At 37.9% G+C, this 224034-nt stretch overlaps 6 protein-coding genes across 9 annotated transcripts; 3 read left to right on the top strand and 3 right to left on the bottom strand.

Annotated features, from left to right (window-relative positions):
• Positions 1-7288: 7288 nt before the first annotated feature.
• LOC137261899 (lipoxygenase homology domain-containing protein 1-like) lies at positions 7289-109228 on the bottom strand. The gene is made up of 49 exons (XM_067799705.1): positions 108997-109228; positions 106033-106189; positions 97652-97762; positions 96963-97126; positions 96066-96200; positions 95779-95952; positions 94901-95066; positions 93381-93625; positions 92346-92481; positions 90725-90872; positions 89755-89857; positions 47292-47424; positions 46060-46065; positions 39508-39894; positions 38384-38631; positions 37735-37870; positions 37234-37388; positions 36217-36231; positions 31455-31612; positions 30774-30847; positions 29570-29763; positions 28925-29117; positions 27313-27563; positions 26551-26881; positions 26149-26300; positions 24852-24985; positions 24312-24463; positions 23857-23961; positions 23029-23137; positions 22021-22205; positions 21478-21656; positions 21121-21237; positions 20728-20739; positions 19845-20007; positions 19452-19606; positions 19011-19220; positions 18007-18172; positions 16999-17204; positions 16452-16641; positions 14970-15130; positions 14759-14845; positions 13655-13793; positions 12728-12958; positions 11902-12078; positions 11297-11435; positions 10605-10772; positions 9905-10017; positions 9452-9643; positions 7289-8590 (listed from the first exon to the last, which is right to left on the bottom strand). Exons 2-49 carry the CDS (start codon positions 106181-106183, stop codon positions 8406-8408), a joined length of 7641 nt encoding a protein of 2546 aa, XP_067655806.1. The 5' UTR covers positions 106184-106189; positions 108997-109228; the 3' UTR covers positions 7289-8405.
• On the top strand, positions 66106-76990 carry LOC137261902 (putative leucine-rich repeat-containing protein DDB_G0290503). Its single transcript, XM_067799709.1, has 2 exons — positions 66106-70272; positions 72347-76990. Exons 1-2 carry the CDS (start codon positions 68172-68174, stop codon positions 72445-72447), a joined length of 2202 nt encoding a protein of 733 aa, XP_067655810.1. The 5' UTR covers positions 66106-68171; the 3' UTR covers positions 72448-76990.
• An 11918-nt stretch (positions 109229-121146) lies between the features above and the next one.
• On the bottom strand, positions 121147-134182 carry LOC137261901 (forkhead box protein M1-like). Its single transcript, XM_067799708.1, has 7 exons — positions 134038-134182; positions 131218-132261; positions 130246-130415; positions 129462-129629; positions 127828-127957; positions 127199-127393; positions 121147-126473 (listed from the first exon to the last, which is right to left on the bottom strand). The coding sequence occupies exons 2-7, from the start codon at positions 132218-132220 to the stop codon at positions 125455-125457; spliced, it is 2685 nt and encodes an 894-aa protein (XP_067655809.1). The 5' UTR covers positions 132221-132261; positions 134038-134182; the 3' UTR covers positions 121147-125454.
• Positions 134183-134321: 139 nt separating this feature from the next.
• LOC137261412 (uncharacterized) lies at positions 134322-140122 on the top strand. Of its 2 annotated transcripts, XR_010954853.1 has the most exons (4): positions 134322-134392; positions 135087-135253; positions 136422-137158; positions 137601-140122. XR_010954853.1 is itself a non-coding variant. In XM_067799158.1 (3 exons), the coding sequence occupies exons 2-3, from the start codon at positions 135089-135091 to the stop codon at positions 137088-137090; spliced, it is 834 nt and encodes a 277-aa protein (XP_067655259.1). In that variant the 5' UTR covers positions 134322-134392; positions 135087-135088; the 3' UTR covers positions 137091-140122. The 2 variants fall into 2 exon arrangements, 1 of the variants encoding a protein (XP_067655259.1); XM_067799158.1 differs by having other exon boundaries at positions 136422-140122.
• Positions 140123-140471: 349 nt separating this feature from the next.
• Positions 140472-202878, bottom strand: LOC137261900 (C2 domain-containing protein 5-like). Of its 2 annotated transcripts, XM_067799706.1 has the most exons (32): positions 202820-202878; positions 201848-201937; positions 201130-201216; positions 198832-198872; positions 197694-197824; positions 195793-195888; positions 194351-194506; positions 193117-193177; positions 192402-192524; positions 179910-180058; positions 176725-176769; positions 167203-167306; positions 165500-165608; positions 164795-164909; positions 164093-164296; positions 163164-163268; positions 162636-162725; positions 159685-159742; positions 159075-159128; positions 158521-158595; positions 158069-158131; positions 157148-157246; positions 155907-156014; positions 155127-155255; positions 152117-152197; positions 151587-151676; positions 149763-149868; positions 148950-149024; positions 148692-148744; positions 148012-148140; positions 146943-147089; positions 140472-146216 (listed from the first exon to the last, which is right to left on the bottom strand). In XM_067799706.1, exons 2-32 carry the CDS (start codon positions 201935-201937, stop codon positions 146091-146093), a joined length of 3099 nt encoding a protein of 1032 aa, XP_067655807.1. In that variant the 5' UTR covers positions 202820-202878; the 3' UTR covers positions 140472-146090. The 2 variants fall into 2 exon arrangements, with proteins under 2 accessions (XP_067655807.1, XP_067655808.1); XM_067799707.1 differs by lacking the exon at positions 176725-176769.
• Positions 202879-209094: 6216 nt separating this feature from the next.
• On the top strand, positions 209095-221187 carry LOC137261800 (CD151 antigen-like). 2 transcript variants are annotated; one of them, XM_067799585.1, is made up of 10 exons: positions 209100-209149; positions 212865-212934; positions 213509-213630; positions 216342-216533; positions 217001-217075; positions 217519-217629; positions 218251-218323; positions 219235-219386; positions 220001-220084; positions 220292-221187. In XM_067799585.1, the coding sequence occupies exons 3-10, from the start codon at positions 213571-213573 to the stop codon at positions 220415-220417; spliced, it is 873 nt and encodes a 290-aa protein (XP_067655686.1). In that variant the 5' UTR covers positions 209100-209149; positions 212865-212934; positions 213509-213570; the 3' UTR covers positions 220418-221187. The 2 variants fall into 2 exon arrangements, with proteins under 2 accessions (XP_067655685.1, XP_067655686.1); XM_067799584.1 differs by lacking the exon at positions 212865-212934 and having other exon boundaries at positions 209095-209149.
• The last annotated feature ends 2847 nt before the right edge of the window (positions 221188-224034 follow it).

The following is a 224034-nucleotide window of genomic DNA, read 5'->3' on the forward strand; positions in this document are numbered from 1 at the left end:
TACTGTGTGTGGTAATATGGTTTTAGACTTGAGATGTAATGAAAAGATCACACTTACCTCTTCAGCGGGTATCACATAACAGTTAAAAATAAACATTTTACATATAAAATAAGAATATTTCATGCAGAATTTCGTTTCATTGTAGTAATTTGTTTCCCCGGCAAGATGAACTTTTCTTGTCAGTGTACTGTTCGGTTATGGAGATTTAACGAGATATCCATAATAGACATTAGGATTAACGGTCGCTTTATCACCGAAATTATCACATTTCTCTGGATTTTACGGCGTTATTGTAATTCTCTGCTCAGTGGGATGTGACAAAACTCACAATTCTCCACTGCCCGGGGCTCATGCCAGCGTCAACGTATTACACTGCATTGTGCCCAGATGAATTTCTTACCATATATTTAAAAGTTAAATGAAACATTAACTCCACGATCTGTGTTACAGCCGGCGTAAGGTAGAAAACTTACCCACGTTGAAAATGGACCCGGTGGTTACTTTTTCAACATTGGACTAATACCCGAACTCACTTTTCAACGCCAGGGGTCTTTTTTAAACATTGAATAATCACCCGACTGGTATTGAAAATTAACCCGGATCGTGTGTTGAAAAGGTACCCTGTTTGAAAACTGACCCTCGCTGTTTCTACACTGTAAACTTACTTTAAATATTGGAAAGTCAAGATGTGTACTTGTCAGTATTCAACGAGGGTATCGTGGTTATGTTTTTAATGTTACACCGGCGGTGAAAGTATAATTACTGTGCACTATTATTGCGCTGGTGATTGTTGTACCACGTTGCATGCTTTTTAGTGTCTGGGCCAAAAGGTCACATTATATTCATATTAATACATATAAGAATAAACACATGCAACCAAACCAGTAGTGCGACGGGTAATCCAGATACTACATGTGGAGGGGTGTGCCGTAAGGAGTTGGACCCGGGTACCCTTCTCAATACCCGCACCCTTAATGATAATGTGACTAATAGATTAAACAAGCTATTCTTTCATGATTAAAAGGTTGTATTGTTTCTGAAGATTTTACCATATTTTATAATGAATTGTGTTGAATCTGGTACATGGTTAAGATACTGAAACAAGCGAAATGTTAGTTCCCAATCTGAAGAAGATGTTGCCATCACCAAAATAATCCCATTTCGATTTAAAAGGATCCCCAATGAATTGACAAATTCACCTAAAATACGATAACATTTGGTAAGCTTTGATTGTTTTTGTTTAATATTTAAGCTTTGAGAGGATGTGATTTGTAAATTAGTCTGTCTCACATCCCTGAACCTCATTATTTCCCTCCCTCCTACAATTTCTGCAACGTCAAAGCTTTAATCAAAGCAAGTCTAGATTTCTTCAGGGTCGGGGTTCATGCCTAGCCCCAAACTGGCTGTAACTACTCTGTTGTACAAACAAACACGTTGGGCTATGTGGGAATGGTAACAATGTTTGGGTTCAGGGATTTTGACTGAAGCTGTCTAAGTTGTCTGAGTTTTTATACTATGAACTTGATGACACTGAGTGAACACTAAAGATAGTGAGTGAACGCTCACCCAACGCATCAGCGGTCCAAGTTGTCCGACTCTTTATCCAAGGAAGTGGATGACAGTAAGTGAACACTCATTCACTGGCTAGCTGTTCTCGAAACGTCCGTGACTCTACGAACTTCTTAAGTCCATACTTAACACATTGGCTACGATCAAATTTAAGATTTCTTAGGGCTACTAGCGTATCGAGAATAAGGGCCGTGGACGTATGATGCGACGACGCTTTGTAAAGTATGTTTTGGCTACAAAAATAACGGGCGACGTCATGTACGACGAGGTGATCGACGTCGCGGGCGACGTCTGACTATATCGGGGCGTTATATCTAACAGAAGAATCGTTAAACGAAACAGGATTTAAAACGCATAAATATTTCAATCACTGCCGGTAAACATTTCTGTCGACACGAAAATGTTTTTACATCTATAGCAGGTACATAAAGAAACTGTACATACAAAAATTTAAAATCTAAATTTATCAAACCTGTGTAGACACATAAGGATTCAAACTGAGAGATTAGTGACATGTATCCAACATGCATGCACGTGCCACGTTCCGTGATGTTAGTGGTTTCGTATTGTGACGTGCAATTCGCTGTTGCACGTGCATTCCAGGAGAGAGAAGCAGAGCAAACGAATGCCACACAATACTGTCACTTTGGAAAACACCCGTGAAGGTCCCGGGGTAGAATAGGCCTTCAGCAACCCATGCTTGCCATAAAAGGCGACTCAGCTTGTCGTAAGAGGCGACTAACGGGATCGGGTGGTCAGGCTCGCTGACTTGGTTGACGCGTGTCATCGGTTCCCAATTGCGCAGATCGATGCTCATGTTGTTGATCACTGGATTGTCTGGTCCAGACTCGATTATTTACAGACCGCCGCCATATAGCTGGAATATTGCTGAGTGCGGCGTAAAACTAAACTCACTCACTCACTCACTTTGGAAAACACTACCGCTGTTACAGGTCATTGGCTCCCTCCCACTGCAAGCACACAGCGTTCTGCTGTATATTTTGTTGACAGTTACATAGTCAAATTCTTTCACACAAATGCACAAAATCGGTGACCTACAATGTGATTAGGTTGCCTGATAAAACATCCACTTGCAAAGTTTGAGATCCTATGGATTATTGGATGAAGCGTTATTTACAAAAACTGGGTCCACATGCATTTCATGGCAAACAATACGGCTTTGTGTAGCAGACGACATCTTAACCACGTCAGCTTTGCAAACAGGTAAGCTTACTCTCTTGTTGGTGGTCATGTGGACAAGGCGTCCGACTGTATATCAGAAGGTATTTGGTTGGGATCCCATCACGGAAAATCTACATATCCAAGGTATGAAACTAAAAAACAAGATATGTCTCAAGTCGCGCACAGATTGCACAGTGCTATTGCACCGCGTCTGCGCAAACGGTAGTTTTCCATGAACGTTAACCAACCCTAACGCTGATACCTTCACGTTGTTTTGTGTAATATGGTTTTAGTGTCGGTCTATATCGTACCTTGATATTTGAGTGACCCTCTGAACAGTGCGCATGTTCAAATATTTTGTCCACGGCAGATGAGGTATGTCAAAACGGTGTTGAGGCAGTCGCACGAATTCCAAGCCTTCATCTTTTCCTGGCAAATTCTAATTTATTTCATCTGAAGGTCCGTCAGGTAAAGTGTGAATATTTCTGAAAAACACTTTCTGTTCTCTTCAGTCTACTGATGGACTCGTACCATAAGATGATTGGAGGCTACTTTTTGTTTATAATTCTTTTCATTCATGACATACTGATCTTTATTGAAAACTCTCTATGGTGTTTTTTCATGATTTGGGATATAGAACTCTATTGAACAGCATTATTTTTTTCTTAACTGAAGTAGTTGGTTGGTTTGTTGTTTAATGCAGCACTCAGCCATATTCAAGCTATAATTTCTTGAGTCTGGACAATAATTCCTGTGATCAACAACATGAGCATTGATCTATGCAATTGGGATACAGTGACATGTGTCAACAAAGTCAGTGAGCTTGACCCCCCATTCCTATTAGCAACCTTTGACAAGCATGGGTGACTGAAGGCCAGTTCCAACCTGCACAGTCACAGGTCCTTAACTGATGTAAAGGTATCCACTGAATTGAATGAGGGGTATGATCTGCCAAACATTTTCGAACAGCACTAGACCTGGATAGACATATCATTTCCTGATCACTTCTGTTTCAATATGGCTGCCATGGTGTCCATGTTGAAAATAAGATCCAAATTTCTAGATCACTTCGGTGTCATTCTTGGGCATCACCACAGGAGAAAAAAAGCATAGAATGTTCAGCTTCATCATTTGAAGGACTCAGAGACGAAAACGGACATTGTGATGGACAATGGCCTTTCATTCACATGAGCTCACAGAAAGCAACAAAAATAAAACTGTCCGACACGTTTATTGTACATGTCACAGGAACATCTGATGGACCAAGTGGCTAATTATAAGAAATGAGTAGGAACACTGTCCTTACAACACTATTACACAAATCACCAATCACCCTGATGAGGCTGAAGTGATGTAACATTGCAAATAATGACTACATGACTATCTAATATATATAATAAATATAACAGACAGGGACGGCACATGTATAAAAATATTATATCAAAATAGAAGAAAAATGAATGCAAGAGAACCATTAAAACAAATACTTTAAAGGTTATAACTAAATATAATTGTATTCTCGGGTGTAGGTATTGATAATCAGTTTACCAGGCACTTTCACACATACGTTATGATGATGATCATACTACCTGTTATAAACATTATTTACAATATATTCCTTACACAATTCTTCATGTTATATAACTAATCATTTAATTAAAACAGGCATAATAACATCATTAATAAGATAGGACATAATGCAGTTGTTTGTGAATGAAAACACAAATGATATTAATGCTAAAAATGTTTTCAGATAAAATCTGACAAAATACAGAAGGGAATGGAAAAGTACTGATAAAACTGTCAAAAACAAGCATGTTTATCATGAGTTAATGTTGGTCTGTGCTGGTGACCCAAACAAGGCAATTGATAACAGGTTAAAACTGGTCAAACCAGTTAAATCAGGTCAATGTGTCATTGTTACATAATGCTTCAATACACATGGATTTTGACAAATTTATGACAAATTTATGAGTCCCTGAGAACTAGACAGCGAAATAACTGATCTGACTGAAATACAGTCATGTGCTGAATTTCATTGTCACTCATTTTGGATCAAATCTGAGAGACTCCTTCAGGCAATTTTAGAGAGTTTATAGTACAGTTATTAAAATCTCTTGAGAGATCTCTTTTGATCTTAGAAATAGTATTGTTTGCTTTTATTTACTGACTGTTGATCTGAATTTCACAAATCAGACTTAAGATACGACTTGCATAAGTTTCTAAGGTGATAATTAATATTTTAAATGGTGATTTCTGAAGAAAAGAAAATATGAAAAACAGGCTGGCGTTTTTCTACTGTCAGCTTATCTAGTCCTCTTTATCATTACTATACATCCATGGGCTTAGCATTCAGTACAGCCCTGGAGCAAGGCTAGCTGTTATTACATTCTTATCCAAGGCAGTACAAAAAAGATTCAGGCAACATAGCAAAGGGAAGCAACTATTCCAATTCAAAAACATATTTTCTATCCCATAACTTTAGCTAATATTAGTACATCCTCACATATTTTCACAAATTTTTTTTAGATTAGCATTCTGACCACTGCATCTGTGTGTCAATTTAAATGATTAAACTAGATGATAGAATAGTTATTCAACATAAAGGAATGTTTCAATTTGATAAAAGTTTAAGTTAGCATTCTTATGCACATTTTGCAATATTTTGGGACATTTACCCTTAATGCCGAAACAAATACCTGACAGTAGGACTTCAATACCTGATGTTTTGGGTTTTTTTCATTTGTTCAAAAAGATTGTTCAAAATAGGTCGACTGTCTTCCACATTGACGATTCAACCAAAACAAAAATGTTTGTTTCAAATATCTTGTAAGCAGTAAGAGAGATCTGTTCACTTTTGTAACAAACACAGTTTAGGGAACATTTTGTCTTAAAATTTTGTGTGAAAAACGTATCTTTCAAGAGTTTATTAATGTAACTTAAAAATGCCAAACTAATACATGAATGTTTTCTCCTGCTTTGCCGTCATGTGGACCAAGCAACATGAATAGAAGAATTTAATATGTATGACCATATTAGGTTATACAGCGAAAAAATTAAAAAGAATATACCCTATTACAGAAATGGTTCAAATAACATGATTGGATAAGTGCAAAAAGTGCTGATGCATCAGTTACAGATCTTGTTCACAAAGTAGTTCAGGCCTTGAAGTCAGGCCATTGTCAAACACATAAACACAATGACTTCCGGTGCTTAGTACATTAACTATTAGGTTTTGTGCAATAGAAGACTATATAATTACCCAAAATTGTAATATCTCATAATTTTAATATATCATAGACAAATTCAGAATTATGCACAACTGTATTAATTAACACTGGTGGCATATTATGGCCATCCCTACGTAAATATTGTTATGAACACCCATGAACAAGGACTTTGAATTTCTATGTACACTGAATAAAATTATGACAAGTTTCTGTGAAAAGACAATACCTCATCCAAGAGCTATGAGAAGGCTGCACTATTGTTGAAACCCTTACAATACAATTTGTGAGAATTTTACGAAAAGAGTGAAAATCATCAGTTATATTCACCCAAATCCAATTCGTTTATTGGTAGTTTTAAGGAAAGTAGTCCCGGATATAGTCAAGTTCAGGTGACAGCCACACTGTCTTACTTGAAAAGATAGCAGTAACATTCTACCATATAAAAACACATTACCTTACATTAATCTGCAAAGAAATATTCATTACATTTTGAAAAAAGACTATTTAGATAAATCCTATGTAAAACATGAAATATACTTGTAAATCATGTCTGCCTTGGGAATTACCATAATTAATGCACAATGTGAATCCATTTGAAGGCAAAATGAAACAGATTTTATAAATCATATCACACAGAACATTAACGTGTGGTGTACAGACGTGTGGTTTAGATGTAACAACTATTTACATATATTTACACAACCAGTATTTATGTACATAATATTCATGTCACAGATACATATACATGCTGCCTTGTACAAATGCACATTTCCAAAATACAACTGTAAATGACTTCTAACAAAAATTGGCCACACAGAAAAACATAGCTGTTTTGATCCCAAATGGTATACAACATATAGCATCAAAAATACTTCGTTAAAAGATCTATGCATGACAATAGAAATTAAGCCAACACTTTGTATATTTACTGGTTTACAGATCTGGAAAGACCAATCAGAAAATAAAATGGAAAGGTTTAATGATATATATTTTATCAGCTCTATCTTTATATAGATTTTGAAAAATTACAAAAATACAACTTCACCACAATACAAAATTAAAGCGAGGCCAGACCAATTTTGTTTCTTGTTTCATGGATTTTTGTCCTCTGAAAACCTAAAGGCAGGCGGGAAAAAAATAGAAATAAAATTTCCCATCAAAGTGATATTCCTTCTAAATACTCAAAGTATTTTAATTTTATGAAGTGAATATGGGAAAAAAACCAACCTAGAAAATATTTTCTTATGAGTTTACATTTTTAACCGATAAAAGCATTAGGATTTTATTTTTTAAGCAGGGAAAATTAATTTTTATCTTCTTTTTTATTCTTGCAAAAATACAGCAGCTGGACCCATAAAACAAGATATAAAAAAACTGGTCTCGTCTAATGAAAAAAAAAATTTTTAAATGAAAATCTGAACAATTATTTACATCCAATGCAATTTATTTCTGCTGCCAGAAACATAAAAATATGACCCTAAAGAAACACGTTCAACAACATTATTTTTTGATAAAAGCAGTGATACAATTAAAACAGTTGTATACTAAATTTATCATAAAATCATTTGATACACACATTGGTCTGCAAGAATCTGAAAACCAGAAACAGATACATGAGTGACAAAAGCCAGACTGCTTCAAATCTAACTAAATGCAACAATGTCTTGGCAATGCAAATGGCACAACACGTAAACATACGAAGTTAAATAACTGTTTCATCTCTCAGTGCTGAAATCCAGCCCAAATTAAAATCCAAATTAAAAATATTTAACATGGTTTTGAATAATTGTATAATGTTAATAATTTAGATAACTGTATTCCCTGGATCACAGTGTGCATTTCTGTGGTTACCACAATCATTTGTACAATAGTCTTGAGGAAAACCTTATGAATTATGGAATGACTTTTGGGGCACTTGCATGGTTAAGGCCACTTTGAAACAAATTGGATCAACAATAGACATGTTAATATGATACTTTCCTGAGAACAGATGACGAGTGTCATGCCTAAAACATCACAACATGGAGCAAACATTATCTAGTAATGACTATCAGTATTTGCATGCTTGACATTATAATATCTATATTCCGTAAATGTCATGTAAAATAGGTAGTTGTCATGATTATGTACTGCAATATCATCAATCCTGACTTCATATCAAGTATTTAAGTACATCTCCCAAATGACTGACTGATCCTTGGGAAGGAATAATACTTTGTCACAACTAATTTAAATAAAATAATCTAATTTATATTGATCATAACGAAATGTAAAGATAATATATTCCATGACTATGTGATAAAACCTATTTGTCTAAGTAACAAAAATGGATTTATTGACACCTTGTAATATCAGGAGTCTCAAAATTAGCAGTGTTTGATCAAAATATCACAGTCAGTTTTTAGGGAATCACAACAATGAGCACTAGTCATGTCTGACATAGACATCCCGAGATATTTCTCCATCGCCCTTGTCTTTGTCAAACCACTTCTCGCAGGGGAAGTTGTAAGTGGCTTCCGTAGCTTTGTTTATTATCTGCACGTAGTCGAGGAACCAGCCGGGCCTGAAGCCAGTGTTGTCATGTTCGATACGAATCTTCTTCAGATCACCTGATAAATCAGAACAAAACATGATTAGGTTGTACCCAAATCAACCATTTTTATATATACTTAACAGCAAAAGAAAAAAACTGTGGCTTTTTGTTAAGTTTACAAATAGATGACACAAACATGAACACTTGATTTTATGAGATTTCATTTTTTCCGAAAAAGGAAATTTCGTTTGGTGTTCAGAATATCAATCGCAGAAAATTACTTGTCACTCAAACTGTACATTCTAGTAGGCAAAAGAATGTCAGTTGTACCACAATATTTCAACAGTCAGACCCACACACAAAGCTTTCAGGGAATATTTGTCAAATGTAACAAATGTAGGTTGAATCTCATCCAGGATTGAACCCACACTCTCAGGGTGTGAACAAAGTCAGCAATCTGATCTGATCTCTTATCACAGATATGGAAGTCTGATAACTGGCATCATGAAGAAATGTTATATGTATTCAAAAGACAAAATAAACATTTTGTGAAGTGCTTCTTAGAGGATTTTTTTTCTGTAAACACTAAGACCGTGCACATGATTTTTAAAACTCTTACGCATTTGTAATCATCGTGTGTATCCTTATCATGTCAATAATAACAACTTCATTGGTAGCTTATTTAATACAGAAATGACAAAATGGAAACCATTTTGCTGGACAGTAAGACAACAGAATACTATTATTGGACATAACTCATTTGAATGATTTTTGTTTGTAAAAATAAAGACTCACAAAGAAATGTTTGGAATGAATGAATAATTAGTGCTTCAGCAATATTACAGCTATTCACAACCAAAAATCTTTGCCAGGCATTCAGATGCAAGGGAATTATGAGCAGTTTCTTTGAAAACAATGAAATGAACATAAATCATACCCAGGTCAAGAGCTTCAATCTCAAACTTGTCTGTCTGGTTCTTCTCAAACAGATCCCGGAATTTCTGTTTTAAGGGCCTCTTTCCTGTATCGCCGTTTTCACCAAATATTGTAATGGTCACGTTCGCGTTGGTTCCTGCCCCCTTCACGTTACCTGTGTGCACGATGATTTCGTACTTCACTGGCGCCAAGTCTGAAGAGGAAACATACTTTGCAACTGAGATTCCAGCACTTTTCATAATGTCCAAAATTTAAGTGCATCTTTTGCAAATTCTTTATCTTCAAACATTCTACATGGAAATTAATTATTCAAGTTGCTCTGTGAACCAATTTTCCAATATTTGAGCATTTTGAAATTATAGAAGAAAGAATGATATCTGTGCAATTTGCTTTTAGTAAATAACTAAAGGCATATAAGGGAATAATTATTGTCAGACTGGATTCAGACTTGTACCTCGGGTCTTTGACACCTGACTTTCCTCTACTTTCTTCACATCAAGCTGTTTGCCAGAATTCTTGGAGAATTTGCGATTGATAGGCACCCAAGACTTGCATGGGAAGTAGTACCTGTAACAAAGAGATCCCATATTTAGCAAATATGAACATAATGTGTGTGGCATCAGTTCTAAATGCATGTACACCATTAGCAATAACTGTTTTTCTTGTTATCTCATCTGTATGCAAATCTGTTCAACTCTTCATATCCTGTCTGCCTGTTTAACTCCTAGTTATAAGTTGTCTGTATGTATATCGTTATAATTTGATATATCCCATAATATGTGTATCTGTTACAAATGGTATATATGACCTTTGTATGTTTTAGTATCTATGTACCAGTAATTCACTATGTTATATCTGGCATGTATTTATAACTATGAGTGAGTTAAGTTTTACACCGCTATTAGGAATATTCCTGCACTATCACGGTGGGGGACCCCAGAAATGGGCTTCATACACCGTAACCATACAGGGAACTGAACCCAAGTCTTTAGTGTGACAAGTGAACGCTTCAACCACAAGACTACCCCTCTCCCCTGTTATATCCAGCCTGTAGTGGTATCTGAGTTAAACTCACTCTGCTACACACTCTGTCCAATATGGCCAGACTCACACTGTGAGAATAGCCTGCATATCTCTCTAGAAGTATCACTCACTTTCCTCCGCCTGTGGTGTCTGTAACTATGACCTCATGACAATGCCAGGACGCTTCTTTCCCTTCACTAGTCATGATTGGACGATCTTCACGTTCATAAGCACCAATAATGCAACTTTCAAGTTTTCCAAGTGCTGGAGACGTCATCCGGAAATTATCTGTTTGTCCCCTGCAAGATGTATACATAACTGAAGTAATGTAGCACTCACAGAGCCAGGAGGAGGTGAGAGGTACACTGAACATACCAGCCAATCACATTGTTTTCTTCACCACATCAAAGGACATAACTCCTTCCCTACTGATGTACCACAAAGTAATTGTCTCCCCTTATCTTTTTCCTACGGTCAGTCTGCAATACATCAGCAAGTGGAGAAGGTGGCGAGCACATCTCAGAGGTTAATGTTTACACCAATAATTAAGTGTTTTTCTTCTGAGGCTTTGACAGATGGAAACATGTCATTAGACAATTTTTTTGTGGGTATATGTGGTATAAGATTTATATTTAAGACTTTTAAGAATTGGTAAATTTTAACAAGCCAAAGATGATTGATGTAAGATCTTATTGCTGGATGTATATAACTACATACACCCAACATGGTGCTGCTACAAATTATATTTCTCAATTTTAGGGTTAAATTGATTTTCTTCGCTGTGTTAATCATAAGTCATAATACAATAACATCATATTCCTACCTCCGAAGCACTTTGTTCTGTGGACTGTTTTCTATATGGAATGGTTTGGATGTCTTTTTTGTTCCCTCAAGGATGAGCCAAGCATTATGGATTGTCCCCCCTTCTTTCTTGTCCGTCGTCGTCACCTCGATGTCATACACTGGAAATACAAACATCAGTCATCATGCTGATGGAGACTCTGGACCCTAGGACCTCATGATGATCCAGACAGAAATTGACTCAAACAGAAATAAAAACAGACATAATATCATCCAAATGAAGCCCAGAAAAAATTCAACTGACACAATCTTGCTTTTTTCAATTTCTTCTCTATGGCCTTGGAGATGATTTAATTGGTCATTACAGAAAATAAATATTTTTGTGAATGTTCAGTCTTGATGACTCATCATCATCATGAAGGTGTAGATGGTTCAAATACTTCCGCCAATTAAGCGAGTGAGTTTAGTTTTACGCCACACTCAACAATATTCTAGCTTACAGTCACAGAACATGAAACTCAAACATCCGCAAAAGCGTGTGCCAGCAACAACTATTTCCTTCTGTTCAGATACACACAAACCTGTAAAATAATGACCATGCATCGTCACTTCTAAGCATCTACTCACCGACTTTACCCGAGGAGCCTGAGTCTGACTGGAGCTGGTTGCTGCAAGTAAGTTCCCTGATGAGCTGTTTGTCATCCTCGCTCTTCGACAGCCATCGGTTACACATGAAGTTGTAGGTCTTGTGGGACGATAGGTCTTCCACGTCGATGGAGGCCAGGTGCCATGAAGCTCCCAGGCCTGGCAAACATTCAGATGAAAATTATGTCCTGCAAGTATTCTTATAAAATACTATATTAATCTAAAAAATAGTTCATGAAAAAGAGGTACTGACTATCAAACCCTGTCCTTTGTTCACAATAATACTTAAAAACTACATCTCTGCAAGTGCTCAGATGAAATACTTCCTAAATCTAATACACACTAAAGCAGTCACTGGTCAAATCCTGTTCTTGGTCATGCCTGTGTCTCTGCAAAAAATTACTTCATGCAGTCTAACAAACAGGTCTGTAAATTTCAGGAGCCAGTGGCTGAGCCCTGTTCATTGCTAATACTAGAATATGGCCAGGCTGATTTCAGTCAGGCTGATGTCTCCCTTATGACACAATTTGCCCATAGATTAAACGCTACATTAGATGTTTTCACACCCATATTATTCTGCATTTCCTCTTTCTTTTCCATCTGTAACGTACCAGAGATCATCATACAAGATGAACTTCAATGACTTTGAGTGAGTTAGTGGGTATGTTTATAGTAACATTCCAATAAGAACGCCAGAAATGGGCTTCACACATTGTAACCATCTTGGGAATTCATTCACACAAGTGATGAGCGAATGCTTTAACCACTGGGCTTCCCCACCACCCTCAAATGAAGTAAAGTGTCTTACCTTTGTTGTCGTGCCACACCCGGAGTTTGCTGAGCTCCCCGAGTGTAAGGATGTTCTTAATGGTGAACACATCTGTTCTACCCTGTTCGAAAGGATCTCTGTTGGTCTCTGACTTGTCAAGGTGAATCTCACCAGAGTCACCATTGGCACCAAACAGAATGATGTAGACATTAGCATCAGTACCAGAACCTCGGATATCTGATGTGTGCACGCTGATCTTGTAGTGAGTCTCTGTAACAAAGGTTAGTGAGTGAGTGAATATTGTTGACATGACAGTTTTCAATATTCCACTTATATCAACTTGAAAAGTGAGTGAAAGATTGTAGCAATAAAGATAATCTGTTCTGGCAAACATTATATCCAGGTTGGCAATGTATCTTGGAGCATTATAACATTGCTTTTAGCAATATCATAGCAAGGGACACCAGAAATCAGCATCACTTGTACCAATGTATGAAATCAAAACTGGAACTTTTGGGTGAGGAACGAATGCTATAACAACTTGGCTACCCCATAACCCCTGTAGCTTGAAGATAATAATATATTATAACATGCTTGCTGCCAAAGAGTAACCATTTTATCCTCTTGCATTCTGCAACAAGCAAATGACTAATCCTCACCCAGGTCTTAGGAAGCATGGTAAGATTGCTTGACTTAGACTGACTTTGACACATGTGACATGTGACCTTGCTCTGCTAAACCAAGGCAATCTGCTCATTGGCAGACGTCAGTCAAAGACAAAGGGAAGTCTTAAATCTGACCTGTAAGAAGTACAGCTCATGAGTTGTATATATTTCTTCATATTAATTAGGTCTCACCCAGGTCCACGGGAGCATGATATTACCTTACCTTGCTCTGCTAAACCAAGGCAACCTAGACATTAGCAGACATCAGAATTTCAAAGCAGACTGAAGTTCCCCAACTTACTTCCAATAACAGCCTTGCCCCTCTCCGTGGCAGGAAGGTCCACTGACAGACGACCTTCGCCTTTCTCCTTCCCTTTGCCCAGCCAATCCTTGTAGTTGAATACGGAGAGCACACCAGTCTCCATGTTTCGCAGCTCGATCTGTGAGGTTGAAACATGCAATCTTGAAAACATCACATCTAGGGATTGGTACCTTGATGTAAATGCATTACACCTCCTACAATGTGTAAAGATTGGTTCCTTTAACAATCTGACCCCGAATTCTGGAAACAAACTTAAGTCTGAGTTTCAACTTAAGTTTGAGTTTTTACTCAAATGTGAAAAAACGCATTTCACAGAACGGCCTGAAAGTGGTATCAAACTCAAACTATAGTAGACAATTTGAGGTTGGGGGATAGAGATTGCTTAAATTGTGTGGGCTGTTATAATTAAAAATACAGATGAGTTAAAAATTCAGCTGTTTCGAATTGTGAAACTCAGTTTGTGATTTGAGTAAAAACTTAAGTTTGTTTCCAGAAATCGGGGCCTGGTCTCATTAAACCATTTTAATGGAAATTCTATCATAATTCTGAAATTTGACTGTGAAATTCCATTATATACCTCTGTCACCTGTCAGTAAGACCACAGAGCTGAAATGTAGTAGATGTTTGTATATTTTTAGCAAACTATTTAACTCAGGAAGTTCAGATGAACTTTACTATGTAGATGAACTTTGTACGAAGCCTTGCATTACTTGACATTAAGCAATGTGTACTGAAGACCTGTGCAAGTCCATGGCTCATGCTGTCAAGTGAGTAGCATTTTGGTTGGTTTGTAAGGGTTGCAGTCATTGGTAAAAAACTACTTTTCCTGGAATTAGGTTGGATTTGTGAGTGACGGAGGGAGGCAGTATTCCAACAAACCACTGTGGTGGACACCAGAAACTGGCTTCAGACATTGCACCCATGTAGGAATAAAACCCTCTTTTTTCGCGTGAAAACAGATGCTTTGACCGCTAGGCTACCCAACCACCTTGATTGATTTGTCAGTAGTGGCTAGAACATGGAAACATTGATGATGGAAGAATATACACAAGCCCATGTAGTATCAACAAAAATATACCCCACCTTGTCCAAAAACCAGGACTGGCGACCAGCCTTTGGCTCCACCGACACCCTCAGCTTCTTCAGGGGGGCAATGTCATCCAGTTCCAGCTATAAGAGAAGAACGGTATCGTTACTTCACAGAACATGGAGCCATATTTACCATCTGTCACACAACTTCTGGGAAGGTTTATAAGGAATATCTTTTTGCTTTGATGCTTGTCCTTGAACCAACCTTGATCATGTCTGTCCTGTCCCTCTCGAAGCGGTCTTCATTCTTTGGCAGTTCTATCTGTGATGTTGAACCCTTCTGACCGAAAACGGTGATGAAGATTTTACAGTCGGTTCCAGCTTCTGGTACATCACCGGTTTGGATGCTCACCTCATATGGCAACACTGCAACAGCACCAACACTCATACTCAAGTCTTGCACTACAATAAGCTGTCCCAAGGAATGAGAGATGCATAATGTAACTATCTGTTATCTGTGAGGAGAAGTGTGACTGAGTGAGTCACATTACAAACTGCTTCTAGTAGCATTCCAGCAATCTCCCACTGATGGACACAGAAGGGCTTCAAACACACCATTCATATAGGGATTCAAACCCTGGGCCTTTATAATGATGCTTTAACCATGAGGCTATTATCCATGGTAGGAGATAGGTAAAAAGTACCACAGACCCTCTTAAAACAATTTCAAGTACAGTGGAAGCTGTCTAATTCGGAGTTGACTGGGACTGTGTCTGAATTATGAGGAGTCCGAATTGGACAGGTGAGAGAGTTAGCTCCCTTGACCAGGAGATACACATGCACGAAACTTTTACCATAGATGATCATGGACATTATTGCGTATCAGTAGATTATCAAAACTGTAATTCTGTCAATAAATACCATCTCATCTTTCATAAATAATTTACTCTTAGAATGCTCTGTTGTCCGTAAGCATGAGCGCTAGAAGTGATGTACCATGTTTTCGTGTTACTCGCTATTTTGCAGGGTAACGCCCTTGTATGGAAGCGCATGTGATTCAATCTTTTCCATAGAAATCAACAAATACAACGTATCATTGGTTCAGGCATTTTGTCACTGATGAGAAATTACTGGAGTATCATCTTTTTATAACAAAACACATACCATCAAAATGACAATGAGTGAGTCGTGTCAGCTTGCAGTTAATTCCTTTTGTTAACTGGTTATCTTCACACCTGATAATCTGTTTAAGGTCGGTAATCGGCTAACTACAAAGCACTTCTGCCTCAGGCAGTCCCGCTAGTCGCTAGTTAATTAACGATGTTTTCATAGTAAATTACCTTGAAGGATGGAGATTTCAGTCCGAAATCTGAGATATATGAAGTCCGAATTAGTTAGTCTATATGTAATGTTAACTTAGTTATCTTCTACTGGGACAAACAATGTGGTCCGAATTATATAGAAAACCGAGTTACTTAGGGTCCGAGTACGACAGCTTCCACTGTATCAAAGCTGTTCTTAAAAAATTAGCATCGTGGCTTATACTGTATAAATGGATCCCTGCCAGTTAGTGGAGGAATCTTCAGTCTTATGGAGTTAAATCATTTCATGATAATACAATCCTGGCAGAACTAAGGGAGTTAACTCTGCAAAGGAAATTGTGGTGCCTTACACACGGTGATTGTTTGCCCCTCTTATATTCAGCAGTATTGTTCTTTATCTATCATTAAAAGGTTCCATTACTCACTTGGTCTGTACGAGGTGACAGAGCTCTGTCCATCATCAACACTGAATGTGCGGCTAATTCTGCCGTCCCCTTTGTCCTTGGCTAGCCAGCACTGAGCAGTGAAGTGATAGTGCTTGCCCTTGGTGGGAAGATCAACCTCCACCTCCTTCAGGAACCATCCAGTACCAGGGGCATTGCCATCATGGCCAACCTTATAATAATAATAATAATAATAATAATAGTCCATTTATCTTGCGCATTACTCCATGCACAATGCATGCTCGAAGAGCCCAAACAATCTCATTATTATTACCCGGATTAACCCAAGCTGCCTGTTAGGCACCAGAAGGTTAGTGGTTACATGACGTATTCCACTGGGTAACCATTTTCTGCTGGGTGAACAGAGGCAATTTAGAACAAACTCGCTTGCCAATATAAGATTCATCATTTTTAATGTCACATTCAGTGTATGTCATTCCAACAACCAATTACTTGACCTCAGAAATTTCTCTCAGATTGCAGGTTATTCTCTAAAAGTCCAAGTACTACCAATCCGAGATCAACGCACCTCTATCTTCTTTACTTCATCTACATCGATTGCCTCTAGGGAGAATGTTTCAACAGATCCTGCAGCGAAGGATTCCTTCTGTGCTAACTCCAGGAACAGTCTCCCTGTGTCAACTTTCTTGGGGCCGATGATGCGGATGTACACATTGCTGCTGGTACCGTTGTCCTCACCATTGCCTGTTGTCACCTTTACTGTGTATGGAATAGCTGTAACAAACATTGAGAGTGTTCTTACAATTATATCTGTGTTGCATATATGGCTATTGCCATTTTGATAACTAATATTTATCTTTTGTATCTAGACAATTCACTTCTACTGCCTTTTTACCACTGACATTATATTTACCATCTTTTCTTACAGACATCTGATCTACTGCCTTTTCACGATTGACTTTTGATCAACTGCCTTTCAACTATTGACTTCCGATCTACCACCTTTTCACTATTCACTATTGACTTTTGATCCAATGCCTTTTCACTACTGACTTTTGATCAACTGCTTTTTCACTACTGACGTTTGATCAACTGCCTTTTCACTATTCACTACTGACTTCTGATCAACTGCTTTTTCACTACTGACTTTTGATAAACTGCCTTTTCACTACTGACTTTTGATCAACTGCTTTTTCACTGTAACTGCCTTTTTCACTATTACCATTTAACTACTGTCCTTACTCTCTTGTCTGTTTAATTTATTGCCTTTTTCCTGTTGCCTTTTAATCACTGCATGTCGCCTTTCAACTACTGCTTTCCACATACTGAGTTTTCCCTGTTACAAATTGTTCATTGCCTGTTACTCAATGCCTTTTACCAACAGCTTAATTACGTACTTTTCGATAGTTAAAAATAAACATGCTGTGACGGGTCATGAAATCATCCGATATGCATTAAGAATCTTTGGCACTCTGCCTAACTGAAGCATTGTAGCATAGGTTTTTATTCTCAGAAGTTCTAATAGGTTTCTTTGCACAGTCATGTACACAGCGACATTTGGTCATCTTCTACTCACTTGGGCCTTCCGGCACTTCCTCCATGGACGACATGAGGGACTGTCGACGGTTGAGTCGTGGACTTTTGCTGAAAGGGTCTGTGGTTCTCATGGAGTCAAGACTGCTCACAGATCCATATTTGGTTGATCTGAGGGTCCCTGTACTTGACATCTCGCCATCATAGCCCTGCAAATGAGGAACACATGAGGGGTGAATGCAGATGAACATTTAGATGGTTTGCAAATCTGATACTGGTTTCATGCCCTGATCTAGGTTTAGGCAACCACCCAGACACAAGTCAAATCAGAACTAATCAGACAGAATTGAATCTGGCAAAGGAAAAGGTCATAAACCAAAGGTCATTTCATAAAAAGTCCACAGAAAGACCTAAGATTTCCAATATAAGGATTTGTCAGGACCTCGTTGTGCATTCATCATCAGGATGTAATTCAATGACACCCTCATGTCCAAACAATGGCAGAGCAACTGCACCTCAAATAAGATGTACCTCAGTGTCTAATATTATCCATCCAAGGGGTTGCAAAGCAACTGCTCATTGACAAAGACGTTTCTCACCATCTAATTATAACCAACCAAATGGTTAGTAAGCAAGGTTACCATGATATACACATGTCTCTCTATCTAAACCCTATCCAACAAAATGGTTACTAAGCAACAGCATTATCTAACCCTGGCCAACCAGTGGTTGCTCGGCAACCTTACTTTGACACAGAGGTGTCTCTATCTAATCCTACCCAACAAGTGGTTGCTAGGTAACTTTAATTTGACAAAAATGTGTCAAATCCTACCCAAACAAGTGGTTGCCAATCAACCTCACCTTGACTGAGGCACTTCTCTTTCTAATCCTGTTTAAACAAGTGGTTACTAGGAACATCACCTTGAGTTGGAGGTTCCTCTCAATCGAACTCATACCAACCAAGTGGTTGTGAGACAACCTCACCTTGACAAACAGGTGCCTCTCTATCTAACCCTGCCCAACCAAGTGGTTGCTAAGCATCCTCACCTTGACATAGAGGTGCCTCTCTATCTTGCCATCTCCCTTGTTCTTGGCCAGCCATCTCTCACAATGGAAGATGTAGTTCTGGTTGTCTGAGGTGTCCTGGATCTCCACACGGTCTAGGTACCAGGCAGGGTTCAGCATGGAGTTGTCATGGCGGATATAGATCTTGTACAGCTTCCCAAGGTCACCTGCCTCTATGCTGAATTTGTCATGCTGAAAAAAAAATGAGTGAGTGAGTGAGTGAGTGAGTGAGTGAGTATGATGTGATGAAATAACACGACACAACACAATACAACTAAGGAACCACAAAATTCTGAACCCTGAATAATATGAACCCTGATTATTAAGGATTCTAATCAGATTTTATTCACTTCGAAATCCTAAAACAGAATAACTATGAAAATTCATTATTCCAAAATATTGAAACTGTCTTCCTTTCCCCACCTGATTTTTCTCAAACTTGTCTCGGTGTGTCTCTGAGGTATGAAGCTTTCTCTCGCCTGTGTCGCCCCGATCTCCGAAGATTGTTAAGAACACATTCGCATCTGTTCCTCCACCCTTCTCACCTCCTGTGTAGACGTTGACAATGTATTTCTTGGCTGAAAAATCAAATATGGTTGAGTACAATTAAACGAAATGTGTTAGAATCGCAAAGGAAGAGTACTACAAAGCAAACATACAGAAATAGAACAGAAAAATATACAAAAAGACTGGGTCTGTGTGAGTGAGTGAGTGAGTTGATTTTTATGCTGCTTTTACCAATATTCCAGCAATATAATGGCAGGGGCACACCAGATATACGTTTCATACACAATATTTACTGGTCAACAAACATACCTTGTAGTTTGTCCCGCAGTTTATGATCAACCATTTTGACTTCGCCATCCTTCCCAATGACCTCCTTTGTGGCCTTCTTCGGCAACAATTCTCGCACAATGGCACCATCGTCCTCATTACGAGCCAACCACCGATCACATGGAAACTCGTATGTGATTGAACCCTGGAATAAAACAGAAATATAATCTTGATTTTATGACTTAACAAGACAGAAAATAGTTATGGATGTCAATATATGCCTCTGAAAAACCTGAGCTAGAGGATATTTGTAAACAGTGCTCCAAGGGACATAATCCTATGGAGTTTGCTTGAAATAATGTTCAGTTGGTATAGGGCGTGAGAGTCAGTTTAATGCTACACTGCATTAATTCATTCAAATTTAAATACATAATGTTTTTTCTTTACTACATTATATGGTAGCTTCTCTGACACTTAGTATTATTGAGAGAAATGCATTGTTTATTTTTAGAGAAGTGTGGCTTGATATAGTGCCTTTAAGAACAAGAAGATAAAGTGGCAAAATACTCTTCATGAATATGTCTACTAGTTATGACTGTTAAGTGGTTTAGGGAGTACATGTTACATGTATTGAAGTTTTAAGAACCACTATTGCCAATTTCAGTTGAAGCCCAACTTATTGTCAAGGAAACAGAAAATATATTTTATTCAGAATTACAAAAGTACCAAAAGGCACCAGTATACTATCACACCTATCTATGTGCCAAGTTTGGTGAAGAAATAGTGAACACTTTTAAAGTTCTTTGTTATGGGGATAACAAGTGTCTTCATCACCACCAACACATGCCAGACGTTTTGTTTTCATCTCAACACAGACATAATATGCTGTAACGCTGAGTTAAACAGTATGTATGTATGTAAATACCTGTTGTTTGTTCTTGAATCCAAGGAAAAGCAGCAGAAATATACAAGGCAAAAATAACTTCAACTTGCAGTTTTAAATATTGCATTTAAGACACAAAATGTTTATTAAGGTCACAAATATACATCATGCACTTGAACCTGTTGTGAAGCGTATCATTATGAAATTATTTTTATCATCAGGATATCAAATAGTTTAAACATTAAAACCTGTCGACATACTATCTTTGTCATAACTCCCTAACTCATCCTGATTTTGTTATCGTGTTGTCTGAAATAAATAAATAAATAAATAAATAGTTTTCATTTCTATCAGCCTTTCAACAAATGATGACAATAAAAAGCAGTCACTGTTCTCAACAAATCCTCATACTTGAGAAATTCAAGAGACCCTCACCTTTCCAGTTGTGTGCAGCTTGCGGACCTCCACCTTGTTCAAATGCCAGGCAGCTCCAAACCCGGAACCATCATGTCCGATCCGGATCTTCTCGATGGTCTGACCAACATCTTCCAGCTGTCAACACAACAGGTAAGTGAGAGCCAACAGAGGCAAGGCCATTACTCTGTTACCTTTAACACTGTACAAGTAACTGACCAACAGATTCACATTTTTGTCAGCATGTGGACTATTTTTTCAAAATAATAATTTGTTAAAACAGCAGAAAAAAGTTCTCGTTTGTGGGTAATCAGTAATCAGCTGCAACCAAAATTCTGACAGAATGGTTGGTTTGTAACTGAAATACGACAAGAATACCTCAACGACAAACTTGTCTGTCGCCCCCTTGTTGAATTTCTCCTTCCTTTCACGCTTGGTGTTACATAATGGCTTCTGCTGCGTACACGTCTCCTTGCCGTACAGGACGATGAACACATCTGCGTCTGTCCCTGCTCCTGAACGATCACTCGTGTATGTTGTGATCTCATAGGGAATGCCTACAACAGAGAAGGAGGAGTTCTGACGGTGAATGATATCTTATTAGTGAGCCTAGATTTATGATGCTTCCACTATAATTCCAGGTACACTATGGAATTGGATAACGTACATATTTAATGAAGCCTTATCCCTTCCCTCCAATGTTGCTTGTAAATATTCCCTGACTCTGTGTTCTACACGTTAAACTAATTCTTTGATTCCTGACACACTGTGCAGCAAATAACGTCAAGCACTTGGTCAACCTCATCTCTATTCAACAAATTAGGTCACTATAATTGATTGTCAGAATCTGAAAAACATGTATCCTAAGAATGGGGTATTATTGTTGTTTTATCTCAGGGTCAAGGGTTTCACTCTTCTTACATGGTACATATTCCTGGGTAGCCAGTTCCTGAGGAAACAGCTCGCGCTCAATGGCGCCATCATCCTCCTTTTCTCCAAGCCAGCGATTGCAGGGGAAAGTCCACATACGACCAAGCGAGGGGCAGTCGATGACAACGTTGTCGAGATGCCATGCTGCACCACCACCAGCATTGTCATGGCCAATTCTGACAAGAACAGATATTTAATTACATCATCAGAAAACATATTAAAACACTCAGAGAAATCCAATGTATGTTCTTAAAAAATAATCCACTTGTATATAGGTTATTTTTTTAAGCATGTTTTCACATGTTTCTATGTCACAGTTAGGCGTATCATCCTTTCCCCTTGAAATACAAGTTCAGCAGCACTGTACATTCAATGGGATGGTGGAGTTAGAGCATTCACACATCATGCTGAAGACCTTATTTCAATTCTCTACATGGGCACAATGTGTGAATGTCTCCCACTGTGATATTGCTGGAATATTGCTAAAAGTGGCATAAAACTAAAAGCACTCACTGTACATTGATTAAAAACATGAATTGAAAGAAAGGATAAATGTGTGTAGATGTAGTACAGCTCTTTCATCCAATCCTGTAATGTAAATAGTGATGGTAAGGAACAGAAACACTTGCAGCAATGCATTCTATGGGTGTCCATTGTTTGTGTTCCCTGTCTGAAACCCATCTGCTTCTTCCCTTGCACACTCACAAAGAACCCACATCAGCTCGGCCTTTCTACTAACTACTGTGTTAAGGCAGTCAACACAGGGGCTTGTATTGCTGAAAATAATACGTCCTGGCTCCAACAAGCCTACACTGATATCCATACACATTCTTTATATGTCATCTAGGTAATGACATGCATGAACGGATTAAGAGCATCTGCCATCTGCCATCGCCAAGCAATTCAATCTATAACATGCATTTATTTAGAGGCTCTCACCAAGTCTAAATTTGAAAATTTCCTGAAAATATACTACTCAATTAGTGAGCAATTGCTTACTTGATTTTTTTCAGCTCTCCTATTTTTACACATTCCAAGATGAACTCATCCATCTTGCCCTTCTCAAACTTGTTCTTGTTGGTGAGGGATGATTTAAGAAACATCTTGCCTGAAAAAATAAAAATGTTCAATATAAATTTCACAGTTTAAGCTAAAAAAACTTGTATATTTCACCCTTAAACGTGCATAACCAAGAAACATAACAAGTAACACTCTAGTCTCACGTTACACAATGTTTAAACAATGATGAACGCCATGAATGGCATTCATACATTGCAAGACTTCAACAAGCCATCAATCAGAGAAGCTAACACCAAAGTGTTGCAAATAGTAGATTCAAGGTCCTAAATTAGTAGTTTGACCATAAAATTAGTAGGCAACTAAATACTTAATATCATGATGGATTCTGAGAAGGATAAAGAGACATTTCAGGGGTAAAGCTTTAATTTCACAAACCCCCCAATGGCAGATTTCATCTATTTTTGGCAAAGAGTAAAAGTAAAATTTCTAGTGCAATCATGTAGTTTCAGTCAAAAATGCATAGCAACTACCATAATATTGTAGACAGTAGCATCTCTGCATCGCTGTAACAACTAGGCTACCTAACTGTCACATACTCAGACCAATTCTGCATCTAGTGTGGGACCCAATGTCTGAGATCCTAACTGCTTTATCAGTGAAAGATGAAGATATACATAAGATATTTCATGTAAACAAAGTTAGATTTTTATTCACATTTGTTGACATTTCAAAAGTATTTCAAATCTAACATTGTGAAATGATGAAGTGTAACAAAAACATTTGGGATCTGATTATACAAATTCTTACCTGTGGTATCTTCCTCTCCAAACAGAATGACGTAAACATTAGCATCTGTTCCCGCCCCCCACACATTGCCTGTCGTAACCTTCACATGATACGTTGTCATGGCAGCTGAAATGAACAAGTTGATATATTGTTTACTTTTGATTCATAAACAAAACTTTATTTATTATACAGTGGATGCTGTGTACACTCGCACTCATCGGGATTGAAGAAATAATCCATTTTAGATCATGTGCTGGATTGGAGAGCTGATGATAAATGTAAAAGCCACAATTGGGACTGAGATTTTTTGCTGGTGTTGACAGCTTACCGGCATGGACAGATGCCGGTTTTGACAGCTTCCACTGTAATTCATTTACTATTTGTGTATTTTTAAATATCTCCTGCATGGAGCCTGATTTTCTTTGATGAAGCAGAATAAAAAAAGTGTTAGTTCAGAATTGTTCAAAAAAATTTACCTTTAGTTTCTAGGGCAATTTCATCTCTGATAGCTGTTGAGTCCTTTCGTGACAGTTTCCTCCGCAATGATTGGTCAACTGGGACCAGGTCACGTGCTATCTGTCCATCATCCTGATTGGTTGCCAGCCATCTCTGACAAGGGAAGAAATAGCTGCAAACAAACAGTGAATCATATAATTGGACTTTCAGATTGTTGAACTCATGGTGTTTGTGACATTCAGTTCTGACTGATCAGTTGTGTAATAATAAAACCTTACATGTCACAGATTCAAACCAGATCCAGTTTGTCATAATGGAGAGGGTCAGTTCTGACTGGTAACATGAATGAGGGGTGGCATGGTAGCCTAGTGGTTAAAGCATTGGTGCATCATGCTGAAGATCGAGGTTCAATTCCTCACATGGGTGCAAGGTATATGGTGTTCCACGCCGTGATATTGCTGGGATATTGCTAAAAGTGGCATTAAACTATACTCATTCACTATAACATCAGTTACCAGTGCATCCTGACCTTACTAAGGTACACAACTCTGTGTTCCTACCTCCTTCTGCTGATCGGCTCCTCTACTTCGACTCTGTCCAAGAACCAGGCAGCTCCCCCACCTTTGTTGTCATGGTAAATCTTTAACTTGGTCAGCTTACCAAGATCAATGGCCTTCACCTTGAACACGTCCTCCTGAAAATGCCCCAAATCAATGTAACACCTCAGAATAAGTCAAAATCATGTGCTGATAACAACAGATAACAGTATTTTTTGTAGTAACAAACAATAACCAAACTTAATCCAAATTGTTGTTTGTTAGGGAGGAAGTCAAATATAGACATCAACATTGAATGTATTTTCGATCTAGAGATAAATATGAAGTTTATTTGTATATTGGTTGAAGTAAACAAAATGACAGGATAAACATAGAAATATGAGGCACTCTCATACAGAAGTAATTCATTGACGTAAAACAAAATGGTGATGTAATTGTTCTTTATTGCTTGTGTTAAGATTCAGCAAAGGATATTGGAGAACCAGATAAAGTGTTTTGGATAGGAGTCAAGACTGATCTGGTTGTCTAGTCTTAAAAGCAGCTGGAACATTCCAGCTTACTAATTAGTTTATCAAAAGAGGCATGTATATTTTTCTTGATGATGAAAACAGTGTATTGTATTTTTATCTAAAGAAACACTTCATACTGACACATGAAAATATAAGAAAGTAACATAAGTGAAATAAAAACTGATAGATTTGATTTTAAAAACCCAACATTTTATTTGTAATTTCAATGTTCTCATTGCCAGAAAGTATGTACCACTGTCATGTTACATTAAATCCAGACCAACATTCTATGCAAAATCTTTCTGACATATTGTACTCAGGAATCGAACCCAGGTCTTTGGTGTGCTTATAAAGGCTATCACACAGCATTGTAATTCGTTTGCAGTTATTTGTATATATTTGTAAACATAGTTTATATTGTAATGAAGTTCCTACTTTCTTTGGTGTTTGTAGGTTTCACACTAAAATCCTTTTGCCAGATTTCTACATTAACTTATTGTTCAATGTTTAAATTGACAAGTGAGGGACAGTGAGCAAGTTTTACGCAGCACTCAGCAATATTCCAGCTACATGTCTTCAGTCTGTAAATAATCAGGTTTAGACCAGACAATCCAGTGTTTAACAGCATGAGCATTGATCTATGCAACTGAAATGCAATGACATTTGTCAACCAAGTCCGCGAGTCTGACCATGGTTACTCGCCTAGTTTTTTATGTTAGTTACGACAAACATGGGTAACACCATAAAGAACAAATGAACAGATGAATTTGTAGATAACCATATTGATATACCTGATTTTTCTCAAACTTGTTTGTATGATTTGAATCTTTCATATGTCTTTCTCCGGAGTCTCCATTCTCACCGTAGAGGTTGACGTAGACGTTGGCGTCAGTGCCAGCACCAAACACATCTCCCGTAAAGATTTTCACTGTATACTCAAGCTCTGTCAAACATATGAATGTATCTGTAAGAATATATATGCAAGGGAACCCCAACACGAAGTAACAATGTAACATACATTTTCAGTGAGTGAGTGAGTTAAGTTTTATGCCACTTTTATGACACCAAAAATTGGGCTTCACACATTGTACCGATGGGGGAATCAAACTTTGGTCTTCAGCATGATGAGCGAATGCTTTAATACTTGAACAATTCCAACAGTGGAGTTTATTAGAGCTGCGTTGGTCACAAACCTTTCAGAGTCCCTTTCAACCTGTTCCCCCTCTCGTCAGTGGGGATCAGCTCTCTCACAATCTGGTTGTCGTCCTCCCCCTTGGCAAACCACCGATCCACTAAGAACCAGTAATCCTCCGTCTCCTCTCCTTCATACAGGTCCTCGTCTGCCTCGTCCACCCGCTCCAGACTGGATCTGTGTGTCCTCCTTTTGCGGCGTTTTGGTGTTGATGGCGGGCTGTAGCTGGAGGAATCAGACTCATCATACTCTCGGGTGTATGTGCGACGCTCCAGATCAGACGGTCTTCGTCTCTTCTTTGTACCAGACAAAGGTTTTCTTTGAATCAGCATCTAGAAGGAAAGAATTGTGAACAGGTCTAATCATTAAAATTGTGATCAATCAGGGGTGGATGCAGGATTTTACAGAAGGGGTGTCTGGGTGCTCATAATTCATGAAATCCAAAGGTAAGGAGGACATGATCCTCAGGGAATTTTTTTTTCGATGAAGAGATGTGCGCACCTCCACCCACACTGAATGACTGAAATATTTATTGATTGTTTTATATTTCATATCAAAACATCTTTTTCACTTTCAACATAATTGAAGTTTGAGTAAGGTAGGTTCAACATCAATTTTCCATGTATATCAGAGTCACTTTCATGTGAGGGAAAGGCACAAAGTGATCCAGGTCTTGGATGCTTAACATTTTGGTAATAATCACTGGCATGCTGCCATCAACCTTAGAAGCTTAATCAAACTAGGATTCAAACCCAACACTGACCTTCTCCATGTGCCATCCAGCAAATCGACCAGCACCATCATGTCCAATCCGAACTTTCTGAAGTCGGCCGATGTCTGCTGCCTCCACTTTGAATTTATCCATCTCTCCCTGTTCAAAGTTGTCCGTCTTGTTGCGGAGTTGGATCTCTTCCGTCTTCTTGCCCTTCTCCCCATACATCTGCAGGAAGACATTGGCATCGGTCCCTGCCCCACGCTTGTTACTGGTCCATATTGTTACCTCATAAGGGATTGCTGAAAACAAGAAGATGACTTCCTGAATCAAGTCCCTAAAGACTTGAACTGATATGATTAACTGATCCGTATCCCACCATGGTGGTCTTGATTATACTGGTATGGAGTTCTCTGCAGTGAACACTCTAAAGAAGACTGGATGGTCAGACTTTGGAACTGTTTATATCACGAATTACACTCTAAAGTCGACTGGATTGTATGGCCAGGCTTTGGAGTTGTTTACATCATGAAATACAATCTAAAGTGGATTGGATGGGTAATCTCTGGAACTGTTTACTTCACAAAATACACTCTAAATTTGATTGGATGACCAGGCTTTTGAACTGTTTACATCATGATATAGCTTCTAAAGTGGACTAAATGGCCAGGGGTTGGAGCTGATAACATCATGCAACAGGCTCTAAAGGGTCTGAATGGTTTTGGTATCATGGGAAGGTCCTCATTTACATCTTATCACAATTCCAGTTACAATTTGTTTTCACCCATAGTTTTTGCTCATCAGAATCCTTTCCTTGACTGGCATTATAGAAGTTGAGTAGAAGAGGGATGAAGTGATGCTTGAAAACAACATTACAATCAATGCCGAAATTTAGCCAAAACAGAATACTGGTAAAGAAGTTGCATATCCATAAAAACAGTCCTCATCCTTTGTCAGAATCCCATGACAAGGTATGTGGTATTGCATGATGTACCAGTTTCAGTGACTGGCATAACGTGCAAAATGTGGTAAGTAAGTGAGTGAGTGAGTGAGTGAGTGAGTGAGATCCGTGACGTTTTTTGATGGTGCTTATGGGCCTGGGGAGAGCAGTAGATAAGGTGGGTGAGTGAGTTTAGTTTTCCACCATTTTTAGCAATATTCCAGTAATATCACAGCAGGGAACACCAAAAACGGGCTTCACATAATGTACCCATGTGGGCAATTAAAACACAGTATTTGGGACAGGCTAACACTTTAACCACTATGCTACCTTACTGCTCTTGTTTGCTTACTGACTTGCAGTTGGAGGTAAGGTACAAGTGACAGATATCATGTTTCTTTAAATGAAACCTACAGTTACACATTTCCATCACATTTCTGTCTTGCATTATATTTTGTGATAATCAATGGGCTGGGTAGCCTGGTTAATGCATACCTCATAAAAAAGAACCTTTCAAAAATATTTACTTTGTTAGGGACACCTTTAATAACACGTGGGAACAATGTGTGAAGCCCTTTTCTGGGTGCCCCATCGTGATAATGTTGGAATATTGCTAAAAGTGATGAAAAAGCCCAAACACACTCGCTCACTTCAAAACATGTCTACAAAAAGATGAATCTACTTGAATACTGTGAGGAAGTCTTTGACCCGAGCGTGACCTACTCTTCTCCCGCTGCTCCGTGGATGACGGGTCCATATCTATCTCCAGCTGACCATCTTCTTCATCCTTTGCCAGCCATCGGTGGGCAGCAAAGTAGTAATGCTCGCCGCGGGAGGGGATGTCGATGGACACGTTGTCCAGGAACCAACCAGCACCAGGCTTTGAACCATCATGTCCGATTCGAATACTCTTGATCTTTGAAGGTGGAGTTAAAGAAAATTATTTAGACCTCTGTTTTAGGGAATGTAGATTTTTCAGTTGCTAACTTTAGTAAAAAGGGTGTTGTTGCACAAAATAATCTCAGCGCTAAGACTGTCATAAGTCCATGTTCAGAAATTTCATCTACAGTCACCCTAGACTGCTTTCTGAAAAGGCATCCTATTCCTAGGAACAAAACTACCCTTTCAATACAATTCTGAAAAAAAAATCTCATCAATTCCATAAATCAAATTTTATAACATAATAAATTAATTCTTTACAAAAATTCATCTCCCCAATTTCTCATTTCAAAATGGCTCTTCCTTATATCTGATTTTCCCCCTAAGCACCTGCAAGTGGAAATATTCATATCTTACTACCCAATCTGTAATTCATGGATAAATCAACCAAAATATTATTTCTGTGGAATTGTTAGTAGATTTTCATACCTTTCCAATGTCGGAAGCATCTTTGATGAATTTGTCTGTTCTGTTCCTCTCAAACTTGTTGCTTGACGACTCGGATGACTTCAGTTGCATGTTGCCTGTGTCACCCTTGCTGCCGAATATCTTCAGGTAGACATTGGCATCGGTGCCAGCATTCCGTACGTCGCCAGTTTTCACATTTATCACATATCTGGTTGCTGTGGAGATAACAAATATTTTGTGTTTCAGAAGAGGGGCATGTGATGACACTTGATGTCAAAGTTTATACTGACACAGAAACATTGAATTATTGATAATTAGTTACCTGTGTTATGTATTTGTATATCTGGATTCTAAGAAGGCTGAAGAAATATTTTTTTCTTATTATTTCCCCCAACTCTCAAAGATGGTCCATATACTCAGCACATATCCAGTGCATAAACAAGACATTTGTCTCTCACCGTGTGACATGTTTAAGGACTGTACTTATATTATGCATCAGCCAGAATAAAATGGTGTATATAATGTCCCTGTAGCAGTAGATCCTGTATATTTATTTTTGCTTGTTTGCTTTTTATCACCACACTCAGCAACATTTAAGCAGTGCGATGTCAGTCGGTAAATATTCGAGTCAGGAGCAGACAATACAGTGACCGACATCATGCGTAATCACATTAATCTAAACAATTAGGATATGAGGTCGACATGTGCCAACCAAGACAGTGAAGATAACCACCCAATCCCAAGTTCTAATCCAGATGTTCACACTGTTTAGCAGTATATCCATTTACAGCGTGTTACGACCCAGACCAGACTATGCCAGACCAATTTTATTTCTCGTTTTATGGATCTGCCTGCCACACTTTTTCAAGAATATGAAAAAAAAAAAAAAAGTGAAGTTTCCCTGCTCAAAAAATAAGATCCCATTGTTTTTATTGGCCAAAAATGTACACTCAAAAGAAAATCCTTATTTAGATTGTTCTTTTGCCCCATGCAGATCATGTAGATATGTAAATTATAATTAGTGATAATATATACATGTACCTGGATACTATTTCTTTTGTGTGATGTACCACTAGTTATAATCATATTTACTTGTCCGTTATGAAAATACCAACATTTAGGCACTCATGGTGTAAACATAGCATGACATAAGCACTCATAATATCCTCTAAAGCTGTTTGGAGTAAATGAAAGGGCAGGAAACTCTTCTACTGAATGTACTTACTGCTAAGCATCTGTGAACCACTAGCTGTGATGTCCCGTTCAATGTGACCATCATCCTCATCTTCTGCCAACCACCTCAAAGGTAATCATGGTCCAAGTAAGAGAGGATTTCAAAACTATTTTCATGCAACACCTTCAATAATTCATCTTCTAACATCTCCCTTTGTTACAGAAACAAATATTCCTTTCATATAGAAATTACATTTGTTTGTGGCTTTTGATATAAGTATCCTTGCAACTGGAAGAGCAATCTTACTTAACACAAGTGCCGATTTTCACAGTGCATGGGTGGTGGGTAGCCCAGTGGTTAAAGTGTTTGCTCATCACACTAAACACCAGGGTTCGATTCCCCACATGGGTAAAATGTTTGGAGCCCATTTCTCATATCCCCCACCACAATATTACTGGAATATTGCTAAAAGTAGTGTAAAACCATTCCCACTCACTCAAAGTGCATCTTTTTTTCATTTAGATTAATCTCAACGGACAGAATTAATGTGTTACCATTAACAGAGTATTTAAATGAAGTAACTTAATAAAAATGACAATATTTAGTCACATTCTAACAAAATGACTGTGATAATACTTTCTGGAATTCATGAAAGTGAGTCCCAAATATGCTGTCATCATTTTGTAGCCAAAACAGTAAATGTTTTATCATTTCTTGAATTCTAGTTTTTACCTATTGCACTCAAAAGTGGTGTCATATTTTGTCGAACCGATCTGTTTGACAATAATTTTGTCGAGGAACCAGCCGCTTCCTGGGCCTGTCCCATCGTGACCCACACGGATCTTGTGTAACTTCTTCAAGGTCACAGCCTCGATTTCAAATGTATCAACCTATAACAGACAGGTCAAGTGTGAAACACAGCTCAGACATACTGATGATATTGATAATACATGTCTATGCAAATGATCCCTGTGAAAAAAAAGGAGAGCCACAACCATTACCATGACAACCTTGACAAAAAATATTTAACAGGTTGGTATCACAATCTTTAGAAGACATACCGAGGGTAACATAAACCAAACTGGTGAAAAAATTTCCATGTATTATATGACCAACAGTTTAATATACATATTATGCATGCATGAAAAAAAAACTTTAAAACACAGTCAAAACTCAATCTGTTTTACATTAAAAACAGATCACTGGGATCACAAAACACTGAATGGACAGAGCTTTGTCAAATTGTATAAAAACAAGCAATTGCTAAACTACACCAATATAAGTCACGCAATATTCACTTCTAACATGCCGTTAAAACATGCAACACAGTTGGTTACAACAGCGTTGTGGTATAGCCCTACAGGGCAGTGGGGTAGCCTAGTGGCTAAAGCGTCAGCTTGTCACATCAGAGGGATGTGTTTGATTCCCTATGTTTGAAGCACATTTCTGGTGTATTGCTGAAACATTGCTAAAAGTGGCGTAAACTGTGCTCACTCACTACAAGTTATATAAATGTGGTTTGGGAGCAGCATATCACCCTGGGTGACCCCAGTAAGAACTGTCTGGATCCACCATAGCTACTACGTCAACAAATAAACAAGGATACCAATAATAACTCACATGCTCTCTAATACACCATTCAAATCAAAGAATAATTAATATTACATATTATTATACTTATTTGGTCAGATAAGTTTACTAAATTCTTAGCTAAATTGTTTGAAAATCACATTGTCAAATGTCTTCAATTGATAAAAATAGAGGATATTTCATTTACATTGTGTTTTGGGGGGTTATGGGGAATGCATAAAAATACTCCAACGGTGTTTATAATAGCTTTTGATAACAACGACCAATATTGTTGGTTTAAGCAGCTTGTGTGATGAGTCAAAACTAAGTGATGATGTGATGAATGGTTTGCATGATTTGTGTCAACACAACACGTGACAAAACCACTCTACCACCTAAATAAGGAAGTTTCTGTGTTTAAAACTGAATGATGTGAATATATATAAGAGAAAAATGAAATATCTGAATACAAATATAGGATGAAAAATCAAACCAATCTAATGAATGTGATACCTACATTGATGAAATATAACATTGAAGACTTGACATATTTCGAATGAAATCCAGTTTGAGATGTTGAAAATTTTATAATCTGACACTAACCAATGCTGAGAGGACACTTAACGTGCATGAATTTGTCTTCTTGTTTTGTTCATATACTGAATAACTGAATGTTGTTTTATGGTACAGTTGGCAATGTTCCAGTCCATATTGAATCCAGCCTGGACCAGATAACCCCATGACTGACAGCACATCATTGGTGTTTCTGTACAAGGTCATCCACATCTAAGCAACTACTCATCAGCTCCTTTGATACACAGAGGTAGATCCTAGACACAGAAAAGGTGGGGATACACATAATGGCCAAGTCATGTGTCATCTACCTGGGGTCTTAGCGAACATTTTGGGTTTAATAAAAAAGGGATGCAGCCCCCTGCATCTCATCTGGAGAAGCATAGAACTCTCTTCCTCTTTCTTCAGTCAGAGGAGCAGTGGGGTAGCCTAGTGGTTATAGGGTTTACTCGTCATGCAGAAGACCCACATGGGTACAATATGTGATGCCCCCCACCATGATGGTGATGGAATATTGCTAAAAGCGGGGAAAAACCAATTTTGCTCACTCACTCTGCTGTCAGAATCACAAACAGCCTGGTCCCAGTGAACAACACAGCCTCACAAGTATGGTATAGGTGTTGGAGATAAATCGCCTTTAAAAATCACTTTGTACAAAATAATACTAAGAGCTCTAGGTGTTCCTGTTGAGGAATGGAGTTGTGATCATCTAAGCAAAATGATTGCTTTGTGCAATGTTAGTTCATGTTGGCAAATGGAAGTTATAAGAGAAGAACGTTTGATGCCAAAGTGGGCAAGATAACTGCAGCAATCACAAACTGAGCACTGGCCTGACAAACCATCTCCAGGCAAGACCCTTGGCAAGGTACTGGCCTGGTCATCAGAGTAGGGCCACTTTGTCAACCAACAACAATTCACTGTGTAAAGCTGCCTTCCCCTGCCATTCACAAACCCAGTGGGTTCAGAATCTGGGCCTATATTTTTTCAGCTCTCTTAGCGCTAAGTGGCAAACATTAACTTATGATGCCTAAGCGCTAAGAAAACTTAAAAAATATAGGACATGGGGCCAATTTCACAAAGCGATTATAGCACTCCAACTGTCGTAAGTGTATGTTAAAGCATGGGAATTATGACCACCTTAGCTTTGTGATATGGGGGCAACATCCAGATCTTACTTATGTTGTGGGCTTTGTCAGCGTCATATACCCAGTTGTGGGATTCAGAGTGTTAAGCTCAGTTCCCACCCATCCTAGGTATCCAGGTTACCTTAGAAATACTTAACAAAGATGCATTAAACCAAATTCATACATTCGTACCATTGTCCAAACATGGTTGAAATAATCATTATCACTCAGTGTGATATAGTAATCTTCTTATTATCTGGCAGTGAGTTAAAATAGTTTACAGTGCAATAGTTGTCTTCCATTGCTTGTATCCCCATTGCAACAACTCAAACCACAAGGAAAAGATACAGGGGACCAGCTGAGGTGGACTAGACAAGTAAACTAAACAACATACAATACCAGTACACACACATCTATAAACAGAACCATGGACACCTCCCCTCCTTATCCATTGCATATCTTCATTCTGTTGTGCAATACATTCTGGACCCATAAGGCTTCGTTTTGTGAGGTGACTGACACAATACTAAATACATCTGTACAAATATTCCTGTTCCTCCATAAAACAGGCAGAAATAATGAACAAAATTGTTACTTTTATCGTTATTCTAATTACAAAATTATAAATTGATTTACAGTCCTTTGAGCTAAAAAAAGAATCGTGTAAATAATAATTGATAAAATATCACATCTGGTGTTACTTTTCTACGATACTGAATGTAGATGCATGCTGGGATTGTATTCAGAAGATGGCTTTTGATTGGTAGTTGACTTCAAGATCATAAGTGAGTGAAACCCTATGTGAGGTTAGTTATAAGAGGGATGGAACTGGTGACATCACCACCAGAATGATGTTGGGATTGTATTAAGAAGCTGTTTTTTGAATGATTGCTGACTTTACATTTGTGTGAAATCCTTTCCTAGGTTAGTTATGAGGGGGATGTAATGAGTGATGTCACCACCAGAAATACACGAAGGAGGCAAGTGGGTCCAGAATGTTCATCATAACAGAATGGGGACTGAGGATGCAAGACACCATGGGAAACAAGAATATCAACATAAACATCAACAAGAACATCAACAAAAACATCAACAAGAACATCAACAAAAACACCAACATGAACATCAACAATTAACATCAACAACACCAGACACCAACAACCAGACATGCACCAGCCAAAGAACACATCAGGGACACTTGCACCAAGGAATCTTAGTTTGAGGACTGTCATAAGTAATGAAATAACACACAGTGACATTGCATCCAGTATAATTGCTTTCTGACATGATAAAGATCTCTGTATTACAGCAGAGACCATATAATACACTATTATATGGTCTCTGATTACAGGAATGTCTTGAGACCCTACCAAATACCAGGTAAATGATTAAACTAAACTATATTTACTAATCATAGTAACAGGAAAGAGATTTTAATTTAATGGGTTGTACTGGAAATATTTGTCTCAGGGTTTGTTTGATGAAACTTGTCAAACTGTGAGACAAAGTACTGCAAATTACTGACAGTTTTGAGACTTGTAAAAGCCTTGTGCTTATACTACTTGGTGGAAGCATTCCCATGTGTGTCTAACTAGATAAATAACAATTGAACCGGCTGTTAAAGCTGAGACATCAACATACTGGCAGCAGGAACTCGCTGACTTAGTTCAATTTCAGTTATTATGGTAACCTATTTTATAAGAAATAAGCATTTCAATTTGTTTTCCCTTTATATATTTTTGTAATATTTAAATATAGATCTATTTCAAAATACTTCACAACATTTATATCTTAAAATATTTTCCATCTGTACTACATCTTTTTTGTGCCATGAATTCCATTTTGAATTTTTGTAATTTGGCAGTTATTCTTGCAGTTTTCAAGGAGCACAACTATGCACTGTTCACAGTGCAATCACAGACTACAAATCACAGACAGGCTTCCATGGTGATTCATTTCACTGTCCTGTGATAATGAAGTCAAATTTATAGCTAATGTGATACTGGCAAACATCTATTGTCAAACTGTTTGCATAATACTCAGAAATGCCTTATACCAAAGTTCTCATATTTTTCAGCGAACATTTCAGCCATAAGTTGGCAGATTAATAAAGTTTACTTTAAATGTAACTTATTTCTTTTACTGGAGTTTAACAGATGCTATTCACTGCCACCATGACAACATTGATGTCACATGACTGAAGGTGGGGGAGGGGAGATAACTCTTACCTGACCAGGGGAAAACTAGACAGAAAAGAACATTCAGTGCAGAAATATATGGATATAGAAAGAGACATGTCAATTCCTTATTCATTTAACTTCGTATATAAGCTAGTAATAGTAAAATATTTATCAAAAGAGTTTAAATTTAAATGTGAGAAAAGAAAGGGACAGGATCTTTTTTAAATTAAATAAATTACTTACATAATATTTTTTTGTAGCAACATGTATGAAATACGAGTGACAAACACTGCTTTTAACACAGTCAAATGTAATATTTCAAAACAAACTATTAACAGATACAGATCATCAAAACATATCAATGTGCTACAGGAATGAAAGCTAGGTTCTTGAAAATATATACAATCAGAGAGTGCAATGAAATTCAGAAGCAGGTAAGAATAAATATTTCTAAGATGTTAAATTAATTCAAACTGAAATGAAGGTTAAGCAGGAGTTCTTCAAATAAACATAACCAATGAAATCAGCTGCAGAGACAAGGTGCATCCTCTGGATTCAGGGGAATATTTCCTTCACATAGTTCTGATTAATACCATGAATCCCGTACATATTTACTGAGAGAAGGCTACAGTGCATCACTAATAATTGATGAAAGGTCAGTTGTTTTGACCTGTGCTACCACATACGTATTATTATTCAATCCATGAACACATTCTTGAACAACATGTGACAAGATCTTATTACTCATGTCCACAACAACTGTCTACCAATTCCAGAATGCGAATCAGGGTGTTGATTCGTGAAACATTTGTAGCCCTAAGGATTCTTAACTTTTATCATAGAATGTGTTAAGAATTGGCTTAAGAAGTTTGTACTGCTACAAACGTTTCAAGAATAGCTAGCCTGAACCAAAGAGAAATTAAATGCCTTGAATGAAGATATTAGTCAAACACCAAACAATCTCAGAGAGCACCCCACAGTAAATTAAATATAAAACATAAATCCAGATCAAACTTTTCATTTTGGATAAGTCGAGCTGGGGAGTAATTGCCATGTTAACCATACCTTGCCCTTCTCGAATTTGTTGATGTTGTTCTTGGACTTCCTTAGATGCCGATTGCCAGTGTCACCCATTTCACCGAAGATATTAACATAGACGTTGGCATCAGTGCCAGCATATTGTCGCTTTCCAGTGTGAACCTCCACACAATAGTTTGTCACTGAAAAGAAAATGAGAAGAGAGTAACAGCATGTTACTCATGCTCTCAACCACATGTTTTCCTCATATTGATCATGTCAGTGGTCATTCAAGCAATACTGGTGAGATGAGAAAATATTCAAGTTGGGACCAGACAATGTCACATGATTGCATGACATGAACAACTGATGACTCAACATTGCATTTTCTCTGGGACTATTCTTCTGAGGATGTAACTTGTGTGAAACCCAATAATCCTGGCTAGATGTTCATTTCAGACAAAGGATCACAATCAAAGATATAATCTCTGATTTGGACCTAAGACTTGTGACACAACCAGGGGAGGCAACTCTGCACACATGACTTACAAGATGCTGGCTTCTTGATGAGTGGCCCCTCAGCAGGCATCTCCCGAACCGTCTCTCCTTGGTCCTCATCAGTGGCCAGCCACTTGTCACACATGAAGATGTACCGATCCTTCGTCACCATGTTCTCCATCTCAATCTGCAAACAGATGCAACCCAGTGTCAAAATGTGTTGGTCACGTCCTGAGTTTTAGTGAAAAGTGTATTGATTCACTACTGCATCAGATAATGTGTTCACATTTTGAATTCTTGACTGCAGCTCATTATGGAAAGACTGCTTATGGTCACATTTTGAATGGGCATGACATGTGGAGCCCATTTCTGGTGTCCCCTGCCACCATATCACTGTAATTTTACTAAAAGCAGCAAAAACCCAACTCACTCACTCATATCTTGAAACATACAAAATATAACGCCAGTACCCTATTGTATCTTTACTTATGGTCATATTTTGTAAGTCTGAATTTCTAACTGCTATGGTCCCGAATTTACTGACGATTATGAAACAACAACATTGCATATGATAATGCATTTGTATTTTGAAATTTTGAATTCTTAACTGCAATGTCTAGGAGAAGTGGGGGAGGATGATGGATAAACTATTAGTACCAAACAAACAACTTACAGCCAGACAGACAGAGAGTCTCCTCACCTTGTTCAGATGCCATCCAGAGAAGGCTCCCTTGTTGTCGTGCCAGACACGAAGCTTGTAGGGTTTGCCGATATCAGTCATGTCCAGTTTGAAGCGGTCCATCTTGCCCTGTTCGAATGTGTCACCCTTGTTTTCCAAAAGGTGGTCATCCGTCTTTCCCTTGTCCCCATACATCGTCACATACACATTTGCATCCGTCCCTGCATTCTGTATGTCCGATGTGTGAACCCATACGAACCACGTCATCTCTGGAAGGGGCAGGTGTCATGACTACTTGTGTCATCATTATTGCTTGTTCAAAGAATGTTCATAATCACTGACTGATCACTATGCAACTATTGCCAGGGAAGATACAAAATTATTCAAGACTCACTTGATGACTTATTACCATGGCAACTGCTCAGAGGAAATGACAATAATATTGAAGACTTACTCTTGCAAGACCCAATGATTACCATGGCAACTGCTTAGAGAAGACCAAGTTAATATTCAAGACTCGCTCTTCTAAAACATCATGACTGATTACTATGGCAACCACTTAAAGAAGACAAAGATAATATTCAACACTCTTCAAAAACCTAATGACTGATTACCATGCCAACTGCTTAAAGAAGACCAAGATAATATTCAAGACTTATTCTTGCAAAACCCACTCATTGATTCTCTATGGCAATTTATTCCAAGCAAAGACCATGATAATGTATACTCCTTTTGACTCAAAAGCGGCCTGATGTATTGTAATCTTGACTCAAAGATTAGTAAACAAATAATACTCAATGAAACACTCATCATAATCAAAACACTCAGACAAACAATGAGTTTTTTTTTCAGAATTTATATCCTAAAAATTATGAACTTGTTTAACAAACTATCATTGAAATATTGATACATTTCACTATTTGTTACGAGGGAGGAGTGAAGAGAAAGGTGTACGAGAAAGGACGGAGACAGCACTGCAATCAATGAATGAATCAATAACTTTGTTGGCACTTGTGAAAATGCTTTTCGAACCACTGGCTGTCACTTTTTCTGCACTCCCCCTCGTAACAAACAGTAAACTGTGTCAATATATTAATGATCGTTTATTAGTTTGTTCCAAAGAAGACCAACATGGATAGACTTACTCTTCTCCCTCTTCTTTCTGCGGGACACCTGCTCATAGAGCGTCCTCTGGATGACCTCTTCATGTTCGTCACTAGCAAGCCACTTGCCGCAGTAGAAGAACTGTTCAATGCCGGCACTGGCACAGTACACAGACACACTATCAAGGTACCATCCAGGTGCAGCGCCGCTGTTGTCATGGCCCACGATGATGTGGTCAAGAGGACTCAACATCTTTGCCACACCAATGTTGAAAATGTCAGTCTTGTTCCTGTCAAAGTTTCCATTATCGAGCCATATCTTTCCACTAGTCTCTTTTCCCTTTTCACCAAACAGCTCCATGTACACGCGAGCATCAGTTCCGGCATTGGGTTTGTCTCCCGTTGTCACGGTGATGATGTATGGGATTCCTGTAGTGAAAATTTTCAATTATAAACAGAAAACACAAAATCATTATAAACTCTATAGCATTGGACACTAAATCAATAAAAAGTTGATACAAAACAACAAACTAATATGAATGAATTATTACACATCAATACTTCATCCTGTGGCCTTTTGTCCACAGAATAATATACATAAAATCATGAACATTCATTACAATACATCTTCGTATTTGTTAATGTAATTTCTATTTAACATCACTAAATATTAATTCATTAATAAATCATGAAATTAAGACATCAGCTTTGACATCAGAAGTATTGAGACTTGGATGATACTGTTCCACAACAATACTGCTGACATAATGCTGTAATCTAGAAAGTCATTTACTATACATCAAAAGTTTAGACAATCTTAAAGCACTCAATATATGTTACATATATGTATATATGGTTACATCTCAGACTGATATCTCCACTAACTTGGGGGAATCAAATGCAAACTTTGTGCAAATATATTGCACACAAATCATGCATCAAAGTGCTGAAAAGCATGTACAAATATGGTTCATGTGAACAGCTGCATTTTGGTGTAAAGCTTTGATAAGAATTCACCAATTTTCACTGAGTTGCATCATTTATTGACTTTATTGAAATAATCATTTTACAACATTTTAAATTTGTTTTACAATACAGTACCTTTAAACAGCATGGAATATTTGCACTATCTAGTTTGGAATAAGTTGACAGAGGTAAGTGGCTTCATTTACACTAGTGAGTCTAAACATTTGATATGTAGTATATAAACAAAAATAGTATGAAATTGTATTGTATACAACTACAGCATGTAAATCCTTGACTTCAAAGATTTTCATTCAAAACTTACAATACATTACAGTGTGTAGGACCACACATCATAATTTTGGACCATGGTATTACCAAATTACAAAAAAAAATGTCCTCTTGCTCAAAAACTTGAAATGTGACTTAAACAACTGTTTTGCATAGTATCTTGCAACTTTAAGCCGTAACAACAGAGGTCCCAGCTAGAACTACACTAACATGTTACCATGGTGACACCAGTGAAATCATGTCACCATAGCAACAATTCTTTCATGCAACATCTGAATGATACCCTCTAAACATGCAAGATTATTGTAAAATTATTGTAAGATTATTGTAAGATTATTGTAAGTGGGTGACGGAGGACTCATGTCAGTCTGAGCAATATGGCTTCAATACATTAGTTAAGTGAGTGAGTGAGTGAGTGAGTGAGTGAGTGAGTGAGTAATTGAGTAGTGTTTTATGCTTCTTTGAAAAGTAGTCAAGTTAAATCATTGCAAGTCAAACTGATATGGGACGAAACCTAAAAGATCCAAAAGTCAAGCTGGTGTCAGATGATTATCACTTTTGTGTAGTCCACTGACCTAAGTATGGTTTTGATGAAATGGGACTGCCTCCATGGCATAGTGGTTCGAGTGTTCGTCTACGAAGCATAAGGTTGCAGGTTTGATCCCCGGCCGTGTCATACCGAGAGATGTTAAGATATGGTCCTTGTTCGTTCCTGCCTAGCTCTCAGTGTTAATGAGTACAGAGGGGATTGGTTGGTTAGGAGTCAGCATATTATGTGTCTGAGTGGTATCTCAGTGAGCTAGCACTATAAAACCAGCTTAAGTTTGGGCTAGTACAAGCAACCACAAATACACACACAGAGATATTCTGAACTACGGTATTAAACCCCAATTCACCTCATCTTCTACAAACTAAGAAGCCTATACTGGATGACTCCAGAGGGTTAATATGGTTTCATGCCGCTTTAGCACTATTCCCCCAATATCACAGGGGGGGACATCAGAAGTAGGCTTCATATATCATACCCATGTGTGGATTCAAACCCAGTTTTCAGCAAGATGAGCGAACACTTTAACCATTAAGCTACCCGACTTCCTGAGACAAGTCCTAAACCAAACAAACCTCTCTGTACCGAGGTGGGGATTAAACCTGTGCCATCAGCGTCTTGAGTAAGATTGAGTGAGAATGTATACATTCATCTACTGTGCCTCTGAGGCAGTTTCTGTGGTGATGGTCTATGTCAGGTGAATCCTTGTGACCTAGTTTAGTACAGGCATATCAGTTTCAACATTGAACAACGAAAGAAGTAAGACAGAAGGAAAGGTAGTATTAATAAAAGTGATCATATGTTTACGACGTATGAGTAAGAAGGCTTTATTCTGGTTTTATCATCAACATTCCAGCCATATAACACTTTAACCAGATGAGGAATCGAAATAGATCTCTGGTGTTAAGAGTTAACACTTAAACTATTGGGCTTCCCTATGGCTCTTGAATAAATCTTGAACATGAGAGACTATATGCAGGCCCCCCTAAGTAATTGAAGGAATTACAGCAAATTTGAAGGAATTGCATCTCAAATGCAAACAAACGCAGCCCACTCAGTGTGGCGTTAAGTGCCAACCAACTCACAAGCCACTGTTTTCCTTCCAAAATATCGATGTAATACATGAGAATCTGAGTTGACAACAATGGAATGCAACTTTGAATAGAATTTACACAGCCAATTTGTTTTCTGAGGTAATTGGAATGTTCTGAATTCATACAGGCCCCCCTAAGTAATTGAAGGAATTACAGCAAATTTGAAGGAATTGCATCTCAAATGTAAAGAAACGCAGCCCACTCAAGAAACAATTGCAGCGATATCGGTAGTTTAGCGGCAATAACAGAAACACATTGGCCCTATCGGAAGCAATGTCGGTAATACTGGAACACAATATTCCAGCTACATGGCAGCAGTCTGTAAATAATTGCACCTTGACCCAAAAATCCAATGATCAACATCATGAGCGTTGATATAAACAATTGGGATACCATGGCCAGTGAAGTCCGCGAGTCTCAACCAAGTGAGGAATCAAAACAGAACCAGCTGAATCACACATAAAATCCTATAAAAATTTCTTAAATTTTCAGCATTACTTATAGTTGAGAGAAGCAAATCAAAGTTTAAAAAATCAAGGAAATATTCAGTCAGGATATTTTAATTCCTTTTTCAATCAGTAAATATTTTAATAATTGCCTTTAGATGACTGCTTTTGTCAAAACAAAAGTAATATTTTTTTAATAAGCAATGAATTTTATATAAAGTGAATGTGTTTAGCTTTCACTGCTCAGGGCAATATTCCAGCAATATGACAATGAATGACACCAGAAAGGGCTTCACATACCAATGTAACAATAGAACACAGGTCTTAACACGACAGGCAAACACTATAACCACTTCCTCATTACCCCAGAGTGAAAAATGTTCACTCGGGTCCCTGAGTTAGAGATCATGGGTTGGGATATCCTCAATGTTTGTTTATGTTCCCTAAGTCCAAAGAAGGGAACAATGTATTTACCTACCGAGCACCTCAATTTAATTTTGAACCGTTTGAAGCATAGGTATCGGATCATCATAACACTTCAGCCAACCTGTATGAATCAAACCTGATGATTCAAATCTTGTATCTTGCTGTCTTTTCCTGTTGGTATTTTCTTACTAAAGTCACTGCAATGTCATTCTCCTTCTTAATATTCACAGGGACTACATTTGAATGTTTTGTCAAAATTTATTGATTGGAAAGCGAGTCAAATGTTTTCATAGCCATTGCTAGATGTTGTGGATGAAACAATAAATACAGATTTAGAGTTATCTCCCTTCCACCTATTTCCATTAGCAAAACATCTGTAATTTCCGTGCATCATGAGTCATTTAATGTTATTCAAGAAAAAAATAATCAACCATGAAGTACCGAAAGAGTTGCTATTGGCAGCAAGGTGTATTGTAATACACCTCGCTTGTACAAGGGGTACAGTCTGAAAATAATAGAAGAGTGCTCTGCCAATCTGGCAGTGATATTTCTGTGTGAGGTAAAATAACTATGTGTATCTACAGTGAGAGGGTGTTATGCTGGGTGTAAAATGCTACAGTGATCTGCTTTGACCTTGAACAGGTAATCCAAAGGTCAGTAACATGAGCATTGATGCAAATATCCTGGTTATGACAATATACATGCAGCATTCTGGATTCCGATCACTTATGCACAAATATTCATGTATCTAAGTTATCTATCATATACACATGCATACCTCCAATATGTCTGGGAACATGCTTAATTGATTAACAACATATGCCATGCATAGACTTGTCTAAATGACAATATTTAATTCAAATCAGACAAATATGCATGATAAACAATTTAGACTGATTTTAAATATTCAAAAGATAAACAATAGGTCTTTGCATTATTGTTTGACATATTTGTCTGAATTTTTTAATAAGTTAAAGAAGTGATATACTTATTTCATCCTCATCTGTGAAATATTTACATTTATTACAATCTTGCTTAGAATATAAAGTTTATAATACAATTAATATTTTTTGTACTCGCTTACTGCAATAATTATTATCATTAAGCAGAGCTTGTGACCACACACACTGCTCAGCAGTGGTTGGACGAACTAGGCAAGCAAACATGCACACCACAAATTTTCTACAAAAAGCTTCACACATGGACTGTTGATAAATTTGACTTGACCCAATGAAAACATTCAAATGTCAGTAACATTGTAACATGTTATGAAAATTAGTTCATTCATTAGCGAGAATCTCATGTCCTCCCTAGGAAAGGGAAGTAACTCATCATGAATGTCAAGTTTCCACCCTTATAGAACTAAATGGCTGGAACAATGAAGTGATCTTTAAGCCCAATCAAATGTAACAATTGGTTTCTATATGACACAGTGACTACAAATTGTGATCACTGGATATTCAGAACTTATTCAATCAGCAACTGGGCATTGACAGATATTTTCCAATTTTTCATTTTAAATGAAGTTTAATAATCTGATGCACTCTGTGATGCAATTAGGCATCTTGAATGAATTACAATCACATAGGCTCAATGGGTGCCATAATGTTTGAAGTCAATGCAAGTGACATGAGAGGTGGATTCTGATTGGTCAGTAGTGAGGACATAATTCATCATCCTGACTGTAACATTTTGATCACAAAATTCCAGCCAATTTCGACAAAGGTAGAGACTAGACTTTTACAGAGTTAACTCCCTTGCCTCAAGAAGATGATAATCAGACGTCTGCTACAGATACTTGACATGCATTACAACTGATCAAAGGATTTAAACATGAAGAGTCTGGTTCTCAGGCAGTGTTTTGGTAATTAAAACTGTATACAGAATTCTATTTCTGTTTGAGGCCACACCAGTAGAGTCTCAAAATGCAGCAGTTTAACCCATTCTGTGTAGTGAGGGCACAATCAGGACCATAGAGTTTCGGTTGAAGCACTGTGGGTCAGTTTCATAGAGGAATACGTGATGCAGTTAGATGTTTACCCAGGAGCACTTGGTACAGATTTGAAAAACCTAGAAAAATGGTCATGAGATTCTAACTCATGATTAAGGCATTTTTTATCAGGACTTGCGGATGCAAATCCATTCACCTAAATGTTTACGTATCTTGGCTACTGACTAATTTTATTTCAAGAAAAACAATTTAGCTTCAGTGTAAACAGTACCTGTTAAAATTTCAAAATAATGTCTAGAATGTCTATAATGCAAGAACTCTGCACAGATTTTCCAATTCAAATTATTTTAATGCTTGCTGCTTTCTGCTGTACTACTTTCTTGTGAGGGGAACATGAACTAAAAGAACTCATGAAGAATACATACTGAACAGCCAAAAGCAAAATGTTGAATTTTTCATGTTCTCACATTTTCAAAATATATTAAAGTTTTCATGTTCTATACATTTCCAAAACAAATTATCAAAGTTTTCATGTTCTATACATTTTCAAAACAAATTATCAAAGTTTTCATGTTCTATACATTTTCAAAATACATTAAAGTTTTCATGTTCTATACATTTCCAAAACAAATTATCAAAGTTTTCATGTTCTATACATTTTCAAAATATATTAAAGTTTTCATGTTCGATACATGTCCGAAACAAATTATCAAAGTTTTCATGTTCTATACATTTTCAAAATATATTTAAGTTTTCATGTTCTATACATTTCCAAAGTGACAGAGGCCACCTGACAACATCAGCTAATACTCCTGCCTGAGAACCCATTTAATTTTTGTTCAACATAGCATGAACATGAATACATCAGATAATTACCTGTATCTGAAAGCATGAGAGGAAGAAACACACGATTATTAATGGTCATAAATCAAAAGGTTAGGGCACACTAGAACATGAGTCAGGATGATCATCACAATTAATGACAATTAAACAATGCCCATTAAAGGACAAATATAAATATGTTTTTTCAATTCTTAATAATTTTTCATTAAATATTAGAACATTATCAATTTAGTTTTTCAACTATACATTTTCATTCCAAATAATCAGTATCCTGTCACATAAAGGAATTTGTTGGAAAAATACTGATGACAAAAAAATATAAATTTCAAAATTAATCTCAGTTCGAATGAAACATCAAACATCCTGGCTTGTGTTAAAAATAAATGTAAGAAATAGCTATGCATATAAAAACAGAATGTAAAAGCTTATGTCTAATTTATTGTTTTCTTCTGAATTTGCTAAAAGCAAAGGTTTTTACTCTGGAGGAATTAAAACAAAATATGATTGTAAAATTTAACATGGAATATGAAACTGCTTTTTGAAACTGATAAAAATACAATACAGGCAAAATTCACACTTGCTGATGCATCCTTGTTTATCATTGTATTACAAACTCAAATTATCACAATATTACATCTTGGACCCACTGGCTACCTTAGCTTTGTCATGAATTGACGTAATTTTAAGCAAGTGAGTGAGGAGTTTTGTTCCACAGCGCTTTTAACGACTTCCCTCTTTGACTTAATACTTATGAAAACATAAAAATAATATACAGTAGTCTCATGATTTGATTAATGGATTGAGCATTCAACTGTTGTGAGTGAGTGAGTGAGTAAGTGAGTGAGTTTAATTTTATGCCACTTTTAGCAATATTCCTGCAACATCATGGTGGTGGACACCAGAAATGGGCTTCAAACATTATACCCATGTGAGAAATCAAACCCGGATCTTTGGTGTGATCAGTGAATCCCTTGACCACTAGGCTACCCAACTGTCCCATATTCAACAGTCAATGACCATAATCATGAATATCAACTTTGCAATTACAGAAGTGGCTTTTTGACTGCTTGTTGATTTCAAGTCCATGGGTGTAATTCTGGGCTAAGTTCGGGGGAAGATTTATATGGTGATACACTTTCAGTTGCAGAGGTGTCCAATGTATTTAGGACAGACGTCCAGAGATACAATACCCTGATAACAGAGGATGGCATCAACGCAAGTGATCAACTATTTCTAAAATATTAGTTCACTCTGTTTCCACTCACCAGGGGCCGCTTCCATTGGTCCAACATTGAGGAGGAGGTCACGTGATATCTGTCCATCATCCTCATCAGAGGCGAACCATCTCCCACATGGGAATTCATACACTGCACCCATCTCGACATCATCGACGATGATCTGTAACAGTTGAAATATGCATGTCTAATACCATTCTCATCAACACATGTGAACATCAATACATGTTCTAAGGTATAAGCTGAATAAAACCCTTGTTCTATACTACATGTTAATCATAACACCTGTTCTATAGTGCTAGTAAACCCAATCCATATAAGACAGGTATATGGATGACAACTCCTATATTGTATAACACAACATTTCTGGGTTACTTTTTGCTCCTTCTTCAAGTGATTGACCTATTATATTTATCTTTTTCATTCACCAACTTCTAAATACCTCTCAAAAATCAAACCTAATCCATGTTCTGTAGTACATGCTGAAAACAATGCATGTTCTGTAGTACTTGTCAAACATAATCCATGTTCTTTAGTACTTGTTAAACATAATCCATGTTCTACAATACTTACTAAACCCAATGCACATTCTATAGTACTTGTCAAACATAATCCATGTTCTAAAGTACATGCTGAACACGATGCATGTTGAACAAAATGCATGTTGCAGCTTAAACTCAATGTACGTTCCAATATACATGTTGAACAAAATGCATGTTTAAAAATACTGATTGTACACAGCCCATGAGATGATTCATTTCTTGCTTCAAAGATTTAATTTGTCAGTTCACCAAAAACAAAATTTGAAATATTATTTACTCAAGGCTATTTTCTACATAACATCCTTAAAATAACAGTATGAAAACTGTGGCAAACTTTTATGATCAAATCCAAGATGTTTACTCGTTTTTATTAGTCTCCATAGGCAAAACATTTCCCAGAAGATTTGCGCATATGACCTGTTCCTCGTCAAATCATTCTCTTATTTAACCCACCCACTCACATTACACATGTTCCCTTACTTCCTTTCTTGAGTATACATGGAAACAAGCAGGCCATCAGCTCGTGTCCCAGCTACACATGACAACAGTCATGGAACAGATAGGTCACAAAAACTGGCATCATAATTACTGACAGGAAGTGGTCGATAGTAAACACTACGGCCACTCAGGGTGCCAACACTGGACACTCTCTTGACGCAACTCAATTGCGATCCCAACCACATATACGTAACAAACGCACGTGAGATTTGTACAATGCTCTTAGAGATGACGGTGGGAAATTATCAGACAATGCAATCAGGGGAAAACTGAGCTTCAGGCCCTCTAGCGCAGGAAGTGGTTCAGTCTGTGGCTCAGCGCTGGCTAATTAGTGTAGGAAGCTTTCTAAACAACAAATTGACATCATCTCAAGGACAATTTATCAAGCATACATTATTTTTTTTTATTTACCACTCTGCCCTCTTGGATTGAAATTCTTTATAACTAGTTTTTGCTAGCAATTTTGAGATTCAACTATGTTGATTTTAACACAGAATATTAATTATCTAATATCAATGAATATTTTCAAACTAAACACATAAAGCTTGTGCAACTGTGACAAAAATGTCCAGATTACTTTTTTGATAGGGGGAGGGATGAAAAGTGGATTTGTATGCCATTTTACAGGTCTTCCCCTTTATGGTAGATTACTAAGCCATTTTACAAATCATTTTTTCTCCAGTGGATTTGTATGCCATTTTACATGTCTTCCCCTTTATGGTAGATTACTAATCCATTTTACAAATCATTTTTTCTCCAGTGGATTTGTATGTCATTTTGCAAATCTTCCCCTTGTCAGTACATTTGTATGCAACATACTTTTAAATGCCTTACTCTTCCCTGTGGATTTGTAAGCCCTGTACTTTCTGGCTTTGCACATGATGACCAAACTATAAAATCAACCTTACAAAAAACATTTTCTTAAGCAAAGGCATGGAAGTTTTCAATCGTTGCCTTGTGTTAAAAACTAAAAAACACAACTTTTGTAAGGCCTGCAAAACTGGTTTGTTTTTCTATTTTAACTATTCCCCCTCTAATAAACAAATGAGTGAGTGAGTGTGCTTTCTTTTCTTGTAGACATTGAATCTGTCTTTAGAGAACAAAAAAAATCATCTTTTTTTCATTAATGTTGTCCAAACAATTACATTATTTCCACACTATTACCCTACATTTGTAATACACTTTTGTTTCAGTTTCAAATCTGACAGTCCATTTAACCCTCTTCATGGACATACTGGACAAGAAAATCTGTAAATCTAAAAACTATTCAAATTTGGCCAGGTTTGAATTACATAATCCTTCAGTCTCTATTCAGACAGGTACATTTGTCAAATGTGTAATCTAGGACTTTGCACAGGACCTACTCGAAATATCCCACAAAAGACTTCTTGATGAGGTTTTTCAGCCAGCCCTCACAGACAAGGATATCCACTCAGTATGTCAGCCACATGTACGACCGCTATTTACATAGCACATGAAAGAATTTACTGGGAGGATCACACAGGCTTCATTGATGAAACAAGGTACGTATTGAAAATATATAATTCAGGATAATTATTCTGAAATGTTATTAGATATTGTTTGCTTTGACCTGAAAAAATGTTTACTTGTAATCTTCAGCATTCTGTGGAATAATTACACTGTTATGTTTTGTCTTGTTTTCAAAAGACCACAATGTTCTTGCATGTGAACATCAGATTGTCCTCAGTGCTATTGCTTGTCTCTGATTACGTGGATTTGAAACTGTCACAAATGGGGGTTTCACTTCATCTGAACTCATAAATAAACAATGAAAAGACTTGTATAACGCATCATGTATTCAACATTTTTTAAATGATGCAAAATTTACAAGTCAAATTATCATTAGAAACTGTATGCTTGATATAGCATCGTGTTTACCACTTATAAATGACTCACACAAGCTAAGAGCCAGTTTGTAAAATTGAATACAATTTGTGTTCAAACCTTTCAGATCTTTCTCTAGAGTGAGTGAGTGAGTGAGTAACTGTGTCACATGGGTACAATGTATGGAGACCTGGCCCTGATTTCTCAAAACAAACAAGTTTTTACTCAAATCATAAACTGATTTTCACTATTCGAAACTGGTGAATTTTCAACTCAACTGCATTTTTAAATATAAAAGCCCAAACATTTTAAGAAATCTCTATCCCCCAACCTCAAATTGTCTACTATACTTTGAGTTTTATACCAACTTCAGTTTGTTCTGTGAAATGCGTTTTCCCACATAAGTCAAAGCTCAGACTTAAGTTTGTTTCCAGAAATTGGGGCCAGATATTCCTGTAAATTGCTAAAAGCAATTGCGGCAATTTATGATAAATATGGTTTTAAAACCTTTGCAGTCCTGTTTTCTTCATGTCCTCATGGTCATTCATCCTTTCATCCAACCATTCATACATCACATAAACTATATTTCACCTAACATGTCTTTTCATTCATCCTTTCCTCCTTCATTATTCATCCATCCATCCATTCTTGGCATATTTACACCAGGTATTTCCGGGGAGTATTACTTATAAGTAGTCGCCAGAAAACAAATGGACATACCTGAAGAATGAGATGGCCACAAAAAAACTATTAACAAATCTTTATACCATTTAGTATCATACGAGTCACACACTAAGTCAAAGCTCCTGTAGCCGTCACACTCTGACTGTTGGGTAACACACCTACATAAAAGTAGGTTATACAGTATATCACATCTCTTTTGGGAAATACAGAAAGACAAAAGATCACGCTTCTGGATATACAGATATATTATCATAAAGGTGGATTCCAAAAACTGATGTTCACACAGTTTGGTCCTAACTTCATAAAGGTCCACACAAAAATATACCTACAACAATTAAGTCACATAGTATCTCGTGCCTGTTTTGAGCAATACAGGAAAATAATAGATTTTCTTTCTAGACACAAAGATATGTTTTCACACAAGTGTATTGCAAACTCTGATGTTCACACAGTTCTGCCTCGAATCATACTCCACTAACCTAGCACAAATATCTACCTCCATAAAATTACGTAACATGGTATATCATATCAGATTTGGGAGACACAGAAACACAATACATCTCCCTCCTAAATACAGAAATATGCTTTAATACACACATATTTCGAGCACTGACGTTCACACAGTTTGAGACCTGTGAAGGTCCTGGGGTAGAATAGGCCTTCAGCAACCCATGCTTGCCATAAATGGTGACTATGCTTGTCATAAGAGGCGACTAACAGGATCAGGTGGTCAGGCTCGCTGACTTGGTGTTGACACATGCCATCGGTTCCCCATTGCGCAGATCGATGCTCATGTTGTTGGTCACTGGATTGTCTGGTCCAGACTCTATTATTTACAGACTGCTGCCATATAGCTGGAATATTGCTGAGTGCAGCGTCAGTAAACTCACTCACTCACTCACTCACTCACTCACTCACTCACTCACTCACTCACTCACTCACTCACTCACTCACTCACTCACTCACTCATACAGTTTGGTCCTTACTCTGTAAAGGTTCATGCCATAAAGTCAACCTGAATCTACAAAATTCACAAATCATCTTAGCGCTAAGGTATTTCTCACTCCCATGTTTTCAGACAGGCTTATGATCATTACAGCACTAAGATCGTTGTGAATATCAAAGTAGCCATGAATGTTTCCGTATTGTATGTAGTTTACAGAAAAATAATATAAAAGTCAAGGTTAATGACCTTTTTATACTATAATGTCATTCTTACAATGAGTGTTTAAGGTAGATTTTCACTCCATGAAATAAGAATAGAAAGTGTGCTTGAACATACATAACAGATTTGACGTTTGAAGAAACCAGTGCAAGAGGACCTGCAGGCATGATTGTCTTCATAAACACCATGAAAATGCTTATCTAAACTTTGACGAATGTTAGTCAATAATTTACAGATCTAACAGATGTTGCTTTGGTGTATGGTGCTTAAAAATAAAGTTCCTTCAGGGTGGCATCAATCATCAGATTGAGAAACAAAGTTTATTAGAATTCATTATCACATGGGTAACACTAACAATTCCATTTGTTTATTCAGCATGTGTGGTCGCTGTCCCAAATATAGATAATACAAGTAGATACAAAATTTGACATCTTAGACTTAGAAAAAATAAAGTTGTACCTTGATAATAACATTTGTATCATTAGATGCCATTAGGTTGATGAAACTAGTTTTTATATTACACAATGTATAGACAAAAGGTAGCCATTAGGATCTTTGGTTTTCATAAAATGGACATATCACAACAAAATGAAATATTCACCTTCAATCATATCTAACTTAAAAACTTTACATAGTTGCTATCATTATATGACAAATACGTACATATCTAACTTAAAGACTTTACAGAGTTGCTATCATTATATGACAAATACGTACATATCTAACTTAAAGACTTTACATAGTTGCTATCATTATATGACAAATACGTACATATCTAACTTAAAAACTTTACATAGTTGCTATCATTATATGACAAATACGTACATATCTAACTTAAAGACTTTACAGAGTTGCTATCATTATATGACAAATACGTACATATCTAACTTAAAGACTTTACAGAGTTGTTATCATTATATGACATAGAAGTACATACAAAATGTATCTAAACCAAACACTTTACACAGTCACTATCATTATGTGACAAATAAGTATATCATATTTGGGATATATAGAAGTATATCATATCCCCCTTGAGGACATGTAGAAGTATATCATATCTCCCTTCAGGACATAAAGAAGTATATCATATCCCCCTTGAGGACATGTAGAAGTATATCATATCTCCCTTCAGGATATATAGAAGTATATCATATCTCCCTTCAGGATATATAGAAGTATATCATATCTCCCTTGAGGACATGTAGAAGTATATCATATCTCCCTTCAGGATATATAGAAGTATATCATATCTCCCTTCAGGATACATAGAAGCATATCATATCTCCCTTCAGGATATATAGAAGTATATCATATCCCCCTTGAGGACATGTAGAAGTATATCATATCTCCCTTCAGGATATAAAGAAGTATATCATATCCCCCTTCAGGACATGTAGAAGTATATCATATCTCCCATCAGGATATATAGAAGTACATCATATCTCCCTTCAGGATATAAAGAAGTATATCATATCTCCCTTCGGGACATGTAGAAGTATATCATATCTCCCTTCAGGATATAAAGAAGTATATCATATCCCCCTTGAGGACATGTAGAAGTATATCATATCTCCCTTCAGGATATAAAGAAGTATATCATATCCCCCTTCGGGACATGCAGAAGTATATCATATCCCCCTTGAGGACATGTAGAAGTATATCATATCTCCCTTCGGGACATGCAGAAGTATATCATATCTCCCTTCAGGATATAAAGAAGTATATCATATCCCCCTTGAGGACATGTAGAAGTATATCATATCTCCCTTCAGGATATATAGAAGTATATCATATCCCCCTTGAGGACATGTAGAAGTATATCATATCTCCCTTCAGGATATAAAGAAGTATATCATATCCCCCTTGAGGACATGTAGAAGTATATCATATCTCCCTTCAGGATATATAGAAGTATATCATATCCCCCTTGAGGACATGTAGAAGTATATCATATCCCCCTTCGGGACATGCAGAAGTATATCATATCTCCCTTCAGGATATAAAGAAGTATATCATATCCCCCTTCGGGACATGCAGAAGTATATCATATCTCCCTTCAGGATATAAAGAAGTATATCATATCCCCCTTGAGGACATGTAGAAGTATATCATATCTCCCTTCAGGATATATAGAAGTATATCATATCCCCCTTCGGGACATGCAGAAGTATATCATATCTCCCTTCAGGATATAAAGAAGTATATCATATCCCCCTTGAGGACATGTAGAAGTATATCATATCCCCCTTCAGGATATATAGAAGTATATCATATCCCCCTTTGGGACATGCAGAAGTATATCATATCTCCCTTCAGGATATAAAGAAGTATATCATATCTCCCTTCAGGATATATAGAAGTATATCATATCCCCCTTGAGGACATGTAGAAGTACATCATATCTCCCTTCGGGACATGCAGAAGTATATCATATCTCCCTTCAGGATATATAGAAGTACATCATATCCCCCTTGAGGACATGTAGAAGTATATCATATCTCCCTTCAGGATATAAAGAAGTATATCATATCCCCCTTGAGGACATGTAGAAGTATATCACATCTCCCTTCAGGATATAAAGAAGTATATCATATCCCCCTTCGGGACATGCAGAAGTATATCATATCTCCCTTCAGGATATAAAGAAGTATATCATATCCCCCTTGAGGACATGTAGAAGTATATCATATCTCCCTTCAGGATATATAGAAGTATATCATATCCCCCTTCGGGACATGCAGAAGTATATCATATCTCCCTTCAGGATATAAAGAAGTATATCATATCTCCCTTCAGGATATATAGAAGTATATCATATCCCCCTTGAGGACATGTAGAAGTATATCATATCTCCCTTCGGGACATGCAGAAGTATATCATATCTCCCTTCAGGATATATAGAAGTATATCATATCCCCCTTGAGGACATGTAGAAGTATATCATATCTCCCTTCAGGATATAAAGAAGTATATCATATCCCCCTTGAGGACATGTAGAAGTATATCATATCCCCCTTGAGGACATGTAGAAGTATATCATGTCTCCCTTGAGGACATGTAGAAGTATATCATATCTCCCTTGAGGATATAAAGAAGTATATCATATCCCCCTTGAGGACATGTAGAAGTATATCATATCTCCCTTCAGGATATAAAGAAGTATATCATATCCCCCTTGAGGACATGTAGAAGTATATCATATCTCCCTTGAGGATATAAAGAAGTATATCATATCCCCCTTGAGGACATGTAGAAGTACATCATATCTCCCTTCAGGATATATAGAAGTATATCATATCCCCCTTGAGGACATGTAGAAGTATATCATATCTCCCTTGAGGATATAAAGAAGTATATCATATCCCCCTTGAGGACATGTAGAAGTATATCATATCTCCCTTGAGGACATGTAGAAGTATATCATATCTCCCTTCAGGATATATAGAAGTATATCATATCCCCCTTGAGGACATGTAGAAGTATATCATATCTCCCTTCAGGATATATAGAAGTATATCATATCCCCCTTGAGGACATGTAGAAGTATATCATATCTCCCTTCAGGATATATAGAAGTATATCATATCCCCCTTGAGGACATGTAGAAGTATATCATATCTCCCTTCAGGATATATAGAAGTATATCATATCCCCCTTGAGGACATGTAGAAGTATATCATATCTCCCTTCGGGACATGCAGAAGTATATCATATCTCCCTTCAGGATATAAAGAAGTATATCATATCCCCCTTGAGGACATGTAGAAGTATATCATATCTCCCTTCAGGATATATAGAAGTATATCATATCCCCCTTGAGGACATGTAGAAGTATATCATATCTCCCTTCAGGATATATAGAAGTATATCATATCCCCCTTGAGGACATGTAGAAGTATATCATATCTCCCTTCGGGACATGCAGAAGTATATCATATCTCCCTTCAGGATATAAAGAAGTATATCATATCCCCCTTGAGGACATGTAGAAGTATATCATATCTCCCTTGAGGATATAAAGAAGTATATCATATCCCCCTTGAGGACATGTAGAAGTATATCATATCTCCCTTGAGGATATAAAGAAGTATATCATATCCCCCTTGAGGACGTGTAGAAGTATATCATATCTCCCTTGAGGATATAAAGAAGTATATCATATCCCCCTTGAGGACATGTAGAAGTATATCATATCCCCCTTGAGGACATGTAGAAGTATATCATATCTCCCTTCAGGATATAAAGAAGTATATCATATCCCCCTTGAGGACATGTAGAAGTATATCATATCTCCCTTCAGGATATAAAGAAGTATATCATATCCCCCTTGAGGACATGTAGAAGTATATCATATCTCCCTTCAGGATATAAAGAAGTATATCATATCCCCCTTGAGGACATGTAGAAGTATATCATATCTCCCTTCAGGATATAAAGAAGTATATCATATCTCCCTTCGGGACATGCAGAAGTATATCATATCTCCCTTCGGGACATGCAGAAGTATATCATATCCCCCTTGAGGACATGTAGAAGTATATCATATCTCCCTTCAGGATATATAGAAGTATATCATATCTCCCTTCAGGATATATAGAAGTATATCATATCTCCCTTCAGGATATATAGAAGTATATCATATCTCCCTTCAGGATATATAGAAGTACATCATATCTCCCTTCAGGATATATAGAAGTATATCATATCTCCCTTCAGGATATAAAGAAGTATATCATATCTCCCTTGAGGATATAAAGAAGTATATCATATCCCCCTTGAGGACATGTAGAAGTATATCATATCTCCCTTCGGGACATGCAGAAGTATATCATATCTCCCTTCAGGATATATAGAAGTATATCATATCTCCCTTGAGGATATAAAGAAGTATATCATATCCCCCTTGAGGACATGTAGAAGTATATCATATCTCCCTTCAGGATATATAGAAGTATATCATATCCCCCTTGAGGACATGTAGAAGTATATCATATCTCCCTTCGGGACATGCAGAAGTATATCATATCTCCCTTCAGGATATAAAGAAGTATATCATATCCCCCTTGAGGACATGTAGAAGTATATCATATCTCCCTTCAGGATATATAGAAGTATATCATATCCCCCTTGAGGACATGTAGAAGTATATCATATCTCCCTTCGGGACATGCAGAAGTATATCATATCTCCCTTCAGGATATAAAGAAGTATATCATATCCCCCTTGAGGACATGTAGAAGTATATCATATCTCCCTTGAGGATATAAAGAAGTATATCATATCCCCCTTGAGGACATGTAGAAGTATATCATATCTCCCTTGAGGATATATAGAAGTATATCATATCTCCCTTCAGGATATATAGAAGTATATCATATCTCCCTTCAGGATATAAAGAAGTATATCATATCTCCCTTCGGGACATGCAGAAGTATATCATATCTCCCTTCAGGATATATAGAAGTATATCATATCCCCCTTCGGGACATGCAGAAGTATATCATATCTCCCTTCAGGATATATAGAAGTATATCATATCTCCCTTCAGGATATATAGAAGTATATCATATCCCCCTTCGGGACATGCAGAAGTATATCACTTCTCTCTTGAAGGTATGCCATCTTGAAACCAATCAGGTCTCTGTGTCGGGGGTCAAGACTCCCTGTCCCCACCCAGGCATGCCCTGAGGGTAACCCTGACTTTATCACCACAAAGGGTATTCCGCTATCAGCAGGTGAAACACATCCTGGTAGACATGCTACTTGCCTGACTATCAGAAGCCTCCATGCTCTAGACTTGCATAAATCTCCTGTCCATGTAGGGCCAAGGGTGGAAAAGCCGAGGGGGAGGGGGATGGTAGAACAGATTGTCAGTGGGGGTTGAGTCAGTGGGGGTTGATTTATTATTCTTACGAGAAGATTTTCAGTTCTATATATACCAAGTCAAAAACAGAAACTTCACATTCTTTCTTCAGGGCACTATAACAGAACAAGAGATGGTAAGATGGCTAAATTGTTATTAATTTGCATTGATGAGATCTGTGTGATGTACTCAATACACTGATAGTGCCACAATTGGTTCCATTAGGCTGTGTCGCTGTTCCAAAACATGGGTACAGAATGTCTAGTCACAAGAATAAAAATTCGATGGAAATTGGCAGCCCACAACCAATTTCGAATGGTCTGGGAGGACAGTCGACCTCTAAACATCTCAGCCCTGGTTCGTGGAGCCAGTAGAAATCTTTCACGTAGGTCATGATTTGACGGTCTTCTGCTCATGATGTCACACATGGATGACCCAATCTTGGGCGATCAGAAGTGGTGCCAGTTTGTTGTAGATGACCTCACACGTTGTACACAGTATGACGGCTGCATCCCATTGCTCTTGTGACGTCAGTAACTGATCTTCCCACTTACAACATGTAAACGGCATGTTAATGTTGCACATTTGACCATCGTGGGATTTAAAGCACTGTTAGAACTGTGCTTCTTACAGGTTTTTCTAATGTTTTTCTAGAGTCGAAAGAACGGGATGCCATTTCGGATACATAGATGTATAATCACAGAAAAATTATTCATTATTTTTAAAAATTACATTTTGTGAAGTTTCTTTTTTGACTCAGTATATAAAACTGAACACTTTGAATGATATGTGTGTGGCAGGTACGATTGCTGTTTGAAAATAGAAACAATAGCTTATATTGTAATAAAATTCTGCTACTCCATTAAATTTAGGACATGATTCTGAATACAAGACATAACATTTATACTGAAATAATCTACATGACAGTAACACTTTTATGATACATTTATTCTGAAATAATCTACATGACAGTAACACTTGTATGATACATTTATACTGAAATTATCTACATGACAGCAACACTTTTATGATACATTTATACTGAAATAATCTACATGACAGTAACACTTTTATGATACATTTATACTGAAATAATCTACATGACAGTAACACTTTTATGATACATTTACACAAAAATGTTAACGTGATTTCCTTAAATGTGTCTTTAATTACATGAATTTACTGAGGAAGATATACCATTTTTTCCACAATGCACACTATCCCCGTTCTTATTCCTAGTGATTGCTTTAACCACTAGCCCACCCAACAGTCCCATGAACAATTTCAACAGTGGTGTTTGTTAATTACATAGGTTGATGCTCATGATGTTGATCACTGAACTGTCCATTCCAATCCAGACACAGCCATATATTTGGGACATTGCTGAGATTGGCCTTAAACACACACATGCACCCATGCACACGCGTGAGTGTACACAAACACACACAAACACCCCCCTCCAAAAAACCCCAAAACAAACCCACTATGTCTGACTCAATGTATGTTTGTTAAGACTGCATCTGCAGTAGAATACGACTGTCAGGTGGCAGAAAACCTCAATGGGAAATAGCGCAATCTTATAAAATACAAGCTACTCTAGAGACAAGGTGTTTGAACTACATTTGATTGTAGTGTTTGTTTTGTTTGTTGTTCAAGGCTGCATAGAGCAATACATGAGCCACACAGCATTTGCCTGTAGACAATCAAGTGGAGACCACCCATCGTCAGGGTACGATGACACGCAAGTCACCAAGGTCACCACTAACCCACTTTGTCAGCTCTTACTATCAGCAGGGGCCCTGGGCTAAACCCAAAACCTCAGGAGGATCCTTATATCGCAAATCATAACAGTAAAATCATGTGTGATCTGCACAATCATCAAGTGTTCTCTTTCAACCTTGTTGTAAGAGGCGACGAATGGGACTGGGTGGCTAGACTCATTGACTTGGTTGACATCAGTTACCAATTGCGGAGATCAATGCTCATGCTGTTGATCACTGGATTGTCTGGTCCAGACTCAATTATTTTCACACTGCCACCATATAGCTGGAATACTGCTGAGTGCTGCATACAACTAAACTCACTCACTCACCCACATTCAACTCGATGCATCACGAGTTTAGAAAAAAGGTATAAACAGTATAAAAGATATGTCAGTTTAGGACTTCAAAATGTCAGCAAGTGCTTCTTTACAAAACAAATGGACAACAGGTAACATTTTTCTGAACACAATACCTTCTCCTGAAGAGGTATTGAAACTAATATTTAATTCAGGTAAAATAATAAGCAAACTTACATTAGAGGAAATGTTCACAAAACCTGTTATTTAGAAATGTTGAAATTTAATCAGAATTTCAACAACCCATCACTTTTGGAAAACAAACTTAATCTTTCAAGTTAATACAGGAATTTTAACATCTCTGAATTTAATAAAGAAACAAAGTCCATCCATCCAAAGACTAATGGACAAATGGAAAATTCTTTGGAAGGAACACCCAGACAGAGTTCTCATTCCAAGCACAGATAAATTACATTCCAACATTTCCACAGTAACTAAACAAAGAGATTCCTGTTATTCTGCTCTGTCAAAGTCTCTTCAGCATTCTTCAAGAAGCATCAATTATCACGAGGGGAAAACTGAACTCTCTCTGCCCCCCAAGTGAGCTTGTTTTGCCTGATACTTCATACCGGGTCTCTACCTTGAACTGATCAAAAGCATTTTGCTGAATCAGCTTAAAACTACACACCGACAACTACAAGTGAGTTTATATGTCTCAACAAAGCAAATATTGTGATATGAACAGTTAGGCCACAGTTTATACGTTTCTGTTTAATGATTTATTTGCTCACCAGGTGGATTTAAAATAAAACAAACAAAAGTTATCAAAACTTGGGGTGGCAGGGCAGGGGGATTCTCCCAATATTTATTTTTATATAGTGTCATATGTATTTTTAGTGATGTAGATCTAGTGGTTAAGATTTGCGCTTATAAAGATGAATATGACACATTAAAACAAATGCTAGTTAGATTATCAACATTTTATCGAGGTATCGAGTTTAATTCTTAACAATATCATTATCCCTGGTAACAATCTATTTAGATGTAAACAAAACATAACATAACTTCTGTCAAAACAATGAAAACAGGTTTAATCAATGTAACTGCATCTGAAAAAGATGACAACCCAAGCCCACCCAGAAAAAAAAATGTTTTTTACGTTTACAAAAAAGAAATAAAACCAAAAAACAAACAAACGAACAAACAACAAGACAGGGAAGTATCTGCATGATAAATTTTCTCAATGATTAAATGATTCAGTTCAAACCCACCTCAAATATGTAATGAAGTCAATCTACACTTGAGAGATTTGACACTTACTACTGGAATAACAATTATTTGGAATAAAAATGTTGAATGGCATATTTTATCCCTCTGTTCCCCAGTGCCTCAGGGAGCGCTGCAGGTAAGTGCAGGGCATGGCAGCTACAGGTGTCTTGTTACAAACACTGCACATGCTTTAACAAGCAACCAAATGATTAACATGTGTCTAAGTATAACCATCTCCTGTAGAGCCGCCTATTCTGGTCTGATATATTTCACCATACCAATATTTGACAGCTCAACATTTGTTTTATGGAGTGGTGGGGTAGCCTAGTGGTTAAAGCGTTAGCTTGTCATGCTGAAGACCTGGTTTGATTCCATACGTTGGTACAATGTGTGAAGCCCATTTCTGGTGTCTCCTGCTGTGATATTGCTGCAATACCTACATGGTATGAAACTGTCTACTTGAAATAATATGAACAATTTCATGAAAGCATCCCTGCAAAAAGACATCCTTTCATAAACTCTCTCTTCCTAAACTCAACACTTTCACAAAAACCTAAAGTGTGCTTCTCACTATATATTAGGTTATCTCTTGTTTTCCCAGAATAAACATATTTGAAGTTTTCTTTTTAGAGGCACAGGTTTTACTTTTCACTAGAAAGACCTCTTCCCAGGTTTTACTTTTCGTTAGTAAGACCGCTTCCCAGGTTTTACTTTTCCTAAATTTATATGAACATCAACATTCAAATGATACATGAGAGCTTAAAATCAATTGAAAAATATTGTTCAAGATTAAAGTCACAACACAGACGTTTTCTGAAACAGGATTAAAACCACAAATCTCAGATCTGTAGGCAGATGCTCTATCACGGCCACCAGGCCTACAAAGGTGATGGGATTAAATTATCTGCTTATAGTTACTGTCATTAAATTGATTTTATGCATGCTTCAGTTATTGTTATGTAGCTTCAATAAATGATAACCTACATTGTAATTGAGTGAGTTTAGTTTTACGCCACGCTCAGCAATATTCCAGCTATATGGCGGCAGTCTGTAAATAATAGAGTCTGGACCAGACAATCCTGTGATCAACAACATGAGCATCGATCTGCACAATTGGGAACCGATGACATGTGTCAATCAAGTCAGCGAGCCTGACCACCTGATCCCGTTAGTCGCCTCTTACGACAAGCATAATCACCTATGAAATAGGAAATCCCTCCCCCTCTGGTTTTACATTATCTACCAAAACCTCGGAGGTGTGTTTTCTCCTATACATACAAAACACTCTGCATAAAGTCCATCTTCCGAAACAAAACCTTTCTCCACCAACCTTGAATAAACCCTTTCATTTCAAGAACACCAGCCTTCACTATGGAAGGACCACCTTATCCTCATCTAAAACAGTACATCCTTTATAACACTCTCTTTGAAAACCTTTCATACTATCACAAAGCCTTTCTCACTAAATACCTTCTTTAATACACCTAAAAAACATCAATCACCATCTTGCATCTTAATATATCGTTCCCCTCAATGCCCGCAACATGATCCCTTCAATAATGAGCATAGCATCACCAGACTAACATGTTCTGATTCCAAGATCAGCACCCTGCTCAGCTAACACCATCATAATGACACTCAAGAGGCAATTAAGATATGCATGTCTTGTGATGTGGAGAACCTGGGCCGAGACTAGCACGTCAACAGTCCCACCTCACACTTCCACTGACCCCTACACTGAACAACATCAGTCAGGGTTATCTGAGGTCTCTACTTGCTTTCTGGATATGCTTTGTTGCCTCAAGACACATATGTGAAGAGTTACCATATTATTCATAATAACCCCTCCCTCCTCCTCCCCCCTTCCTTCCAGCTCCAATAAACACCACCTGACCACTTATACCAAACTGTTAGTAACCGTCATAAAGTGAGTGAGTGAGTCAGTCAGTCAGTAAATCTAGTTTTACACCAACTTTAGCAATATTCCAGCAATATTCCAGCAAGATCCCAGCACGAGATACCAGAAATGGTAAAAACCTGGGTCTTCTGCATGACAAATAAGTGCTTCAATCACAAGGGTACCACCCTACCTAATCTTAACAAAGACACACTACATGAATTTGACTGTAACACAGCAGTCCATATTTTCATCAGTATGTTAAAGATATTATTAAAAAATGCAGGACAGTAAGGGTACCTAATTTGTCTTGGAACTATTATCAAAACCATTAATTCTATGGATGCTTATATCTGAAGGAAACCTAGTCCCTGTTTTCAAAACTACAATCCATCCCCATTCCTTAACTTCTTCATCCCTTCTCTTACCGACTTGTGCCCCATTCCACAGAGCATCTTTAGCAACCCATGCTTGTCGTAAGTGGTGAAGGCTCACTGACCACTGGATTGTCTTGTGAGGACTTGTTTAGAAACAGACCACTGGCACAAATAAAAGAGAATATTGCTGTTTGCTTTGTTAAACAAACAAACACGAGTCCATTTTAGTACCATGACAATTTTCAGTCTATGTTAAACCGAATTACCTTGGGGCTTAGTCTTGATGAAGGAGTAAGAATATATTCCCAAACTTCAAAATTATGTTCTTCACATGATGAATGAGTTTTAATATACTGAAACAATTGATTTCTCGTTAGTTTTCTCCTTTTATGTGTTTCACCTCCAAATACCATTCAAAGCTTATTTTTTTCTTTAAAAAACATAAAGTTCCCATATTTAAAAGAGTTTTCATGACTGAGGGAGTAAATTGATGAAGTGGGACCATCCCTTGTTGCTATTTCGTAATTCTTTCCTTACCAGAGATAAACTCCTGGTGTCGCTATCAAAATGTTTGTTAACAGATGTTAACGCCTTTGAGCCGGAACTGATGTAATACGAAATATACGTAGACATGTTGAACTGACGTTGTAAATGTTCACAACACTCCTGACTTGATGCATCAGGAGTGTCTTCAATGTTGAATCAATTTCAAAGTCTTAGAAATGTACAAATAAACTGCTTCCTTAAGATTCCTGACTAAGTAAGGCACAATGGTTTTGGAGCAAACTGTGTGGGCGGGAAACAAGTTTTGTTATTGAAACCCACACTGACTACGAAAGGCTTCGTTCTGTCTCAGACCTAACTAACAAGAAACACTGCGTCCCTGCTGTGAACGTTTGTCTTGGGGGTCTTTTATCGTTCCATGGTGTTGTTGACTGTCCAAACATTGTTACGTGAACATTGTGCTGATGCAGCATAATGAAAACATCACTTATTTGGCCCACCATCAACCAGAAAAATGTGTGAGTCCCAAACACGTCCAACAGGCAGGCATGTGTGTCCAGGCAGGCAGGCAGGCAGACAGACATATGTGTCCCTTCTCCTCCAGACAGGAAGACATATGTCGCTCATCCCTAGACAGGCAGACATGAGTGTTCCTCACCCTCAGACAGGCAGACGTGTGTGGCTTCACACTCAGACAGGCAGACATGTTGTCCAATCACACTTCGACATACAGACATGTGTCACCCACCTCACCCCCAGACAGGCACCATGTGTGTCCCCTTATCTCCAGACATGTTGTACCCCATGCTCAGAGAGACATGTGTGTCCCTCACCCCTAGACAGGCAGACATGTATCTATCATCCACAGACAAGGAGACATTTGTGTTCTTCACCTCAAGAAAGGCAGACATGTGTCTGTCACACCCAGACCTGGAGACATGTATGTCCCCTCACCCACAGAGAGGTCGACATGTGTGTTTCCCAACTAACCCCAAGACTGGCAAACATGTCGTCTCCTCACCCACAGACAGACAGACATGTGTGTGTCCCTTCCCACCTCCAGACAGGTAGACATGTTGTCCCCCAACCCCAGACAGGCAGACATATTTGTCCCATTACTCCCAGACAGGTAGACATGGTGTCCCCAACACAGAGACAGGAAGACGTGTGTCTCTCAACCCAGACAGGCAGTCATGTTGTCCCCCCAAGCAAAGACAGACAAACTGACATATAGACATCTGTGTCCCTTCATCCCCAGACAGGCAGATACCGTGTTTTCTAAAACTTCCAACACTATAACATGCAGACACATGTATCCTATCTATATCCATAAAAGTGTGCCCATCTCAAACAATTGAGACTGCCCATTATCAGAATTGCTATCTAGAACTATATCTATATCATTATGATAGCTGTAGGTATTCTTGCTATGTAAAGAAAGACAGTACTCCCTGACTCAGTTCATCACACACATACATATCCTTTAAAGAAGGCACCGAAATGCACAAAAGATAATTTAAGCTCCAAACAAATGATGATATCACAAAAAAGATGAAAGCTTTTTTCCCAATTCCATGCAAATGAATCATAGCTTGGAATCAAATCCTCAACAATGGTGTATTCTTTGAATCACTCTCATGACTCATAGTCAAGACACAAGAAAGCAAATTTGATTAAAATAAAGAAATTAAATACAGCATATAATCGTAATGGCAAAATTAATTGTTGGACATGTAGCAGGCCCAAAATGGTAAACATTCAGTCTTCCTTGTATCAAGCTGTTCAAGCCTCCAATTAAAGGAAGCAAAATTTGATTAATTGTTCGTTTAACTACCAGCCTGGTCCTGGTGCCTCTGATTCACAGTCATTCACAGACAAGCTTACATACTGCAAGGAACCAGGCTGGATTGGCAGTTTTTACCTCTGAGGGAAACTGTTTGTTTATTCTCTCCATGAACATTTTCCAGAGCAAGCCTGCAGCTAACTCTAACCCACCTTGGTTCTCTCTCAGTGCCAACCCTTCCCTGGAGCAGGGACGAGAAACAGAGATCTGCCATAGTGTGTACAGCAAATACTCAAATACATACACTGAAAATCAGTTGCCAGTCAAGGCATATATTACAGAAAAGCTTGGGTATAGTATTGGTGGGAAGGATGTGATCATGTGTATGCATATTTTTTTTTCGTTTTTTTATATTTTTTTATTGCAGTTGAGTTTCACTCAATCTCCCTCTGAAAAACAGTTGAGAAAGTGGACAAAATTGTTTGATATCATGAGGAATTGCTGAAATTGGTGAATATTTGTACATGTGGACCACTTACTAAGTATCAACAAGCACATAAAAGGCAGCGAGAGACAATCACCAGGTAATGACAGGCAAAACAATCACCAGGTAGTAGAAGACAAAACAATCCCTGCGTAGTAGGTGACAAAAGAATCACCAGGTAATGACGGACAAAACAATCACCAGGTAATGACAGACGAAACAATTACCGGGGAGTAGATGACAAAACATTCACTAGGTAGTTGAAGGCAATACAATTACCAGGTAACGTCCTACAAATCAATCACAGGGTAGTGGGAAACCAAATTATAACCAGGTAATGACAGACAAAACAATCAACAGGTTGTAGAAGACCAAACGATCACCAGGTAATGACAGACCAAACAATCACCAGTTAATGACAGACCAAACAATCACAAGGGAATAACATACAAATCAATCCATGGAAGTGAAAGACAAAACATTCACCAGATAATGACATACAAATTAATCACCAGGTAATGACAGAAAACGAATCAGAAGGCAGTAACAGAAAAACAACAACATCAGTCAAAGACAAAGCAATCACAAGGTTGTGACACACAACACAATTACTGAGCAATGCCAGACACAGCAATCATCAGGTTATAAAAGACAAAACAATCACCAGGTAATAGAAGAAAGAACAATCACCAGGTAATGACAAAAAAAAAATCAGCAGGTAATATAAGACACAACAATCACCAGGTATTGATAGAAAAAACAATCACCTGGTAATAAAACATAAAACACTCATCCAATAATGACAGTGAAAACAATCACCTGGTAATAAAAGACAAAACAATCACCAGGAAATGACAGGCAAAACAATCACCACTTAGTGCTAGAAAAAACAGTCACCATTTAGTGCCAGACAAACATGGTAACAATTGTAACACAGAAGCTGCTATTTTTGCTATCTTGTCAGTATTAATCAATCAAAACTGACACATATAGATCTATCTCAACATATTCCATTACTTACTAACACCCCCCAAAAAAAACATTCCTATTTACCAACAACAGCAAAGTGTTTGTCTGTGGGTTTGCAAATATCTACTATATTTTCATAATGGCAAAAAGAATATAACAATTCTCTCTGACACTGAAGCTAAAAAAAAAAATAATAATAGAGAATAATGAAACAAAAAAATAATCACATTTACCAACAACAGCATGCCAATATTAATTATATTCCCATCACAGCAAAAATATAACAATTCTTTCTGCCACAGCTGTGTTCAACGCCACAGCTGAGCAGCTCTCAAGGAGTAAGGAAACGTTTATGAGGAGCTAACTACAGGAGTGTTCATGTTCAAGACCGTGTGCAAGACAGTAGCGGTGCCAGGAGAGTGTAAGCTCCACCAGCCTGTCGGTAAAAGGACCCCACATCTCACTTCTCCTTCAGTTCTGTGAGGCTTGGCGACCAGTCTACACCAGGGCTGTGGAGTACGATAAGTGCCTGTCACATGATGGATTTATTCCTATGGAGTGTTCACTGATTTGCTCTGTGTTTTTCTCACTTTACAAAAGGGATTGTTTCAAAATGCTTCTGTAGAACATTTGTGTAATCTGAATTGATATCTATCAGTCCCTCAATCTCGACAGTGACTGTCATGTGACTGTTCATCAGGATACCGAGTACACCTGTGTTTGAATTTGACGAGTACACCTGAGTTTGAATTCAAATTCAAACTTAAAGATTCTGCTTTAGATCATAAATCATTGTTAATTGGTGTTTATGGACTTGACAATGCAGGCAAACAGAGCCTGAAAAACCTATCCCAAAGTGTTTATCATTTGAACCCTGTTTTTCCAATCAAGGAGATATCTGTACCAAGCAATCTGGTTTTATCCTTTGCACTTCCTTGCATTGTATTGAAATAACATCCGTCAACAACATGGCTCAGCTACTGAGTTTCATTCAGGTTGTGACTCTATCAATGAACATTGGTGTTTTTGCAACATTTCTATCGCAAAAAGATGTGCATGTCGCTGAGGAAACTTGTGTCATGAGCTTTGTAATTCCAAGAGAAAAGGTGAAAAATTCGTGTCAGATAGAAGAAAGGGTGAAGCAACGAATGAATCGTATGGAAACAAAGTTAAACATGTACAGACGAGAGGTCAGCCAACTTCAAGGTCATCTTCAGAAGGAAAGACAACTCTTCCATGACCGTCTTCAAGCACTTGAAGCGAAAATGACCACTTTCAATCCAACAAACTATCAAGCGTTGGAAAAGAAGTTAGAAAATATGGAAATAGTTCTGAAGAAAGGGAGTGAAACTTTAGAGCCAGTTGATAGGAGATATTCCGACGTTGCCATTAACAAAGGTGGGACCTTTAAGACAAATCTATTACATGACAATGAAAATCTGGAGAATCTCGTCAAACCAATTGTCATATCTGAAATTGAAAACTACTTGGAGAACTTCACGAGAAAGTCTGAGGGTAGTGTAAAAAATCGAAATATCGAGAACAACGAAATTATGGACATGTGGCCCCGAAATGACCAGTCATATGCTGTGGATGAAGACAAGAACAGAAACATAAGCAAAACTAATGTCATGATCCAAGAAATTGAAAACCTCCAAAACAAACTGAACCAGACAGGTGATGCTTTGGCTTCAGCTCTTGGGAAAATACTCAAAAACATAACAATAAAAGGCAACAGTGTTCTTTATCGAGACAATGTGACACAATCATTAAACAGTTCCCAGAACTCAGACCAACCAAAACAATCATGGGAGGTAACTCACCAGATGGAAAAAGCTTCATCGAGGATTTCAGGAACTGAAGGTGGGTCTGACAGTCAGAACGACCAGCAACATGTACATGATAATTTGTATGTTGCTAACGTGTACTCGGACGAACTGGAAGAGCTGCTCCGATTGGAAATCAACAACCTGCTGCAATCTCATATGGAGGAAGTCATCAACCTCATGAGGAAGCAGTCGGTGAAACTTGTGACAGCCGTTGACGAGCAAGGCAAAGACATAGATAAAATTGAGGAAGGACATGAAGAAATGATGAAACGGTTGCAGGACAGAGTTGATGGAATCAAACTTGAACTGTCCTCCATTTCACAGGCAGTTCAAGAATTTTATGCCAAAATGGAAAAGATGCAGAGTTTGCAAGTAATTGTGGAAGAAATTAAGAAAAATATGAGTTCTATGTCTGCTTCACGCAATCAAGAAATGGTGAGCAAAGTGGACGAGCATGGAAAGAAGCTGCGGACACTCGATCGGTTGCGTGGAATCTTCCAACAATCCCTTCAGCATTACCGAAATGAAAGCAAGATGGCTTATACGGACATGCAACATAAACTGGCAAGCCTTGAGGTCAACCTGGCTCAGGAACTGTCCTCAGAGCTTTATTCAAATATCACCTCTCAGTTCAATCGACAGTTCGATCGTTTTGACAACACTCTGAAAAGCAGGTCAAATTCCATGGAGACTGCTGTTCGTAATCTGGAAGACAATTCGGTTCTTCTTCAGATGGACATCAAGAATTTAGAAAGGCGACATAAGTCGAAAACAGGAAAGCTGGAAGAAGACTACAGGAATTTGAAAAATCGTGTTGACAGAGTTCTTAACCAGAACCGGAAATTGGTAGAAAATGTCAACAGCATCAAAGGAGAGCAAGCTTCACTCCAAACCTGGGTGAACACAACATCCATAACACTGGATAGTTTAGGAATTGAATTCCGGCTAAGCGTGACTGACACATGGGTGGAGTATGACTTTGATTATGACACATCTCGTACAGCGTGTTTCGGGAAGCAATATGTTAGGAAGACAAAGTACAAGAATGCACGTCTGGCAGGTGTTGTGTTGTGTAACAATAATCGTTATAAAATCATGCTAGCAAACTGTGTGAGGGAAAAGTTTTTGAATGTTGGTGACATCAACGGTTTCGGAGAGGACCACTGTGAATTCGTTGGAACCACCAAATCCTCTGAAATCCTCCTTAGTCCTCCCGCCATATCAGCAAAAACAGAAGAAGGTAAAGTACAATTTATATTTTCTCTAAGGACAGATGAATTTTATTTATTGTTTAATAGATTTTTGCACTAAAAAAAATAATGGCTGGCAAGAAATAAGAATAAAGTAATATTACATTTAAATACAAAAAGCATTTTACTTTTGGTAAATAATGAAGTGTAAATGGGTCAAAAAACAATCCAAAACATTTTTTTAGTTTTTTTAAGTATACATTTTTGACCAAAAAAGACATTAGGACTGTATTTTTTAAATTGTGATTCTTCAAAGGCATTTAGAAGTTGGTGTAGTAATACTGGACAAATGATATCGCTTACTCCTTATTGTTCAGTTCAACCTCATGATGGGGCTCGAATAACCCCGAAACATTGTGAGAAATAAATTCAAAAAGTTGTTATCCATAAGATTTGTCCTGTATGGTATTTTCGGAGTTGAGAAAATTCAGTTTATTTACTCTTCTTCATAAAATATGATTGGCACATCAGTAAAACATGAAATAAAATTGGTCAGGCCTAAACTTGTATTCTTTCTTTTTGCATGTCCATTGTGGTTTGTTTTTAACAGTGACATAATTGTGCAAGTGTTAAGTTAGTGCTAGTGATGCAGGATGAAGGAGTATGTGAGTTTAGTTCTTACACTGCTTTTAGCAATATTCCAGCAATGTTACGGCAGGGAACACTAGGCTTCACACACTGTACTCATGTGAGGAATCAAGCTCATGTCTTGACTAGCCATGCTTCAACAACTTAGCTACCTTACCGCCCCTGATGTAGGGCGAAGCATTGTTTGACTAATAGTTCACATACAAAACAAAAATCATAATTGTTATATTTCTGACATCCTGAGAGAAAATCTTCAATAGGGTAGCATAATGGTTAAAGCTTTGCTTGTTGCTCTGAAGACCTGGGTTCTATTCCCCACATGGGTACAATGTGTGAAGCCCATTTCTGGTGTCCCCTGCTGTGATATTTTTGGGACATTGCTCCAAGTGCCCTAAAAACATACCCACTATGTCAGTCACTTCTCAGAAAATGCTTAGAAAGAAGAACAATGATGCCTGTGTGCTACTGAATATAATTCATCAAACAACAACAAATCATTGAATATTCAAAGCAAATATATGACTGACTGCCGTAGCTCACCATGTCCCAACAAAACATGTGACTGACCCTGATATCACACTGTCCCAACACAATATGTGACCAAGTCTGATATATCAACCTATCTCAAAAATATATGACAGCCTGATATCGCCCTGTCCAAACACAATATGTGACTGAGCTTGATATCACACTGTTCCCACAAAATATGTGACTCAGAGCCTAACCTATCAACCAATCTCAACAAAATATATATGTGACTTAGTCTGATATCACCCTGTCCTAACACAATGTGACTTAGCCTGATATCACCCTGTCCAAACACAATGAGACTTAGCATGACCTATAAACCTGTCCCAACACAATACCTGACTGAGCCTGGAATCTGAGACTGGTATCTGCTCACTCTGTCCCTCGATCAAACTTTGTGACAGACGGCCCTGTAAATTGCTCAACAAATCACTTGCATCAACCTAACTGAGTTAGTGGCTGATGTTTCCCACAGACAACAAAACCCCAAGGGAGTGAGTAGGTTTATTGACACTTTATACAATACAACAGATAACAAGGGGAACGTCAGAATTAATATAAGCCATATAGAACATAAAGATGGGTAGATTCTGGGTTCATTACTGAGCATGCTACTAGTCTGTGTCACAGTCCCTGAATCACATTATTTTCCTTACTGCCTAGTCCTCCCTGAAATGCTAAAGCCCTAAATAAAGCAAGTTAAAGTTTTCTCAGGTTCTGAATTTCCCATCTTTCCAATTTCCAAATATTACTAACAAAAGTTTATAGTTTGTTCAGAGACTAAGCATTAGTCTACTGGGCACAGGGACACAACACTGCATAGTATAATTGCTCTGCTTTGAAACCATGGTTGATAGTCACATTATGCACATACATGCATTCTGATGGGATATTTTAAGTTTTTATGCAGGTCATCCATGACTTATTGAACCTTATCTTTCATTCCAGGTTTTGCACGAGACAGTTGGGGTCAAGAGCCACGCAGGATGCATCTTAACTTCCTACGCCCCTCACCGGCATGGTATGAATGTGGAGTGCAAATTCCCTAGCAACCACTACCCAACACAATCTTCCAGCTTCCCCAAGCAACCACTTCACAACATCATCTTCCAACATCTCCTAGCAACCACTACACCACATAATCTTGCAGCATCTCCTAGCAACCAATACACAACATCATCTTCCAGCATCTCCTAGCAACCACTACACATCATCATCTTTCATTATCCCTTAGCAACCAATACACAACATCATCTTCCAGCATCCCTTAGCAACCACTACACAACATCACCTTCCACCATCCCTTAGCAATCACTACACAACATCATCTTCCAGCATCCCTTAGCAACCACTACACATCATCTTCCAGCATCCCTTAGCAACCACTACACTTTACCTTCATCCAGCATCGCATGGCAACATATTCCTGCACTGACCACATGATACACTAATACCCCTAAATCCAAGAAACCACACCAAGACATATCACCATCTACAATTAAATTTGTCTAAGTCTTCTTCTAGTGATGGGCCATGTTTCCTGGATGACCCACACATTGGTCACTTGCAAGTTTGCTGAGTGACCTAACTAGGAGTAACAAGGAGAAAACTGGGATTTGTAAATACTTCAACAGGATTTTCTCACTGCATATGTCAATACTGTGTTGTGCAATGTGCAGAGGGCGTTAAAGGGTTAAGTTTTAACCCAAGGTTCCTTAGCAAAGACAGTGGTTTACAGTTGAGCAAGTGTTAAAGGGTTAATATGTAACTCAGATTGTGGCTGATACAGTGCAACAAATGTTAACAGTTTAACATTTATTCCCAACATGACCTTACAGTGCAGCAACAACTAAAGGGTTAAACCATAACCCTGACAGTGCCTTACAGTGCAGCAACAGTTAAAGGGTTAAACCAAACCCAGATGGTGCTTACAGTGCAGGAACAGCTAAAAGGTTCAACCATAACCCAGGTGGTCCCTTATAGTGCAGCAACAACAGGGTTAAACAATAACCCTGACAATGCCTTACAGTGCAACAACAGTTAAAGGGCTAAACCAAACCCAGACAGTGCCTTACAGAGCATCAAGAGTTGGAGGGTTAAACCATAATCCAGATGGTGCCTTACAGTGTAGTAGGAGTTAAAGGGTTAACTTATAACCAAGTGTGACTTACTCTGTGCAACAAATGTTGAAGGGTTAACATATAACCCAGACTGAGCCTTGAAGTGCAAAAGATAGTTAAAGGGTTAATAAATAACCCAGGCTGTCCTTACAGTATGTATTGCGTGAAAGGTATAATGATTCACTCAAACTGTGCCTTATACAATAACAACCTAGGGTTATCTTATTTCCCAGGTTGTGTCTTACAGTGCAAAAGACTGTAAAAGGGTTAACTCATAACCTAGACAGTGCCTTAAACTACTGCAATAAACAAGAATTACCTTAAAACCATCTGAACCATGATCTGTGCCTTACAGTGCCTTCACCCATCAAGGGTTAATTGTGACCTAATATTACTGTACCTAACTGTGCCAATATACTATAAGCCTATCATCAATTATGATATTTGCTAATGAGCTGTGTAAAAGACTTTGAGTGTATATCTCTTCATTATCAGCCTCTAATGATAGCATGGCACTTGGGGCTTACTCTATAAACTTGCTCTACACAATTTATACACCTAGGAATAAGTTCAGCAATTCCATTTCGGCTTTTTCATGTATCCTGAATTATCTGTCTGAATTATCTCCCTTGATGACCTTGATCTAATTCAGATAAATGCCCCATACATTAAGGATACTTCTTTGGCTGTTAGTATCAGAAAACTCAAATTTTCCTCAAATTGGTCACAAATATCAGGTCTTGGTAACCCCCCTCCCTCTCCCCACCAACATGGGTTCAATGTATGAAGCCAATTTCTGGTGTCACCTGCAATGATATTGATGGAATACTGCTAAATGCGGAATAAAACTAAACTCATTCACTCACTTTGTGAAATGAGGGAGTAATTAAAAAGAGCCATGGAGCTATTAGAGAGCATGATATTAAGCAATCAATTCCAGTTTCTGTGTTTTTATTTGTGTCTAGTGCATGATAAACAAAACCAAACGTGTTCTGTCTTATAAAAGGAGTAAATACTATAATCTATGTGTTTAAGTGTCGTCTAGGTTTGGGTAGAGATGTTTCAATTATCAATGTACAGTATACTTTAAAACATCAATTACTTTGAACTTCAGTTAAACAGCACCAAGGACCAACGGCTTGACAGGTGTGAACATAAAACTTAGGAGGTAAAGAGAACATAAAGCTTATATATCTCATTAAAAGAAAGTTTATAAACATACATAGCCAACAAAACTGCATCGCCCTGACGTTTGAGAACAGATTGAATTAGCACTTCACATCAAAATATAAATGAAAAAGTGGGGTACTCCGGTGGTTAAAGCATTCACTTGTTACACTGATGACCTAGGTTTGATTATCCAAATGGGCACAACATGTGAAGACAATTTCTGGTGTTCCCTGTCTTGATACTGCTGGAATATTGCTAAAAAACTAAACTCACTCACTCACTCAAGTTATAAATGATTTGGCAGGTCTAGATTTCATCACCCTGAAATTAGCCATTGTTTGGTGTTCCATTTTGATTTCAAAATATATATGAGTGCATATTTTTTAAAAAAAGATAACTTGTCATATTTCATGTACTACAACAGACATACATCAAGTGGACACTGACACTGAAAATGTAAGGAATAAAACTCATTTCCATTAAAAGCATTGTTACAGTTTCAAACAAAGTTTCAGGCAAAGTTTAAAGGAGTATCATTAAGATCTAATCAACTAACACTAGCAATAATATGAACATTCGAAGTCAGTTCAGAAAATTGGGAATCATAGCACATAACTTCAGCTTATATACTCAGGCACAAGTTCATGGCATTTTTATCCTAGTAAATCCCAAGTTCTACCAAACACGTGTTTTACTTCAACAGGTTCACCATAAACTAGGAACAGGGTTGCAGATGACTTCTTTTTGCCAAAGCCACTGACAAATTGGCACATAGACATGTGTTAATGATGAAAATTACGAGAAGGAAAATACATAAAGAAGCTCACTAACTTCAACTTCAACGACTATTCTGGTCTTGTTTACATGTTATTAATGTTGGGTGGTTAAAACATAATTTCAGTTCAAGAGAAAGCATTATGTCCTTGACAACAAATTAGATTTCCAAATCTCTCTGCTCAAATTTACAGACATAAAAAACACAAACCAGCTTAAAATGTCATTACAGAAAATGTAAAGTACACGATTCCATCTGGAGAGATGGTTATACCCCGTCATCAGAGACATCATTGCTTCTGTAAGTTCTCATTGGCTGTGTCAAATTGGCATTGGAAGTGAAATCCCCTAAATTCTGTGATGGGCAATGTACATGCTCATTGTGAAAACCTAGTTATGTTTTAATTGAAAGACAATGCTATTATTTAAACATACATAATTTCTATGTACAAAATAATAATTGCATAATCATATTTTTTGCAAATATACTCAACTCACAAAGATAGGGAACATGAATATTTTAATAAGTCCATGATCCCATTATTTCAGTATACATGCAAGAGTTTCTGGTTTCTAATTTTCTTCTTAAAGAATATGGGGCTATAGGGTAGCATAGTGGTTAAAGCGTTCACTGGTAGCACTGAAGACCTTGTTTGATTCCCCACATGAATACAATATGTGAAGCCCATTTCTGGTGTCTCCCATCATGAAAATATTGCTAAAAGTGGCATAAAACTAAACTCTTCAAGAATATCCAGGCAGACAAAACAATAACATCAATGCTGATAGAATAATCCGTATCAATGGCATTCAAAGGTTTGTGTTTGAGCTCATAACCTTTAGCTGCTCTGCATAAGATCTGCAATCATCATTGAATAGAAAAGGTTAAAACTGGCCTCAAGACAGAAAATGGATTTATGGTTCGGTCTGTCTTTTTAATGACACTAACTGTATTTTTACCATCCTCTGTTATCAAGTGTAATATATCTCTATTCTTAACTAAACATATGTAGAACACGCCTGATGAATGAAGATGGAGCTAAACTTCAGGTCAGTAATAAATTGTCTGTGGTATTAACTCTATTGTTGGTGCATGTATTGATGTTAAAATTTAATGAAACAGACTTTTAACTGTGCCTTCATGTGTCCATATTTATGTAAATATATTTTACAGAATATTCATAATTAAATACTGTTGTATATGTTATATGTATGAAGTGGTATCAGTATATGTTTTTGTATGAAGTGGTATCAGTATATGTTATATGTATGAAGTGGTATCAGTATATGTTTTTGTATTGATTTTTTGATACGAAAACACTGTTTGATGGGTCCTGACGTTTCAATGAAACTCACAGTGTCTTTACTTTGCAGCGGAGTATTTATTTCATGTTGCTATATCTGTAGTCAGTGGCAGTGTTGTTCAACACGCCGTACCATGTGTCGTTCCACACGTGAATCAAATACTGCAAAGTCTGTAAATAGATTGTGATGAACTGTTTACTTCAATAAATGGCTTTACATGAAAGCTGTATTTTATTCATAATTCATACATCAACAAAAATGCTGAATTCTACATTTTGCAGTTAGATTGGTTAGTTGATTGGTTAGTTGGTTGGTTGGTTGGTTGGTTGGTTGGTTGGTTGGTTGAATCATCACTTTCAACAATATTCCAGCTACAGGGTGGTAGTAAATAACCAAGCTTTGACCTGCCAATCCAGTGATCAATAGCATGAGCATCAATCTAAGCAACTGAAAACAGATGACATGTGTCAACCAAGCCAGGGAACCTGACCATCCAGCACTGTTGGTTGCCTTTTCCAACAAACATGGGTAACAGAATACCAAATCTTTACAGGTCTTTGGATTAAAGGGCAAGGAATACCTGATTTGTTCATATTACCATTGTTATGGCTGTCTCTATAGTTTAGCATCGATCATGACAAATTAACTGAAGTAATATCAGAGAATCAGCTTGTCCTCAACATCTTTTGACTGTTATAAGATAATGACCATTTTGGCTCACTTAGAATGTCAAATTATGTAGGTTTGAAACACTGGTACATAAATTACTACATGTTCCAGTGCGTGCCTATTTGCCTGGTTATGTTGTTACACCAGCAGTTTTATTGCTTGAGATATGATCAAGTATTTAAGCATGGCTAGAATGAGACAAATGTTCTTACATTTTGAAAAAGTGTCGTGTAAGCTAGTCCGCAAACCAACTTGAATCTCTTGCCAAATGTTCCTGTCTACATCTCAGTGAATCAGGTTGTGTTGTGTTGTATTGTGATTGTTTGTTTGCTTAACGCTGCTCTCAGCAATAATACTGCTCTATGATGATAGTTCAGATCTGGACCAGACAATCCAGTGATTAAGACCCTGATCATTGACATACTTAACTTGATACACTGACATGCTTCAACCATGAGTGAGAGTGAGTCAGTTTTGTTTTACACTGCACTCAGCAATATTCCAGCTATATGACGGTGGTCTGTAAATAATTGAGTCTGGACCAGACAATCCAGTGATTGACAGCATGTGCATCGATCTGCACAATTGGAAACCAATGATGTGTCAGTCGAGTCTGACCATCCAATCCCAATAGTCACCTCTTACCACCTTTTGTGGCAAGCATGGGTTGGTGAAGACCTTTTCTTTTATAGGTCATGTCTACAAATTTAATTTCTGTGATTCAAAGTCATGGAAGTGATTATTTACTCTTTCAAACTAAATTGTTTCCATAATTTTGTATGACATTGCATATCTTCTCATTTTTCTATCCATCAAAGTCAGACAAATGAAAATAATGAATTTTGTGAATTAAATTATAACACAATGCCATATAGAAAGTAATCAGATTTAACATATACTATAAAGTGTAATCCCAAGCAAAACATATGCCATGTTTTATGAAATATAACGATAGATAAGAAAATATCCAAGTTTATCTGCCCCCAAAATGGAGCCAGCTTGTGTATGTACTGATTACCCCATGTGTAAGTAGTCTAACATTGAGTGAGGAATGTGTGGGTTGTGGGTCACCGGTAACCGGTAACCGGTAACTGGTAATGATACGCTTTATAGCAGCAGATGAAGCGGAGAAGGTCTGGACAGAGATGCTGTTCAAAGGGAGTGGGATGATGTTGCTAAAGGAGCCAGGGGTCCACTGGATGGAGGCGTGATTGAGATAACTGATTGATATTGAAGATGGTGTTTACATCAGGGATGTTGTTGTGGGATTGCTAAGAGTTACTATCATTCATACTATCTTCAGTGTCTCAAGGGAGGTGGGGTAGCCTTGTGGTTAAAGCTTTCACTCTTTATGCTGAAGACTCGAATTTAAATCTTACATGGGAACAATGTGTGAAGCCCATTTCAGGTGTCTTCTGTTGTGATAGTGGTGAAATATTGCTAAAAGCAGCATAAAACCTCACTCACTCATTCAGAGTGTCTCAGTTGACTCTCATTTCAAAACATATCTTTTCGTTGGTCATTACAGCTTCATTTAGTCTCAGTGTCTCATTTTCTTTGCCCATTTAAACGCTAGGAATGTGTATCTCATTTGTGTCGCATTTTGTCTCATGTGTCTCAATGCTTATTATATGTGTTGGGTTAATGAGAGCACATCCTATCAAATGTGAAGGGGATGGGGTAGCCCAGTGGTTAAAGAATTCGCTCTTCACAAAGAATATCCGGGTTCGATGCCCCACATGAGTACAATGTGTGAAGCCCATTTTTCGTGTCCCGAACAATTATATTGCTGTAATATCTTTAAAGGCAGGGTAAAACTCAACCACCTGTCACCATGAAAGTCTTCACAAGACTCAAACCTAAACCTTCTGAACATTAAACAATTACAAAAACAAATTTAGCACTGACAATTGGACAGCATGAGTCAGTGATATACAGGGTATGCTACTTAAACTATTTCTTTTCCATTAGGGTTGGCAGATTAAGGTGGAAGGAAAAAGTCTGACACACAGTAAGTACATGTGTGAAACCATATCCTGATACTACCTAGGGAGATAACTCTGCAGAAACTATATCGGATATTCAATAACAGGGCTATAATTCCCCAACCGCAAACTATGTTCCACTATAATGTATAATAACATCCATGTCCACATGAAGTGCTGAGAGTCTCAAAGAAATGTCCTAATATGGAATACATTCAACTCTAAACAGCAAACACCAGTTTGGGAACAGCCCTGAATGAAATGACACATCATTAATTTAATTCCAGCTGCTGTCAACCTGGAGTCCCCACCTATCCCTGCCAAACAGTGTTGGCGATGAACTAACAGAGCTAATGAGGGTGTGCTTCTGAAATGTTAAACCTGATTAGATTGAAATGAAATCAGAATCTGCCTGCTTTCTGTTGTGTCATTATGATCCATTATGATTCAAACAAATACAAGCGTCTTTCTGGCGTGATAGTGCAAGTTTTGTTCAACAAATCTGAAATGAACAAAGACTGTTGATGAGTCGCCTTCACTAACGAGCACATGAGTTGAGAAGTATTTCAAAATATATAATGGTTTGACTGTTTTGTGTGGAAGAATAGACAGACATAATGGAGGTCTCAGACATTCAAGAGATATGGACAATGAAATATGAAAGTACATCCATAACCAGCAGATCCTTCAGTGATTAAGGGACAAAACTCTATGTCACAGTATTCATATCCTATATTAGAAACATTCCACTGGTTTTATTTGATAATCCTACATAACATGTATTACATTAGATCGTTTCTCCAATAAAATGAGTAACAGATGTGTTATCCTACATGATATATATTACACAGACTGTATCTCATATGACATGGATAACAGTGATGTTATCCTACATAATATGCATTACACTGATTGTTTACCATTTAGCATGGATAACAGAGATGTTATCTTACACAACATGCGTTTCACTGATTGTTTCTCATTTTCATGGATAACAGAGATGTTATCCTATATAACAAGCACTACACTGGTTATTTATCATTTAGCATGGGTAACAGAAGTTATCTTTCATAACATGCATTACACAGACTGTATCTCATACCACAAGGGTAACATTGATATTATCCTACATAACATACACTACACTGATTGTTTCTATTTAATATGTATAATGGATATGTTATCTTAGATAACATGCATTAAACTGATTGTTTTCATACAGCATGGATAAAAACATATTATCCGACAAGGGATAACACACTGGTATTCATGAATTATATTTCATACAATACTTCGAACATATACGGTATCACACATGGCAGGTATTCATACATTGTATCTGATATCATGGATAACAGAGTTGTTATCTTAAATAAAATACACCACACAGCTTGAATCTCCTCCAGCATAGATAACAGATGTATTACACTACATTCAGGCTACTATTGGATTTTATCGGCAGACGTTAACACAGATTGTATCTCATGTATAATAGTCATGTTATCCTACATCTTGAGTGTTTTCCACTGATATTGGATGGGAAACCACAATGTTATCCTACATCTAGTATTTCACTATTATAGCATAAGAAACCACAATGTTATCCACCACATAGTATTTCACTAATATAGCATAAGAAACCACAATGTTATCCTACATCTAGTATTTCACTATTATAGCATAAGAAACCACAATGTTATCCTACATCTAGTATTTCACTATTATAGCATAAGAAACCACAATGTTATCCACCACATAGTATTTCACTAATATAGCATAAGAAACCACAATGTTATCCTACATCTAGTATTTCACTATTATAGCATAAGAAACCACAATGTTATCCACCACATAGTATTTCACTAATATAGCATAAGAAACCACACTGTTATCCTACATCTAGTATTTCACTATTATAGCATAAGAAACCACACTGTTATCCTACATCTAGTATTTCACTATTATAGCATAAGAAACCACACTGTTATCCTACATCTAGTATTTCACTATTATAGCATAAGAAACCACACTGTTATCCTACATCTAGTATTTCACTATTATAGCATAAGAAACCACACTGTTATCCTACACAGCATATATCTCACAGAATAAGCATGCACTTCCAGTGATGGAACCACTCTGAACTTGAACCAAGGCTGTTTTCAATCAATGCTAACCTGTCTGACAACCCTCGTTAATTAGGCAATTATCTGTGTGTAATACCAGCAGCTATTCTTGTCCAGATCTCATGTCATGGAGGTGGAATGAGACTGTGAGAGTCCCTGTGACTGACAGATGTAGGCCACTGGACTACTGTTAGCTGAGATCGTGCACACAGACATCCCTTTCTGGCTGTACTTCAGATGGGTACAGAAGGAAGATTAATGTTGTGTTTTGTTATTAGTTTGTTAAAAATTCAAAGATGAGACAGGAATATAAAAACAACAACACTGAAGCGAAGCCCAAAGCTGCAGGTCGATCATGAAACCAGGAGAGGGGGCAGGTAGGTTTCTTACAAAGGAAGATTTGAACCCATGAGTGAGTGAGTGAGTATGTTTTTATGCTGCTTTTAGCAATATTCCAGCAACATCAATATCAGGGCAGGGGACACCATAAATGGGAATCACACTCTGTACCCATGTGGGGAATTGCACCTGGGTCATTATCCTGATTTAGCATCTTTAGACTACCATACTGCCCTTTGAACCCATGATCCTGGCATGCTAAAGGGACATAACTCTCTTCAGCCAATTGGAATACCCTCAAGTTCATACTCTCCAACACTCTGCAGTAGAAAGAGTACAAATAGTGCATTGCAAGAAACTGATACTATCACCTCCTACTCATCATAATCAGCAGCAGCAACGGAAGGTGTTGTGAAGTGTCACTCACAACTACACATACTACTGCACTAACAAGTATGATGGGGAGACTTATATTTAGGATTGTGGGTTACCAGGCGATGTACTTGAAGTCTACTACAAGGAATCACTGCGGAGAAGATTCTTCTCTACAACATTGTGAGGCAACTTACTTACAAGTTGTCAGATTGTCTAGTTTGTTCTTGTGTTTGAAATGCAGTCCTCCAAACATGAAGTCGTTAACTTGTATTATAAATCTCCAATATCTTGAAATGGTAGTAGAAAGAACAGAATAATTCCAGACAATTACTTTACTTCAACTCTAATGTGTCAGGAATTTGGGTGGATACACTTTACTGGGAGAAAGGAGCCGCCACACCTCGAACATTTACATCCATATGCTGCTTCACAAATCACACAGACACAACAAGCAACACAACAACCAACTCCACTGGACATCACGTAATTACGCACTTGCACACTCACTCACAGAAGTCACCCAGTTTAATATATTATACCCTCATACAGAGGGCATCAGACATCTACAGACAGCCCATTGGACATAAGACGTCAGATATCAGACATCTACAGACAACTCATCAGACATCAGACATCTACAGACAACTCATCAGACGTCTACAGACCACTCACCCAACATCAGACATGTACAGACAACTCATCAGACTTCAGACATCTACAGACAGCTCACCAGATATCAGATGTCTACAGACAACTCAAAAGACATCAGATATCTACAGACCATTCATCAGACATCAGACATTTACGAACAACTCATCACACATCAGTTATCTGCAGACACCATATCAGACAGCACACATCTACAGATAACTCACCAGAAATCAGACGTCTACAAACAACTTATCACACATAAGACATTTAAAGACAATTCACCGGACATTGTGCATCTGCAGACACTCACTCTTATCCCCAGACACTCACTTTCATCCCCAACCACACAGCTCACGACAGACAATTACCCTACACTTGCCATCTTATCCAACTTACATCAGGACTAAAAGAAACTTTGAACCAGTTCCAGTTTGTTCTACAAGATACAGTGTTGCAGCATAAATCATTTCGTACATAAACCTTGAACCAACAAGGCAGTCGACAAGTATGAAGTACTCCGCTTCTACAAAACATTCTCGTCTCACAAGCTGCTACAAATGTCACCATGACAAAATATATGATACCTTGGAACTTGGGTGGATATATCAGATCCAGTAATTGAATTAATCACTCTGAGTAGATTTCCTTCATGTTTATTATGAAAACTTAAAGGAGTGAAGATTTCTGCAGAAACTAAACAAATATGAAGTTTTGTTTGTTTACAGAATCAAAATTAGCATCAAATAAACACCTCCCAAAATAAAGCATGCACCTCAAGGCTGGGATATTACAGACTTTGCTTGGATTCCAAACTAACGCCAGACCAATTTTATTTCTTGTTTTACGGATTTTTCTTCTCAGAAAGACCTTTTCCACAGAAAGGACAGGGTGGGGGGAGGAAATCAGCAATGAAAGTATTTCTCAGAGTATTTAAAATTAAACTGGTCTGGCCTAAGAGCAATTAGCAGATATATTGGAAAAGAATTATTTAGGCAAAACATTGATTTTTTACAAGTGCACATTCTCTGAAAATCGGTATTTGTGTACTATTACATTTTATCAGTGCATTCAATGATTATTGCATAATGGAAAACATCAAAGCCTTTTCTTCTTCATGATGAAAGTCTAACGGTGACTTGTGGTAGCATAAAGCTACTTTCTAACCACTTATATATATATTTTTTTAAATATTGTCTCTTTCTGGTTTATATTTTCATATTTTATGGATCATATTTTTAGATTGTAGACATTTTTCTCATAATTTCAAGATTATCAATGAGTGCTTTTGGAGGGTTTGATTAGAGTTTTGCTATTTCAGTTATGTTATCAGAATTTACAGTATTTTTCTTTTACATAAAATTGCTACAGGTTTATCATTCAGTGCACTATAGCTTTAGAGCAAGTTTGCTGAAGAAGACGTCTACAAGCATGTTCTAAAAGCTGTACACCAGTTATCATTAACTGGTATAACCAATGTTATATTTTATATTAAAATACTCAGTATCAGGCCAGGAGAAAGAAAACAGTAGTCATTATCTGTCAGTTTCATAAAAAGTGTGTTCATTATAATGTTGATGATTTTATTTGAATATATTGTAACCACAATCTGATTGAGAGAATTTGAATATTCATCTTGTCACAGCTGATACTTCTTGAACCCTTTTTGACGACCAGTTTATGTCTGCTATCAGATGAGTTTTGACATCTGCCCAGAAAACATTTCACTTTGTTAAGTTCACCGGTGAAGTAAACCATTTCTATTTCGCATATTTCTTCATAAAAATACACATGCACCTCCCAAGACTATTGTGTTAGAATTATTCCATCAGTTCTTCTCATAAACTGTGAGATAATTGGCACTAAATTTCCACTGAGATGTCTCTCTGTTTCCACTTTCATATTAAACAAATCTGTCATAGCCACCAAAAGGGACAGGCCAGCTGGCTAGGGGAGATAATCCAGCTGTTATCTTTCTCCTGCCTATCCTTTGTGATAACACCATGACAGGACTGACTAAATATTGTGACGGTTCCTTGTTTTACTATTGGGAGGAGGGCAGTGATGATTGCTTGGAACCACATTCAGAAGTTGAGTAATTACGGCAGTGACTAACTTGTACCTCATCAGAGTCTCCCAAATGAACTCAAGACCAAATTTGTTACAGATACATGGACAATGTTTATAAGCACTTGTTAGATATACTGTTTCTCACCAAACAAACGAGAAAACATGATAATAAATAGAAAAAATGTAAATTTATCTTTGTACTCCTCTCATTGGTATATCACCGAATGATAATTCATATGAAAATTCATTATCAAAAATTACCACAAGTGATATATTAGGATTTAGATAACAGGAAAGTACAAATATAGCATCTTAATTTCAGCATGATGAAATATTTTATATCTAATATTTTTCTAATATTTTTTACATTTTTCTAATATCTGAATTCTAATATATTGCTTGTAGTGATAATTGCTTATAATGCATTTTCGCATGAAATACTATTATTCATATATCAGGAAAATATAAATATAGAATATTTCAGATTTTAGGAACTGCCCTGGCATTCTGGAATACATGTTTCTTCATCAAACGAATTAATTTGAAGTATTACATCGTTAACCAAGATATTGTCTGGCAGAAAGAATAAAGAAGCTTAAATTCATAAAATATCTTCGAAATTCCCACAAAAACAGTTTCTAAATGCCACTAAAAGACAAGGCATTACATTGTTGGCAATCCCCTGGGAGGTGCTACCATATTCTGTTAGTCATGCAGTTGAGATAATAACTGTCTGTGTCATCTGTTGATTTTCCAAGATATAAAATGTGAACAAAGTCTGGCATATCATCAGGAATGGCTTGGTGATGTCATAGGCAGACTAGCTCAGGTCATGGAGCACTCACTGACACCAAAACAAGAAACAATCAATCGATGTATGCTTCTGGAATTAGATATGGAGAGTGAGACACATAGACACTTTGACACAACATCCTGTTGCATATCATCTCTGTCTTTTATCATAAATTTACATCAGTGAAGATAATAATAATAATAATAATAATATGTTCATTTATATTGCACCAAACTCCATTCACAGGATGAATGCTCATAGCACTATCAGTAAAAGCAGGCATATTATCACCCCAGATAACCGAAAGTGCCTGTTAGGCATTAGAAGGTTATAGTCACATGACTTATCCCATTGGGTACCCATTTTCTGCTGGGTGAACAGAGGCGATTTTGAACAAACTAACTTGCCTAAGGTGAGACCACACGTATCACACTGGACCAGTATCTATGACAAGCACCACAAATCTCTCACACACCTTATTTTTGATCATATATTTTAGGATGCAAACAACAATGGAATGTTTCCCTGAAACTTTTTTGATGGAAAGTAGCACTTTAAAGAAAAATGTGATTAAGGAGTGAATATGGTTTTACGCCGTGTTTGACAATATTACATCAATATCACAGCAGAGGACACAGGAAAGGGCTCCACACATTGTACCCCTCATGTGTGGAATCGAACCTGGGTCTTCCCTGTCCCCATGATGATGGAGGAACACCTCCCCAAGAAAACAGTCAGCACACAATGAACTTAACTGTACAAAGTCTGCTGTCAAACTTGGAATTTCAGATACTGCTCCGCCTTCACATTTGACAAATGTTTCTTTAGAATAGTTCAGACCTTGACACAAGTACCTAAATTGGCATGGGTGTTCCTGATGAACTCGTTCGAAAAAAGTCTGTTAGCCGACTTTGAGACATTACATTATAAAAGAGCAGCCAGTTTCCATGCCCAATAAAAAATATCATCCTTGCCATTAAATTTGGTTCAATAACTGCTTTGAAAAATCTTGGTTTAAAATAGTTTTGTTCGTGGAGATGGTTTCCAGAACAAGGATATGACAACAGGTATCAAAACAGATGGATATGTTACAGTATAATGGTGGTTCTGAGACACTGATGACAAACAAACAGGATTTAAAGTGTTGTGCTGATATCCCCAAAATCATTACAACTGTTTCAAACATACTATTATGAAACTATCATGCAAAAAAGACACGCTACAAAAATAGTTTCATTCCTTCACATCAGTGCCAGGATACAATAAGTTAAATAACTGTGAAATACTAACAAAATAAAGAGGAAGGTAGATGGTATCCTTTAACACAAATGAGTATTATCATGCACAGCAACTCCTTGATGAATACTTAGTCTCCTCATCTATATCATTTCAAACGAAACAAAAAAATTCCTTTTAAACTGAAAAGGAACCCAGTGAGATTCAGAGATCATGAACCTTGAGTAATCAAGACTTGCTTCATTCAGCTGTTCCTGGTTTTAGCACCACAGGGAGATCTAGGCAGTTGGGGAAATAACGTGGTTCAGGGACTGTGAGACAGACTAAGTTATTCCCATCAACGGAACCAGCCAATGTTCCAGTTACTGTCTGCCAGGCAAACACAACCAATGACCTTTGCCATATTTGAATTTCATCATTAGGAATAAACACTGCACTCATTTCTGTAAATATTGAAAGGGTGTGAGTAGAGAGATTCTCTCCCATGTGTACAGCGCTTCCTATAGACAGTAACTTCCTGTGAGCCGTTCAGGTAAATATTTAGTTGAAATGTGGTAATAGGCGTTTCTGGTTTCAGGTTTTAGTCAAATGTGAGACAAAGCTGCATCTCACATGATAAACTGCATAAACTCATAAACTTTCAGTGCAGAAAGAGTTAAAGGAACACCATCAAATGATTTCCAAAGTCATATTTTCATCCATGAAAGATTCTCAAATATTCTTCTTCTGAGTGAGTGAGTGAGTGAGTGAGTGAGTGAGTGAGTGAGTGAGTGAGTGAGTGAGTGAGTGAGTGAGTGAGTGAGTGAGTGAGTGAGAAATTGCCAACGTAGTAATCAAACATTGGTCCTCGGAATAATGAGCAAACGCTACTCCACCACCCCCAAATAACAAGAGTAAACGTTTTTCCATGACGTATCCAAGAAAAAGCAGATGTATCATTAATCTGTAGCTCAATTACAAACTTTCGACCATCAATATAGTCGACACATAATGATTCAAACCAGAGTCTAATGTGACACAAGCAAACACATGACCTGCTTGGCTTCTTTACTGTTGATCAATATTTATTCCTCAAACCAACGAACATGTACAGTATAGGGATATTTATTTGTGGAGTCTTCAGCAGATACTACTAGATAAGTAAACAAATCCATCCATTCAGTTTTCATGTGCTGCATCTGGGATATATTGTCACATATTTCTAATTCTTTAGTTTAAACAAAGTCTTACAATCAAAATAAAGCAGAAACAAAAATTAAAACCGTCATAACTCCGTGACAAACACCCTTATTGTGGACATCGTAAAAGACTGTATTGTTCCTTGAAAATTTTCAACGATAAATAGTTTTAGGCAAATAACATTGTGGTCACAATTCATGACACACCTAAACACCAACCAGATAATTTCTATAAACACTCTCTAAAATTCCTTCAAGGATCTGTCATTTGCTATGGAAAAAACCCAAAAAACAGACATTAACTACCCATAGGCCACATCTCATATGAAGTTGGTGATTTGATGAAACTGTCTTCCCTGTACTCCTTAACATTCCTTCCACTTCCGGTTTCTGAGGAGTAAACGACTGGCTTGTGTTTAGTCTGTTATGTTAATGATAGCAGAAGAATAAACTGGCCTTTTTAACAAGGAGAGCACTGTGCAGGTGGAAATAACTCTACTTCCAGGCCAAATCTGCACGTACACCTGAGTGCCATGAAATATTTGTCTTCTGACAAAACATCCATGATTATCCAGTGCAACTCATCCACATTGTCAGACTGATTCTGGCACAGATTTGTTTTGAGTTTTGTTTGAATGGCAATATGCTAACACTGGCTGTCCAATCACGACTGCACCCTTTTAGTATGAATGGAACAGTGATTCATTATCATGTAATTCATCCTATTGCTCTGTTGAGAACTTGGGAACACCACTGAGAGCAAATCTTGCCAGATGAACATTTGTAAATAAAAGCCTCCTGGCTCATTCTGTTCTAGTCAGCTTTTATAGCTCTTCCCATTATGAGGCTGGTTTTTTTTAATGTATTACTGTAGATCTAATCCAAACTGATTATTCAAATAAGCAAAAATCTCCAAATTTCAGCAGATTCAGATCTCAGTCGATGCTCAGAATAATAGTTCAAACTTGAAACAAGCACCAAAATTGGCATATGTACTCCTTATAAACTGTTTTTAAAAAATAACCTCTTTGCAAGCCATGAAATCTTTTCAAATTACAAAATAGGGTCCAGTTTCTAAAATAGCTGATATGTCCAATTGGATATATAGTCTTTGCCATTAAATTTGACTGGACAATATGATCTTAATATCTTGGTTCAAATAGTACTTGACTTTTTTTCCAAAACATGAATATGATGGCAAATATCATATCAAAACAGATGGAAATCTCATGGTCATTCTGATATAATGATGACAGACAAGCAGGATTTGAGCTGATGTGCTCATACCCAAGTAACATTTCAACTGTTTCCAAATCTGAATTTGGCTAAGTAATAGAATTTAAAAACAATTCATGTTTCAAAGAATACAGGAGATAGTGACGGTAACTTTGATTCCAAAGCAAGAAAATTATTGTGGGCACACAACTAATTTCAACATCACTGTGTAATCAATGATACAATGGTATTGATACAAGGCCATTGCCTTCTTGAGGCATTTTTGGCAGACTTTCTCAACACTCACCCTGGAATATTATTTCATGACAAAGTTTTGGAAGTTTCCAGCCTACCTTATCCAGGAACCATCCAGGTCCAAACCCAGAGTTGTCATGACCAATTCGCACCCGTTCCAGGCGACCAAGGCGTGGACATTCAATGATGAATTCATCTTTCCTGGAAAATTATCATACATGAAGATGTAAATAACAAAATATTCATCTGAAAGCTTAACAAAACCACAGCATGCCATATTTTTGTGTATTAAGATGTCTTCATACTCTCAGCTGCTTATTGTAATGCAAGGAAACCACACAGGTTTGTACTCTCAAACAGACATACAAACTGTGATCCTGAAGGCAATCCTAATATCGGTCCTTAATTAAGTCCTAATATCAATGGAATGTCAATGCTAGGGTCTAGCCTTATGTTAGTCCTTAAGTCAAATCAATTTACAATCCTCTTGACAATTTGAAAGTCAGTGCTTAGGTATACCTGATATCAATCCCAATGTCATTCAACAGCACACCTAGCACATCCCTGATATCAATCTTAATGTCAATCAAAGGCACACAAAGTCATCCCTGATATCAATCCTAATGTCAATCCAACCATCAATCATAACAGCAAATAACTAGTCCTATCTGATACCAGTCCTAAGGTTAATCCCAATGCTTTTCCTAATTTATCATCCAAAACTGTGTTCCACAGGAGATATCGCTTGTTTGAAATCAGATGATTTCTCCCAGTAGATATCATTTTGATAGTGGATTTTGCACAATGCCCTGACAATGCTATGACATCATGAACTTGATGATGTCACAATGCTATGTCATCGCTGCACTGCAAATCTAATGGTAGTGCTGTGTTCAGAGATGTACATTTTTCATTGAAAAATAATGAAGACGATAAAAGGTAAGACTATCCCCGACAAGGCTGGGATATTTGTTACTTTATCAACTTGTGTTGATATATTTGATATCAGTACACATGTGGGTGAGATTCTCTATGTCTTTACCAATATCAGTCCAAAGGATTACTCACTTTCCTCTCTCAAAGTTATTTTTCCTTGATTTCCTGAGTGGCTTCTCTCCAGAGTCTCCATTCTCTCCAAACATCGTCAGGTACACATTGGCGTCGGTCCCTGCACCTTTCACGTTGCCCGTGAATACAGTCACCTTGTACTTGCCAGCTGGAGAAAGAATGAAAATTATTCACACTAAACACATAATTTCACATTGTCAATGCTGGGAAATATCAACAGGATTCATCACCATGATCTGATGAGTTATCTCCCTATTCTGTAACACCATCGTAAATGATCACCTCCCAGAACAAAACCTCACCCCATGATCTGAAAAATAAACCCTCACCCACACCACACAAAAACACAGACTGTCTAACAATCAACACCAACATCCTTTAACACTGACAAGAACCTGGTGAGTGAGTGAGTGAGTGAGTGAGTGAGTGAGTGAGTGAGTGAGTGAGTGAGTGAGTGAGTGAGTGAGTGAGTGAGTGAGTGAGTGAGTGAGTGAGTATGGTTTTAGGCTGCTATTAATATATTCCAGCAACATCACAGCAGTTCACACCAGAAATAGCCTTCACACATTGTACCCATATGGGGAATCAAACCCAGGTCTTAAGAGTAACAAGCAAACGCTTTAACCACTAGGGTATCCCACCACCTCACAATACAGTATTGTGCTGTCATAGAATCTGTTGCAACACTGACTAATTATTGTTCATCTGATAGAAAAATATTGATGGAAATTTGACACAACAAAATTAAACATCCATTCTATTTTACACTTTCAGTAATACTGACTGACATCACAGAATAAAAGAAATTACAGTCTCTTTCAGTTTCCCATCGGTTTCCATGTATATTTACTTGTAGAAGCATGCATGCATGTGTTACAAAATATTGAGACACATATTAGACACCTAGGTCATAGGAACTTCCATCGGTTTCCATGTATATCTTACTTGTAGAAGCATGCATGTACGTGTTACAAAATACTGAGACACATATTAGACTCCTAGGTCCTATTAACACCTAATGTATTGTTCCTTGTAATAATATGGACAGCATTTGGTAAATTCAGTTAGTAAAATCATTAAATTAAATTATGCAAGGGAAACCAAATTCTGAAAAGGTAATGTTACTTATGAAATTAAGAAATTACTACCAGCGGCATTAGTTGTACCAATAAAGCGTGTGTGTGCGCACACACATGCACACACACACACATGCACACACACACATGCACACACACATGCACACACATGCACACACACATATGCATGCACGCACACGCGCACGCACGCACACACACACATACACACACACACACACACACAGATGTTTAACAATGATGAAAAAGATATATGCATATTCAGGTAATACAATTTGACTAAAAGACATAATATTTGTTTCAACATGTGCATACAGACATTAAATTGTTACGGTAGGTTTAGAGTTAGGATTAGGGTTTGGGATTACCCTTGAAAATGTAATTCAAGGGCTGATATGGGTGGAACTCATTTTGTACACACTACCCATATTGCCCCAATGAGAAATCAGTGTAAAAGTCACAAGCAAGGTGCCCTCATAGTGCTGGGAGTGGTTGAAGCACTGGTAAAATCTACTCCTGACACCAACCTTTTCTGATGGCCATGGGGTCCCGGCTGCCGATGAGGTCACGGGAGATAGAGCCATCACCTTCATCTGTAGCCAGCCACTGACCACAGGGGAAGAAATATTTCCACTTGGGGTTCCGGAGGTCAGTCACAACTACCTGGAACAAGAGGAGTAATTAGTGATAGATGTTGTATATTTTCTGTATGATGAAGTTTTATGTCACAGTCAGGTCAACTCAAGTTTTGTCATGGTGGACTGCAAGTACATAGCTCTGAGTCAGACAAGGTCCTGTACCATCTGGATATGATGAACACCCCCTAACTATACATCCACCCATTTATCTCTCAACCAGCCACCCCTCCATCCACTAATTCATCCATCAGTCCAAATACCCATCCATCTATTAATCCATCTATCATCCATCTACCATCCATCCATCCAGTTATCTATTCAACCATCCATCCATCCATCAGTCTAAATGCTCATCCATCCATCCAACCATTCATCTATTCATCTCTCCACCCACACTTCCATCAGTCAAAATTAGTCCAAATGCCCAACCATCCATCTATCCAATTCTCCACCCACACATCCATCCATCCATTCATCCATCCATCAGTCCAAATGCCCATCCATCAACACACCCACCCACCCATCCATCCCTGAGACTGGGGACTTTATTAAATTCAGACACCTATTATGCATATCTGTGCAGCTTGGGAGTAAAAGATTTCTTAGGTCAATCAGTAGAATCCTGGGAAGCTATAAGTGAGGTATAAAATAACAAATACTTTATACTATTTTAGTTAACACTCTAACATTGGAGATGTCTATTATCTACTTTAGCCAAACTCAAAAGCACAAGAATGAAGATACTGGTACAGCCAAGGTATGCAACTCTGCATGAAAAGGTAGTATTCTTGAACAATCTCAAACTGGCACCAACCATTTTCTCCCAATGAAGTCCTGTGCAAATGTTCAAAGTCACAAAGTGTTTTGCTGGTATTATCCCTTTTATTGTACAAATATGATGAAAGGCAAAGGGAGACAACTTACCCTCTCCAAAAACCAGCCTGCTGCAAGCCCTGTATTGTCATGTTCCACCCTGAGTTTTGTGAGTGGTCCTACACAGGTGGAACTGACTCGGAAAGAGTTGCTGCTGTTGCGTTTGAATGTTGACTTCACGTTGCTCCGGAGATGGAACTTGCCAGTAGAGCCAGTTTTACCAAATATCCTCACGAACACATTTGCATCAGTACCAGCTCCTCTCTTGTCTCCTGTCACCGTGACGATCTCATACTCTACAAGAAAGAACATCAGTATACCCTGACTGATCTAAACATGCAAAAGGAGAAGGGTGACTGAGTTTAGTTTTTTGCCGCTTTAAGCAATATACCAGCAATATCACAGAATGGGACACTAGAAATGGGCTTCACACATTGTAACAATGTTGGGAATTAAACCCGGGTCGCCGGCGTGATGAGCGAATGCTGCAACCACTAGGCTACCCCACAAAAGGGGAAAAGAATGAGTTAGTCCCCATGTAATGGTACTGCACCAACCCTACGTGCAAGGGCAAACTGCCTGCCATCATATATTGATCACTCAAAGGAGTATGATAGCTTCTTTTCACAAATATGGTTCTGTTTAGTTAAACATATTTTATTCACTATGTGAAAAGTTGACAAGTTCTTTCAATGTATAAATCCCTCTCCAAAGACATTTACAATTGTGAGTGAGTGCGTGAGTGTGTGAGTGTGTGAGTGTGTGAGTGCGTGAGTGTGTGAGTGCGTGAGTGCGTGAGTGCATGAGTGAGTGAGTGCGTGCGTGCGTGCGTGCGTGCGTGCGTGCGTGAGTGAGTGAGTGAGTGTTTTACGCTGCACTCAGCAATATTCCAGCTATATGGCCGCAGTCTGTAAATAATCGAGACTGGACCAGACAATCCAGTGACCAACAACATGAGCAAGCATGGGTTGCTGAAGGATTATTCTACTCCGGGGCCTTCACTGGTCTTTACAATTGTAAATACGGTGATGTTTATCTCCAAAACACTGTTACAACAGTTTGACAATATTTCACTCTATAATTACAAATATTTCCTCAGACAGTTAACATGTTTTAAACAATTTGGGCTTTCAAATACAGTTTTCATTAACTATTTACTGATAATTTACAACTGACAATTTCCTACCATCTTTCATGGAGCTGTGGAGTGAGACTTTGTTCCTGAGTTAAGTGGAACCCTATAAACTAGGGGATCTTCGGGGGTTGTGAATGATTAAACCAGCTTATATGTTGATCTTTGCATTGTTTAACTGTTATTCATCAATTTCATACCATGGGAACACATAACAGCCTCTATAACACAGGCAAACTGTAGTGCAAATAGGGTTGCACATCTGAGAGAGGCAAGCAAAGGTTGGCAACAAAATGTGAAAATAAAATATCACCACCATCAAAGATAGACAAACATTTCCTCAGAGTGTTGTGCTCTCGGTTGCACAAACGAAATGCTATCTGAAGGATATTGAAACTGAACCTGTTTGAGAAGTACAGATCTAGGAGGCCGACTTTACCTGTTTTGGATGGAACCTGTGGAAAGAGTTGCCGTGACGTCTGTCCATCTGTGTGGAAGTAGGACAACCACTGACCACAGTGGAATACCCACTGCTTCTTATTCTTTGTGTTCACAATTCTCACTTTCTCCAAGAACCAGCTCTGTTCCCGGCTGGTCCCCGAGTGCTGGGAAGGAAAAAGGTTTAGTTCACATTTAATAATTATTATTGAGAATGCTTATAACACACTTTTCCAGGTTTCATATCCTGTTCTAAGCACACAAAGTTATTATGCCCAGGATAAACCAGGCAGCCTTTGAGGTACTAGAAAGCTAACAGTCACATGACTATTCCCACCAGGTACCCATTTTCTGTTGGGTGATTAGAGGCAATTCTGAACAAATTCCCTACCCTCATTAAAAATATTTCATAATAACATCATAAAGGGCCACTTTGTGTATCAAAATACAGATATATTAACAGACATAAGCACTAATCACGAAAACATATGTTCATTGATGCTTAGACAAATATGTCTAGAGTGTCTGTAACCGGCAAGCTATCTCATGCACAGGCTACTCATGAAAAGACAGGTTCAAATTGGTCTTGAAGATGCCATACTTGTCGTAAGAGGTTACTAAAGGGATCAGGTGGTCAGGCTTACTTATTTGGTTGACACATGTCATGGTATCCCAATTAGGTGCTCATGCTGTTGATCACTGGTACAGACTGAATTTTTTGCAGACCATGCTGAAAGTGGTGTTCAACAACAAACAAATCAGTTCAGGTTGCTGGGTACCATAAACCAACCCATGAATCCTATGGCGTCAACTAATGAGAACAAGTTGGTGGCTTTGCCTACCTACTTTTGATACATCGGATACTTTTGACAGACTTACCTCCATAACAATGGACTTGATATCTCCAACGTTTGGTCCCTTGATCTTGAACATGTGGGTCGTGCCCTTACCAAAATTGAAGGACACTGCATTGTTAGACCTGACAGAACCCGCTTTCTTGGTCAGACGATGTTTGGGAAATTTACCCTTTGTGCCAGTCATTTTTATATATACCTGAAAAATGGAATATGTCTTGTAATTGTATGAGATTAAAACATCATAAAGCATCATAATTATATATAAAAAATCCAGCAATTGATACTGAAATATACAAGGCATCATCTCACCTTGGCATCGGTACTGGCTCCCTTCTCCATCCCAGTGGTGACGAACACCTTGTACACGATGTCCCCCTTCTGTGGTGTGGTGGAACGGCGAAGACCCAGGCTGCTGCTGCTGCTGCTGCGAATGATGCTGTTCCTCTGAAACAATCATACCAAATATGGTAAGACTTTGCTAAGCATTCAGAACATGTAACTTTTCATAAAATTATATTGTCATAATGCTAAGCAGTCTTATTAACTACCTCAGCAGGAGTGTTAGGGTGGTCAGGCTTCCTGACTTGGTTGACACATGTCATCGTATCCTTACTGAGCAGACTGATGCTCATGTTGTTGACCACTGGATTCCAGACTCAACAATTTACAACGGCTGCCACATAGCTAGAATATTGGTGAGTGTGACATAAAACTAAACTCACTCACTCAATAACTGTTAGGGTGGCCTAGTGGTTAAAGCATTTGTCATGGAGAAGTCCCGAGTTCAATATTCCACATGTCTCCCACCATGGTATTGCTGAATATTGCTAAGCAATAGAAAACTTTACTCATTCGACTAAACCACCAAAGTCACACAGTGAAGATGTATACAGGGAAATGTCACAATGCTAACACTTGTTTAAAGCATCATTTACACTTAACTGATTCATTGGACTTGGTTCCTGCAAGGCCAAAGGGGGACAACACTGCAAATGATGCTTGTTATTCTTAGTCATTTTAGGCGTAGCTGGCTAACATTTCCTGATGTTGCCTCCAAGAATATTATTTGGTTTTGGTTAAACACTTCCCATACATTCACTTCTCTGTAATTTCGGATATGCATTGCACCAGTACTACACATTTCCATGTGATGCTTACAAGACACTCTGAGCAGACTTGTTTATTTTTTTACTTCAGAAAGCCTACCTGTCTCCTGAGAGCATCAAGCTGAAGAGTTCCGAACCTCCTCTCGAAATACTCCACCAGGTGAGGGTCATTCAGCGGGGAGTAGTTTGGGATGGGGTCACTCTTGCCTCCATCAGGTACGGGGTACCCAAGGGAGGAGTTCATGAAGGCTTCTGTCTTCCTGGCTGCAAAACAGAGAAGCTTTTGTTTTCATTCGCTAATTAGATGCATACCTGTATTATTAAACACTTTGTAATGGTAATCTTCATGGATTACATCTGTGTACTATTTGTGAAGATCTACCTATAACTGATCTTCATTAACACATGCTTGTCGTAAGAGTTTACTAATAATGTCACCACATCCCAATTGTGTAGATCGATGTTCATGCTGTTGATCACTAGACTGCCTGCTGCAGACTTCATTATTTACAGACTGCCACAATATAGCTGAAATATTGCTGAGTTAAAACTAAACTCATATCTGTTCAGCAGCACAAAACAACCTTAACCTTATCCAATATGCTACTTCCATTTTGGAATCCCAAGAGGGGAGACAAACACTGGGTACTTTGGAGTGTTATGCTCTGGAATCTCCACACAGGGAAACAGGCATGTGGAATTGGGGAACTCCCCTAGGCTGTACATGGACAGACAGAAAGGTCAACTTATCCAATCTGAAATATTTTTTACCATTAGACAACTTCTTACCTGCGAAGGGAGCAAACCTTGTGACAGATGTCTCGTGTGTGTATCGACTGTAGATAGCATCTTTGTGTGATCCACCATTCCTGTATGTGTACGAACTCCTCCGAGCTGGAGCTGAAACATAAACCATCCTTAAGTAATATTTATACTAGTGCTTGGAATTGGAAACTAAATCCACTATCGATTATCAGAGCACTTGTGGTAAACCATTATCAAATACAGTAATATTCGTTTATAACGAACTCAAAGGGACTGTTGTTTTCAGTTCGTTGTAAGCGAAGTTCGTTCTAAGCGAATCGGGAATGTTCGTGAATATTCGGAAATTACCAAGAATCGTCACCACGCCACTGATTTCAGACAAGATCATGTTCACACGGAAAATAAAATAAGACAAAACCAACGAACATATAATTGTCATGGATCATTCATTTCATCATCGATCAAGCATCTACAGCTTGGATGATCTGGTATTTTGTGTCGAGATCTAGAGCTTTACATTTCCGTGACAAGCCTTCCATGCTGACTTGAGAGAATGACTTCCCAGATCGCTATTTATGCCTTGACAATGTCAACAAGATTAACAAGATTAAATATATGATAAAAGTTCACAGGTAAGTTTATTTTAGTATCCCCTTGACCCCATGTGAGGAAGCCTGTTTGTTTTCACAAGCTAATTGGTGACACATGAGATGACATGCGAGTGGATTCGGATCAGCTGTTCGTTGTAAACACATCAATTAACGCGTGAAATAGCACAGAGGGACCCGTCAATTTGTTTGTTGTAACAGATAATTCGTACTATCAGTGTTCGGTGTATATGGTAGTTAATTCATAACAATATACAGGAAATCAGTCGGGACTTCTGAATTTGTTCGTTGTAACCGGCAATTCGTTGTAAGCGTGTACGTTATAAGTGAACTTTACTGTATAATAAAAATATATACATCTTTACTGCTATCACAAACTTTAGGGAGGGTTCCCATTTTCAGTAATTAATATTTTTTTTAAAACTAATACTGTCATGCAATGAAATTCATATATGCAAGGAAGTCACTAGAATTGCAATTAAACAATAAAAGTGGTTAAAATGTTACAATGTGCATAGTTTTGCACTATTGTGAATGTTTGTAAATATTCATCAAATTTAATGTTTAGTTTACTATATTTAAGTGTTATATTAAAACAACAAAATTCAGATTTATTGCAAATGTTTTTTACAATCGGTAATTATATTTAATCCTTCTTTCAATCGATTTTCGATTATATTTGATCATCAGAACACCAGTTCCTTACTAACAAACTCTGGATCCAGTCATCAACACATTGATGGAACATTACTGACAGCAGTGTTGAACAGCATTTCACCTGCACAATTCTATTGTCCTCACTGACAATAACATACAAAAAGATTTTTTTCCTGATGGCATTTCTTGCAGAACATTAAAATGCGAAAACGATCAAAAGCTGATCATGTCAAACCATTGTTTGTCAGTCATTACGAGTTCCTTAATGTTCATTTCTACATTTATCTGTACAAAGTGATGGAAGACACTGTCAGAAGAAATTAACTTCAAACGAAATCTAAATTAATTTACTTAGGGCTCTTAATTGTGTATTCTAGTTGCATAGCAACTATCCTTACAGCCAGATGCAACCATTAACTTATTTTTAGCAAATCGAAGTCACATGATTATCATGAAAACAGCCCAGTTTGGTGTTCTTCAAGGTACAGACGAACCTTGCATCATGCAGCATTATCAGTAAGAGAGTCGCATTATGCTGAATATACATGAAGGTTCATCTGTACATCAATGTTTTCATCAAAATACAAAAGAAAAATAATTTGGATATTTAACACTTCTGAATTTGTGTTTAAGCAAAACATCAGTCTGAAAAACAGAATAATTTTCTAAATCCTAAGATGGGATGGGACGGGATGGCATATTTCTATAGGGCACATATCCATGCAACTAATTTCAGCACATGCTCAAGGAAGTGATTTGCTGTAAATAATTAATGACCCACCCAACATAAAACAGAAAAAGGGTGATAAATCTTAGGGTGATAAAACTGTTTGAAATTGGACACGCATTTGTATGAGATCTTTGTCATGGTTTCACCTGATAAGAATCAGTAGAGCTCTCACAACTAAAGACATTGATCCAATTAATGGTTTATGTTCTCACTGTTACAAACAAGGTGTCGAAGACAAGCATCATTTTCTATCAATTTATGAAAAATATCAAACTCTATGAGATCTGTGTTTCTATCTAATGTGAATAAAACACATAAAGACAAAGAATTAATAATAAATCTGTTGGATTCATTCAATGAAGGATGAAGAATTAAAATCTGTAGGAGTACAGTCCAGTCTCGTTAATAGGACATCACACAAAAAATTGTTGGATTAACGAGGATGATGGACTAAATAAATGAGACTAAGTTATGTTTATTCAGCAAAAGCATTCGATAAAGGTGATTGTCAGATAACAGAGGTCGGATTAACGAGACCGGACTGTATATTCAAAACATGTATATAAGCAGAGATGAGAACATTATGCTTTGTTCAACATATATACTCATGGAAACAAATAAGGCAACACATGAAAGTACAAGTCTTCCTCTATTCTTTTCCAGGTTTCTTCACAAAGTACATATTGCACTGTGGGTGAAAGTCTGGAAACACTTGTACTTTCATACATTCCCTTACTTGTTTCCCTGAATATATCTTCATGCATATGTGCAACTGTGCTGATCACAGTTGAGAAACCTTTAGCAGTTCCTTAGTGATTTACAAACACAGGTGACATTTTAAGCTAAACCAACAATTTATCTTGGATCCTGAATTTAAGTGCCAAACATGATAATATTTGCTGCTCCCATCTTACATAACATGGAGTCAGTTTCAAGAAACTGCTAACCATTGATACGAAAGATTTGGGGACCTGATTTGCAAGGTATTCAGGTCTCATTTGTGTGGTTTGCCAAATGAAAATGCAATGAAATTACTATGACTTACATACTTTCAAATATTATCGCAAAATTACAGTTCAGATCACACCCTGTGCTCAATGCTTTTGAGACTTGTACTTTTTAGTATCTGGGATTCAGAGTTAAACATTGGGAAGGAGGTTGACATCTTAAACATAGTTAAAGTACACCAAATACAAATGTGTTAAAATAAATATATATCCCATCAAATTTTTTTTCAGAGGTGTAGAAACATTTGATAATTATTTCATAGTCACCTAAATCATGTATTACCAAGACAATGACAAGTACCTGTTGTATATATAATAGAAATATCAAATGAATTGATCTTCCCTCAAAACTATATTATACATAATATATTCCATGTGTGGAGCATGTCATTATATATATCCCAATTGCGAAGATCGATGTTCATGATGTTGGATTGTCAGGTTCAGATTCAATCACTTACAGAATACCACCATTTAGCTGGGATATTGCTGAGTGCAGAGATCAACAACAAACCAACAAGGTAAGAGTGACCCACAATTCACTGTGCCCACATGTGTAGAGGCTGTGAGTGATTAAAACTAACAATATGTTCACCAGTGGCACGTAACCACTGTCTATGTTTAAACGGTTAAAATTTGACTACAACATTGTAGTTACACAATTGTACCTTGGCCATTTATCGTTTTTGGTTGTGATGGGATGTGCAATGCTGGCAAAGAATGAAACTTAAATTTAATATGCCATGTTGGGATGATGTGAATTAATACTCTGTGCCACAGATTCCCTTTTGATGGATTCACTGGATGGATTGTGATGATATTCAGGGGATGGGGCATGAAGGATGATTGTTTTTTTAATTGTTTTTTTACTAATACTTGCTCATTAATAGTGTACCAGATGTAAAATATAGTTCGTCTGCCAGTATTGCACTATTTTCAAATTGTTGTGTGATCTGTCTTTGATCCCCTCATGACAACGGGGCGGTGGGGTAGCCTAGTGGTTAAAGCGTTCGCTTGCCACGCCAGAGACCCGGGTTCCATTCCCCACATGGGCACAATGTGTGAAGCCCATTTCTGGTGTCCCCCACCGTGATATTGCTGGAATATAGCTAAAAGCGGCATACAACAAAACTCACTCATGACAACATCCTTTTAAAGTAGTGGTTGATGTTTGAATACAATGTAGTACTGAAACCAACAAACATATTATTTTTAAAATACTCTGTTGACAGTACGCTGATATCTAATCTTTTGTGGGCTCTATTATTCTTCCATAAACAAAAGGAATTTAAAATCATCCCTAAAAAGTTTCAATCTGTAAATATTGGCAATTCAACTCCTCCAGACCCAGAAAATCCAGTAAGACTTCCCCTCTAAATTTATACGATAAAGAAAAATTAAATATTTGTGTGGCATCTTTAGAAATTTGATATATCTCTCACTAGGTACAGGCACAATTAAAGAAACACGTTAAAACCCATCCTTATCAGATGAATAATATATACTCAGGTGATATGTTTCGACAAGAATGAAATTTAAGGGGGATACAGGAGGAAGTCTTTCCAAAAATCCATCAGACAAATAAACGACCTGGTCAAGATGAATGATAATAACAGACCCCAGCAGTTAGCCGCATGTTACAGCTTGACCAGAACTACTGTTTACATCCTTACAGCTGTTTAAGAGCTGTTCAGTATCCCTCTTACTCGCTCAGATGAACACTAAGGTGATCTGCGATCTTAATTATTGATCTCAACCGTCTCCTGGCAGGAAATAAATCCCCAACAAATTGTTTCATCAGGCACCAGTGGTTATCTCTGCCAGATTAGCTGATGGAGATGCTTCTGGAACAGACTCTGAGACTGGGTCCTGATCTACCAAACGTTCATAGCTCTACGGCATTTGTAAACTATATTATTACGACATGTAACATTACGAATGCTTGAGGATCTGAGCTCTGGTCTCCATCCAATGTTGTCTTCTGCTAGATTAGAAGATGGAGTGGCTAACATGAACACCTCTTTTGTAAGCAATCCTTCCAGAACAGATGGTGAAACTGGTTTCTGTCTAATGTTATCAATTGCTTTATAAACATAAATAATTCTCATTAAGTAAGACTGGCAGTGGTCTGGGCAGAATGAAGAATATTTGTTTAGACATGATAAGACTAACGAACATATTTGCTTGTTCAATATGCAAAGATCTATGTGAAGCAAGATATAACTCACTCATTCATGAATTATTGTGAAGACAGTTTTTTAAAACGTATTTAAATAATGATTTAATATAATTCCAGTAAAAATAACACAAAATTTGTGGCAAATTCAATATGTTTCTTTCAAATTACAATGCTATCAATATATTATATGAATTATTACATTCAACATCTTAATAATAGTGGTAATAACAATAATTAGGCGATAAGCCTAGAGTGTTTGAAAATCAGAGACATGCTGTACTAAACTGATGGTGACTAAATTTCGATTTGAACTGAACGTGCTGTGTGAGAGATGAATCCAGAATTGATGAGATCTGATTTTTCTGAACAACCAATCAGAATCCAGTATTTTCTTGAGTCATGGTAGAATGAATATTTTAGCATGCTATTACCAATATTTACCTACTGGTGAAGGTTCTACATAAAAACATACATACAACACATACAAAAGGATTAAATAGTAAAATAAATACATTGAAATTGATGACAAAAAGATGTATTTTAGAAATAGGCTTTTGAAGAAAAGAGTTTCAATGTAATTTCGAAAGTTTTCAATGTGGGAGACTGCTTTATGTGGAGAGGGAAAGAATTCCATAGAGTAGGACCAGTTTACTGGAAAGACTTCTTGCCAAAGGAAGATAGGAGTACTTTCGGGAATGGAAAGGAGACCTTGGTCTTGAGATCTGAGAGATGTTAAATTTTTTCTTCATTTTTTCCAGTTATTATTTCAGTATTTACTTAGATCTTACACTCACCAGCATTCGTAACCAGGCTGAACTATTGTCCTCTTAATCATTTGTTAATCCTTTCAATTAAGCAGGTATTTCCCCGATGGAGAATATGAACTCACAATGTTGTCATGGTTGCCATGGTAACACTAATAGATACAGTGTCTATATAGAGAGTGACAAATTACCAAGACAAATGTTCCTAATGAGAATGCATTTCCAGCCTGACATCCAAACATGGTATGAGAAGCTTTTACTGGGATAACCAAAACAAGTATTGATGCTCTTTTCTTGTCATGATAAAACTATCTATGGATAAACTGTTGCCGTGTTGTCATAATTAATCAATTACTGGTTCATATTCCTGCCACTAATCTAACAACACGCCATGATGCATTCCTCCACGTTGACTATCATGCAGACACACAACAAATAAATCCAATAAAGGCTGTGCAAGTGGTTAATAGTCTAGATTAGTGTAGTTTGGGTTTCTCTGACATTGAAGAAAGCTTTTTGGCTCTTTTTTAACAGATATTTTATAAAGATAATTTAAGAACTGTTGGTTTGATTTGTTTGTAAAAAGTTTAGTCCTATCACATATAGATAAACACCTTGAAAATCTGAAACTGTTTGTTTTTAAAATCAAATGGTTGTACAAATAAAACAGTATATTACTTTAATTGAAATTAAAATGTAATGATTAATCTGTTATGACTAATACAATGATTCTATATAAGAGTCAGAAATTTAAGAACACAGATGTCCGGCATGATCTTAAAGAACATTACTTGTGGAAAAGGCAAAATATATCCAATGCTTGAATCATGCATGCATAATACAATAATAAAAAGATAAAAGCTGACTGTTTACTTGAAACATGAGCATGAACAGGGACTGAAAGTATGAGTGAGTTTTACGTTGCTTTTAGCAATATTCCAGCAATTTCACTGCAGGGGACACCAGAAATGGGCTTCAGACATTGTACCCAAGTGGGGAGTCAAACCTTGATCATGTGGACACTTTCACCGCTTGACTACCCATAGATACCATGAACTTGTCAATGTTATCAACTCTCAACAACATCATATATTTGCAAACCTAAAGTAATAACTGTATTATCTCAAGAAATCTGACTTTCAAGTGTAGAATAACATTGGACATGTTTACATTCCACAAGAACAAATTTAACTTCATTCTTTTTGTATCTGCCGTCTGCGAGCATCAATTACTGCGAGACTGCTGTATTACCTGTGAATCAATGAGTTCACGGGGAAGTTGCTGCTCGAACACAATTGATCTGACATAATCTACCTGCACTAAAGCATGCTTGTCAATTACGCAAAATCATCCCAGAGAGGCATGTCTCCCATTAAGTAGATTAGTTGTAGGGAAACATCCTCCAGTGTTTGGCATATATGGATCGAACTGGACCGTCAAACTAAACACTTGCCCTGTATCTCCACTTTGTCATGAAACTGAATATCTTGATATATCTATCCAGAGTAGTGGGTGAACATTTTTTCAAAACTCGACTGGACACAGCTTTGATAAACTTTCAAAATCCTCTTGACCAAATATTAATTTCACTTCACCACAATTACCAATTTGGTAGCGATGACATACTTATTTCATCATTCAAATACATATAGCAAACGATTTCTGTAGTTTAGCACTACTGTACCAAGGTAGATATTTTGGTGGATATTTACTTGACAAAGAGTGAGTGGGTGGGTGGGTGAGTGAGTAAGGTTTTATGCTGCTTTTAGCAACATTCCAGCAATATCACAGCGGGGGACGCCAGAAATGGGCTTTACACATTGTACCCATGAGAGGGGACATCACAAAGACCTAATATTTGTAACCAATTTCATAAAAAAGATTTTTGACAAAAATTAATAGAAAAACTAAGTCACAAATATTAAGAAGTTTCAATTTCTAATTGGTGTGTTTGCTTGGATAACTGGGGATGGGTGGACACGTAAATGCCTGGCATTTTGGTTTTGTTGTCGTGGTGAAATAAAGATGGCCGCTTGATCACATTGTTTGAGTTGACTATGTTAGATTGCCTTTGCCAGCAAAGTCCAATTGTATCAGTATATTTTTTCATAAAAACACATGTTTGTTGGTGTGAAACACAAGTTGGCAGATTTTGGATACTGAAGAATGTGTTTGCAAACATGTTGCCATGGTGAAGCCATCTTTGAACCTCCTCTCCCTTCAAAGACTTGAAAAGTATTGGTTTAATGATGCTAAACATGTACAGGACAGACTATGTAAATAAAAAACACCAGATGAAGTTTCATTGAATCGTGCTATTTTCAAGACACCCACTTATCACCTATAGTAATGCTAGTCGCTTAAATACGTCCAGAACAGATTTTGTAAACAAACAAGAAAAAGTTTAAGTATTATCATGTCCGTTAATGTTTGTCTCCTTGAACACAGCTGACCACCTACCTGATATGGGCCTCCCTTGACCATAGGGTGGGCGTGGCACTTTGGCGTTGACTTGACTAGACAGAGGAGCATGTGGCACCTGGAAGCAGCGCCGGACGGCCTCTGAGCTGGTGAAAGGTTGTTGCATGTACGATCCACCTGTGTGATCCATTGTGTTCTGAAGACAAACAAATTAAAACACCGTAAATATTTTCAGAATCAAGTCAGTGAGTGAGTCCAGCTTTATGCCGCACTCATCAATATCCCAGCTATATGGTGGCAGTCTGTAAATAATCAAGTCTGAACCAGACAATCCAGTGATCAACAACATGAGTATTGATGTACACCATTTAAAATCAAGTGTGCAACATTAAAAAACATTATATTGAAGAAAACAGAAGTGTTTGAATTAAGTTATGTCATGTTAATCAAATTGAATAATTGTTCTCGAACATACTCCAGTAAATTAAGAAACAATGCAATTGAAATTAAACTCTTGTTTAATGGATTTATTTCATCGATAGACCGGATTTTATTTGTTGTTATTGTTTTATGCGGTACTCAGCATTATTTCATCCATATGGTGGTGGTCTCTAAATAACTGGACCAGTCTGGACCAGGCAACCAAATGATCAACAGCATGAGCATTGATCTATGCAATTGGGATTTGATGACGTGTCGACCAAATCAGCAAACCCATTTGCGCAAATCAATGGTCATGATGTTAATCACTGGATTGTTTGGTCCAATATAGACAAACTTCATAGACAACTTTTCTTTTGTGAGTGTGACGTGCCAGTTGAGATAGTTGTACCTTTGTCAAGCAACACGTACCCATGAAACAAAGAGAATTGTTATCCTTAAAGTTTGTGTACATTGTAATTCGTAACTTCTAAAATGTCACTAAATAGTTTCTGACTTCCTTCATTTAGCTGGAATATTGCTAAAAGCCATGTTTAAAACAACAAACACAATCAAGAGCTGCTGAAAATGACCTAGGAGTAGATTTTTGAAGCTCTTTTAGCGCTAAGATAGTCATAACTGTGATACACTAACATCAACTTACAATTATCTTCGTGATAAGAGAGCTTCAAAAATCTAGGCCCAGAATCTTAGCTTTGAAAAATTATCATCTCTCCTTTCAGCAAGTATTTCCCTAGCATGACATGTGCTGTCCCATGTGACAATTCTGTCTCCAAGTGAAGCCTGCAATTTTTACTGTATGAGAGTGACCTTTTGGACTGTGATCCTACATTAAAATAAGATCCTAATGCCTGAGATAACACAGAGGAGAAAATATGTTAATTAAGACTGATAGTTGTTAGATTAATCACTTAGAGCATGGTGAAAAGACATTCACATTGAAGATCATGTTCACAAAGTAATTTTCTTGTTGGCATACTTCAATTATTGTTGCACAGCTCCAAAACACCCATGAGGAAGCCTGGGGGTAGATATTTGAAGCTCTCTTAGTGCTAAGATAGTCGCAAGTGCCATGCATTGACATTAACTCGCAACTATCTTGGCGCGAAGTGAGCTTTAAGAGTCTAGGCCCTGTGCCACACTTCTTATAATACTTCTGTTCCTGCATGCTTTAAGTCTATAAGTAGATGAAGAATGGTAGGTAGCCAAGCGGTCAAAGCCTTTGCTTGTCATGCTGAAGACCTGTGTTCGATTCCCAAATGGGTATAATGTGCAGTCTACTTCTTGTGTCCCACACCATGATATTGCTGGAATATTGCAAAAAACTGCACAAAAGTAAAACTCACTCACTTTAAGTAGATGTCATATATTGAGTAAACTTAAAAATTGTTTTGAAATTTTAATTACAATTTTTGATGACTTAAACACCAAGCCATATTACTGCCATACTGTCCCAGTGTGCAGGGTAACAACAATGTCTTGTGACGAATGCCAAAATAAACTTGACTTCAATTTATCTGCAGTCAGTTTAATTGTAGTATCATTTTGTCAAAGAAATCTGAAAGAGATACATTCATGACTGCTGCTGTAAAATTAGTTACAGTTTTAAATCATTATTTTGATTCATCATAAGATAATTCCTGGAAAGACTTTCGCCTGCATCCCCTCTTAAATTTCATTCAAGTCAAATCATATCATCTGAATATATATTCCTCATGTGCTAACAATGAGTTTAAACACCTTTCTTTAATTGTATCTTAGCATTGAGAATGACATATAAAAATGCTGATGTTTCCTCACTGTTAAAATTTAGGGGGATATGCGTGGAAGTCTTTCCCAGTTCCTTTCATGTGCAACAGGAATTCATACGGTTTGCTACCTGAAGTATATAGGTCAAAGTATATAATATATGACATCAAAGAGCATTGTTTAATTATTTCCTGTTTATAACGTCTTACAGGCAAACACACTGTTTTCAACACCTTACAGGGGAATAGTCAGTGCACTCTGATATTGCTGAATAAAATGGAATAAACTCATGGGATTTATTTACCTTGGAGCAACTTTTTCTCAGAACAGGTGGGGAAGCACAGAGACATTAATCAGTGTCATATTGTTTAAACAATGTAGTAAAACAAGCTACTGCCTTGAGAAATGTTATTTTAATGATAATTCGAACGATTATTCAAATATGCTTAGATTCTGTTTGGATTATGAGAATAGGAAATTCAAATGAGTACAATCGCAGCCTGGTAACAGTTGAAGCTGGTAAACAAAAACAAACAAATAAAACAAAGACTATGGGCATTTACAGTCAAAACTAACCACACCTTCCGCAAAGAATCGATTAATATGAACTATTCTCCATGGTTCAGAGCCCCCGGCAGAATCATAACGGGACACGCACCTGTGAGTTGCCTTCCTGTGTTAATTAAAATTTAAGTGACAAATGCATATAAGACATAGGACATACTTCTTATAACAGTCATACTATGTGAATCATTGACCGTACAAAGCAATAATTACGCCGTTTCCATGGTAAACAGTGGCTGAACGATTTACCTGAATTTAGGTCACCAGTCAGCGACAATCCGGTGACAATCGTTGACAGGCCGTGGCTTGAAGACTTCGAGGCGCTATATACTTTTATGTTTTTTCTTACATGTTTACATCTCGTAGTATTCTGATATGTTCATCCTCAATAAGTATCCATGTATCCTTTATCCCGTGGCGAACCTTCCTACACGTGCAGCGGTCTAAATTTACTATTGTTTGTATGGTTGCCATAAGACCTAGTCCGCATGCGTACTCGGATTTGCCTAATTCCCGGACAGACCCGGCTGTGAGGTATTTCTAGATGATGAGTAAGATTACGCTCATAAGTAAACTGCTTAGGTCGTAATTTTTTTCCAAAGAAGACTCAAGCTCAACTCAATGAAACAATACCCTACGACATATCTAAAGTTAACGGTGCTATGATCGCTAACTTCTATTCATAATTAATATAAACTGTGAGCGTTAAAAGATTAATTTTTATTGGACGCGCGTCACCTGGTTTAGGGGAATACCAGGTTCTAGTTTGTGCTGAATGGAGATACTTATGGCAGATACGAATCTTCTGGTTATTAAATACCGTCTTATATTGTGTTTTATTGAGATCTTGCAGTGAACATATGATTGCCAGACTCGTTAGAACAGATCGTGGATTTTCGTTCTGTCGCCACATTGCTCCTGGTACTGGTTGTAAAATCAATCAGCTATTCTATGAATCACGCTGGGGGGCTGGTGTTATCTGTGACGAGAGAAAGTAAAATTACCAACGCCTACGCACACGCATATATACCACACACACACTAATAAAAAATGAAAAATAAACGGAAAAATAAATAAAAAGTAATACTTATACACAGCTGCTCGTAAGAGGCGACTAACGGGATCGGGTGGTCAGACTCGCTGACTTGGTTGACAGATGTCATCAGTTCCCAATTGCGCAGATCGATGCTCATGTTGTTGATCACTGGATTGTCTGGTCCAGACTCGATTATTTACAGACCGCCGCCATATAGCTGGAATATTGCTCAGTGCTGTGTAAAGCTAAACTCACTCACTCATTACAAGGATAACAACTTGATTTTAAACAATTTTCAACAGCATCGACAACATCTACGACTGTAATTTGTCCCAGAGAATGTTTTAAACGTATTTATTACTCACCCGTCGAAGATATCACTATTTAATTATATTACAAAGTTATTACACATTGTGTAATACCATCGCGTGATGCCGTATGTATGACGTCAAAGTTATGACGTCACAATGCTAATACCCTGTCACAGAAGTGTTAGACCTTGATTGATTGAAAGCTGAGTGTCATCACAGTCGTTGAATTCTCAGGAAGGAAGTACTTTGCTCGATATTAATGTGCTAATGTTGGGCGAGTAATAACTAAAATACTAAACTAAGTCAGATGTAACACCATTTTTATGAAACTCGTGAATGGTACCGGCGTTCGCTCGTTAGATACCACACTCGTGAATGGTATCGGCTTTAGCTCGTTAGATACCAAACTCGTGAATGGTATCGGCTTTCGCTCGTTAGATACCAAACTCGTGAATGGTATCGGCTGTAGCTCGTTAGATACCAAACCATTCACTCGTTTCATGAATATGGTATTACATGGGACGTAGTTTAGTATTCTCTATTTTGCAGTTCACAATGATGATTAATACAACAAACAACGGCAATAATACGCCAATAATAAACAACGACAATGATAATCATGCCCAATGAACCAGTGTGAAATGTGTAATAACACATTTAATACCATATGTAATAACAGATAAATATGTATCAAAATTTCAATTTCCTATCATCATATCAGAGCGTGTAAAAATATCTACTGGTCAATTCCGCTTTGGACGTACGCATGCCGATAGTATAAATGCACTCAAAACAAAGTGATTAAATAATAATTATTTACGAGTGACAACTGTTCATAGCTGACTAAATATATCAATTTACATATGCTTTTCAGGTATTGATGTGCTGTTTTGGTTGCAACTGCATCAGAAATGTGTGCTTTGATAGTTGTGAGAAGGGGATGTGCGGGAAGAACGGTGGTGGCGAGATGTGTTTATACAAGAACTTATTGACATAAATCAACCTATTTATTTTTCTACTCCCGGTCTTTTGTACATACAGGTATAAAAATAAGTTGTAATAGACATAAAACTATGTATTTGGTTTGATTTTTCGGTTTCTTTAGCGTGTGTTTACACTATCGGTAAACGTACGTCCAAAGCGGAATTGACCAGTAGATGCGCACAGCTAGTCTGAAATTAATGTGAAACCCACAGGGACTTGTATCGCTTAGAAACAGCACTCGAAAGACAAATATGTGTATAGACCCTACCCTAGTACTATATAAAAGGTACTAGGGTAGGGTCTATACACATATATTTTTTTCGACTGCTGTTTCTAAGCGATTCAAGTCCCTGTGGTGAAACCAACGAATGTAGGTCGCACGAAATTACTTTTCTTAAAACGAACTTAATATTTGAGTTTGTGGGAGTGAATATGTTTGGTTCGAATCCGTTTTGATAATTATTTTTCGTCATATTACGTATCGAAGATCCCAATCTGATCAGATCTTCAACCATTTGTGCTTCGTGTGAGATGCGATCAATGAGAACGGATGGTGATGAATGTCATATCGTCATCACTGGATTGTCCGGTCTAAAATCGATTAGTTACATGCTGCCGCTTTGTATATATCTGAAATGTTTGTTTTGGTTGCATCAGCTTCAACTCTCCGAGTTTTACAACTTTCATGAAACCTATGAGTTCAAGGCCGTTGCGCTGAATAAGAATCAGGCCAATGTATAGATTCAACCTACAATCGTCTTTGGCTGCGATCAGTGGCACGATAGAACACAGAACCTCCCCGTGTCCCTAGACCAACAAGGTAATTATAGTCACCTGCCATAAACCATTATGTAAGCACAGGTGTTGACAGGTAACATGGCTGAACTCGAGATCAAAAGCACCGCTTCCAAGGTATAGAGAACAATGGGTGGACGACAGAACACAGGTGGTTCTCGACGACCGAGGAGGGTTCACGATAAACCTGTCTGAGCTGTTTAGGAAATGTTACACAGTTTTATATCCTAGTGGACACAATAACCAGCATCACAGGGTGTAGAACCTCGTTTATCCCCAGGTCTTTTTTCAAAACTATTGTCGATCATTTGATCATGAATAATTACACGTAATAAGAGTATAAGCGTGGTTTTACGCTGATTTAGGTTTTAAGAGTATTCTCAGTTTGTGGCTTAATTTAAATACTGTCAGTTCATGATTGAAAAAAACCCCCAAACAAACAAACAAACATAAAAATACATGCCAAGAATCGAACCCAGATCTTCGGCGTGGCGCGAACGCGTCTGCAAACGCCCATTAGTTTATAAGAAAATAGATGACTTGTTTTAATTACAAATACCTTTCTGTGTCTACCTGGACCGGTGTTTTACCACTTGCGATGTTTGCAATAATTGTATCAGTGTTTGTGTTAGAGTGCGAGGAATCACTCTTCTTGAGACGAAACGCTTTTCAAACGTGTGAAAAAGAAATTTATAAACTGTTAAATAATGTTGCTGATTTTGACCGCGATAAACCTTTTTTTCACATGACGTCTTTTGACACATTGTTAAAAATATTTCTTTAAACTATATGGTCGTAGTGTATAAATAAGAAGTAAAAAAAAAGTCAAATGGACACAAAATGTCAGCCGTTTACACATACAGCTACGATATTAGCACTAAAGTGACACGCGGAATTACGATCAGCATTCAGCTGCTTTGTTGAACATTCGTATCATTAAAATAAATTGATTTGTGTCATTCATGGGGTCTCGCCTGTTCACACATAGCTTCTCTGCAGTTATTCCAAGAAGGTTTGTTTGTACAATTTCATCCCAAAGTTGAATTCCACTGTACAAAACTGGAAGTATATTTCGTTTCTCCTGAACGCTGAACGCGAAGATCCCAGTTAGATTTGATCTTCAGTAGCCCATAGATGCTTGTCGTTAGAGGCGACTAATGTCATCGCATTCCCGGTCGATGCTCATGCTGTTGATCATTTGATTGTTTGGTTCAGACTCGAATATTTACAGACCGCCGAGATGAAGCCGGAATATTGGGGAGTGCTGATATTGCTGAGAGCTGATATTGCTGAGTGCTGCGTAAAACTAAACTCACTCTTGAAGAGGAACAAATTCTATGGAACGGCAACTTCGTTATAGCAATAGATGCGACGTTTCGGTGTAGATGCTAACACCGTTATCAAGTAAGTGATGAAGAAACTCAGAAACGTTGTTTGTCAGGCAAGGTTTCTGAATATCTTAGAGTCCGGATAAGCGGGGCTTCACTTTTTTCGCCGGCGGATGCATGGTTTATATCACGGCAGGATTGATAACCTCTGAATTTCTCTTCATCATGTCAAAGTGACACGCAGTGTGAATTCTAGGTACCAACTTTCCGCTAATTAATGCAGCATGGCCGCCACATTTATAGAATACTAACAGGCTCTTGTTGGAGATAGCGTAGTCTATCATACAGACCCAGAAACAAACATATCCAAGAAAGCCCACGAAAGTCTAGATAATGTGCCTAGTCAAGGAAGTCTGAGGGCTCCTTTTTTTCTCTGTAAATATTTTCATTTAAGAGACTATTTGCTAATCTATAAATGGCGCAGGGTATACTTGTACCCTTCATTTCTGGGTACAAAAAAATCCCACCCCCACCCCCACCCCTCCCTCGCGGAATAGGTATCAATAATTCTCATTTATAAATCATATAGGCTTCAGGGACGCCACTGTCACAGACCCCCATGCAGGCTCAGACAGAATGAACGAGAAAAAAAGGCTGGTAGTGAGAACGGATGTAAAAGGTGAACTACGGTACCTCCCTTGTGGTGATAGTGTTATGCGAACTATGTTGTAGCAATGTCAACACAGGAAGACAAGGCAATGAAACATGCGCATGTCTGTTGTGATCTTAAATGAGGCCAAACTTGTAGGTTTGAGGGCGCTACACATGTGTGGGTCACAGAGGCATAGACCTCGATCTCTTGTTTCCCTGTTCGAGTCGCCGAAAGTACTGCCATTTCAACTCAACCACGGCAAAAAATACTGACCACCCAAAACACGTACTGACTGAGTGAGTGAGTTTACTTTCACGCCGCAGTGACCACCCGATCGCGTTAGTTGCCACTTACGACAATCATAGTCGCCTGTTATGGCAAGCATGGGTTGCTGAAGGTCTATTCTACCCCGGACCGTCATGGGTATAGTTTAATACTGGACACTCCAGTTTCTTAAGTTATGATTTAGACATTGCCTTCATTAATATATAATTTGAAAAACAACTTGGTTGATTGTCTGTTTCACTCGAAGCCTTGGAGGGCTTTCTCACAATTGTGTTGGAAGTGATCTTCAGCCTGTCCTAAGATTCGATAAACGACATTTCACCGAGGTTTTATTTACAGACTGGAATATCCATTCAGTTGGAATATTTCTGAATGTAGCATTCAACAGCCAACAAACAAACACAAGCACAAATAAACAAGCACACAAAGAAATAAAAACCAAACAAGCAAGTGTACAAAGAAACCCTAGAGCTGCAGTGAACTATGTGAATCACAGGATTGTCTCGCCCAGGCTCGAATTTCTAACGGTCGTGATCGTATAACATGACTGGTGCATGTATGGTTCGGATTTAAACAGAAGAAGAAGCTCCTATAAAAACGAGAAAGCCACTTTTCTCGGAAAACCAGGATTCCAAAGCATGACAGTGGAGTGCATATTAAGGCCGCTTCGGTAAACATGAACAAGGATGAGAGTGAGTGAGCTTTTAGCAATATTCCAGCAATATCACAGCAGGGACATCAAAAATGGGCTTCCCATGTGGGGAATTGAACCTGGGTCTTCGGCATGGCGAGGGATCGCTTTAGCCACTCAGACCCCGTCAACTAGAGCTGAGAGATACTGCTGAGAGAGAAATACGAAACAGTTGAAAACACCGTCTATCTTGGACAGTGCAGATGCCTCGGAACTTGACAGGGACATGTAACAAATTGACGATCTCTCTACTGAATATAACCGGAAAATCGATAAATCTTGTAACCCTTTGATGTCACGGACGTTTAGTTTGCTTCGGACAGTCGGACATTTCCTTCAGTGAGTGAGCTCAGTCTCACGCCGCACTCAGCAATATTCGAGCTACTCTATCTGTAATTAATCGAGTCTGGACCAAACAATCCAATGATCGACAGCAAAATCATAACCCATGCTTGTCGTAAGAGGCGACTAACGGGTCGGGTATTCAGACTTGCTGACATGTGCTGACACATGTCATCGTATTTCAATTGCGTAGATCCATGCTCATGTTGTTGATCACTGGATTGTTCGGTGGTGACGTCCAGGTACGATTATTTTCAGACTGCCTACATATATATCTGGAACATTGCTGGTGTGTTAATGTTCGAATACATAACCATTTTTAACTGTCAGTTTAATCTCCCCACCTAGCCATGTCCCTCTTCTCTGAAACAGACAATAGAAATATATTTGGCCTGAGCATGTATATTATAAATTATACAAGTGATACGCGAGTGATATACCAAGGCATGTTGTACAGGGAACGCCAGCGTTATGAATATTTCATCAGAGCTGTGTCATGATATTACGACAGAACTCACTGGACCAACTGGAGCGAAGCAAAATCAATGATATTTTACAACCAATTCAACATGTAGATATCAGCGGTGCCATTTCTTTAGAATGTTTTCTACATTAATTTTAAAACTGGTTTTAAGTCTGCTTTGAAAAATGTAAATTCTCACGTCGTACATGTAACTGTTTATTTCCTTATTGACGTGTCTGTTCATTGTGGCGTGTCGAACGCCATGTTTTATCGACGCGGTTGGTCCCGATTAAACGATCCGGATTATACCAGGACATACTGATATGTTGCCATACATCAAAGATGTGATTAAGAGCCTTTGATGTTTCGGTGAAATTGTTTTATGATGGGACAGTGGGACCTGAAGCTACAATTTGAGTTAATTATGCTCATATCTAACCTGTAAACTTATTTGTTCTATCTATAGCTGTGGTCGATAGTTTATTCATCATCTACAACCAGTGGACAGTGTTATTGATCGTGCTTTCGATTTGCCAGTCAATATTTACCGTGGGAGTTATGGTATACCATACCTTGGACGATGGTTAATCATATAGAATATTCTTCAAGGGGTTCTGTTTAGATAGGTGTGACGTTTGCATCGATCTAAAATCTAGGCGATGTAGGTAGAGTGAATTCCATGTGTGGTCACTGGGTTCTAGAGGCTGGGTGACATGGGCGTTCTCATGGGTAGCAACATCAGTATTGTTGCAAGGTTCATCCGTCACATATAGAAGCAAAGTACCACCATGCAGGAGCATAAGGACGTGCATCCGTCACAGATAGGGGACCAAGTACCAGCTGCGCCTGTCAAAGACTGAGGCCAAGTACCAGGTGCTCCTGTCACAGATAGGGGACCAAGTACCAGGTGCACCTGTCGCAGAAAGGGACCACGTACAGGGTAAACCTGTTAAGATAGGGGACCAAGTACCAGGTGCACCTATCACAGATAGGGGACCAAGTACCAGGTGCACCTGTCACAGATAGGGGGCCATGTACCAGGTACACCTGTCACAGGTAGGGGAATAAGTACCATGTGCACTTGTCACAGATAGGGGCCCAAGAACCACCATGCAGCCAAGCACAATGTGTATGAATGCCATACAGGGACCAAGTGCCAGGTGTATTTGTCACAGAAGGGGGACATGGTGACACCTTGTAGCTATACGGAGGCACAACACAAATGCATGATCGTTGACAGAGCTGCATGGCTGTCATAAGCTGACCTGTATAGAACTTCGACACCCAGGGTTGTAAGCTGGGGCCAGATGTACATCTCACTACACACTCTATGTGTACAATTACAGACAAGTGAATAAATACGACGTGTAATATATACCACTCGTACATTCACGGTAAGGAATTATGGCTATTTAAATTTACATTCATGCCTTTGAAACTGAAAACATGACAAAAAGCCTTGGGAGTGACTGTCTCACAAAGCTGTGTTCACCATACTCCCTGTGTTTGTGTACATCGTCCTTGGCACAGGGCCCCGTGGTCTTAAGTCTCGTCTCTACTTAAACGTGTGTATGCGAGACTAGGTTCACATTTCATTATCTAAGCATGTTGACATTGAGTGTTGATGTGTATATCACCAGGCACAACACCTTCAGGGTGTAGGATCTGTTGAACGCCGTGTAAACGTAAATTAATGCTTGGAGTGTCAGTCGAGCAGGGCATTTGCCAAATATTCGTTGTCATTTGGGTAAATACACACCGTACGTGAACTGCGGAGATCTGCAATTAGTATGTGGCATATTTAGCGTTTGGCCGCCTACATCCGACTTTCCGCCTTTGTGTCGTTCATACACTTACCCCTTGAAGTGACGCTGGTTCATTGATTCACCGACCACGGCAATACATCGGCCACATGGAAACAATATTTAATATTTTTTTTACAGACTGAACCAATCCAAATTGATAAAGCATACTGAAATCTTGATGGACAGATTGATGTGGACTCAACACCGACTTTCCCTTTATATAAACTCTATGTAAAGTAAAATTTAGAACAAACTGTGGCAATAAATTTTACACTAAAGCAAAACTTGTTGGTGACGAAGAAAATAAAGCGATTGGCTTTACTACTTTACTAACTATCGTGAAGCTAAAAGGGTTAAATCATTATTTGTAATCCACCTTGGACGCGTTTTTTTTCAGAAAATCTGTGAATGTTTCTTAGTTATACTAATCATAGTACCATACCAAGTTTTATAAAGACAGGCAAAGTATGGAGGGTGCAAGTAGTGGATAGTATCAGAACATTGTGAAATTAGTTGCCAGAACAAATAAAACTTGTATTCGAGCCTTGTTTAGCTGTGCTGCTTTTAGAAGCTAGAAATATACAATAATGAAATGTTATCACATGGAAAGACAAAATTTAGTGACGACTAACAATCCATAAGCGTTGGAGAGGGTTCAAAAGCAAGATCACACAGTCAGTTGCAAGAGTGTTCATGTGCATTGAAGCAGCCCTGGCACCTTGGACTCACTGAGGTAAGTAAACTTTGCTGAAAATTCTTGGAAGATCATTCCATATCCGAAGGATTTAGCTGGGTTCCTGAAGTGTTGGAGGATTCGGAAGACGACGTAAACGTCTCTCCATTACATTCGGGACATGTTCAGTAGGGAACAGATCGGGGGATCGTACGGGTCAAGGTAACACATTAACATTGTTCTGGTACTTCTGGAGCAAGTATCAGAGCATCACTCCTAGTAGTGGAGAGTTATCGGAACGTTTACCCTGGAGATATCGGGGATGGTATCAGAGTGGTCTGGCGCTACAGGGTTGAGTAAGTAAATGTGTTAGCAATATTTCAACAATGTCACAGCTGGGACAGCAGAAGTTTGCTTCACACATTGTAACCATGTGGGGAATTGAACACGATCTTCGGCGTGACCAGCGAAAGTTGTAACCACTATACCACCACCCCCATATGCTTATAGGATTGAAACGTCACCCCAGGCCAAAAGACACACTCCATGAATAACTGTGGGTTATTACGTCCGACCTTTGGTTGTTGATAGGTTGCTTTGTTGTAAAACAACTATATTACTAATATGCCCCAAAAATGACCATCCTTCTGCGACACACACATGTGAAGCACCCTCAAACCTGCACTATTGGAATCAGTTAAAGGGCACAACAGCATGTACTGCATTGCGTTGTCTTCCTGTGTTTACACTGATACGATATTTAGTTCACGTAACACTATCGGTTTCTCCATTGGGGAGGTACCGTAGTTTACCTTTTACAACTTTTCTCACTACCAGCCGTTTTTCGTTCACTCATTACTGTTATTTGGCATTCATCCGGCACGATTGTCGTAGTTCAGTCAATGGTCCAGTAACAGTGGCGATTCTGAAGTGAGTGAGTTTAGTTTTACGCCATACTCAGCAATATGGCGGTTGTCTGTAAATAAGCGCGTCTGGATGAGCATCGATTTGCGGGATTCGGAACCAATAACATGTGTCAACTATGTCAGCGAAGTTGACCACTCGATCCTGTTAGTCGATCCTCTAGACTTGCATGGGCTTTCTTGGACATGTTTGTTTCAGGGCCTGTATGCCCTCTTTAACAATTAAGAGCCTGTTTTTATTCTAAAGAAATGGCGTCCTTGTTGCATTAATTAGAGGAAATTTGGTACCTAAAATTCACACTGCGTGTCACTTTGACATGACGAAGAGAATTTCAGAGGTTATTAATCCTATCGCGATGTAAACCACGCATCCGCCGGCAAATAAACAACACCGCTTATCCGGACTCTCAGATATCCGGAAACCTCGCCTGCCAAACAACGTTTTTGAGTTTCTTCATAACTTACTTGATAACGACAGTATCATCTCCACCCAAACACCACATGTACTGCAATTAAGAAATTGTAAAGCCATAAAATTTGTTCCTCTTCAATGGATGAGTGAGTTTAGTTTTACGGCGCAGCAATATTCCAGCCTATGTGGCGACGGTCTGTAAATAATCGAGTCTGGACCAGTCAGTCCAGTGATCAACAGCATGAGCATCGATCTACGCAATTGGAATACGATGAGGTGTCAGACAAGTCAGACCAATCCCGTTTGTCGCCTCTTACGACAAGCATGGGTTACTTAGGATCACGGGTCTCTTCCTCTTCAACGTTCAACATTTAGGAGAAACGAAATACATGTGTATTATACATAAAATTTTGTTTGTACGGGAGTAAAAGCTACGGATCTCTTCAGTGACACTAGTTTGACATAGTTCATTCAACACTATAGCTTTCATTGGGGAGGTACTGTAGCTCACCTATTACAACCTTTCTCACAAACAGTCAGTCTTCATTTATTCATAACTTTTTGGCATTCATCTGGTCTGCTTGTCCAGACCCATTCACAGTGGCAATACTGAAGTGAGTTAAGTTTTACCCCACTCAGCATTATGTCGATGGTCTGTAAATAATCAAGTTTGGGCCAGAAAATCCAGTGATCAACATCATCAGCATCAATCTATACATTTGAGATATCAGCCATGTGTGTCAGTCAAGTCAGTGAGTCTGACCACCTGACCGCTTAGTCCCATGTGCAAGGAGGCTTGATGGCATTGACACCAGTGAGCAACATTCAGTCCCCATGCAACAAGTAAAGCAGGCCCAAAACACATCAGGCCACTAAGACAACCCTGTAATTTTGCTAATGACTTGCTGATACATCAGAACAGTACTCTCGGTTTAAGCTGAAACTGATGCCTCAGATGTCAGACACTGGTATGTTTGTTTACTGCTTGATGCTGCATTCACCAGTATTCCATGAGATGAGAGTAAGTAAATAATCGATGAATGCAAATGTCTGCAAGTCTGAAAACCTGATTCTGTTGGCTGCCTCCAATAGCAGCTGATCTGAGATAGAAAAACATGGATATGTATGCCTGGTCAAATATCAGGTTCCAGACGATGACTGCAGCATTAAGCACACCAAACTGAATTTACTATCTTGCAAACATGAGCACACCAGGGTCCCGATTCACAAAGCGATCCTTGCACTAAGGTGATAGCAACTCCCATACTTCAACATGGACTTAGGGCATCATAGCTACGGTTGTTTTGTGAAACAGGCCTAAGATCTCTTAACAGGTCAGCCCATAAGTGTGCACCTGCAAAACCATCAATTGTATTCTACAATACAGTGAGTGGGGTTTTATGCTACTTTCAGTAATATTTCAGCAATGTGATGGTGGGTAGCACCAGAAATCAGCTTTGCAAATAAACCCATGTGGCGAATTGAACCCAGGTCTTAAGCATGACGAACAAATGCTTTAGCAACTAGGCAATACAATAATGACATGTTAATAAGAATAATTCCAGAATTGTATTCATATATATTTATTTTCTTATTATTCCATTCATATATAATGTGACACCTGAGATTCCATGGATGCCAGTGTTACACACTGGTTGTAGGACACAGAGACCAACCAGAAAATACATTCCCTCTGCATCTTCATCTTTTACAATCTGGCTACAGGAACAAGTAAACACATTTAATATTCTGGTACTTGCATATAGCATCCTAAGTGCATAGACCAATTAACAGACAAAACCTTGTACTGTGGGATCACTGACAATGTGGTTTGTGTTATTTCCAAATTAATAATACATATGATAAATATTTAAAAGCTGTCCCAAAATGTTCAGGACAGTCAAACATTTAAGGAATGATCCTATTCATCCTTACCCTGTCTTATTTTTTTTTTACATGTCAAGCAAGATATGTCAGGTCAGCACTGACAACCCCACAGGGATTCTACAGTTTAATTTCTGACATAGTCAAGACATCAAGGCCTGGATTTTTAAAATGTTTGTAGTCCTAAGAATTCTTAACCTTGATCATGGGCTTAAATAGTTTGTTGGTCTACAAATGTTTTGAAAATCTAGGCCCATGCCTTGAACCAAATTACCTCACCATGGATTGAGTATAAATATTTTAACTAACTAAATGACTCAGGAGACTATTGTATGATTGTTACTTTTCCATCTCAGCCGTGAAGGCAAGCGATCAGTTGTATGTACAATAACACTTGAAAATATGTAGACTGTACAAGTACATGGACAGATGTTTGAGTGGAGAGAAAGACAGGAGGACTGGAAGACAAGAGTTGATAGTGATATAGAGCTAGTTGGTTGTAGGAGGTAATATCTACATCACATAAACCAGGTATGTGACCCACCATTTCTACGCATCTATATATCAGTGACCGAATGTAAAGGAACCAAAGATTCACCTCCAGGATGATAACAAGAAAGTAATGAACATAAAGCAAGAGACCAGTGTGAATCAGTTTCACCATGGTTTGTTTACTTGGATACAATACTTGGTGTCACATGATGTTACCCCACCAACAAGACTATAAATCTAAATGAAGGATGTGAGGTCCTTTTCACCTTTCTCAAATACTGCAGCGTCCTGTATTCACCATCTCAGCTTGGAATTTTATGCAAAAAGAAAACCTATCACAAGTATTCTTCTTGTGGAGCTCACGTAGTCTGGTACTGACAAACAACACCATATATGAACTATATGCAAAACTATAATGGTAGCATAATATTACTTACATTCAGATTTGAAAATAGTTTTTGATATGCAAGAATCTTATGTGACTGAAGAAGACTGGCACTTACAACAAAGTTCAGACAACTCATGCTAAATATTGAATCTTCCAAAACAGGTATCATATCCAGAGCAAAAGATCAAATCTCAATATCAAGAGTGAATGGTAACAGTGGGTGAGTTTACTTTAATGTTGCTTTTAATAATATTCCAGCAGGGGACACCAGGAAAAATAGGCTTAACACATTGTACCCATGTGGAGAATCGAACCTGGGTCTACTGCGTGACAAGCTAATGCTTTAACAACTAGGCTACCCAACTGCCTGTGAATGGAAACAATTTAGATTGAGACCCGGTGTGTCACTTTCAACATTAAACAAATATTCATGTCAGTTTTCATGAATTTCAGTTGATCTAAGACACATATACTCTCTGTGTAATCTAACAAAGATAACATAATACCTATACTGAGATTCAAAATCACAGAAAATAATAGGAAAGTAAAACGAAGTAACAAAACAATTTCAGTCTCATAAAAATACTACTTTGTTCAATACTGATGAAAACAAACTTACATAATAGTTAATAACTCTTATGTATATTTCTTGTATTGCAACATCCGGTGTAATATTGTTTGATCTGGACATAAGAGCATCAAATGGGCTTTGTAGTCCATATTTCATCCATATTTACAAGCACTGGTGAACTGACACCATGTATACTAGCCCCAACACCATCCATCTTTGCCAGAGGGTGGGGAAGTGTTGTATTAATGAAAATGACTTACAGTGAGCTTTCAGACAGACAAGACTGATGGGGAAAAACTGTCAGTTTTAGCAGCCTCTTACTAAAGTGAAAGTCTCAACCAAATCAGGAAATGTATTCATAAGTCTCATACTGATGTTACTACACTAAACATTACAATGGGTTTTAAGACTACTGGTTGAAGTCACATTCTGTATTTAAATGAGACCAGGTTTATAAGATATGCCTTCAGGGCTTTGACAGCTAATGGTTCTGAAATTTCATAAATCATGCAGCTTAAAGGTGGTATAAACCCATGGGTGCTGGACCTCTGGATCCCATTTTAGATGTCTAGAGTAGTGATTTGAGTCAAGTGAATCATTAGCTGTGATATCAGAACACACTGTTACAGGCACATATGTTTTGAAAGCTTTAACTTAGAATTTCCACCAATGCCATTAGGCTTGAACCTTGTCTTAAAATATTGTCAGTAATAGCAAAAAAAACCTGATCTTAGACTGTTACTCTGTATCCCTCAAATTTACACAACTGCAGACAGGACATGTCAAAATAACTCACTTTGGCCTAACTGGGCATTCAGTGGGATGTGCAAGAGGATGTCCAGAAAAGCTGCTGAAATCAATAGATCAGACTATAGATGGCAATTAGGTTGCTCAGCCAGGTATGACGACGGAAAGTCGACTCACTTGGCATGAAATGGATGCACTGCCTACTGGCACAAGGGGTCATCTCAGATATTTTGTGCTTTTTCATGTGCATTGAATATGTCTCATTTATTGATTAACATCTTATGTTTCTTCCATGAAGTTTATGTTAAGTTATGTAAAAGAGTATAATACCTGATACCCATAGAAGAGCATCGAATTAAATGTCTCAAAATATATTGGGGGCACATGACTGGATATAGTTATGTATGTTAGGACATGCTGTGTACTTTCCCACTTGAATTCCCCTATGGGATTATCATATCTTAGCTGATATCTCTGTCCCCCTGCCAGACCCCAACCATTGTCTGCTTCACCTGTCCTAGAGTTCCTTTTGAGATGACCCCTTCTGTCTGTTTCTATGGACTCCATGGTAGCTACATCCTAAAGAGTTTCAGGGTGAAAGTTAAGATTTTTTATATTATCCAGTTATCCTTTATAATGAAGATAAATCTAATTTCAAAATGGCATTTAAAAAGTGCCATTTGTAACACAGTATCAACACACACTAATTTGCATAATGCCATGGTCTGTTCCAAACAAGTGGCTTTGGACTTTGACAAAAATCTGCATTGCTCATTTCTGCACTAAGCACTCCTCCGTAAAGTCCCTTTTCCCCTTGTTTCCTACCTCCCTACCACTGGAACTGTAGCAAGCCCGAACTTATTTTAACACATATTTCACTTTTTCACATATCAACTACATAAATTGTAGAGATAAACATGAAAAAAAGGTTGTTATTTTTCTATTTCCAACAGTACATAGTGGAAAGACCCCTCTGTGGAAAGAAACCCTCAGTTCGTCTGTTCTAAACATACATTATGTGATCATTACAAAATATTACTTCAAGTAACATGCCAGGAGGTGTCAGTTGGAAGTGTCTCAGAGTTTCTGTCCATGTCTGTAGACTACCATGGACACAGATGTGTCGAGGTGACATGTCAAACACTGACCATCAGTTGTAGGGATCCACGGCAATAACTTGAGTGAGCGAGCGAGTTTAATTTTATGTCGCTTTTCACAATATTCCAGCAATATCGTGATGGGGAATACCAGAAATGGGCTTCACCCATTATATACCTGGGAAATAGGGAATTGAACCTGGGTCTTTGAAGTTATAAGCTGCACATTAACCACTAGGCCACCCTACCAAAACTGCATCAATTAGAAATGAGTATGTTTGGTTTGTGTAACATCAGACTCAAAGTGTCATACCATCTTAACTATAACAGTACTGACTATGAAATCTAGACTTAAGCAGAAAATCGCACATGGACATTGAACCTCAAAATGTTACTGGTCATTGTATAATGATAAAGACCTTGGACCTATAAGCTCAATTTGACTTGGCTAAAACCAACCAAAATGGTATAGTCACCTATCCATTAAGTTGGAAGATTCTTTCTTGATTGTACAGAAACAAGCAGTTATATGCTCTATTTTGGAAACATCTAGTTTAAAACTAAACTTTCTCAGCGACAAATCTGTTCATAACCATCTTCTATTCTATCTAAAGGTTTCAAGGCTACTTTGGAACAGGCTGCAAACTTGAATTGAGATATATGCCTCTAAGAAGGACATTTTATACTTGTCAGGAATTCAGGGGTTACTGATAAGGGAGTTTTAGACAAAACCGTGTCCAAAAAGTCTCTGGAATTATCACAACAGCAGGAGACACATTACCCTGATAATCAAAGATGGGTGTGGACTCGTTTGAAGGTATAAAAGTGTTAGGACTTTTTGTCGTCATCTTTGGGGGACACTGTAGCCTGCTGAAGCCCGCTCCAGTTAAAGTTGGACATGTCTATTGGAAGACCATCATTTTCTGTCATAAAATTGGTATCAAAGTCAGCAAATATCCGTGAGAGGCCATTCAGGGGATAGTCACTGAGGTTTTTACCCCCCTTGTCAGGTGAGATCTGGAAGATTCCAAATTCGGTGAGAGAGTTATTTGGGGAACGTCCAGTTTTCTGACCATCCCCAAACTGTGGGGATCCAATCAGCTTGAGAGCATGCACAGCCTCTTCTTGTAAAATGTCCAGAAAACTGCCATCAAAAGGCCCAGTACCCCGCAGAGGTGTCAGTCCTCGAATAGGGGATGGAAGATGTTCAGGAGATATTGTAGCATTCCTTAGAGGAGTTGATGTTGTCAGAAGCTCACTCTTATTCTTATCATCCGGCGACTGAAACAGCTGTCTCAGAGGAGTGGGCAAACCCTTCTCGAACTGATCATCAGGTTCAGAGTCAGAGGATTCGGCCAAAAGAGTCTTTTCTTCAGGAACTTTTGGCAATTTTTTTATACGACTTCGAGTTCTTTTCTTTGGCTTAGGTGCATAAATCTTAGGTTTAGGAAGACCTTGAGTTGCACTGGCCTTTAATTGTTTTGATGTTTGTTTCTTTTCAGTCTGCCCACCGGCCACAGAAATACCCTGTTCCTTTAATATGGAAGTCAAAGCATTTTCATCTTCAGAGACATCTGCATTCAGCCATGCCTGTCGCAGGATGTTCAGACCGGGCTGTATGGATTTGTCTGTGTGTTGTGGTGTCGGAGCACACGCGATGGGGACAGGTGTATTGACCGAGGAAGTTGTCTCAGTCGGTGCCGGAGTGCCTCCAACTTGGTGCTGACTGCTGGGGAAATGGACGATGATTGGTTGTTGTTGTTGCTGCTGCTGCTGAGGCACATTGTGGAGTGGCACTAGAGCATATGCCTGCACCGGAGAAGGGCGGGGGAGTATTGGCATGGGACCTGCAATGGAACAGTCCAACGTTAAACTGGTATTCCAGTGTGTAAGGAATAGTTCAACACGGTTACACCAAGACAACTTTCAATCTGACACTAGCATACTTGTACAACCTCTGAGGAATATTTAACAGGCAACATTGGTCAACATAGAAATCAAGAATGTGTTGACAGCACTGAACATTCAGAGCTCATCCACATGCAAAAATATTCTCTGTCCCCAACAGAAAAAGAATTGGAGGGAAAAATATTCATTTTGAATCAATTTAATAGTAACAATAATAATATATTTGTAGAGTGCCTTCAAACTTTGGCTGCTTAGTCACACTTTTTCTGATTGACATGTCAATGTAAGATTTGGAGTTGCAGGGATCACTGAAGAAAAAGGTTTTCAAAAAGGTACAAAATGATATGTAGGTCTAAGCATTCTTGACCTGTCATGGTAGCTGATTCCATGAAGTACTACTTACTTGTAGGAATGATGGAAAATCATTTGAAGCATGTATATAATGATTTCTGTTCTTTTCAGAAGGAAAACCTGCAACTGTACTTCTGTTGTTTGAAATATCTTCCAATTTCTGTTGAAAAATACTGAACAGTTTTGCTCCAGAAACAAAAAGATGACAGACGGAGAGACAGATCTCCCACATATGCAGGGGAAAGAAAGAAAAACAAAGCACAGTTGCAAGGTATTATTAAGCTAAACATGTCAGTTGTGTGGAGACAGCTACCTGTTCTTTTCTTCCTGAAGCAAGCATGAAATGGGAATGGCTGTTGAGGCAGCTGCGGGAGGCTGGAGCAGGACGAGGGTGGCACTGGGACAATGGATGGCTGGAAAACCCCACTGGGGTTGTTCTGGTTGATAAACAGCGGGATCATACCTGGCAGCTGTGTGGTTGTTTGGATACAGTCAACTGTAGTCTTGTCTGAAGACAAAGTCAGTCAATACAGCTATCAGGACCCATTAGACATCATGTGTGACAATCTAATGATTCATATTATGAACAACAATGCATGCCTGCCAAGCTTCAAATCATTTAGTCTCCTCCTAAGATCTGCACAAGGTGATAGGGAGAGAGTGAGTATGGTTAGCAACATTCTATCAATATCCCAGCAGGAGACACCTGAAATGGGCATCACACACTGTACACATGTGGGGAATCAAACCTGGGTCTTTGGCGTTACAAGCAAACACCTTAACTACAAGGCTAGCCCATTGTCCCTACAAGTTCATAGCAACCATCTCTAACCCAGAATCTCCACTGGAGGCCAGTACATACTTGTATGAGCTATTTTCAATGAAATCAACTTATGCAACAAAATCCAGTTTGTTTAGATGAAGAATCAGAATGATGAATACCTTTGCCTCCTGCTCTGTGGTCTTGCTTCTCGTCATCGAACTTAAGGGTCCACCTTGCTCCATGTTTCTTCTTGTCTTCTGATGTCCGGATAAAGCACTGGTAGTATGACAGATTATGACGTATTGAGTTCTGAAAAAGCAATTTTAGGCAACATGATGCTGATGTTACGCAAAACCTCATTGCAACCAATGTCTAAACAGTTCATCTCAAAATAATCATCTTGCACAGTGTTGTGAAAGAGGATAATTTCTGGTATTTGGGGGTCCTTTTGATTTACTGGATCCCCTGATATTCAGAAGCGAAAATGACTGAATATAACCTCACTTACTTGATGCAAACAATCATATTCTAAGTTATTGCTCCAACTGGCAAAAGACTAAGATTTGAAAAAGAAAAAACCTCATGAAAACCTGATGATGAATCATAGTGGATGGGACAGATAAACGAGAACATGTCATATGGCTCAAGTGCCAAGATTGTGTGTGTGTGTGTGTGTGTGTGTGTGTGTGTGTGTGTGTGTGTGAGAGAGAGAGAGAGAGAGAGAGAGGGAGGGAGAGAGAGAGAGAGAGTGTGCGTGCTCCTGCAGTGATCAACAACTCGAGTATTGATCTCTGTAAATGGAATACAACGACCACTCGATCCTGTTCGTCACCTCTTTGACGACAATTTGCCTCTGTAGATCAATTCTAAAGCATGATGAACATACAAAATACATGGAGCAGAGAGTACCTCCTCTGACCTGTGGAGATCTGGGTTAAAATTTATTTTCAGTAACCTATTTTTGTCTTATGAGGTGACTAACGGGAGAGATGTTTCACACCACTTCTAGCAATATGGGCTTCACACATCGTACCCATGTGGGTAATTCGAACCTGGGTTGTTGGCGTGACATGTGATCGCTTTAACCACTAGACTATCCCACCGCCCTCAGGTGCCACAATAACCTGCTGAACTTCATTATCATCTCTAAAAACATATCATCATGTAGGACTTGGATTTTTTGCAACCTCATGCCATGACAGATTCACTATTGCAAACAAATCTGGTTGTTGAATAGAAAATTGCAAGACTGAGATAGTCTTTTTGTTCAACTACTTTCAGACTACAGTCAAGCACCATTGTCTCACTGACAAACAACTCACACATTAGCCTTGTGATTACACAATAACCTCATTGGATTCTCAGTATAATTTGACTTCAAACTATAATCCACTATCAGTGGTGTTTTGTCAGTACTAGTGACTACTTTGTCATTAATTCCTTCTTAATTAATCCTAATTTAATAAAAAGTGGCACCCTCAACTCAGTTAGCCTTAATTAGTTTAGCCCTATTGCATCCCTTTGATTTATGTCACATTGAGTGTATAGAGATGGTGAAAAAACTCAGTCCAGAGGGATACTGGCCCTTGAAAGGCAGGTGAATATTGAGTTTCACTGCAAATTTCGAGTCAAAGGGATAATTTTTCTTGTTGGGACCATGAAATTGTATCAGGATATCTGAAATATTGAGAATGTGAATTACAGATTATGAAGGATTTTGCCGGGACCAAGATGTTACAGCAAGACAACCAAGATATTGAGTTATCAGAGTTCGACACAACAGTATAACTAACACTGTTCTGTCTGTACCCACCTTCCAGCCTGGCTTAGCTGTGTACTTATAGAAAGCAAAGGTCTCCTCTATCCACTTGCATATCTCCCTCAAGGTCATCTTCTGGTCAGCTCGGCTTTGCAGCGCCATCTGGATCAGCACCATGTAGGAATATGGAGGACGCTTTGTTCGCCCACACTCGCGATTTACCTAAAACATACATGCATATGATATACCAACATTTGTAGAATCTTATAATGAGCATGTCCATGAAAAAAAACATGTCTGTAGGACTGCACATTCCGTATTTTTTTACTTCTCTGAAATGCAGCAAGATCATGATGATAGAAGTTTGAACTTTTGACGATGGCCATTTTAGTACTGGTGTTTGCATGACATATACCTGGAGTGAAATGATGCAACAAGGTACCATATGTATCATGGTACAAAGAAGAAGTGTATCATATGTTTGTATAATGAATCCAATTTAGCATTTCATATGTAGAGAGGTGTTTAACTGTTAAAAGGCAATAAGATGTATTTGCAAAAAGGAATATTCATGAAGCTATGAGGTAGAATGGGTCTTCAGCAAACCATGGCTGTCATAAGAGGCGACAAATGGGATCATATGGCCAGACCTATTGACAAAGTTAACATATGTCACTGTATTCCAGCTGCACTGATTGAAGCTCATGAAACACTGTATTGTCTAGTTCAGACTACTACAAATATTCTTCATCTGGAAAACTAAACTATCGTTAAACAATTTACAAACAATTGTAACTTCAGAATAGTGCCACCAGCTAAAATACCACACTCGGCTCACCCTCACTATCTCATCGTGATTGTATTCCTTCCGCCGACCCCTCTCCTCGGATGTCCACCGAGTGGCTACTGTGGGTGGGTCAGTCTTACTGCGGGCTGGCTTCTCTCCCAGCTGGTACGCGCCCAACCATTGAATGTTGGCCAGGGAAGTGTCCAGAGACTTATCAGCACCTTTATGTTAAAAAAGGAACAAATTGCTGTTGTGTTATACGTAGACTATACATGGACAATGTTTTGAATGAAGTGTCTTATCTCACAATGCCCATCAAAGCCATATGGAGGAGAGTATATACTAGTGCTTGAGTGTCAGTCATTGTAATGCAATTCAACATGGAAGTCAAGGTGTCCTTGTCATGAACTTTACATGCTCTCACTGAATTACCAGAAATATTCTAGAAATTACAGATGCAAAGTCATCATTTAGCATATTCCACAGTGAATATACTTGGCACTTGATCAAAGTTTGTTGTTTAATGCAACATTAAGCAAGACAGTGGTCGGCAAAAATAACAGTCTGGAACAGATAATCCAGTGATTGATACTGACAGCAGTTGATGCAATCATTTAGTAGATTCTCTTTGTGTATCAATAAGTATTGTGTTTGTAGTTTCTGATAGGAATTAGATTGATTTTGCATGTTTAGAAGTTTGGGGGATAAATGTATGCATGGTTAGAACATTAAAAGCAAGTGAAAGAGTGAGTGTTTGTTGAGTTTAATGCTGCTTTTAGCAATATTCTTGCAATATCACTATGGGGACACCAAAAAAGGGGCTTCACACATTGTACACATGCAGGGAACTGAACACCTTCCTTCAGCATGACGAACTAACACTTTAACAACTCAGCAACCTCATTGCCCCTTTACATATTAAAACTGTCCTTGGATAATATCAATATATAACCACAGCAACATGTCTGACCACAGAAACATTATACTAACCATGGTAATTGCGAGTCACAAGTGAAATCTTACCATCATCTGAAAGCTCAGTATCTTTCTTTTCCATGCTTGCTGACATAGGTCGTCTGCTAAATGTAATCTTGGTTTTGATTGGCTGACCAGGACCTGACTGTGTGGTTGTAACAGAAGAAGGAATCATCTCTGGCGTACCCTGAGATGAGTGCAGTGATTGGCTGGACAGGTTCTGAGAGCCTGGAGTCAAGACAGTGGATGACAACGAAGACACGGACAGGGATATTCCTGAGTCGGGTGATGCTCCTGAAATGTTCAGTGTTGATGCTGATGTAATTGGTGTTGATGATGCTAACGGTGATGGTGCATAAAGAGACTTTACAGCTGCAGCTGACGGTGGGGTTAGTACATTGGTGGAGGAAGGGGTTGGGTATTGGTTTGGTGACACAAGGATGATCTTGCGTACTGCAGGATGAGTCTTGTAGTCCAGGCTCGGTGTTGGGGTGTTGAAGGAGCCACTTGCTTGGGTAGTTGTTCCTTGAAATAAGTCTGGACTAGCAGACATCACAATCTTTGACTGCTTGACCGATCCTGCAGGGGGAGTGATGGGGGAAAGCTCACTGCAAAATAGATTTCTTTTCACAACACCTTTCACTCCAGGATCGTTCCCAACACATACAGGAATATGTGGTGGGGGGTCTTCATGGATTCGAGTCCTCTTGGCTGAGGGTAGGACCAGCCCCTCAGCTTCCTCAACATCTTCAAGCTCATCATCTTTCAGGAAGAGATTGGCTGAAGAGATGCCACTGTCATATTCATCATCACCAATATTTGACAAATTTTTGCGCAGACCATCAAGTGATTGTCGGCTGGATGACTGGTTAAGCACCTGGAGTGACCCCGAGGTCTCAGCTTCCGTGACATCCCCATTCTCATCCTCCTGCTTGATGATGATCACATATGTCTGCTTTGCATCTTCCTCAAGAGCCTGTTGAGCAATGCCACGTTTGGGTACTTGTAGTTCTTCAGGACTAAAATCTAACTGTCCATTTCTGCTGGTCATAGTTGACTGTCATTCACGTTGAAGTGTTGTTGGATCATCACCTGTAACAGAAGAGGTATAAGCTGAACATCTGTGAGTGTGAAGAATTTGAACTGATTCACAATGTTTATTTTGTACTTTTGAGGGAACAGTTGCAATAAGAGTGGGTTTTTGATCGTTCAGATAAAACGAGATAAGTTAAGTTGGTGTTGAAATGAAGACAAATCTTTTAAAATGCTTAGCACTAATTGTCTCAATAACCACTAAATCCTTAGTCCTTTTAAACTGGTGACAACAGTTTGTCAGATGATGAGCAAATAATGAAACACAGATCTGATTTCATTCTTTGATGCTGCATTTCAATTCTTTCATCATTTATGCTTGAACAACAAAAGAAACACAGCGTTTTTTGTCAAGTCTTTCCATAGAACACATAACCATGAACACTTACAAATGAGATTTCACTTTTCAAAACTTGTGCTTCTTATGCTGTTCAGTATGTCATACATTCAAGTAACAAATCCACCCAAAAGCATGAATACTGAAGACTTGGTGTGACTGATACACTGATTTTGCATCATCTGCGTGCTTAGTGAATATTGAACTACTACAGAAAAACACCTTGTAACCTACAGCAACAAGGCTAATCTGTTTAATCATACTTAAATATACCAGTGATATAGAACAAACTTGATGGGTAACAACGTCTTTATGTCATGAGTGATATTTTGATATTGATTCCTGCACCATTATCAAGCAGGAATGAGGTGTTATCTAAAAAGATGTCTCATATTGGGCATCTCAATTTCTAACATGCCACTCAACAAGTATACCAATGATTTTCATAAAACATTTTGTGCAACTTATATGCTGACAATTAATTTACTTAATTACTCAACGACAATGTGTATAAATGGCAGACCATTGAGAGGAGCTTAAGCACACTCTACAACCCAGTAAGACACTGTTTCGGCAGTGGTCTGGGAAGCAAAATTCCACAAATCATGTGATAAGGTATTGTGATGTACATGATGTAATTTGTATACTGATTTCTAAAGTTAAGCCCCACTAATTGTAAGGTGCTTTAAAATGTTTTATCCATCACATCATTATCCCCATCCCTGTCATCAACAGTGACAGATCAGAAAATTCCAGCCTGATACCACATATTGTTTGAACTGTTGCATGTCAACTCCCATGTCAGGATGCATGCATTCTTGATGGCTTTATTTGGAACAGTTTAGGCCTTCCAGAGAATGCACTTAGCTTGCTGCATGAATCATTTTGTTTATCATTCTGTAATTATCCTGCTATTCATGACTTACTGTTCAAATATGTCAGTAATCTCAATGTGTAGTAACACTGACTTCATGGAGCCCTTTCAGAATATGTCCATCCCTAACCTTGGGGGCAAACAGATTCTATGCTATAGTTACACCACATTTGTTTAAGGTAAGTTATACCCAATTTTCTACTCTTTGGCAGCTCCCTCCAAATTTCAAACTAAGGTCATCCTTCTCAGTCCTGCTATTGTGTACATCATGTTCAACTTGTTGAACTTGAGTATTTGATAATAGGATGAAGCTTTAAATATGTTACAGCTGTTCAAAGATGGCACACGAATGCCTCTGTATTCTTTAATCCAAAAGTGTGGAATAAAATTGAATGGATTACTACTTATTGTATGCATGATAAAAATAAAACTAATCAAATCAAACTTGTTTCAATGTTCAAGTTCACCATCCATCCATGACGGAAATAGACATAACGTCCGTGAATTGAATAAATCAAATCAAATTCTTTACAACACACACTAAACACAAAAACGAAAACCTTACCTCATTCTAACTGTGATTTGGGTACAATAGCACTAATGAGAAAGTGACAATTCGTGTTGGAACATAGCCTAATTGGTCATAATTGATGGAAAGCAAGTCTGAGCAAGATTGTCAACCATTTTTAAATTTTGAGACACGAAATGAACAGACCAATCAGCGTTGAGGATTGAATAATCGCGAGATTTCCCGATATCTGTCTCCCGAACTCATTGTGTGTAGATTCGTTTCATTGGATAATATTTTCATTTTATCCAATCGGCAGACACCTTTCAAACTGGCTGATTGTATTGATCATGGCGACTACATGAAAACATTATGACTGAATGAGTCTGGACATGTCCATTGATTTTAGCGGGCAAGTTCGCTCTTGTGTCATTGTTGATGTACACTATTAATGTGCCGTTCGATATCCAATTATTATAACAGTCTGCGGTCAAATTTCCAACAGCTGCCCCATTCAAATACTATTAGCTAACAAACCGATATGATGATGCATCTTTTGTCACATCAGTTGCTAAAATCTCAATTAAAATGATCAATGAAGGTATTATTTAAATGAGCAAGTGACGTGATAAGACTGAAGATAACCGGTCTATGTTCTAAATATAGAAAAATAAGTTTTTGTTGTCAAGGGTTTAGTTCTTGTAAGAGTTTGAAAACTTAGTCCCTCAAGTGTTAATGCAATGTTTACATTTGACGTTTAAAGTGACTGACATCTGAGAAATGCTAAGAAAATGTCGTACAAGATCAGTTTGAAAATATTTGGCATTATTGACATTTTTACTCACTTTAACCAATCATAGGAATAAATTCTTATGCCATATGTAAAATATTACAATCAAACATTAACGTCTCCTGTGGAACAGTTTGAAACTTTTGGTTACTGTTATAACTTTATGAAAGGCATAAACAAAATATATTACAGTTTTTATCAATAACATCTCCTTTGTTCAGATTTGTCAAACTGTGTGACAGCAGTAGGTAATGACCTCCAAATACCACAATTTTTAATTTTTCAATTTCAAAATGTCACATTGTCATAATTTCAGATATGCCAAGGAAAGGTTCACGAAAATCTATACTTGAAAAGAAACCAAAATTAGATTTTGTCAAGAGCCCAGTAAATGGCCCTGAATGTCCAGTTTCCCCAGTCCTTGGGGCTCTTCATCCTCTCACAGCCAAGGCCATAGCTGCGGATGAATCTAACCTCACTTGGGTATGATTTCTATTTTCAGTTTCAAAATGTTTGAAATAAGTGCGGCTCAATGTGTGAGTGAGTGTAGTTTTACGACGCACTCAGCAATGTTCCCATCTTTAATTATCCAGCATATTATTATATCTCCATACCATTATTTTAATATACGTTTGACCCATAAATCACCAAATGTTAGTTGTGGATTAGTAGTGAGGTGGCCTGGCGGTTTATGGTTTAAGACCTGGGTTTGTTTCCTCATATGGGTCTAATGTGTGAAGCCCTTTTCTGGTTTCACATGCTATGATATTGGTGGAATAATGGTATAAGCAGTGTAAAACTGTACTCACTCGCTCACTCACTTTGTGGTGAAGGTTAAGTCACAAACTCCATATCTGATATTGTAGACATAGTAACTTTTGTCATTTGTGCGTTCGAACAAATTGAAATGAGCCTTTTTCATGTTTTACTTAGATCTGCATTAACAATAGTGGTCTAGTTTGAGTGAACCCTTGATCTGTTTCAAATGGACCACACATAGAAAAATATATTTTCTTGAGCATAATGACAAGGAGAAGGGGGTCCTTCGGCTACCAGATGTTCTACCCAGTGGAGTAGCCTGGTGGTTAAAGCCCTCGCTTGTCACATCGAAGACCCAGGTTCGATTCCCCTAGTGGGCACAATGTGTGAAGTCCATTTCTGGTGTCCTTGACATAAAACCATACTCACCCTTGTCGCAGTATTTATATGAAATTCCAAATTAGGTTCCCTTGGCAGGAAACACGGGCAGCAATTTTTTTCTTCGTTTTTTTTTTATTAAAATCAAGATTTTCTTACACTTCTAGGACAGTTTCAGCATTGTAATAATGTAAAAAGGACCGAGGTCACATGGATGGAGGTAAAGCTAAAGCCCAGTTAACCCAATTGTAATTGGTCTTCAACAACTCATGCTTGTAAGAAGAGACGAACAGGATTGGGTGGTCTGGCATGCTGACTTGGCTGATAAATGCCATCATTGCATAAATCAGTGCTCATGCTTTTGATCACTAGACTATCAGGTCCAGACTGGACTATTTACAAACGACTGCCATATAGTTGGAATATTGCTGAGTGTGGCAAACAGATAACTTCTTGTGTATGTTACACTAACTTACAGTGAAGTAATTTGACTTGCATCTTTGTTACTTTTTAGATCTCCCCGAATTTCCTTGCACGTCAAGGTTTGAGCCATGGGAAAATAAAGCTCCTAAGAGGAAAGAGAGTGCACACACGTCAGAGACATACGTCATGTGAAAAGGAAAACCATGGCGACAGTAGACGAGAAAGAGCCCTGGGCAGGTTGAAACCTTTGGCATTTGTCACAGATGACAAGACTGATGAATCAATTGGAAACCTTGAAAGTCTGACACCACCTCGAGATTTCTCTGTATCTAGGAACCTTTGTCCCAGTCCTGCTTCTGATGTGCAGACTCCTGAACTGAAGGAAAATGTTGGTGATCAAAATAAGTGCTCTGATAACAGTGTACTTTTGAGGAGACAGCGCAGGAGAGGAGGCAGCTCCAGTCATAAAACGATATCTGATACTGTTTGCAAGGCGCCAAATCTAATTGAGTCGCCTTTAAGGATATTAAACTTTTCAGTTGAGGATAGTCAGTGTTGTGATCAGTCTCAGATTCGTAGATCGTTGAGGTTGCGAGAAAAGTACATGGATTCGGTCAAATTACTAAGGACTCCGCCACGGCAGGCCGTGAAGGATGCGAATGTGCTGGTAGTGGATACTCCAGAGAGTGAATATGGTCTGAGACTCCGAAGAAGACAGCTGGCAGAGTTGAAGGGATGTGTTTCTGGAAACACTTCTTGAAATTTTAAACATGTTAAGAGCTGCAGAAGGGTGAATGTGTACATAGTGCCATCCTTGATATCTCCAGGGTATACGTTCCGATAAGTCTCCACTTTACCCTGGACGCATCTACGGCTCTGCCCGATAAATTTATTACCTCCCTTTGCTGACTCCGCCTTCTCACAGTAACCAATCAGCTAGGCCGCCGTTATAACTGAGCTTGCCAGTGTCAACAAAGGTAGCGGTCGCAACTGCAAAGGTTTGCTCGCAGTGCGTCCCAGATTTTAGGGAAATCATACAAACAAATTGACAGGTCCGAAACTTTAAAACAACATATGCAAGAAAGCCTTCTACCTCTTCCAGATAACCTCTGGATGGTTTCTGTTGACAAGTATAATCGGTTAGATAATTCAAAAAATGAAAGTGAGTTGTGATTGGTTCGCTCAACTTCCCAGCATAGACACCTGACTGGATCAAAAGACAGTCAAGGGAGGTAATAAATTTATCGGGCAGAGCCGTAGATGCGTCCAGGGTATAGTGGAGACTTATTGGAACGTATACCCTGGAGATATCGAGGATGACATAGTGCATACTTGAGCAGAATGTTACTTTACTACAATATCTTTGTAAGTGTTCAGTTCTTCACTGTGCTAAGGTCAAATTTTGTAACATTCACTAGTTGGAGTTTATTGTCCATGTCTTTCCCAGCAATGAATCATTTACAGTCAGTACTACCAGGATTGCATCTGAAAATACATCTTCCTAAGTAAGAGTATCGATTCTTTATATAAGAGTGGTTATGAGATGGTTATTCTTGGGTTGACCATGTCATTTGTTATATAGTAAAAATGCAATATCAGTACACTGTATATTTGTGTGAGTGGATTGAAAAGTTTGTGAAACACTTGATATTTTGGCACACGTTGGCTGTAGCCATTGTAGATCCATGTTTTGGAAACAACATTAGCTTTGAATGAAGCAAGATTTCACTGTCTGGGCAAGGAGTGTTTCAAGAGTTCTGTTCTGGTCCAGAAGAGTCAGGTTTAAACTGAAAGTGTTAATATTTGACTTTATTAAGAACACTCAGCCTTTGAAGATGTTGCAGATAGTGCAGATAGTGCAAGATTACTTGTCCAGCAGATTGGTGTGTTGCTTTCTCCCCCTTATTGTACCAACTTGAATTCTTCTATTTATTATTCAGCTTGTTGAACAAGGAAGGAAATTGGTCAGGCTTATAATAAAATAGGATAGTTTCCTTCTTATGTTTTGGGTTGGTGGTGTAGCTTGGTGGTTAGAGTGTTCACTCGTCGCACACTGAAGTCCTGGGTTAGATTTACCATGTGGGTACCATCGTGAAGAAGTCTATCTGTAGTGTCCCCAACCGTGATATTGTTGGTATTTTTCCATAAGCAGCGTAAAAGTAAACTCACGCAGTCACTCACTTATTTTCTGTTTAATGTGTTTGTTATTTGACCAATTTCTCAAAACTAACTTAAGTTTTTACTCAAATTTCAAACTGAGTTTGACAAAATTAACAGCTGAATTTTAAAAAGCTGTATTTTTAACATAAAAAAATCCATACATACTTAATTAATCTATCCACCAAACTGAAATTTTGTGCTGAGTTTAATATTGATTTCAGTTCATTCAGGGAAATGAATTGTCCTATGTTTACTCAAATTTGAGTAAAAATGTCAAACTTAAGTCAAAACTGAAACTTAAGTTTGTTTTGAGAAATTGGGGCCAGACCAAGTATTTCTTCTAATTTCTTGAGTTTGACAAAGCTGGCTTCAGTGTTACAGTTTTTGATTGAAAGCACATTCAGAAGTACCTTATGATTAATATATATCTTTAATCATGTTAATCTCTCAGTTTATCGTTAACCTTGAGATGCTTACTGGTCACATGATGTTATCATACCGTCATTGCTGATATTGTTTACCTTCGGAAGCTTATCATCATCCAGTGCCATGACTAGTTGACAGAACATACAAAAAAACCCAAGTTATCAAAATTATTGTGTTGCCCATACCTCAACATGCTCAGATTGAGTAGTGAATTTCTTCTACTGGATAAGCTCCAGATGTGTGACTATCCCACTCATACATTTATGTGCTATTAGTATTGATGGCTATAAAGAATAATCAGAAATATTGTCAATGGGAATCAACATAGTTATTGATATGAAAATTATGTAATCAATAGTGTCGCAATTGTACGACTGTGATGAAAAAATTGTCAAATTTACGTCAAAAATACACAAAGTTAGGTAATTTTTCCTGGGCAGCCCCTGAAATATGTTCAGGATGATGTTTCGCTGGTAATCCCAAGCTTTAAAATGTAATGACTCACCACTGATGTGAAATACATGTATGTTGATGTCTTACATATTTTTCATCATTTTTGCTCAAAATTACTTCTTTGATATTAATCGATAATTGATTGATATTGATGTGATGATGATCAATCTGTATGATCTGCAGCATTTGAAATAACTGCTTGCCTGACAGCCGGGGATGGGTTATTTTCAATGTTGACTGTCTGTTTCTCAAATCAACCTGCCCAATGGTTGGTTACAATTTTGACATGTATACATATGAAGATATCTTGAGGGCAGGTAAGTATTGGTGCAGGCTGGCAAGTTTTACATCAAGCCCTCCATGTGGTCTGTCTGAAATTGTTTTGAGTTTGATATCCTGTCAGTAGCCAGACTTAGCTATCTATTGTGAAGACATGGTTGAATCTGTCTGGCATTACACCATATTCTCCTTATTGAATGCAGGGACACAGTTGACCCTTTTGCCATGAGTAGCCATGTTGGGTCCCTTTTGCATCTGGCAAAACTGTGATTCTAGATTTTTTCTGATTATATTTCTTGTCAGCACAATACTTGTGATAATAAATGTTCAAGACTGGCTTTAATCTGAGATTTCTTCCTACTACAGGCTTTGATGGAACTGACATACTGATCCCATCAATGGCACAGCAAATCACAGATTATATGAAAACATAAAAGCAATTGATTTGAATGTGCAATAAACTACTGCAATGTAGTCTTATTCTTTCTTGTTATTGACACAGTTAACCCTGGCTAGTGAAAAGGTGTGCTTATATTTAACAGTGTTGCAGGAACAAAACTTCCGGAATGATGGATTTCTTCAGATTGTGTTTGTTTCATATATTTGTTGTATAAGGCTGTATTTGCCAGTCTTTGACTGGTAAAACCAAAACAGCTGTGCGTCCAGTATGGAACTGCATTCTGATGGATACTTATCAGGGGAGATAATGCATTCGTGTTTTCAGCATGTAAAAGTGTGTGGAAACGTATGTTTTAAAAGTGGCCATTATTATGATATTCTGTCCAGGGGCTGGTTGACAATAAGAAAAATACAAACAGCATTTATAATTTTTTATTGTTTTGCATAACCATAACAATATCAACTTCTTGGATAGACCATAACATTTTTCAGCTATATATTGGCATTGGTATGCCATTTTTGGTGTCTTCTTGACGCAATATTATTATGAATACTACAAACAGTGGAGTATAAGCAGTGTTCATTCTTAAGAGGCACTTGGACTTGGGAACTCCTGTCCAGTATAAAATGCTCTTGAGTGAGCGAACAAGGCTTTAAGTCGCTTTTAGCTACAGTCTAAGTAAACTTATCCTCAGTACTTTTCGTTACACTCCACTACTGGGTCTAACAAAACCTTATGGGAGGTCGCGTCAGGTAACCTTTGAGACTGACCAATCAGAACACAGCTTACCAAATCGCGAAAGTGGACATTCACACATACCTTTTAAACTTTTTACCTCGAAAAAGTTCGTAACCAAGCGATTCCGAATGCTATTTAGCATATGAACACTTCTAGGTGATGCACACGGCGTACGTACAACCATTGACAACAGTGAGTAAACAGTTGCTGAAAATAGTGTTTTTGGCAATATTCAAGGATGTTTTCTTGCGGAAATATTAGCTAATGGTAACCATGTCAACAGAAACCCCAAAGTGTATAGACAGAAGGTCAAATAACTGCGTCATATGCAGATTTTTGTTTGTGGAGAGACCTGTGTCAGTGACATGAATATTTTGAAAGTCCCTCCGATCCCTGAATAGTATCCATTGTCTGATTGGTTAAATCTATTTAACCTTCTCGCGTTTGATTGGGCAGTCATTGGTCGCTGAAAGGTTACCTGAGGTGACCTTCTACTAGGTTTTATTAGCCTTGGTTGTGGAGTGTAACGGAATACACTGAGACTAAGTGTACTTAGACTGCTTTTAGCCATTTCCCATCATTCATTGCTGAGGGGAGGGACACATAAAATGGGGTTTCCAAAGTGCTTTAAGTGCTTCAGACCTCCATTTACAAAATGATCAGGTTAAAGCCATCTTGAATAAGAATTTTAATTACAGATAACTTTGAAAACCTCTGGACTTAAGCATGCCAAGATATGGCTGAAAGTGACATCAAACCATACTCTCACTCCAGCATGCCAATGGGCATGCATGTTTGCATATTGACCAGGCAAGCAAACTCTGTCTATACTTTAAACCAATAACTACAAAGAGCTGACAGTGTTCCCAAACACTATATACCTGACTTACCGGTACCTTAGTCATAATACTCAGAATACTTATGTCACAGAGTATATTCATCTTTCATAGCATACAGATTGTCGTATTCATGTCGTCGTTAAAAAGGACATATATTTTAGATGTCCTTGAAGGTTCAAATGTCAACCTTGCATCAGAATCTCGGTCACAGATTTGAAAGAATAACTGAACGGTACACACATATACTTGGTGCTACAGTCTCTCCATCATACATTTTACAAAGACTACTCCTAACTGAGCAATACAAATTATTTATCACAGGAAAAATATTTGTGCTTCCCGAATTTGAAATGGACATTGTGCAACATGGATATGCATATTTGAGTGGACTGAAAGCTTTACAGATTCAACCAGTGATGTGTCACATCGACAGCAGAGTATGTTTGTCAGAAGTCACGTATGGCATGTATGGCATATAGCGACTAGAATCAGCAAACCTATTTACAACCATTATCACAGAAGTGGGCACAGGCATAATACACTGTTACAACCAGCAAGAGGAATAGAGACAAAAGATTTGAACGATAAAAAGGTGACACTTTCTCACCCACCACGATTCGAGTTACAAATTAAAACACCCATTAGCATAACCCCCGAACTCCTCAAAAACATCCATGAACTAAAACAGCACACTAATAGACATGGACATTGGAGCAATACACAATGGCAAAGTTTCTCCTGCATGCATCAAACATATGTTCTGTAACTCTATGAATCAATACATATACTGACCAGCAAAAAAACACCTGTTTTTTTGTCACGTTTACTTTTCTGAGGTTTCATTTTTTGAAAAATTGAGTTTCTTTTGGTGTTCAGTATATATCAATTTGTGCGTGTGAGGGCAAGCTGTTGCCTTGCTGTTTTGCGTCCTGATATTTACACATTTTGATACATGGACGGAATTATCGCCATACTTGAATCAGAGAAGACACTTGAACTTAAATAACTTTCTTGATCATAAGATAGTACCAACATATTTATTCAGTCTCCATACTTGACTTGTTAGAATATCAGTAAATGTCCTTTTGGGCATCCTGTGAAAAAACATACAATGACAATGCATTTGCACTATTTTACTTTGTCCAATGAAACTCAGGTCCCAGAGGACACTTAATTACCAAGTACTTATTTTCATAGGTCTTCACAAGAAAATGAGGGTTTGGTAAAATATTGAAAAGGTGTAGTACAGTGTAAAATTTGATGATTACTGTAATAACAGGAACTATATATTTCTTTGAAGACTTTGGTATGACCTCAGGGATGAGGATCAACGGATTTCCTCACAGTTCATTCTTGTGAACACACTCACTCCTCCGAACAAAAGTGTGAAACAAGCACACGCACATGCACGCACAAAAAAAATCATCATTACCTTCCCAGACATTTAGTATGAGTGGTAACTTTCTATCTATACAAATCCTGATCCTGATCATAAATTACTTTCCCTTGAAGTTTATGTCTGTGTTGCCACAGACCATGAGGGAAAGTCTCACAGGGGCCAGCAGGAGCACTGGTTTATGTAACGCTGACATGGCAATTTCTATACACAGCAGCATTAAGAGGTTCCCTATTAACAGATACCTGATGGAAGTGTTTTGTTTCTTAACTGACAATGTTAACACATCTGTTAAAACTAACTTACAAAACAACACCACCAAAATAATACACTAAAAAAGATTTAGCTGTATTTCATAACTATCATCTACTTTGTGACTGACTTTGTGACTGACTTTGTGACTGACTTTGTGACTGACTTTGTGACTGACACATAGCTGGAATTTTTGCTGAGTGCTGCATAAAACTCACTCACTCACTCACTTTGTGTCAAGAAAAGTTTCAAAGTTATTTCTATTAATAAAGCACTTGGATGTAATATCATGATCACAAAAGAGATCTGTTATTTTCAAAAACCTTTTTGCCTGCACCAGTTTCATCCCTAGAATCTTCTGTTAAAATTATAGAACAATCCTAGCACTGTTATCTCCCTAACATAAACAAACAGCAGTTGTAGCTTACACAACACCAAATGTTTTCCCATTGAGTTCTATAGTAACCTTATATTTTTAAAACAAATATCCCGGCTATCAACAGCCATTCCATGTACAGACTGGACTTCAAACTACAATAAAACCCTAAATTTGCAGCTGTCAAATAAATACTAAATGTAAACTTGACTCTGCGGTATCATTGATGGACAGACAGTCGTCTACATAGAGTAAAGTTGGAAGTTGTAATGGTCTTTGTCTGACACTGTTGCAAGAATGATTGAACATTTCAAGACATGACAACTTAACAAAGGTACTGCCACACACAACTATATTCAAGCTAGACAGTATGGGTCTATAAATACACTCAACAGCAAAAGAAATGCAGCTGCAACTCTGTTTCATTTTTGGGGGTCAAGTTTATAAATAGAGGACATAAACATATACAATTATTTTTATGAGCTTTCATTTGTTCATGAAGTTTTTTTCTTTTGCTGTGATCAACATCATTCGCAGCTGGAATGCAATGAAGAAAAGAAACTATGCGAGCATTACAGTCTGATCCTGTTAGTCCCTTTTATGAGTTTCATCTCCAGAAAAAATCAATGAATTAAGTCTGATTGCATTATAAACTTTTGCATCTCTCATAGCCAGATGCGTTTCCTTCTCATAAGACTCTGTCTCAGGATGAAACTATTGTGTTGATATCTTGATCACAAACTATTGTGATGGTGTTTAGCTACAGAGATGCCAACCATACGATATTGTCATATTCGTTATGAAAAAGTAACACAAAATACGTGACTATGATAGCAGTAAAAACATATGTATTTTTTAAAATACACGAAACTGAATTATCAAATAGCATATGCACAATACATTTCATTTACTGTTTATTTAGAATCAAGCTATGCATGGGTACTTAATACTGGTTTAGTTGAGAACAGTGCTTATAACAACCTCTTAAAATATCTCTATTTCATTATTAAATATGAAGACTCCTTGGTGAAGTTAATGCTAATTTTGGCCCCCAAATACTAATTACTGAGTCAGATTTTGGCCAAAATTCTAATTAGGTTAATTTAGGAATGGTATCTCTGCTTGCTTTAGTTGCTGATTCTGAGCTGTCATTAAGCAAATTAGTGGCTAATCATATAACAACCATCACATGATTGAGGCTGGACAAATCACTTGGGCTTTGTTGATTCTACATCAGGAATCAGCAGACTGTCATGATTTCTCCATTACAGAATACACTGGACAAGTGTACTGGAGTCTCTGATCACACTCATCAACTACACACAAGGTACAAATCAGTGGGAAATGGTTTGAGAAGACCTATCTGAGATCACACTGGTTCTTGCAGATGATCATGTTATCTTGAATGTCGTTTACTGGAAGTAGCGTCTCCCTCTGAACCAGCACAGGAAGTACATCAAAATGCTAGTTCCAACATGTTTTGTTAGTTTGTTGTTTTTTATAGTTGAAAAGGATAGAATTATCATTAAGATGCCTACATGTTATCAGAAATGAGTTTTTGACACTGTAGCTTGATAATGCCCCTCGATAATGTCCCTCACGAGCCATTATCATGCCCATTGTTAGGTGACATCATAAGGAGCTCAATCCTTATGTTCAATCACCTATAGCTTGTTTGAATTTGGGTTCAATATTGACGCTATTTCTGACTCACAAATCCACATGTACTTGTTTCCAGTTCTGATGTCCCATAAATGAATACATGCAGCAATGAAAACATTGACTGGAACTCTTAACATTGTTGAGCACAGAAAAACATGGCAGCTGGTAGTATGGACAAATGCCAGTCATCTGTTTTGTTCTATGACGTTTCCATATTTGTAGAAAGTGGGATAGTGACCTCCAGTGTTTGAGATTAGCAGTACTTCAAAACCAATAGCATTGTTTGTTTTCATGTTATTAATAATTCTATCCACTTTAGCTATAATAACAGTATTACTATATTTCAGGGCTTTATCAACTGCAAAGCCCTCAGTCTTTTCTGTAAAGACAATGCCCGGAAAAATAGTCTTTCCCTTATAATGCCACTCTCATCACTGTTCCAGGTAACTAGATTGGCCTGAAAAGTCATATTTGGACTGAACAAATCAGTGACTGATTGATTATACGAGCAAAGTGCCATGCAGACCATCTGCTTCATTTGACTGAATATTGCACAGGCTGTCAGATACCATTGGCCTGAAAACAGTTATGTTTGGACTGAACAAATCAGTGATTTATATCATGAACAAAGTGCCATGCAGATTGTCGGCTCCATTTGACGGTCTATCAATCAGGCTGTGAGACACCAATTCTAATCTCAACATGGTTCATTATGTGAACTTGATAACTGGTCTTTTGTTCTTGACAGAGGATTTACTTAGAACCCTTTTCTGGAAGTGTCATGTTGAACTGACTACTTTGGGTTGGTCCCTCTGCTGTAGGTGGTCTGGTATCAAGGTAACGGAGTTGTCTGCGCAATAGCTGGCGCTGACTGCGTCCCCGCAGACACTGATGAGACACTGACTCTGAAAGATAAGATGGAGAATGAAACTATGTTTCAGGATAAACTACCATAGTGAAACAGTAAAATCATCATCTTAATACATGTATATCTTTTAAGTGGGATGAGAATGGGTAAGAGTGAAAAAAAGAGACAAATGATATAAAAATTGAATGTAACAATGGCTATCTATTTATGCTTCAGCATAAACTACTATCATAAAATGATACATTCATTATCCTATCAACAGCTGTTTCATTTGTTTACTACAATCAAACTGGATTCTAAATTATCTATTGCATCATAACTCAATTATATTATGATAAATACCTTGGGCCTACTTGATAACAAAAATAATGACCATTTCTAAAGCACCTGCAAGCAACCCGTTAGCTAGAAGGTTGTGGTCACATGACCTTATTTCACCGGGTTCCCACTTTCTGCTGGGTGAACAGAGGCAATTTGGAACAAATTCACTTGCCAAAGGTGGGATCACACATATCACATGTGATGCAGGACTGACATCCTTGAAATTCTCAGGAGTCAAGCTGCCTAACACATCAAGCTGTCATCCATCCAAGGACTCTCCGTGCCCAATGTTACTTAATTTCAACTAATTTGCAACCGGAGCTTGATGCACAGGAACACACACCACCACTACACCTAAACTTTAAGATGCACAGGATAAAAAGTGATGACTTCCTTATTTTTCCTTCAGCATCCACTTTCTCCTGCTCACTGCCCAACTCACCTGGTTCTTGTGGGGGTTGCTGTACAGTACACAGTGGGTCATCCTGTAAGCCACCAATGCATTTCCTCCAAGGGAGGCAACATGCGCACGGACTATAGCCATCACTTCTGCCACAGCTGTCTGCACAAAGCCTCCCAATCCACCATCCTGGACACAACATTGTCGAGTCATTACACTCAAATAACAGCACTGACATAACAATCTGTTGGAATTTGACTACAACATTTATACTTTCATCAAAAAAGAGTTCTCTTACATCCATCTGACCGTGTCATCAACAAATATTCAGCGAATCATTCAATCACTGAAATCAACCAAGTCAGTGTTCACTAGTTTATTGTATAACAACACACTCTGCAATATTCCAGCTATGTGGTGGCGATCTGTAAATAATTGAGTCTGGACTAGACAATCAAGAGCTTAGGCAGATCAAGGGTTGTGTGGGTGTGTGAATGTGTGTGAGTATATGTGTGTGAGAGAGAAAGGGAGAGAGAGAGAGAGAGAATGTGTGTATGTATGTGTGTGTGCCCCTGCAGTGATCAACAGATTGAGTATTGGGATACAATGATCACTCGATCCTGTTCGTTGCCTCTTGTGACAACAATTTAAGACCAATTCTAAAGCATGATGAACATATTGAATACATGGATGCCATTATTCCCCCGTGGTCCTCACAGTCGTCATCCCATACAACAAACATGGAGTACTGACCTGTGAAGATCTGAGTTAAAATTGATCTTCAGTAACCTATCTTTGTCTTAAGAAGCGAGTAATGTGATTGGGTGGTCAGGGTCACTGACTTGGTTGAAACATGTCATTATATCTCGATTGCTAAGATAGATGCTCATGGTGTCGATCACTGGATAACATGTTCCAGACTCGATTTTTTGCAAACTGCCACCATGTGGCTGGAATATTACTGAGTGCTTTGTAACACAAAAATCACTCACTCACTCTGACTTGGTTCTAAGTGTGATGGAACTGAGGACCATCTACCTGAGAATCCCTACAAGGAGAAAAACACAGGTAGATCCTGCACTAGAACTCCTGTGCATACTCTTCAACTAACCTCTCTGACTGATGTACTTTCTCTGATGAAGAAGAAATTGTAGTTGCCAAGATATTTCTCGATCTTGCCACCAGCCACAATAGGAAGGGGAGATAACTCTACACCACTAGGATGTCTCATGGGAAGAGTCTGAAACAGAATACCAGCAGGTGTTCCTATCAAAATCTCAAATAACTGAAAATACTTAGTAACATGAATCACAATAAGTCAAAAACATCACTGTGTATACATGTTGACCATTTTCACACATAATTATACTTCACATATAACATACATGTTGCCACTACAATTATTTTTAGTTATACTTCTTGTCTATTATCAAGTTCGATCCAAAAATTGTCCTGTTGTTTTCATTGCTTGTGAAGAGGTCCATAACAGTTTTGGATTAACATGAACATATTGTCACAAACAACTGAAGACAACAGATCCTTTATTACAGTCTTTTCTCTTTGTGAGTTAATTTTGTTTTACGGAGCTTTAGGCAATATTCCAACAATACCAGGGCGGAGGACACCAGAAATGGGCTTCATACATTTTACCCATGCGGAGAACTGAAGCACCAGACTAACCCTCCTGAGGCAATAAGATTGGAAAAATGTATCAGATCTTGGTGAAGAATGGTGTCAAATCGGAGTAATAATCTGATTCCAGTGTAACTCTTTCCTGATAGAACTACTTACTTGTTTGGGCTGAAATTCCTTCTTGCTAGCGTCTACCTTCAGTGCCTTCATAACTGTAAAACCAGAGGCACAAAATGTCATATACCCATTCTTACAATAATCAACAAATAATCATTTTCCGTTTTCAAAATGGCTGTAATTTGAGTTATCTTGTAAAAAAACACATGATAATAATATTTCCACAAATCCAAAGCTTAGATCACAGTCTAGCTTTACAGAATATTCAGACAGAAACATCTTTTGCTTTTTTTTCCATACCTTTCCCTGCAGGTGTACTTGTCTCAGTGATGTCCATTGGAAACATCATGTCTTCTCCCTCACTGGTTCCTACTCCTGAAACAGACAAACTTTGTATCGGGATCGAGAGTGGTGGTGTGAAATATTTCCTTTAACCACTCCCTTAACAAAAGGTATGAGACTCCCAAAATTATAAACCAGATATAGATGTAAAGCTTGCCAGCCCTGATAAAAATTTATCTGCCCATATATCTTCATATATATGTCTAAATTTTAACCCGACCATCGGACTGCCCAGAAAAGACTCAGGCAGTCTGTGTTGAAAATTACCCATTACGGGTGGTCAGACGGGCAGGTGTTTCGAACACTGTTTAACATTGACTTATTACAGTTTTCTTTGAAGAACAAATATTTAAAGAATCCTGAAGTATCCTGATACAGCTGTACCATCCTGCATCTACTGGCAAACAAGGATAAGCTAAGCATCAACCATGGACCCATATTAGTATGCATGAGTGTCGCCCACTGGTGCTTGCATTGTGAGTGAAGGAACCCCAGGTTTAACATGATTAAATGTAGTTTGATGAAAGAAGTGCGTGGCCTGTCTCAGCAAACTCCTACACATGGAATCAATCTGATTGCCATGCACGGCACGTGCACTAGCCTACACCTGCTCTACCTGTCACGAACCAAATGGGTTTGCTCACTGCTGGGCACGGCATACTTCTTGTAAACACGTTATCTGCACTGGTCAAACTTATCCTTGTTTGCTAGTAGCTCTCGCAATATCATCCATATGCATGCATGTGAGCCAGAGGTACCAGTGTATAGTACCTGACTTCTGGGGAGTCCTGGTGGCAGACTGTGGCAGGCTCAGGTGTCCTGTGCTGGCAGTCGGTCGGATGTCATTGACGCCAAGACAGCACCCAGTCACTGATATCTGTAGAATATGGTTTCAAAAAGTTGATAACACTGCAACACTGTAACCCCAGAACTAAGTTGTTGTCTTGTCTTCATGTAAAATACTTTTCATTAATCACTGATGCATTAACAAGTGTCCATGTCACCCCTGCCAGGAGGGAGACAACTGAAAAATATTTACACCCTCCCATATTAACCGCCAAACTCTCTGCCAAGAAACTGTATTGCTAACAATCGTATGGCATCATAATATGACGTGAGCAGTGCAAAGAGTTTGAATACCGTTTGATTAACTGTTTTTGAGTGAATACATTAACTTTACTGACCTTCACTGCTTTATTTAAACTATTTTATACACTGAATCGTTTGTTCACTCAACTAAAACACAATTAACCATTTATATAGCAGTTTTAAGCTTGTCATAATACATTTCACTGATTAAAAAATCGGCTGACATAATTTTGTTTACATGTCATATTGTGAGTAGCCATCGTCAACAATACAATAAAATGTTATGTTGCACATTTCACATGGCAGGCAGATAAACATGTGTATGCTTCTCCCTAGGGCAAAATAGTCTGACATATGCCTTTTTGTAGCAGTTTCATCCCGCGCCTACTGGCGCTGGTAGCCTACCAGCTCAGGTAACACTGATACAAAGAGGCATACATCAGACTGTATTACCCTGGGGAAAAGCATACATATATTATCCATGAATCAGACAGGAGATGAAGTATTATGCTGTGACACAAAAAGCACGCTTACTCCAGATTCACTCGCTGTAACCGAGAATAATACTGCTTCCCATGAAACATAAGTTAGTCATTGGAGTCCAGGAATTGTATCATAAATGCTGTAAACAACTCATTAACCATAGTGAAACCCTGGAATCATGCAACTAAATACCATGGCAATTTTTTCAAGTCCAGTGTATCATTTAGAGAGGTCATATTCAAATTTTAGGGGCTACTTTCACAATGTAAACAAACATGGCGTCATGTGTTGGTGATTGTGTCTTGATTGATGGGCGTGGTTATGGTATTGTCAGTGCTTTGATACAAGAACATTCATGCCTGGTTATGATAGATGGAGTGGATTACAAAATGAAGACAGAAATTCATAGGCTTATGATGATATCAACACCAGTTCCCCAAATGACTGTCAGTGTTAGCAAGCAGACGGCACTGGTAATAATATCACAAGAACATTAAAGTGTCTTTGTTGTTCAAAAGTTAATTGAAGATTTTGTAAGTTTCATGTTATTTTTCAAAGATAAGCTAAGATTTGTGTATTAACAAAAAACTCCTGGAACTTGATGACCAAATGCAGTTAACTCAGTGATCAGAAGAACACTGTGTCACCAAGCTTGTGACGTAACGCATTACTACACACATATTTGTGACATCATAGATACCTGAGCACATTCTACAAAGTTTTGTTTCAAGATTTGATAATCTATATTGCTTTTTGAGATAACATCACGCTAGAAATGATGCTGGTTGTTTAGGGTGAAAGCTTGAAAATATCAAATATCAAATATACACAAATCTGCATAAAAATATGAAGTTTTTTAAGTTCCTAATGACAAAAATGACCTAGGACAACAGTCTTTTTTGCCACGATGTGCAAGGTTCTTGGCAATAATGGCATGCTATACCAATACAAGTCTTCCTGTAGGTCTTGGAAAGAGGCAAGTAGTTACAAATGACACTTATCAGAAATGTCTGCCCACCCCACCTGTATTTCATCTTCATCCGGGATCTCCACGTTGAAGTCCAGCCCTGCCAGACACAGCGGAACCAGTTTCCTTAGCTTGAAGTAGACTTTCTGAGAGACATAACACATCACTCTCAGTTAACATGGTAGAAGCTCCGTTTCAATTGGTCATTTAACATTTATAATGCTGTATGGTCTTTAAGTGACAACTGATAACAGGTGCTTGTGCCACTATCTGCTTCATACAGGCATACACAGTATTCTATTTGTTGGACTCGACTATTTGATAGAACAGGTCTCATATTTGCCGTAAAAGGCGACTAAAAGGATCGGGTGATCAGACTCGGTGACTTAGTTCACACGTCATCATATCCCAGTTGCATAGATTGATGTTCGTGCTGTTGATCACTGGATTGTCTGGTTCACACTCAATTAGTCACAGACTGCCGACATACAGCTGGAATATTGCTGAGGGTGGCATTAAATAACAAACCAACCAACCAACCAAAGCAACATGTATCAGAAGATTTTTGTTCTGAAGCATGTCTTACCCTAAGTAAACTTTCGAACATGTTGGCAAAGTCTGCTTTGGACTGAGGTGCAAGTCTACCCCGCCACACTTGAGTAAACATCTGAAAATAAATGTAAATGTTGTCACACCATACTGATTATGTAGTTGCAAACCAAAAATGTTGCCTAGATTTGAGGGTTTAAACATAAACATGCAGTTGCTTTTGAGGTAAAAATTAAGATGTGCTGTAATTTCCCCGTCACAGAAGTCTTCGTACTGTTTACAGTGAGAATTCCACACCAGTACTTTCATAGCAAAAACATCACCATGAGTCAATAAAAGTTTCAACACATGGAGTTCAAAGGTCTTCTTGACGAATGTCTGTAGTCACAAGCCTAGGGGAGATAACTCTCATTTGTTATGATTCTTGCCAGATGAGCTGTTCTTGTGACTGATTTGTCATGGGTGAAGAGGAGAAGGGGGATGAGGGTGGTGTACACCCACTGTGGATCCACTGTCACTCAGTACCACCAGTGAGCTATTTTGCTTGAAAAAATAGCACTTACGCTAATCACTTATCACACAGCAAAATGATGTAAGTGGCACTAAATGATATATTGAACACCAAAGGCTTACATGTGGGAATATATTTTCACACAAAAAATATCTCAAACAATTTAGTTTGTACATAGTACCAAACAGTGTCTTGAGTACAAAGAAGTAAGCTGCTGTCATCCAAGTGTGATGTCATTGGGGATGTCACAATACATGAGTTTCATGATTCAATACATATCATGATACCTGTTTTCGTGGCATTATTTGAAAACTTTATTCCCATTGTAGACATTAATATTTCATACTTCATAACTGTCCATGAAAACATCAACATTTTGGATTCTCAGATATCAAAAAAATGTATTTTCCCCATCTTTGGGCATGAAAAATAATCAAGTTTAACTCTCAGAACATCAAACAACATGTTACAATTGCCAAAAATAAATGATACATAAATATATACTCATGGAAAAATTTAAGGGAATGCATGTTTCTTAGGGCAATTAAAAATTTCTGTTTACTAACTTCAGTGCCGTGTATTATCGCTTTCGTGAAGAGCAGTTCACTCAAACTCACCACAATGCTTTCCATGCATGTGCACTACATGCTCCTGAAGTTACATGCACTTAGATTGACACGTTACATGTATGTGCACTGTCAAACACAACGGTTAAAAACATTGTTAACATGGCAAGACAGTACTTAACTTTGGCACAGAAATGGGAGGCAATTGGAATGGTTAATGGTGGAAGCTCATTACGACAGGTTGCAACAACATTTCACAAGTCTGTTAGCGTGATATCCAGACTTTGGAATCTCTATAGAGCGACTGGTGATGTCAAAATGAGGCGTGGTCGGGGACGGAAAAAGAAAACCACCCCACGGGATGACCGAACCCTACGCCTTATTGCTCTGTGAGACAGGTTCAAATCCTCCTCCAAAATCAATATGGAATTCAGGCGAAGAACAAACGTCAGAATTTGTTCATGTACAGTGCGTAATCATCTTAAATTGGCTGATCTAAAAAGCCGCCATCCATTGGTTGGAATCAACATGACTGAGTAAAACAAGCGCTTGAGACTGCAGTGGGCACGGAACCATGGAGGAAGAACCGTACGTCAATGGAGAAACACCATGTTCAGTGATGAGAGCAGGTACACACTAGACACTAGACACTAGACACTAGACAGTCGAATTCGAGTTTGGAGACGCGTTGGGGAACATCACCGTGCCTGCACTATCAAACAGCATGATCGTTAAGAAGAGGGCTCAATTATGGTGGGGGGGGGCAGGTTTACCTTTAACCACAAAACAGATCTTGTGCGTGTTGATGGCAGGATAACAGGTATACGATATCACAGCAAGATCTTGAACCCGATTGTGATCGCCTTTGCGCGTACTGCAGGTCGAATGTTCGAGTTCCAGCATGACAATGCCTGCCCTCACATCGCTCATGTTTGTCGGGACAGACTGAGGGCTGCAGGTGTCTGGGTGTTGCAATGACCGACTAAAAGTCCTGACCTTAACCCCATCGAACATCTTTGGGATGTTCTTGGCCGCAATGTTCGGGACAGACCTGTTCAACCCAACAATTTGGATGATCTTTTCATGGCTCTCCAGGAAGAATTCCGATTGGTACCATCCTTACACTCATTCGCAGCATGCCACAACGATGCAAAGCTGTTCTCCAGAGACATGGGGGACACTTCCGATATTGATTTTCATCACTTGACAAAGGCCTTTTCATCTGTATGAACTTTTCTCTTACTGATTCAAAGATTAAGACACAGCTGTTTCATGCGTTCCCTTAGTATTTCCATGAGCATATTTTCAAAACTTTCATACTTTCAAAACTAAATATTGATACTGTTTTGAATGCATCAATAATTATATCTTCTAAGAAACAGTATCAATGTATTGATGTATCAATGTACCATGGCATCCCTAGATGTTATGATGACTGGGGACGTCCTGATTCATTGATGCATTGGTGCATCGTCAGCGAGCTTTGCACGATACAACACACAATTCATTTGATTTTATATTGAATCATTTTTCTTACATATATCAATTATTATTTTGAGTCTTAAAACATTTGTCTCTTGTATTTTTTCACACAAAACAGCAAACATGACTTGCTGAGAGTGAGTGATGGGTACTTGTCTCATAGGTAGTTGTCCTTTCTCTAATAACCTCTACTTATAACAGAAATTGCTTGGGACTAGTTGTCTACCGGTCTTCAGTGAACTATGGTTTCAGGATCAGACAAGTGGATAATGGCTGCCTGTTATGCAAAAAATGTCAAATATGTATCATAACCTGACCTCAGTATCAAGATACGTATGATATGGTGAGGCTTATGTATTGTGACACCCCTGATGAGTAGTCACATCATGACTGGCTACTCCCACTGAAGCAATGACTTCTTGGATGTGATTATCCACGGAAAATGGTTTGGGGATTGCTGATGTGGCAATACATCCTTCCTCACTCACCTGCAGGTTTGTGGTGATGTTGTCGCGGGCAACGCTGGGAGGAATGAGCGTGTTACATGTTTCGATGCCATCTGGTGGAGGGATGTCATGCAACATGGCGGCAATCATTTCGTCCTTCACATCATCAATCTAGAAAATGTACATCATTATGGAGATGATCCTGTGGTCCAGTGTCACAGAACTATCTAGCATTTACAACAGAATACCTTTGACAGGTAAACTAGAAAATAAATATCATGATTATGTTCAAAAGTGAGATTTCCTACAAGGACACATATTGCACCCACGTGGGGAATCGAACCCAAATCTTTGACATGACTGGAAAATGCCTCAACCATTGGGCTGTTCTCATATCTGAAACTGATACTTTTGTTGCATTGTTCAAATCAACAATAATATGTTTGATAGTAAGTTTCTTTCTATTTTTCAGGTCAGTTCATAGAACTACATGTGACTCAATGACTGTTTTTTCTGATGGTATCTGAGTCAGTGTTCTTATTCACTGTGAATTTTGGGACTTTCTACATCCCAGAGGATTTTTGTAGGATTCAAACCATTATGCCCTTGGCAAGCAAATTGGGAAAATATTGTGAGATGTTTCAAAGTATAGCTTTTGGTGTCTTCCTATGTGATATTGCTGGAATATTGCTAAAATCGGTGCCAAACTAACTCACCCACCAAGACGCAAACAGAATACACTGTTTCAGTTCAGATAATTTTTAACCTACTGCTGAATATTGGTCTTGACTAGCAGGAATATATCACTACCAGTTCACTTACCTCAAGCACGAATGTTTCCTTGTTGCCAATGGACAGCTCCATATCAGACTGGTCATCTTCACTCTCATCAGTGGCCATGCTGCGTGGACTGGGCTGACCCTGGCTGTCCTGGGGTAAAACACACAACCACTGACAATTAGGTACCTGAATTAGGAGGTGAATTGACTCAGTTCAGTATAAACTTGCCCTTTCTGGAAATTTATGTCTGGTTTACATTTGGCCTGTGATGGGTCTATGGCATCTGTAAACCATCTGTTGTTTCATATCAGTGCAGATGAAGACCAGACGATTACTGTATGAATCTATGGATGCTGTAGCTTCTACGATTTTGTCATAAGCCCATAGGTGGCACTGTACGGGCACTGCATGGAGGCCACACAGTGATCATGCAGTAAATGCACTATTTTTTTTAATCTAAAGGATAATAGGATCAAGGGATATCCACACAGCTATCACATGATCACCATGGGGCCTCCGTAAGATCTCTGTATGATTTCTGTGCAGCCTCCATGCAGGTTTGCCTCGGCCTGTCCCCAGGGGAATCGCAAGATGCCCATAGACAATGTGAACAGTAACACCGTAAGCCACAATAATCCACAATGCCTTAAAGATCGTATTGAAAATCGTAGACTACTTCACCGTGTCAAATGGGATCCAAGTATTAACGATCTAAACTGAATTTAAACCCAACTAAGCATCACTTAGCAGCTCTGACAGCTTGTAACAAGTTGAGGTAACAATCCATTAACCAGGCAAGACACTGACACTGATCATTCCGGCTTCATTATCATGAGCTGTCACTATGGCGGGCGCATGGTCCTCCTGTGACTCTGCATCATGACATAGATTCCTGTTTTGAAGACCGACAGACTGTGAGTCAATTTTATAGTTTTTGTTTGACAGATTTCTGTCCTCGTAAAACCTAAAGGCTGGAGGGGATAAAAAACAAAGCACCACTAAAAGTATTATTCCTTTTAAATACTCTTCGTATTTTACTTTTGGCAATTTATGAAGTGTACATGGGGCCCAAAACAATCTGAAAAACACCTTCCAAACACAGCAACATTTTAGCCATATAATGATGCAAGACACATAATAGATAATCCAGTGATTGGAAGCATTAACAAGCTATTGTTGCCGAGGGATGCTGGATCCCAGTTTCGTAATCTGTGTAATTGGGTGCTGGGGACATGCTTGACTGTTCATCACACGGTGACAGATTGTTAACAAGACCGACTTACCATGATATCCAAACAGAATCGCTCTCTGTTTCTCTGCATCGTGTCCATTATCTTCTTCTGCAGCTCCATGAAGGTTGCGCTCTCACCCTTCATTGATGTCTGGAAGGGAAGATTTTAGTCATATCAAGCCATCTCATTCAAAGAATAGAGGACAAATTTTGACATGTTAACCACCAGTACAATACACTGAAAGTGTACTTGAGATGCTAGACACTGAAGCTTCAAAATAAAGAAACCTACTGGCAAACAAAGGTAAGTTGACCTGACAACTGACCCATGTTAGCATGAATGAGTGGAGCCGACTGGAGCTTGCCATTGTGAGTGAAGGGGCCCCAAGTTGCCCACGATTAAGTAAAGTGTGAAGGATGAAGCATGTCATATGACAAAGATGTACAGCTATACGTGGAATCAATTTCATTGTCATGCACTGCACAGGCAGTTGCCTACATCTGTGCTATCTGCACTATCCTTCACCAACCAAACGGGTTTGCTCATTATCATGGACCACCTAATTCTCATAAACGTGTCCAACTTATCCTTGTTTGCCAGTAATAACTACTCCGTCTGGCATGACATCAGGAAATAAAACACATAACCTAACTGAGGAACGTTTTAAAACAAACCTTCATAAATGAGCAAACAGCAGGCTGAACACATACTTGTTTCAAGCAACAAAGTTTGGCGGCAGTTTGCAAGTTAAAATGTGTTGTGTCTACATTGTATGAACATGTATGAAAAACTGTCTGTGACAATGAGCTACCGGATCATCTCCATAATGATGTACATTTTCTAGAGTGGTCATGTGAAGGATGAAATGATTGCCGTCGATTTTTTTTACAAAAGTGAGATTCCTTCGACAACTGTTATCTGATATCAGAAAACTGAGACACTTCCAATCTGAGAGTGTGGGAGCCTTCTTACCTGATTAGACACCTTAGGTATCGGAGGAGGAGGCAGGGGGCCCAAGTAGGTGGCAGTGGCAGTCTGCAACAAAGCAGCCAGTCAGAGAACAATGAGACATCAGCCTAGTAGTATACAGTAACGTGTCATTATGCTTTTAGAAGACAATGACAGTCATGGCAAGTCACTCAATAACTACCAAATCAATAAGCAATATTCCAGCTATATGGCACCAGTCTATAAATAATTGACTCTGGACCAGACAGTCCAGTGATCAACATCATAAGCATGAATCAATGCTGTTGAGATACAATGACATGACTCAACTTAGCAACGCAGTCAGCAGTGATGTTGGGATTCAGAAACAAAACCTACTCTTGACTATCAGAGGATTTGTGGCGAACGATGGGCGATTATAATGGAGATGGAGAAAAGAAGAATATAATCAAGAATATAATCTGATTTCTACTCACCCCCACGGCCACTATCATGGTGTCTCCAACACACACCTCTATCTTCAGACCAAACAAGCCATTCATGCCCTTCATCTGAAGCAAAAAGTCAGTGATTAAGCTCACATTGGGCAATGTCACAATTAAATGTTCCACAATCAGGTCATTGTGACCCTGCTGGTTTTAAATCTAAGAACTATATAAACAAGAGGTTGAAGATGTAAGCACCACTGCGTAAGCATCAATCTGTATGATCAAGGTACAATGCTCCACAATTAAGTCACAGTGACCCTGCTAGTTACACATCCCAGAACTACCTAAACAAGAGGTCGAAGGTGTGAGCATCAATCAATATGATCAAGGTACAATGCTTCACAATTAGGTCAGTGTGACCCTGCTGGTTACAAATCCAAGAACTATATAAACAAGAGGTCGGAGATGTGACCCCTATCCATATGATCAAGGTACAATTCACCACAATTATTGAGGTCACAGTGACCCTTGTGGTTACAAATGCAAGAAGAACTACTGGAAGACATTGTTACCATCAAATACCCATTCATGGGAAAACTCACCTTTAACTTATTCATTAACTGACTATGAAGCTCATATTCCATAAATGGTAGACACTGCAAGAAGATGGCAAATTATGAATATACAAACTCAAATGTGTCACAATATTGTTCAGGAATTCTGATGAAGTAGGTTCATTAAACTACAGATAATTATAATGTCTCTGGCCAGCTCATGAGTAGGGCTACAATGAATCCTCTATGAGACAAATACATACTGAAACAAATACAATTAGAGAACAAAGATGAAATAAATAGTTGAAATTCAGCGGAAGCTGTCTAAACCCAGAGTCATCGGGACTGAAGAAATAACATGGTCTAGACAGCCTGCTGGATTGTAGAGCTGACACAACTACAACAACTACAACTACAACGAGGCAGTTTTGTCACTCATACACATTGTTGTATTGTGCGGTTCTCTCAATTACTGCACATTAACAATAAAAATTACTCATGCAACATCCCTTATGAGTGAAATTTCACTAGTCACATGTACAAGTATACCCAATTGTTGTTTAAAGTCTTTACTCATCTCACGTAATCAAAGCAGGACAACAAAATGGCGACAGTGCCACCACAATAGTTTGACAACATAAACAGCGACCATACTCACATCACTGACTTCTTTGGCACTTGTTTCCCCTTTCGTCTTTGTTCGAACTCTACATATTCTGCAAATATTGTAAAGATTTTCATTAAAGAAAACTGCTTACTAATTTTTAAAATTCAAAAGCATTACAAGATGGCAAAAACAAAGGTTCGATTAATTGACCCTGACTGACTGAAATATACCATGATGTAAAAATTACCAGTGATGTAAAAAGTGATGTTACAAGTGGAATCTAGACAAATGCCAATCACCAATTTGATTTATGTATACCATAAAAGAACATAAATTTCTCACTGCCCTTATATATTTTATACAGTACTCTTAGGATAAAATGTATATTTTGTACAATAAAATTACCTTTTCTCATTGATCTCAGTTATTTGATAAAGAATTTAAAGTATTTCATCACATCAATGCAAGGGGAATGGAGGAAGCCATGAAGGAAATTGGTATTTTGCAAAAACCAACATTTTCCACACAACCAAACTCAGGTTTTCCCATATTATATGGAATCATATTATGAAGCAGTAACATTTCTCATGTCATTATACATTTCTTGTCTTCAATCGTATTTTCCCATTAATACACAAAGTGAGGGGTTTTGGTCATTTTTCAATGTCCAGTCAGGTGTAGCTAACATCAAGCGTAATACACATCAGGCATAACACACCGAGTCAGGTTTAGAAGTGCCCTGCTGTTACATATCATGCACAATGTCAACTAAGTGTCACTAGGCATTACTACACCCAACCTAATGGATTTATGATGAGGCTAAGGGTGCTATTTTTCAAGTTTTGACCCTTTTTAAACCACCAAGAAAATGCAGAGAAATCTTGAAAATGTCAGTTCACTTGAATCTAAATCTTCTAAGACCAGGGGAGTCACAGGGTTTGTGCTTTCTCCAAGTACAGTTTCTGCAGAACTTTCATCTACAATATCGATATATGACTACCATTACTTCTGGCCTACATCTGCTGGGTACAGCACAACACCTGGCGGAACTACAGCTACATCTAAGATATGCATACTGGTTTAATGTTACACCTGGGTGCACATTTTTAACTTACACCTGGACTATAACTTACACCCAACACATGCATATGATCACAGAGGTGCTTTTGGTTGAGGGGCTTTTGAGACAGGCTAGGAATTTGCACCCCAGTGCTTGTTATAACAGGGGGTTTCTGGTCGTGACTCCAATATTTCCAGACTGCTGTCATATAGATGGTGTATTGCTGATAGTGGTGTAAACAGCCATGCATCATACCTAATTTGTGAGTGCATGATGACACAATATACAGTTAAACCAGTATATATACTGCCGCATCCATCCAAACAAATTTTGGCAGTATATTCAAGGCGGTATGTGTTATGACAAAATGAAATCATCTAACATAATCCTCATATAGCAAATCAACTTGGCAATGAATACACCAATTAACATCACTTCAGAAAGCTGTTTTGATAACAAGAGGATTATTCTAGCTCCAAATATGAAACATGTATATGTATTTAGAAAAACATTTTTTTAGAAAAATACTCTATTGTTCTGATTTCGAAAAGAAAAAAAGTATTAACTCTTGCATTTCACCAAAATGCAATGGATTTTGTCAAATTTTTAGCCAAGCATTATATTCGGGGAATTGGAGCATGTGTCATCAAAAGCATGGCACTGGCATGATAATTCGAGAAAATCCAAGAAATTCCGTTCTGGCAACTCATGGCAGTATACCAGTTTAAGGGTATATCCAGGGAATTATGTAGAGAGGAAATCCGTTCTGGCAACTCATGGCAGTATACCAGTTTGGCAGTATATCCAGGGAATTATGTAGAGAGGAAATCCGTTCTGGCAACTCATGGCAGTATACCAGTTTAAGGGTATATCCAGGGAATTATGTTGAGAGGAAATCCGTTCTGGCGACTCATGGCAGTATACCAGTTTAAGGGTATATCCAGGGAATTATGTAGAGAGGAAATCCGTTCTGGCAACTCATGGCAGTATACCAGTTTAAGGGTATATCCAGGGAATTATGTTGAGAGGAAATCCGTTCTGGCGACTCATGGCAGTATACCAGTTTAAGGGTATATCCAGGGAATTATGTAGAGAGGAAATCCGTTCTGGCGACTCATGGCAGTATACCAGTTTGGCAGTATATCCAGGGAATTATGTTGAGAGGAAATCCGTTCTGGCGACTCATGGCAGTATACCAGTTTAAGGGTATATCCAGGGAATTATGTTGAGAGGAAATCCGTTCTGGCGACTCATGGCAGTATACCAGTTTGGCAGTATATCCAGGGCATTATGTTGAGAGGAAATCCGTTCTGGCGACTCATGGCAGTATACCAGTTTGGCAGTATATCCAGGGCATTATGTTGAGAGGAAATCCGTTCTGGCGACTCATGGCAGTATACCAGTTTGGCAGTATATCCAGGGAATTATGTTGAGAGGAAATCCGTTCTGGCGACTCATGGCAGTATACCAGTTTGGCAGTATATCCAGGGCATTATGTTGAGAGGAAATCCGTTCTGGCGACTCATGGCAGTATACCAGTTTGGCAGTATATCCAGGGAATTATGTTGAGAGGAAATCCGTTCTGGCGACTCATGGCAGTATACCAGTTTGGCGGTATATCCAGGGAATTATGTTGAGAGGAAATCCGTTCTGGCAACTCATGGCTATATAGCTAGTGATTTAAATGAACTGAGCTTATTTATCTAACTACCATCATGAGGACGATTAAACAACTTACACCACATGGGCAAACTTATTTAATATGCATGTAATGTATTAGGCATGATGAAGATTATCAAAATAAGCACAATGTTTTATTTTCAAAAAGACATATTTGCCCTAGATCAGTTAATATAGTCATGCTAATAAAAAGCTTTCCCAAGTGGTTTAACTTGGAGTGGAATATCTAGGTGTGACTGTACTTCCTGAACGCCCATCTCACCTTGCTTGGACCAGGCTCCCCTTGCCCCATGTCAGGATCTCTGGAGGGGGATCGATTGTTGTGAACAAAATATCGGGAACCTTCTTCTGTCTGGAAACCACATAGAATAGTACGGTTTCATAAATCAAGAAGAAACCAAAGTGTGAGGTATTTCTTTTGCCAAGATATCAAAAGGTGTTTGCATCATTTATACATAAAGTATTCCACAAAAAATATCACTTACAATATCAGTTACATCCATATCAAATTACAGATTTGTTTTGTGACATGGGTGAGTGAGTTACTTGAGTTTCATGCCACACTGCAATATTCCTGCAACACAGTGGCAGTCGGTAAATATTCAGATCTGGACTAGACAACCCTGTGATCAACAACATTACTATTGATCAACACAACTGGGATGTGATGACATGTGCCAACCGAGTCAGCAAGCCTGACCATCCGATCCTGTTAGTTGCCTCTTATAACAAGGGTTACTGAAGATCAATTCTAGCCAGGATCTTCACAGGTTCTGCGACATGATCATACCTGCACAGCACACAAGGAGAGAGGGTGACGCTGAAGGGGAGGGTGGTGCTCTTGTAGGGAATGTGACAGACACCGCAGTCATGTGAAGACAAGGCATCCTCTCCCCTGAAACAGAGCATTCATGGTAGTGCTGTGTATTGCTAAATAAACTGCATTGCAATATAGTGCAATTCAGGTGCCTGTATAGAGATACGTATTGTGACATATATACCTTAAGTGTTTGGCAGTGAGTGACACTAATCATACATATCAATCCTAGAGAAGATGTTTAACGCAAACATAAACCGTCATCAAACTGTTCATCATTTGTTTTTCTAGTAACATTTGTCTTAACATAGGGGGCTGACACTTCAAAAGAACAGAGCATCAGTTAGCCCTGTGCGAGGATTCTTAATTACCACCATGCATAGTGTAATAAAGCACACTTTCACTCTGAACTATTATAGTTAAAGCACGAGGACTCTTTAACTATAATAGTTCAGGGCGAAAGCGTGCTTTAATACACTATACATGGTGGTAGAACAAACTGTATTTCTTAAATATCAATCCTATTCGATACATCATAAGTCTAAATATATATCTTACGGTTCTGACAACAGCAATCTCAAAATTAGGATGCGTAACCATGGATGTTATTTTTTATTTTCATACAATTTATGATATTATGGTATGCTGTTTTGTCATTTAATAATGAAGGAAAACACCTGTTGTGCATGAAAGTATGTGTAGATTTTTATTTAAACCATAAAGATAATCACAACATACTGAAATATGTCCTTCATATGGCCCCCCTCCCACGTACTGTTTGAAAAGCGCACTGCAATATACCAGTAATATTGTGCAGCCCGAATTCATAGCCATGCGTTATGAAATCAAGCCAACAAGTTAGCCTCTGAGATGGAATAGATAATCTCTGTGAATGGACTCACCCATCAACACATGGAGACAGTCTGTTCTGCGCTAGCTGGTTGGCCAGATTGATGTCCACAAAGAGCTTCTTGTCTTTGTCTCCCTGACAACGCTCCAGGGAAGATGTCAATGGTGTATTGGACCGGGCAATGGAGGCAGGGGGTTCGGCGCTCAGGTTGACTCTGGCTGCTGTTCCACTAGCTGACAAGATGATGATCTCATCACTGAAGGGCAAACAGAACCACATCAAGTTGTGACCAGTTTATAAGCTGAGTGTCCGACCATGTAGCCATACTGACGTATGACGTCATCATCATTATCTCAGTATCAAAGTCAGAAGATCATGTTGCAACATCAAGGTCAAGAGATCATGTTGCAATACTAATATCAGGAGATCATGTTAGATTATTGAAATCAATATCAAGGTCAGAGTATCATGTTACAATGTCAAGGTCAGAAGATCATGTTAGAGTATCGAGGTCCAGAGATCATGTTACAGTATCGAGGTCCAGAGATCATGTTGCAATACCAATATCAGGAGATGTTAGATTATTGACATCAATATCAAGGTCAGAGTATCATGTTACAATGTCAAGGTCTGAAGATCAAGTTACAATATCAAGGTCAGAAGATCATGTTAGAGTATTGAGGTCCAGAGATCATGTTACAATATCAAGGTCAAAAGATCATATTAGATAACTGAAGACAGAAGATCATATTACCATATGGAGGTCTGTTCCACATATCCAATGACAGCATGGCAGCCCATGGCACGTGCATGTGAACGAATTTCTGTTCTGATTTCCGTCCACCATGTGTCCCTCGTCTCTGGCTCCTCTGAAATAAGAGACAACTAGCAAACTGAAACTGAACTGGCAACATGGTGCACTGTGGAATACAATAGTGCAGTGGTAAAGCATCTGCCTATCACGTTGAAGTCTTGGGTTCGATTCCCGGTGGTGGCAGAAGGTTTGGTTCCCAAGATAGGCTTATTTCCATAGTATCCTTGGACAAGACACTTAAATCCACATTCACCCAGATGTAAAGTGGGTATCTGTGAGGATGTGCTTGCAATGTGGGTGTGACAAGCAGCTGATGGAACAGAACCTGACCAGCTGGGGTCATCTCACCTGGCTGTGCTGACCTGCACCTGAATGTGTGCTGGTGCTGTTCCAACAGCTGTTTGCCATCCCTCACTGTAAAGTATGACAATACCACAGTATTAGGTAATAGTTTGCATAAACAGCCTTTTCAATAGTTGATCATGAAATGTCAGATTTCAGATCCTGTTGGGTGCACAGGTTTCAGGACCATGTGTGTTCATATTTTGTGAACTTATCTCTATTTCTAATTGTTCATCATTCTCATTTGAACCCAAACAGACAATAGACTTTTTTACACCAGACAGGTCATTTTAGTGTACTGACCAGGGTTGTGTATCTTGTCCAGCAGTTTGACTGATCTAGCGGACACAACGCCACCAAGATGGACGATGAACCCCACAGGCAGGGATCTCATTGTGAAGAATGGGAATTCCTGAAAAACAATGCATTATGATCAGTCATGGAGCTACCTGGGGCCATTTCAAAACATGTTACAGATTAATGTATAATGGCCATATCAAATTTGAACCTAAAACCTAGCATCTTTGTGCCATTCAAGCCAGATTGAAACTGAACCTATGGAAGACAATGTCCCAAAGTATTTACCCAAATATGTTTGATAGTTTGTTGTGTAAAGCCTTTCATAGTCTGTTGCTTAAAGCCACAATCAGCAATATTCCAGCTATATGTCTGGATCAGGCAATCCAGTGATCAACAGCATGAGTATTGATCCCCATAGCTGGGATACAATTCTCATGTGTCAGTCAAGTCAGAGAGCCTGATCACTTGATCCTGTTACATATTACAATAAAGCCCAGGCTGCTGAAGATACATTGTAACCCAGATCATTACAGCCTTACAGTCTGCTCAGATTTTGCTGGAAAGTGTTTATCCCCACATTGTAAACCAAAAGTCACTGTGCTCTGTAATCTGATTGGTTGAAAAACATGATCAAATGGTATCAGATTCCCGGAAACTGTAAGACTATTCACTGCGTATTTACACGTAAACAATTGTTTTGTTGTGTCATCAACAGTGGTGACATCATTCAAATCATATTGTGACGTAAAGTTAGAATGACGTCACAAATGAGCGTCACAAACTCCAGACGTTACCATGGGAACCAGCTGAAACGTCCAGCTGATGACACTTTACTGCTGTACTCATACTCGATGTAAACGAGTGCAGACAGTAAAACCCCTTTGGTTTACTTTTTTGTTTACAATGTCGATAAACATCATGTGTTGGCAAATTTCGGGGAGTTATTGAGTATTTGAAGCACGGGAATATTTCATTTGAAACCTCCGGCTGACGCCGTCGGTTCCAAATGCATTCCCGTGCTTCAAATACTCAATAACACCCGGAAATTGGCCAACACATGATGTTTATCTCCTAAATACCACAATTTCAATGTGGAGACCAACAAGTACCACAAACATGAAATTAGGAGATAAACATTTGGGAATACATTTGGAACCAACAGCTTCAGCCGGAGGTTTCAAATGAAATATTCCTGTGCTTCAAATACACAATAACACCCAGAAATTGGCAAACACCATAGTCATGATGTTTATCGACATTGTAAACAAAAAAGTAAACCAGACGTCATTCTGGCTTTACGTCACAATGTGACTTGAATGACGTCACCACTATTGATGACACAACAAAACAATTGTTGGTGATGTATCTATGTATCAATATGCAGTGAACAGTCTTGCAGTTTCCGGGGAATCAAATACCATTTGATCATGTTTTTCAACCAATCAGATACAGACCACAGTGACTTATTGTTTACAATTTTGAAAAAGGCTTTGATAATGATTCCTTCAAAATACAATGGAAGCTTTTCAAACATTGGACATCCAGAACATAGTTAGACTCACTGCTTCTTGAATGCATACCCTTTTATACATCAGATTGTGTTAATAGTATCAAGTAGCCACAAGCTCAAAATGGTGTTTCAGTGTTTGAGGTGTGATGTCAGCCACCAGTGTGATGTCAGCCACCAGTGTTTCAACCTGTCTCACCAGCATGTCAATGTTCTGTTGCTGAATACACGTCCGTGAGTGTGTGAAACGTGTTCCACTCCCAGCTCCACTACCGCTGCCACTACTTCCTGTCAGACTGTTGCCTAGGTAACAGAACATCACCGTTATCATGAATAATTATCCTTGAATATGATCTCACTCAAGACTATCATCATTTCAACAGAATATCAAATGATTTTATTTGTTTTGATTTTCAATGCCACAATCAACAATACACAAGCTGTGTGACAGGTTTCTGTAAATAATAAAATAAACCAGACAATCCAGTGATTGATATCACTAAATCAGTATACAATCTCTCAAAAAAGTTGATGTAATTGAACAACATTTAATGGGTACATTGTCTATCAACACCATCTGAAATATATCATAATAACTAAAGATATAGTTTAATAACATAAATTTGGCAAATGTTGTGCAGGTTAGATGGTGGAGTTGTGGTTGACTGATTTGTCCACATAGGAACAGAAAAAGGAGAAGGGTCTATGAGATAATTCATGTTTCCCTAATTTCCCTGCTGTTCCTGACATCATTTGTCTGAATATATTCCTTCGCACTGCTCATCCCAGACCTTATATATTCATATTGAATATATAATATAGGGGGTAACCAAGGTAGTGCTGCAATGATTTGGTTCAATTCATCGAAAATAGAATCTGACACCTTAGTTTCGATATCCGTTTATCACTATTTTGAGTTGATATTGAGTGCTCTCTTATTTGTTTGAAAAAGGTTACATCATTTATGATTTTTTCACCAAACCTTAGAGACAGTTTTCAGTGTGAGATATTTTGTTCAACAAACTATGAAAGTTACATGAAATCTCATGTTTTTACTTATATGAAGAATCAAATCTAAAATGATTGAATCGAGGGTCCAGAATGAAATATCGAATCCGACTGAGGCCTGGATGAATTGTTGCAGCCCTAAACCAACCATGGTAAACAGACCAATCTTTTCGCTGATGAATATCATCATATTTTCTGTGGCATATTGAAATATAGGAGCATTTTGAAGATGGTTATCTATCCAAGGCTTGTGAATGGTTGAACATGTACCCATAACAATGCAAACAGTTTTCTGAAGAATTTGGAAAAATGGCTTTGAGAAATTGAAGTGACTACAGCTTTAGTAAATGAATCCTTTGGTGTTTACAAAATGAAAGCTTGGGTGTTTACTGCTTTAGCAAATGAATCCTTTGGTGTCTATCGCTTTAGTAAATGAATGCTTGGGTGTTTACTGCTTTAGCAAATGAATCCTTGTGTTTACTGCCTTAGCAAATGAATCCTTGTGTTTACGGCTTTTGTAAATGAATCCTTTGGTGTTTACAAAATGAAATCCAGTGAACATGTAAGAACTGGTGGAGAACTTGGTTACAGTGAGAGTGGAGTTTTTGTGATTTTTGCGATATGTCAGAGTCTTTCATAAATAATCATTTTATTGTGACAAATGATCCCAAAGTGTAAAAATAATACAAAGTGGTTCAGTGAGTGTTTATCCCCTTTCATCATACAGCATGTGCTGTTTTATCTGCAAAAAGAACGGTACGTATCAATTTCCATGAATTGCTCAAATTTCATAGAAACTTGATTACGAAATTGATGTTATGGAAAACTTTATTCATTGTCACAGATAATTCCCGATCCCAAAATATAGCTGTCGGTGTATGGTTCATCCAGTCTGGTCAATGAATCGGATTTGGACCTAATGTTAGTAAATTTTAACTCAGCTCTCTTGTAATACTGACTTTCTGGGTATAAAGGCCAATTATTATCTTACCCTTCCCTTGCACATATTAAAATTACAAAGACTAAAATTTACTAAAAGTATTGTACTTTTGGCAATTTATGAAGTAAACAATTGTTGTAAGTTTACATTTTTTACCAAAACAAACATTAGGACTTTCATTTTTCTAGCTGGAAAATTAATGTTATTTTTTCTCTTAGTCTTGAAAAATTACAAATGGCAAATCTGTAAACTAAGTAACATAATTTGTCTGGACTTATGGGTTGGAATCCTACATCAACTCAAGGTGTGGCATGTTTTTTCATGTATGGACCACAATTCTGTACACTGTATAGTGTCACCTTAGAAAAAAGGCCAACAGCAGCCCTACTTCAAACTACACTGGGCGAGAAGGAGAATTCTTCCCAGTCAGATTGACTCAGAACAATGACAACATAAAAATAAATAAAGAACCAGGGCCCTCATTCTCAAAACAATGTATTAAGAATGGGCCTAAGAAGTTTGTATGGCTATGAGAATGGTTTGAGAATGCTAGCCAGTCTGGAAATTGAAAAATATCTGATGAAACCAGTAACATTGGCCATTCTTGCTAGGCTAGTGAAACGAATTTACTTTCCATACCACTTAAAACATATATGATTTTGTAAATTCTTCCAACCTGAGATGTTGTCAACCACACAAAGAGAAAAAGTAAGTTAAAATATCACTTCATACATAAGTGACACTCTAATTAGTTGTAATGATAGTAACATTGACTAACATTATATATTTTAGTACATGATAGCTTAACCATAGCATAAATAACTCGCCTAACATAACATCTGGTTTTATTAAGCAAGTCATGGTCTTTTGATCAGGCCCCCTAAGTAATTGAAGGAATTACGGCACATCTGAAGGAATTGCATCTCAAATGTAAACAAATGCAGCCCACTCGTGAAACAACTGTTGAGATATCCGTAGTTTACCAGTAATAACATAAACACAACACCCCTATCGAAAGCAATGTCAGAAATACTTGAAACACACTCGGCCATCTTCAGAGATTTCTCGGCTCAGTTCCGTGATTTGTCGGTCACGTCCTGACACTCACACATCAAAACATGGCATCACTGGACAGAGCGCCCGTCTCGGTGAGTTTTGTTTTTAGCTTCTACTGTTTCCATTTTTCTAATTATCCATCTTTGACCACCCGTGTTGAATGTGTTGAGGTATGAGGTGTTGTCGGAGCTATAAATTATATTTTTAGGAAAAGATTGTCACTGCAGAAGAGTGTCATAAGTCATGCCCCTGGAGGCTTCCTTCAAATTTGCTGTAATTCCTCAATTACTTAGGGGGGCCTGTAAGATTAAACATGAAAAAAGGAGTGGGGTTACAGTGAATTCTCTGGAGTTAGTCACTATTAATCCAAATTTACTTTTGAGAATGTGGGGAAACCAGTCATCATGGTAACAGTTTTGAATACAATCACAACTATTAGGAAAACATTTAGCACTTTTTACAAATCTATACATGTGAGCATTAATTAAGAACCATCCATTTTCATGCTATAAGATTGTGTTTAACACAACACACTGGTCATTCATGATATGGAAACCAAACACATGGTTATAATTTCGTTAACTGAACCATCTAAAGTGTGAAACCATCACCTACCAACACTGCTGCTACTTTTGGCTGTATTTTATTGATGGTCATATGGGGCCACTAAAAACGTAAATAATCATGTCCAAAACTATGGTCATACAGACAATGTCTGTGGTTCAATGTACACAAAGTTCTCAAAAAACGTTCACTGTTCAATCCTAAGCCAACAGTAATGATGACTTCAGTATTTGGTGAATCCTCCCCTCGCAAGGAAAAATGCTGCAACCCAGGAAATCAAACTCTGAGTGCACATCATTAGAATCCTCTGCCATTCCTCATGAAGAGCCTGGGCTAATTCCTGTAGATTTTGAACAGGTGGATCCCTTACTTGAACTTGACACCCCAGATGGTCCCCTAAACGCTCAGTTGGGTTGAGATCAGGGCTACTGGCAGGCAAAGGTAATCTGTCAATTGCATTGCTATAACAGCTCTGAAACGATGGAGCCTAGCATCATTGTCCTGGGCCTGCGTCTCATTAGGCAAACTAGGGCACGGTCATCACAGGGAGTGGTCTTTCTCGGCCCTCCTGATCGTGGACGATCCTTGACATAACCAGTGGCCGCATGTTTCCTTACAAGGCGACTAATGACAGTGTGATTGATATTCACTCTGGACCCAGTGCTGTGACTGGACAAACCAGCTTCATGCATACCAATAATCTGCCCTCTGGTATTTTCAGAAAGCCTACAGCTTGGCATGTCTCCAAAAATGCAATTTCAGCACTGTTGATGCGTTGATAAGAAAGCAATGAGAATACTTCATTTCACCTTTTCATACCCCTCAGTCACTTGTACCATCACAGAGCTGTAGCATGACATGAAAAGCATGCATTTGAGTCAGCATGTGAATTTCATGCTAACTGCATGTGTATTTATACATAACTGTTAGACTTCTGTTTTGATCCCTTTTTGTTACAGTCAACAATTATTTTTGGTTGTGCTTAATTAATGCTCATGTGTATAGATAAACATTATATTTTTCCTTCGTATTTCCCAGGTTTGTGTGCATGTCATTCCTCCATCTTATATGAATAAGTACAGCTGCTCTGAAGTGTAGTTGTGAGATTGCAGTGAGAAGGAAATAAGGAACACTGAACAATGACTACACAAATTACACAAAATTGGCAAATCGAGCCACATCCCTTCAGCTTCGACTCTACAAATAATCTGTCAACAGTTGGGGCTCAGGGATTTACCTTAGGCTCTAAATTAAGTTCAAACATTAGACATATTTGGTATTTTGCAACTTTCTTCAAAACATGGAATTTCTTTGAAGCCATGATTTCTTAAATTCAGAGACATATAAACATTTAATTCAATGCCAGGCATGTTAGCAAGCCATTTTTTTCCATGTAAGCCCGACTTTTTGCAAAGCTCTATGTGTAGATAGTATTCTCAGGGCTTGCCCAACTTTCATAGCAAAAATCATGAGTAAGTCTGGGCTTTTTGTTCATAATGGTTGCCATGCCTCGAAGGCAAAAATGTAAAACTACTTGACTGAAATATGTATGTATTATTACTACACAATACATCAGCTGTATCAGTTCCACTGTAATGGAGGACATTGAGAATTCAAACCTGTGAAACAATATGTGATTATTTGACTGTACACTCATCTAGAACAAACATGTACATGAGAAAAATCTAAGTTTCATTTATAAGCACACAAAACTGTCATGTCGGAAATTTTCACTTTAGCACACACAAAGCATACTGACTTTTACACACAGCATCTTAATGGACTCAAATTTGACCTTAAATGACACTGCAGCAAGGGAGGTAAGCCAATGCAGTAAAAAGTTGAATCCACAATAAAATCTGCTACTCAAAACACTGAAAATGGGTTGTTTGCACATCCACCAGAAAGAAATGCGTTATCATAAAAAAAACCACATAAATACATCAGTAATACAAAATACCATAAATAATCTAATAAAACTTGGAATATCGTAGGGGTTCATACCACAACATCTATGTATTCACACTCATTATTTTGAAACTTAGAACTGCAACAAAGCATTTGAACATTCAGTGAAAGCTACAGTGTATGTTTCGTACAGAAATGTCATAAGGCTTAATTACTTTATGAAGATAATTTATCATAATTTACAATAATTCAAATTTAAAATGTGCTTATATTGCTAGCTTTTGCTCATCTTTGCAAACAACTTCCTTTGAAAGGATCTCAAAATACACCCAGCCCTTCATAAACACATACTTCTTTAGACCATAACTCATATAAAGGACCACACTTATGAACTGGCTCATAAGGTGTTTTTTGCCCTTGACATAGAACTTGTCGTTGATGATGACCAGGGGTTCAAAAATATTTTGAAAAGTCACCTGCCACAGGGCAAGTGACTTCAAGAAAGTAACTTGTCCTGACTAACTTTCCACTTGCACTGATTACATGACACAAAGCGCGATGTTAATGTTTACTGGACTATTTATCGAAGAGTGATAGTTTCACTCTCTACTAGCTCTACTTTATTATTATTGTGAGCTTTAATAGCTTCATTATGAGGAGATATGAAATCAAATCCAAGATAGTTTGAAACAATAAGTGGAAACTATCTAGTAGTGAACAGACAAGTAAGATGCCATTATTTGATTGCCCGAAATGAAAACTGACTTGTCCCGGGTATTGGGCGATGGGATTTTTGAACCGCTGATGACAATAGAGCACCTGAACCTTGCAGTCAGTTACCCATGTATTTATCGTACAAATGTTACTGATCACTGCAATAACTCCACACTAATCTGATGGACTGCTCATCGCCTCATCAGCACTTTTGCAGTTAACAAAACAATTGAGCAATCAAATGGTATTATCGTAATCAAACATTAACACTTTTCCTCTCATCTCAACCCTGCGTTTCATTTCTGACAATGCTGGAAATGAGCAATGATGGGAAAATAAGCCAACAATGAATTTCCAGGAATGATTGAATGAGATCATCCAAACACCCAATGATGCCTTTTCAACTATCAACTTATTGTAAATGCCATTGATGGGAAAATGACAGCAGAAATCTTTCTCTCCACTTTCATGTGACACTTATCAAATACACAGTCATACTGTCAATGGATGTAATCATTCTGTAATAGGTCTGCCTGTCTTAAGATGTCTATTTGTGTACCTAACAGAGACACTGACATAATTGGTGAAACTGAATCTGTATGTTCACCAACTTCATCCAGAGCTACCTCCCCTAACTGATGACACTATGGAAAGAGCATTTGTAACTACTTGCCTCTCTCTGGGATCTACAAGAAGACTCGCACCTGTGTACATCACCACTATTGAATTACTGGCATCCAATCAAACTGTTCATGGTTAATTGCACTGAGAAGCATGAAAATGGCAGCGGCATGAAAGTTTGCTAAACTATGCAAAAGTACAACTTTGAGCTGTAGGGACAGTAACTTTCAACACTGAAAAATCTTTATGAAGGGAATGGCTGTATAGTTATCTTTCCTTTGAAATAGTACAAGACTATTTTCTTCTCTGTGCCTGCTTGTGCTTAGGCAAGGTCCACTTGTTAATATGGCTGTATGAGATGCCATCCAGCTTGCCGGACTGATACAAGTAGTTCCGAATGTGAAAGCAGAGGATACAATTCTCGACAATGAATAGATCCCCGATAAAGTTTCAGAATAGGAAAGGATTGTAGAGGGTGGAACTTAGTCATTTTTGAATTCTGCTTTGAACAGTTTCCAAGCTGATGCAGCTCAGAGGCTTTCATTACTTTTGTATCACTCTTGATCAAGGTTGCAGTTATGTCAAAATAAACATCATAATCAGATCAAATCTGTAATTCAAACTTGGGATCAATCAATCCTAACATGGATAGTTGGTTGGCTACTTGGTTGTTGTTTAATGCAATGCTCAGCAATATTCCATGCATATGGCAGCGGTCTGTAAATACTCTGGACCATATGACCAAAAGTCTAGACCATATGACATGGATAAAGGTTGCAACTGAAATATCTCAGCAAATCTAAACATCTTAGACTACTGGATCAAAAGAAGTTTTAAATAACACAAATGTGACAAATCAGTGTGCAGAGGGCTTACATGTTAGTTCAGACACACTGGACAGAGGGTGAGACAGTGAGTGAGTGATTTGAGTTTTACACCACTTTTAGCAATATGCCAGCAATGTCACCACAAGGGACACTAGAAATGGGCTTTACACATTGTACCCACGTGGGGAATTGAACACAGGTCTTCGGCATGATGAGTAAATGCTCTAGCCACTGGCTGACCCCACCACCCTGTAGGAGACAGTGATTTAGGGTTGACATGAAACACTGGTGTGAGAGCATATGTAAACACCCTCTCCTTTTCACTATTCATGATATTACGCAATTGATCATAAACAACCTGGTTTTCACAGTGATTTAAAGTTTATTATCAAGGAAACATTCAGATAAACACTACAACACTACATGTTAAAAAAATGTATGAAAGTCGCTATTTATATCCATAAAAGCTTGTGCAACCATTCCTGGAGGATCAAAAAGGATGTGACATTTGTTGAGGACTTTTAGTGATTTACTGATTATCCTAACTCTATAAAATGGCTGCCATGCACAGGTGTGTATGTTGGAAATTTCAGAGAATTTGTGAGACACACATTTCTCTTCATCTACTCTCATTTTAAGTCTAAGATGAGAATTATTAGACTGTTTTGTTCCTATTCTTTACAAACTTCAGAGCTGGGATAATTCCATTAGTGCTTTCTTTAACCAGGGCCTCCTTTCATGAAGCACTTAAGTGATTGCAAATCATTAAGTTAACCTTAATGCAGTGTTATGGAATGGGAGTAAAGGTTAACCTTAGTAAAGATTTCTTCGTGAAAGGAGGCCCTGATATGTTATAGGGACGTGTCTACAGTGAGAGAACCAGTGTCATTTCTTTGAATTCATACTGTTTTTCAATTAAATGCTCTAAATATTTGCATAATCTTGAAAAAATTGTTTACAAGATCTTACTAATAATAATAAAGACAAAATACTTTATCATCGTGATGTTAAGTTTAAGCATAGATTGTTACACCATGCTGATACCAGCTCAGAGTTAAATACACCTTATAAGTGGAATGTTTAGTTGAATCATTATGTCTTTATCTCTGTCCTCTGAATATCTATAAATTCCCTCAAACTGTAAACTTAGCCTTCAAATCTCTCATTGAAAATCCCAGCATCTCAAGGCTATATTTTATTATCACTACTGCAGATCCCCCATTTAACAAACACACTAAGATGGACAGAATAGAGCATTTTAAAAGGCTACATGCTTTGGGATACGAGATAGTAAAGAGTATAATTACATTTATGTGTTTATTGTGAGTTATTTAAACTACACTGACAGGGATTCTAAACTGGAAAATGGTGGTGAACAAAAAATTCTAGAAACTGTTTGATATATATATGATATGGAATGATGTATCTCCAAACATTATCTCAAAGCACTGATGCAAAAATGTCAATTAATAGTCAATCAGTTCTTGATAACGTAATGTACTTTATATGAAGATGACAAAACTTTATGGATGATCAGTTTCTTTATATTCACAGGGACATTTCAGCATAGCCTCTCATCTTGTTTTCAACAGTACTTTACTTCATATTTCTGCTATATATACATTACAATCCTAAAGTCAGTGTTAACGTTGAATAGTTGCTGTATTCCATGTACTTAGCATCATGCAAGGGACCATAAATATTCAGATGTACAGGTCTGTAGAGAACAGGTTGAGAAGAACAGGAATAGACAGATGTCTTCATGTGTCATTCACTGCAATCACAGTTAAAACCTCTAAAAACGTTGGCTACCTTTTACCTGGTATTTTTTGCAAAGTTAATCATTACGAAGGGTGCTTCTTAGATAGTGCTGGCACATTATTTCAAACACACAGTCTCAGAACATGGGGAAATCCTCACAAGGCATCCATGTCAAAGGGAGGTAATTCATGCCAAAGGGAATCTGGAAATAGTTGCTAGATACTGGAATACAGCCAAGTTTCATGTGGGCAGAATGTTTTAAGACGATACACACACTGTCTAAGCAAACCTCAGTCCATGCTATACACCACATAATACTTACTCCTCTTCAAGAATCGACGCTCTTTTGATGTTCGAAACTCAACCTCTACATATGGAACATCAAATGAACTACACTTAACACCATATTCGAGGGGAATATATATGTGAAGAATACATAGTGGGTAACAATATCACATGTAAGAATATTGCATTTAACACCAGCATGACACTCAACAACAGGTCGGCCTGAGAAAACCAATTACAAAAATGTATTTAGGAACTGACCCCCTTCCCCACAAAAATATGATTAAATTTGCAAAGCATCAAATTTCTGATAGACAATTTCATTAAAAGTATGTTTGTAACTTGCAATGATTCCAGTTCAAATATGTCATTAAATTTAATGAATGGGAGGTAAGTGAAGTCCAAAAATATATTTAATTGATGAAAATATATGTTTTTGTCTAAATATCCGAAATTAAATTATGTCTCTTCCAATTTTGTACAATTTCTAGTACAATCGTATTGGCATAGTTTGAGGCTAAATTCATAGTGACTATGAGAAAATTGTACAGGTTGGCATCTCTGAATAATGGTTTGATGAGATTTCTACATATTCAAGAGGTTAATATGTCAACTGACTCAAAAAGAGGACCCTCATACCTAACCTCTTAAATCTGTTTGTTTGATAGCCCTAAACATATTACAAAGTCATCTATGTTGCCTCTGCTAAAAATTGCACCTTAAAGTACAAAATGTTATTACTTTGGAACATGGAAGATAAATGAAGGAACTCTGAGCAAGTCTAAAATAGAATCAAATTATTTGTTGTGTCTTTCCCAAATTGGCCAATCATTATCAGGCATACTTGAGACTGATTCACTCCATCAGGTCAAAATGACACACTAAGGTCAAACAAGATTTGTCATGAATGAATAAGTGAATAAATGTCAGTCAGCAGGATTTTACATCGCTTTTAGCAATATTCCAGCAAAATCAAGGCACAGGACAACATTAATGGGCTTCAAACATCACACCCATGTGGGGAATGGAGCAAACACATAAACCGAAAGGGCTCCCTATCATACAGTTTCATTTATAGGGATCTCATTAATCAAAATTTTAGTTTTCAAATTTGAAACTTGAATATACTTGTTGGTACATGATTAATTGTCATATTGCGCAAAAATATATTGTCATTATTCATTTGAAAATTACATTTACATGAACCAAATGGCCTTTGTTTTGAAAAATGCATAATGAAATTGGTGTTCTCAGTTTGTCCTTACAATACCACATTAGATTGGAGACATTTCACAGCCCTCAACAAACACACTGAACACACGGCTATAATTGCACGTCACGTTATTGTAACGACGTCTTGAAAGTAAAGTAAAGATCTTCATTTCATATAAAACATTTTATGATACAAACTTTTGCATCCTTTCACGTCACTTCAGTGACACAATACAAAATCTTGTAGCATATGTACTGAAAACAATAAGATAGGTATCACAAATACTTTTGGGGGGGGGGGGGATGTTTTGTCAAATAATGATTGTGTGCTCAATTTCATAAAATTAACAATAACTATGATCCATACTAGTTGTTTTAATTATATATTCCTCAGGAAGAGGAAGAAAAGAAATAAATTATAGCTTAAACTCACTCTAATTCTATCAGTAGATAAAAACAAATATGTGATAGAATGATAAATGGATTAAATGATAATGATGATAGTGAGAGGTGGACACCTTGCCATGTTGGTGAGTGAAGCTGAAACAAATCTGTTTCAGTTTTCTAAAACATTTTTCAAATTTGGTTATAACATTGAAAATTGTTGTTTCAAAATTTGATCAAGTCAAGAAAAAGTTGCTTGTGATTTAAAAAATTGAAAATTCTCATGACATTTGTCCCATGGCTCTAACTGCTCAAACGTGTGAGTTAGTGAATGAGTTTTATGCCATTTTAAAGCAATATTTTCAAGCAAATATCAATGCAGTGAGGGAATCTAGTTTTACGCCGCACTCAGTTATATGTCGGCAGTCTGTAAATAATCAAGTCTGAACCAGACAGTCCAGTGATCAACAACATGAGCATCGATCAGCACATTGGGAACCGATGACATGTGTCAACTAAATCAGTCACCTCTTATGACAAAATTAGTCGCCTCTTACGACAAACATAGTCGCTTTTTATGGCAAGCAGGGGTTGCTGAAGGCCTATTCTATCCCGGACCTTCATAGGTCCAATATCACTGTAAGGGACACTGGAATTGGGTTTCACACATTGCACCCAAATGGGAAATCGAACCCTGGTCTTTGTTGGCTAGTCCAAGAACGAGGGATTCAGTCCTAGCAGAAGCACAGTATGTGGTACAGTTGACAGGAATTGGCACGGAAACATACTATTAGAAACAAGCCAGTAAACAGAGGTCACTCATTCTAAGTAAACTTAGCCTCAGTATTGTTCATTACACTCCTACACTGAGACGCCACCCCCTACTAGGGTTTGTTAGACTCAGTATTATTCGTTACACTCCTACACTGAGACGCCACCCCCTACTAGGGTTTGTTAGACTCAGTATTATTCGTTACACTCCTACACTGAGATGCCACCCCCTACTAGGGTTTGTTAGACTCAGTATTATTCATTACACTCCTACACTGAGACGCCACCCACTACTAGGGTTTGTTAGACTCAGTATTATTCATTACACTCCTACACTGAGACACCATCCACTACGAGGGTTTGTTAAACTCAGTAAAGAAGTGTAATGAAAACTACTGAGACTAAGTTTAGTTAGACTGACAGGTCACTAACAATCAAAATTTGTACTGCACCTCTCCTTAAACAAAGGTGGTCCCAAAATTTGAAAATAATTCAACCAATAGTTTTCAAGCTGTTGGTTGAACAAATATGTCTTCCAAATACAAAATTCCTTGGCAAAGCAAAGTACCAAAGAGTAAAAAAGTGAAGGGCAACACCATTTTTATCATTTTGCAGTAGTTACATTTCACACAGATTAACTGTTATAATATATTTGGGAGTAATATGAGAATGAGAATATGAGAAATGGGCTTCACACATTGTGCCCATGTGGGGAATTGAACCCAAACCTTGGCGTGACAAGTGAATGCATAAACCACTTAGGTATTGAGGAAAGAGACCCTGTTAGAAATGTTAGAAAGCCATGAATGCATAGAAATCTTCCAACAGAAAATTTAACTTATCAAAGTTACTCACCATGTGGTGGTGAACTGAGATCAGAGTCAGAGGATCGGCGATTGATGATGGGGTGGATGACGGGAACAGCAACTTGGACAGGCGACGCGGAGTTGCGGTGAGGTGTCGGGGAGGAGAAAGGGGCAAGGGTGTCCTCCGGGAGGGGGGAGCTGGAAGGGAAAGTGAACACATGACCCCCGTGGAGGGCGGGTGGGGCAGTGGGGGGTGGGGACCAGCACTTAGCTTGTTTGTGGGGGGAGACTGGGGGTGAGGTTGTCATGGAGACAGGTCGTTTGTGATGGCTGACACCGATGAAGGTTACATGGCGGCCACTGAAATGGAGAGAGACAATGTATAAACTCTAGTCTGTTGTACCACTGATACATCAATTTCTCAATTTTCTCAAACAGCATTTCAAGAAGCCTTCCCATAAACTGACAAAAAGACAAATGTATTCAGTAAATCATTAGTAGTTTTAGCAGTGCTGAAACTAAATGGAATACTCAAAGAGGTAATTATTTGAGGCATTTATTTGTTATAACCTCAAGGATTTCAAAGTTTCATAAAGTTTTTACCACGTTAAGTTAAGCTCTGAACATCTCTGAAACATTTTTATCACAAGTTGTCATCAAATACTCACTTTCCATGTAACTGTGACATTCGAATGGATATCTGGATTTCATAACTGCAGTTTCTTAAAGACTGCTATAAATCCCAAACCAAGCTACGTTTGGTATGTATCATGCCTGTATTTAATTATATAGCACCTCATCACACCCAGCATACAGCACCTTCATTATATATAGAGCATTGTATCATACATCTGTTTATATACAGCACCTCTACTACACATACAACATTATATCACACACCTGTTTAGATTTAGCACCTCATAACCCAGAATATAGCAGCTTCACTATATATGGGTTATTGTCTTGTATCACACATCTCTTTATATTTAACACCTCATCACCCAGTATACAGCATTTTCACAAAACATGGTATACAGCCTTGCATCACACATGTTTATATACAGCACCTCTACTACACATACAACATTATATCACACACCTGTTTAGATTTAGCACCTCATAATCCAGAATATAGCAGCTTCACTATATATGGTTTATTGTCTTGTATCACACATCTCTTTATATTTAACACCTCATCACCCAGTATACAGCATTTTCACAAAACATGGTATACAGCCTTGCATCCCACGTTTATATACAGCACCTCTACTACACATACATTATATCACACACCTGTTTAGATTTAGCACCTCATAACCCAGAATATAGCAGCTTCACTATATATGGGTTATTGTCTTGTATCACACATCTCTTTATATTTAACACCTCATCACCCAGTATACAGCATTTTCACAAAACATGGTATACAGCCTTGCATCACACATGTTTATATACAGCACCTCTACTACACATACAACATTATATCACACACCTGTTTAGATTTAGCACCTCATAATCCAGAATATAGCAGCTTCACTATATATGGTTTATTGTCTTGTATCACACATCTCTTTATATTTAACACCTCATCACCCAGTATACAGCATTTTCACAAAACATGGTATACAGCCTTGCATCCCACGTTTATATACAGCACCTCTACTACACATACATTATATCACACACCTGTTTAGATTTAGCACCTCATAACCCAGAATATAGCAGCTTCACTATATATGGTTTATTGTCTTGTATCACACATCTCTTTATATTTAACACCTCATCTCCCAGTATACAGCATTTTCACAAAACATGGTATACAGCCTTGCATCACACATGTTTATATACAGCACCTCTACTACACATACAACATTATATCACACACCTGTTTAGATTTAGCACCTCATAATCCAGAATATAGCAGCTTCACTATATATGGTTTATTGTCTTGTATCACACATCTCTTTACATTTAACACCTCATCACCCAGTATACAGCATTTTCACAAAACATGGTATACAGCCTTGCATCACACATGTTTATATACAGCACCTCTACTACACATACAACATTATATCACACACCTGTTTAGATTAAGCACCTCATAACCCAGAATATAGCAGCTTCACTATATATGGGTTATTGTCTTGTATCACACATCTCTTTATATTTAACACCTCATCTCCCAGTATACAGCATTTTCACAAAACATGGTACACAGCCTTGCATCACACATGTTTATATACAGCACCTCTACTACACATACAACATTATATCACATACCTGTTTAGATTTAGCACCTCATAATCCAGAATATAGCAGCTTCACTATATATGGTTTATTGTCTTGTATCACACATCTCTTTATATTTAACACCTCATCACCCAGTATACAGCATTTTCACAAAACATGGTATACAGCCTTGCATCACACGTTTATATACAGCACCTCTACTACACATACATTATATCACACACCTGTTTAGATTTAGCACCTTATAACCCAGAATATAGCAGCTTCACTATATATGGTTTATTGTCTTGTATCATACATCTGTTTATATTTAACACCTCATCTCCCAGTATACAGCATTTTCACAAAACATGGTATACAGCCTTGCATCACACGTTTATATACAGCACCTCTACTACACATACATTATATCACACACCTGTTTAGATTTAGCACCTTATAACCCAGAATATAGCAGCTTCACTATATATGGTTTATTGTCTTGTATCACACATCTCTTTATATTTAACACCTCATCACCCAGTATACAGCATTTTCACAAAACATGGTATACAGCCTTGCATCACACGTTTATATACAGCACCTCTACTACACATACAACATTATATCACACACCTGTTTAGATTTAGCACCTTATAACCCAGAATATAGCAGCTTCACTATATATGGTTTATTGTCTTGTATCATACATCTGTTTATATTTAACACCTCATCTCCCAGTATACAGCATTTTCACAAAACATGGTATACAGCCTTGCATCACACGTTTATATACAGCACCTCTACTACACATACATTATATCACACACCTGTTTAGATTTAGCACCTTATAACCCAGAATATAGCAGCTTCACTATATATGGTTTATTGTCTTGTATCATACATCTGTTTATATTTAACACCTCATCTCCCAGTATACAGCATTTTCACAAAACATAGTATACAGCCTTGCATCACACATTTTTATATACAGCACCTCTACTACACATACAACATTATATCACACACCTGTTTAGATTTAGCACCTCATAATCCAGAATATAGCAGCTTCACTATATATGGTTTATTGTCTTGTATCACACATCTCTTTATATTTAACACCTCATCTCCCAGTATACAGCATTTTCACAAAACATAGTATACAGCCTTGCATCACACATGTTTATATACAGCACCTCTACTACACATACAACATTATATCACACACCTGTTTAGATTTAGCACCTCATAACCCAGAATATAGCAGCTTCACTGTATATGGTTTATTGTCTTGTATCACACATCTCTTTATATTTAACACCTCATCACCCAGTATACAGCATTTTCACAAAACATGGTATACAGCCTTGCATCACACGTTTATATACAGCACCTCTACTACACATACATTATATCACACACCTGTTTAGATTTAGCACCTTATAACCCAGAATATAGCAGCTTCACTATATATGGTTTATTGTCTTGTATCATACATCTCTTTATATTTAACACCTCATCACCCAGTATACAGCATTTTCACAAAACATGGTATACAGCCTTGCATCCCACGTTTATATACAGCACCTCTACTACACATACATTATATCACACACCTGTTTAGATTTAGCACCTCATAACCCAGAATATAGCAGCTTCACTATATATGGTTTATTGTCTTGTATCACACATCTCTTTATATTTAACACCTCATCTCCCAGTATACAGCATTTTCACAAAACATGGTATACAGCCTTGCATCACACATGTTTATATACAGCACCTCTACTACACATACAACATTATATCACACACCTGTTTAGATTTAGCACCTCATAATCCAGAATATAGCAGCTTCACTATATATGGTTTATTGTCTTGTATCACACATCTCTTTACATTTAACACCTCATCACCCAGTATACAGCATTTTCACAAAACATGGTATACAGCCTTGCATCACACATGTTTATATACAGCACCTCTACTACACATACAACATTATATCACACACCTGTTTAGATTAAGCACCTCATAACCCAGAATATAGCAGCTTCACTATATATGGGTTATTGTCTTGTATCACACATCTCTTTATATTTAACACCTCATCTCCCAGTATACAGCATTTTCACAAAACATGGTACACAGCCTTGCATCACACATGTTTATATACAGCACCTCTACTACACATACAACATTATATCACATACCTGTTTAGATTTAGCACCTCATAATCCAGAATATAGCAGCTTCACTATATATGGTTTATTGTCTTGTATCACACATCTCTTTATATTTAACACCTCATCACCCAGTATACAGCATTTTCACAAAACATGGTATACAGCCTTGCATCACACGTTTATATACAGCACCTCTACTACACATACATTATATCACACACCTGTTTAGATTTAGCACCTTATAACCCAGAATATAGCAGCTTCACTATATATGGTTTATTGTCTTGTATCATACATCTGTTTATATTTAACACCTCATCTCCCAGTATACAGCATTTTCACAAAACATGGTATACAGCCTTGCATCACACGTTTATATACAGCACCTCTACTACACATACATTATATCACACACCTGTTTAGATTTAGCACCTTATAACCCAGAATATAGCAGCTTCACTATATATGGTTTATTGTCTTGTATCACACATCTCTTTATATTTAACACCTCATCACCCAGTATACAGCATTTTCACAAAACATGGTATACAGCCTTGCATCACACGTTTATATACAGCACCTCTACTACACATACAACATTATATCACACACCTGTTTAGATTTAGCACCTTATAACCCAGAATATAGCAGCTTCACTATATATGGTTTATTGTCTTGTATCATACATCTGTTTATATTTAACACCTCATCTCCCAGTATACAGCATTTTCACAAAACATGGTATACAGCCTTGCATCACACGTTTATATACAGCACCTCTACTACACATACATTATATCACACACCTGTTTAGATTTAGCACCTTATAACCCAGAATATAGCAGCTTCACTATATATGGTTTATTGTCTTGTATCATACATCTGTTTATATTTAACACCTCATCTCCCAGTATACAGCATTTTCACAAAACATAGTATACAGCCTTGCATCACACATTTTTATATACAGCACCTCTACTACACATACAACATTATATCACACACCTGTTTAGATTTAGCACCTCATAATCCAGAATATAGCAGCTTCACTATATATGGTTTATTGTCTTGTATCACACATCTCTTTATATTTAACACCTCATCTCCCAGTATACAGCATTTTCACAAAACATAGTATACAGCCTTGCATCACACATGTTTATATACAGCACCTCTACTACACATACAACATTATATCACACACCTGTTTAGATTTAGCACCTCATAACCCAGAATATAGCAGCTTCACTGTATATGGTTTATTGTCTTGTATCACACATCTCTTTATATTTAACACCTCATCACCCAGTATACAGCATTTTCACAAAACATGGTATACAGCCTTGCATCACACGTTTATATACAGCACCTCTACTACACATACATTATATCACACACCTGTTTAGATTTAGCACCTTATAACCCAGAATATAGCAGCTTCACTATATATGGTTTATTGTCTTGTATCATACATCTGTTTATATTTAACACCTCATCTCCCAGTATACAGCATTTTCACAAAACATAGTATACAGCCTTGCATCACACATGTTTATATACAGCACCTCTACTACACATACAACATTATATCACACACCTGTTTAGATTTAGCACCTCATAATCCAGAATATAGCAGCTTCACTATATATGGTTTATTGTCTTGTATCACACATCTCTTTATATTTAACACCTCATCTCCCAGTATACAGCATTTTCACAAAACATAGTATACAGCCTTGCATCACACATGTTTATATACAGCACCTCTACTACACATACAACATTATATCACACACCTGTTTAGATTTAGCACCTCATAACCCAGAATATAGCAGCTTCACTGTATATGGTTTATTGTCTTCTATCACATATCTGTTAATATTTAACACCTCATCACCCACTACACAGCACCTTCACTATATATGGTTTATTGTCTTGTATCACACATCTGTTTATATCTCACACCTCATCACCCATATACAGCACCTTCACAAAACATGGTATACAGCCTTGCATCACACATCTGTTTATTTCAAGCACCTCATCAACCAGTATATACCACTTTCACCATAAATGGTTTACTGCTTTGTATCATACATCTGTTTACATTTAGCACCTCATCACCCAGTATACAGCACCTTCACTACATATGGTCAATAGTTTTCTATCACACATCTGTTTACATACAGCACCTTATCACCTTCTATACAGCACCTTCACTAAACACACAGCCTTGTATCACACATCTGTTTATATATAGCACCTCCCCATGCAGTATACAGCACCTTCACTATATAAGGTATACAGTCTTCTATCAAACATCTGTTTATATGTTGCACCTGGTCACCATTCATATATGCTGGTCAATACCTAGAACTTCAGGTCAGTGTATTACAAATTTCAATCTTCTTCCACAATACAACTTAAGCAATTATGGCTAAAGCAACTGGAGACCACCATGCAGCAATATGCTGATGTGTTGTCATGGTTACTACAGATGAAGAGTGAGCATGTCCAGTTATTTATGATGATCTCTATGCAACTATCTCTACTGCAGTGGTAGTTGTGCTGCTACTGCTGCTGTCATAGATGGATGACTAACTGCTATGTCACACCTGACTACTCTATGTGCAGTGAACATCAAACATGGGTTGATGGCTCTCAAGATAGGCCTTGATATACCTTCAACTTGTCACACAGTTGGTATCCATGGACTGACCTTTCCATATTTATATCTCAGGGTATGCGTATTTCATCATATTATGGGTTTAATTGATATTCTATTAACTTCATGGCTATTGTCAACTAAAAGGCGGCCAGTGACATATTGTCAACTTAAAGGCGGCCAGTGACATATTGTTAACTTAATGGCTATCAATGACAGAGAGTTAACTTTCCTCTTTATCTGTTCTTATGGTAAGCTGCTACCTTAATGGCTATCCATGACAGACAGATAACTATCCTCTTTATCTGTCCTTGTGATAAGCTGCTAACTTAATGGCTATCAATGACAGAGAGTTTACTTTACAGCCATCAGTGACAATATCTTTACCCTACTTGTAAATATTGTTCAAGTAATGATCCCCAGTCATGCATTGTTTACCTTACTGTTACCAGTGACAAATTGCTGCTGTTACTACTTGTATGACATACTGTTAACTTAGATGCTACCAGAGAGATATTATTAATGTTATTGCTTCCAGTAATACACTGTTAACTTAAAAACATTAACTTTGACAGCACTATAAAAGTACGCTTGCTGAGAATCAGTTCTCTAGGAAGTCAACTCCTCTCACTTAATGTGAAACAAACTGTGAACCCAAATACCTTGAAGATAATGAAAAATGCTAAACTGCAAAATGTAATTGAAAAACAATAAGATTTAAAAATAAAAAATCCCAAAAGTCTCTGTATCTCACCAATAACATGTATTGGGTATTGACCTGTGAAGCTTCAAGTGACAGCCCTTACTTCCATTGATGACATTCACAGATGACAATTTACGTTAAAATTTAAAAAAAAAAGGGCATCCTTAATTTCCAGTGGCTATAAAACAGCTAATTTCAAATGTACATTAGCCATCACTCACTCACTCACTCAGTAGAGTCTTCACTTAAGCCTACATACAACGAATGTTACCACTGAGGATTTAAAAAAGGCAGAATGTATTGATATCTTTGCAACAGCCCTGATACGATGACAACATGTCCAACCTCTCTGGACAACTTGCCATGGCACAGACTCGTCCGACCAGGTGAGGTGAAAAAAGGTGAGAATCTCAAAGAGAAATAAGAAACTGTAAAATATATGTTAATAAATCTTGAATAAATTATTATGGAACAATGTGAAAAAGATGACAAAAAATTACCATAAAGGTAAATAATAACTTGAAAACATGGTAGGTGTAACATTGTGGGGTGGCATTTAGTAGTAAATATTCTTGTAGCAAGTGGGTGTTTTATGAATACTGTCCAATATTAAAACACAGCAACCAGTGCTATGATATCTATTACTTAAGTATTTAGGAATGCCTTGAAGCAGCATGGAAAATGCATGTATTATTTGAAATGAAGATTTTTACTTTTGGCGCTGTATTTTTTCAAGACTAAGAAAAACTTAAAAATACATAACTTTCCCTACTCAAAAATAAAATCATAATCATAATGTGATATAAGTGAAAAACTTGAAATCAATGTGAAACCTAAACTCACTGAACCTGTTTTTAGTTGATACAAACAAACCAAAAGAGTTAACATGGAAACTCATGTGGGTTTTTGTTTTCACTGGTGATTTAAACAATAATTCCCTCCTGCTTTTAGGTTTTCTGAGGACAAAAATACTTGAAACAAGAAATAAACTGGCTTGGCCTAAAGTGGTATTGTAGGGACAAACTGAAAACATATTGCAACACATATTGCAATACGCCAACACATATTACACTATATTGCAATACAAAAATTTTAGCAATGACCAAGACTAATAGTTATATGTACGGTTACATTTTGAGTACTTAGAGAAGTGTTTTGTGGACATATTAAGCAGAGTTTACTTTGAAAATGGGGATTATTTTCATCAAAGCTTACCAAGCTATAATACATGTTACAATCTTTGACATGAAACTTGATGATAAAACTGATTTTGTTATTAATGTACGTATGCACAAATGTTATGATCGTTTTGAAAAGTTATTTTTAAATATTTAAGTATGAAAAAGTATATACCAAGATTATGACAGAGATAGCGATCCTTTGTACAAATATGTACAAAAAGATGTAAAAAGCTAAACTGTTATGTATATATTTTATTATATTATATTGTGATATATATCACAGTTGGTATGTCTGGTTAACTGATGCATTCAACCAAAAACTGATGTATTCAACCAATAACTGATGCATTCAACCAATCCTATTGTGTTTTCAACCATATGCAAACAGCATGTATTACAAAAAGGAGGATACCGTTCAGGAGATATTGGACATATGTACAGGTGGGGACACAGATTCTGTTCCAAACAGTATAAAGTTTCACAGTGGACTGTCAGCTGTTCCTTGATGATAACATAGACACAGATGAGACAATAAGACTGGGCCAGAGTATCATGCAGGAGCAATAGGCAGGCATGCAGGGTTAGATCAATTAGTACTGCATAGTTTGTACAAGTAGGATGCTAGAAACTCGGTACTAGATTCACTTTAACAGACAACTGCACATCTTTTGGTAGTATTAGGAAAGGTTCTGTTGATAATTTACAATGTGTGTAGATAAAACTGTGAAAACAAGAATTAACAAAAAAATGTCTGATAGGACATGGAAATTATGGGATGCCCTAGAATATTGAAAATTTCAACTATAAATTGTTTACTTATAAATACTTATCCTATCTCACACTTTGTACTCCCTGTCTCATGATTCAACAGTTGAGTGGAATTGAACTGTAAAGGAAGTTTCTAGCCTTGTACCATTTGCCCAAAACACCATGGCTCCCAAACACTGACATTGTCAGTTCATGTGAAACCTACAGCATGCTTTCTGGCTGAATGGATAAGTTTTAAAACATTTGTAAATCATTAAAGCACAATGTCATGCTTTTTCGACAATATTTTTGTGTATACATTCACTGTGGCTTCCTTCTGACATAGTAAAAGTCATATTATCCCTTACCACTCGCTTGAAATAGGTAATTGAAACTTCAAGGTGAACAGCTTCCAAACAGAGAACACTTGTCATATACGGAATATAATCAAATGCTTCGTACATCAAAAATTGTCACACGGGGTGTTGTTAGTGTTTGCCGAACTGGTTTCAATGACATATTGCATTATAGGATATTTGTAAAGAGTGTTTCAAGGGATATAATTCTATGGGGTTCACTTGAAATAACATGTGGTTCGGATAAATTATATGGTAGATTTGCTGGGGGCTGATAATTGTGTATTTATAAATAATTATCCTCTCTCATGTGATGGATATACAAATAACCTACCCCACTAACTGATTACATTACATTACAGATTACTGCTATGTTCCAAGAAGAAAAAGACTAAACTGTGGTGTCACGTGATGAGACGGGAAGTACGCTGTATGCTTCACAGAGGCTGAGACTGTCCAGGAATGGAAGCAGTGGGGTGTGTTTAGGCACATGGTACAATAGTGGCCAGAAACTTTATTTACAGTCTGTTTCCACTCAACGGTGGATTATATAAGAACAGACCCATTGAGATAGGATAAGTTTAAAAATAAACTTCAAAATAGAACATTTTAACTAGCTGTCAAATCATGAGAAAAATAAGATAAGTTTAAAAAATTACATCTAAACCAACCTTTGAAAAAAATACCTACCTGTAACTGTACTTACTCTTGATAAGAAATTTGTTAAATAACAAAACCCATCCCCAAAAAACAAACATCTGTGACTCAGGTAAAGCTAATGAGGTTGATTTTGTTAGTTTGTAAGATTATTATAAAGAAGCAGATATTGTACAAACTATACATAAAGTAAGAATTAGTCAACAAAATGGCAAAACTTGACTATCATGCCACAAAACTACTCCTTGGAGAAAGACATACCATGATACAAGACTTGTGGCTCCGTTTGGCACCATGTAGAGCATACAGAAGCAAATATATTAGGAAGGACCATGAACAAATAAATAATATTCAGTGTAACGCAGTGGTTCAGGAATATGTAAGTCTGTTGTTTCTTTTTTTATTTGAAACAAAAGATAAAGCATTGCCAACATAATTTGGTTTTTGAGAAAATCCCACATGGGCACAATGTGTGAAGCCCATTTCTGGAGTACCTTGCCATGGTATTGCTGGAATATTGCTAGAAACGGCTTAAGGACCAAACTCACACATTTGTTCATTGAAACTGGTTGTGGCTTTATTTTCAAGCAACATGAGTTACCTCCCCTCCAAATGACCATAACTCAATATCAAACTGATTGAGGAAACTTTCATGAAAATCAAGGGTGGGTAATTTCAGATCATGTGTAAGTGTTGGTTTACCGAAAAACGAGCAGTGTTAACAGAGGATGAGCAAGAGGACACACACTAAGTGTTAGTGGTATGTGTCATGAATGTTTGGACGACTGGCACTGTCCCATATTCAGAAGACACTGTTACCACTGAAATGACATCTTAGTCACCTCTATCGCATAACAAGGTGAGTGTAAATATTCGGGTTTGGAATCTTGGGCCATTAAACATGCAGGAAGCACAAATACAGATTCCTAAACCACTGTTGCTATGGCAACATCTGATCACTCTTGTTAGATTTTGCACAGTTTTTGCAAATTTATGTTCAACTCAAAATGTCATTTCCAAAAAGAAATTTAGTACAAACTATTTCAAATAAATCTCATTATAATTTGGGCTTCTAAAAAGGTAATTAGGATGATATCCAACATGGTTGCATAAGCATGCTGTTCTGTACATTTTCTACATGAAATACAGGAATGGATGGATATACAAAATATAACAGATGTAGTTTGTTGTTTTTACAGTTGTTGGCAAGACATGATAAGTGAAGACATGACACCGAGGATGATGACAATGTTGAAGATGATTACGATTAATGATGAATGTTACTGTCAAAATATCAGATTAACTTGCCATTCTGTCTGAACAGTGAGTGAAATATTCATTCTTCAATGAGAATGATTTGCTCCTTTATGAAATAATAATCAGAAACAAATATACTATCAAGAAAAAGAAACACATATTAAAATATCATTTTGAAAAAAACATAATTCAGTATGAATACAAACTGAATTTTTAAGTTCCAAATTAATACATTTGACACAATCATGAAATCATTATAATCATGCTTGATAAATAATTCCAATAAATATGCAGCTACTAAACTAAGGTTGAAATCTGGTAATTATCACAAATGATGATGAAATATTAGCAATATGTTTTGCTTGTTAGCAAGTTACTCAAGTTACCAGGGGTACAAAGACTTACAGCAGTTAATAGACTTTATACAAATGTTCCCACAACATTGTTACTTGGGGAATGTTAAAGATATACATTTCAACCTTAATTTCTTTATTTACTATGCATTGAGAAGCTAGCTAGGAAAGACTTGGACAGTAATGAATAAAGAAAACACTTACTCCTTGACAGGCGAGACACCGATGGGGGACGATTGTAGGGTGAACTTTGTGATGGTGACAGCGGTTCCGATACCACGGACCACAATGCCGGACTCCCCTTCCAGATCAAAACAATGGCAGTATCTTGAGAACAGAGATAATTACCATAGCTCAATGATGCAAGTATATCACGAACCCTACACAGCCAATGTAAAAGGACAATCTTGGGTCAGTAAGAAAATTTGCAGGGTAATTGGAAAGCAACAATTTCACAAATGTTTCACTCTGTGATTTACCCACTTTGGTGAAAGCTTACTAATCTTGGAGGATTGTCAAGCCAAACAGTGAGTCATAGCTCAGTTAGGGACTTTTCCTGGTTTGGTGGTGATGATTAATATAGTGTATAATTTGAATTTCCGAGCCCAAATTTATATACAAAATTAATGAGCCCACACACACACCTGCATGTCTTGTACAAATGTAGCGGTTATGTGTAATTACCTGGTATGGTAAGGTACGGTGCGGTACAGTACAGTACAGTGTAAGTACAATGTATGGTACAGTGCGGTGCGGTGCAGTACGGTACAGGACAGTATAGTAGAGTGCAGTAATTTATTTCACACTCATAAAACAAAAGATTATCTTTTCCAAATGAGGGATTTGCAGGACTTTTAAAGACTGGGCTGAAAGATTCAAGATATAGAGATCTTAGTTTCTTGAAACTCCTGTGTCTCACCCCAGGACAGCATTGCCTCCCATCTCCATGACCTTGACCCCAATCTTCCGTTGTAGCTCACCTGAAACAACAACATTCATGCTGGTCTATGTGGCAGTGACATTTCTTCAAGATTAATTATGGAGTAAGGAGTTCTGTAACAGCTTAGTTTTCCGTCTAAATCTTCAAAAACAGTGTCTGAATTTGTCCTCTTATTTTATTATCTTATTTCAAAATATTAATGTATTTGTGCTATGCAAGGACTAGTCTATGCAAGGATTAGTAGCTGTCTCCCAAATGTACAGTCCATTTGGGTTCAGGTGAGAACTCAAAATAGGGATGAGTGAACAAAGCATAAATGAGACATCTGATCTTGTAACCATTGTGCCCAACATGATCTAAAATCTGATGTTTTATTATTACATTATTCTATTTCATGCTTCACATCGAGGGGTGACAAATGGCACGGACTTCAGGCGCAACTCAGAACAGACCAGTACCAGTCAGGAAATGGACGTTGTTGTTCCACCAGCCGCTTGTCACCCCCTTGGTGTGAGGCATGAAAACTGAACTATGTCAGTTTCTTGAGCAACTTTTCCTGTGATTGATCATAAAGCGTCAGATTTCAGTTGGATTTCAGACATTTCAGGACCGTGTGTCTCATTTAAAGTTTTCTATGATCAATATGATTGCCACGACTGACCTAAATATCTGATAAGCTCTGATAGGATTACCATGATTAGTCCATGATTAAGACCACAATTTCAACTGTGGCACAAATCATGACGTGAACTAAGCATTAAAGAATATTTCTTTACTAGCAGTAATGAAATTGGTTCTAGAAATAACAGAAAACTTCTGATAGTTACTGTATTGTCAAGTGTCTCAGGTTAGTGGTGTAACGATTCATCAATAGTATCAATGTTTGCATCATCAGCTATGTGATATGAGTGCATCGATACAAAACACATTAAGGCAATATATCAGGATATTTATACTGCGAGGACGCATGATACATCAATGTACTGCCACAAAAGATGATATAACCCAATATTACTTAAATACTACTTAAAGTTATAAGAAGTATTGCATTAGCAATAGGAGTGGAGTCTCTATGAAATTCTTCTGAATTTTAAAAACAAACTAAACCCTTAAGTAATTTGTGTCTGTTATCTTTGTTAAATGAACAATGGTGGTATATAAGTGAAAGAGTGTGAACATTTTACAAACTCTGTGAATTGTAGCCCCAACTTACCAGAGAGCTTGGAGAAGAGTCTCTGTCTGGCTTCGTTTGATGCTCGAGGTGTCCGAAGTTTGTCAATCCATTGATATTCAGGATCATTGTTGACAACAAGCTCCTCCACAAACCCATGGATGACAAGTAATCTTTGACCAGCAGGAACCTCACTTGCTGAGATGGGATGGATGTAAAAAGTTTGAATAATGGAAAATGTGTATGAAAGTGTAAAAAGTAGGATTAACACATATTTTTATTGCATTCTACATTACTGCAATATTGAGACATATGAGCTTGCAGTAGTTAATAAGCTACAACACACTACAGTGGAAGCTGTCAAAACCGGCAGCTGTCCAATCCGGCAAGTTGTCAAATCTCAATCCTGTCTGTGTTTTGTACATTTATCATCAGTTAAAAGATATGCAGCTGTCAATTCCAGATCTCAGCATGATATGAGCCGCCCCAAATATGTGTTTACACAGTAATCAGTGCATTTTAAGCAGGAGCTTGGCAAGGAGTTGGCACCATGTGTATTGTCACAAATTACACTTGAAACTACATGCTTGCCAACAAAGATAATTTAATCTTAGTTCAGTATGGGTTTACTTGTACATGTTATTGGTGAGTATGAGCTCATATCTTTGTCTTTTATTGTCAGTGTGTGCAGTAATTGAGAGAGCCAAGTAATGAAACAATGTACTTCGTAAATAAGAGTGATAAAACTGGTTCAGTTGTACTCGACGGTAACAGTGTCAGCTGTACAATCCAGCACGCTGTTTAAAGCGGATTATTTCTTCAGTCCTATCAAGTGCTGGTTTAGACAGCTTCCACTGTATAATTTTTTTCTAATAATATTGCATCATACTCTCCACATAAAAATATCTCCGTAGAAATGCCTAGCATCAAGAAACCTTGAAAACATGTTTGCTATGGACTTTTATTTACAAACATATCACTGAAAATGTTATCCTCCATATAAAGCAATAACACAGATGAAGAAACTGGCTCAACATCAGAGTGCAAAATAGTCATTGGTCAATTACGTAAACATGTTACTCTCTCCGACTTGTTAAATTCATTCACTTTTAAATCACGCAAGATCATGATAAAAGTGTTCATGATAATGATAGCTTAATGATGAAACCCATTTCATGCAACAAACAATGTTACTGTACAGACAAATGTCTTCCAGAACCATGTCTACACACCTTTGCCTCAAAATATCATGTTCAGAAAAAGAGCCTGTATCAAGTTGGATGGTGGGATAGCCTAGTGGTTAAAGCATTCGCTCATCCAGCTAAAGACCATTTCTAGTGTCCCCTTAGACATTGCTAGAATACTGCTAAAAGCGGCTTAAAACTTAAACTCGTTAAACTCTATTAAGTCAAATTAAAAAAAACATCCACCGGGATATTTCTAAACTCTGTAAGATCCATCACAACTGATGCCTGTCTACTTACTGCAGAAGAACTGGATGCCACAGGAAGACTGCCTGAACTTATTGAAGTCACTGAACAGCTCCACCTTCACCAACACATTCAGCTCACCACGGATTCCTGGAATAGATCCCTCTTCATAAAACAGACGTTTTGAAAATGGAAATATGAAACTGAAACTTTTAAATACAAATTGTATATATATATATCACTTATCTTAACTCACTGAGTGTACTCTCTCCCTCATAATCGACCATTGGGCCAGGCCAATTTTATTTCTTGTTTTACAGAAAACTTAAAGGTAGGAGGGGAAAAAAAGATAAAAACAAAATCATCAATCAAAGTTATATTCCTTCTAAATACTCAAGTATTTTTCCTTGGACAATTTTAGGGGGCAAAATATAATCTCAAAAAACTTTCTAGTAAGTTTACTTTTTTGGCCAATAAAAACAACAGGATTTTATTTTTTGAGCTGGGTAATATTTTTTTTTTTGTCTTATTCTCTTATTCTTGAGAAAACATGATAAGTGGATCCATAAAATAAAAAACATACTTGATCTGGCCTTGAGTGGAAACAAAATGTAAACAAAGTTCCTGGCCTCTCTTGTACCATTTGCCCAAGCACACCCCATCACGTGAGACAGGATAAGCATTATAAATACATGTATACATTTTATAGTTAATATTTTAAAAATTGTCCTATTTCACGGAGTGTATTTATTCCAAGACTGGACGTTGGGCCGCAGGTCAGTGACTGCAAGATACATAGCCAATGTAGATCCCCTCAATTTACTCGAAGTATATAAGTGCTGCAAATACTTGACAGCTATTTAAGTTGATGCTGTGGTATTAGAAGTGATGTCCTTCATCTTGCAATAAGCCTCAAAATTCCTCCATTTGTCACTGAAGAGGGCTTGTGTAGAGGCACAATCAGATGTTATAACAGTTGTAGCTACTTGCTTCATGTAACCCTTAGTGATCAAGGATTTACGCAGATGCGTCATATGGGTAAATGGAGTGCCTGCGGAGTCCTATGGTAAATGAAGTGCCTGCGGCGTCCTATGAAGCTGATCTGAGTGAGGGTGGATCAGGACATCGTCTTGGTCGGGAAGTGGTACCGGGTTTGAATCGGCAAGTTCTTGTAGGTCAAAAAAGAAGAAAAAGACGTCATAAGTTTCACTTAAGCTTGAGTCCACCTCATCAGGTGAAGGTAAAGTATGCCAGGCAATGAAGGGAAGATCCTGCTTGGTTTCCTTGGAAGGAGAGGGACCCTCTGAAGATCACTTTCAGTTTCTGTCCACTACTCTTCTGTTTCATCAACCAAGTCAGCACAGAAAGAACGTCATTGATGCACAGTTAGTGGGGATCCATTGCAGAAAAAGTCTTCTTGCATCTATCACAATATTTCCTCTTCTTTAAGGAATAATTAATTTTCCCCATAAAGTAGCAAAGCAGAGTAGTAGCACACAGAGGCAGGATACATGTCAACACTTGTGTGCGACAAGAAAGAGAAGGACAAGTGAGGGGTGTCAAGTGACCAGTGTGGGGATCCTACATGCTTTCCAGGGATTTTTTAGATTTTAGATTTCTGAGAATAGGAGTGGTTGGGAGAGATGGGGCAGGAGAGAGGCCAGGGGATTTTGTGCAATTCTGCTTCCAGCATGTTTCAACTCCAAGGTTGAAGTGAGAGAAATAAGTGCATACTGTAAGACAAGATAAGTTTAAAAAATTACTTCTCATAAAAAGTAGTTCTAAATTTAGCATTAGGCCAAAACATGTTCAGTGAACTAAAAATGATTCAGATTTAGAATCTTATAACATCTTATGACTGAAAACAGTAAATAATACTTTTTAGCATAGCATATTTACTACAATTTATCTGCTAACAACAGGAAGCCTGTTCCTACAACAGACTGGTAACTGACCATGCATGGTGTCGTAGACAGGGAACCATCCATTGATGACATGGGGACTCTCTCTCGTGAGAAGAGGGTTCAGGTCAATGTACACCTTCCCTATAGCATCGTGGGCACTATAAGTGTCGTAGTCAAGCACTCTGTAAAAACAGCAGAAAGTTCATGAAGTTTTTGTAAGTCAAAAGATTGTCTTCACTTGTCATGCATGGCCTTCATTGTGACCTTCATCTCAAATACAGGTTACTAACTAGGGCTGTAACGATTTGGTTCAATTCATCAACAATCGAATTTGACACCTTAGTTTGGATTTTCAATAAGCATTATCACCATATCAATTTGATATTTAAATATTTATTTCAATTATTTCCACACAGCAAGAACATAATTTTGACTCAAACTCAAGCAGTTTTCAGCACTGAAACAAGATGAAACTTGATTGGCTGATGCCGGGCTAATTATCTAATGAGAATTGTTGCTGGCAGACACTGCCACAGTACTGCTCTGTGTTTAAACATCATAATTAATTTGTTTGAAAAAGTTTACATCACTCTACATTCCTACTCTAAATCTTGAAAAAGGTTTTCAGTGTGATTAGTTTTGATTAATAAACAGTGGGATTGAGAAAACCAAATGGAAGGTCCAATATTGAAATTCAAATTGAACTGAGGTCTATGTGAATTGTTGCAGCCCTACTCATAACCCCATGGTTAGGCCATGAAATACCGGTAACAATGCAGTAATGTCATAACTTAAAGAGCATTGCCTTGCTTCACAAATTCACCTTTGAAAATCAGAAATAACTGACTCCTTGTTTCTAAACTACAGCATATCTATTTCATTGTATCAGTGATGTTTTACATCAATCCTCCATGTTCAACAGAATGAGCAGGCATTTATTCAGTGCATGAAATAAAACCCATCCTACCACCTGAGACAGGCTATGTTTTTGACGGACGGTCTAAATTTACAGCAAGCTGGCCCCATGGTCTGGCAAAAAAGTTGAGATGTTCCATACATCTAAATAAATTCATTGTTAAATCCATTTTGGTCAGGTAATATTTTGAAGTTGCCAGCCATGATGTCTGACTGAGGTTTGGACTAATTTCTTACACTGGTTTATTATTTTTGTAGGTCCTCCATCACCTACCTCAGTTCCAGAGGCTCGTCCTGCAATACTTCATCATCAACCTGAAATACAATGAAGATATATTGATCATGGTGTGTGAAATAGTTTCCCAATTTTCCTACACAGCTAGCTATGCCTGAAAGTCACAAAATAATTCATTAACCAGAAATTTGAATGTGGACATGAGTTTATCATTAGATTGCTAATATGACATACCAGGCCTAGATTTCTTGAAACAGTTTGACAATTTGAAAAAGCTGAATTTTTAACTCAGTTGCCTTCTTAAAATAAAAAAGGCCCAACAACTTAACTCAATTTGTCTACTCTTTTTTAGTTTAACATCAATTTTAGTTAATTCTGAGACATGCATATTCCTGCATTTTCTCTTATGTGAGTAAATACTCTAACTTAAGTCAAAACAGACTTAAGACTGTTTCAGGCCACAATCTTGCATGATTTAAAAGTATATTAAAACTCAAGTCAGAGAGAGTGAAATATTTACAAAATGTCCACATGAACATTCACTAGCCAGTCAGGCCAGTGACTGTGGATATTTACTGGCCTAACTGGATTTTTACTAGCTAGTGGGCTAGTGGCTATTTAACACTAGGATCATAATGGCTGCAGTATCAGAGTTGCAAGAAATGTCTGTGAGGGATGATGGTCACTTTACCACACAGACCAGATCATGGGATTCACGAAAGGCATCATAGCACTTAGGGGACACACAGAGGACAGAAAGAGAACACTGAGAGGACACAATGAGGACAAATAGAGGACACAAAGAGGACTCAAAAAGGACACAAATCATGGGATTCACAGAAGGCATCACAGCACTTACAGGACACACAGAAGATGATGAGAGAACACAGAGAGGACACAAAAGGGACAAACAGAGGACACAAAGAGGACACAAATCACTCAAATGGTTATGTTTCTTTCTAGAGTGTCTTTCACAGCTACTGAGGTCAGTAGTTAGGCTGTAACGTTTTCATCATCCATAACTATCTGTTCGATCTGTGATCGAGGGCTAGCCACATCACATTCATCCTAAGGGATGTATATTTAAATATGCCAAATAGATAAAGGCAAGAATTTAGGGATGTTAACTTCTTTATAATGACGAACACAATGTTTGTTTTTCTTTTCCCTTGTTCCCTTTGTTCATGTCTGGATTAACAATCCCTGGCTTCCACTTGACCATCCACCATACCAGTTTAATGCTGATTAACTACTGGCTTCCCTTGTTATTTTTATCACAATTGTTATTTTACATGTACATATATAGCTGTCTGTTTCTTGGTGTTTAGTTCATTTGATGAAGGAGTAAGAATATACTCTGAAATGTTGTGTCCATAAAAATATATACAAGTTGACAACCACAAATTGTGGCTTTATGTGTATCACTTCTATAAGCCATTCAGACTGTATGCCAAATACAGATGCACCATTTGAATAAATGATTAATAGTTTTATATGTGTGAATTAGTGGTGTTCTGATGATTGAAAACAATCGACAATCGATCGAGTGAGTGAGTGAGTTTAGTTTTACGCCGCACTCAGCAATATTACAGCTATATGGCGGCGGTCTGTAAATAATCGAGTCTGGACCAGACAATCCAGTGATCAACAACATGAGCATCGATCTGCGCAATTGGGAATCGATGACATGTGTCAACCAAGTCAGCGAGCCTGACCACCCGATCCCGTTAGTCGCCTCTTACGACAAGCTGAGTCGCCTTTTATGGCAAGCATGGGTTGCTGAAGGCCTATTCTACCCCGGGACCTTCACGGGTCGACAATCGATCGAAAGAAGGTTTAAAAATAATTACTGGTTATAACAAACATATTTTTGATTAATCAGAATTTTGTTGTTTTAGTATAATGCACTTGAATGAAGTAAACTAATCATTAAATTTGACAAATATTCAGGAACAAACACGCACACAACAGCGTAAAACTATGTGCATTGTATTCATAGTTTCATATTCATCACAATGGAAAATATTACTGTAACCTGTCTATAAATACATCTGTTGGGAAGGTAATAAGATATACTGATACTTTTAACCACTGTTATTGTTTACATACAATTCCACTAATTCCAATATCTTTCGTGCATGCATGCACTTCATTGCATGACAGTATTAGTTAATAAAAAATTTGAGTAGAAAAAACCTGTGGAAAGAATTAAGAATGCATATATTTCAGTTATAATGGATAATCTTTCACCACAAATCTTACGATGATTGATAGTGAATTTGGTTTCCGACTCCCAACACTAACATGAATGAATGGCGACAATCAAGACAGGCTTACCTCAAACTTAAACCAGTCTGAGTCCCATTGTGGATTCAGTGACTTCCGATAGACTTCAGTCTTCATCACCTCATTACTGAATCGAACCTGGAAAGGAAGTAAACAGCAAAACTACTTTTCATGCTTTTACAGCAGGTATCAGCATTAAACATAAGGACCAGCAAACAGAAATGTTTATGGTTGAATGTTGATATTTCTTTATCACAATGTTTATTACTTTCAGAAATAGAGGAGATGGTAATTATATATATATATGTGATGTTTGCATATTGCAAATATCCATCTCAGCTTCTCACAGGTGCTTTGTATTTCCCTAGTTCATTGGATGTCAATCTCAACTCCCTGGGGAACATATAACTCTTAAAGACATTTAGGGGCACCAAATTAATGTGGCTTTCTCATTCCTGTTAGGTAACCATTCACAGCTGGGTGGACTGGGACACAGTCACAGTACTCTGTCCAAGTGTACAGCACATACCCACTGTACCCACAACAAGGTGTTTGCATGTATTAATGTGGCCATCATATGGTCATTTATGAGCAGTTTCGTGTGCAGGGTTGTGTACTGTACACTCGGGGTTGTGACAATACTAAAAGAGTCTGCACACTAAGTTCACTTCAAGGTTTGATGAGAAAAGAGTCGACTTCATTCATTTGGTATAATTAACAGTCATATGCTTTTTGACAAGGTTTTCGGTTTACTGTTTTGTGAACTTACTTCAACAAATGCGTCAGTGAGATCCGAGGCTCGATCCATCACAGGCAAATTCCGCGCACCCAGGATCCGGACTTTAAGCTTGCCTGGCATCTGCATAACACAGAGTTACATAATCATGATAAAGAAATGAGTTAACCATACCAAGATGGATAACTAGACTACATGAAGGAGTATGAAATGAAATAATGTTAATATCAAGAATGACAGCAGCATATATTAAACAGAGACAAAACCTAAAATATGGCTGTGGTGCATCTAAAATGTTACAAGTGAAACATGATTTTTCCACACTCAAATGACAGGAAAGATTACTGCCTATAACCAATTTTTTTCAATCATAGAACAAATGGTTTTTCTTAAGGCTGTAACAGTTCACTCGGATATTGGGTGAATCGAACAAAGCGTAATACACAAGAATAGAATATGTACTAGCCTTGTAATAGCGCATTCTCTGAGCAAATTACGTTACTTTGCCAAAGCCAAACATGGTACTGTCAAATCTAACTATTACATACCACATTTGAGATCACTGCTAATTGCTGTGACAAATTAAAACTGTCAACATCAGCATTGTGCATCAATCACTATTCAATATTCGTGACACGAATTATACTCGCCACATAGTGCATTCATGGCAACCCTATTTTTTATAAAAGGAAACTCCCTCAACAGTAACCTTACCCTAACCCTAAAGCCTCGAAACAGTTCTAATAAATAGAATATATTTCATGTGGGCGTTACGGGTGGAACTCTCACCAAATGATGTTCAGTTATGTCACGTTTGTAGTCTTTATTTCGTCAGGTTTTAAGTTTATTATCATAAATAATACACTGTCCTTGTCCAAATTACGGGTGACGCCTATATTGTGATTGTAATGCACGTTATCAGAAGCAACACAACGTAAATTAACCTGCCGATGCAATGTATGGCCTTAGTTCGTATCACTGGATGACAAAAAGCATTCTACTTACCTTGTGTGTCAATCGTAACAATGCAAATGTGGAATGTCTCGAACTGTCACATACAGACTCCTGCCATGTTGGTTCGTATTAAGGGGAGCTAACTGTCTCCCCATGTCATTTCGGAGAATATTATCTCCCTTCGTTAAATTCGCGTACCTGTCTGCTACCCGATTTCCGCATGTTCAGCATTGTATATTCTTTCTCTTCAAAATTAAAAAAAAGAAGAAGAAAAAAACAACAACAACAGATAACTCACTCAGATTCGAAAAGGATTATCAAACACCACTAGTGTCATTTTGATATTCTTTCCAGTATTTCCTATCCAACTTATAAAGACAAATTACCCGATTGTATGGATAGCCAACTTTAATATGACATTTTAAGAGAAGTATAAGTTAAAATAATAACACTGTTATCAACCGTTTAGTGTATCATCACTCCTAAAGAAGTTGACATATGTAAAATTCATGCCTCTATATGCGTATCACTTCTAATTGCCATTCAAAGACTCTGACAACTATTAACATGGACTTAGTACTAAAAATGCTAATGCATAAGTGAGTGAGTGAGTGATTTAGTGAGTTCAGTTTTACGCCGCACTCAGCAATATTCCAGCTATATGGTGGCGGTCTGCAAATAATAGAGTCTGGAGCAGACAACCCAGTGATCAACAGCATGAACATCGACCTGCGCAACTGGGAACCGATGAGATGTACCACGAACCAGACCACCTGGTCCCGTTAGATATATTTCATGGCTTTGCATCTTTGCGAACTTTTGGAGGAATTTGTTTCATATCTTAGTATTTACAAAAGCAGGAAATCTACCGGATAAAAGTGTAAAGATGTAAACAGATTCCAAGGTTTACATATTCGTTTTTAGCTTTGAGCTGGACTGTCTGTAAAGCACAGATTTTAAATCAAAGTTTTTCATAAAGTAATACAAGTCTTGTCTGAGCAAGTCATAATCGGGGCAGACAAAGAAATAATCTAGATTGCCTTCAGTGTGGTAACCATAGTTACACATCTCAGCTATATATCTATTGAATTTGTCGGCTTTGAGATCGCTGCAACCAAGTCGGAGACATGAGTGAATGATTTGACAGAATCGTGATCCGTAGTTAAGATGGAAGTGCGGAGGAAGCTGTCTCCCCGACATGTCAATTTATCCGACAATCTATAAATTCCGACATATTTTTGTATTCCCGGCAGCGTTCTTCTTCAGCAGCATCATAAACATTGAATTATCCGATAGATGTTCATTCCGAATTCCGACACCATTTTCTGGTCCACACTATCTCTCTGTAGCATTTGTTTTCATTGTGGCAGCCTTTATTAATGCATGTTCGTTAAAATCAGCGTAATTCCAGACAGAAAGGAATATTGACATGCTAGTTCGTGCGAATTGTGTTAACAGTACCATTGTACCCAAGGTGATGTGGTAACATGAGTTACTAGAATCAACAACTATTTCCCTCGAATTAGCAGTGTTCCACGTGTATGCAATCAAAATTATTTAGCACATTGATAAACCTTGGGAGTGCAAATAAACTGAATACACTGAATTTGCTTAATAATGTTTATGTGTTGAAGAATAAGCATTTTTAAATTCTCGCGTGGATGTAGGTAACCCAACCGCTATTGGCCAAGTCATTGATCCTATTTAGTCTATAGGAGTTCGAATCTCTGTTTGGACTATCATTTTTCAGAAATATAAATCTAGACTTTTGCAGTCGTGTATTCTTTTTATATGTCATGATTAACATACATTTCGAATTTACACGAAATTGGTGAAGAAATGAGCATTTCAGAAACATCTACCGCTACAGCTATTACACTACGAACGGAAGAACACTACATCAGCAAAGGAAAACCAACCCTATGGAACAACATCGACATACTGGAAATCACCGAGAAGACTACAACCTTCTTGAAGCCTTAAAAAAATCAAGTATATTTTGCTGTAAAAGAGTTGTGAAATATTGATGTAGACTGATTCAGTTGCCTGATGACAGATATGCAAAACTGCTATAATATACTCTTCAGAAAACGTAGGGGAACTGTACTTTCAATGTACGATTGTCGAAATTGGAAGATACATGTATATGGGATTGAATCAATGTTGATCCAATAATAATGGATGTTTTAAGAATGCATCACCACATGGATTTCATTCAAAGCAAAGCTGTTCGTTCAGTTATCCCCCTTGTTAGGTGACAGGAGTATGACATGAAAATTTCAGGCTTACAATTTTTAGTCAGTAGTGTGTGATTTGACCATGAAAACCCTGGCCATGCACAGATGGAAGAAAATTGTCGGAAAATGGTCTACAGTGATCTATCGACATGCCTGAAAAACGTCAAGATTCACAATAACATCCCATGCATGTGTAGGAGGCTCCCACGTTGTGCACGTGTTTCCCATGCATTGTGTTTGCGTGTAGTGATAACGTGAAATGATGCTGCATACACAAGATGAATGTCATTGTAACGTTCTTCAATGGGTTTTCTTTCTACCAGACTTCATAGTTCATGTTCCCTACTTTTTTAAGTGTATATGTTAAACGACTTCGAAAATGCTAACGTACATCAAGACTACGACATCTTCTGTATCAAAATGGCTTTGGATGCATCTACTGCTTGACAAGTACATGTATTAGATGAGCCACGACCTGACAAATGACCCCAATTTGCGTATATGGGAACGCCCTCCAGAACATTCCATTTGAAACAAGAGAGAAACAGTGTGTCGTCTAAATATTGAAAATTCAATTTCTTCGCGCGAATAGTGTCGTGATGGTGTTTTGCTGAACTAAATCGCTCTACGAGACACATGTTAAAAAGTAGCGGTATTCATTTCATGCCACAGCCAGCATCTGTTGGACGTGCTTAATCGCCAGTCTACCTGTAGCAACCAAGTGTATTCGTCCAGATTACTTGCCTCGCCTGCTTGTCACAAATGCCTTTACTGCGCTGGCTCGTCTAATACTTGTCAAGCAATGGAACTACGACAGGTCAGCCATATAAACCCGATTACTCTCCGAATTTGTTATCCGTACCCGTATAATGGTTTCTTGTGAAGAATAGTGGCATTTTATTTATGCAATGGTTAAACAGTCCCGATATTATTCGTTTAAAACGTCACATGGTCGTGAAATGTACATAGATTCTTAAATTTCGAAATACTCTGGCTCGCTTAATGTGTGATTCCCACAAGTTAGAAACAGAAACGGGCCGATATGGACCAGACATAACGAGTTTAGTTTGCACAAAGCCGCATATCGAGGATAAGTATCGATTTATTTGTATTTCCTATGAAGAAATTAGAACCAAATTTGTCATACACATCACACATTTGCAATATTGATGTCTACGAAAAATGAAATTATTTTGATGAACTTATCTATTTATGTGTTCAAAGCAATGGTCGTCAGAAAAAAATTCCTCATTTTATGAAATGTTAATGTCTTCCTTTTATGTACAGTGGGCGTAAAACCTCCACACTTCAGAAATAAATTTGACTTGACCGCTTAATCAAAGTGAGTGAGTGGGGTTTGAGCAATATTCCAGCAATATCAGGACTGGGGACACCAAAAATGGGCTTCACATATTGCACCTAACACTCAAAGACAACCGCCAGTAATCCACCCATATCCCACGTTTCCTTTCGGGTATTGTAATCACGACCAATCATTTGTCTGCTAGTGATTAGATGTCTGAGAGTGTGGATTCGATTCCCGGATGGGACTCAACCAAACAAAAAGGAAAAGAATATGCACTTTACCAAGAAAGTGTAATCCCAAATATGACATAAGCTACTCTGTTCAATTCACAAATTATATATCCAATCACAGGCAAAGTGCACCGCAAAATGGGTCGGTCAGTTTCGTTCTGCTGCGTAACCCATTTTGCGCGACACTTTGCCTGTGATCCAATGTACATCAACCTTTTCAACTAGGTATACTCACTGTGCGGCTATGTACATATTCTCCATGTTTCAACTCTGTGCATCACGGTGTTAACGTACCTACACCGAAACGTCGCGCTCAGAGCAATAAAGATGCTGCCATCCCATAGAGTATGGTTTTCCTTTATATTTACAGCTTCTAAAATGTCGGGCGGTGGGCTAGCCCATAGTAGTTAATGTGTCCGCTAGTCACGCCGAAGACTCGGGTTCTATTCCCCTTATGGGTGCAATGTGTGAATCCCATTTCTGTTCTTGATATTTTTGGAATATTGCTAAAGAAGGCGTAAAGCCATATTCACTCACTCACTCTCTTCTTAAATGCCTCGTGGAGAACTACACAACCAGTTTGAGTTCTAGCAGCCACCTATACACAGCCATAGGAGCGAAACATTAGTAATACGACGTTAAACCCCTAGTTCTCCTCTCACCTTTCTGTAGTGTAGCAAAATCAGTTCCTGTGATGTTTTTCTATGGGGCTTCATTTCTTAGTTTTACTCTTGGCTTTCTTCAACCATTTCTCACGTGAACACGGCACACGAGTTTTGATGAGATGGCATGACAACCCAATCTATTAAGTCAGGAGCTAGTCGTGGAGATACTGGTTTGAATAGCAAAATAGTCGATCATGTCGATCTTTGTATTGCATGGTCCAGACTTGATTATTTGCAGACCGCCATCATGAGCAAGGGCGGAGGGTGGCGTATATTAAACCAGGGAAGACTATATATAGAGGGAGAAGACCCTCCCCGAAAAAAACCAGAATGTATGTGTCGAGTCGTTACGTAACCAGTGTAGCCAATATGGCGGCAGCGTAGTATTTAAGACTGAACCCGGTTTATTTTCAGCAGCTGATAAAATGCGATGTGTGTTGTAACAACTGAAATCCTACATGTAGAAGATAAGTTAACTGTTTTGTCACTTCAGTTTAAGTCAAATAATTGGTATTAGTGTCCGTGTTAGGACAGTAGATTTGTAGTCAAGTTTCAAGTCAGTATGTTATAGCTCATGGACTTCTATTCTCGATAAACGCGAAGACAGACTAAATTGTGCCGATAAAAATTTCTTTCACACATTCGTTTAATTTTAAGAAGGGAAACATACCTTTAGTTGAAAGGTATTTGTTAGTTGAAAGGTATTTGCAAGTAATAGTAATACTTTCAGGACTTAAAAAAGTGTTAGGGTGTAATTGAGGTGTGTGAAAAATATGACAATTCGCCGATCTGTTCTGATTCGCCGTTGAAATGCTACACGCCGTTCTTTGAGAGTTTCTTCAAAAACATCTTTCACACACACCTTTAATGCTTATGAGGGAAATATACTTTCAGGTGAAATGTGTTTGCAAGTAATAGTGACAGTTTCATAATCTAAAACAAATGTTAGGGTGTATTTGCGGTGTGTGAAAAATATGGCATATCGCTGATCTGATCTGATCCGTCATTGATGCTTGAGGGTTATAGTTCCATAATTGTTTTCTTTCTTGTTGATCTTATTATTTGACAAAACTGGACAGGTGTTTAGAACGCTTTGTGACAGTTTTACACTCTCTGTTTTTGAGGGGTGTGTGACAGTGTCAGTTAACATTCTGTAAAATTGAAACATTGCGACGGATACAATAAATCGGCTGAAGTTCTGTTAAACACAGCTGAAGTAGCGCTGGGAACGAGCGATGTCACTGTGTGCGTTGGAGCATGACGAGGCACACGTTAATTAGTACAAATGGTAAAGAAAGCAAGCGAGTGACCTTGCTGTAGATTATCCCTGGTTAAACAGCGTTATATATGTATATCATCGTGATGAACCGAGGTTCGAACTCAAATCCCGTATATATGCACCATACCCGGTCTTGTGGAGTATGAATCCTCAGTCCAACTTCACTTTTGATTTTTCTACCACATTATTTTCACACCGTAAAATAATTCAAACGCTCTTTATAGCAGTCCACCTCACTCACTCAAAACTGGGATACTCTATAACTCTCTATATAGGCTCCCTGCTCAAAACCAGGAGACACTACAAGGGTAGAGTAATTATAATGATCAAGCCAACTGAGACATTTATTACAGTGACAATTTAGACTTTTATTCATAACCTCCCTCTTCCGCGTCCGGATATCAAAACAAAACGCTACCTTCAAGTGCTACTTGATTTTTGTGTTTGACAAATTTTGCAGAGGTAACCGATACTTAATATTTATTGTCATAAATAATCGTGCTTGTATATCCATCCGGCCGAAGGGTGATAAAACCGCACACCGACACCCTCCGCTGATTCTCTGTCGCATTGTTTCCATGAACTTTCCACTCCCAACTTCCGCATTTCGTCCCATTCTGACTTTACACACCTGAGAGTTCTAACTGTCTAGGGAAGCGGGAAGGTAAGTCTATCTCTTGAAGTGATTTCATCGTAGCGTGAAAACAGTCCGTTGGAAAGAAATGTCTCCACGTTTAAGATATAATTGTTTAAACTTTAAGTATCGGAGGTGCATGCGAGTTATCGGGAAAAGACATGCACACCTGGACTAACGAAAACGGGTGACAAGTTACCTGTTCCGGTGAAAATGGCGGCTAGGTATTCCAGAGAAGCAAGCGAGGCCACTCAGTGGGAACGATGAAAACATTGTCAGTTACAGATAGTTTAACATGGTTGATAGTTTAACCACCCTAATTTTATGTCAGGTGCACTTTGTGAATATGGTAGCGCAATGGCTTCTGTGCAACAACTGTAAACTATTTATAGCAATGATTAACAGGTAAATGTTTGGAAACTTCCCCTAGATCTGAGTGTTTGTCATAGGTTTGTAATGTCACTAGTGTCTCTGACAGTAGACACAGGTATTTTTGTATTGCATGTGATTTTTAATGGTGGCATGTGATATATATCATATTGAAATAATATTATATCATTTAATAGTTCAATGGCTTCATGATATCTACCATTACAAATCTCTTCATACCAGTATCAATATTGGGACTAGAGTTGGCTATACATTTACATCATAATGACTGATTATCATTAATTATATATAGATGGAATATCTCTAAATATCGGAGCCGTAACTTTAAGACAATTCGAAAGGACCACCTTTTCACCATATTATCATTTTCCCTCTCAGGTGATATAATGAGAAATCCCTTGGTGTGTGTGTGTGTAAGGTGTAACTGTCGTACCAGGATATCCTTGAGGCTTAACCAGGTGTAACAATATCTTTCTAATGCTGCGTCCTGTTGGTCATAGGGGTCAGTGGGGTCAGGTATTCTGTCATGTTGTGTATTATAAAGGCCAGGGTTCAAACCTACTACAAATAGGGTGTGACCCATGTCAAAGCTGTCTTTCGATGCAAAGTTATGCAGTATTTAAGTACATTCGATGAAATATCACAAACTTGACTTACCAGTTTATGATGACATTAATCCACAGCATAAAGTAGTACCACTTACTGGATAAATTGTAACCAAGCTTCAGTTGAGATTCAGTACAGTTATTCACTCCTCTCATAGACCTATGTATATATGTGACAAAAAAGACAAAATTCGAAAACATGAAAGGCTTTCATGTGTTCTGTACTGTATACATGGATTTGTACGAGTAAAATTCATCAACAAGCAAATGCTTGAATAGGCAAGAATTTCAAATGTCGCCATCTTCATCACTTCTCTACAGAGCTCAAATGAAAACTTGCAGCATTCATCTCAAAATGTTTGCTGATTATCTTGTGTGCGTGTTAAAAATATTACCATTTGGTAGATATCTCCCCTACTTGATGGTTTTCCAATGCCTAAAGAGCAAATGCACCTTGGCATCAACTGGGTCTTTTGCTGTTTATGGTGATAAGTGACCTGTTTGCCTGAGGTATGTGTTCTCCCTGTATATTAGCTTGTTCTGGATTAACAAGCGCGGCTGCGACAGCGTGAGAGAAACAGTGTAAATGTAATGGATATTAATATGGAGATACGACACCTGATCGCATCATGTCAACATTACAAGCTGATTTCAACTTTGTTAGAAATACAGTGCACGAACACCCCATGTCAACAGTACAACTTATCTGCATCTTAAGTGACTCAGTAAGTGGCATAGTGTATTCTTACCTTTCGGTTGTGGGAGCCATGCCAATTTACACTTATCAAAGGGGAAAATAAAGTGTGTTGTCTGGACCAATGTCAGACCTCCATTTTTTCAGGAAGTAATAGGTGTGTGGGTTAAGGGTCTGACTTAATGTGCAGGGTCACTTAGTGCCTGACTCTGTGGGTGCAAGTTCAAACCCTGAATGGCACTCAACCAAACCAAAATACTAGAATCTGTGTTTCACTAAGAAAGTGTAACCCTAAATACAACATTTGTTAAAGTTAGCTGCCTTTGAGAATTAGGTGCAGTGTTTACTGAAAGGTAAATGTTCTTCACGACTTAGAGTATCTGTATTGGCAGGCAATACTTTTTAACATTTTAATCTCACTTGTAAGGTAATCATTCTTCATCCACCACATTATTAAATACATTTGTAGAGGTGGGCCGTTGTGATGTGTCGGTACTTCGTCAGGCTGAAGCTGATGACACTGGCAGTTCAGTGCCATTTGTCAAATGGACTGTTTGAATTACCTCCGTTAACAATATCTCACAAGCATCTAAAAGCGTAGAAACAATAATAGTTCTTACATTTGTTGTGGCTTTTGTTGAGCATTGATATTACTTTGTTGATGAATACTTTGAACCATAAATACTCACCATATTTATTATTCCTAGCCCTAATTGTATCTTTTGCTGATGAAAGACCTAAGCCTTGTCTTAGTCCAAGAAATCGATTACCCAATATCATTTGGACTACAGCACTGTAGTAATGAAAATTCAGTTGGAACTGGTATGAATATTTTATGTCAAATTTACATCAGCTGAACAACCAGTGTGAATGTAGTGATTGACCATTAATAGCACTGACGTTTTATATCCAGCTGGACTGGGTTCATGTTTCTGCTGGTGGACGGCAATTTCCAATGTTCATCATAACCTTGGTGACAATTTAACTGTTTTAACAAAGTCTCTAGTAATGTTTCCTATGTGTTCTTTAAGTTTTTATGTTCTTTTGGATAGATTTACATTTAAGTAATATAATGTGAATCACAATAAGCTTAGGTTGCCAAATTTTATGGGTTATATTTAACAGTTTGAACATGCTGTTATGCCTTGTCATTGTATTGTTCCCAGTGACACCAAATGATATTCTTACATCCCGATCCACCTATGTAAGATTTCTATTAACTAATCTAAACTTACAGGACATGCAGTACTTCCAGTTCAAATGTTTTCAGGTAACAGCTAAATGCTATCAATGAGGTGATGTAATCTATTCCCTTAAACAAATGTACCATTTGCAATTGAACGTGCAAACATTATTTTTGTTCCTTTGCAGTTCAAATCAAGTCAGCATCTGTTTCCAAAGCCAAAAGTGTCATAATCCAAACCATACCACACAGTCCTTTGTATCTAACCCTCCAACATAACAGCTCAAAGTTCATGTCTAAAGCATTTATAATTACTGATGGCGATATCAACCATATTAACGGTAGTCGTTACTGCTTTCATAACTACGTGCAAATGCAAATGGCTGAAATGTATTGCAGGCAAGGAGCCCTCATCGTTGCTTGCAACTGTAGTACTGGTTCAACATATGTCATATTTGGGATTTCACTTTCTCAGTAAAGTACAAATTCTAGTACCTGTTTTTTTTGGTTGAGTCCCATCCGGGATTCGAACCCACACCCTCAGAGTCAGGCACCTAATCGCCAGCACACAAAGTCAGCTGCCTAGCCCGCTCAACCACCGCGACTTCCACAAAAATGAAAGTCGGACAACTGGTAGTCTAGACTGCCATACTTTGTGTACCCATCTGATGAGTGTGATACTGGTTGTGTCTAAAATTATTCAATAATAAATAATTTAATCACAAATATTTAGAGATGGGAAAACTTCATGATGTTGATGTATTGGATAAATATGCTTTGTTATATTGACATAGTGTAAATGTAAATAGTTTTTTCATACGTTGGCATTTATTTGTTCATGCATATTTCATCTTTTTTATTGCGTATGTGCAGATATGCAGTTTATCAGGAGCTCTGTTTATGAGACAGTGGATTTTGTCAGGGTTTTTGAATTGATGATTCAGTGAGTAATTTGAAGCACCCATTCTTGCCTTTTTATTTATTCGTGCATATGTAATGTTCATGCATCCAAAAATGCGTAAATATGTTTTTTTCGTCATTCAACAAATTCTTTATTGTCCTCATTTCGAAGTTGCCCTACACCATTGCCATACAAATTGCAGATGTAAAATGGACTTGTTTATTGTTGCTCAATGTTGAGATTACACACGCCGCATTAAGATATATTGGTGAGGAGATAACGTGTGGCCTACTTCCCTTCCATGTCAAGCTAACACTACATCTGTTAGTCATAAGGATACTATTACAGGGTAACTTTATTGTCTACTGTAAATTACAATCTGTGGAACAATATATACTTACTGGTTTATGGTATTCTTTCCTGACATTGTTGGTACAGCTGAAGGACCCTGTTGGATGTGACAGTGGTACCTAAGGTGCAGTCTCACTCACTCACTCACTCACTCACTCACTCACTCACTCACTCACTCACTCACTCACTCACTCACTCACTCACTCACTCACTCACTCACTCACTCACTCACTCACTTCTGCTACATATATTTGTTTGTTTGTAGGTTGAAGTCTATGTGTGATCGTGAGAATCCCGATTACCCACAGTGCACCTGACTATTCCAGCATGGCCTTCAGCACTGGTCTCATGAAACTGATCTTGGTGTCCTTCTGTGCACTGTTTCTGGTGAGTCAAATCCCTAGCCATCATCAAAACAGGCATGCTGAAGCATGTAAACAAACTAGGGAAATTGTGACTTGCCACTTAATGTCAAGCAGTTGCACAGGAACAGACTGGCTCTGGGATGTTTGTATGGAGCTTTATAAATTCAGTCGTTAGTATTCAGTACAGTGTCCTGGAAACTGAACATGAGGAATGCGTCATTTTTCCAGAGTTCAAAATTTATGCTTTGTCAACACATTTGAAAATGAAATGTTGAATGAATGCTTGATCATCTGAGTAGAACAGCTGAATTAATTCTTCCTTATCTGGGAAACATGTTGAATTAATGCTTTATTGTCAGGATTAAAAAAGTTGTAAGTCCTCATTATCTGAGTTTGACGGTCATGTGCAACCAAAAAATCAAACATTATTAAAACACAAATATCAGTTATTCATGACATACAATATACGTTGCTGCTTGTGAAAAAAACAAATAAACAGTGAACATACTCACTGCGCATGCGTTATGGTCGCAGAGCAGCATAGTTGTTGAAACCAGTTTGTCCCCCAGCGCTTGGGGGAAATTTAGTGAAACGTTTTTTTTTCAACTTTATAGGCTGAATAAACATTTTTGATGATCTGTTTCGGTATGTGCATACCGAAAGGTATCAGAATCTGCAAAGTTGTGTTTTAAGTTGCATGTGACCTTTAAACAGTGCTTCTTAAACAGATTCATGAAGGTTGGAATTATGCAGCATTAGTTGAAAATAGTATATACAGCAGCAAGGTTTCACACTCAGAGTACTAGGTCACATTTGGTCATACTCAGTCATGGTCACTCCTAGTCACATTTGGTCACAGTCATCATCAGGTCACTCCTAGTCACATTTGGTCACAGTCATCATCAGGTCACTCCTAGTCACATTTAGTCACACTCAGTCATGGTCACTCCTAGTCACGTTTAGTCACACTCTGTCATGGTCACTCCTAGTCACATTTGGTCACACTCTGTCATGGTCACTCCTAGTCACATTTGGTCACACTCTGTAATGGTCACTCCTAGTCACATTTAGTCACACTCAGCCATGGTCACTCCTAGTCACATTTAATCACACTCAGTCATGGTCAGTCCTAGTCACATTTAGTCACACTCAGTCATGGTCACTCCTAGTCACATTTGGTCACACTCAGTCATGGTCACTCCTAGTCACATTTAGTCACACTCTGTCATGGTCAGTCCTAGTCACATATAGTCACACTCAGTCATGGTCACTCCTAGTCACATTTAGTCACACTCTGTCATGGTCACTCCTAGTCACATCTGGTCACACTCTGTCATGGTCTCTCCTAGTCACATTTAGTCACACTCTGTCATGGTCACTCCTAGTCACATTTGGTCACACTCTGTCATGGTCACTCCTAGTCACATTTAGTCACACTCAGTCATGGTCACTCCTAGTCACATTTAGTCACACTCTGTCATGGTCACTCCTAGTCACATGTAGTCACAGTCATCATCAGGCCACTCCTAGTCACATTTAGTCACACTCAGTCATGGTCACTCCTAGTCACATTTAGTCACAGTCATCATCAGGTCACTCCTAGTCACATTTAGTCACACTCAGTCATGGTCACTCCTAGTCACATTTAGTCACACTCAGTCATGGTCACTCCTAGTCACATTTAGTCACACTCAGTCATGGTCACTCCTAGTCACATTTGGTCACAGTCATCATCAGGCCACTCCTAGTCACATTTAGTCACACTCAGTCATGGTCACTCCTAGTCACATTTAGTCACAGTCATCATCAGGTCACTCCTAGTCACATTTAGTCACACTCAGTCATGGTCACTCCTAGTCACATTTAGTCACACTCAGCCATGGTCACTCCTAGTCACATTTAGTCACACTCAGTCATGGTCACTCCTAGTCACATTTAGTCACACTCTGTCATGGTCAGTCCTAGTCACATTTAGTCACGCTCAGTCATGGTCACTCCTAGTCACATTTAGTCACACTCTGTCATGGTCACTCCTAGTCACATTTAGTCACACTCAGTAATGGTCAGTCCTAGTCACATTTAGTCACACTCTGTCATGGTCACTCCTAGTCACATTTAGTCACGCTCAGTCATGGTCACTCCTAGTCACATTTAGTCACACTCTGTCATGGTCACTCCTAGTCACATTTAGTCACGCTCAGTCATGGTCACTCCTAGTCACATTTGGTCACACTCTGTCATGGTCACTCCTAGTCACATGTAGTCACACTCTGTCATGGTCTCTCCTAATCACGTTTGGTCACACTCAGTCATGGTTACTCCTAGTCACATATAGTCACACACAGTCACTATCACTCATAGTCAGTCACATTTAGTCACACTGAGTCACTGTCACTCATAATTGATCATGTTTAGTCACACTCAGTCACGGTCACTCATAGTCACATGTAGTCACATTCAGTCACTATCACTCGTAGTCGGTCACGTTTAGTCACACTCTGTCACTTCTTTGAAAGGCATAATATTAGAAGTTGTATTGGTGAAGGGAAACCAAGTTCTATGGACGGTCAGTGATTGCCAGTGCCTTTGATGTTTGACAGCCACATGCATATGTTATTGCCAGTGCCTTCAATGTTTGACAGCCACATGCATATGTAATTGCCAGTGTCTTTGATGTTTGACACCTACATGCATGTGTAATTGTTACTGGCAGGTATCTGCTTCTGCTTACAGATTGCTGGCATTGGTATAGCTGCTGTTTCAATATGGAGTATAGCTGACAAGATCTTCCTGTCGCACATCATCGGCTCTCAGCTCTTCTCAGTTGCATCCTACTTCCTGCTTATCGGTGGCATTGTCGTTGTTGCTAGCTCCATCTTGGGACTCATCGCCATCACTCGTAAAAACAGGATCTTGATCATTGTGGTAATTATGCTTAACCCTTTGTAATATAACCAAGTTCCACAAACTGGCTTAGCTCTACAACTGTCTAAATCTATGTTATGGTATTTGGAATTATAACTGCCTTGCCACTATGGAAGGAGACCCATATTTTTGCTTATGTTTTGGAAGATGATTGTGAGCCCATCTTAAAGAATTGGGATCATCTTTCCTCAGAACCTCTATTCTAATGCAGCCATATTTCCTGGTTCTTGTGAAATCACCTGGCGGCAAAAATTTGCAAAATGAAGTATCTTAGTTCTTACTATTTAATCAGAACACATGTTACTTCGACAGAGAACCAATATGGTTACCCCATGGAGTTAAAGATATGACTTTAGTATCCTCTGAAAATCATTTTCAGAGGACTGTGGTGAATTTGCAAATTATTGTCATATATCAGACTATTTTTGATGAAATCCTATTCTAAAAATATTCATTTTTGTTTGCAGTTTTTCATCCTCCTCCTTGTCATTTTCCTTATGCTCTTTATTGGAGCTATCATGGCCGTGGTGTTCCAAGGGGAGGTAAGTCTCTCCATGGAAATCAACACAGTCTAAATGTTATTGTAATTATCTGTATATACAGGGGCCGTGGAAGACATCGTCATGTGAGGTGCCACGGTTAACGGTTCTCAAGATTTTTTTCAATGAGTTTGAAGGTTTCACAATTTTGATATTTTACCTCTTCATGGACCCATGAACATACAGGTTAGAATTGATCTTCAGTAACTCATGCTTGTTGTAAGAGATTGCTACTGGAGTTTGGTGGTCAGACTTGATGACTTGGTTAACAGTCATCATATCACAGTTGCGTAGATCAATGGTTTTGATCACTTGATTCTTTGGTCCCGACCTGATTATTTACAGACTGCTGTCATAGAGCTGAAATATTGCTGAGTGCGACATTAACCAACCAACCAACCTTATACTGATTTCCTCTCTCCTTAACAAGTATTTTCCCCAACCAGCTTGAAGATCAGATGCAAAATTCCATGGCAGAATCCCTGCAGCAGAAATATGGCGCCCGTGGAACAGAGAATGTTGCTGCTACCGAAGCGTGGGACAGAGTGCAGAAAGAGGTATGTTGGCCATTTTATTTCTAGTCCATGTAGCTCAATGTTCATGTTGTCAATCACTGTATTATCTGGTCTAGACTTGATTGTTTACAGACTGTGGTCATATAGCTGGAAAAATGCTGAGAGCTGTGTTAGACAAACAAAAGATGATGAATAAGCAAAAAGCGATAAGTAGACAAAACAAAACTAAATGTCTTTTGACATCATATATTTGCTTTTTCTACTACTTATCATACAGGTGATGTTATCCTAACTTGTAGGTTGTTGAGTTACAGTAAATACCCATGATTCTTAGTATGGACCAATGAACAGGAACTGAGTTCTTCTGTAAGCTTAGTTAGTATAATACGTGTCGTAACACGTGACTAATGGGATCAGGTGTGCACACTCACTGACGAGATTGACTCATTTAATTGTATCCCAGTTTCTTGGATCGATGCTCAAGCTGTTGATCACTGGATTGTCTGGTCCAGACCTGATAATTTACAGACCATTGATTATTTACAGACCTTTGCAATTTAACTGAAATCTAAACCCAAACTCACCCCATTATCCTTAGTTTGGTGACCTAGCAATCATAGCTGTTAATTATTTAATAGTAAATAAATCTAACATATTCCTCAGTTGGGGTGCTGTGCTGTGCGTGACTCAGATTGGGAACTCTACCAGAATACAATGTTCTTCAGGGAACAACAGCGTGAGTAATAGGAATGTTAACCATGATTTACAGCTATCAGCTATCTGTTCTCCACACTGCTGGTTCAGTGCTTAGCCAAAGCAGTCAGTTGTTCTATACATTTTTACACACTCTCTTCTTCTCTTCAAAATTTTCTACATAAGGTTCTACATGCTGTTCTGCATACTGCTCTACATACTGTTCAACATACTTCACAGTGTTTTACATAATGTTCTACACATTCTTCCATATGGTGTTCTACACACTGCTTTACATACTACTCTGCACACTTCCTCATACCACTCTACACAATGTTCTACATACTACTCTACACTCCAGTCTAAATACTGCTCTACACACTGTTCTACATGCAGCTCTACTCAGTGTTCTTCATACATCTCTACACAATGTTCTACATACTACACTACACACTGTTCAACATACTACTCTGCACACTGTTCTGCATTCTCTACATACTGCTCTTCATACTACTCCACAATGTTCTATATAGTGTTCTACATGCTGTTCTATATACTATTCTACACTCCAATCTACATATTGCTCTACACAATGTTCTACATACTACTCCACAATGTTCTACATACTACTACTGTACACAGTGTGCTACATACAGCTCTACACAATGTTCGACATACTACATTACGTGTTCTACACATTGTTCTACATACTACACTACACACTGTTCAACATACTACTATGGACACTTCTGCATTCTCTACATACTGCTCTACATACTACTCCACAATGTTCTATATAGTGTTCTACACAGTGTTCTACATACTACTCTTCACACTGTTCTACATACTACTATATGCAGTGTCCTACATAGTGTTCTACACACTGTTCTACATAGTGTTCTACACACTGTACATGCTGTTCCATGTCTCATTCTGTTTCTGTTCTACCTTCAGACTATGAACAGAAGAAGTACGTCCCAGAGACCTGCTGTGTCTATGATAAACTAATTGGAAATTATAAAGACGTGAAGAAGTGTCAAAACTTCGGACTGGGACCTCCTGACAATCTACAATCAAATATCAAAAACAACTTTCTGTATTATAATGTAAGTAATATGATTTCTTCATACGTTTACTGTGATTGTGAAGTAGCTAACTGGTTAAAACTTTCGATCATCACACCGAAGGCACAGGTTTGAATCCCCCCCATGGAGACAGTTTGTGAAGCCCACACCTGGTGTCCTCTGCTGTATTGCTGGAATATTGCTAAAGGCGACATAAAAGCCAACTCACTCACTCTATATATTCAAAGGTCTTTAAAAGCCTGTATTGTCAAAAAAGGTATTTCAAAGATTGTTTTGTTACTGATGTATAAGAAATTAGAAAATGTCGCTCCACTGAAAATAGACCATTGTGTGTACATTATGTATACTTGTTCAAGAGTGAGGGAAAATGTTTTAGATTTTGTACTGATATCCACCATATTTGCTGGGTGCACACAGTTCACACTCCCATGCTGAACTCCCCCTCCACCATTTCTGTCTCCTGTTTCTCTCTCTTTGTATATTTCCCTCTCTCTCTGACTCACACACACCAACAGACACCATCATATCACCACCCACACCGCCACACATATGCATTACTACAACCACCCAGCCCCCACCTCACACCAATATCACACACAACTATGGCCATGTATGCTTGTTATGAAATGTTTCAGGGGTGCTATGCAAGTGCGAAGACCTTTCTTGAAGACCACTCTGGAATACTTGTAGCCATTGGCTTTGTCTTCTCCATTACCATGGTAGGTTGCTCTCACCTTGTGTATTATACATTTTCTCCCCACTGAATAAGCAAGCTGACGTATTAAAATTCTGTTCAAAACAACATTAATCCCATCTCTCTCGCTCTCTCTCACCCTAGCATGAATGCTGTGTATGCTTCGCAAAGATTCACTATGAATGCTGATGATTTTAAACACAGGTTTTATGACATTGCATTTTCTTTGCAGATTTCTGGTTTGGTGTTGACGATATTCTATTTCCGACGTGTGGTTCATGCTCAGAATGAGGAACGTAAGCACAGATATACTGAAGAAGATGCTGCCAAGGAAGCCAGGGAGAATGAGAGACTGTGAGAGACATGCAAGACCGAGAAGCTTGAAGGCTATGAGAGATGGCCTTGATATAAGTCACATGACCTTGACCTGTGAGCCGTACGACCTAGCACTTCAGTGACATTAAGTCACATGACCTTGACCTAAGTGCCATATGACCTTGCACTTCAGAAATATACTGGACAAAAATAGTTCAGGATATATGTAAATTTTGAAATTATGAATAATGATCTTTCTACTCATTGAAACAGGGATAAAATATCAATCATTGAATGCCAATATCCTTAACTTTTGTTTTGTTCAGTTTATTGGTCTTTAACTGAGAATCATGACCTGGACATTTTTCTTGGACCTTGACTTTCTCAATTTTATGGTATGCAACCTTGAGATCTGATATCAGACAGAAATCATGGGAAAATAGGCTGATGTGAAACAGTTTTTGTCAGTATTCCAAAGAGAAATAATTGCAAACTTGTTAAGGTGAGATGAACAATAGCTACTGCCCACATGAAAAGCAAACACCTAGGTCTCTGGTTAACATGTTTAACTAGAATGTATGGTCTAATCTTTTTTTTTCAGGAAAATAACAAATGCGAAATGAATATGTTTTATGGCAGATTTCACTGTTGCTGAAACAATAGCTGTGTAGATTCTGTCAGCAGTCTATTTGACTTTTTTACATGTTTTAATAAATAACATTTTTTGCTCATGCCATCAGTAGATGTGATTTCATCAGTGTATACATTTCATTTTGCTTTTAAGGAATTAAAAATAATCATTCAGTATGTAAATACTAGTTGATTTCATAGTAAATGCTAAAGCTCATTGTTGCTATTGTGTAGAAGGTAGTATGACTCCGGGAATGTTGTCCTTCAGAACTATATCCCCTAAACTGTTCAGTATTGATCACTCCAGGCCACTGAAGGTCAGACTGGGTCAGCCATGCCATAGGTCAGTGACCTGTGATGCCAGGATCCAGTGATTGACGGTTCAAACCTCATAATCAGTCATAATATACTGAGAGAAACAAATAGAGGAACATACGAAAATTCAAGCATTTCTATAATATTTTCCAGTTTTCTTTACCATCTTTGAATAGCGTTATGGGAAGAAATCTGAGAATAGACAAAAGAACACTGCCATGAAGTGGTGTTCCCTTATTTGTTGCCCTTAGTATATTAAGGATTTTGTCAGCATTGAGCTTGTTGGTGTCACCGATTATGCTGTCATTGACTTTTATCCTTGATATGCTGACATTCCTGTCTATGATTTTGATTGTGTTTGAAACTGTGAACCATTCCAAATCTTGCTCCACTCCAGATATTTTTAGTAGAAAGATGGCCATCATATCCAGTCGTAAACTAAACAAAATTTCATAATCTTGAAGTTGTTCAGCTGCCAAAGATGACTTTGATTTGAATTTCCTGTGAACTCCCCTTAATTAATCAGCTCATCTTAATCAGTTACTGGTGAACCCTTTTGGGTGCGTCGTGTTCTTCATATCAATAAAACAATATTCTTCAGGAAATTCTCTGATAGAGTGATCCAGAGATTATCATCCACATACTCAACTCAGGGAACATCATAACTTTAGGAATGTAATAATTGTCAAAATAACTTGTTCTGGTTCTGAAGCAGCAGGTGTTATGCTGTGATTCAGCATCAGGACTTAATATCTTGCACAAGAGGTATTAACTTCTTTCAGACATTATACCATTTTCTTATGGCTAGTGTTATCAATGGCCAATCCGGTGAACTTATATCACATCCTGATGAAGCTGCAGTTGAGATCATCCACTCCTGGAGTTCTATAACAATTCGTCGCGTCTCATTACAGTCCATTCAATACATTGTAGATATTTCTTAATGCTTATATTTTTTATGGGCCTGCACATCTAATTAAATTTCTTTGCTGAAAGCTTCAAACGTTGAAGCAGGGTCTTCTCATGTTTGATTGGCATTCTACAAGATGGTTAGTAGCTGAACATTTTCATGTAGATTCTGACACCGTTGTCAAGCTAAAACTATGACCTCAATGATGGTGTAAGAATCTACATGGAAGCTTCACTCAAAGCAATAATCAAGACATCAATAAACTCCTATGACTCATCAAGCCTGCTTATAAAAAGACGTGTCCCTCACATTTTAGTTTTACTACTGTGAGAGTGCCTTAACTTTACTTGTATTTAGAAGTTGTTTTCTGAAGTTATTATGTGAAATATGACTTCAAACTATGCAAAGTTTGATTATGTTAAGGATGATAATGTATGATGAACACATAATCATCATCGTATAATATTTTCATTATACACCTGGAAAAAAATGGTTACCACCTCCATGTTATCAAACTTCATGTATCTTATGCTTTCAGCAACCCATGCTTGCCATGAAAGGCGACTGTGCTTGTCGTAAGAGGCGACTAACGGGATTGGGTGGTCAGGCTCACTGACTTTGTTGACAAGTCATTGGTTCCCAATTGTGCAAACCAGTGCTCATGTTGTTGGTCACTGGATTGTCTGGTCCAGACTCGATTATTTACAGACCGCTGCCATATAGCTGGAATATTGCTAATTGCGGCGTAAAACTAAACTCACTCACTCACTCGCTTATTCACTCACTCACTCACTCACTCACTGATGTATCTTATATCATACCTCATATGACACCCATCTCATTTTGATAAATGTGTACAAAACAGTCACATATCTTGGATAGTTAGTATGTCCATGGTTGCAGGTAATACGAAGAAACAACAAAGTAAACATACAGTCATGTGACTGCTGTGGAAGTGACGGAATGATCATCAGTTTTGTTTCTTAGATGACTGTTTTATGTGGAAATATATACACTGAACAAAAAAATTAAGATCATGAATACTATGGAAAATATATTTTGCTCAGTCAGTTGTATTATCAGTCTACATAAATAGGAAACAATAAATGTTAATTCCTGACTCTCTTAGTTCAATATGCTAAGCAGTGCTTGACTTTGTATCAGTAACGTGTGTGATATTTTCACTATAAAGTGATATTCTCACTATAAACATATCTGGGGATTACCATATTCGACAAATTTAGCGCCCTAGGCCTAGATTTATAAAGCTCTCTTAGCGATAGTCTTAAATGCTGTACATTAACATTTACTTATGACTATCTTAGCGCTAAGAGAGCTTTGAAAATCTAGGCCAGGGTGCTAAAATATGGAAAAAGGCCAGATGTTAACACTTGTAATTCACTTGAGCATGTAGGGAAGCACACTGAAAGGATAAGGCGACCTACCAGAATTAGTGACACTCTATTATAGGTGGTCGGTCTTAAAATACCCTGCAAACTTTAAGGTTATCAGCTTCCCTGAAAACGCCTCTCCAATGTCAGTTGGTCTGTATACGACATAAATTAAACAAACAAAGGGTGCTGTAATAGAATATTTTTTGTTTAGTGGAGCACAGCGGTGCAGTGGTTAGAATGTTGGCCTCTCATGCTAAAGACTGGGTCTGTAAATAATTGAGTCTACTAGACAAACCAGTGATCAACAGCATGAGCATTGATCTTCACTGTTGGGAAATGATGACATGTGTCAGCGAGCCTGACCACCCAATCCCGTTAGTCGCCTTTTATGGCAAGCATGGGTTACAGAAG

This window comes from Haliotis asinina, chromosome 14, assembly GCF_037392515.1.
Source record: "Haliotis asinina isolate JCU_RB_2024 chromosome 14, JCU_Hal_asi_v2, whole genome shotgun sequence".
Classification (NCBI taxonomy): Eukaryota; Metazoa; Mollusca; class Gastropoda; order Lepetellida; family Haliotidae; genus Haliotis; species Haliotis asinina.

What these genes read in the sequence shown, in the direction of transcription:
- LOC137261902 (XM_067799709.1), top strand. Translation starts at nt 68,172, where the DNA reads ATGGCTCAGCTACTGAGTTTCATTCAGGTTGTGACTCTATCAATGAAC. An exon ending in ATCAGCAAAAACAGAAGAAG is followed by an intron (nt 70,273 to 72,346) that starts GTAAAGTACAAT and finishes CTTTCATTCCAG; the next exon opens with GTTTTGCACGAGACAGTTGG.
- LOC137261899 (XM_067799705.1), bottom strand. Translation starts at nt 106,183, where the DNA reads ATGGATCACACAGGTGGATCGTACATGCAACAACCTTTCACCAGCTCA. An exon ending in CTGGATGGTTCCTGGATAAG is followed by an intron (nt 47,425 to 89,754) that starts GTAGGCTGGAAA and finishes CAACTGTTACAG; the next exon opens with ATCATCGTCGATGATGTCGA. An exon ending in CAGAACAAAGTGCTTCGGAG is followed by an intron (nt 10,773 to 11,296) that starts GTAGGAATATGA and finishes TACATCTTGCAG; the next exon opens with GGGACAAACAGATAATTTCC.
- LOC137261901 (XM_067799708.1), bottom strand. Translation starts at nt 132,220, where the DNA reads ATGACCAGCAGAAATGGACAGTTAGATTTTAGTCCTGAAGAACTACAA. An exon ending in CAGCTAAGCCAGGCTGGAAG is followed by an intron (nt 127,958 to 129,461) that starts GTGGGTACAGAC and finishes TTGCTTTTTCAG; the next exon opens with AACTCAATACGTCATAATCT. An exon ending in CCACAGAGCAGGAGGCAAAG is followed by an intron (nt 127,394 to 127,827) that starts GTATTCATCATT and finishes CTTTGTCTTCAG; the next exon opens with ACAAGACTACAGTTGACTGT.
- LOC137261412 (XM_067799158.1), top strand. Translation starts at nt 135,089, where the DNA reads ATGCCAAGGAAAGGTTCACGAAAATCTATACTTGAAAAGAAACCAAAA. An exon ending in ATGAATCTAACCTCACTTGG is followed by an intron (nt 135,254 to 136,421) that starts GTATGATTTCTA and finishes GTTACTTTTTAG; the next exon opens with ATCTCCCCGAATTTCCTTGC.
- LOC137261900 (XM_067799706.1), bottom strand. Translation starts at nt 201,937, where the DNA reads ATGCCAGGCAAGCTTAAAGTCCGGATCCTGGGTGCGCGGAATTTGCCT. An exon ending in TGGCATCCAGTTCTTCTGCA is followed by an intron (nt 194,507 to 195,792) that starts GTAAGTAGACAG and finishes ATCCCATCTCAG; the next exon opens with CAAGTGAGGTTCCTGCTGGT. An exon ending in AGGAAACATTCGTGCTTGAG is followed by an intron (nt 155,256 to 155,906) that starts GTAAGTGAACTG and finishes TACATTTTCTAG; the next exon opens with ATTGATGATGTGAAGGACGA.
- LOC137261800 (XM_067799584.1), top strand. Translation starts at nt 213,571, where the DNA reads ATGGCCTTCAGCACTGGTCTCATGAAACTGATCTTGGTGTCCTTCTGT. An exon ending in CCTTCTGTGCACTGTTTCTG is followed by an intron (nt 213,631 to 216,341) that starts GTGAGTCAAATC and finishes TTCTGCTTACAG; the next exon opens with ATTGCTGGCATTGGTATAGC. An exon ending in ACAGGATCTTGATCATTGTG is followed by an intron (nt 216,534 to 217,000) that starts GTAATTATGCTT and finishes TTTTGTTTGCAG; the next exon opens with TTTTTCATCCTCCTCCTTGT.